At 38.3% G+C, this 288,358-nt stretch overlaps 3 protein-coding genes and 1 pseudogene across 15 annotated transcripts; 2 read left to right on the top strand and 2 right to left on the bottom strand.

Moving 5' to 3' along the window:
* The first annotated feature begins 25,975 nt into the window (after nucleotides 1-25,975).
* STEAP4 (STEAP4 metalloreductase) lies at nucleotides 25,976-47,063 on the top strand. The gene is made up of 5 exons (XM_081147687.1): nucleotides 25,976-26,110; nucleotides 38,802-39,259; nucleotides 39,912-40,439; nucleotides 41,707-41,871; nucleotides 43,235-47,063. Exons 2-5 carry the CDS (start codon nucleotides 38,804-38,806, stop codon nucleotides 43,496-43,498), a joined length of 1,413 nt encoding a protein of 470 aa, XP_081003813.1. The 5' UTR covers nucleotides 25,976-26,110; nucleotides 38,802-38,803; the 3' UTR covers nucleotides 43,499-47,063.
* A 33,072-nt stretch (nucleotides 47,064-80,135) lies between these two features.
* On the top strand, nucleotides 80,136-93,588 carry SRI (sorcin). Of its 2 annotated transcripts, XM_081146795.1 has the most exons (8): nucleotides 80,136-80,252; nucleotides 81,129-81,212; nucleotides 83,273-83,342; nucleotides 87,795-87,838; nucleotides 88,637-88,784; nucleotides 88,978-89,091; nucleotides 90,083-90,141; nucleotides 92,010-93,588. In XM_081146795.1, exons 1-8 carry the CDS (start codon nucleotides 80,184-80,186, stop codon nucleotides 92,034-92,036), a joined length of 615 nt encoding a protein of 204 aa, XP_081002921.1. In that variant the 5' UTR covers nucleotides 80,136-80,183; the 3' UTR covers nucleotides 92,037-93,588. The 2 variants fall into 2 exon arrangements, with proteins under 2 accessions (XP_081002921.1, XP_081002920.1); XM_081146794.1 differs by lacking the exon at nucleotides 92,010-93,588 and having other exon boundaries at nucleotides 90,083-90,186.
* A 6,404-nt stretch (nucleotides 93,589-99,992) lies between these two features.
* Nucleotides 99,993-286,564, bottom strand: ADAM22 (ADAM metallopeptidase domain 22; the record flags this gene model as incomplete). Of its 11 annotated transcripts, XM_081147528.1 has the most annotated exons (33): nucleotides 286,250-286,564; nucleotides 285,633-285,793; nucleotides 252,694-252,770; nucleotides 200,778-200,844; nucleotides 175,579-175,661; nucleotides 170,047-170,110; nucleotides 168,224-168,293; nucleotides 165,837-165,907; nucleotides 162,484-162,558; nucleotides 160,749-160,820; nucleotides 159,751-159,917; nucleotides 158,257-158,341; nucleotides 157,126-157,216; nucleotides 155,584-155,635; nucleotides 150,199-150,298; nucleotides 149,213-149,284; nucleotides 148,890-148,982; nucleotides 144,875-144,955; nucleotides 142,065-142,115; nucleotides 141,789-141,852; nucleotides 140,104-140,209; nucleotides 137,474-137,593; nucleotides 134,936-135,104; nucleotides 130,919-131,033; nucleotides 128,535-128,625; nucleotides 125,137-125,154; nucleotides 117,885-117,992; nucleotides 115,391-115,491; nucleotides 114,982-115,048; nucleotides 112,655-112,765; nucleotides 110,380-110,466; nucleotides 104,708-104,828; nucleotides 100,920-102,151 (listed from the first exon to the last, which is right to left on the bottom strand). In XM_081147528.1, the coding sequence occupies exons 1-33, from the start codon at nucleotides 286,332-286,334 to the stop codon at nucleotides 102,014-102,016; spliced, it is 3,033 nt and encodes a 1,010-aa protein (XP_081003654.1). In that variant the 5' UTR covers nucleotides 286,335-286,564. The 11 variants fall into 11 exon arrangements, 10 of the variants coding, with proteins under 10 accessions (XP_081003655.1, XP_081003654.1, XP_081003646.1 ...); XM_081147520.1 differs by lacking the exon at nucleotides 117,885-117,992 and having other exon boundaries at nucleotides 286,250-286,431; XM_081147523.1 differs by lacking the exons at nucleotides 110,380-110,466; nucleotides 117,885-117,992 and having other exon boundaries at nucleotides 286,250-286,431.
* LOC308562013 (BCL2/adenovirus E1B 19 kDa protein-interacting protein 3-like pseudogene) lies at nucleotides 132,547-134,266 on the bottom strand (annotated as a pseudogene). The gene is made up of 2 exons: nucleotides 134,198-134,266; nucleotides 132,547-133,306 (listed from the first exon to the last, which is right to left on the bottom strand). The product of its transcript is annotated as a BCL2/adenovirus E1B 19 kDa protein-interacting protein 3-like pseudogene (transcript).
* Nucleotides 286,565-288,358: the final 1,794 nt, after the last annotated feature.

Raw genomic sequence — 288,358 nt, 5'->3', positions numbered from 1 at the left:
TTTGAACGAAACGGCATTATTGTAGGATCGGCTGTACATGGGAAAAATATGTATTCTTCCCCTTTTTGGCCACCCTTCAGCTCATTCCTGCCCTGTAGTGTCAGTGTTAAGGTCTCCCTTAGTATAAAGGGAAACAGAGACTCTTCCATACCTTCTCAAAGATTCCCAACTAGACCAGACTACCCTGATCTCTAGTCCTGGCATCAGCTACTCATCTTTCTCAGCAATTCTCTTAACATGTAGGATGTGTGGAATGAAAACCTCTGCCTGGGAAAAGAAAGACCTCTCTATGACCTAAAATTCTTCTGCCTATAGTGGACGTGGGGACACACATGAGGTTGGAGCAAGAAGGGGTCAACAAACCTCCGGAGAGCTGTGAAGAGCCTCTTTCCAGCCCCAAAATAGAAATTATGACCCCTGCCCTTTCATCCAATTTGTAGCCAAAGCAGTGCAGAGCACAGCATCTAATTTAATCTTCGCTAATTAAACACAGAGCAAGGTTATAGGGACGGAAATTTTGTAGGGACAAGGCCAAATGGAGTATATTTTTAGATAAATGGTGATTATCTCCTACCACAAATTCATTTGAAATGCAGCCCACTTGCTTTTTTTACCTTTTTCTACCTTTAGCATGATCTAATTTTCTTATAAAGCAGATCCATTCCTTGATTTCCACACTTGCAGGTTGAATCAGAGACATGATAATTAAAACAAGTATTAAGTAAGAGTTCTGGAGATAAAGCATGGTGATTATGCAGCAATGACAGTCAACTTAATGCCACTAATTTGCATACCAGAAATAGTTAAGATGGTAAATATTTATGTTATGTGTATCTTACCGTGAATAAAAAATATTTTTAAAAATGTATTAAATAGAAGCTCTTTCAAATTCATATTACACATTTAGACCCTCCTCCCACCTTACCCCCTTAGTACCAAAAAAAGAAAAAAACACACAAGCCAATGTTACATGTTATGATTTGTTAGGTAAAATTTAGTTATTTAGTTCTTTGAATCTAAATTTATCTACCACCACTTGCTAATTTTTATGGCTGTGGGGAATAGCCAGAGGAAACAGAAATACCCCTCTTAATCTCGTATTTACTCAAAAGTTTCCACACATCCAACCACCTCCTCACTGAAAAAGTTCTCCATAATAAACATGTATCCGTAAATAGACTGATATTCCTACTCATGGCAGAATTGACATGTTAACTTAAACTTTGTGTCAGAAGTCTACTGGCACTCAAATTGAGCATTCAAAGGTAATGAAAATATATTCACAAAATCATATAAATATGCTATTCCATAAAATATGAAAATGGAAGACTTATTCAAAGTTTCTGCTTGGCTACACCTTGAAAACTAAAAGACAAAAAAACAACAACAAGGACATTTCATTTGGGCACCTCTATTAAATGAAGCCTTGAAGAAAACCAACAGAGCAGTTCATTTAACATGTATTTCTCACTGACCTTGAGAGGCATCCGAACAACATCTTTAAAATAAAAGGATGCTGTGAGTAAGTATACTCTCTTACCATTGAATTTTGATGACCTTATAAGCCACTCAAGGTCCACCTTTGTGGTTAATGTGTCATCAGAATCTGTTTCTAGTCACTTGTAAACAGCTTTGTTGTAGTTTTCCAATTACCATAGTGTACATGCTACTTTCTCACGCTCATCTTATTACCCAAACCAACATTCTACTTACTAAGACAAGGTTACTTCGTGTTAGATTCATTTTAAAAATCTTTGAACTTCAGGCTTTTTTCACAGTACTCGAATACTGCATTTAACATTTTAGTCTTAATTCTAAGCTTGAAATCTACCTCATTCAAACATAATAGCATCACACCACTCGTGCCCCACGCCATGCCTCCTGATTCCCCGTAACAATTGGTTATATAGGAAAGACAGTATAATTGAAGGGACAGGGAGACATGTTCTGGCCACCATGGCCAGAAGAATATACCTAAGGAACTAACAGTAAAGGTAGAACAAGATCCCTACTGTACAGGACAAGGCCCTCCAAGCTGGCCCAATAATTACCTCCCCCCCCCCCCCCCCCCGACTTCCCATAGAAAGAACAAACCAATCACACTCTGGCCAAGCATAACCCCATTACTCATTGTAAGACATTGTGTTTAAATCGTTCCTTTTGTGTTGCTAAAGGTCCCCCCTTGTTTCCTGTACCAAAAGCTGACAGCCTGATAAATTATTGGAAACCCCTTTACTGCAGTGCCTTAGTGGTTACTGAGCATAAAGTGAGAGAAGAACTGAGGGTCAGGGCTGCAGTTCGGCTCTTACATGGGTGAGACGCCGCAACTGTAGCCGCTGGCCAGCTAATAAAGGCTCCAAAATTCAAACACAAACTCTGGTGGTCGTCTGTCACGGGTCACACCAGAAAAAGACACACATAACATTTAAGCTGACTGTGCAAATACTTGTTTTATAATGAACAGGACTGCTTAAGCTAAAAGCATTAAGTAAAGCATATTTTGTGGCACTGTCCTAATCTAGAACTAAAAGGAAGTTTTAGAAAAAAACACTCAATCAAAGTTCCTAATCGAAAATTTTGTATTTCTGTTGTGTTCTGTAGTACACAGCCACTGTGCTATAAGGAGTTGAAAGGAGGTAGCCAAACATACCTAGAATTTCAGGACAAAGAGTGCAAACATATTTCATACAACCACCAATGACCAAATTATATCAACAGCAAGATATAAAAAAATAAAAAGAGATTCTAAAATTAACATAAGGACCAGAAGATGAAGATTTATATGTGCACACCTTGAAGTATAAACCTCTTTATAAATAGGGAAACCTCAACTTTAAATCTTAGATAAATAAGGAAGTGTAGTTCACCCAAAGAGGTAGTAGGAAAACATGTGAGGAATGAATGGGAGGAAATCACAAGTAAAATTATTACAATAAGGCAAAATACCTCATCCCATTCTTTTCCTTTTCCCTGATAGTAACCGTGAATTAAAAACGTTTCTAATCGTAATAGTTGGTATTCCTCAAGATCCTATTATGAGCCAGGCATTGCTCTAAGCTCCTTACAAATATTATCTCAGTCATAATACTAACAACACCTCCACGAGGTAGGTACTACTAACATCCCATTTTATACACAAAGAAGCTGAGGCACAGAGAATCTGAGTAACTTGACACCGGTCACACAGCTAGCAAGTGACAGATCTGGGGGCCAACCCAAGCAATCCAGCCGGGTTTACCCAGTGTGTTCCGTTGCTTTTCTGTGTGAGAGGCCCTGCTCACTGCATGCACCTTGGGTCGGTGATAGTACAGCGCACCTAGGGGGAGAGTAGGTCCTAGGAGTCGTTCCTTCAGTACTCACGTATTAGGAACATACTCTAGCTTTAGCTACTTGAAAGGGACACAGAAATGAATCAGTCATAGCTCAAGCCTTAGATAAACTCAGTCTAGCCAAGGGTACATTACAGTGGTGCCTTGGTTTTCGAAAGTCTCCGTTGATGAACATTTTGGGTTATGAACACCGTAGACCCAGAAGGAAATGCTTCGGTTTCCGAACACGCCTCGGAAGTCGAACATGCCACGCGGCTTCCGCTGAGGGCAAGATCCTGAGGTCGAGCTGTCAGCTGTGGATCCCTCGGTTTTCCAGCATTTCAGAACTCGAGCGATCTTCCGGAATGAATCACATTCGAAACCCGAGGCACCGCTGTATTACAACACAATAGAAACAGTGCTTGTAGAACTGTGTCCAAATTGCTGTCGGGGACACGAGAGCATAGTGACTAACTTCTTGGAGAATGTCAGGAAGATGTCACAGAAAAGGTAATAAAGAATCTAAGTTTTTTAAAGACAAGTAAAAGCTTCCAGAAAATAGGGAATGTGGAAGAAGCAGGTATTCATGTTTCAGATAACAACGAAGATACATTTGTTAATTTAAAAAAAAAAATTGGTGCACACACAAGGGTTTGCGCTAGGCCCGTGAAAGACACACAAATAAATATAACACAATTCCTTCTTTCAATAAATGTATAATCTAGGAGGGAAGATAACACACAAATGAATATTACAGGGCTATATGCTTTTTAACTGCTCTAAGTCTTCCAGGATATACCCTTTACATGATCTCGGTGCTTCTTAGGAAGAATCTAAAGAATTCTGGGGAACTGATAATCTGCTTTTAGAACCCTGAGTCCAGGAATGTGGCTGAATCAGCTGGACTAGCCTCCGGAGTCTGAGGGTAACGGGTAAGGAGTGAATGGGCTGCCGAGATCATACTTGCATTCTATATAATGCTGAGCTTGATAAGGTATCCTGGGACCAAGTGAGGGAGTATCAGCATGGATCCAAATTAGACAATGTGGAGGCCTTCTCTAGCCTTATGCAGAATACAAGGTATGGAAAGGGACTTGTTACACTTCTAGAAAGACTTGCAACCTGCACTACAGCCATGGAATGCCTGGTTAGACGGGAGCACTAAGAAGCTTGCATCTTTGAACTGGATGGTGATGCCGATCTTGCTTCCATTTATTCTAACTGCACTTTGTACTGTACTCTTAATGGAAGGAAAATGTGTTTGATTTACTCAAGGGTATCTATGTCTTATCTGTCAATCCAAGCCTGCTAATAAAACTTTCCAGTATGACAGTTGGGCAAGGAGTTGCACAAATGATATGGGAGTTCAGAAAAGGAGGCTACTGTTGATTAAATAATCAAAAAGTTCTTGGAGGAAGGGGCATTGCGATGATGAAAATTGAATCTATCATCAATCAAGATTTCAGTCTGACTCAGGCCCTTACTGGCTGATACATTCACTCATTAGATGAGTTAATATATTCAAAACATTAAAGTCTAGTCTTGCCGACATTAGAGACTTCTTGCCCTCTACAAGGACTCATTTTACAATTTATTTATAAAGAAAAAAGCCTTAGTTCCCCCATTCCCAGGTTTTTGTGTTTTTTTTTATAATATGTTTTTATTGATTTCAGAGAGAGGAAGGGAGAGGGAGAGAGAAAGAAACATCAATGATGAGAGAGTCATCAATTGGCTGCCTCCTGCATGGCCCCCATGGGGGATCAAGCCCACAACCCGTGCATGTGCCCTGACCTGAAATCGAACCGTGACCACCTGGTTCATAGGTTGACACTCAACCACTGAGCCAACACCGGCCAGGCTCATTCCCAGGTTCTTACAGGTATCTTGTGATACTGATCAAGAATGTCAACAGTAGCAATAAAAATATATTGCGTAGCTCTTGACAATTTATAGATTATTTTTTAAGATTATTGCTTCATTTGATTCTCCCAGTAACCCTGTACAATATTAGTCAAGTTTAATAACTTGCCTTAGGCCACAAACCAGCTTTTCTCTATTATCTCACTATTGAGTTCCAGTTCTGACTGAACCCACTTTGGGAATTCCTCTCAACCCATGAATTATAACCTCCTTTCCTTCCTGTGAAGTTGCCTCCCCCTTATCCTTGTAGGTATATCCAGCCATGGCAGCCATGCTGTACTAAAGAAATCTCCACCCAAGCCCTAGCTAATATACACCGAATCAAGCCAGAAAATCATACTTTCTAAAGAAAGTCTTTGGCATCTGACACCAAGATAGGGAGAATTTATCTCTCCATGTTCAAGGATATAAAATATGGCAATTTAAGATCTGTGAGGGGCCACATTCTACTCTGAGAACAAATGTTACAGAAGAGTCTGCAGAGAGAGGGATGGAGTCGAAGACAGAGAATCATGGAACAGACATGAAGAGAGTACCCAGTAGCTTTGCCAACCCTGTTCCTGTCCTTTGAAACCCAGCTATATTCTCAGCCCTGTATGTTTTAGGAAGTTAGACATGAGCAGAGTAATGACAATGCACCAGGTACAGAAGGTCACCAGGGTTGAAAGCCCTGGGTGCTTAGCAACCGACAATCGTAGGGTGGGACCTCACCCCCAGGGTGAACTTTCCTCCTCTTCCATATCGCTGCTCAAGCAGTTTGGACCCCCTGACCTTTCCTCCCTAGAGATAACATCCAGGCCTCAGTTGTTTTTCAGCTCCAGGCCCAGAAAAGCAGCAAAACGAGTCTCCCCCAACCCCAAGACCTCAGGACCATTGTATAATGACCCCCTGCCCTGGTGCTGACACTTGTATGCCAGAAATATTTTGAAGTCAACTTTTTTTAAAATTTTTTTATTTATTTACTTATTTTTTTAATTGTTCAAAGTATTACAGATGTCTCTTTTTCTCCCCATCTACCCATTCCACCCCGCCCCAGTCCCTCACCACACCATTGTCTGTGTTCCTTGGGCTGTGCATATATGCATATAAATTCTTTGGAAAACCTCTCCCCCTCCACCCCCCTCCTCTCTGAGATTTGTCAGTCTGAAGTCAGCTTTTGATAATGATCTGACTTCCTTCTTCCTTAGAAACCACTCACATGGTTACCACATCCACCTTTTCATCACTAACTATGGCCACACTTTCATGTCAAATATCTCATTTCAGATCATTACCTCTTGTCCATCCAACTCACTTACCTTGTTTGTCCCCCTCTTGCTAGCTTCTAACTTCATCAAGACCCCCAATCCCCTGCCCTTGTTGATCTTTTCTATTTATCACTCCCTCTTTCTCCCTCCCCACCCTTTTTCACTTCCCTTCTTACCCAGCTGAGATTTCCCATATACTGTGATCATTTTCTCGCAAATGCTTCTTAATTTGTCCAGTCATCTCTTTGTCCATTTTCCTTGCTTGGCAAACTCAACCAAGGTTTCACTCAACTAACTGCCCACTTTGCATCTCCATTCAAGCAGCTAAATGTTGCTAGAGAAAAATCAGACAATTGTTCTGGCTAGAATCACTTCAAAACCATGACCACACATGGCAAATGCATACTACGCTAAGTGCCATCCTACTGTACCTGCCAAACATATTCCATTCTAACCCTTTGAATTTGCTCCTTACATCTCCCTCTCCTTCCTTTCTACTCACTCACATGTTATGATCTCACCACTCTCATTTTCCTACCACTAGTTCTAAGAGGCCACCTTACTCATGTTCTGCCAAGTTTCTTGGCCCCTATCTAGGCCATTCCCTCCAGGTACACTCTGGATCCCACCCTCTGCTACCCTCGCAAAGACTTTGCTTCTGCAACTATCCTCTTTCTTTCCCCAGCTGCTAGTTTATCCCCTCCACCAGGTCATAGTTGACAGCATTCAAGTAATGACATAACAGGCCAACCTTGAACATTTTTTCCCATTGTGGGATGTTTGCACATGGTAGTTGCTCTGCTTCTGCTTTTGCTCAGATCTACAAGTGTCTGCTCAGTATCCTTAACTTTTCTCCCAGCTTATGAAGCCTTCTTAGATGCAAATGTGCTATATGTCATATCACACAATTTTATTTTCTTCAGGATATATATTACCTGAAAGTATCTTTTTATAAATTGGTGTGTTTATATATTCCTGTTCCCACTGGACTGCAAGCTTTGTGAGGGCAGGGACTGCCTTTTCTTCAATTCAGTCTCACTCAACTACTAGAAGACAGTTGTGGCACACAATAGGTGCTCCGTTAATACTGACTGATGGATTGAGTGACTGTTTAAAAGTAGTAACTTTGGGAGATATTATTCACTAGCAGTGCAGACTAAAAGATGTATTATTGTATTTACTCCTTCAAACAAACCTATTTCTGGAAGACCAGTGAATAATAATAATACCAACACTGCTACTAATAAAAATTCTTACGTAGAACTTTTCATGTGTCAGACACCCTTCTGAACACTTTCCAAATATTGACTCATTTCAACCTCACAATAACCCTTTGACACAGATACAATCGTAACCCCCATTTTACAAACTGCACAGAGTACAACTGGAAAGCTGCTGAATATTCTATTGAGATTTTCCCCTGGGATCTCCCTCAAAATCTCCACCCTTAAACCATAGGGTGGAGGACCCAGGGTGCTCTCCCTCTTGGGAGCACCCTGCATCTAGCCTTCCCTCCTCCTCCCCACCAGTTACCATTAGCTTCCTCACTCCCAAGCACCAAGAGCCCTTCCTTTGCCTCTATAACTTGTTTTCTAAGCCCATTTCTTCTAGGAATTACTTTTTCTACCTCTGTGATTTACCAAATAAATGTTCTCTTATAATTGGAGTCTTGGCTCTGAATTCTTTCTTAGCCAGAACTCAAGTACCGAGGTTGCTGAACTCAGGGCTGGTCTGACCCCACTAGACTAACACCCAGTGCTGTTCCTACCACCTACAACATATATCCTATTTTCTTTCTTGGTTTCCATTATTTAAAGCCAGGGTCTTAAATAGTAATATTGCAAAATCTATGTAAGACCAGTTAATATTATCTCATTCAGTAGGATATAGTGGCCAAAAGAGAAGAAAGGGAAGGGAGAGAAAGAAGGACATGGAAGGAAGGAAGGAAGGAAGGAAGGAAGGAAGGAAGGAAGGAAGGAAGGAAGGAAGGAAGGAAGGAAAGGAGGGAGGACAGGAGAGAGGGAAGGTTATTTTTTATATGTGTTATCTATAGCCACAACCTCTCAAACCTCCCACTCCATTCCATTATAAGAAAAGTGGACCCACGGCCTGGTTTTCAAAAATAATGTGCTTGGTATAGGAGCAGTGGATTTGGTGGAAAAATTTTCCCCCACACTAATCTTAACAGTGCTTTGAGAAAATGAACCAGGTGAATGAGTTTGGGGGGAGGGGAATAGATAAGAGAGGTCAGTTGGAAATTCATAATGAGTTTTAACAAAGAAAAGACTGGTACAAATAGAAAAAAAAATATTTGTATAAAAAATGTTGAGAAAGAAGACTGGATGACATTTAGCAACCAATTGGCTTTTTGGGACAATGGGGGCAAAAAGGAGTCAAAGACAACTGTCCCAAGTTTGGGGCCTGGGTGACTACAAAAGTGTTGAGACCAGTGGCTCAAATCTGAAATCGGAAGAAACACTGGTTTAAGGGGTTGGAACCCATGTGTATACGAAGTATCTGCCTGGCAAGGGTGGAAATATCTACCAGTCCAGGAGGAAAGACATGGTATTGTTCAACTGGGCTGACAGCTGACACAACTCACTTAGGCAGATCTTCAGAGACAGAGAGCCAGTACAAGAGTTTTGGGGATGGTTCACATTTAGGAATGAACAGATGGGGTGGGGTAGGGGAGTAGTATAACTGAACTACCCAAAAAGCAGGGGAAGTCAGGATAGCACAATGTCAGTGATAGAGGGAGAAGAAAGTTTAAGGAGGGCATAGTCAACAGTCTTAAGTATCTTGGTCAAAAGAATTGAGAATTTGACAATAGCCAAAAAAAGTTCACATTAATAGCCAACAAAGTTCAGTGGTCGAGCATCAACCTAGGATCCAGGAGATTGTGCTTCGATTCCCGGTCAGGGCACATGCCCTGGTTGCGGGCTTGATCCCCGGTCGGGGGCGTGTAGGAGGCAGCAAATAAATGACTCTCTCATCATTGATGTTTCTATTTCTCTCTCCCTCTCCCTTCCTTTCTCTGAAATCAATAAAGATATATGAAAGAAAGAAGAAGGAAGGAAGGAAGGAAGGAAGGAAGGAAGGAAGGAAGGAAGGAAGGAAGGAAGGAAGGAAGGGAGGAAGGAAGGAAGGGAGAAAGAGAGAAAGAGAGAAAGAGAGAGAGAGAGAGAGAGAGAGAGAGGGAGGCAGGGAGGGAGGGAGGGAGGGAGGAAGAAAGGTCACTAAGCACTGACAAGTAGCTTGATGGGAAAGAATATCAAATCACAGGGCCTTAGGCATAAACGAGAACTCTTTCCAGAGTTTTTGGAGATGAAGAGAAGCACAGAAGAAAGGCCTGATCATCACGATCATCAGTCTCTTCTCTTTCCTTTTTATTTATTTATTTTTTTGCTTTTGTTTATTTGGTTGGTTGGTTGGTTGGTTTTGGTGATTTTTTGTTCTGTTTTTTTGAATGTCAAACACTTGGTTGTAGGTAGGGGTTAAGGATAAGTGAACACAGAGAATTAAAATGCTTAAGAGTATAAAATTGGTAGAAATAAGATCCTGGAAGGCACAAAAAGCACCAGTGTTCCGAAAGAGGAAAATCTGATTTGGAGAGGAAGACAGTTAGGTGAACATGGTGACTGCTATCCTCTCTGATGCTGGTGCTAGCATATGAAATCAGTCCATAGCACAGGCTTAGCAGACAGCTAGCACTTAGGAAGTGTGTGTTGCATGAATAAACCAATCTGCTACTCAAATATACATGTGTGAATATATGCATAGATATTTTTGCTGCTGATAGTTTTTAAAAATTAGTTCAAAAAAAATAGAGTATTCTATAGCCATTAGCCCTACACAGAGCCAGAAAAAACAATAAACTCCACTTGCCTTGAACATCAGAGAAGAGGAATATAATTACACAGCCCGTCCAAGTTAATTCAGCCACACCTATACCCTCAAAAGCCACACCATAAGCTGTATAATTTGCCATAATGAAAGTCAAAGTAATATAAACAAAGAGCCTTTTCATTTCCATAAAGAGAATATCATGACACCCTTTCCACATAACCTTCCTCTAATGTCACCATTTCCCCATAAAACGACTTTGTGCCTTCCAGCACTAATGTTCTGAGAGTAGCATGCTTCCCATTTCCAGTGACAAATGAAATGCGACAGGCCAGGATAGGAGCAAGGCAGAGTCAAGACTCTCACCCATTCAGAATCAAAATCCAGAGCTGCAGAAGACTGATGATTATAACCTACTGGACCCTTAGGCAGAAACCCTAATAAAACTTGCTCAATGTAGTACCAAAAAAAGCTGTGACATAAAAGGTAAATAAATATAAAGTAATTAAAGAAAACAAGAGCTTGGATAATTTTGAAAAATTGAAAGGTTACTTATTGACATTTGTTTATGTCCTTGAAAGGAAATGTGCTGAATAACCCAGTTTTCTGCAGAAAGTAAATGATTTGAGGGTCTCAGACCTTAGCTGTCATTCTTTCTAGGAGCTAATGCAAGGGTTCTAAACATTTGCACCCTGGCCAGTGTTTGCTCAGTGGTTAGAGCATCAGCCAGAGCACTGAAGGTCTCGGGTTTGATTTCCTGCTGGTCAGGGAGTGTAAGGAAAGCAATCCTCTCTCTCTCTCTCTCTCTCTCTCTTTCCCTCTCTCTCTCCCTTCTCCTTCCCTCCCACTCTCTCTAAAAATCAATGGAAAAAATGTCCTCTAGTGAGGATTAACAAAAAGAATTAAAATTTAAAAAATAAAAATAAACATTTTCTGTGCCATAGCATAGGCCTCTTTGGTGAAACCTATGGTACTCCTCAGAAAATGTTGTGATTCAGCAATATGCAAGCTATTTAATAATATATTATAACAACATATGGAGCTAATTACTATAATTCCAACATAGTAATTAGCAAGAATATCATTTTAAAAAACTATAATGTGTAAGGAAATACCAAAAAAATTAATGATTTCTATTGTGACAGAATCACAGTTATACATTAATACAATGCAGCACTCCTTGGCTCCATGGTTTGGAGCCAACACTCATAATTTTAAAAAATTCTAAGTTTCAGTTTCAGCTTAAGAAAAATAATAGCTGTGACCTACAGTTAATAAAAATAAGAAATTTTTGCTGAGAACTTGAATTCACAGACTCCAGATTTAGAACCTCTGGTTGTCCCTTTTATAAACAGCACAAATATAATTGGTGCTTACCCACTGTGATTATAAACTAAATAAGCACAAGCTTTTACCTTTTAGCACTGTAAGACTTTTTGAGTGATCAGAGAGCACAAAATATAGCTGTGACTGCAGCTGGCAAGGGAAAGATTGAATTCCACAGATGTGGAGAATCCCTGCTACAGTTTAAAATCCACTTTACCACTAAACACTCCCAGAAGGGCCCTGTGGAAGGATGAGTGCAGTGGAGGTCCTTCAGTTACCAGGCCCAACGTGATTTGCTCTCTGTGTCCTGAAAGCCCATGATGTGCAAATGACAATCTTAAGTGTCTATATTGTGTTGGTAAGTATGTATCTCTCTGTAATACTTTGCTTAAAATTCTACCAGAAGAAAGAAAGACTTGTTTCACCAAAATTCTAAGTTGGGCATTGTTCATTAAAATCATAACAAAAATGTGATCTTTAGAATTTTATAATAATACACATGAAATACTTAAAAAGCCAAACCACAGACCTACAGATTTCTTTTTGTTTAGTTGGTTGGGTGATTGTTGTTGGTTTGGGGTTTTACTTATTGTAAAGTTTGGGAGAAATAGTCCTCAACCCAGGTAGTACAGCCAAAGTGGGTATTTGATGATATATGAGACAGGAAACAATCATAAAGAAGGCAATAATAAGTAATAGGCAAGGATCTTCATGGCATTACTCAAGACTGAATATATTATTTGCCCACCTAAAACCAAGTGTATTAGTTTCCTAGAGCTACTGTAACAAATTACCACAAAAGTGGTGACTTAAAAGAGCAGACATCTATTCTCTCACAGTTCTGGAGGCCGAAGTCCCAAATCAAGATGATGGCAGGGTTGGTTCCTTCTGCAGGCTCTCAGGCAGCATCTGTTCCACACCTCTCTCCTAGCTTCTAATGGCTGCCAGCAACCCTTGGCATTCCTTGACTTGAGGCTGCATAACTCCAATGTCTGTTTCTGTCTTCTCCTGGCCTTCTCTCTGCATCTCTGTCTCAAATCTCTTTTTCCTTTCTCTTATTAGAACATCGGTTATTGGACTTAGCACCCACCTTACATCCAGGATGATCTCATCTCAAGATTCTTAACTAACTACATCTTTCAAAGACCCTATTCCAAATAAGGTCACATTCACAGGTACTAGGGACAAAGACTGGTATATATCTTTGGGTGGAAGACACAGTTCTACCTACTACACCAAAGAATCCTAAAATTTCACACACTATAGCTATTGAAGCTTCTGGTAAAAGATGATCAGGGGCGATGCAAAGCATAAAGCATTTTTTTCTTACAGGCATTATTAGTAGACACTTCTGTGTTTTAAAAACTGCACATCATAAATTCCTAGCACTTGCAAATCTGTGCAATAAACACCTGGAACATATGTAGCTATAGAATTGAAATAAAGTTGGTACAGCCTGTGTAGTTGACACAGAAATGTAAGATATTTTAGAGGCTTAACTTTAAGGAATTATAGACACAAACCAGGAACTCCCGGCAATCATCTCTGAAATGAGATGTTCCCAGCCCAGCCCTGGAGGATGTGGGCCATTCTGGAATGTGAAAACAGAATGAAGACACATGTCCCCATAGTCACTGCTGCCTAAGGGTATGCCCAGTTCTTTAATAAAATAGGCTGAGTATCATCCAGCCCATGTTGGACCTATGATTGAATTGAGATATGTGCTCTATATTTGTTTTTAAATTACCTATTTATGAGTTTTAAATCATTTTAGTTCAACTAGTGGTATGTAGCCAACTCTTCTGAACTAATGCTTTTATGTTTACATGAAGTCCTGAAATAGTGGATTAAAAAAATCCAACAATAAGACAGGGGTGTCCACCACTCTTATTCAACATAGTACTGGCAGTCCTAGCCACAGAGATCAGATAAGAAGAAAACATAAAAGACATCCAAATTGGAAAGAAGGAAACAAAACTCATTATTTGCAGATGATATGATATTGTACATACAGAATCTTAAAGACTCCACCAAAAAAACTACTAGATTTAATAAATGAATTCTGCAAGGTAGCAGGATACAAAATTAACACCCAGAAATCAATGGCATTTTTATACACCAATAATAAACTCTCAGAAACAGAAACTAAAAAAACATTCCCATTTGCCATTGCAACTAAAAAAATAAGATACCTAGGAATAAACTTAACCAAAGATGTAAAAGACCTTTACTCAGAAAACTATAGGATACTGAAAAAATAAATAGAGGAAGATATAAACAAATGGAAAAATATACCATGTTCATGGATTGGAAGAATTAACATCATTAAAATGTTCATATTACCCAAAGCAATCTATAAATTCAATGCAATCCCTATTAACCAACAGCATATTTAACAGATCTAGAAAAAACACTTCTAAAATTTATATGGAACCAAAAAACAACCCGAATAGCCACAGCAGTCCTGAGAAAGAAGAACAAAGTTGGAGGGATCACAATACCAGATGTCAAGTAATACTACAAAGCCACTGTAATCAAAACAGCCTGGTATTGGCACAAGAACAGACATATCAATCAGTGGAACAGAACAGAGAACCCAGAAACTGACTCATGCCATTATGGTCAATTAATATTTGATAAAGGAGGCAAGAACATGGAATGGAGTAAAGACAGTATTTTCAATAAATGGTGTTAGAAAAATTGGACAGATACATGCAAAAAAATGAAACTAGATCACCAGATTACACCATACACAAAAGTAAATCCCAAATGGATAAAAGGCTTAAATGTAAGGCATGAAACCATAAAAATCCTGGAGAAAAACATAGGCAGTAAAATCTCAGACATCTCTCATAGCAATATGTTTGCTGATACATCTCCTAGGGCAAGAGAAACAAAGGAGAAAATAAACAAATGGGACTGAATCAAAATAAAAAGCTTCTGCACAGCAAAAGAAACCATCAACAAAACGAAAAGGGAACCCACTGTATGGGAGAACATATTTGCCAATGACACGTTGGATAAAGGGTTAATATCCAAAATATATAAGAAACTTATACAACTTAACAAAAGGAAGACAATCCAATTAAAAAATGGACAAAGGACCTGAATAGACACTTCTCCAAAAAGGACATACAAATGGCTAAGAGGCATATGAAAAAATGTTCAACGTCGCTAATCATCAGAGAGATGCAAATTAAAACCACAATGAGGTATCACTTCACACCTGTCAGAATGTCTACCATCAACAAGTCAAAGAACTACAAGTGCTGCTGAGGGTGTGGAGAAAAGGGTACCCTACTACACTGCTGGTGGGAATGGAGACTGGTGCAGCCACTATGGAAAGCAGTATGGAGTTTCCTCAAAAGATTAAAAATTGACCTGCCATTTGACCTAGTGATTCCACTTCTAGGAATATATACTAAGGAACTCCAAACACCAACAGCAAAGAGCTTATGCACCCCTATGTTCATAGCAGCACAATTTACAATAGCTAAGATCTGGAAACAACCCAAGTGCCCATCAGTAGATGAGTGGATTAAAAAGCTGTGGCACATTTACACCATGGAATACTATGCAGCTATAAAGAGGAAGGACCTTTTAGCCTTTGGCACAGCATGGAGGGAACTAGAAAGTATTATGCTAAGTGAAATAAGCCTGTCAGAGAAAGACAAGTACCAAATAATCTCACTTATATGTGGAATATAATAAACAAAATAAACTGATGAACAAAGTGGATACAGAGACATAGAAGCTTGGAACAAACTGAGGGATCTCAGAGGGAAGGTGGGGAGGGGTGTGTGGGTGGGGAGAAATTAATCAGGGAACTTGTATGTTTATGGGGATGGCCCATGGACTCGGACATTGGTGTGGGGAGGGCCTGGGGGTGGGATGAATGTGAGGTGGAGGGAATCAGTGGGTTGAAAGGGGGACATCTGTAATGGTCTCAACAATAAAGATAAAGAAACATTAAAAAATAAAATGAAATAATAAAATAAAATAAAATAATAAAAGAAAATTTAGCAACTGATGAGAAAAAGGAAAAAAAGCTCTTAATGTAGTACAAAGACAAGTGGTATCTGACCTGATGCTTGCGGTCATACTCTTTAGAAAGGGGAGACTTGCCCGTCTGGGTGTGACTCAGTGGTTGAGCGTCGACCTAGGATCCAGGCAATGGGGGTTCAATTCCCGGTCAGGGCACATGCCCGGGTTGCAGGCTCCATCCCCAATGACTCTCTCATCATTGATGCTTCTATCTCTCTCTCTCCCTCTCCTTTCCTTTCTCTGAAATCAATAAAGATACATTTTAAAAAAAGAAAGGGGAGACTGCTCGATGCCCCAATGTGGATATTCTTGTTTGGATCCAACACCCTCTACATATCTTAACATTTTGAAGGCTAGGTGCCAAGCCATGGTGATGTGGCTTTTATCCACCTATCTAACTTCATAAATATTTTCTATGTCTTCAAAATAGAAAGCATAATGTCTTGTAAAAATTAGAAGTATGCATGCAAGGGTGTAAATATTTTATTAACCTATTTATTCACTTTATTTAATGATATTATACAGCTCTTTGTACATGTATAGTCCTTCTTAGGGATAATCCCTTACTAAGGGATTATCCTTGTCTGTTTCACATTGCACTAGCATAGCTCCTAGTATATCATGAATCCATGATCAGTGGTAACTAAAAGATTTCCTAATGCATTGTAGTAAATGCTTTACTAAATGGTTGTCCCTTCCTGTGGAAAGTACCACCTACACATGTGATGATATGAAAGATTCATGTTGAGTAGACACTGCTCAATAATTTTCCCACTGAAGGAACAATGAAATTTGAGTTTCGGGAGCACCTAATTGCAAGTTGTAAAATGGGGGTTACGATGGTATCTGTGTCAAAGGGTTGTTGTGAGGTTGAAATGAGTCAATATTTGGAAAGTGTTCAGAACGGTGTCTGACACATGAAAAGTTCTATATAAGAATTTTTATTAGTAGCAGTGTTGGTATTATTCTTATTCACTGGTCTTCCAGAAAGAAGTTTGTTTGAAGGAGTAAATACAATAATACATCTTTTAGTCTGCACTGCTGGTGAATAATATCTCCCAAAGTATTGAAGTTACTACTTTTAAACAGTCACTCAGTCAATCCATCAGTATTAACTGAGCATCTATTGTGTGCCACAACTGTCCTCTAGTAGTTGAGTGAGACTGAATTGAAGAAAAGGCAGTCCCTGCCCTCACAAAGCTTGCAGTCCAGTGGGAACAGGAATATATAAACACATCAATTTATAAAAAGATACTTTCAGGTAATAAGTACCATGAAGAAAATAAAGTTGTGTGATAATGACATATAGCGACTGCCTGAAAGGTGGGAGAGATCATTTGAGCTAAGAAGGCATCATAGGTTGGAAGTAAAGTTAAGGATACTGAGCAGACACTTGTAGATCTGAGCAAAAGCAGAAGCAGAGCAACTACCATGTGCAAACATCCCACGATGGGAGCAAATGTTCAAGGTTGGCCTATTATGTCATTACTTGCATGCTGTCAGCTATGACCTGGTGGAGGGGATAAACTAGCAGCTGGGGAAGGAAAGAGGATAGTTGCAGAAGCAAAGCCTTTGCGAGGGTAGCAGAGGGTAGGATCCAGAGTGTACCTGGAGGGAATGGCCTAGATAGGGGCCAAGAAATTGGCAGAACATGAGTATGAGTAAGGTGGCCTCTTAGAACTAGTGGTAGGAAAATGAGAGTGGTGAGATCATAACATGTGAGTGAGTAGAAAGGAAGGAGAGGGAGGTGTAAGGAGCAATTTCAAAGGGTTAGAATGGAATATGCTTGGCAGGTACAGTAGGATGGCACTTAGCGTGGTGTGCATTTGCCATGTGTGGTCATGGTTTTGAAGTGATTCTAGCCAGAACAATTGTCTGATTTTTCTCTAGCAACATTTAGCTGCTTGAATGGAGATGCAAAGTGGGCAGTTAGTTGAGTGAAACCAGGGTTGAGTTTGCCAAGCAAGGAAAATGGACAAAGAGATGACTAGACAAATCAAGAAGCATTTTCAAGAAAATGATCACAGTATATGGGAAATCTCAGCTGGGTAAGAAGGGAAGTGAAAAACGGGGGGTGGGAGAAAGAGGGAGCGATAAATAGAAAAGATCAACAACAAGGGCAGGGGATTGGGGGTCTTGATGAAGTTAGAAGCTAGCAAGAGGGGGACAAACAAGGTAAGTGAGTTGGATGGACAAGAGGTAATGATCTGAAATGAGATATTTGACATGAAAGTGTGGCCATAGTTAGTGATGAAAAGGTGGATGTGGTAACCATGTGAGTGGTATCTAAGGAAGAAGGAAGTCAGATCATTATCAAAAGCTGACTTCAAAATTTTTCTGGTCATTATAGGGCTATCAATATAATGATAAAATATATTATGACATATATGAGAATTCCTTTAGCATTTCCTGATTATTTTACCCCTATAATAAAATATCCCAGACACTTGTATCTGGAGTTCTTGGCTCTGCCGTTTAGAGTTTTCCTGTCTCTTCCTTTGTTCCTCTTAGGTATATTAGCCTGAAAAGTGACTTCTTAGAATTAACTAAAACATTCCTGAGTGAAGGCTTTTTAAAGGTATGCCTACAATCGAAGTTCATAAACTTGACTGAACCAGTTTGGGTTTCTTAGGTGTGCTTTATTAGGCTTCCTTCCCTCTGATCAAATGAGGCTTTATTCTTTGAAGAGGGGGAGGTGGCACCAGGACTGACAGACATCAACCTAAATAAATAAATAAATAAATAAATAAATAAGCTCTTATTTCTAGTAAGTAAATTTTGGTGAGATTTGACAAAGTTCTTTATTTAAATTTCTAGTGCTCAGTTAAAATATTTCTTATTTCTGAGTTATTTTCTTGGAGAATAGCCATTAAGTTATGAGTGGCCCTGGCCCGGCCAGGCGTGGCTCAGCAGTTGAGCGTCAGCCTAGGATCCAGGCGGTCAGGGTCTGATTCCCGGTCAGGGCATGTGCCCGGGTTGTGGGCTCGATCCCCAGTCAGGGGCCTGCAGGAGGCAGCCGATCAATGACTCTCTCATCATTGATGTTTCTATGTCTCTCTCTCTGTCTCTCTCTCTCCCTCTTCTTTTCTCTCTCTGAAATCAATAAAGATATATTTAAAAAAAAAAAAAAAGTTATGAGTGGCCCTGGATTTCAGTTTAAAGTTAAAATAGTTCTGATCTTCGGTTTTTAGTAATTCATATTTGACATTAAATTATTACCTACCTCTCCACTGCCTCCAAGTATTCTTTCCCTGGTAGTGTTTCTCGGGTATAAAATCTACCATGTAATCACTGCTTTACAAAATGTAAAAAAGCACAAATTAAGACTATTCCCAAATAGCCACTAGCCCAACCAGATCAGATGTCTAAGAGGGCCCAGTAGGGTGAGCCATTTACTGTGTTTTCCTCCTCTTTCTCTTTTTAATGATAAAAATATTTTTTACTTACACCAATTGAAAGCACATGTTCACATCCCTTTTTCCTGCAATTATTACGTAAAAACTCAGATTATAGCTCTGAGTACTCAAAAGTGTTTCAGCGGTTTTCAGTGAACTGGGGCGTCTCTACTCCCTGGTGTATGATGAATGCTGACATCCTCCCACAGCCTGTTTACAGTCGCTAACTCCGGGGACTCAGCAAGCAGGATCTCACTGCAGAGACACTTCCAGAAAAAAGGCTCAGGAACTCTACTATATTTTCACAAAATGCTATCACAGACATAGGAGATATGGAGTTGAAAAAGTAATTAAATGAAAAGGTTATAGATAAAAAGGGCATCTGAAAAAAGCAGCACCCTGGGAATAGCAACAGATAAAGTAGCTCAAGGCATTTGGCCTTTTCTGAATTAATTTTATCACAAAAATGTCTGGCAATCAGTAGAGGTTGTTACTTGAGCATTCCACTTAATTGGTGAAGCACGGGTGTAATTTCATCAACATATTTTTTTACATGAATGGTTTAGAAGATCTTAAATTTCTATGACCCTTTTTTGGGGTTTCTATCAGTCCCATCATGTTCCATTCAAACCACTCACTCATTCATTCAACAAGATTGGTTAAAATATTTCAAACACTATTTAATACAAAACAAAATAATGTTTTATAACTGCATACAATAATATTTTGAAGTTTTCTTACCAGAATGAAATGTGTTTTAGGAGAGTTACTGATTTAGTTGAAGGGAGAAATAGGGAGCAACAAGCAATAGTCACAGTATTTTCAAAAAGCGTAGGCAGCATGCCCTGGCCGGTGTGCTCAGTGGTTAGAGTGTCGGCCAGAGCACCAAAAGGGTCTCTGTTTCTGTTCCCAGTCGAGGGCACATGCCTGGGTTGCAGGTTAGATCCCAGCCAGGTTGGGGCGTGTCCAGAGGCAACTAATTGATGTGTCTCTCTAACAGCAATGTTTCTCTCTTACTCCTCCCTCCCTCTATCCCTTCCACTCTTCCTTAGAAAATCAAAGGAATCCTCGTGTTTAACAACAACAACAACAAAAATTATAGGCAGCTCAGTTGGTTGAGTGTAGTCCCATAGGCCAAGAGGTCACAGGTTCGATTCCTGGTGTAGGCACATGCCTGGGGTTGTGGGCTCAATCCCCAGTAGGGGCATGCAGGAGGCAGCCAGTCGATGTTACCTTCTCACATCGAGTTTCTCTCTCCCTCTCCACCTCCCTTTCTCTCTCTAAAATCAATAATAAAAAAATAAAGAAAATATATATTTTTTAAAAGTAAAACAATTCAGTGAAGATTATACATCAGTTGATGTTGCCTTAAGTTTTGTCAGTTTTTTGTTTTTATTTACTTATTTTTGTTCAAAATATTACAGATGTCCCTTTTTCTCCCCATTGACCCATTCCCCCCCCCCGCTCCAGCCCCCCCCCCCAGTCCCTCTCCACACCATTGTCTGAGTCCTTGGGTTGTGCATATATGCATATAAATTCTTTGGTCAATCTCTCCCCCTCCACCCACCCGCCCTCCTCCATCCCTCTGACATTCGTCAGTCTGATCCATGCTTCCATGTCATTGAATCATTTCTGCTCATCAGTTTATTAAGTTCTTTAGATTCTACATATAAGTGAGGTCATGTGATGTTTGTCTTTCTCTGCCTGGCTTATTTTACTAAATTTTGTCAGTTTTAAAATAATTTTTTAATTGTAAGGAAATAGGTTTAAACACAGGAAATAAATATAGGCCAGTTAATTATGTTTTTATTGAGATGCTGTCACCATTCTAGGTGTTACATATACAATAGATCACAAGTTACACAAAAATTCTTCGTCCTCATGGCTCTTGTAATCCAGGAGGAAAGACAAGCCATAAACATAAGAAATAATTCAATTACAGTGTGTTAGAAAGTCATGAGAACTGAGGAAATAAAGCTGAGAAAGGGAGAGCAAGTGAAGGGGGCTAGGTGTGCATACCTGTAATTTTAAACAGGACTGCCTCCACTGCTCTATTCTGAATGCTCTCAAAGTTACACTCTTACATGAAAAAGAGAGATGCAGAAAAATGTGACTAGTAGGCTGCCACTTGTATTTTCAGGGGGGAGGAGACTTAAGTTCTTTCTTTACATTAAATTTATTGGAGTGACATTGGTTAATAAAATTATGTAGATTTCCAGTGTACAATTATATAATACACCATCTGTATACTGCATTGTGCTGTTCACCACCCAAAGTCAAATCTATTTCTATCATCATACATTTGACACCCTTTACCCTTTACTACCTCCCACTTGTATTTTTTTAAGAATAAGTATACATGTTTTTATATGCACAGCCTGCCTATGGAAGGAGCCCATTAATCATTAATTAACATGGTTGCTTCCTGGGAGGAGAACTCAGTGTCTGGGGGAAAATGCTTTTAAATGTATTCCCTTCATATCTTGAATTTTGTACCTGTGCATCAATTTTTCAAATATTTTACTTAATTCTTTACAATGAAGTTTTACATAACCTAAAACAATCTGTAGTTGTTAAATCAATTATTTGGCAAATAATCTGTGAATATAAAAGAAATCATCTATATTTGGTATTTCCCTACCAATATGAGAGAAAAAATTTAATAGTTATCTTTAAGGCAGAAAAATAACAAGTAATTGATCTTTACAGTCAAAAATATGCAGAAAATAATGGCCTAATACTTTCATTATTCTTATTTTTTTGTTTACTTCCTAGACCTCATTTCTAATTCTGCCGGAGGGTGAACAGGCCAATGGATAAAGCTACATTCACTCTAATTTTTTTTCGTCTCCTCCTTTGTATATGAAAATCCAACTAACCCTCTTTACTGGCAGCAGGCACAGATTGACAGGATGATGAAATTGCCTTTACCGATTATACCTCCAGTAACTATCACCCACGGCTGAATCAACTTAACTAAAATGTTTCTTCATCTCTTCAAACTATTTTGAACACCATGTTCTTTGATAACATCACAGCTAAGTGACCTCCTTTGAGGTCGCAGGTGTGTCTTGGGCCGCATCCAGGTTTCTGGTGGTGTAGTCAGCCTATCCAAAGTCCCGCCAGTGCCCCAGGAGTAGAAAAAAAAATAAAGTTTCCAAAATTAACAAAGAGAGTCAGAGATAAGATAAAGAGGAAGATAGGGATTATTTGCTCATTTCCATTTCCCAGAAGTAGCTGCCTCTCACCTCTAGTCAGTGACTTTTTAAAATTATTATTCACTCATCTCACACACACTCAACTCTTCCACTTTAACCATCTCTTGAGTTTCTAGTGACAGAGTTCGGTTCTTTAAGGCAAGTCTTATTTTTAAATTCTTTATTGTCAGTCCTGACATCACCACCTAATCCAGTTCCCAATACTGCCAGCGTCTGGCCTAATTTCCCATCAGGACTTTTTTTGGGTACAGGTGGGTGGTAAAATGTTGTTTGGTTTTGCTTCCTGTTCTGTGTTGGCAGGAATCCTAGAAATTGGGTAAAACCAGGTTAATGGCCTGGGTTTTTTTACTATACCTTTTGCAGTTCCACAGTTCTGCAGGTGCGGGGGGATTCTTTTAGCTCATTTCCCATAGAGTAGAAAAGAAGTAGATGACAAAGTTTTCTGGGACAAGAAATTAAATTTCCAAGTCTACCAGCAAGGAGTTCCAACAGTTTCAGAAAACTCTGTCTTCCCTTCTCTTTGCTCTCCTTTCTCTGAAAGTGGCTTCTTTCTCAGGTTGGTTCTCTCCTCACAGCAGGTTTACATTCTAGCAACTCAACAACCCTCCCTAAAGAGTGTGCTTCTTTCTGGGTTGTTCCAGGAAAGCTTTCTGTTGGCCCAGCTTAGGTCACATGTCATCACTGAACAATCACTGTGAGCAAGGCTGTGTGCTTTGATTGGTCAGGCCTAAGACATGGGTCTATTCCTGAAACCCTGGCAGTGCTGTCACTACCACCTGGACCACAAGGACTGAGGTTGTGCAAGGGTTTTTCTCAAAGGAAAATGATGATGTGATTAAGAGAAAGGGAAATGGATTCTGCAAGGTTAGGACAAGAGGAGGTCAGGGAAGCCCCAAGGGGGCAATATGTAAAGACACTCATTTTCTGGTCCATGTAGGGTCAATTTTGAGAGTGAGCCCCTCCTCAAATTTTGTACCCTAGGCTCCTCACTCAGTCCTAGTCCTGGCCCAGGATGTTAGGCAAGTAAAAGACAAAATATTCATTATACTCATATTCAGAAATTTCTTCTACAGTACCTGAAATCCCCACCATTACAGATACATTTCTTTGGGTTAGACAGACACATCTCCAGGAGTCCTTCAATTTTTAAATTTTTTCTCCATCAGCTAGAGGGCAAATATGTAAAGACCTTCCATATACATGTTAATTAGAGACTATTAAGCCAATCACCTCCATCCAGGCACAGCACCAGTTGAAAGCCCCACCCCAGAATAACTTGTGATGCACTGGAAGAAGAAGCCTTGGAGAAGAGGGAAGAGTAGCCAAAGCCTGAGACTGGACAGAACAGAAAAATGGCATAGAAAAGGAGATACATGATGTTAAAGGCATACTTTTATTCAATCATTTAATAACACATGATGGACACTGGCTCTAAGCCTACTTTATCAATTTTCCTAAGTTCTGCCATGTGGAGAAATTAAGGTAGCAGGCTGGCAAGCGAGGATATGGCAGGAAAGACTCAAGCACAGAAAATGTGGAAATCTCTAAACAAGAATTCTTTGCTGCTGTGCAACATCTGGGAAGGATTATCCAGAGTTCTGTCAAGGCCTTAGGGAGAAGGGTGAACCCTGCCATGGCAAGTTTTGGGTATTTGGGTTGCCGACATCTTTGAAAGCTTAATTTTCCCCTACAGCAAGAATTTAAGGAAAGACTAGGAGAGTTATGAATTGTGTGTCCTGCCTACTACCAAGGGAAAAATCAACCTTCAAGTCACAAGATAAATAAGTTCAAATACATCTTAAGTTTGGCACTAATAAAGAAAATCTTTTCTAGCCTTCATATTCCAGTAACTTAATCTTCCCTTTTGGGGACTTTAGTTGCCTTTGGCAACTACGTAACTGAAATATACCTGCCTCTCATAATAATAAGATTGTAAAATATTTTGTCCACCTAACAATGATAATGACATGTATATAAAGTAATGATTCTATTATTAGTTGGAAACTACATTTGCAAATATGATTATTCCATTAAGTCACCCTATAATAGATGCAAACACAACCCAGAAACCAGAATGATCTTAGTCCATAGACTCCAGCTGTCTACATCTGGTGGCACATATATCATCATGATGTGATGCCAGCAACCTGAGAATCTTATAACTCACTCCCTGTTTAGGGACCAGCCTTCTGCACAAAATGGCTTTCACAGGATGTGCCTACGAGGAGAGAATATGGTGACTAGAACGTCTGGTGCTGTAGTTTCACAGTAACTATTTGTTTATATTCCATTGACAACTAACAAATTGACATCCCAGTTTTAAATATCAGGTTCAATGTGCTGAGAATCTAGTTTCTGTGCCCACAAGGCTTAGAGCCAGATGCTAGACCAGGGGTAGTCACAAAGCTATGCTAACCAACCATAGGCCTCTTAGGGACATCAGAGGCCTTATTTCCTAGTTACTCACCCTTGTCTCACCTTGTCAGTCTTCAAACTAGGAAAATTGGTGCTATAAAATCATCGAATACCTTTTAAGTTCTTCCTTGCCCAACAAATACTATCAGATGACCTTTTGGTAAGCTATACCATAATAATAGGCAGTAGACTTGTCCATGAGTGTAATAAATATTGAGCATTGTGCTAGGTGTGGTGAATTCCAGCCTGAAAATAACAGGGTTTCCACCCTCAGAAATTGTAGTCCAGGAGAGGAAATACATATACAATAACTCTTTTTAGAGGCTATTTGTCCTATTGCTGTATCAGAAGCATAAACTACGTTATATGGAAAAAGGAAAGATTAATCGCAACTAGTGGCTCAGAGAATACTTCTTGCAAGACATGGGATCTGAGCTGACTTTGCAAGATACTTTGGGGAGAATTACAATCCAGGCAAAGGAAAAGTTGACTCAAAAATACTGGGAACAGGCCTCCCATGAGGCTCAACATCTGGACCTTGGCAAGTGTGCCATGGAACATGAGACCAGATGGTTGGGTGAAAGGCAGATTGGGAGGACTCTGGGCTCTAGACCATAGAGTTTGGGAGTGCAGGGTTGCTTTGCCTCCTAGGTTGTCATCACTGGTTAAATTATAAACCACCTAGCTGTGGCTTTGAGCTCCTCCAATATAGAAAGACATAGCAATCCAAGTATGCAATATTATATAGTTATAGATAATATAGCAACAATAAGGTACCATCATCCCTCTCTTTCGTTTGGCTTGTTTCTTCTGAGTAACTTAATCTACATAAATTAAAACCTCAAGGTCATCCAAGCTGAGCCCCATAAGAACCCAGAGCTTCCAGGCAGAGGGGAAAGATGTTACCTTTTACAGTGAACTGAGGCAAGGTGGCAAGAAGAGCAATACCTAGAAGCCGAGACCAGGTGGAGTTTTCTCAGCCACTCAAAGAGGCCCTTCCTACAGGGGTGCTCCTCAGCCTCTCCAAGCCTCAATCTGCCTGGGATGCACAGATCCCCAGGGCTATGGGGAAAACCCTTCGAAAGGTCACTGGCAGGAGATCAGCAGCAACATCTGCAGCAAAAGCTGCAGTGGCAGAACGGGAAGTTCTGGTCTTTCCAGCCGCCCAAGGATTCCCAACTTGACTCTTCCAGGAAGTGCTTTCTTCGCCGTTTCTCTTGCGAAATCTAGCGGGCCCTCCCTCCCCTGTCTGCCTTCTTATACCGGGGAGGGCTGAGGACCGCGAGCGGAGCCGAGCCGAGCGCACGGCGCTTCCTCCCAGCCCGGCCACTGCGCGCCCAGCCGCGGCTGCACTAGACCTTGGCCGGAGCAGCTTGGCGGCGCCCCTCCCGCAGGTGGGTCACGTTTCTGGCTCTTTGCCTCGCACCTTTCGCCACAGGGCCCGCCTCCCTTATCTGCTTCAGCCAACCTGGAGCCCCTCCTTTCAGGACCCCACTCCCCAGGCTGGTCCCCACAGGAGATGATGCTGGCAAACTTCCCAGCGCATCCCCGCACCCCTCTCCGGGAAAGGCCACCAAGAGCGTCGCACAATCTGTTAAGCAATTCAGCAGGCTTCTAGCTTCCTGGCTTTTTGTGGCTTATCTCTACGTCCGGGTGCAGAGAAGTCCGATCTGAATTCCTCTCTGTACCTGACTTCTAGAAAAGAGCAATCTTGGGCGCCCATCAGAAGGGAGCCTGGAAGACTGTGGTTTTGGCAAATCTCTGCAGACGCAGGTCTCAGGTCACTTCCCGATCAGGAGCTGAAATCTGTCCAGAGATATGCAGCCACTTCCACCCTTGATCTTGTTTTAAATTTCCTTCTATAGTTTGGAGATTGCTTTTCCCGAGAAATATTATTTGAAATGTACAAGAAAGTAGTTTTTTCTCTGGATGGTAATTCGGGAACTTTCTTTAAAAGAGGGCTGGTCTAACGGAAAGTGAATTGGATGGAAGAGGGAGAAGTGGGTTGGAGAATTCTGTTCCTAGTTCTAACTAGAAGCTCAACACCTCAGCCTCAGTTTCCACATATGTAAAATAGGAGCTTGTTGGACCAGATGATACACTAAGTCCAGCTCTAACAAGCTGAAAATGCATGACTAAAGATGCTTGCAGGCTTGAAATAATTTGACAACCTTGTTAATGCTATAGGTATGACCAAGTAATTCCTCTCTTCCTAACAATGCAGAAACTCCCCAGTTATGGAGAGGGTCTCTTCCCATACAAGTATCTTAGACTTCGATCACATTTATCATTCAGAGAATGCTCTCAGCAGCTTTCAAAACCATTCCTCAGCCTCGCAGTGTGAGAATGTCCCAGTCCCTGTAAATGGCAGTCTCGTAAATGTCACTCACACGAAAGAACATTTTTTCTGATATAGTAGGTGTAATTTTATAGAATGGCACATTTATTTGAAGTAGTAACTTCTTTGAGATATGGCCTTTTGCAAAACCCCGCATTCTTCAGAATGCCATGATTTAGCACAGTATGAATTCTACCTGCACGTATTCTACCTGCACGGCAAACACTGCCAACCCATAAAGCAGGACCAAGCACTCCCTATTTGTCAGGCTTCGAGGGTTTAAAGTAAATGGTACCTGTGTCGAGAAATTGGAGAACAGCGCTTTCTTTATTTGGAAACGTTGATGGTTCTGCTGAATGAAGTTCACACAGCAACTTGAGGTTCAGAAACTGGCATGTACAGGGCCTGACCCCTAACTTGAGAACAATTTCCAGGCTTCTGCCTCGTGTAAGCTTGCTAACTATTGTTAGAAGTAACCAAATAAATTTTTGTGAGCCTGTTTGTTAATAAGTAGGAAACCCTGGGCCTTGAGCCTTGTTTGAAGAGTTTTAAGGAAAAGAGATTCATTTGTCATAGAATTTCAAACTTGAGGAAACCCCGAGCAGTTGCTACATTTCCCTGCCTTCTGAAAAACCACCCCTGTATTGCTCTACCATGATTAATGCCATTATTAAAAGGACATAGATTCTCCTTTTAAGGTCTCCCCAGTAGCTAGTAGTGCAGTCACCTTCAGATACACAGTTCAGTATTTCATGACCCTCACCAGCTAGTTCTCTTTATGCCATTTGACTGTTTTGTCAACTGCTATTTAAAAATCATTTCCTTTTGCCTAGCCAGTTTGCTCAGTGGTTAGAGCTTCGGCCTGTGGACTGAAGGGTCCCAGGTTCGATTCCAGCCAAGGGCACTTACCTCTCCTGCAGGCTCATCTCCGGCCCTGGTCGGGGTGCATTCAGGAGGCAACCAATCGATGTGTCTCTCACACTGATGTTTCTTTTTCTCTCTCCTTTCCAATCTCTCTGAAAAGCAATGGGAAAAAAATATCAGTGGGTGAGGCTTAAAATAATAATAATAATAATAATAATTTACTTTCAAAATCTTAAAAAGATTAATAAGCTAGTGGCAACAACAAAAAAATACAATCACCCTTCAAACTTGAAGACTTGCTAGCTGGTTTCTACCTTGTAGCTGGGTTCCTCTGGGTTGCCCTCTGAAGAGGTCATTCATTAAAGGTCTGCATCCACACCTACCTTTAATTCCTACTGTAAAAATCTAGGGTAATAAGGTTTTCTGGGTTGGGTTTTTTCTTGAAGTTGTAGTTAGGCCAGAGATAGTAAAAATAAGATTTACAAAGGCAAGACCTCCAAATTCACCTGCCTGTTTTTTGTACATCCAAAGAGGATGGGTCATTAGTTAACTATGAAGACTTCCTGAGCAGTTCCATGTGATGTGTAAAACATACTCAGAATATTTTAAATGACTTTTAGGTCATTTCCAAAACGATCTGAATTAACACTTGTTACTTGTGTTTGTTTTTTGTTTTTTTTAGAAGAAATCAGTCCTGGAAGTAATAAAGCTAAGTAAATAACTAAAGGATAATTAATGTTTAAAATAATACATGATAAGAAAACATACTTAGCCTATATACATAACCAATTTATTCTTCCAAATCATTAAGGAAAAAAGAACAGGGATGTTTGCACTCTTTGAAAACTATCTTTTACAAATATATCTCTGTAGAAAGAAGAATGCAATAGTTTACTAAAAGAAGTATTTGAACTCTAACTAGGCTGGACATTGCCATCCTAATCTAAATGCTTCTCCACAATGTTCTCTGGATGAGTTTATCCCACCATGAGAGGAGCGGTCTTACTATATTGTCTTTTGACAGTCAAGTATTTCTGTAAAGTTTGAAGAGAAATATGTTTATTTTAATATAGATTACATGCTCAATCTTGATGTCAGGATGAAATGGAGTTCACAATTTTGAAAAGTGAGGAACTATCATTCTGGCTTAACAGAACTATATAGCACACCTCTTTGAGGGCCATTTGAACTCAAGCTAGATAGTCTCTTTTGCCTCAGCTCCAAATATTGAAGGGGCTCCAATCAGGTCCTCAGTGGTGATGGCGCCAACCCTGAGGAGCACGGGAATAGGAGGGGGCGACTAGCCTTTGACAATGAGTATGCATCTTTCATCTACACCTGCACTTTTTACAGGGTGTGGAAAGAGCTTTGAGCCAAGTTAAACAGTGGCTGAAGTAATTTTGCACAGATGTTGGTCAACTTTCTGTCCCTGGTAGATTAGTGCCCTGTCTCTGGCCTGGGATCTATGCTGCGCATTTGCCGGCCTTGGTCCTCACACGCTGTATTGTAGCCATTTGATCATGTCTCCACACCTTCGCCAAGGCAGGAGCCCCTTGAGGACCAGGAGGGTCTCATTTATCACTTCATCCCTGTCATAGCACAGTGCCTTGCACGGAGAGGCTGTTTAATAAATCTGTCAAAAACATAAAGTCCTACCAAAATATCATTGGTAACACTGATTTTTATTTTTGGAAGATGCTGATCATTACGGGAATGGTAGGTTATAAGAATGGGTGCCCCCTGCAGTGTACCGGTTAATATAGTCAAGTGCCCAGATTTCAACTACCTGCCTTTGGGGAGAAGCATGAGATTCCTTTGTACTGTGCAGTCCATCTAAAGTAAACAGTGGAAATTATCATGACTATTTTTAAAAAGGAGAAGGAAATTGCAGAAACCTTGGTGATTCTTCTCATTAACCTTAATTTTAGTAACCCTATTACGTTGCTATAGTCGGTAAGTTTCATAATAAATTTGTAACTATAATACTTTGGAGTGTAATTCATTTTAAAGAGTAATTCATTTGCAAGAGTGACATAATACAATTAAGGCATTTAACTGAGGTCATAAAAATTGGAACATTGAATTTCTAAAGGTTTTAATTAGCTTAACTTAAGAAAAAACATTTTAGCTCTTCTGCAATACCTCAAGGCATGTTATAAGATATAAAGCCCATTGAACACATCAAAAGAACTAAGCTATGTCAAGTCCTTCTTCTACAAAATTATCGTGCTTCTGGTTATTTCTTCTCCAGTACTAAAGTATTTTTGTACCCAAGTACTAAAATTATTTCTTCATCCTGTTCAGTTGCCCTGACCTAAGGGGTGTGGGAAATGGAAGGCGGTCAAGGAGACAGCAATTAGGAGGTTGGTAAATGGTTCATTGCAGTTAATAATGAAAGTGTGCGGCTAGTTGGTTATCCTAGACTGAGGTCCCAAATTATGAGGGATTTTTTTCCGTTTTCTTTTCCTCTTTTTTTTTTGAGGCATGTGTGGAAAATGGAAAGATATGTGCTTGGGGATGCGAGTATACACAAAAAAGTCCCTGTAAGTATCTCCCTGAGGAAACCAAGAGCCTAGCAGTGCTATCAGATTTACAACCCAAACTGTGTTAACTCCATGTGTGGGGTGGAAAGGATCTGGAACTTTTGCTGAGCCACATGGATTCTGTTTTAAGAATCTAGAAGTCTTCTGAGAAGGGAGGCCCCCAAGGAAAGAGATTTAGGCCTAATATGCAGAGTCAGGGTGGGAAAAATGAATCACCCTGTCAGTGCAATTATTTTCCCATTTCTGCGGTCACATGCCCGAGTCTTGGGGAGAAAGGGATGAGTTAGAAAAATCACTCTGTGGAATGCTGGAAAACAGCCCTCTAAGGGAAAAAATTGTCCTGATTTGTCGCATTTGGTGATTTCCATGGTGCAAAAACTCCCCTCATGGCTGATTTCAAGCTTTCAACTGGCAAGCTGGCTCCTGCCACCCCACTGAAAAAAGCTGAGGCCGAAAGCCTAGGAATTAAAAGCTGTTTTCTTAAAAACTGTTTCTTAACCAGCACTGCACTCAGGTTTGTTTATCTGAGTATAACACAGGACAGGGAAGGCGTTTCAAGAACCCCTTCTCTCCGGAGGTGAGAAATGGAGCAGCTGCGAGGCCGGCTCTTGACCTGCTGTTCAATCTGAACGTGGCAAATGTTAGAGGCACTATGGCCATTGGGAGTCCTGGCCTCTGAGAGCCAGATTAAAGTGGAAGAAAATGGTATCCAAAAGAAGATAAGGGAAACGATATTCATAAAAATGTGTGAACCACGCTCAGGAAATTTCTAAAAATGGTAAGGAGTGCTCTAGCCAGTGTGGCTCAGTTGGTTGGAGCATCGTTCCACACATCAAAGGGCCATGTGTCTGATACCTGGTCAGGGTACATGCTTGCGTTGTGGGTTCCATTCCTGGTTGGGGCCTGTAACAGGATGCAACCGATCGATGTCACTCCCTCCCTCTCTTCCTCCCTCTCTAAAAAAAAAAAAAAAAAAAAAAAAAAAAAAAAAATCAATAAAACATACCCTCTGGCGAGAATAAAAAAAATTTTTTTAATTAAAAAAAATGGTAAGGAGCCCTAGCCGGTTTGGGTCAGTGGTTAGAGTGTCAGCCTGCAGACTGAAGGGTCCTGGGTTCGATTCTGGCCAAGGGCACATACCTCGGTTGCAGGATTAATCCCTGACAGGTGGGAGGCAATCAATCAATGTGTCTCTCTCACATCGATGTTTCTCTCTCTCTCTCTCTCCCCCTCCCCCATCCCTCTCTAAAAAGCAGTGGAAAATATCCTTGGGTGAGGATTTTTTAAAAATGGTAAGGAGATCCTTTTAAGCAGAATGGAGTTCTCCCATCAACAAGGTCCAAGGGCTGGAATCAGATCCACAGCAAAACTGCTCTACCCCCAGACTGAGTTGGCAGTTACCAAATATTTAGATAATTCCTAGTGGCCTCAATGTAAAGATAAATGACTATGCATAGGAAATTAATTTAAACAAAGTTAATTCAAAATGGGGATGATTCAATCACTTCCTAAACATCTAAGTAGGCCTAGAAAAGTAAAACCTACTAATTTACACTAAATATTAAGTGGGTTGTTGTAATCACCAAATTATCCAATAAGCATTGCTCACGTGGTGTGTATAAGCCAAATGGCACTGAATCATTGAGAGTTGTTTTTATGATGGTGACAACCCAGGGCCTGATCCTGAAGCTGAATCTTTGGTGAATCGAAGATTTGTAAGAAACTGTTCAGGAATTAGAATGTAAATGGAGGTCAAGGTAAATAAACCCAGACATGACTGAATCCCTAACCTTTTTGTCATGAGCCCCTGGCTTTAATCAAATGAAATAAGCAGCCTAGACTGTGGATAATGAACTTACCTGATGAAATTCTTGGCCAGGGAATCAGAAAACCATCTTCATTTAGCCTGACAGATGCAGCTGAGATCTAAATGTGAAAACATATATTAATAAGATTTTTAATTGAACTAGTGCTCTGGTGGGAGGCAGACAATCAATGTGTCTCTCTCACAGGATATTTCTATCTCTCTCTCCTCACCCCATCACTCTCTCTGAAAAGCAATGGAAAAAAATATCCTCCTGTGAGGATTAAAAAAAAAAAAAAAAAAGATTCTAGACTCTTAGACCTGGCCAGTGATTACTTAGGGGAAAAACTGTAAAGCAGGTAAAATGTTTCTGCATCCCCCCCCCCCCAAGCTCATTAACACCGGTTCTCCCTCTGTCTTTCTCCTCCCACCATCCCTCTTCAAAAAAGTTATCTTTATCTTTTTTTCATTCACAATAGTTCTCAGCCCTGGGTGCTCCTTAGAATTGTTTATTTCATTTGTGTTTTTGTGTGTGTGTTTTTAATGTCTGGGCTCTCCCTTAAAACAGTCAATTCAAAGTCTCAGCAGGTGATGCCCTCCCATTTAATAGCCGCTCAGCTGATTTTAATATGCAACCAGGGAAGAAAACCACTGAAAGCTAAAAGGCAGTGGTTCCCAGGCTTGGCTCGACTGTAGAATCATCAGGGGAAGCTTCAAAAACAATTTTTTTCCACTTTATTTATTTATTTATATATTTTTCCATCACCATTTATGCCTGCTTCCACTTCCCCACCCACCCCTCCTTAAACCACCCCCTCACGATCAATTAAAAAAGCCAACAATGCCCTGGCTCTATCCTAGGCCAATTGATTCAGCCTCCAAGAGTCTGCTCATCAGTATTTTGCAAAAGCTCTCCCATGATTCTAATGTGCACCGGGGTTGAAAACCACTGGTTTCTCTTGTAATCTTTTGCAGGAGTATTTGCATTTTGTAAGCCTTAGTGATTCTAAAAAGTTGCTTTGATGATTGAAGGAAAGATTGGAAGGAATGCCAGAAAGACTCCTTACTGTACCACCATTTCCCTTCTCCTAACATTCCTCTCCAAACCAAACTCTGTAGGGGGCTCTTTCTTTGTTTACATATGATTACATTATGGCCCTTAGCACACTATTTTTATTACTAATAGTGTGTGTCTTGTGATGTTGGTTGTTTTGTCTTTAGAGTTGTTTTTATGATTACCTTCACACCTTTTCTATGTGAAACATTTTTTGCACTTTTAGTTTGTGCAGATATATATATATCTATATATATATGTAAAATTGGGTAAGCTTAAAAACAAATAAGACTTCTAATATTGTTTGTAACTTAAGATTGAATCTTTACATAAAAAAATTTACCTTAATTTGTATTTTCTGTGGATTTCTCAGAATAAAAGATAAAGGAGGAATTCATGAAAGCTAATTCCTCCTTTCAGGACTATTCTGCAATAGAGAGAGGAAGGTTTTCTTCCTTTTCTCTTCTAAATATGTAAATACTTAAGTAATGTTATATATTCTTTTTCATTCTATGAAAACACTAGGGGAAAAAATTGTCCATCTCCCAAGAGCAAGGCAAGAAAGTGCCTCCTTTCAGAAGGGACATGGTTGGATTGTTGAAACCCTGTTCTTTCTAAGAAGGGGGCTTAGGTTCATTCCAGGGCTGGAGGGAGGGGAGGAGGCTATTCCAGGGCTGGGGAGGGGGAAAGGCTATTCCAGAGCTGGGGGGAGGCATTTTTGTCCCTGGCTGCTGATACACAAGGTCTTTAAATTTTTATTTTGATATATCCTCCAAACGAGGTCTGTGCATATACAGAAATATACTGCCAGGATGAAAAGGAGTCCATCATACAACTTTAACTTTGTATCCATTTATCAGATATCTGTACATGGCCTTTATGCTTTAGTATGAATTAATATTTTAAAATAGCCTGGGACTATCTCCTAAACAAAACAAATAGGTTGCATTGTATTTTTGGAATATGTTAAAAAACAATGATTTGTTAACTATAAGAATTATGTGTGTGTGTGTGTGTGTACCAAATTATCCTAAAACTCATATTGAAAGGCAAAGTAACTAGAATATCTAAAACAGTTCTGAAAATAAATAAAAAATAAAGTGGGAAGAATCAGTCTACCCAATTTTAAGACTCACTATATACAGACACATAGATCAGTGGAACAGAATAGAGAACCCAGAACAGACCCACACATGTGCAGACAACTGCTTTTTACAACAGCGAAAAGGAATTCAATGAAATAAAGATGATCTTTTAACAAATGATAGAGAAGTAATTAGATATTCATATGGAAAGAAAAAATGAACCTTGGCTTAAATCTCACACTTTATACAAATATTAATTCAAAATGGATAATGGATTTAAATGTAAAATATAAAACTATAAAACCTCTAGGAGAAACTATTGAGGACCCAGGGCTTAGTGAAGAAATCTTAGACATGATATCAAAAGCACAATCCAAAAAAAAAACCACATTAAATTTCATCAAAAAACTTTCACTCTGTGAATGAGCCTGTTAAGATGATGAAAAACAAACTACAGCCTGGGAAAAAAAAAATATTTGAAGGCCCTATATCTGACAAATGAGTCATATCTAGAATACATAAAGAATTATAAACACTCAACAGTTAAAAAACAAACAATTTAATTAGAAAATGGCAGAAGACGTAAAGAGACTTTTACCAAATAGGACATGTAGGTAGCAAATGAGCAAATCAAGAGGTCCATACGGTGGATGACTATTCGACAATAAACAAGGTCAGACTATTGATACAGGCACCAAGGTGGATGAATCTCCAGGGCATTATGCTAAGAGAGAGAAAAAAAAGCCAATAAGAAAAGGTTACATTTTGTGGGGTTTTATTTATAGAATATTCTCAAAATGACAAAATTATAGAGTTAGAGAACAGATTAATGGTTTTGACGGGCTGGGGGAGGCAGGGAGGGGTAAGGATGACTATCCAGGAGAAGTGCTGGAATAGTTTGTACCGTGACTGCAGCAGTAGATACATGAACCTACATGTGGGATACAATGACATAGAACTATACACATGTCTTGTACCAAGGTCAGTTTCCCAGTTTCAATATTGTACTATAGCTATGTAAAATATAACCATTGGGAGTGTTAACTAATAAAGGTCTGAGGATGTTAAACAACTTAAAAGTTTATTTGGAGTCTTAAAAGATTTGAATCCCTGAGACACAGATTCAGGTAGCAACCCAATTTGCCCTCCAGAGAGAACAAAGGCAGGGTTTGTAAAGGCAAAAACCACCAAGTGTAATTCTTTCATGCAAATGAAGGATTACTGGTTAGGTAACAGATTGGTTAGTTTCAATATGCAAACAAGGGGATAAAAAACTACAAGGTGGAGGTCAAGTCCATGTGTGTCCACAGAGCAGTTGTTGTTCCAGGAGGTTTGTGAGTCAGCCTTGAGCTGAGTGTGGCAATGGGTTTAGCAATTTGGTAGCTCTGAGAACTGAGACACAAGATGTGCACAGCCCGCCCCCCCCTTCCTTAATAGCCTCCTGATTCTATTTTATATAAAGTGACTCTCTTGGCAATGCTTATTCCATTTTATGTTTTTCCATTATCAGAGGAAACTGTGAAGGATGTACAGGAACCTCTTGTACTATCTTTACAACTTTCTGTGAGTCTATAATTATTTCAGATGAAAAGATTTTTTTGGTTAATGTCATTGACTTGTTAACTATAAGCATCTAATATATGCAGTTTTTGTAATCCTGTTGGACATCCCCATGGTTTTAATATGTTAAAATCTTCTGAAGCTGGAAGTGGCCTGGGCCTCTCTGATGTCTGACCTCTGGGAGGTGAGAGAAGTAAACACACACACACCAGACTGGCTCTGGCATCCTCATGGCATGCCAAGTTAAGAACATCCAAGAAGAGTGCTGCCTCTGGTTTCTAAAACCTGGGGTGGGATCTGCAAACTGAGGGAGATGATCGGCGACACTACATGACCCACACCTGATCCCTCTTAGCGCACACACACACACACACACACACACACACGCATTTCAGTGGCGGCCGCTACCATGGCTTTCACAGTCCTCTTGGCCACCTTTACATCTGCGTCATTGGTTGCCAATCTCTAATCTCTATAAACATTACCTGTTGGATCACATTACCTGTCTGGCCCGCTTCTCAAGGGGCCTATCTGGGAAATGCTTCCATAGGAGGTAAAACCAACCCTGGAGATCTTCCAGACCAGGAGATATTCTTGTTGTGTTTCCTGTTATATGAGGTTTATAAAGAGCTGAAGGAAAGAGAGGAGACCACTGTTATGTTTTAACTATTTTAACCTGTCTTTCCCTTAATAACTCTGCTTCCTGTATGCCATCTTTTTTATTTTCTTTATTCCGGAATTCCATCCTCCACCTAAGAGTAAATAGGACTAGGAACCTTTTTTTAAAGTTTTTAAGCAAGAAACCTTACTACTTCCATAAATTCATGTTTACACACGGGAGCTATTTTGAGTTACAAACAGTCTGAAATGGGTGTAACTTCCTTCTTTATGTAGTGCTTACTGTAAAATGACCTCTTGTGGTTTAGAGCATGCATACATCATACATCTCATTGTTACGTACTCTAACTTCTTTTTCCATGTCATTTCATCATCCCAGTTATGGTAAGCTTAGGTCTGATCATTTTTCTTTTTTCATCATAAAATAATCAAAATACTGCATTTCCCTGGGTTGAGCAGCAAGCAGAGCTGCAACAAAGGCTTGTGTGCAGCTGGTTTATTAGGAAAGTGATGTGAGGGAGCAGGCATGAGGGGCAGGGAGCACAAACCAGGGGAGGTGGCGAAGTCAGGAGCAGATGTTATGCTGGCCACTGCTACAGACGACTAGTGCTCTGATCCACTGGGACCTTCTGAGGAGCCAGCCTTGTGGAGTTGGTCAGAACTGTGTGCCAGAGATGAAAGGGAAGCACTTATCTATGGAGTCCTGATCCCCATTGGTCTATGGGGGCCTCATGGGTTGTATATTGTGAGTGCTTCACAGGCCTAGATATCAGAGGAGCCCCAGGACAGGAATCAAGAGATATACGATGTGGGGCCCCTAAGTGAGCCTCTGTTGGGCACTGGAAGCTGAGCAGCACTTAGTTACTGCCCAAGGGCTGGGAACAGAACCCGGAGGATTTGATGCGGAGCCCAAGGTGTGGCCAACACAATTATCAACCTAAGAACTTCTGTAACTTGATGAGGAGTAACTCACTGCCCAATGGAATCACTATATTTCGTTCTATTAGTCAGCCGGTGATATTTAAATCTCCTTACTGGTTTTGTATCTTCAATTTGCCCAGTGATGTCTCTGAAGGTTGAAGAGTGAAAATAAATTTTAGTGGTTGGGGTAACAGCCCAAGTGTGTTACACTGGATCGGCAGCCTGCATTTTGAGGGAAATATTAAAATAGAATGTGAAATAATTACAAATGAGGGAAATTTACACTTGAGCTGTTTTTACATCTATGTTCTGATAAATTCATATGCTCTAAAGCCATTTCATGGAGGGTTTTATTTCTAAGAAATAAGTGAGGAAAGCAGACGCTTCTTAAGAATTGTGGAAAGCTGTGTCAGATAAATTTTAGGTACTTCCAAAAACAGTTGTAGAAGCATAATTAACCCTTAATTTACAGAATTTATATAAAGGTTATATTAATTTGATAACTGATAGATTAAGTAATCTATTAATAACCAATTTACTATGTCTCAAAAACTGTTTTAAGATAAACAAATTCATCTGATCCTTCCCATGTCTCCAAAGTAGGTACATACAATCAATTTCTCATTTTAAAGATGTTGACACTGAGCCACAAGGAGTTTGAGTAACTTACCCAAAGTCACACTGCTAGTAATAGGTGGAACAAAAACATGGTACTGTGTGGTCAATATCTTCATTTTTTTTTTAAAAGTTTATGGCGGGTTATAATAAGTGAATGTGTCCAGAATTACTCTCTCTTTGCAATGATTAAAATGATCCAAGTGAGAATATGTGGAAAAAACATCATCCATCTCATTACAGGACACTGGCAACTTGATCAAATCTGCATTTTGCTTGCAAATGTTCACCCCAATATAAGAGAGAGAAAAATAATATATTAGGACAAACAAATAGAGAAGTGAAGGGATAGCCAGGCAGACTGAGAACTTTTGGAACTGTAGGTGTTCAATAAATGTCATATCATTGCAAAGCATGTGCACAGTTTAAAACATCCACCAGTAAGTGTCTTGGTTTTTTATTGCACCTCTTTACCCAACAGAAGTTTTTCATCAATGACTTTGTTAAATAAGACACATGAGAATATGTATGACAATGTTTTTCTCTTTCCAAATTTTGTGGGAAATTCATTAGAAGCTTAAAACAACACCAGTCAACCACCCTTTCCTGGAGATAATTCTCATTAATTTTTCCATGCCCAGAGCATTCATATTTTGTTGGGTATTTGTTCTATTATCTTTCAGTCATGGAGAAAACTTCTACAGATACACTTCCTCTTACTATGATTTCTTCAGAAGAGCAAGAGACTGTATGCATTTTCGGAACTGGAGATTTTGGACGATCGCTGGGACTTAAAATGATCCAGTGTGGTTATTCGATTGTTTTTGGAAGTCGAAACCCCAGGATGTCCAGTCTGCTGCCCAGTGGTGCGGAGGTCTTGGGCTATGGGGAAGCAGCCCAGAAGTCCGACATCATAATCATGGCAATCCACAGGGAACATTATGAGCTTCTCCCAGCTCTAACTGAGGTTCTCCGGGGCAAAATATTGATCGATGTCAGCAACAACCTCAAAATGCATCAGTACCCGGAATCGAATGCAGAGTACCTTGCTCAGCTGGTGCCGGGAGCGCACGTAGTGAAAGCGTTTAACACCATCTCCGCCTGGGCTCTGCAGTCAGGAGCCCTGGACGCAAGTCGGCAGGTAAGGTTAAACGATGAATTTACTTTACATTCCATCTTTAGCAAGTGAATTTTTTTTATGTGCACTGACCTCAAAGATTCCCAAATAAAATACCCACTAAGTACTTCATTCTGCTAATATGTGCCATGAACCGTTTTCTTGGGTTGAACCAAGCAGGGTAGTCCATTGTGATTCATTTCCCACTGTCTGCAAAGCTTTTGGGTTGATGGAACCCAGTGGTGTGAGTCTCCAGAGGCCTCTTGTTAACACTAGAAAATAACACACCTAAAATCGTTGGCAGAGATCCTTTCCACTCCCATTCCCTCGTAGGAAACTAGATCCATTTATTCAGTGAGATCAGCAGCAATCTGTAAGTGATCCAGCACCCACGAACGCAGGAGAAACATCAAACGGCTCACACTGTGGAAAACAAAGTCTTGTCGCATCACCAGTGCGACGTGCCTGAAGCCACTCCCAGCTTGAAACCCTGGTGCTTACCTATCCGACCCACGTGTGCAAGTTTAAAACATCATCTTATTAAACACGTTGGTTTGACATTTTTGTTTGAAAAGCAGCTCACTGCTCCATGTCCCATTCTAAGCAGTACTTACATAGACTTTCAAAATCATTATGACGGAAAGAATAAATACAACACTAATTCTCTTTAACGCAGGTGTTCGTCTGTGGGAATGACAGCAAAGCCAAGCAGAGAGTGATGGACATCGTCCGCACCCTTGGACTGACTCCGTTGGATCAAGGCTCTCTCACGGCAGCCAGTGAAATCGAAAACTACCCCCTGCAACTGTTTCCAATGTGGAAGCTCCCCTTCTACTTGTCCGCTTTCCTGTGCGGCTTCTTCTTTGTCTACTGTGTTATCCGAGATGTCATCTACCCTTACGTCTATGAAAAGAAGGACAGCACGTTTCGCATGGCCGTCTCCATCCCCAATCGGGTCTTTCCCATAGCGGCCCTGATGCTGCTCTCCCTGGTCTACCTCCCCGGCGTCATCGCTGCTGTCCTGCAGCTCTACCGAGGCACCAAATACCGCCGCTTCCCAGGCTGGCTGGACCGCTGGATGCTCTGCAGAAAGCAGCTGGGCCTGCTGGCGCTGGGGTTTGCCTTCCTGCATGTCATCTACACGCTCCTGATTCCTATTCGTTACTATGTACGATGGAGGCTGGAAAACCGAACCATTAGCCAGGTAAGTCTCTACTCATTTGAACTCTCCTGCTCCGCAAATCCAAGAGGAATCTGCTGCATGATATTCCAGCTTACGGTTATAGAAAAGCGGTCTTCTAAGCATCTTTATTTTTCAAAGTAACTAGAATTAGACTCCTCATGTCTGTTTTTCATTTTTCTTTTTGTCTTTGAGTGAATCCAGTTGACATCTCGTACAGCCACTGAGAAGGAAAGTTAGATGCCCAGGTTCCCTTGGGTCCAGATCTGGATTCCTAGGACTGACTGGGATCCTGATACACCTACAGATTTGAGGGAGCAGGAAACCTAATGACACTTCCTTTGAAATTCCCTTGGGGCACATTCAATAACTGTAAACCAACCCATTTTCAAGTTTCTGTTTTTACACATGCTTCCTCATTCTGGAAGTCAAAACCAGCCATCCTGTTGGTAAGGGGGCCATTCCAACATGTGTCACAAGAATGTAAACAAATTTACAAGAGTGTTTATAACCCCATTAATGTTTTGACGTGTGAGATTGTCCTCAACTGTTTAGTTCTGTAAGCAAATGGCAAACACCATTTTCTGCATAGCCAACAAATTCAGAGAGGATCAACTCAGGATGTCTAAAAGCAGTCCCAGAGGAAGTGCTATACATCAACTCTAGTTAGGAAATAATTGGTTTTGACCAATCTTACATCAGTCTCAGAGTTTATTAGTCAACAACTCATTGATGTTGCTTCTGTGGGTTTCTCTACGTTATTTCCCTAACAAATAGATGGGAAGTTCTTGGGTAAGAATCACATTAAAGGGGCCTGATTTCTGTCAATCTGTGGTGTGACAGACTTAATGCTGTGTTACAACATAATAGACATGAAAGAAACTAAACTTCCTATGTATGAATAATCAGCATGTAAAATAGAAAAACAGAATCTTGACGGAATTATTTGAGAACATCAAGTTTTGTTCGGGGAACAAGAAATCATATTGTAAAGAAGGTTTAAGTAAATGTGTACTTTGTTTTAGGATTTATAGGGTCAATTAAAACTCCCTCTACCACTCCTAGAGTCAACTATTATAATGACGCCCCAGCAGAACCAATTACTCTTTCTACCAAAGAAATAATTTCTAAGTGTACTTTCCTCTACAATTATTTTCAAATGATTATTAAGAAATGACATCTAATTTGTCTTGAGCAAATAAACCATGCAGAGGTATTTTCAGTCCCCTTGGAAGTTTGGGCAGTTTATAAAATAATGTAATTTTTTAAAATTGCTTATAATTTTTCTTAGGCAATATCCAAGAAAGAAAATCCATTTAGTACCACTTCTGCCTGGCTTAGTGATTCATATCTGTCTTTGGGAATCCTTGGATTTTTCTTCTTTGTCCTCTTGGGGATCACTTCCTTGCCATCAGTTAGCAACACGGTCAACTGGAGAGAGTTCCGATTTGTCCAGGTAAGGACCTCAAGATTTAATCTACTTTAATTGCAAAATGAGCCTGGCTTTACAAATGTTCTCATTTTTCTCTCACACTATTCATACATTTTCATTTTGCTCCATCACTTCCCTAGCAATCTCATAAAAATAGCAACTGAAACAAGTTCAAATTAGAAAATGCTTAACTCTGGTACCGAAAGGCAGATTCCATAATGGTTTGATTCCTAACAGGGCATCGACTACTCGCAGAGCCACAGCTATAAGTATAGAGTGAAAAGCACCAACAGCTATTATACTTTGTGGACATGTACTCGGTGCAAGGCAAAGAGAAACCCAAAGACAACATTTTTCCTTCTGAAAATCAGCCTTAGATAAGAGATGCATTGATATATAAAGCAATATATTTTAAAATAAATTTTAAAACCTTAGAAACAAGACTTGCTAGACTATCATCATACCAGACTCAATCCTGTCCTGTAACAGGAAAAATCTGATTTTTTCCACATATCAACCACCAGACACCTCATTAAAGAGGATTTTTAACTATTTTTAGAAACCAGTGCTCCTCAAAGTGTGGTACCTGGACCAGCAACATCAGCATCACCTGGGATCTTGTTAGATACACAAATCCCCAGGCCCTCCCAGACCTAATGGATCAGAAACTCTGGGTGTGTGACCCAGCAGTTTGTTTTAACAAGCCCTCCCGATTATTCTGATGTGTGTTCATTGTAAACCAGTATAATGGAATAGACCATTAGTAACTGATACTAGGTTTGAATTTTGTAGAACTGTTCAAATTACAAAAGTCAACAGTTTTTTCCAGGGACCAAATGCAGTCAACATTTTCTCATGTTAACACCTTTATTCAAGGCATAAAAATAGAAATAAATGTTGAGCTTTAGTATTTAGGCCAAAACAGACAAAAGTCAAGTTTGCTCATTGCTCTTTATTGCAATAGAAATTAGCCAGTATCTGCTTTGAGTCAGTAACGTAGGTGGTACTTCATGAGGACACACTGTGTCTTATACATCTCTGACCTCCTGAAATGGGGGTCAGGGAAAGAGTTTTACCACAGGCTAAGAAGGCAAGGCACCTTACTTATCCCAACTCAAAAGAGTTTACTCCTGGGACACTTTCCCATCCAGCCAGGTTAGATGAAACCACCATGTCATTTGTAAGCACAATCTTTTTTTTAATTTTTAATGAAATATTTATCACCCTGAAGGAGGGTTAATGCTTTCATCAGTACTTTGCAGTGTGTTCTAAATATGATAGGTTTCAAAGGTGGCAGCTGTTGACAATATTCTTCGCTGGCTTAGAGTGTTTTACTTTAAAATGCAAATAGCATTAATGCACATGTTTTTGTTTCTTGCTTTTATAGTCCAAACTGGGTTATTTGACCCTGATCTTGTGCACGGCTCACACCCTGATATATGGTGGAAAGAGATTCTTGAATCCTTCGACTCTCCGATGGTACCTTCCTTCAGCTTACGTGCTGGCACTCATCATTCCCTGCACAGTGCTGGTGGCCAAGTTCATCCTCATCTTGCCATGTGTAGACAAGACCCTCACACGGATCCGCCAGGGCTGGGAAAGGAACTCGAAATCCTCGAAATCAGCACTGAATGGAAAGACAGATATTTAAGGCGGTGTTCAATTCACCCAGAGTTCTGAACTGCATGTTTAGAGACAAATAAGAGGCTCAGTCAAGAAAGCATTTTTCTCCCACCCTGGCCTGAGGTTTATGAACAGCGAAGGACATGTTGCCTGACTTTGAGAAACTGAGAGATTGGTAGAGAATAGCATTTTGCCTTGGGTTAGTGATGAATTAGTGTAGGTCCCGCCTCTCCTGGAGGCACAGATTAGCCTCCTGTCTTCCCGCTCAGAAACTTCTCCTGTGGGCACCACGCGTAACCTAATGTCTTGCAAATTCCAGGGAGAGTACATGCAACTTCCTTCTCTGGTTCAAAGGCTGAGTGGAGTGACAGAGAAAACAGTAAAATGATGGCCACTGATAAAGGCTTTGTAAGGTATGTCTGAAGAAGATGGCCCAATGAAGTAAAAGAAATGAGTTTTTTGGGTATTTTTGTTTTTGTTTTTTGACATGAAAGTGATTATAAATATTGCTATAGTGAATTTTGTAGTGAAATGTGCTCTTTGATTTTGCTTTTACCAATATGGATGTGTACAGTGGGGAGCTATTTCATAATACAACAAAAATACTACCATTGATTGGAAGTATGGGTCAAATATATGCAAATATATAGAGTTACCCAGAGATCCTTCCTCTACAGGAAATAGGTGTAAGAAAGGTTGAGTTAAAATTGAAGGATACACACTTGGATTTTCTCAATGTACAATGAGCGAGGAAAGGTTGATAAAAGCCCTTGCACAAAAAGTTCAAATAAACCCAAATTTTAGATAGCAAGCTAAATAAATGTAAAGTTGCTCTAGATTAGGTTTGGTTTTACTTAGGTATTGTGTGGTTTGCTTTGTAAATAATATATTCCAAATATCATTCATTGCTAATCAGCTACGAAATGAAGTTCTAGTATAAAAAAGTCGCTTCTATAATTTGTCATAGTTCATTATAATTTTAGGCAGTGGAATTAAATGAATAATGAAAGTGTAACTGTGACGAATGCACAGATGAGAGAGAATTATGGAAAGTTTTAGGGCAGAAAGGTGTGAGCATGAGACTTGGTTCTTTCTCAGATCCTCACTGGAAAGCAGGATGATTCTGTTGGGGGCAGTGAGAACGGCACCTGTTAGACAGGTGGGGTCAGACCAGACCTGGGTTCAATGACCTTAAGAATTCAGAGCCAAGACCCAAACTATAAAAGAACATTCATTTTGTTAATCACAGAGGTAGAAAAAGTAATTCCTAGAAGAAGTGGGTTTAGGAAACAAGTTATAGAGGCAAAGGAAGGGTTTTAGAGTTTAGAAGTGAGGAAGATGAAGGTGACCTGCCTGGGGGGCAGAAGAGGGGGTGAGGAAAGGCTTGGGCATGGTCTAGGGAAGGAGAGCTTCTGGGTCCTCCTTCCTAAGGGTTTTAAGGGTGGAGATTTTAGGGGAGGCCTCAGGGGAAGATATCAATAGAATATTCAGCAGCTTTCCAGGTGTGTCCTTTCAGGTTCAGGGTCTCCACTAATTGATTGGTTAGCACCAGGGCAGGGGGGTCATTATCCAATGCAGCTGGCCCTGAGGTCGGTCAGCCATGGGGTCACTTGTCTGGTTTTGCGGCTTTTCTGGGCCTGGAGCCAAAATACAACTGAGGCCTACATGTTATCTCTAGGGAGGAAAGGTCAGGGGGTCCAAACTGCATGACCAGAGATATGCTAGGGGAGGGAAGGTCCCTGGGGGTGAGGTCCCACCCTACAATTGTCCTTTGTTAGGCACCTAGGGCTTTCCACCCTTGTGACCTTCTGTACCTGGCCCATTGTTCTTGCTCTGCTCATGTCTATCTAACTGCCTACCACAATTCTCTCTGTTTTTCTGTGTTGATAGTTCCATTTCCAAGGTGGACTTCACCAGAATTAGCCTTCCTGGCTCATATATGGACCTAAAAAGAGCCTCATGCAAGATCTTCTCACATACTGAAATAACCAAAAGGCTTGGGTTTGACATTTTTTGCATGCTCTATCAAGACCATTTATTCTCTTTTTTACTTTTTTTTTTTTTTTTTTTAAGTCCTCACTCAAGGGCATGCTTCGAGAGAGGAAGGGGAGAGAGAGACAGAGAGAGAGAGCGAGAGGAACATCAATGTGAGAGAGCAACATTGATCAGTTGCCTTCCATACGTGCCCCCACCAGGGATCAAACCCGAAACGCAGGCATGTGCCCTGACTGGGAATTGAACCAGCAACTTTTAGTGCACAGGATCACGCTCGACCTACTGAGCCACTCAGCCGAGTTCTATTTGACTTTTATAATCATATATTCTACATGACAATATACAAAATAATTAAAATGTATTAAAACATCACCCATAATCCAGGATATTTTTCTATAAAACTTTTTGAAAATAGTTCAATTTATACTGTATACTCAACTTCACACCCTTTTTCACTTAATACGTTAGCTACTTTGTTCTCTTAGTTACATGGTATATGTTTTAAACTTATAGCTGCATAGTATTATATCAAATGGGCATTTGTTAACTACTGCTCTAATTAAACATGTAGGTTATATTCATTTTTACTAAAACAAATAACATTTCAGAGAATATCTTGGCACTTACAACTTTTTTCCATATTCTAAATTATTTCCTCAAAATACCTGCCAAGAATTGGGATTACAAAATTTAAGAACTTTTAATAGCATTTGATATATATTGCCGAATTATTTCTAAAGTGACATTGTCAATATCATTGGTATTGGATAAGGGTGTTGGTTTCATCAAAACCTTACAGGTTTTGTTTTGCATTAATCTTAATTTGCATTAATTGAGAAGATACACAGAGCATATAATCCATTCACTTATCCTATTCATCCCTCTATTTTATGCCAAACAGCCAAGTGTTGGAGGGTTGGAGCCTGCCCTTTGGCCAGAGAACTGGTTGAGAACTATCTAGGCTGATATTGAAAAAAAAGCCGTGTGGGTTAACCACGCTCCTTTTTAGTAGCAGAGTAATATGTTTTTACCGGGTCACAGTTCATCACTAAAAATGGAAAATCCCATACCTAGGTAACAAAGCTTTCCGGGAGTAAAGTGGATTCTAGTTTTATAACTTAGTAAAAGTGCTCTCTACCCAGGTACTTAGTAAAAGCTTTCCATGAAGCTAGAGATTAAAGAGCACCCCCTCCTGGTTTTGACATAGCACTAAATTGTCAAGCCTGACCCTCAGCCTCCACAGCAAAGGGTCCAAATCCCACCAGCTGACCAGAGAAGCCAATTTCCTTTTTCCCTTCCCAAATTCCTCCCTCCCCAAACCATCAAACCAGTTTGACCATCCTAACCCAGCCAACTCCTCTGGTTTACTTACGGTGGAAAGCGTAAGTTTGAAATAGATGGAAATAGTGAACTACATTCCTTTTAACAGATCCAAACTGGTCTACATAAAAACATCAGACTACATTTCTTCACTACTTGTGTGTTTCCTGTATTCTAGGGAAAAAATTTATGAAGCTCATAGAACTTTTATTTTTGTATATTTTCCTCATATGTAATGAGGACTGCTTTTGTAAATGTGTATTCATTAAACATTATTTAAAAAATATTTTTCAGCTTTGTTTAATTCTGGTTTTAACTCATCAGCATTCCAGAGAAAGTGATGAGAAGATTTTGAATCACAGCAGTTTCAGCATCAGGAACTAAAAATATCTCCCTGCAGAAATAAGGAAAAAGAGAGGCCGTTACATGGGTTTTAAAGCACATTAGCGGATTTGCAGCCTCATGCAATGTATGCCTGAGTTCAGTGAGGAGATGCATTCCTATATCCTGCCTGCTTCAGTTTCACCTTGAGAGAGGGGAAAGCATCAGCTGGCCGGGTTGATGGGTATGAATATACTTTCCACACTGGGCTTTCCTTCTTCCAGGTGGATGCCACCCAGAAAGGGCTAACGACCTGATGGGTGGACTGCCTTCAGATTGGATTGCAGTCTCTGGGACCAGACGTTAAACTCCCTGCACAATTGGACAGCTGCAGCCATGATGGGTGTTATCATTCTTTCAAAAGGAAAATAAAAACTGATAGAGAGAGGGCCGTCAGCCTAGAGTAGAAGCAAATAGAAAAGCCCCTACTCAAAAGCTACTTCAATTAGAAATTGCAAGTGTTTATTGTTCAGGGATCACAGAAGAGCCATGATGCTGATGAATGTATACAATAAATTTTACCTCTAGGAGCTCAAAAGATTCTGGACATCCTCCCCAAATCAAGGTGGAATGGCAGTCAAGGGGCTGCACACAGAGCTCACAATTTTCATTCTGCATCGACATAATCATCACCCATACCACCAGCTGTCTAATACACGCACACCAAAAAATCCTAATATGATCCTACTCTGATTCTGTACAATGAGTTAGGATTACAACATAGAAAAAGCCTCTGCTCCTCTAAAGATCTGTCCAGTCAAATTTAGGAAGGAGAGTAAGTTACTCTTTAATGCTTTACCTTTCCTGAGGCTCAAGGCAAAGACCTGCCTCTCAGGTAAGAGGAAGTAAGAAAAAGACCCAAATGGGGGAGGAGAAGGGTCATGGGGGGAGGAGGAAGAAATGGGGGGTCAGAGAAAAGGGAAGCTTGGCTGAGCAGGACAGTGGACCCCCCCCCCCAGCCCAACCAGGACAACAGCGTCCAGTTCTACGTGTTTCCTGCTCCAAGGGAATCCTGGGGAGTTCTCAGTGACGTCTATTGATTAATACCAGGAGCAAAGCCTGAGCTGAAAACTTGATATATATTATCTTATTTAATCATCATTAACAATTCTCTAAAGTACTGTTAAATAAAAAACTTTTAAGGCTAAAAGCTTTGCTAAAAGAAAGGATTTCTTGAGCCATACACTAGCCAGAAAAAGGACCAGACCCTGGGGCGAGTGGCCTAAACCACCAACAGCAGGGAGAGGTGGAAAAGACGAACATGTCCACAGTCCTCAGCTCATGGACCTTCTACACACCGAGTTTGGAGAAGAACAAGTGAGTTGTTTGGAAAGAAATTCCATCAGCTACAGATAAAGCTGATGGGAGCAGGTGCAGTGGGACTAGTTCTGGGTTAGGTCCATAGTCCATAAGGAAGAAGTGTTTCCCCTTAAAATTGGTTGTGCACAGCCGTCTAAAAAGCTAAGGCCTAGCCAGGCAAGGTGCAGAGGCACCTGCCGGGAGGCTACTTGCCTATTCTCTTTAGATAATCTGGGAAATAGCTTGTAAATTAATTCAAAGCTTCAACATACCTTAGGATTGTAAGCAATCTTTCATTGGCTTTGTCCTGCAGTTATTAACTGATTAACCCTCTCTTGTCCCCTCCTCCCTCCCTCCAGCCTGCTGAACTTTATTTTAGGACATCTCAGAATTTTTTCATGTCAGTATGTACTCTTATTATCCCCATTTTTCAGAAGAGACTGAACCTTGAAAATACTGAGTGCCTTTGCTTGGAAGAGGCCGAGCTGGGATTTGAATCGAGGGAGTCTGGCTCCAGGGCCATTCCCTTTCAACAGCACAATATAATGAAGGACACTCATTCTGCTCTCCAAAGTGTCCCTTCAAATCTATATATTAGGCTGGATGGATTGAACCAATGGAAACTTTTTTGGAAATTTTTTTAAAAGGAAGCACATTAGCACTTTAAATATTCCTGATTATGCTATCCTTAACACTCCACATTTGCCTGTTGTTGATTTTAATACACCCTATAATGTTGTAGTGGCATTAGATCCATGGTTTCAGCCTGGAGTTCAACTCTGTTGTAGCTGCCATTTTAATCTTCCCACTCCAGCCTGGCCACAAGCATTCCTAAGCATCAAACAGAGCTTTGTTGGTTGAGGGGGAGGTAGGCAAAACCCCCTAACCAGTGGACTCAAAGTAATAGCCAAGGAGAGTACAGATCTTTTCCAGGAGCTGAAAGGCAATGTTTTCTTTCTCTGGTTTCACCTTATATGTGTACTGAGTATACATATTGTTCTTGAGATTCAGTGACTCACCCAGGAAATATTATAACACTTTTCATTTAGTATTGTAATCTAGTTGAGAAAAATGTATTGTTAATAAATAAATAAAGCTTTAGTCCTATTACCTACAGTTGCCAGTTTCCCAGTTTTGTAACTATGAAGGGCTTTGGAGTGGAATTCACAGTACATCAAAAACCATCAGAACAGGATCAACTAGAATTAAACTTTCCCCTATGATTTTTAGAGAGTCAACTGTTATTGCTGTTGTTTAATATATTTTTTAATACATTTTTATTTATTTCAGACAGAGAAAGGGAGAGGGAGAGAGAGAGAGAGAAACATCAATGATGAGAGAGTCGTTGATTGGCTGCCTGCTGGGGATTGAACCCGCAACCCAGCATGTGCCCTGGCTGGGAATCTAACCTCGATCTCCTAGATCATAGGTCAATGCTCAACCACTGAATCACACTGGCCGGGCAAAAGTCAACTGTTTTTTAAGGAACACAACTTGTAAATTACATTTGATGCTTCAGCAACACGGGTTTGTACTGTGTGGGTCCTCTTATATGCAGATTTTCAATCAATACTGTAAATATGTTTTCTGTTTCTTATGATTTTCATAATAACATTTTCTTTTCTCTAGCTTACTTTATTGTAAGAATACAATATATGATACATGCCACATACAAAATTTGTTATTCAACTGCGACTGTTATTGGTAAGGCTTCTGGTCAATGGTATGCTATGAGTAGATAAGTTTGGGGAGGCAAAAGTTAAACACGATTTTCAAATGCATGGGGGATGGCACCCCGAACCCCCACATTGTTCAAGGGTCAACTGTAGTTTCCCTTTTACTAACCCTTTCTTTCATAGGAAGAGAAATCAAAGAAACAACTAGAGAAAGCAAATAAAATAGAACACTTGGAGAAAGAGGAAAGCCTACTTTAAAAGTTTTCTGTGTCTTTTTAAAGAAAGAGAATGACAGTCACGGTCACCACGGCTGTCAGCCCCCTGCCTGTGAAACCTCGTGTACTTATCTTTCCATTCCAGTGACGGGCAAAACTCAAAAGAAGGAAGAGGCTGGAATAAAATCCCACCAGGGCCGCCTGGCCCTCGTGATGCCCTGAGTGTAAGTTCGCGTGCTGCCTGGCACGCCCTCTGGCACGGGGACGGTCCCACTGGGGCTGTATAGGGAAGAAAAGGGGTGGGCCCCAGTTCTGGGAAGAGACCTGCCCATTCCCTGAAAACCAATACATACGCTTCCCCTCACTTTGCTTCCCCCACAATAATCTCCGGAGACGCCTCCAGGATAAGTTGACTTGTGAGTTTAACTCTCGCTTCTCCACTCTCCGGCCATCGCATCAAGCTCGTGCAGCTGACTCTCGGCCTCCTTTTCGCTTTTTGGCTTCGACAAGAAACAGAGAAACAACCCTTGGAAGGACAGAGCGTCCCTCCCGGGGACCAGGTCCCCACAGTGGGGGTCTGGATGATCGAAATTGCTAAGTCACATCAGTGTTCAAGTTTCATTAAGGCAGAGCAGGAAAATCTGTGAAAATGGAAGAGATCTGCCACCAAATGACTCTTCATAGCCTCCCAGCCAGCCAGCCAAGCAGGCTTAGTTAGTTCTTCTCATGGTCAGGTGTTGACTGGCTGCCACCAACAGGAAATCCCTTCCATGTTGAGGCAATTAGAAAACCCTCTAATATCTGACCAAAATGTTTCTAGTGTAGTTCCACCCATTGTTCCCAGTGCCATCATTTAAAGGAGTGGCCTCTGCCTCTGCAGCTGTTCAAGATAAAGGCCAGGTCTTTTGAATTTGTTTTTTCCAGTCCATCACAGACCAGTGTGTGAGTGTGTGTGTGTGTGTGTGTGTGTGTGTGTGTGTGTGTGTAAAACACAAAACCACACACTTAATATTGGGGCAACATCAAATTGCTATAAGAGTTCTAGACTCTTTTCTGAATTTATCAGACTGGTAACAAGCAGGCCACATAAGCCCCGTCTGCACACCACACTCTGATCAGCACTCAAAGGCAGGCTACCAGTCTGGCTTCGCCTGGGCTCCTCCAGAAGCCAACCCAGAGGCAAGGATTCTAATGCAAAGTTTACCATGGAAATGAAATTATTAAGTATGGGGAGTTGAGTAGGAAAGTAAACAGAGCAAGGAAGGAATAAAATGTGGATTTTTCAAGCCAGTGACCACTGTGGGCCCTCCTCCAAGGGTAACCTCTGAAAAGCAAGGTCAAATATACCTCAGAGCTATTCCCTTCAAGAGAACGGGGCGGGGGGGGGGGGGGGGAGTATGCGCCAAATCCCTGTGCTCACACAAGCAGCTCTCCACAGGTAGAGGTGAATGTCAACAGGATGAGGGTACAGCACTGAAACTGCCACATAATCCAATAGAAAGTTGTGCAGAGAGTATGAGCAGAGAGTTCACGGGGGGGGGGGGGGGGGGGGGGCAGGAAGAGTCTTCAACAAGTAAGTAATATTCTGCTTCATTCATGAAGAGGCATGCAAACTGGAACACCACTGAGATGCCAGTTCTCATCTAACAGATGGGCAAAAATCCAAGAGTCAGGACACAGTCTGGGCAAGGCCATGGAAACATGCATTCTCATACAGTGCCCCTGGATGTGCCAACTGGAACCACCCCCACGGAGAACAATTAGACGACACCTTTCAAAATGAAAAGTGAGTAGTTAAGTTTTGACCCAGGGGCCTTGCTCCTGAGAAATTATCCTATAGATGTGCCTACAGGCCTTCAAGATGAAAAATAGGCATCGCTATTCATTTTTCTTGTGTTTTGTGAGAGACATCATCAAACAAGAACATGGGCAGGAACTCAAGCATTCATCTATGGGATTGCTTAAGCAGCCTATGATGCCTTCACAGAATGGGGTTCTATGCTGTATTTAAAACAAGTGAGGTATCTTCTCTGTTCATATATGGAAAGGTCTCCAAAATGTATTATAAAGTAAAAAAAAAAAAAAAAATCAAGGTGCAAAATAACACATACAGTTTGATTTCTTTTGTATATGTGTGTTTGGTTATAATTGCCTAATGAAACTAGGCAAGTATAAGCGAGGATTCAAAAGAAACTTATAAAAAAATCAAACCTCAACAGGAGGAGACACAGGAGTGGAAGCACTGTGGGTCTTATATCATTTTAATTTTTTAAATTATATAAATACTGTACCTAATTTTTAAAATAAATTTAACTTAAAAAGTAATTGGTTGCATATCTCTGCTAAGTCTTCTCTTGTTCAGGCTAAACTTCTCCAGCTCATTCACTCCCTCTTTTATGTAATAATTTACAAATCCTTCATCACCATGTTCCCTTCTCCTTGGATCTCCTACAAGCATTTCAATGTTCCTTTTAAAACACAGCGCCTGACCTAAAAACAATTCCAGATGAGCCCTGGCGGGGTAGCTCCGCTGGTTGGAGCCTCATCCTGATGCACCAGGGTTGCGGGTTTGATCCCCGCCTGGTCAGGGCACATGCAAAAAGCAACCAGTGGGTGCACAAATGGAACAAGGGATCTCTCTCTCTCTCTCCCCCCCTTCTCCCTCCCTCCCTTCCTTCCTCTCTCTCTCAAATCAATTGGTAGAGGAAAATAATTTATAAAAAGAAATGAATAAGAGAATTCCAGATGTGGTGTAGCCAGGTTAGAGTACCTTGTGATTGTTGCTTCCCTTATTTTGTCTGGATCACGCATCTCTATTACTATAGTTAAGCTTTTATTTGTGTGTTTTTTATAGTCACATAACATCAGGATCTCATCCCGTAATATGCCTGAGCTGTTTTCACAGAAAACGTTAAGTCCAGTCTCTCCACCATCTGCCCCACGGCCCCACCCCCCCTTCCACCACCGACACCACCCATCCAACACTGATTGCCACACATATTTTTAAACTTAAGTATGAAGCAAAAACAAATAATCACTGCACTATCTTCACAGTAATTCTGTAAATCTAAAACTGTTCTAAAATAAGCGTTACTTAAAAAAAGAAAAAAGAAAAAACAACCCACCGGATCCTTTATTAACATTTTTCTTGTAGAAAGTAACCTCTCCTTCCAGCCTGGAAAATTGCATTTATTAAAATATTAATAGCATTTTCTAATAGAAGTGCTGTCCACTTATTTCCTAAATAAAGATAGCTTCCATGTCTTTATTTTAGTTCTTTATAACAAATATGGAAAAATTTTATCCATAATCTTTAACTTTGACTATAATATTTCATAAACTAGATGAAGCCTGGAGATTGTCTAATCTAATAAACTCATTTCACAGATATGGAAACTGAAGCCCAAGGGGGTAAATAAATTTCCACAAGCTCACATAGCCACATTGCAACAAAGCAGAACACAGATGACCTGATTCCCAGGCTAGGAGCTGTCCAGTCCTTTTGGAAGCAAGTGATTCAGTTGAAAACAAATTCATTGTAGATCAAAATATTTTAAAATCTGGACAAGTCATTTAATCTTTTCAGGTCTGATGACCTATAAAGTTAGAAAACTAGACCAGATGACTTTATGTCTTATCCTTACCTCCAATTCCTAGAAAGTAATATGATTGTAACTTCTCAGGTGAGCAGAGGGCACCGAATTAAGTAACAACAACAAAAAACATGAAAAAGCAGCTTAACCAGAATAACTTCCCCGAGTTCCTATATGTGAAATAATTGGGTTAGATTAGATTGTCTTTAAGATGTGTCCTTGCTCTAAAGCTCTATGAAATGTAATAGCTGTAGTCATAGTCCAGGCAAATAATGGTTTTATATCAAATTCTAGTGGCCAGCGTTAGTGCTCGGTTTCGGTGGGCTGCTGTTTCTGCACTCCAGAGAGTGGTGCACCTATTAACCAACAGGATAGAAAAACAGACAGTCCAGTTGTTTTCCAGCTTTCTTATTCCTGAATCACAGTCCATGGCCCATAGTAAAGAAAGAGCCTATTAATGATGGAGAGGGAGCAAGTTAAACGTTTTTAGTATTGTATTACAACATCTCAAGAGAAATCTTGTGACCCAGATGAATGTCCACAGGCTCGCAGAAAAAAAAAGTTCTGATTAAGACAAAAAGTTCTGATATTGAGCTGGAGAGTGTCTGCCCTCTAAAGGGAAGATCAAAATGTAAAGCAACCTTACTAAACGATAGATGTCTTAAAATATTATAGTTGATCGGTTGTCATAGTAGGTGGAAGGGGTGAGGGGAAGCTGTTGGCATAACTGGGACCAATGAGTGCAAGTTTTAGGGAGATGTTCTTCACTGAACCCTGAGAATAAGAGCTTCTGTTATGTGAAGATGGAATGAATCGTCTGGAGAGAGTGAGCTCGTTGTCACTGTAGGTGGTTTCACCAGAGGTTAGTGTGCATTTTACAAAGGGATTTCAAGCATCAGACATTGTATAATTTATAAAATTTGTAAATTGTAAAATAGTGGAGGCGGGGTTCAAAGAAGCTACCCCATCCATTTTTTTTCCTGTATGTTATGATGCTGCAGAAGGACAATGAAAGAATGAATCTGCACTACTAGTAATTACTGTTTCTTATTCAGTTAAGAAAATTCCAGCTCCTAAATAATGAATTTTGTAATTGAAAATTCAAATGTGTCTATTCCATATATGAAATAAGAAAAATGGTTATATTTGTTAAATAAATGAATACTTAAGGACTCATATGTGAACTTCATGAGGGAAGATGCAACTTACTTATTCATTCAACAGTTTTTGCAAGTCGACTATGTGCCAAAAACTGGTAAAGTCCCTGTTTTCATGGAGCTTTTATTCTAGCAGGTGGAGTTAGTTAATAAATATTTTTAAAATATGTCAGACAATCATTAGTCACACAACTGCAACTAATGTACTGTCATATGTCTATTGTACCTCAATTAAAAAAATATGTCAGGTGGTAAATTCTATGAAGAAAAGTAAACCAGATAAAGTGAAAGGGTGGGGGGCTGCTGGTTTAGATTCGGTGTCCAGGAAAGCATGTCTCTTAAGGTTACCCCTGAGCAGAGGCATAAAAGAACTGAGGGAGTGAACCCCGAGTGAGCAAGGAGACAGGCGTGGCAGGAGCAGAATGAACCTGAAGGACGGCAGAGGGAGGGATACAGGTATCAGGACCATTCCCTGAGCCTGGGGAGCCAGGGCAAGGACTTGGCTTTTCAGGCCCCCTCAGAGGGAAATCGTTGTGAGATTATAAATGGAGGAGTGACACGTTTCACTCACTCCCCCTAATGTAGAATAGACTGTGAAAGGGCAAGGGAAGAAACGAGAGGGAAATCAGAAGACAATAACCCAGGAATGAAATCACGGCGGTTTAGGCTGGGGTGGTGGCAGCGAGCACGCTGAGGCGTGGTCAGGTTTGGGAGGAACAGGTTTGGGGGAGGAAATTTCACTTTGGACATGTGAAATGCGCAATGCCTATTAGGCATGCAGGTGGAGATGTCAGCTATGCAGGTGGCCACACTGGAGATGTAAACTTAGAAGCCTTCAGCATACAAACCTGTCTTTAAAGCCATGGGATTGAATGAATCACCTGAGACAGGAGTGTAGATGGAGAAGTCAGGTGGAAGGACAGAGGAGCAAGCATCCTGACCCGAGAGGGTGGGAAGAGAAGGGAGGTCCAGCAAGGAGACTGAGGTAGGAGGAGAACCTGGGAAAACTGGAGACTGGAGGCCACGGGAAGACAGCATGTCAAGCAGGAAGGAGTGGTCGCTATGTGGAGGGCTTCTGATATGCCCAGTATGATAAAGGCTGAAAGCTGGCCATAGAATTCGGCAACATGGGAATCACTGGTGACCCTAACAACCCTAATAACTCTGAACCTCAGAAATATTTTACACATAGTGTGTGCTTAATAAATATTTGTTAAATAAATGAATAAATGTAAATATATGCCATCATTCTGAAGTTTCTGTAGAATTCAAGAGTTGAGCTACTTAAAAATACAGAAATTATTTCTCTGATTTAGCATGACAAAGGTCCAAAGGAAATAAAAACTATACCAACAGGTGGCCCAAATGCTAGAGATACATAAGTGAATTTTCTCATACATGATTTAAAACAATTTTTAACGCTAATTGTTATGTTTAGTTAGGTGGATATTTTTTTTTCATTGAAAATAAAATAAAAGCAAAATTCACTAGTCTAGATCTTTCAGAGAAATAAAATGGTTAAAAATAGCTATGGAAAGAAGTGTCCTGCCTCCAGGATGTCTAATCAACAAAGATCTCAGAGTACTTTCCAAATACCTGCTTAGAAATTGGCTTATTTTTCCAGATCTGTTCCTGTGGTTTTCATTAAGCTAAAGATCAGATCACTGTTTATACTTGATATAAGCTGCTGCATTTCCAACTGCTCCCTAGGTTTCTAAATGACATGTGCATCCAGGGTAGAAGACATTAAAATGTATGGCTGACTTTACATCACTTCATTCAGTGAAGATGTTTAACACCAATAATAAGAGGTGATGGGGAAAACGAGAGGAGTGGGAAAATTAGTACAAAATATTAGACCTGAAAACCTGTGACAGTATCTATTTCTAAAGTATCTTCACACTTGACTAAATACATATATTAGGTACTCTGAAAATAGCAATTTATATTTAGGCACTGTCAATCAATTAACACGTATTTAGTCAACATATTATAGAGAATACAAAGAAATATAAGAAATGATCAGCTTATAACCACCTAATTTACAACTAACAACTGTACAGCTCACATGAGTGTCAATAATTTGAATTTAAGTAACATTTCCTGAGCAACTAATACAGGCCAGAAATGAAAACAAATATTCGTAAGCTCTTCGTGCTCCACAAATTTTATAAAGTCGTGATTATTTCCTCTCTTTCTCCAAGGAAAGACCAGGTTGGTTGGCATTGCTGATTAAGGTGAAGGGAAATTAAGCAATTATGCAGCAAGTCAACTTTGGGGATAACAAAGGCCTTTTAGGGTATCCCTGGAGCAAGCACATGAGAGCAGCATAAGGTTTTATAACCTAAGAATTAAGAAAATGAAGGGAAATGCAATGCATAAAGGATAATTGGGTTCATTTGAATATGGGCTGGGTATTATAATTAGTCATAACTATTAGGAAATTATTAATTTTGTCAGATGTACAATAGTATAGTGTTTATGTAGGAAAATGTTCTTATTGTTTAGAGATGTATAATGACATATTAAGGGCCAGAATATCATAATGTTATTTATTTAAATCACTTCAGAAATAAATAAAAAAAGAGAAGTGAACTGAAAGGGTATCAGATCTGTCTGGCTGTTGCAAATGTTTATCTGCTGTGATCCATAAACCTGGAGGCATCTCTGTCTCTGTCTCCCCATGCAATGCATACCCACCTTCCGAAAACCACATGGCACATTAGTTATAGATCAGCTAGGAATTAGATATGTTTTCAGGCTCCTAATAACACTGCTAGAATATCATGTAATCCTATTTTTCTCTCATTTGCAATACTGCATTGATTTTCATGATAAAATAAATCACACATTTAAAAATGTATTTAACTCTTATTTACAGCTTAAAAATATGCACCTGGGATGAGATTGAACCTACATATTAATTTTTGGAAAATCTGACTTTTTAATTTTGTTGAATATTGTTGAACATAGTATGATTCTTCTTTTTATTTAGGTCTTGCTTTATTATTGTTTTATGTTTTACAATTTTCTGCAGAACGATCTCACACTTCTTTATTTCTTTATTTTTATTGTTGACACCATTACAGGTGTCCCCATTTCCCCCTTCTGCCCCCCCCACGCAGCCCCCGCCCCCCTTCCCTCTGGCCGTCACCACGCTGCTGGCTGTGTCCCTGGGTTATGCACATGTGTTCTTTGGCTAATCCCTTCACCTTCTTTCATCAAGCCCCACACCTCCTGGTCTTACACTTCTTTTGTTAAATTTAGTTCTAGACATGTCACTATGTTGTTATTGTTGCATCTATAGTACGTGGAATAATTTTTTACTTTTTACTTTTCTGATAGAAGCCAATATATAAATATCAGTCTATACATGTATGTAGATCTGTACATGCAGCCAACGTATTATGTTGATCTTATATCTGGGAACCATGCTAAGCTCTATTATTATCTTTAGATTCTCCGGAATTTCTATATAAACAATCATATAATCTGTGAATCTATCTCATTCTTATGTGTATGTTTCTCTTTCTGGTCTTACTGCACCAGCTAATGCCTTTAATGCAATGTTGAATGAAGTGGTAGCAGCAGGAATTGTTTCATGGTTCTTAGTTTAAGATAGAAACATCTCCTAAAGTATGTAAAATAAATACGTATTTTAAATACATATTTAAATACATATTTTAGTTTATTTTTTTGCATTTCACTTTTTTTAGATGCCCTATATAAGCTAAGGAAGTTACCTTCTATATGTAGTTTTAGAGCTTGTGTCATAAGTTAATTAAATTATATTGATTATATCATTTTTCTCCTTCTATCTACTACTGAGTGAATTACATTAATACTATCACATTCCTGGAACACTCCAGCTTGGTCAAATTACATTATTTCTGCTATACATTGCTGGATTTGATTTGCTAATATTTTATTTAGGATTATTGTAATGACGCCATGCATAAAATTAGTCTACTGTTCCTTTCAAGTATTACCTTTATCCAGTTCTGTTTTCAAATTATACCAGCCTCATCAAATAAGGTGGAGAATGTTTCCTTTTTATATTCTATAAGTGGTTGTAGGATTGGAATTTTGTTCCTGATATCAATCAGTCTGTACAACTTGCCAACAAAGCACAGTGGGTGTTTATTTTATGTGTGGAATAGTTTTTATTATTGATTCAATCTTTTGATGCTGTAGCTGCATCCCACAAGTTTTTCGATGTAACATTTTTATTTTTCAGAGTTAAGTATTTTCTCATTCCCCCTATAATCTCTCCTTTGACCAAAAAGTTGGTTTTAAATGCTTTTAATTTCCAAACATACATTAGCTATCTTTTTTCTTTTCTTTTCTTCTTTTTTTTTTTTTTTTACTGACTTCCAATTCAGTTACATTGGTCAGAAAATGTGGTCTCCATGATACCAGCTCTTTGAAATTTATTAAAACTTGTTTTATAGATGGACACATTTTCCGTTTTTTAGAAGTTCAATGTGTAAATAAAGATGTACATTCTCCCGTAGTTGACAGCAATGTTCCATATACATCTGATAAGCTAAGCTTGTTAATTTTATTCTTTTAAATCTCCTATTTCCTTAATCATAGTTTTATCCACTTAATCCACCAAATACTGAGAGAAGTGTGTTAAAATTTTCAACTATGATTGTGGATGCGTCTGGTTTCTTTTGTAGTTCTATTGGTTCTTATTTTGTGTGACTTGAGAGTATGCCGATGGGGCATACATACTTGCAATTATTATATATTCTTGGTAAATGAATCCCTTTAACAACACCACCGCTATCTGCAGCAATGTTTCTTGCTGGAAGCGTACTTTGTCCGATGCTAAGTAGCTCCATTGGCCTTCTTTTCTTAGTTAGTATGTGCCTTTTACTTCCTCCACAACCTCAGTTTTTAAAATTTTAACCTTTCTGGATCTCTATATTTAAGGTGTATACAAGAGCATAATATAGATACTTTAAAAATCTAATTTATTTTAACTAGAGTGTTCAGTCCATTTAAATTGGCTGCAATTACTGATATACGTGAATGTATTTCAAATGTCCTATTGTGTTCATTTTACTTACTTTTGCTTCATGATAATCTCTTTCCCCCTTTCCTGACTTTTCCTGGATTGATGGATTATTTCCCCTCCTTCCATTCTATGTCTTTTCCTGCTTTGAAAGTTATAGTGTGTCGGTGTCCTTATAGCAAGTACCCTAAGGACTGCAACATGCATATTTAATTTTTTTAAAGTTTAAAGACAAAGTCTTTACTCTCCTTCTGAATAATACAGGCCCCAAACTGTTGAAACTGCAGCCACCATCCCCTTACTTCCATGGTCCTGCTGCTTATTTATTCCTGCCCCGTATTTATCTACTGTCTCTAAGCCCACTCTGCTTTTTGCTCTGCCGAGACTCTGCAGACTGTACTGCCCAGGCTTTCTTGTCCACTGACTTCCTATTGTGTTGTTACCAGAGAAACAAAAAGGAGGCGAAGGGTAAGAGGAGGGGAGAAACATTCCTTCTAGTTTTCCAACCCTGGTCAGCAGTGCCCACAGGAATTTCGTAGGTGTAGCCCTCGGCTTTTTTCAGAACTCCCAGCACCAGCCCCAGCAATCTTCCTGGAGCAATTAGCAGCCCTCGGGGGCACTCCCTCTGAGAAGCCCAAATTGCTGCTTTACCACAAAATGTAAAAATCAGGGAGAGTGAAAATGCTAGCCAGGCTCCAAAATAAATGTAATGTTATAGTGACACCTTGTGGACTCAGTACAGCACTGACTCAAACCAGGGAACTGTGAGACACACACACCAAAGACATGATGCTAGGTACAGTGTGTATTGGCTTGTTGAACGTTTCGGTTTACCAGAGCCGCAAACTGGGAAGGAAATGCTTCGGTTTTCGAACACGCCTCGGAAGTGAAACATGCCACACGGCTTCTGCTGAGGGCAAGATCCTGAGGCCTAGCTGTGGGCTGCTGACCCCTCAGTTTTCGAACACTTCTGAACTCGAATGGCCTTCCGGAACAGATTACATTAAAAAACCGAGGTACCACTGTATTATAAAGACACTGGTAGTTGAAATAACTTGCATAGTGTTCAGTATTTTTCCAGCCACAAAATGTCTGGAAGAAATTTAAAGTAGCTCATTCCATGCACATGGCAAACAATGATCACAATTACTGAGGGTGTATTTTTTGCAAGATACTGAGAGATGTAAAGATGACTAATTCCCAGTAACAATCTTTAACATTTTATCATGTTTTTGAGAATTCATCTACACCTGATAAGCTAAGCTACAAAAAAAGCCTTAACTCATCCTTAGGTGACACTACAGGATTTAGGACAGAACACAGTTGAGGAGGAACATTTAATGGTGGAAAGAATGGTGTGAACAAAGGAATACTTTGATTTTCCCTGTCTTAGCACTGCTACAGTATTTACTGTTAATAAATATAAATACTACTATCAACTTTTGGCCCTAACTATATGTTCCTTTAATATATAGTTTGGGCTCCCAACTATAACATTTGACTCCTAATTAATTATTTAATTTCTGCATGTATGTTCAATTAAGCTTGGTCAGTGCTTTTCTTTTCTTTTCCTATTCTAGTCTTGTATTGTCACCAATGGCACATTGCCTTATTTTAAATGAATTGAATGGTGTCCCATCTTTTTCCATGTCCTGTAATAGTTTAGATAAAATGGGAATAATCTGTTACTTGAAGATGTAGTAGAAGATGCCATTGGATAGTGGAGGCACTTTGCAATATCCATTTTTCTTTTGTGATAGCTCCTCTATTCATATTTCCTACTTCTTCTTGGGCTTATTTTGTCCAAATATATTTCTAGAAAAACTGATTGTAGTATTTCGAATTTATTGGTAACATGGTATGTTAATTGGCATAGTTGCAATAATGCTGTGCAATGAACCACCCCAAACTTAACGGTGTCAAGCAACATTTAATCCAGCCCACACACCTGCAAGACAGTCAGGCACTGGCTAATCTCCGGGCTTGGCTGGGCTGGGCTCCACATCTGAGGACATGTCTCACAACTTTCTTGGACCAACTGGCTACCTAAGGCATGTTCTTCTCTTGGTGATAACAGAAGGACAAGAAGGATAAGTGGAAGTGTGTGATGACTCGTACAGCCTGGTTTCAGAACAGCCACACTGTCACTTCTGCTCACCAACCAAAGTAATTCACAGGAATGGAGATGGACGTACTAGACCACCACCCGGAGAAACAAAATTCACATGACAAAGGGTATTGATACAGGAGAGAAGAACTGAGAACAATTACGCAATCTACTAGAGATTGTAATGAGTTAAAATGTATTTTTCAGTTTCCTGTGACCTTTCTTTTTCTTCTGTTTCTCTCTTCTCCTTGATAAATCATATCAAAAAATTTTCTACATTATTAGACTTCTTAAGGAATTAGCTTTGATATGTTAATAAATTCAAATTAATTTTTGGTGTTTTACCTTTCTTCAAGATTTAGTTCTCATATTCTTTCATTCTACTTTATTTGGGTTTATTATGTTCCTTTTCCCAGTTTCTTTGCTCATTTATGTTCAGTTTTTCTTTTCTAATTGCAAACACTTAAGTGTGTAAGTTTCTCACGAAACATTACTGTGGGTGCGTAACAATGTACTGCTTTCATTATCCTAGCTCCAAATTTGTAGAGTTTCATTTTTATATGTTATGTTTAACCAAAAGTTACTTAAATTTAATGTTTTTAATTTTACAGCTAAGTATAGAACTTTAAAAAATATCTTTATATTGTTGACCCTTTTAAATTCCATCATAGTCAGTGAACAAGATACATGTGCATGTTTTGGGTTTGAGAGGCCATTAGGGGACATCTTCCTGGGTGGCCCATTGCGTGGGCAACTTTCAAAGACGTTCCGCACTGAAGAGAATGTACATTCCGCTTGGTGGGTGCGCAGTAGTACATGTGTGTTAGATTCTGCTTGTTAATTATGTCTTTCTAGTCTTCTCTCTTCCTATGTTTTGCCTAATTGGCCTTTTAGTATCTGAGAGAGATGTGTAAAGTCACCCAGTATGCTTATATTTCGGCTTGTATTTATTTCTATCAGTTTTGTTTTCTGAAGTGTGAGACTATGCTGTTCCTGCTTAAATGTTAATGACTATTATCCATTCTTGGTAATCTGTTGACTTTTTTCCATGTAAATGTCATTTCTTAGCCCCTCCCCCCACCCTTTTTTTTTTTTTTTGGAAATATGTTTTTAATTGATTTTAGAGAGAGGAACGGAGAGGGAGAGATAAAAACTCAATGAGAGTTGATCGGCACGCCCTCGACTGGGGATCCAGTGCGGTGACCTCCTGGTTCATTCGTCCTTTTAGAAGATAAGTGAATACACAAGCTGGCTTTTACTCCGAGGAGTAACCCCTGGTGCCCCTGGGCATCTTACTGAATCTCTGTAGGGTAAGGGAGACAGAGATGCCAAACAGTGGCCTGGAAAATCAAGTAGTAGAAACCTTTCAAACCACATAAAAAAAAAAAAAGAAAGAAAAACCTAAGAGATTCAATTCCTGAGAGAAAATACTAGCAAATTAGAGAATAAGTCCAAGAGATCGAATACGCAAACAGATGTTCCAGAAATAAACGAAGAAACCGAAGCAACAGGTTAAAATTAAAGAAATAGTAAAACAATTTTTCCCAGAACTGAAAAAAGACCTTAAAAAGTTTCAAGAAGGAAGCTTTTATATAGGTTGTCCCCAGAAATGGATACACATACTTTGGATAATTATAAAGGCAGCATTTATTAAAATACATTTCATTTTCAAAATTGAGCTATCGGCTGTTAAAGCGTGTATACATTTTTGGGACGTCCTATATATGTATATAAATATACACATACACACACATATAAATACATATATGTATATACAGTTGAGGTACATTCCAGAAGCTGCTAAACTTCAAGGATAGAGTGAAACCTTAAAAGCACTCAGATGGAAGCAACGAGTTGCCTGTTACTGAGACTGGCCACGAGCGTCCTACCAGCACAGCCTCACCTCCACAGGCGGAGCTGGAGAAAAGGCCTGTGTTCCAACTACCCCATGTTGGCCACCGACTTGGGCATAAGCGAGGGTTCAGAAAATCGGTCTGATTTAAGGAAAAACTCGGGGGAAGATTCCCAACAACAAGCGAATGTGGACAGGACACTGAGGACAAGGGCCTGCAAGGACTAGATGAGAAGAGCAATGGGCAGCAAACTTTGCAATGTAACCACACTTAAGTCCTAATTAATAGTGACACACCGGGGACACGGGAAATAAGTAAAAGTAGGGAACATTGAAATAGAAGATGCATAATGCCAGAGATATTCAATAAGAGTCACGAAGTAAAAGCACAAAAGGCGCTCAGGGGCTCCCCAGAGCAGGTGGATGGGAGAGGAGAGAAACAGAAGCCCTCAGAGGGGCCCGGAGGAGGCCTGGGGACGGGCCGAGGAGAAAAGTCATCCCAAAGATCTGATCTCACTGGGGAGGGGCAGCAGGACACTGGGCGTTCTGGTGGCAGAAGTATTGGCTAGAGTGTTTTCAACAAATAGAAGAGAAATAGATGCCTAATTATAAGTGCTGCAGACTGAGAAGTATGGTGAAACTCACAGCTTAATAAAGGGGGAAACAGCAAACAACCGAGTAAAAATCACTAGTGAAGCCCTACGGAAGGAATATCGAGAATGCGGGCCAGGACATAATGCTCCTGCGAACACTCTCAGGAAAATAAGCGCAGATTCAACTGAAACAAAACCTGGTTACGGAAAAAAGGGAGGAAAAGGAATACAGAAAGGCTGAAAATGAAGGAAGGAGCAAAAGATACCAGAAAAAAAGCATAAATATAAGCAAAACAGTGGCAGGAAGGGCAATATTCCTATCAGGAAAGATTAAATCCAAGATAAACATCAGAGAGGGGCAGGCACTGTGTATGTCTATAGAGATATGGCATGGATGTGGAGATCATGGTATAGATGTAGATAGAGACATAAATGAACTCTTAAAAATTGTAAGAATAAAATTTTCCATTAGGAAAAATGTCAAAGGGCAGAAGTTAAAGTTTTCACACACAAAAACAAATGTAAATAACCCACAAACATTTAACAATGTTCAAACTCTACTAGTTGGGGGAATAAAAGGTAAACTATCAATGAGACATCAGTTTACTCCCATCAGATTGGCAAAACTTAAACAGAACAGTAACACATTTTTATTGGGGACATATGGAAAGAGGTTTGTTTTCTTTTTGGGTGTGTGTTTCTAACAATATCAGCAAAAATGTAAACCATTGCAGCTGGCAAATCTATTAAAATTTGGAACACGGTCTGATCCACCAATCCCACTTCTGGGAATCTCTCCCACAGAAGGTGAGGAGATATGTATACCACGTACACAGATGTTTACTGCAACACTGCATGTTCAGGCAAAAAAAGTTAATAGTTAAAGTGGTCTATAAAATACAGTCCATCCATACTACTATGGAACTATAGACAGTTATTTAAAAATATAAATTAGAGCTGAACTCATTTTCTTGGAAATCTTTCCAGGTAGCATTGATAACTGAGAAAAGCAGAAAGGTGTACAAAGTACCATCCCATTAAAATTGCACACATTAACTCCTACAAATGTGCAAAATTGACTATGTGATGTGATTAGGTGGGCATGGAAGAATTAGAAATAACAAAGAAACAGACAAATAAAAGAACTTTAAGTCCAGAGAGTTAGTCCACAGTGGCAGTTCCCCAGAACTTACAGGAGAGAAGCACCTAAAATCTTTGCTCAGGTCATTTGCAATATTAAAAAAGTGGGAGTAGGGGAAGAATATCCAAAAACGGGAGAGTCCAGGAGCAGTTCCCAAGAGCTTTACATCCTATGTGAAAATAGCAGAATCAACTTGTTTTTGCTTTACAGCAGAAACAAAATGTAAGATCATGGGTTTCAAATTTGTGAGTTGTAAGGGCACTTATATCTAGGGCAGGGGTTCTTACCCTGGGTGACTTTTCTCCCCAGGGACATTTGGCAATGTCTGGAGACATTTTTTATTGTGAAGACTATGGTGTGGGGTTTTACTAGCTTCTAGTGGTAAGAGGCCATGGGGGCTACAAGCACCTTACAATGCCCAGGACTGTCCCCTACAACAAAGAATTATCCAGCCCAAAATCTCAATACTTCTGAGATTGAGAAACCTTGCTAGCGTGACCAACCATCCTGGTTTGGCCAGGGCTGAGGACTGTCTCAGAACTGAAGACTTTGAGCTCGAAAACCAGGAAGGTCCTGGTTTATTGCAAATTAAAATGATTGGCAAAAAGATGTGACTGTGTACAGAGCTACTTGGGCACTTAAGATACTGATCTAAATTGAACCCTTATCTCTCTCTACCTCTCCAGATTGCATCACAGCTCCTTTACCAGTTAGTCTGGACCTACAGATATAAAGAGATAAGAGTTTATTTCATTTGGAGAAAAATTTTCTTCTCAAATCAAAGCTGAAATTAGGACAATGTCCTTGCAATGTTTTTACTTGGTAAGTGGACATAAAGGCTAATCTATAAAAAAGTATTCATTTGTCAAAATCAAATATGTATATATATAGTGGAGTTTTACTGTATTTACACCTCAACAAACCTGACTTTTAAAAAAGAAAGTCTTCTCTATATTTTTAAAAAAGCAATCCTAATTGATAGGTTAATTCCTAATGTAGGTTAATTTTTTAAAGAAATAATATAATTTAGATAATTTGCCAGGATAGTTAAAGAATAAAATTATACTTTAAAAATCTCCTCTGTTTTAGGGAATATGTTTCTGTGCCACAAATAACATTAAACACCAACTTAGCTAAATTAAGTCGTAAGGAAATCTATTTCTCAAAAGCATTACAACCTCAGTACAGTTAAGTCAGTGGTCTGGTATGTGCCCTGAAAGTCTGCTGGTGCATTTATCCCAGTAATGAAACGTGCAACAATTCCAGGCAACCGTTTCTTCTTGAGTCACTTTCTCAAGAGCAAGAACACATTTCCTACATGCCCCCACCGGACTTCCCTTTCAATCGACTTCCCTTTCAGCCTTACCGTTCAGAATTAGGTCATATGCTTATTTTTTTTCTTAACTGGGGTTAAAAAATAAATTTACCCTCCTAACAATTTTAGGTTTACAGCGTTGTACATCCTATCTCTAGAACTTTTTGTCTTGCATGACTAAAACTCTATACCCACTGAACAACTCATCTCCCCCTCCCCGCAGGCCCTGGCAACTACCCCTCTACTTTGTTTCTATGAGCTTGATTCTTTGCATGTACCTCATGTAGGTGGAATCACAGAGTATATTTTTTGTGCTTGGTTTATTTCCCTGAGTATAATGTTCTCATGGTTCATCTGTGTTGTATATGCCACGTTTTTTATCCATTCATCCACAGATGGACATCTGGTTGCTTCCATGCGTTGGCTGTTGTGAATAATGCTGCAGTGAACATGGGAGTGCAAGTCTCTCTTCCAGATTCTTTTAAGGTTTTTGGATGTACTCAAAAGTAGCATCGCTGAACCATATGGTAGTCGTATTTTTAACTTTTTGAGGCATCTTCATACTGTTTTCCACAGTAGCTGCACCATTTTACAGTCCCACCAACAGTGCACGGGGTCCTGATTTCTCCACATCATGGCCAGCATTTGTTAGTTTCAGGTGTTTTTAATAATGGCCATACTAATGAGTGTGAGGTGTTATCTCATTGTGGGGTTTTTGATTTGCATTTCCCTGATAATTAATGGTGTTGAGCATCTTTTCATGTGCTTATTAGCCATTTGTACCTTATCTTTGGAGAAATATCTATTCAAGTTCTTAGCCCAATTTTTAATTAGATCATTTGGGTGTTTTGTCGTCATTAGGTTGTAGGAGTTCTTTATGGATTCTGGGCATTAAGCTTTTATACAATATAAGGTTTGCAAACATCCTCTCCTCTTCTGTGGGTTGCCTGTTCGTGCTGTTGGTTGTCATGCTCATTCCTAAACCAATCATTAGCAAGTGGGGGGGGGGGGGATTATTAGTTTTGGAAACAGGAGAGTGTCACTGAGACTCTCACCTCACCATCACCTTACCATCACCTCATTGTAATGGCTGTTGGAGAATCTACCATGGAGGGGTTAGGTAGGCCAGGTTCACAAACCCACGTACGGAAAACTTGGGTACAGAAACTCACCAGGGTGGGAAGACCCGAATGCCTAGCAAGGGGCAAAGCTGGAAAAACAAGAGCCTTGTCCTCAGAATAACCTATCCTTCCCCAGCATATCCCTGGTCATGCAGTTTAGACCCCCTGAGCTGTTTCTCCCTAAAGATAGCATCTAGGCCTCAGCTGTATTTCAGCTCCAGGCCCATATAAGCAGCAAAACCAGGCAAGTGGCGCCGCAGCTGCCTCAGGACCAGCTACACTGACTAATGCCCCCCTGCCCTGGCACCCACCAATCAGTGGAGTTCTTAGCCCAATTCAAGTTCTTAGACCCTGAAAGAGCACACCTAGAGAACACTGATGAATATTCTATTGAGACCCTCCTCTGAGACCTCCCCTAAGATTTCCATCTTGAAAAAAGATAAAAAACGCTCAGGACTGAGGACCCAGTGCACTCTCTCCACCAGGGGAGCCCGCCAGCGCCATCTCCACCCCCCTTCTTCTCTCCAAAGGGACCTCGGGAGACTTGCAGCCAGGGGAGCAATGGGCAGCGGCAGCTCATCCTGGTCTTACCCCCTGCACCTGTCTCCAGGGCCCCTTACCTCCCTGGCTTCTCAGTGACGCTCTCCTGTTGCTTCTTCTATGCTCCTCCTTGTTTCACTGCCCCAAGTATATTTTTGCTGCCATCATGGACCCAATACCCTTCGACCTAGTGCTGTGTAGACTTTCCCTTTGGATATCTCCATTCCCTACCCCCTTTCCTTAAATAAATACAATTTTTCTTCATTCACCATCTGAGAAGGCTATTTAGCTTGCGCACCACCAACCTTAACCTTTCAGGAGGCAACGACAGGACCTGCCTACTTCAATTTTGTATTTCATCTGAATTTCAAAGAGAACAGTTTATTAAAGATAATTATTGAAAATTTTACTCAAATAGATGTATGCGTACAGCCGTGGCGCAAATGAGGACACTGGACAGAGCTTCAGGTGGCCTGGGTGTTCTTTAGGACTCTTAGAAACCACTAGCAGTGTGACTTTGTCAAATTGTCACGGTGAAGGGGTTCTTGCAAACCCCCCCCCCCCAGGTAAAAATCAGGAGAGGAAGCAAAACAGATTCAAAGGGAGAGGTTCACTGAAAACAAGGCAGGCAGAGGGAAAGGTGAAAGGGGGGCTGACGCATCAGGGAGCACACCAAGGACAGCGTGGCTCCCTGAACGGCTGCAGGCCTGGCTTGTGCAGGGCTGGGCTCTTCATGCAGGCCCAGGGGAGGCTCCTGGCTTTCCAGGTTCCCGCTGTGGGCGGGTATCTTTGGAGAGCACCCAAAGAGGAACTTTAAACTTACCCAGGAGGGGCTTCAAAATGAACTGCGGAGCATCCACTTAAGAGAGGCTCAGCCTGTCTCAAAATCACTTAACCTTTTAAAACTGTATCTGTGAAACCAAAGCGCGGTTTCATGATTCCAAAGTAAGGCATTATTTTTTTAAGGTAGTTTATCAGCCTTTCAAATGTGTGGCATCAAATTACTGGGTAGGTAGGTGTGGTCAGTGAATGTGTGTGCACATAGGTTTGTGAGAGTGAGTACGTGTGGGCAAGGGTGTGTGTATGTGTGGGTGTGTGCAGAACGATAGGTGAGGGAGTGACAGAGCAAAGTGCAGAGGAGGCAAAGGACAGGATGAATCCCCAGCAAAAACACCTCTCCATTTTACAAATTATATTTTATATGTGCAGGATAGAAACCCATTATTAAAGATGTTGCAAATATTTTTTCTAGTTGCTTATTTGCCTTTTAATTTTGTTAACGGTGGGGTTTTTATTAATGTAACAAAGCTCATTTGTGTGTTTTTTTAATTAACAGGAATCTTCTTTCACTAAAAAATACTATAATTTACACATAAGGATTATTAAAGCAAAAAATGCCCAGAAACTCAGCACTCAGGGATAATTTCCTTTACAGTTGAGTCTACAATCCAGGTCTAGAAAGGGAGAGACTGGCAATGATATTGTACATCACTGCACACCTCTCTCTGGATAGCCCTAAATGTTCTCACGTCCTATTGATGACAGATACAAATTGGTTAGAAACTTCCTGTGAGGCAATTTAGAGTAATTATCAGTAATTTCAAAAAAATTCATCCCACCAAGTCTATTTAAGAATACATCTAAGAAAACAGTCCAAAATGTAACCAAAATTTTAACTATGACTTTATTATCTTAGCATTGTATGTAATAATAAAAATGTGGAAACAATACAGCAAGAGCTAACTAAAATGTAAAATGATCATAGAATTGAATACTCTGGCCATCAAAAATGCTATTGACTTAGAATAGTTAATAAAAAGATGTTCATTCTATGTATTTATTAGGTTAAAAAGCAAGTTACAAAATAGTATATATACGATGGTCCTATTTTTAGGCATAGAAAACAGCCTGGAAAGATAAACACCAAAACATTTACAATGATTTTTTTCTGAGTGGTAGGTGATTTTTCTTTCTTCTTTTCACTTGTAGTTTACAAATATTAATAAACATGTATTATTTTACTTTTTAAACCTACCATATATTCTATTACTAAAGATTAATTTCAGGTAAAAATATTCCATTGCAAAATGCTAGTATTTTGCAGTACTTATGTTTTAATCAAATTGCTTCTAGTAACTACGAGAGGTCTTCCACATCTGCTGGACAGGAGTTTAAATGGGGCATAATGGTGATTTTAAAGCCCAGAGACTGCAAAGAGGGCTGAACTGTGAAACAGGGATTTTTAACAATCACAGAAGCACAAGACGGAATCTTAAGAGTCTGTGATAGCTGCTTCCAGAATCTGGAAGAACAGGAACAGAAAGGAGCATTCAGAGGCCCTTAAGATAAACTTCTGAATTTTTATCTCGATGTGCTTTAAAATCCCATTACATGCAACCCTTGGTTTGCCAGTCAATATCAAGTACAGAGCCTGAGCTCAGGCAGAGATCTCTAAAGCCCTTGAGTTCCACTGACACCCTCCTGCCTTTTAGGCTGCAGCTAGTGGTGGGCTGGTAATTGTTTAACCACCAGCTCTCCAAGGGGTGAAAAACAAACCTTGCATGTACATATACATACACATGAGTACTATAAATTTTACTGATATAAAGAATGTGCAGCACACAATTTATAAATAATAAAAATATACAGTACTTGTTATTGTCAATTTCATACAGACAATTAACTCTCACATGATGCTTTTCTTGTTCTTCAACATACTTTTTTATCCAAAGCCAACCTATGGTTGGACTTTGACGAAGATTTTACAAAAGGAGCTGCACCCCAATCCACTAGTGCTTTCCCAATAAATCTGTTAAATCTGATTGTGGTTTACTGTTAAACTACTACTCATCCTCAATAAACTGAAACTTATTTCCACTTCAGAACTACTGACTGCAATGATGTTTTCTTTTCAGCTTTTTGCATAATTGCAGGGATTGGAACATTGTTTGATTCTATTAGCTACAAAATCCTGAAAATCATTCAAATCAACTTCATGGTTTGTTTGTTTGTTTTTAAATATATCTTTATTGATTTCAGAGAGAGGAAGGGAGAGGGAGAGAGAGAGAGAGAAACATCAATGATGAGAGTGTCATTGATTGGCTGCTTCCTGCACGCCCCCGACTGGGGATTGAGCTCGCAACCTGGGCATGTGCCCTGACCAGGAATCGAACTGCGACTTCTGGACCCTAGGCCAACGCTCATCTGCTGAGCCATGCCTGGCCAGGCAACTTCATCTTTTAAAATAAAACTTAAATGATACCATTTTTTTCATAGCTGGTTATGGTGAAATTAGTTCTTCATAAAGGCTAGTATATGGTCCTAATAAATCAAAATAATTTAGCATGCCAGAGGACTGTTTCCTTAACAGTCTGTGCAATTCATAACACACTTTTAACTTTAACCCATATTATTAGCATTTTCTCCAATATGTCAACTCCAAGGCTAGAGTAGACAAGCAACAAAACAATAAATCAATTTCTTATTTGTAAAGTACAAGTTGATTTCCTTGATATAAATACTCCCACTGTGGCCAATTTCAAGCTACAAACATGATATGGATGAGCCTGGAGTTGGGAATTAATGTCCAGCAGTAGTGCCTCACTACACAGTATAAGTATAGAAAAATAATTAAGAAGTGATGCATTTTGATATTTATTACCTTCAATTTCAAAAGTTAAAAAATTTAATTTATAATATTGACAGCATTTAACAACGGGCTGGTAAAATTCCTGAAAATTGGCTCTTGCTGGCCAGCTCCCACAGCACTGGTGTAGTGCACAGCTTTGTAAGTCCTCAGAAGCTTCTGATAGAGGCAATAATTCCAATGAATGTCAAATACTGAGCTGCATGTGTGTTTAATACTGTAGCCATTGGCTCCCGGCTTCCTTAGCTAAGGTAATTCTAACACTGAAACACACATATTTCAGAGAAGGTCTCTCTGGAGCCAATGGGAAAGCTGCTTACACTGCTGAATGTGTTTATAGTTGGTTACTGTTGCCAAGGATCAAGAGGGCAATGTGATTAATCTGCTATTACAGTTTATAAATCCAGATTCTTCTGTTTGGCCATTCTGCAAGGACACCCTCATCAGGAGCACCAGCTTCTACTTCTAAGACCTCACCTTAAGATGGAGGTAATGTAATGCTACACAGTTCCATAGCAACTCAAATGTTCTAGTTCTGCTGTTTAAAATAGTGAAGTTCTTCATTTGTGCCATTCTATTAACACTTTTTTTTTTCCAAACAGAATATCTGTCAAGTTTATTTTTATAAAATATTATCTGAATGCTAAGAATTTAAGAATGAAGTGTAGATATTAACAAATATGGTAAAGGAAATTATTTAATAATGGAAAAGTGTGTTTTTAATCTTGAGATTTTAAAGGGTATACAGAAGTGATGATCGGATTTTCCCCACTGAAACTATTATTTCACTTAGCATAATACTCTCCAGGTCCATCCATGCTGTTGCAAAAGGTAAGATTTCCTTCTTTTTTCAGCTGAATAGTATTATATTCTGTAAATGCCCCACAGCTTTTGTATCCATTCATCTACTGATGGGCACTTGGGCTGCTTCCAAATCTTGACTACTGTAAACAGTGCTGCAATGAGCATAGGGGTGCATATATTTTTTCGAATTAGTGTTTCAGGTTTCTTTGGATATGTTCTCAGAAGTGCACTTGCTGGGTCTATTTTTAATGTTTTGAGGCAACTTCATGCTGCTTTCCACAGTGGCCGCACCAGGCTGCATTCCCACCATCCTCCGCATCCTCACCAACAGCTGTTGGCTGATTTACTGATGGTGGCCATTCTGCTAGTACCATATGATTTCACTTATATGTGGAAGATAATGAACAATACAAACTAACAAACTGGAGACAGACTCATGGGTACAGAGAACAGACTGATGTCTGTGGGAGGGGAGGGGCTCGGGGGCTGGGTGAGAAGGGTAAAGGGATTAAGCAAAGAAAAAAAGACTCATGATGCAGACAACAGGCTGGTGGTCGCCAGAGGGAAAGGGGTTGGGGGAGGCAGAAGAGGGTACGGGGGGATAAATGGTGACAGGAGGAGACTTGACTCGGGTTCAAACACACAATACAATATATAGATGATGTATTGCAGAATTATATACTGAAACCTATATAATTTTATTAAGCAATGTCACCAATAAATTCAATATAAAAAAAGGAACTATTAGTATAGACTCATAGAATATTAAGTTCTCTCTATATATAGCTTCAGCTTCCTAGAGAATTGTGCCCCCAAATCTCTTTCATTTGCCAAAAGAAAAGCTTCTTCTGTTTTCCCTTTTTCTCTGAAAAAATTTGATCTAATTTAGTTATCCCTCCATTTTAATAAAATGGATACAAGTTGCTTCATAGAACAGTAATTCTAAAGCATGTTACAATAATGTAATTGAAGATAAAATATCTAAAGCTCTTCTGGTAATATATTCTAAACTGAGATAGTTAAATTGATTCTCCTATATAAAGTCTTAGATAATTGGGAAACCATTGCTCTAATATATAAACTACATATATAGTATACTCACAAGTACATACATACACACACAAATATACATATATTCTCCCAAATCTGCTTTCTGGTTAATCTTGATCACCCATCCTAGCTATAAGCTTCACTAAGGGAAGGTATGGGTGAAAAGGAACCTGTTCAGTAGCCATATGGTTACTTAAATTAAATTAAATTAAATTAAATTAATTAAATTAAAATTTTAGTTCCTCAATTCATGTGCTCTATAGCCACATGTAATTAGTGACTACCATACTGGATGGCACAGAGACAGAATATTTCCAGTATGTAGAAAGTTCTACTGGACAGCTGTGGTTCATAATTCATTATGACCTACAGGAACCCGTTAAATACTTAACACACAATTGGACTAGAGAAACATACACATTAGAGTTAAAAGAAAGTTGAGACTTTAATCTGGTAAATGTCACTGCTCATTTCTTCCAGAGATGTTAGACCGGTGATTAATTCACCTGCAGGAAGTGGTGAAACAACTGTAGTTCCTTAGCTAGATTATTTCTTCCACCACTTCTCTGAGCGAGGAAGTTCAGCCTGGATACTACACATAGTGCTTTATATCAACTTTTCTCCAGGGACAAAGAGAAAACATACAGAGGGACTGGGGAGAGTAGACCACAGAAGAATAAGAGCCGCTCTGGGAGGCATATTCAAATAATGCCACCAACTTGAATTGGAAGAGTGAAATATTTACATCAGGCTAGGTCAGCTTGGGCAATCGCTTGCCTTCTCCCAGGCTCAGGTTCCTCATCTTCTTCATAAAACCACACGAGTGGGGAAGATAATCACAAAGGTTTCTGTATCCCAATGACTTCCCAAAATGACCATGATCCCACCCTGTCTATGAAGCTCCTATAACCGTCTCCCCAGCCCATGCCGCGCCCACGGCCCTCAATCATGGTGGTATGGCTGAGTCACTCCTACAGCCTTTCACCAGGACTTAGTCAATTGTTAGGACCTATAACATAGTATTCTAGCTCCCCAGAATGTCCGTACCAGTTAGGAACCCCTATTTTAACTAGTGTGTACAGCTTGAGTGTTTTATTGCTGAGTTTCTTTAAATGGCTTGAGGACTGTAGTGTCCATATCTCAGATTCTGTGATTTGAAGGTATAAAGATAAAAATGAGTTCTTATTCCACTGGGTTTTTTATTTGGTTCAAAATTAAAATAGACATGAGGAGTGGACTCTCTTCTTCTAGGTCATATTTAGGAATGAAGGAAATAAGTACCACTCTTTGAGGATTTGTGTGGTCTTGCCCAAGGCTGATATTTATGAGCTTTGAAGAGTTTTTCTACCTCTAAAATTCTCTTTCTGCAGCCTCTCCTTTGCCCTAATTCCTCAGAAAGCAGCACAATGAAGAAGAAAAAATGAGAGCTTGGCTTAGTTTCTTTGTAGTTTGTTCGTATTTTAAGACACCCCTCCTTCAGAGTTAGGTCGATCAGGGGTCAAAGACCTGGTGTGTAACTTTCAGAAAGTTACTTAAGCCTCCATTTCCGCATCTGTAAAATGTGCGTAATTGCACCCCCTTTGGAAAGTGATGTTCTTTTAGTGCAATATCATAAGGAAGTATCTAGTACAATGCTTGGCACATGCCAAGAACTTACTAAAGTTGCTTATTTCTCTCACCCTCCCCCTTCACCCTGTCCACTGGAATGAATATCAAAACCATAAAAGTACATTCAGCTCCATCTTTGTCAAGTTCTTATGGAGTATTTTTTCCTGAAATTTTTAGGTTTGTCAATACTCAGACTATGAATAAAAATGCCCACGTCACATGGATAAACATCAAAAAGCTAGCTTTGCGTCCAGCTTTGTCACTGTACATGCCCTCTGGCTACTATTACTGCAGAGGGTGAGACGACAGGTCCAGCTTTCACAGTATTCCTTTTGCTTACCTGACTGAGCAATGGGAAGACTGAAGAAGCCATTCTAAATCCATAGGATCCTACCCCAGGGAAGTCATCATTCCTCAGGGTGACTCAGCCACTGCTACCATAAGCTTTATCTTAAAATGAGAATCCTGGAGGTTGGCTAACTATTTACTACCCAAGGACCATATCTGGCCCACCTCCTGTTTTTGTACCAGGGAGCTAGGAAAAATACTACATATTTTAATGGTAAAAAAAAAAAAAATAAAGAATAATGTTTCATGACATGTGAAAATTCTATGAAATTCAAATTTCAGTGTCCATATACAAAGTTGTTGTTGGGATATAGCCACACCCATTCATTCCTGTGTAATCTATGAATGCTTCTGTGCTACAGTGGCTGAATTCAGTAGTTGCCACAGAGGCTGTAAGGCCTACAAAGTAATATATTTACTATCTGGCCCTCTAAAAAGTTTTCTGCCCCCTGGTGCAGAGCGCAGACTCCAGTGCCCGTCAGCCTGGCAGCATAGCTCAGCTCTGTGTTGCTTCCATTGGGCAAGTTCTCTCAGCTCCTGTTTCTTCAACTGAAGATGATAATAGCATCTATCTCATGTGGCTTTATGAGAATTAAGCAAATATGTAAAGCGTTCAGAAGAGGATCTGGTACATATTAAATTTAAGTACTATCTGTTTGTCTGTTGTTGTTACTATTAGTTGCCACAATTTTTTTCATAAACTAAAGCAGCAGCAACAGCTTACCAATTTGCTAGCAATAATTGTAAAAATTTCATTTGCAGCACTCCAGTAAATAAATTCTTTAGTAGTGGGGCAGTAGAAAGAAGTCTAAAGTCAACTGAAATGACAATGTGCATAGCAGCTCATCCACAAAGCTAATTTTGTATTACTTACAGATATTTTATATGCTATATTCTTCTTTCAAGCTTGAGCCTCAAAAGAACCTACACTCCACTTTGAATTTTGCCCTCACCATCCATCTATCCCTTATAACTATTTCTAATTAGCTCTTTCTGAAGAAACAGACATCAAAACAGAGGCCAAGGAACAGAATTCAGAGCACAGAAATAAATTCGCACATATACAATCAACTTATCTTCGACAGGAGTGCCAAAAACACACAATGGGAAAAAGGATTGTCTTCAACAAATGGTGCTGGGAAAACTAGATATCCATATGCAAAAGAACGAAATTGCACCCTTATCTTACACCATACACAGAAGTCAGCTCAAAATGAATTAAAGACTTTAATGTAAGTTTTCCAGGTGAAACTTAAAACTCCTAGAAGAAAACATTGGGGGAAAGCTTTATGACATTGGCCTTGGCAGTGGTTTCATGGCTATGACACCTAAGGTACAGGCAACAAAAATAAAAATGAACAAGTGGGACTACATTAAATTAAAAAGCTTCTGCACAGCAAAGGAAATAACAGAGTGAAAAGGCAACCCATGAAATGGGAGAAAATATTTGCAAAACATATATCTGGTAAGGAGTTATAAGGAACACCTGCTACTCAATATGTATAAGGAACACCTGCTACTCAATAGAAATAAAACTAATAATCTGATTTTAAAAATGGGCTAAGGACTTAAATAGACATTTCTCCAAAGAAGACTTTCAATGGCCACCAGATAGAAGAGAAAGGGCTCAAAGCCACTAATTATCAAGGAAATGCAGATCAAAGCCACAATGAGAGATCACCTAATGCCTGTCAGAATGGTTATTATAAAAAAAAAAAAAAGACAATAAGTGTTGGCAAGTATGTGGAGAAATTGGAACTCTTGCACATTGTTGGTGGGAATGTGGAATGGTGCGGTCCACTATGGAATACAACATGAAAATAAAACTATCATATATTCCAGCAATCCCACAATGGATCCAGACTCAAAGAAAGAAAATCCTAGAGGGAAGTTGGGGGGTGGGGGTGGGGGGGTAGGAAGAGATTATCCAAAGAATTTACATACATATATGCATAACCCATGGACACAGGCAATAGTGTGGTAAAGGCCGGGGGTGGGGCGGGGGTGGGTACGGCATAGAAGGGGTCAATGGCGGGGGGGAGGAAGAGGGCATCTGTAAAACTTTCAACAATAAAAATACATTTTTAAAAAATCCTGCCATATGCTACAATATGGATAAACTCCCAGGACCTTATGCTAAGTGAAATAAGTCAATAATAAAAAGACAAATACTGCATGATTCCAATTATATGAGGTATCTAAAGTAGTCAGACTTAAAGAAACGGAAAGTAGAAAGGGGCCGGAGTTAGAAGGAAATCGTTCAATGGCTATGGAACAATGAGGAGTTGTTCGGTGGGTATAGAGTTTCAGTCATGCAAGATAAAAAGGCTCTAGCTTTGGCAGTGGCAGTTATCATAGCCAATGGGGTTTATCCGAGGTGCGATTATTACTAATTGAAAACTTTTCCCAATACGCCACAGTGACGACTTGAAATGCTGTCACCATTGGCAATTTTTGACACTTTATGGAGAATGAACTAAAAAATAAATAAATGAAAAGGTTCTAAAGATCTGGTACAACACTGTGCATATAGTTAACAATACTGTACAGTTCACTTTTTGTTAAGAGGGTGGATGTCATGTTACGTGTTCTTACCACCAAAAAGGTAGAAAAACCCCCACAGAGGCCAAAGGACTCAAAAATGCCCAATCTATCTCAATCATTGCTATGATATTTGAAAACAGTAATTTACTTTCTGAATCAAACACAAAACAGATAATATATCGTTTACTCGATATGAGACAACAGGGACTATTAGAACTTTTTACTCATAACGCAGGACTTTCATCTTTGGAGTTCGGGTATCCAAAAAAGAAGACTGGAGGGAAGTTATGCATAAGGGGAAACAATGACCCGAGGGAAACCACCGCCCAGGATCCGTGGACAAGCCCAGAACCACGCTCAGCAGATGCTCCCATTTGTTCAATGTTGGTGGCTCCTTCAATTTTCCTGTGCAACCTCCACTGCAAATAATGTGATGAATGTTGCTGATTAATGCATTTTAAAAACGTTAAAATTCAGAAAAACATTCCGCATGACTGAAACGACAGGAACCAACCAAACAGAATCTCACGTCGGTAGAGCTTCAGACTGTTCAACCGGGTGAAAAAGAAAAACGTGTGGAGTAGAGAAAACCATTTTCTCTCACCCTCCTGAATATTCTCACCAGCACACCCTTCGCTTGCTCTAAACCCCTCTTGTATAAAAAGTGGCTGAGTCATCTGGGAGGGAAGGTTTATTTCGCCTGATTCATCCCGATACTATTCCAAACTCCTTTTCGGTGCACGGTCTGCGCCTGGCCGCGCCGCCCGGCACCCGCCCGGGTGCTCCGGGGCCGTACCCCGCGACCCCACCTGAACCCTGAGACGACAGCGGCCCCTAGCGAGGAGCAGCCGCTGTGGTGGAGCGGACCGCGCAGCGCTGCCTCGCACACCGTTCCTGAAGTTTCTGTTTCTGCAAAGGCGCTTTCACATTTTGATCTTTCCACGCCGCCTCCTTCCCCGCCGGCATCTAAGCGCTGCCCTAATACACTCAGCCCCTTCCAGGGAGGCTGCACTCTGCTCGGAGCCCGTCCAATAAAGTTGTTTAAAATTTAAAAAAACAAGACAGAAAATAGCCAAAGAGGAAGGAAAAAAAAAAAAATTCCCGGGGCCCTGCCTTGATGTTGGAATGTACCATTCGTCCCGAAGGGAGGAAAGGGCCTGGTGTGGATGACTTCGCGGGTCCGAAGTCGCTTACGGGGCCGTCGAGGACGCACGGCCTGGGCGCGTGGGATATAAAGGCGGGTGGGGCGCAGGCAGGGGGCCGAGGCCGCAGCCGAGCCGGGGCGGGCGGCGGCGGCTCCGGGGCGCGTCCCCCGCCGGGTGGTGCGACCCGGGGCGGCCCGGGCGGGGACGGGCGGTGCGCGGGGCTGCGGCGGCGCAGTCTGCACCATGGCTTACCCCGGGCACCCCGGCCATCCCGGGCACCCCGGCGCCGGCGGCGGGTACTACCCAGGCGGGGTAAGTGCAGCCCGCGCGACCCTTGGACACGCGGGACGCCGAGAGGCCACGTTGGCGACCTTGCTGGGGCGGCTCCCCGAGAGCCTTCCGCCCCGGCTTCTCCCTGCCCCCCGCCTCGCCCCACACCTTTCGGCTTCTTTCTCTGGCTCCCTCCTCCTCTGGGTCTCCTCCGTCTCCCCACGGGGGGCTGCGCGGGGCCGAGGCGCGGGTGGATTGCGACCCCAGAAGCCCACCTTGGGACCCTCGGATACGCGGCGTGAAATTGTGCCAACTGGGTGTTGGCTTCCTCCCCCTCCCTCTGTGTTTTCCCCAAGAGCCACAGCCATTTTCACCTAGAACGGCCCGGACATCTACTTGTCCCTTTAAAAGTGAGAAAAAGAGGTCAGGGCAGGACCGCCGGAGTGCAGTCCTCGGAAGGACGCCCCCCGCCCCGCGCCCGGGATGCGCGTCGTCGTGGGAACTGTTTCCAGGACACAATGTGCCCTCGCGGCGCAATCGCCCGGCCCGGACACTCCCTGCCCCTCCCCGGCTGCACCTGCGCCAGACGCTTTGAAAATACCATAAAACGCTGTAAAAATAAGTGTAAGCCGGCTCTTAAATTGCTTGCCTGGGTTGCAATTACTCACCCGGAAGGTTAACGGGGATTTCAAGTCGCCTCGCTTACGCAGATGTCGCCGCCAGGACCATTCATTTTGGTCCAAGCCTCCAGTTTTTAAATGACCCTGGAGTGAGAATGGAGGAAGGGGGCAGAGTGATTGCAGTCAGTGCGGGCGGTGGGGAGGTAACTGAAGTGAAGGGCTTTGCACGAAGGCTCGGTGCTGAAAGAAGGAAACTCGATTCAGCTGCGCGATACTGAACTTGTTCTCTGTTTTACAGTACGGAGGGGCCCCGGGAGGGCCTGCGTTTCCCGGACAGACGCAGGATCCGCTGTATGGTTACTTTGCTTCAGTAGCTGGACAGGTTAGCTTTTTCCGTTCATATGAAAGACTCATCAGATTCTACATTTGTATTCGTTTTTATTATAGTGGCCAGAAAAACGACCTTTCCTCCGGATAAGAATCCCTTTGCTTCTGCAAATAAAAGGGGGGGCGGGGGGTTCATAGTCAGTTACTTATTTCTGAATACTCAGAACAAATTAGGATAAAGTGTTAGTGTTGTTGACGGTAGTTCAATTCAAAACTAAACTTGTGATTGAATTAGGGTCATTATTGAACAGAAGAGGGGGGGTTGTGAATTCCTTCTGAAGATCCCTGAGGTAGAAAGTTGTCTTTAGAACTGAATTGTGAGGGTCCAGGGTGGTATCCAAAGAAGAAATCGCTGATCTGGTGAACATAAATCCCTGGTTTGTACAACTTAAATGTACTGGTAATTCTGCAGCCAGATTCTAATGGATGCCTTCTTTGGGTTGACTTTAACTGTTAGTCCATTACCCCCTTAGGAAATAGGTATTTATGGGAAAAACCCACCAGCTTCAAAATAAGAAAGTCACTACTCTTTTTTTTTTTTACTATCAGAAGTTAATCTTGTGAACAGTTTAGTTTCACTTTGATGGAGATGCTGTTACTAGGTTAGCTCTTCTGTGTCCTTATTAGGTGTTGTGGCCTGTAGACCCAAAGAGGGGATGAAGGTCTGCTCTCCAAGACCTTGCACTTCTTTACATTCTGAGTTGTATGACAAGTGGTGGTGTACACTGAGGGAGGACACTTGGCTAGTTCAGGAGGTCACCGTATATGGTAAATGCTCTGTTGGTGTAACCCAGGTGTGGTCCAGACGATGTTTGCTCATATAAATTCAGCTTAGCTTTGTTTTGATCAAAAGCTAGAAATAACACAATCTTAATGTGGAAGTGCTGTAGAATATATGGGATAAAAGCCTAAGGCCACCTTTTAGACTAGCACTCTAAGAAATACAGTTTGAGAAACTGAGTGGAAAATTGAGTCTAAACCTGAAAGAGCTTCCCTTTAAGTATCTGCTTAATCTGTTAATGATCTGTATCTTTGAAACCACAAGACACAGCAAAGCTCAAGACTCACATTCTTAGATTGCCTGTGCCTCCAGCCGTGTAAGTGACCCCACCTGCTTAGCTTTCAGCAGCCTGGCCTGTATCAGCATATCCATCATCTTTCAAATTGTTGACTCTCCTCCTCATTTAGAACTTATAAAACCTATGGACTTGAGGAATTAGGTATTTTATTTTTAAATCCCTAAAAATAACATATATCTAGTTCTGACCTAGGCCAGCCAATGAATAGGCACTGGGAACCTGTATCTTCCAGATATATGTAGTTATGGTCTGAAAAAACCATTCACCACATCACAAGCAAAGGTGATCACGAAGGTCTCTCTCTGAACCAAGCTTTTCATTTACTGATGCCAGCTGTGTGCCCTGCTCTCCCCTCCCAAAAAGCTAGAAAGAGAAGTAAGATTTTAAGTAACTACATAAATTACTTTATTTTAAAATGCTTAACTTTGGCACTCTCCTAGCTCAGAGTCAGAAGAGTAGTTCAAGACAGAAACTAGTTTTATTCATTCATTTAAAAATATCAAGTATCAATGGAAGAAACCAAATTCAACTGTGTTTTATTAGGAGAGGAACCTTATACTTGAGAATGTTTATGCCAAATCTAATTCAGGAATTTAGAGGAAATGATGAAAAGATACTGGTAATACTAAAGTATAAGTGTCAGCAGCTTTCTGACTTCGTCAGTTCTTGTGTAATAATGATTTAAAATAGAGCCTGAAATTGATATTAAGAAATGCATTTTTTGTTTATGGCCCTAATTATCCTTTTGCAGAAGAGAATGGAACAATTTGCCTTTCTTTCATCATGAAATTATTTTTGGAAGCAGGTTGAAGAAAAGAATGCCTATGTTTGAAATGTGTCCCCTTAAAAAAAAAGTCTCATGCATGATAATATTCATTTTTTTGGTTATTTTCACTACATTGAATACTGAAAGTAAACAGAGCCACATGGTACAATTTACTGTTGTGATTTCTCATCCTAATTTTGTTTTCCAAAGGATGGACAGATAGATGCTGATGAACTGCAGAGATGCCTGACAGAGTCTGGCATTGCTGGAGGCTACAAACGTAAGTTGACAATCCCAAAGTTTCTCCAGAAGTACTCTTGCGTTTCCTATTTTAGCTGTTGCTTATGATTGCAGCCTTCAAGGAAACTGAGCTTTTCCGACCCAGCAACATTTAGAATTTCAAAAGCTAAATTTGGTTTGTTATTTCAAAATGTGAATTTGAGAATAGTTCTTAATAAATCATTCCACGCTACCTGCTAACTTAGTGGGTTGCTTAGATTTGGGTTCCATGTATCTGGAGTCATTCAAAGCAGAAACAGTTTACAGGGCTAGTTAAGGTGCTGAAATGAAATCTGCCAGGTCAGGGGTCTCTAATGATGAGAGAATGTCCAGCCTATAGAAAAGTTTCATAAGAATTTATTTAAGCCAAAATTTTGAGTACATGCCGGAAGCAAAATCTCAATGAACTGAGAAAATGCCCTGGAGAATGGCAGCTTTGCAGTTCATCTTATGTATTTTGAATCGAGGGAGAAAACATAAGAAAGGTACATGAAACCCATTGGTGGTAGATTAAGGAGGCGGGAGAAAGCAAAGTGGGGAAATCTCTAGGGTTGGTTAAAAGGCAAAATGGAGAAGCACATAGTTTTACATCAGTGGGTACAGGATAGTTAATAATTAACATTTATAGCACATAGAGCTGGTATGTGGGGAAATAAGGTGACAGCAACAAGGTAACTCTGGTCTCCTGCTCTGGTGCTTGAGGTTGTGCCTTCAAGGGGTAGGGAAAGAAAATTACTCTGACATTTCAAAGGTATGTTATCCTAGATGCCTAACAGGGCTCACTTAGGGTAAAGATTGACCTTTGCTAGAGAAGATACAGTCCTGGGACGTGATTACCCCCATGGCCTACTCAGTTAGGAATTTATGATCAGACCGTCCTGTGTGGTTACTTTCAGTCACTGAGTGTGCTGGGCCTGCCATGTGGCCCCCCAGTGACTTGCGAGATTTATTACATAGTCCCTTTTTCATTCACAGTGTTCGGGCTAAGTAGGACATTCCTGATTTCTAAACTCTATACACTAGTCCTTTTTTGCCCCTTCCTCCTCAGTTCCTCACAGACTGGAGCTGCTGCCTTGTAATTGAGCACTTACACCACTTTCCTGCCCTTTAAGCTCTGCCATGAGCCACACACAGGGAACCATTGCAAAGATGCTGCCTCCTGACCAGGGACTTCTCACTCCCCACACACATACCACATGCCTCTTTTCAGATCAGATCTTGACCCTGACAGGGATCCACGGTAGACAACAGTGTCTTGACTGAGGTGCTTTAGCTGCCAGCTTCTTGGCCAGTTGTTAATTGAGGCAGAGCATCAAATCGAAGCCCCAACTTCCTGGGAAACTGTGAATTAAAATGCTCAAACTAAAATGCACACCTGAGGATTTATAGTGGCATTTTTTGACTGACATCGCATATTTACTAGCTGGCTCTTTTTTTAAACTACTTGCATTTCTGTTTTTATCCTTTGTTTTATGTGATTTCAGTATCCTATTAATATTTCCTAGTTGGGGGAATTAATACAAAAGAAGAAGCTTTTGCACTTCTGTCATTTAATGTGGTCTTAAACGAAAGAAGCAGTTTCTAGATTAGGGGATGTTTTGTTTTAGGCAGTATATTTACATTGTTAACTATTAACCTCAAGCAGCTGGGGCTAGTGAACAGAAGGTCTAATAACAGGGTCTACCAACAGCTGTGTCACAATGTACACTGTTCTCCACTCTCTCAGGAGAAGAGGTGTGGTAGGTTTTAAAATCTGACTAACAGAGTGGCTTATGTAGCCTTGGGAAGCAGTCCTTTTAAAAATTTCATTTGAGAAAGCCGTACTTCATGATGGCCTTAAGTCATTGTGCTACAGAGGAGACATTTCCTGGGTCATCAGGCGGGCCATGGCATTGAATTCATTTGCCTGCTTCATCTGGTGGTGGAGGCTGTACTGAACCGTGGAATCCTGGTGCTTCAGAGATGTCAGACCGAGTTTTGTAATACAGAAATGATACATTCACGGGTCTTACAAGTCCAGCTTCCAAACCAGAACAGCACAGATAGGGGGCGAGAGGATATACTCCAGCCCAGTGCCTACAGGCACCTTTTTATCCTGTTTAATAAGCAGCCATACCTAGAGGTGGAGTTGATGAGGGTGGGCAGTTGCTCTGGTCCAGGGGTAGGGAATGTCCAGCCCTCCAGCTGTATAAGGCCCATGAAATTATTTGGTCTAGCCCTGCCAAGGCACCCACAGGCGGGATTCGAAATTCAGTAAATCTGGGAGCTTTTTTTATAGCTAATTTTTAAGTTGATAATTTTGTGTAGCCCGAGAATGATGTTATAAAATATCCAAATGGCCCTTGGCAGAAAAAAGGTTCCCCACCCCTGCTCTGTAAGGCAGTCATTCAGCTTCTCTTTTTGCTTTGAGTGTAGATCCTCTGTGGTGCAGCTGAGAGAACAGCTGGAGATGGGGCTTTCCTGCTGGGTCTGTTCCATTGTGGATTTCTTTCTTTTAATCATCACCTGAGGATATTTTTCCCACTGCTTTTTCAGAGTAGAAGGGGGAAAGAGAATCATCCATGTGAGAGACACATCAATTGGTTGCCTCCCACACGAGCCCCTACTGGGGCCAGGGAGTGAGCCTGCCGTCGAGGTACGTGAGCTTGGCCGGACTAGAACCTGGGACCCTTCAGTGCGAGGGCCGACGCTCTAACCACTGAGCCAAACCGGCCATGGCACATTGTGGATTTCTACTAGAAGAAAAGCTATTTGAAGCATTCTGGTAAAATGAGCTAGAGAAGAAGAGTAAAGGTAAAATTATAGTGAAGATTATTTTGAAATTATTTAAAATAGAATTAGTATTACTAAAAGCTTTTTCTGGGGGTAAAATACGAGTAATACTGAGCAGAAGTTTCCTCACCCAAACTTATTAGACCTCAGCATTCCAGTCCTTAGCACTGCCTGGAATGGTGACTTTTCTGTTTATTCACTTTTGTTCCCTTCCCATTGCATTCGTCTTTCAAACCCTCACAGAAAATGACCAGATTTCTGTTCTTTCTGAAACACAGCTCTAACTTGTCACACTCCTCTAAAAATCTAGAGTAGCTCCATGATGCCTATAAAATAAAAGCTAAACAGTTTATTAAGAATTCAAGATCCTTTGTAATGTAGCCTTATTGAAAGGTACTTAGATCCTCCCACTTCTTTGCCTGCCCTGGACTTTCCTGCTTCTTTGCTTATGCTGGCCCCTAGCTCTACTTGGCTGTCACCACATGCCCCCCATCTTTATGTCATTCGAGGTTTGGCCTAAATGCTGCTGCTTCTATGAAGTCTTTCTTCCTAGGAAGGAGCCTCTAAGTCCTCATTGTGTCTAACTCCAGAGCACTCTTATTCAAAACGCAGTTCTAGAAAGTGTGGTCATCTGGATTCATATATAAGCTTACTGTGTATGAAAAGAGGTCAGGCTATTTGAGGTAGGAGGTTACTGTTCAGTGCCTGACATTAAAGGGAAAAGAAAGAAAAGTATGATTAGACAAAGAACTAGCAGACCAGCTATTTATAGTCAATTATGAGTAGCAACAAAGCACCCCTACCTTCCTACTCATGGTGGATATAATAGAGTGTGGTTCATTACCATAAATTAAACTCACTCTATTACAGTTTCAAAGGTAAGAAATATATTTTTAAAAGAATATGTTATAGAAAATGTTAAGCCTATCCAAGAATAGAGATAATTATACAGTGAACTTCTGTGCACCCATCACTCAGCTTCAGCAGGGATCACTGTGTTACCATTCTTGCTTCATCTATAACACTGCCCCTTTTCTTCTGAAGCACATTCCAGATTTCTTAGTAATTTCACCTACAAATAACTTTAGTGTTTCCTTTCATAAAAGATAAGGACACCTTCCCTCCCCCCCACCCCCCAACTTCAAAACCATATTCACACCTAAAAGTATTAACAGTACTAGACAATACTTTTATAAAAGATTCCTATAAAGTTGTTAAAATCAAATTTGGGTTTTAGAAGGAATCCTGTCTGGACTGAATCTACTTCAAAGCTCCAAATAATTTAGTTCCACATAAACTGAGTAGCATATAAAAATAAAAGTGTATATGCCCTGGCTGGTGTTGCTCAGTGGTTGGAGCATCTGCCTTTGCATCGAAGGGTCGAGGGTTTGATTCTTAGTCAAGGGCATAAACCTGGGTTGCAGGATCGATCCCTGGCCCTGGTTGGGGCACATGCAGGAGGCAACCAATCAATGTCTCTCTCACACTGATGTTTTCTTCTCTCCCCCCACCCCAACCTCACCTCCCTTCCACTCTCTGTAAAAAATCAATGGAAAAAATATCTTCAGGTAAAGATTAACAAAATAAAAAAAAGTGTATTAAGTCATATTCCTAATTAATGTATGTCTAATATAATGTGAATTTTTGAGATTATATTCATGTACTTTTCTTGATTTAACAGCTTTTAACCTGGAGACTTGTCGGCTTATGGTTTCAATGCTGGATGTATCCTTTACCTGGATTGCTGCCTAGAGTATTTTTTCTTGTCAAAAAATTCCTCCCTAAAGGAATTCATCTAAGAATTAATACCTGGTAAAAACACAGTGACAAATGACCAAAAAATGTTTCTAAAATCATTAGCTTTTAAGCTAGAATTTGGAAAAAGGAAGGAAGCTTAGTAAATAGAATGTAGGTTCAAGAGTTTAAGGAAGCATCGCGGGAGAGCAGTGTAGAACTCGGAGTGGTCAGGGAAACTTTGCTTTAACAGTGATTGCTCTGTGTCACAGACTCTCACCTGACCTTCAGTCAGTGGAATTTTCACAGCACAGTTGTTGGAATCAGTTTAGCAAGTGCTGACCCTATAGTGCCTTCCATTCCACCTCGTTTTCAAAAGTGAAACCTCTCTGGGAGGGCTGGCTTTCGTAGGGAGTGTTTGGGCCAACAAGGACCACAGGACAGAAGGAATTCAGCAGAGCCTAGGGCACCCAGAAAGCACAGCCAGTTCCAGTAACAAGAGTGGTTTTTACATGTGGCTCACAATGACCATGTCATTTCCTTGTAATCACATCACATAGATTATCTTTGTCCCCTCAATGAAAAGATGGACTCAGGGCTTTTTCTCCTTAGGCCCTGTTTATTATACTATTAGAGTATCTTTCTGTTAGAGCACACCAAGGAGAACGTGGAACATGTTTAACCCTTGTAGCAGAAAGAACATCATATTTCCTTATCCTTGATCTTTGATTTAATCGTTAGAAAACGTTGCCCTAAAAAACGATGTTTTAATCCTTAATTGCAGTTCAGAGAGATCTGTCAGGCACGATGGGTTTCAGTGAATTTAAAGAACTCTGGTCTGTACTGAATGGCTGGAGACAACATTTCATCAGTTTTGACAGCGATAGGAGTGGAACAGTGGAACCTCAAGAATTGCAGAAGGCCCTTACAACAATGGGTAGGTATGGGGAGGAGGAATTTTCTTTTTTTTAATTTCTAAAACTAAGTGCTCCATGAAGGCACTTTCTTTATTCTCAAAGTATTGTGTATTCGTAGTGCTCTCAGTCTTACAAAAATGTGCTTGATTAGTTTAATGATCTTTCTGTAATCCTTTTAACTTTTTTTGGCTGAATGAATTTTCTTCCTTTTAGGATTTCGGTTGAGTCCCCAGGCTGTGAATTCAATTGCAAAACGATACAGCACCAATGGAAAGATCGCCTTCGATGACTACATCGCCTGCTGCGTCAAGCTGCGTGCTCTGACAGGTGTGTTCTTTAGAGGGTGTCGTCACCATAGGCCAAGACGACACAAGCTGTTATGACATTTCGTTTCCCGGTGCTTCTGAACTTTTATTGTCCCAATCTTTTTTCTTCTTCTAACTTACGTGGCTTTTTAACATTGCTGTTAAACTTATCTAGCAGAATACTTTTTTCAGATATTTTTTCAGATTTGTACATGATCTGCCATTTAAAACACCCTGACTGAATTTTACTGAAATGTTCCAAAACATAACAAATTTTTTGATCAGAGTATGAGCAGTATTCTGTGACTTCTCCCTAGTATGTGAAATATTTGAAGAGAGTGAAATTACTCATTTGTAGCTCTCTTTCCTGGTTCCTCCTGATGGAGAGTAATTTAAAATAGTGATCATCTATTTCAGGTGTATTTCTTAAATGATGAGATATCAATAATCTCTGTACTTTTTATTCCTTTTATTCTTTTTCTTTCTTTTGTATATCTTTTCTTGTTCCATTTCTTTTTAGTCTTTAATTTGCGTTTTATAATTTTTATTCATCCTAACAAAAATTTGAGGGCAGATTTTTAATTAAATTCTTTTCAATAGGGCAGAGCTCAAATGGGTGGAATACTTTATCACAGCCCATTTGTCATAGTAGGGACTCAGTCCATTTTGTAATTAAACAATATCATGATATTAAGGAGGTTGAAATTCTGTGTTTTCATCAAAATTAAGTAATGGCCTCAGAAGTCACATGGCTTTTACTGACTTTGGAATGTTTTCTTCCAACTGCACATTGAAAACGACAGTAGGCCAACTTCTGGACATTGTATTACTTCGTTGTATGTTATTTCTATTCATATTCATACAGTTGACTGCTTTGGTGTTTTGGTTATGTCGGCTAGCTGTACAATTTAAATGTTACTGCAGTGTGAACCCAAAGCCAAAATAATTAACTCTTGTGCGTTCATATAAGATGTTTAAAAAAAACCCACAAATTTTACTGTCGTGTTTTACAGACAGCTTTCGAAGACGGGATACTGCTCAGCAAGGTGTCGTGAATTTCCCATATGATGATGTAAGTCTCATTGAATTCAGAACTGAGTAGATGGATACGACATACACCAAATGGGCATCCCTTTTCAAGTTACCTGTTAGGAGCATCTTAAGGATGCCCGAGGAATCCAGGCTTAAATGGTTAGGAGTTACCATTCAAAATTTATGAATTTCATTTATTATTTGAATATCTTATCCCTAGGCCACTGTTTGCTTTGCATTAGAAGGCTTAGGTCAAAGCCCGGCTTGTCCCACTCACGAGCTGGGCCACTTAGGCAGGTTTCTTCATTGCTCCAGGGCTGTTTGAGGGAAGAAGTAGTCATAAGGCCTTCTTCACTGGGCTGTTGTGACATTTCAATCAGAAATGTCCTTCAAAAACATCATGCAGATGTTGTATCTGCCTTTGCCTTCATCTCAGTCACTGAGAAGTAACTAACAATTCAAAACTGTATTTGACACACCCGTGTCCTTCATGGAGGACGTCAGGCACAAACTTACATCACCATTTAAAACAACGTGTTTACTAAACAGCCACTCTAAATGAGGCAGGATAAGGCCAGTCACCAGTGTGAATGTAACCAAGGGCCATATTTGCTTGTATTAGTTTGCTATATTTAACACAGCTAGGGAGATGTTTAGTTGTTCCTTCATGTTTTGCTTTAAAGCCATTGATTTCTTAAAAAATTACTTGTAGAATAAAATCATTGTGGTAACCGAGTAAACCAAGTGTTTCTCCATTACAGAATACAAAGATGCAGCTGCTGCACTTACTTATACTTTAAAAAGGCTTGTGTGTAAATATGTTTATTTTTTCTGCTTCAAGATGTGTTCTCTTTAGCGTGCAACTTCTCAGGTGACAGTCCTGTCACTGTTTCCAAAGGAGAGGCAGCCTGTGGAGTGGAAGGTGCACAGCCTTTGGCCTCAGATGGGGCCACTTAAGAGATACCTAAACATCTTGACCCTTAGTTTCCTTTTCCCTGAAATGGGACCAGTCAGCTTGGCCTTGCAGGAATGCTGCGAGGATTAGCAGTGCACAGTCCTCCCTGGTGTTAGAAGAGTGAAAAAGAAAATTGATAAGAGAAAACAGGGTCTGTTGGTGTGTGTTTAGTGGTGGAGCCAGCAGACATTTCACAGCACATGCCGATGCTTCTAAACTAGGTTTCTGAATTGCAGAAGGGTCAGAGAATCTGTTTATGTGCACACATATACTTGCATGCTACCACTTAATTAATTCAGCAGGTTTTGAGGGAAGAAACTATTTAAAGGAGCTCCGTTAGAATAATGGAGTAATCCTCTGCAGTTTGGAAGTCCCCACATGATATAAACGTATAAACTCAACTATTACTTCTTTTGGGGAGTAGGTACCTTTGACCATGACCATTTTAGAGTCTTAGATGATATTTATAGTATTTGGAATTTAAATAATTCTTTATTCATTGGAGTAAAATCTACTTCTGGTAAGCTTTGATATGAGAAGCCCATTGTTTTTTGTTTGTTTTTTTTTTAACCTTCACCCAAGGGTATGCTTGTTGATTTTAGAGAGAGAGGAATGGGGAGAGAGAAAGAGAGAAACATCGAGGTAAGAGAGAAACATTGATCGGTTGCCTCCTATTCATGCCCAGACCAGGAATTGAACCCACAACCTTTTTGGTGTATGGGACAACGTTCCAGTCAACTGAGCCACCTGCCGGGCCACCCACTGGGTTTTATATTAGACTGCTTCCCTCAAAAAAATGAGCCTTTCCATACGTTATTTACTTTTATTTTATAAAGGGTTTTTTTGAAATCCATAATTCAGATTAGAATACGAAAAAGTAAGCTGCCTAAAAATAAGTTAGGGTGTATTAAGCTTAAGAGATCTGCAGTGTAATGCTGACTTTTCTCTTTCAGTTCATTCAGTGTGTCATGAGTATTTAAACCAAGAGGACGCTGTGTGAACATCACCGACATTCCAGCTGGAGCTCTCTTGCTCTTCGCTTGCCTTCAGTAACGCATGTAAACTTGCTTCGCCACTTTTCCTTAACAGCTGTTGTAAAGGTTTATTACTTTATGTACATCTGAGGTTTTTGTTTTCAGTTTAGATAATAAATTCTTTGGAATTTTATTAATATAAGATCAGTTCCATTACACTGTTTAGAAGTTCCTTGAGCCATTTGTCATACGCCTTTTCTTCTTGCTAAACCTGTTTTTATGTGAACTTTTAAGTGTGCAAAAATGTCTAAGGCACATTATATACTTTTCACTGTAGGATACTAAGACCATGATGCAGTCGTTGCCATTCATCTCCTAGAAGGGCTTTTGCATGGTCTTGAGAGCTTTATGTGTGCAGTATCTTATCGTGTAAAATGTTTTATACCTACTTGGATGCAAAAAAACCGTGGTAATCCATGTCAGGGTTCACCTTAGTGGAAACTTAGTGCAGCTTTAAGGCTTACAGATGTTTTGATGGCCATATGAATGGACGGGAACAGGAGTGATTATTCTCTGTCTCTCGAAAACCTATTAAATAATTTGAGTGGCAAATACTGTCTGTCACCGAGATCTTCATCATCATCCACGTAGACCTTTGTTAACCAGACTTAAAAACCTTGTACTTTATGAGCTTAACTATGTATAAAAGAAAAATAACAGAAAAAGACTAAGGGAATATACGAAAATTTTAACTATAATTATTTTGGCTAATAGAGTTCTAGGTGATTTAACTTACTTTATGTGTTTCAGTATTTTCCAAGTTTTCTATAATGTGTGTGCTTTCCTTTTAAAATCTGGTGTTAATTTTTTAAATATTGATACTTTCATTTTGATATGCCATGTGTTCACACTTACATTAAAAAATATACGCAGCAAAAAGATCTGGAAATTGTGTACCAGAATGTTGATGTGACTGCCACTGGGAGTCAGGATCATGAGTTCATTTTCTTCCTTCCTACTACTTTTCCAAATGTTCTTTGATAAGCAAGTATTACATTTATAGTGGAGGGCTTTTTAGAAAAATTTTGAACCGTGTGCTTTTTTAAGTAAGATTTGGATTCTAATGCTGGCTGTGCCTCTTACTATATAGGGTGCCCCCCCCAAATGTATACACATACTGTGTATAATTATAAAGGCAGTGTTTATTAGAATACATTTCATTTTCAAAATTGAGCCTATCAACTGTTAAAGTGTGCATACATTTTGGGGGGACACCTGTTCATGTGGTTTGATCATTTTATATAATCTCAGAGCCTCAATTTCCCCATCTATTACCTCTGGGGTAAATCTAACTATGAAAATGTGTGTTGGTATCATAAATACCAAATTGTTTCTGTTAACATTTAAAGCTGGCCTGGTTTGCTCTTTTATGCAAGATTGCTTAACAGATAAAATAATGAAATCAGTCTGTTTTCTCCCTGCCAGTAAAATACCTGTATAATTTTAGAGCATAATGTGATGTTAACCGATGAAAATAAAGCATTTCTAAGCATCGTTAGCCACATTTCACCGGTTATTTTTTCAAATATTGCTAAAAAAAGTATATTCATTTTATACGCATTTATTCAACCCTAACTTACATATTTATGTCAAGTAGTCACACCTGGGCTACGTAGTAGACTGTGAAGCAAGCCTGCTTTATACAGGGTGGGGCAGAAGTAGGTTTACAGTTGTTCGTGTGAAAAATACAATAAACAGTAATACAAGAACAAACTTTTGCGTACTCACAATTGTAAACCTACTTTTGCCCCACCCTCTATTATGTGGTGAGTGTAGGCTTCATTCCAGATGTATTGTCTGAGGCACAAAGCTTGGCTTGGTCCTGAGCTGTCCAGAAAAGGGCCAAAGGGAGCTCAGAGGACCAGGAAGGAACACCCTCCGAGTCCCAGCCCCTGCTGTTGGCTTCGGACTCACCAGGATCCTCTGAAGAAGTCAGTTTAAGGAAAGGGCCGTTTTCTGGATGACGCATATGACAAGAAGGCCCTTGCTGACTCAAGGTTATGGGCCCTATTTGAACCATCCGACTGCCTTGATAAGTCCCGAGGTGAGCTGCATCTACCATCATTCTGAATTTGTTTTCGGGTAAGTGCTAAAGTATTACAAAACCATGTCTCTGAAATACCCAATTCAGTTTTAATTATTGATACCTTGTGGCAAGTCTCCTTATCTCCTCCCCTTCTACTTTCGCTGTTTCTTTCCGAAAGCATGGAGCCTGGTCTTCAGCGTGCCTCTGCAGTTAGAAAGTTTCCTTCCCCTTGACAAATTTGACCTATACATCTCCTTTAATTACAGCCGAAGTCTTCATTACAAGTGAATCTCGTGTTGCCTTATTTCTATTTTATGCTGGGTGGTGTGTTTCATTCACTATATACCTCCGGTGCACCCTCTCCCACTTTACAGCCGTTTCTTGGTCTGTTTTTCTGGCAAAGCTGTGAAGTGAAACCTGAAGACTTCACTTATTTGGAGAATTAAGTTCCTCCAATTACCCTGACTCATGATTTAATTTTGCACATGTGTGCTTTAGTCATGTGTTTCAAGAGATGCATGAGTTGTGAGGTACTTACACCCTTTTCAAGGACGTCCATAGGGTGTGGCTCCAGGAGGCCTGGTGCTTCCCTGGGGACCCCTGGCGTGCAACTTATCTAACTGGTCACAGCTCTCGCTCCTGTGGAGCCAAAGTGGAATTTAGGCTCCACTGACACATGATATTCCGGGGGGTACCGCTGGTCCACGAGATGGCATGTGAGCTGAAACTTCTCTTTCTGCACTAGCCTTTGCTGTCACTCGGCTGAGTGTGTCACTGTCTCAGTACTCATCTTCATGAACTATTACATATGCCTAAAACAAATACAAGAAATGGAGCTCTATGTAATCACAAGTTTTTTTACTCATCATAAATGTACAAGCCCTTAACCAGTGTCTTCTGTTTTTCTCACACACTACTTTTTCCCTCAGCAGTCTGAGCTAAAGGCCAGGGGAATGCAAGTACCGGGGTAAAGACTGGCAGGTGGAACGGCTGCTTGGGAGACGACAAAGCGGCCAGTGGAACAGGTTTTCGGTCTATGATCAGGAACCTACATGGCCTGCCAAGGCCCATGGCGTGAGTCTAACACAGATGAGCCTATTAAATAAGCACCACTGCCTGGGCCCCAGGTCAGGAAACAGGAAACTGGTCCTTATTGGGGTCAAGGGGACCATCCATGAAGGTGAGGCAAAGCAGGTGGGTAAATGGGGGAGGCTCTGCCTGCCACCCAGCTGAAGAAACTGTCCAACACCGAGCATTCGAGTTTTACTGAAGGACCACTGTATTTCTCATCATGCTGATGGTCCCTTTTAGGACAGCGTGGAACAGAAAAGAAATCCCCCTATCATGACCCCCACAAAGCTTCTGAAAGACAACCTGGCTGGGAGAAAAACAGGATTAAAGGGAGTCATGCATCAAAATAACATTGATCTTTTATTGAAAGTCACTTTATTGATGTTACAATGAGAGTAACATAGAAAACCATGGTATCTTATTAGCTTCAGAAGTGAACGCTAATAAAATTGTGCCAGAAATCTGACCCTCGAGTTACAGTGAGCTTTACAGTGAGCAAGATTGTGTTAACCTACAATATAAGAACTTTATAACTGGAACAGCCATAAAACAAATCACACTTGCTCAGGAAAGCAACTGCCATACACATTTCAGTTGGTGTTTGCCAAAACCCAGTAATTTTTAAAACAGCTTAAGATCCTGAAGTGCAGAGAGGCAGAGACAATACAAGGTTAAAACGAAGCCAATCTATGTATCTACACATGATTGCCTGGTTACTGAAAGTGAAACTGTGCTGTTACCACTTCCCCACAAAGTGGCATCTACTGTCTAGATGGGACATCACCCCTCGAAGATGACAGATGTGGAAAACACTAGCACAGACCTACCCTGGCTAACAATCTCTATGGTTAGGTAGAATGCCCAGTTCCTAAAAGAAGTCTTTTTGGGATGCTAGGTGGGAGGAGCAAGTCTCTCCCAGCAAGTTAAAAAAGGAGAGCATGCTTGCTTATCCTGAATAAACCTATCGTTAAGCACTTTTGAAGTTAGTGTAAAAAAAAACTTTTCCATATAAAACAAAGGTCTTGGGTCATTTTTGCCCACTAAAAAGACTGTTGAATCACAGTTTGACTTTTGTGCTGGATTAGAAAAGAAAACGGGTTTCTGATCAGGCAGTGATACACACGTATAATTTAGCAAGAACTTTTGGATTGTTACTGAATAAATGTATTCATATCGGCACATTCTGTATTGTGTATACCAGCATCTGGTATAACTTAGCACCGCTGAGTTTAAAGATTTGGGGCTATTTTCATTATTTTAGAGCTTGACCATCAAAACACAAATCTGCATCTGAAACTATAAATAGGCTAAGTCCTAAAGTCAATGTAGATTAGTATTATGTTTGTATGTTTTTTTAACTTGAGAGGAAATTGTCCTTTTCTTGATAAACTCTGAAAACTTGATGATTTTTAAGTACATTATATTACTTAACAAGATTGCTAGTCTCATTGTATGCCTTTTTCTAAAAAACAAAACAAAACACATTTTCTCTGGTTTTGAGTTCAAGAAAACCTAAAAACATGACATGATGATGCCCTTGAGCAAAATCCGGCCAGCCTCACAGGACCTCCAGGTACAAAACAGGTTCTATGAACAATGTGACAGGAAGCAGTGACTGGCCCATTGGGGGCTGGACTGTGGACTATTATAAAGCCGACACTCAGGAAAACTGCAAAGCACACAGGTCTGTTGTAGGCACTCAGCACCTCTCTCCCCATCTCACCCCAAGTGACCATCCTGTGCTCGGCTGCAGGGCCAGCTTCTGAGCTCTGCATGTGCCGCTCCATGACCCCAGGCTGGCTGCTGCTGATCTCCCCTCCATCCTGTAACACTGCAGTCCATGCCCAGGTGCTGGTGGGAGAAGATGAAAGTACCTCTGCCCCCTATTCTGCATCCCTATGGTTCTCCCAAGTGCCAATTTAGGCCAAAAGAAGGGACTTACCTCCATGACATGAAAGTTCCTAGTCAGGAGAAATGGGCTGACAGCTACTAGACGGGGAGCAACTTTGGAAGAAGGAGGGTCTGGAAGCATCTCAAACCCCACAGCAAGGCAGCTTACTGTCTGTCAGGCTCTGGATGTAAAGGACAAACACACTAGGCAGGTTTTTGTTTTGTTTTAATGGTGTGATAGCTAAGGTCCTACATCTTTGTTCACTCTGCATCAGGTGCTAGCAGAGCTTCTCTTGCATTAAAAGCACCTGCCCACAGAGCATACGCTAGGAGCATGCGCCCAGGGTTCCCAGCAGCTGTGGCTGCTCCCCCGACACAGGCCCATTTTCACAAGAGCGAGCCGGCCACCCCGCAATCCCATAAACAGGGAAGCTATTTATCAAAGTCCTTAGCTCTCCCCATGCCGGAGGAAAGCTGCATCCAAAATCAGAGTAGTCTTACAGAGTCAGAAAATATCTCAGAGGGGGAAACATCTAAAAAGCTGAGCTCCAAATTAAGCCAGAGTCCATAGACATGCTTGCTGCTTATATATTTTAAGCTAGTAGAATAAGAAGAAAATTCACCTGGGCTCCATTTAAGATAAAAACAAAAACAAAAAAAAACATTTGGGTGACAGATTTAGAAGAAAACAGAAGTGAAAGGAGAAAGGTCATTAGGCTGAAAGTAGACATTGGGCTGCAAATGGGAGTCAAAGCGTTTCATGGAAAATTCATGTGAGCTCACCCACTGGCAGGATGGCACTGCAATGTGCTGCCCGCGGGGCTCCGGGCAGCAGCCAGCAGCAAGTCCTACTAGCCCGGCTGTGGCAGCAGCTGCCGTCCCTCCCTTCACTCCTGCACCCCCTTCACTCACTGCCACTCTGTTCCCCACATGCTCTGCAGGCTACTCTCTATCCTTCCCAAAACTTCCCTTTCCTTCAAGCAAAATGAAGCGAAATAAAATAGTCTTCCCTTTAGGTGAGGATTTATTATTATGGTGAGTAACACAAGAAAATACTTAAAGGGCTAAACATGTAAGTTAAAATAGAGCTACATGACAGCAGAAAATGAAGACTGGATGAAATAAATGAACAGACTTGATTTTGAAACAGTGAACAAAGTAAATAGAAATACCGTTATTTCCTCTGGCCCACAGGTAACAAACTAAAGAATACAATCTAAAAAGAGTAGAAGTAATGTAGCCCCAAGAGATCTGGGACCATGGGCAGAGCTAAATTATACCAATGTGCAAGGGAATCAACCAAAAAAAAAAAAAAAAAAAAAGACTTCCTTCTCTAGAAGCATGCAAAATATCTAATTCTATCTTTTCAGCAACTTCTTTTAGAAACCTTACCAATCTTATGTTCAGAAATCTATGCTGGACCGACCTTATGTATAAATACAATTTTAAAAGCCTTTTTAAAGCAAGGGGGAAGTGAAAAAGAAACCGTATTATCACCTAATAAGCACTTCTATCAAAATACTTTTGGCATTTTAACCTTACATTTACTTTATTAGTCACCTTTGTTTGTTTTTAAGGAGTAGCACTAGGGTTTCTGTAAATATATATATATATATAGCAACTGCAGCGGGTTGAAAGCCCTCATTGTGCAGCAGTTTGAGTTTATTCCCTTCAGCAGACTGCAGAATGTGAGCCTGGGGATCACATTCTAGCTGGAAGAGGCCAGAGGATGCCGCCACTTCCTATCTAAAGGAAGAGTGGCTGGACACAAGAGGCCAGTCAGTCTGTCCCATCAGTTCCTATGACCCCACACCTCCCTTGCTGACACTTAGTGGAGAGATTTAATGTTTCTTTAAATCAAAGTTTACTACACTGGAATGACTATGGATTAAATGGAACATCCCAGGCAACAGGGCTGTCAATGTGAAGTCTTACCTATGCACAAAACTTTGGAAAAGAAAAAGGCATACAATGGAACATACAGGCCAAATAACTGCTCTTCTCTGCTTAGCGTAATAGTCCTACATATGGTTGACTGGGGGTATAAATATTAGTTACATGACACAAACTGCTACACAGCCTCAAAGTTCTCCAAAATAGACATACAAAAAAATAGTAATAATGCTGTGCTTGTGTTCAGTGTCTTGGGCCCATTCTCCCTGCCTCCGTGGATAAAAATTCATAGATATTTAATATATCTAGAACACCAACCATGAGTACACATATATGTATTTCTCGAAATTATCCACTAAAATGATAATTGCCAAAGGATCTTGCAAGTGGCTGTAAAAATGTTTAAACATTCTTATAGTAGATACTGAGATACTGAGAGTACACTGTTAAAGCTACTATAAAATCATAATCTCTCTGCAAACAAAACACTTTCATTCAGTTCCATATGAAGGTTATTACCAAAGATGATGATAAACTATGTATTTACCTCTAAAGCAACCATGTTGCCCAAAAGGCACATAATAATGATTTTCAATTGAAATAATAATTTTCATGTAAAAATAACTGAGGAAAGAGAGAAAGGGGTGAGATCTGTTGATTACATAGCTATCCATTTGTGGATTCTTTCAAGTTAGGGCTTGTGTAATGGTAACTAGGGAGCATATATACACAAGGTACCTTACATTCAAATCTATAAGCTCTTTTATAGTCAAAATAAACCTTATACATTAGCATTTTTTACACTCAATACCAGAAAACATTCAGTGCACATTAGCATGATCTTGGTCAAAAGTCACTTTACTTGCTATATCTATAAATCTATCTGCCCTCCTGCCCTTGGCTTGTGCTAGGTGGCAAAGTCACCCAACACACCCAAACCTTAGACTGATGGATCATTTTTGTAGTCTTGACAGTTACATCCCTTCCTGTCAGTAAAAATGCTGTTTATATTTTATCATTTTGGTTAGTTAAATTGATTTTCAAACGTTTTCAAAGACTTTCAGAAGAGAGGTTCATTAGGAGACATAAACACACACAGTAAAAAACATTGCCTTTTAACTCAGCCAGTCCGTTTGGGCATCCCAGATGATCACACATGGAAAGGAAATGGATTTTGTCCATGACACTAATGGGAGAGATCCAATTTAGAAGATATTTCTGCAATCTTGTCTGCAGATTTCATTCCTCTCAAGAAAAAGGAGAGAAAATGAAGAAACTCAGAAGTAGTGTTCACATCAGAGTATTTGGTTGATCCCATCAATTTCTGAGCTCGACAGGGAAGTTTCCTTGGGGAAGTTTTCTTTTAGAATTACAGAGCTGCATGTGACAGCTATCAACTCTGGTTTTAAAGAAGATTTAACATAGATTTCTCACGGTTCATGGATTTAAAAAATAGAGAGGTCACAACATCAGATTCTTTCCCCTGCCAGCTGTTTGGGTAACTTCACAGGGCAGCACACTTGCGGCTGTAGGTTTCTTTTAACCCTTTGCGGCCTATTGAGGCTTCCCAGCCCAGCTAGTAGAACCTTCCATCATCTCACTTCCAAGTCAGTGCAGAATGGCCTGTGGGGACTCAAGCATCCCACTAATGATAAATGTCCTTAGTAAACAGTGTAAAAGTTGTTTTTATCAAAACAAGTCATTCGTTTCACAGATAAGGACTGCTGCAAAGTTTTATTAAAGAACAAAACTTGAGGCCTCAAAGGATCAGAGCAGTGATTTTCAACAGGTGTGCCGCAAGAATTTGTAAAACATGCAATGCCTGACTATTTAATCAGGGGCACTGACCTCTTTTCCCTTAGACCGTCAAATAAAAAAATGGCAATGGTCAATACAACAATAACCATTTGGTGTGAATGAATCAAAATTGTATCTATTTTTTTGGTCAGATTGGCAAAAAATATATTTTGGTATGTGGCAGAATTTTAGTCATTAGGGTACGTGTGCCATGAGATGAAAAGGGTTGAAAATCGCGGCGTTAGAGTATTGGCAAGTTGGGAGCCACCAATGCATCAGCAGCCTGTGGGCTCATGTATCTTCGATGCACTTGCTTAATCTTCGCAGGATGTGCTGCTACAGGGCTCACAGGCCTCCAGAGTGAGACGAGCAGATGTGCTGTTGTGCTGAAAAATACCAGCTGCTGGGGCAGCCACTGTAGCTCCCAGGAGGGCAGTGGACAGGCTGGAGGACTCCCAGGGGGCAGCGACGGCAGCAGAGGGCCTGCAGGCCGGACAGCAGGGCTAACTCCTGGACTCCTGCCCCTGCGAGCTGCGGAGGCCACGAGTTTTGCTGGGCATATGTTCTCTTGGTCAATTAACGACTCAACAAAACTGCCTCCAGACTATACACAGTTTAAAGGGATGTCACGTGTTTTGGACAAATACCAATGATGGAGACACACGTATAGCACTGACTAGTATATTTACAACATCACCTGCTTATGCTCTTCAAAGACCATCTGATGGATGACGATGTGACTGTGACTGATTGTTTTGAGGCATTTGGCAAAATACACTGTGTGTAACAGCTGCTTTTTTTTATTTTAAAAATGTTTACATATATGTACAATTGTCCTTGTATGCTGCTATAAATATGAAAAGTAAAAAAACAAAACAAAATACATGTTTAAAGTTAGCATATGGGATATTGGCCTCTCAAAGCTTTAATGTCCTGCGGAAAAATCCTATATGCCTTAGCCCTGCATGCTAGTGTCTATTATGGGATGTTGTTTCCTTAGATGTGGAAAACAATAAACAGAAGCGCCATGCACACAGCATCACTGCCTACAATGAGGATGGGCTTCAGAACGCCAAGTTCTGAATCCACTGTTGTCCCTTAGAAAACTTGCTACATTTGGGTCATGTGAGTTCATTTTGGTGATATTTCTACATATATCTGTCATGCGGATTATCCATTAACATACCAGTTCCTTTACTGTGCCATGTTATAGTGTAAGGTCTCAGGAGTTCTGTTCAAGGTTCAGTTAAATCCTAAGCCAATGACAAAAAGAAAATAGTATCCAGATGTGAGACTCGGCTTCTTCCCCTTTGTGGCATCTCAGAGGGTGTTCGTATCGTCTGAAGAGCAGATAGATTTGCAGTGATTCCGTGAGGTTGGGTTTCTATAAAAGTTGAAGTAAACAGTTTTGATGTATCACATGTAAACAGTTGATCTTAAATGGATGTCTCCCATAGCTGCACAACAGAGAAAAGCAAATTGTACATTGTGAAGGCAGGAAATAGACATATTCTGAGCTATGAAGATGAAAAAGATTTGGTGATTACATACTTATGTGATTGTGGACACACACTCCAAATGTTTAATTTAAGAAGTCTCATAAATGAATAAAATAAACTCTAATTTTAGTTCTCTCTTACCTCTAAATCTGTTTCAACCTTTTAAACAACTGTCATCTTTTAATACAAAAAACCTCACATCTTCATTTAATGTAACTCAAAATTTTGAATAAATTTAATATTGTGTCTCAAATGAAAAAATTTAAAATATTGTTCTTTTAAACAATACCCTTCTTTCCCCAGGATTCTGATATAGGCAGCTAGAGCAGCGGTTCTCAACCCACCTGCCCATTTCAGTGATCTGGGGACATTTTTACAATCCCACTGCCTGGACAATGCACCAAATCAAAGTCTCTCTGAGTGGGATGCAGGCATCTCTGTATTTTAAAAGCCCTCAGACAATCCCATGTACAGCCAACACTGAGCACTGACCTCAGGGAAGTATGATTCCATCAGTGCCACCACCACCCACGTAAAAATCACTGCCTGGGCCCATGACCAGGTTATACACCCTCCAATTCCATCTCTACCTCCTAGAAAATTGTCCTCTCTTGGGAGCTGACATATCAGAGTACAATGATGCATCCAGGGAAGGATGCCAATTCCTTAATTCCCTCACCTCTTCCCTCTCCCTGCCTCTGCCACCAGTTCTTTATATTGGTCCTGTTCATATCTAATTTCTGTGATGTTCAGTAACCTGCCTTAATGGACTAGAAACAACTTCGGCATGATTAAATATGAATGCAACTCAGTTCACCAGAGAAGGAAGGCCAATTTTAAAAAATCTACCTGGTGAATTATGTTTCATAAAATACAATTTGGGTATAATTATAAACACGAACAAAGAAAGCCTATATGTGACTTAGGTTGCATCCAATTTCCACTTTTACTGGAAATCTGAGGCATGTCATTGTATAACTAATGAGTTTCTGGGAATGAGAAAGAAGAAACAGCTAAAGGACTAAGTGGATATTTGTCTCAGATTCCCTTAATATGTTCTCTTGAAGCTTCATGGACATCTTACTCTGATGCCCAGGTCGGCCACCCCACAGGACTGTGGCACAGCCTCAGGTTATCTACCTGAGAGACTATCCCCATCTGGAAAGAGCAAAAGCAAGCAATGAAGCAATTTATCTGGGGAAAGAAGGGGGCAATTCCCTAGGGAGGAAAGGAGTGAGATCACCTTAGGTTTTATTACCAACACACATATCATGAAAACCTGGACGCTTGTTCACAAGTTTTTTCTTTTTAAGGCCTGAAAGGTGAATGCTGGGGATCTGAGTCATCTTCTTCTTCATCATCTTTAACCATTTCCCGTATTAACATAGGAAGATAATTTCTGTACAATTAACAAAGCACCGATTGTTTTTACAGTCTTTTCTATTACAGTCATCTAATCAGCTTTTAATGTGTTTTCTTACTGATTCTGAGGTGAGGGAGTTAAAATCTGAATGACCCATGGTTACCCTGAGCCCCATAATTTAGGTTCAGGATGAAAGAGGCTCCAAAATAGTTTTTAAAACCAAAAAGCCTCGGAACCCAGGACCCACTAGCAGATAAATCTGCCCAGGCTTCTAAAGATTTGTTTTATTTTACTTTTTTTGAAAAATTATTTCTGAGAAGATCAACATTACAATGTAACTGACCACAACAGAGCCTGGACATCAACTGAGGTAATTCTTCTTTAATTATATTTTTCACTTAAGCCTCCGAGGGCTGTTCTGCCTCTAAACTCCACTGTATCTCAAAGTTCACATAATGGATCTGTCTGTAAGAGTGATTAAGATGTAAAAGAGGACTTGGTATTTAAGTCGTGAACCATATTTTTATAAATCTGGTTTTTTAAAATTTCACCATACCCTCTGTCTACTCTAAATATTACAAATTTTAAAGTCCCCTTTCCTTGTTGCCGAATTCCACCTCCATCTCTAAGACACTGATCTGATTTTCTGTCTCGGATTCCTACTTCTACTGGGTGTTATTAGCCAGTGAAAGGCCTGAGTATGCAAACTGGGCATGGAAATGAGGCTAGTTTAATCTCTGGCATTTCCAGGTATATCAAAAAACTGATAAAGCAAAATACATTCTCTGTTTATTTCAGGTTGTAATATATCAGCAACACTGAATAATAAAAGATATAAATATATAGCAATGAATCATTAATATAGACCAAATATTTCTAGAATTTATTAATCCAGTGATTAATTTGCAAATATAAATCTGAGCCCGGAAGCCCCAAGAATCCTCTATTTTTCAAATTTAAATCTTTTCCTTCTGCTTATGAACGAAGAGGAAAAAAGAGCTCTCTCTTTTAAAATAAGAACTCACAGATAACCGATAGTGACCAAGGACATCGGCACATGGAAGCAGCTTTCACATACCCTGGCACTTTGCCGGTTCCCTTTCTTCTCGTCAGGAAGTGGAGGCATTGGGTAGGGGTATTTTCTGCTGGAGGCAATAGACCCAGTTGATGAAGAAGGAGACTTGGCAGGAGATAAAGTCCTGAGGCGTTGAGAACACATGAAATAAATATTACGTGATGGCCTAATATCTTTTTCAAATATCTGAAAAGTGGGTTCAGAACAAACCCTCTGATTTCTACTTTCATAGGCCACTACTGCAGAGGGTCAGCTACTGGGAGATAATCTGTCATTCACAACACTGGAATGCTGGAATTTTATTTTCCTAATTTCATAACTGCAATGGATTATTTAAATGTTAGTACACAGACTCATACTTTCAACTAGAAAGCCAAGAATGAAATTTCCTATAGAATAAAAAGCTAAAATGGAGAAGGGATAAAATTATTCTAGGAGCTCATAATGGTAAATTAAGTATACAAAGTCTCAATATTCTGCCTTATTTTTTTACCACTTAACGTAAAAAAAATATTTTTAGCACAGTTATTCCAATTCTATTTTTTAGGTCCAAAAATACAATACTATTGCTACATTAGTTGATAAGTCACACACCAGTTTACACAAAACTCATGCATTCAGAGGCCAGTGTGTTAGTTGTGAAAGAACAAAGGCAAATACAGAGATTTTAATAAGAAATTAGTAAACATGCAAGCAGTAAGGAGTGCAGAGTTCCAGCCAAACAAAGAGTCTGATGAGAACATACAAAAATGGTCTGATTAGTCTCTCTAATCAGCATGTCTGTACAGGGGAGGGTTCTAGGCCATAGAGGTGGATTTTGATGACTCATGTAGGGAGCACTTGGTATGTCAATAAGGTGGCTATACTTTGACAAGAATTTTACTAAAACTAAAACAAACACAATGGCAAGATCCCTTCCTCCTTGGATAACGTGTTCTCTTCATCATGGAGGTATTCCATATGACAGATATGGCATGTATGCTGTTCTTGTTTGATTCTGCATGTGCAGTGGTAATATTTGCGACTAAACTGAGCACACTGGAAGAGCCCGTATTTGCCATCTTAACTTAAAAAACAAAACAAAACAAAAAAACAAACAAAAACAGCTCAGACTGAAAAGTGTCAACTTACAACCACATCAGTGGAAAACGGATGTGAGGGTTTGGCAGTAGCCATCCATTCACAAATGTCACCACTGCACATCCATGACTCCTCAATTCCCGGGTGTTAGTGGCCCATGTCACTGAACTGCTAGCACCGCCACGTCCGAGCTCAAGTATGGATTTCAGTAGGATGCATCTTATCTGCGTCCTGTGACTGCCTCTGCCAGGGGCTGGCTCGGGGAAGATTGGCTGCCTACGCTGCATGCCACGGCATCAAGATGTCTTTTTTCCTCCCTTAGTTTAAATTTTATTTCCCATCCATATATTATCCTTTGCTCTGGTTCTGCCACAGTTTTCAAATCAGTTTCTATTTTATGGACACTGAATGAAGCTAATGGTTTAAAATAATTTTTTCCTACAAACCCTAAGATAGAACGAAGTGAACATTCTCACTCAATTTTAAGAATCAAGAGTGATTCAGGTCACTTTTAATCTGTAATGCCTAATGTTCTATTTTTGGAAAATGTCCAGGACCACTCCTTAGTGTGAACGTTAGAATAATTCAGCTGTTCGACTTCTCTTGTGTCGATGCTCTCCACTGTGGAGCACATGGGTAGAACAAGAATATTAGTACTTCAATCCTCTCAAGTACTATTAAAGCAATGTACTACAGCATATTCTTCTAATTCAGGAATTACTGACTTTTAAAACAGGACTATGATCTTTAGTAAACAAATTCAGTTCATGTAGAATGAAGATAAACTTTTGTATTTAGATAAATACATCTTTCTAAAACAAGAAATACTAACCTCGGTTTCAATTTTTAGCCTAATCACTACTGATAAGATATTCAAGTTCAAGATACAAGTAAGGTACACAAACATATACCTAAATCTTGGTTTAATTTGCTATAGTGTGTGTGTCCACAGCAGGAGCCATTTGCTTATAGCTTCAAAGTCATGCCAGCCATTCACTTGGCCATGGGTCAAAATGACCAGCTTTGTATACATACATGGCCATCCCAGTGGGAAGTGCTTGAAGTCCAGTTCCCCTCAAATACCTCTCCATGACCAAAGCCAATAATGACTTAAAACAAAAGAGGAGGTATTCTCCAGAACCCCAAAGAAATTGCACTTATACTACTTCTCACATAAACCCGCTGGTTAACTAACACTTGGACCCTGAGGGAGAGAAGCCAAGCAGGACAGTTTCAGTTGGGGGGGGGGGGCATGGGGTGGAGGTTGGGTGGAGTGTGAGCTCCTGGGGGGGATGGAGGGGTCAGAGTAGGAGGAGAGAACAAGGCAGGGTAAATCAGTTCAGGGAAAACAAAAACAAACTCGACATTTCTTCAAACCACTTTTAGGCTCTTTTTTGACCCTGGCTACTTGCCTGGTGGTTCCAATTGCTTTCACTGAAAATCAGGCACCGGCCCAGCTCATTCACTTACAAAGTAATCTTGGAACAAATGCTAAGCATTATCATCACTGCATTTTTAAAAACCATAATAACCATAGTGGGTGCCATTCAGAAGCACACAATGAAAGTGTGTCTGTGTGCCAATGGACTGTGATGTATCTTGGGGCTACATCAGCCTTTCTGGGCTTGCCTTTAGTAGATATGCCTGTCTGGCCAGTCTCAGTTCAGTTCTGCCCCCCAGCACAGGCTAATACAGACCAGCTACACACAAGGGACACAGGTCCACCTCTTGGCTGTGCTCACAGGCAAGCTTTATAGTAGCCTAATCCTGAAGGATTTGTAAAGTGTCCTGGGACAGGATGTAAGTAGTCAATATCCACCTCACTACTTTTAAGTAATTACAGGGAAATAGAAAGGGAAGATTTTGGAGTCGGGGCCAAGCTCGTAATTCTGGCTCTGACACTTACTAGCTGTGCTACTTTGAGTGACTCTTTGTACCTGTTTCCTCCACCCATAAAAAGGGAATAAGAATACTTACGTCTCATGGTGTTGTGAGAAATAAAGGCACTTGATACATGACAGTTATTAAGCTTCTTTTCAGAGTTATAGCATTTTCCACAAGGTCATGGGAGTGGACTCAAAATCCATTGATGAAGTGAGGAATCAACTGGCTAATACCCAAGAGTAAGGATACTTTCTAGAGGCTGGCAAAGCACTGCTGCCAAAGGAACTACTTCCAGGATCCAGATGTGGGGAGATAATTCTCTTGCCCTGACCTTATCAGCTCCTTCCTAATGTCCTGGATATAAGCTCAAAACAATCTGGGCAACCACTGTCACATGAGAACGGGGGGAGGGAGGACAACTGAGGCACTCTGATCACTCACAATCTTTTGGCATTTGTTTTGCTCTTTGTAGTGATGTGGATACTATATTTTAAAGTGCTGAGCTGTATTTTGGACATTTTGCTACATTCACAAAGTCCTCACTGCATTTTGATAACGGTGCCACAAACCTCACACTGCATGGGTGATTAATACAGTGACCTTTGCCCTTATTGGTGGTTTTGGCAGGAGACATAATTCTGAATGGCTTGGGAGCAGATGAAGCAGATCTCAGCTTAAGCATCGGGTTGGCAAAGAGGGTAAGCCAAGGTGTAGATGCACTTGGGACCTGAGATGTGAGGCGTGGCTTGGATGGAGAGTGAATGAAATTCTGTTGTGTTAGAATCATTGTATTAAAAGTCCCGGGGTGTCTCAATTGTTCACCACTTCCACAGAAATTCTGTGTTGATTTTCAAGTCTGACCAGCATTACCCTTAATCCCAACAAATGACAGATAACTGATAACACTCCATTGAGTTTTAACTAACCTTTAAATACAAATATGGATCTCTAATAATTAATTCTTAAAGGGACCATCCCTGTAGAAACCCACATCTCATATTAACAAAGGAGATAAAGGAGCCCTCTAAAATTGCCCTTGCAGCTTTGCACGTGCAACCGGGGGTACTAAAGCATTTCCCCATCCAAACTGCGTTTAGTCATGCAGCTTCTGGGCAGACCTGGGCGCTGAATGGAAGAAATGGGAACTCTTCTCTGGGAGTCAAACTACTCAGCTCACCCAGGGGAGGTGAATCAACTCTTCCGGGGTACCATTTCACAAATTGCTGCCGCAAAAATGCTAAGTCCATTTAGGCATAAAAGCCCTAGCCCATACAGGACCAAAGTCATTCTGTTTTGGTCTCATGACTGATATAAATTACAATCTGCCCACAAGCCTGAGGAAGACAGAAGGGAGGAATGGGACTGCAGGTGAGCCAAGATTCCAAATAACATTCAAAACCATCTTACCTGTCTTCCTGACGCTGGCCATCTTGGGAGCTACAGGTGAGGGTGGGATGTTTGAATGTGAGTGTATGTGTAGGAGGTTCAGTGGGAAAGTGGTATAAGCAGAGGGACAGGGCGGGAGGGAAAGGTGGGGTATAAAAGCAGGATATATTTTTGTGAGCAGGCAGGGGTTATGCTTTCCTTGGGGCATATGCGAATGTATGGATCAAATTAAAATGCAGGTAGGTCTAATCATTTTCTCAAACTCTACATGTCTAAACTAAATGGTACACAGGAAGAGAAAGTCCACCTTACATGGGTGCTGAGAGTTAAATACACATATATAGTTGATATCTGTTAAATGCTGACCCAAGTCACAGCAATAAATAATCGAAAGCTTATTGTTATGTTCAGACGAGGTAGCAATTCAGCCTATATTTCTTCTTTACATTAACTGTCACAGTAGTCAGATATAAAGTGAACATTTGTCTCTAGGAAATCACTCTGATATTATAAAGAGTGGAAAAATGCTATTAAGAGCTCTTGGAAATTCTCTTTGAGCTGCACTGAACTGAGTAAATATGCTGGTTTCTAAAATGTACAGACTCTACCTGCTTGTTTGTGAATCAAGAACATGTTTCAGATCTGCTTCCTGTTCTATTTCACGTGTTAGACACGGCATTTTTATTGGAATAAAAAATTCCTTAGCTTTGTTGAGAATCTGTGAAACACTTCTCAGCACAGCCCATGGTTGTACCGAACAAATACAACCTAAACTCAATGCCTACTCTCTCATGCGGCCAATGTTTTCTCAATAATTTTCAAGTTACAGCAAATCATTGTTTTTACTCAAAGTAAAATTCCACTAATTGCTTTTTGTTTTTTTTCCATGTTTTTCCTTGAGTTTTCATATGCACTATGCACTCTTAAGGCAGTAAGTAGAAAAAATGCACTACGGAAAAACTAAATTCTAGAAATGAAATTGCTCAGGTTAATAGTGCTGCTTTATTAGTGGAAAGGATGTTTCATGCCCATAGAACACTACACAGCATAAAATGAAGAGAAAGCTACTAAAAAGCTTGAGATGGTAATAGGGACATGCACTAAATGGCAACCCTTTCAAACAGCTTCATTTGAAACTTTCAGAGAAGAGCCACAGACTTGCTCATGAAGCCCAAAACAGAGATCAAAAGGCAGCAAGGAGACAAGGACCCTCTCCACCTCTGGGAACTTGTATTGGGCAATACAAGATAGAGAGCCAGTCACACTGCAGTGTTTATATGTGCTGGGAGAGTTTGTAAAGGATATAAAATTAATTTATAAAATACCTAAAGTATGGTCCTTCAGTGTTTTTATTCACATCTTCTACCCACTTAGCTACATTATAGTCTCTTTTGAACCATGGGTTTAAATACCTGCGGAAAGCAATGGAAGGAACAAAGAAAGCAGAACAAGATAGAAAATCTGAAAATACACAGCACAAGCTTAGCAAGGATGTTCCTCACCCTCCAAATGCAAGTGACCATGGCAAATAAACCAGGGTGGGTGTGGGGTGATTATGAGGCAGTCTGTACAATCACATGACAGTAAACTCAGCTACAACAAGGCTCAAGGCATTCTAGAATGGATTCCCCATTTCAAGAAAGCCTTCCCAGTGGTTTCCCAAAGTGACTCCGAAGGTCTTTCAATCACAGTGCTATCAGCAATCCCATTCACCCACCTCCAAAGTGGCATTTTCTAGGCCACCTCTCATTTGGCATTTTGGTTTTCAAATGGTAATGGTGCTTTCTGAGAACACTGAGAGGGCTGCACTTCCAACCTGGTGTTTGGGCACATAACGCCAAGGACAATGAAAAGGACCTAAGTTCTCTTTCCAATATGAAAGGAAAGACTTTACATGGCCTCTGTCTTTCTCCTGATAGCAGGTCCCAAGCTGGAATTAACAAAAAGGTGCTCCAATTGGCTCCATAAGGAGCAGAAAAGATCCCACTCTTCTGATCCTGGAGCCCAATGCACATTCAGTGTGGTCCCGACAGGCCTCCAGGACCCTGAAGTTGGGTTTAGTAATTTAGGTGCAGCTGCAAGGTTCCTTCCTCACCTTTGTGCACTCAGACTAACGGATTCCGTTTCCATCATGAAATGGTCCTCAGAGGTTACCTCTGACTGAGCGCCAGGTGAGTCATTGCCAGCAGATAATGACCTCAGTTAGCATCTCCCTGGTGGATCTGGCAAAGTCTCCATCAGAATTCATCACAAAGGAAAATCTTAAAGGGATTAAAATTGCGAGTGCACATTTTGTTTTCTTTTCAGAGTTTCCTTTAATATACCCTGGGCAGGGGGGAGTGGCAAGCAACGGTATATCCCCTAAGAATTTGCCCTCATAAAATAAATACAGATTCAACAAATGCAGCCTTGGAAGAATTTGGAGGTTTTACTTTTTACTGAATTTTCTCACTTAAAAAGTAACTTCTGGAAACACTATAGGCAATGAAGATCCAAGCTCTATAAAACTTTTCAAGTTATTTGGAAACAAACCAGGGGAAATTATAAAATATACTATTTGTGGTTAAAGTTTGCTTCTTTCCTCCATGTTTAGTTTTAGTTTGTAAATACATTTCAGTAAGTATATAAACAAGTTATATAAACAAGTTAGATTTTTTTCCATAATCCTTTCCCTCATTTTTAGCTATAACCGATGTATGCTACAAAATAAGGTCATGAAGTTCCCTCCCGAGAGAAGGGTTGGGGTACTTTATATGCTTATAAGACCATTTTTGCTAAGACAATGTCCCCTGACTCAGGAACAAATCACACTAGTTTTGCCTTTAGCCACAATCATTGCCAACTTGCGTTTTTCACAGAGAGAGCCAATTAAAACTTGCATAAAGGTTTCCACTGAGACTCTGAACAAAACAAAAAAAAAAGAGTCAAAAAGCATGTGCAGCCACAGATGGAGACCAGTGAATGCTCTAGCCTGGGGAAAACCATGGGAAAAGCCCATGCAGCTGTTGTTATCAGGTGAAACACAGCCACACAGCAAAAGGGATCACCCACAGGCAGGTGGCCACATCCAAGAGACACGTGTTCCTTTCACTGACAATCTCACAAGCTCAAAGGACTGGTACCATGGCTGTTCCATGAAACCTACAGCCACATGGTGTGACTTGCCCGTGATGGACCTTTTCCTCCGTCTCAGGGAGCATCTCAGAAGGCTGTGATCACTTCACTAGAGGTCACTGAAGAGAGCTCTCAACTGTTGCTCCTTCTGGGGATCTGCCATGAAAGTGTCTTCAGTGGGCTTCCTAATATCTCTAGGTGATGGGATTTTATCAAACTGCTATAAACCTACCTATGTGCTTGACTCGGCTTAGAGCGCAACATGCAAAAAAATAAATAAAAAATGCATTAGACAGGCTAGGAGAGCTCTGTATGTCCTCCAGGATGGAAAGGAAGGAAAACTAGCTGGTGCTGGCTGGACCAGGACCACCTCCAAGCAGACGCTGGGCATCAGTCAGAGATCAAATGACCCTGTTCTCAGCCAAGGAAGGGACTTGGAGGGAGATTAAGTGGCAGCCCAGAATGAAGGGGCAGGTGGAGACTGACCTGTGATCCAGACTCCCTGTCTGGGGGCTGTCAGAACCCCCTGGGCTTATGCCTTGGGATGGGACTGTCTGGGCGAGGGAGTGCCCAGGCTCAGGTGCTTGGGGCTCCCTCCTGTAAAAACACAATATATAATACAAAGTCTAAGCCAAAACCTTTTTTTACATCATGTACAACAGTGAGGAAGATGCAAAAGCTTTCAGGGGGAAAACAATACATTAAACAAGGATATTTGGTGTTGTAAATTAGCAGAGTATGCATTTGTGGTGCATGTTTTAATTCACGTCCCAAGGTTTCTTCATCCTTTGGGATGATGGGATGCTAAAAGGAACGTTGAAATAATAGACCTGATAATACCTCTTAGTCTAAAAAAATTAAAAAGATGCGTCTGTCCATAATCATTCTGTTCCTCATGCAGTCACACAAATGATGTTGTATCAGAAGCAAATGGGATTATTTAACAAATATGGAAAGTATAAAAAAAACCCTGTCAACATAATTCTTGATATGCTATGCATTAATATTCCTTTTCAGAAAAAAAAATATATATATACAGTATAATGCCTGTACAGTAGGATATGGTCAGCTTCCCAGACTTGCTCCATTTAGGTAACATGAGACATGTAACCCAAATCTGGAAAGTCTGAAAAATCTGAGGGAGTCCTTAATATTTCTTTTTCATAAACATAATTCCATTATGATATCTTATTAAATATTATAACTGAATTATCTCACAGGCAAGATTTCTCAAGAGCTAGCTAGTAGCACAGTATTTATCATATGATATGAGTGGAAATTTTAAGAAAACATTTTAAAAATAAGTGATTACTCTAAAAAATACTGTTATGAATCTTGCTAAACACCAAGTATTCTTTGGGTCCTAAACTCATAGCTTGAATATGCTGGATCTTTTTTTTTTCTTTGCTTAGGAGTTTCCAAAGCTTCGTTATAGGACATACTGTTAGAATACTAAACAGTACCCAAAGGAAGTTCTGAAGAACTTTCCTCAGCTTCCTCTGGACTTCTGTGAGCAACTGAGAAAAAGCTAAGGAGCTCTTACCAGGTGACCTCAAGTAAAACAAATCAAACAACATTCCAAGAAGAGTTTATCCTCAATGAGTCCTAAAGCATCCAAGCACTTTGGGAATGTATAAGATAAACTCAAACGGATTATTGAGGATGGAGTTCTATGATGCCATTCTGGACCATGCAATGGTATCACCTGAACCTATCTATTGCTTCTATGGTAAAATATCCTCTAGTTGACTTTGACAAGACACTTAGAAGACAATACCATCAGCAGGAAGGTCCAAATTTTAGGGCGATGTTATTGTCCTGGACTGAAAAAGGCAGGGTAAATGATGGAAAAGCTAACATAAGTTTCTGACAAGTAGTTAACCGCTACCTGCTATTTAGATTTTTTATGTATTAAGGCATAAAGAAGCAACGGAGATCCTGGGAATAAAAGCTAGCACTGCCATGATATCAGTAAAAAAATTTTAGATGGGTCCAAAAAGTATGGTTAATGAAAACCAGGCGGCAAGATCCAGAAGGAGAGTAAGGATGTGTTTTGTTCCATGGGATTTGGGGAAGCTTGGATTTACTTGTACTTTATTCAATGGAGAAGCAAACGAACAAAAGTACATGGTGTTGACTTCACTATAAATGGCTTAAATGTAACTTAGGACCCCATCCCCAGTTTTTAAAAAAATACGTGGCTATCATTCAAAATGGATAGTGTTGCATTTAGTGACAATGATTCCGTTAAAGAGCAAGTTTAGGTAAATGCCCTTTTAAATGTCCTCAGAAGGAAAATTTAAAAGGGAAACGAATTCTATCAGTCTGAGAGAATGCTTAGATGGCAGCCAGGAAGCTCGGGAGCGGTGGTTTCGCACTGTGAGCAAGTACCATGCTCCAGGCCAGTGGGAGCTTCCCCGATGCTTCCAGGCTGTGTGAATACGGGGGAGAGGAAGGGTGACCCCTCGGAAATGGCCGGACCCCGGGTGATGAAGAGAAAGGAATGTTATCAAAATTCCCTTCAAACGGAACCAAGACACCACAATGGCAGAGTACTGGAGGGAAAAGCCTGCAGCGAGGGCCAGGCCCCCCCTGTCAGTGAATATTGGGTGGGGCACAGTTGCGGAGATGCCTATGTAAAAGAGAAAAGCCAGGTTAATTTTAAAACGGCAAAAGAAGAGAAAAATATTTGAAAAGACAAAACCATGACCAGAGGCATGGTTTACAGTTCTCAGGAGATCTGGTTGATTAACTTTTCACACTAACTGCACAGGACCTTGGACAGCCTTTTTCCATTAGAAGTGCAGACTTACTCAGTTGAATTAGACCGAGGTCTAAATCTTTTGCCTCTGATTTTCTTTTTGTTGCCTCCCACGTTACCTGAAAAAGATGGTTTACAGCTAGATTTGAATGTAAATAAAAGTCGCCTTATGTTTAAGGACATGGTGTTTCAAGTGGGTGTAATTCACAACCAGCATCGCCCAGAGCACAGGCCTTTAGAGCTCTGTCCAACCCTCCCAAAGTGCCTGGTGCACTGGTGCTATCGAACCCCATCATTTCCCATCCAAGAAAAAAGAAATGAACTCATAATAAATGCCCTCTTCTCTACTGGGAGAAGAGCTAAAGAGCTCACAGAGAAGATCAAGTCTTTACAACCAGCGACCACAGAATATGGAATTTGGGTTATGTGGACAGTTGGATTCAGAATGCCACCCTACATACCTTGCCAAGAGTTACTTCGAGGTCGCCCATTTTCACAGATGTCTGAAATATGTTTTGTGTCTGGAATCCTTTCACTCCAAGAATGAGAGAGTCCATTTGACCTGAAATTGAAAATGTGTATATATATTGTTCAAAAATATAATCAAATGAATGTTTAGAAATCAGTAAACAAAATTTCTAAGCATTGCTGTGCACTAAATAAAATAAATCAAGAAAGAAAAATATCTAAAATGAAAGAATGAACAGAACATGAAAGTCTTCATGAAGAAGGCAGAATTACACAACATTCAATTTAAGAAAAGTCAAATACAATGGAACCCCATTACAATAGTTTATGATTGAAAAGTATCAGGATACAATGCAAGCCAATTATACTCCCCAGAGCACAACAACTACATATAGCAAATTCACTACGTATTTCGGTTATATAACCCAAGCAGCAGTTATAATGGGGTCCCACCATAGATGTTTCTTAATTGTAAAGCAATGGTTTCCATTCAAATATTATGAGAACATGGACTTCCAAGAGATTTCATTAAGATTTGCTCTCTTTAACCTGGCTAACCTTTATCAGAGTAATATTTAGGTTTTCTTAAACAATAAAATTATTTTCTGAGAATTGACATTTTCTCCACATATATGGCCCCCCAAAATGTAGTAATGTGTAGTATTAGCTGTCCAATAAGAGAACTGAATCAGAGGTTTGTCATGGAAGTATCTCTCACAAAGCCCATGTACCATGAAGCCCTTCTGCTACTTGTGTCCTGCCATCTTTAAAAGAATTATCTACAAGAAGCAAAATTTCCACACCTACCTTGTAGCATATAAGAAAAGTATTTTAACAAACTGCATATACTTAGGCGAAGTCACAGAATTTGATATAATTTTTAACTGCTTAAAAGTCATAACCCATTGAGATTTTGCTAAAATCTGGGAATTCTTTAAATCAGTATTTTAAACTCTTCTTGAGCTACTTTAGAAAATAGCACCATACTTAAAATCTTTGCCACATATCACTCCAGTTAATGCTAATGTCTATTTTATAAGGAACCTTCTACTAATGAATGAAAATAAATGGACAAAATTATATATTAATTCCCTAGATTAGAACTTTTTCAACAGCATTTGCTAATTAAGAGTGATGCCCATTTTGTACAGAAGGAGAACAGAAATTCTGCTGGAATCCATTTACTTCTCACTTTTTTACCATATTACTTACTTTAAAATTAAATATTTGACCAAGAAAAAATTTATACGCTGAGAGAATTTAAGTAAATCTTATTCTCTTACCCAAAAAGTCCCCCAATAAAAGAATAACATTTTTGAACATCCTTCCATAGAATTGTAATCCTTGTGCAAAAGGTTGTATTTTTACTTTTGCTTTAAGCTGTGTTATCTGAGTAAAAACATCTCTTCATGTTTAAGGCAGTTCCACGTAGAGTTCCTAGATCTCACTAATTTCTTCTATTGTCCTTTCCAACTGTTTATAAAGAGTGAAATCCACTGCAGGATTTTTACAGATGATTCACTCTATTTAGAACTCCAGACTAGATCATGTTTCTTTTCAGTAAACTAACAATTTCCCTTTCAATCAAACAACTAAGCCCAAAGTAATACATGGGGCTATCAATCTTTTTTCCCCCTGTATGTTACACTCCTACCAACAATTTTAAAGAAACTCTCCACAGGAATATTTTAGTGTCTTTCAATGATTGTCTCATTTCCTAAAACATCCAACTACTTATTTCTTCTATCAGTTTATTTTATTAAGCAATTATAAAGCATGCAGCATTTTAAATGGTGTTATACACCTTAAGATCCTGGAGCAAGAACACAGCATCAAAGTTTAAGGCATATAAATAATATCTTAACCCACCCACAATATTATAAGACACGCAAACATTAAATATACTTAAATTAATTTTGCAACCAAAGTCATAAAGTCTAGAAATAATCATTCCAGGCATAAAAGGCAAAATCATAATATTCAAATACATGATTCACAGAGAAGCGATCTTTTTTTCCACAGCAAGCTTAGCTTTGATATATTTAAAATTAAAAAATATTCAACGCTGCATTCATATTACCAACGTATTTTAACAGCTGCTTTTACCGAAGCATGACAGTAACCTTTTTCTTTGACTACCAAACATGACATAAAGCTCACCATTTAAAATATGGTAAAATATTATGCTTAGTCTCTTAAGCCATAAAACAGCAAGACTGAAAAACCCTAGGTTTTCAATATAGATTTAACATTATTGATTTAGTTTTGTTTTGTTTGGCTTTCTGGCCTGATTTGTTAAAACAAGTGGTTCTGAGCATATGGCATTTTCAATCAGAGTAATCAAAGAACAAAGGATACTATTTTTTTAACATTCAAGAAAGAAGGAAGAAGTAATCAAACCTGCTGCAAAATAATGAAATGTTCTGACTAATGGAATAATGTGTGATGGAACAGGTAGAAATCTGAAAATGCGACAGAAAAGCAGACCTCTTCTTAGAACTAGATGCTGAGTTTGTGCTGACTCCAGGAGGAATGTCGCTATAAAAAGAGTCGCCATCTCCAGGCTTTTTTACATAATCTCCCTGGGGTAACTGTCTAAGGCATAATAAACATTTCAGAGTCAGAAAACAAGACACACACATGAACACAGACATATACAAATATTATTTTAGGAAAAAAGAGGTAGGAATAATGATCTACATGAATCAAATCTATAACAACACGTACGATTATTAATAAATGTGACAAGTTAAAGTCATTCTAGAGATCAGAATGCAATCGCTGAAGCCTTTACAGTCTGAATGAGTAAAGCTTTGCTTCAGGGGGAAAACAAAGAGAGATGAAGTTTTTCACTGTCACTTCATTATCCTTAGAGATGTTAACTGCAGCTCTGTCTTAAAAAAAAACACAAAAAACAATGGTGCCGAAGGAGCCCTGTTGGGACAGACAGTCCTTGCCTGGATAGTTTTTTTCTACGGTGAATAAACTACTCATGATTTCTAAATATAATGTAACCTTGATTGGTCTCTAAAAAACTGATGCATTTCTAAGTTATGTCCTATAATTAATCCAAATAAGTTCTTATTAGAGTTCTCTGTTCCATTTGGAACTTCATTGTTCATTTAACCAAAATATGAAGAAATAGAAAAAGACTCAAAGATGAGTGAAAAATATAATTCTGTAACTGCACAGGAGAACATGTAAAGGAAGATAATTTAGCCAGAGGAGGAAAGGGTTACAAAATAACGGAATCCTGATGAGGCCATGGAAGGATATTTATGCAGTTGGCCCATGACCCGGGTTCTCTGTCTCCACTGCAGGAGAGCAACGGGAAAATCCACACAGTTACCGGCTACACTCGCCCTGGTATTGAATTAACTGAGCCTGGAACAGATTCTTGTTACTTCCTCGAAAGGAAGAGGGCAGAAAACTTGAGATGGGACCACCTCATCAGTCCCCCTTCCTCGGCGGCTAATCTGATCATTTGCCAGTGCCCGGCCCCCAAGCTGCCAACTGAATCAAAAACTTGACCCGGTGCCATTCGGTACTATTGTTGGACGGAGCACGAACCAGGGTGGATGGAGAATTTCAAACAGAACTGTAGGAAATAGGCTTCCCACAAAAGTACACATTTGCTAACTCCTTTCCCATTTGGGTTTCCCTTAGTTACCATGCTAGTCATGATTACTTGCTGATGCTAAATTCTCTCCAAAATATGCCGCTTTCAGATGTTTGCTTCCTTATACCCATTACCACATTGTTTTCAATGTTTAAAATACTTGGTCATTCACTATTCTGAAGTGCCGGAATATCCTCGCTCATATTATTTCAATTCTATGCAGGTACTTCACACATCTTTACAAATCTAAAGATTTTTCCAACTGACAGAAAGCACATATATTGTGTAATTAAACCTATTCCTCCCCTTTAAAGAAAAAAATTCGTAAGACTAATTTTACCTATAATTCTTTGATACATAACCCTTCAAAATATTTTTAATCCTTTAAGTTTTAACCCTTTAAGTGACTTCAGCTCCTAATTGTAATCTTTCTTTTTCCTGGTACATTATGAAACAATTTTATTAATAAAATAATGCAATTCCCCCACATTTATAGTGTTAATAATATAGGACAAATAATATATCTTCTTATGCAACATATCTTTAATCTCTGCAATTATATTTTCTTTCTTGCCTTTTATCAGTAAAATAGTCTATCAATGCTTGAAAAAATCCTCTCAATAAAATCAAAATTGTCATCCTAGCCAGTGTGGCTCAGAAGTTAGAGTGTCATCCCATGTACCTAAGGGTTGTGGGTTTGATTCCCGGTCAGGTCACATACCCAGGTTGCGAGTTCAATCCCTGGTCCCATTGGGCATGTAAGGGGGGCAACCCATCAATGTTTCTCTCTCTCTCTCTCTCTCTCTCTCTCTTTCTCTCTCAAGTCAATAAAAACATATGTGTGGGCCTGGTTGGCTTGGCTCAGGGATTGAGCATTGACCTAGGATCTAGGAGATCTCAGTTCGATTCCCTGTCGGGGCACATGCCCGGGTTGCAGGCTCGATCCCCAGTGGGGGGCGTGCAGGAGGCAGCCGTTCAATGATTCTCTCATCATTGATGCTTCTATCTCTCTCACTCCCTCTCCTTTCCTCTCTCTGAAATCAATAAAGATATATTAAAAACAAACAAACAAACATATCCTTGGGTGAGGATTACAAAAAAATCAAAGCTGTCTATGTTGCCTCAGGAAGGAAACTTCCCTTTTGTATCATATTAATATTTATAAAAGAATGCCAGAAAACATCCCGTCAACATCACATTGCCAATAATAATCTTCATGGTTAACAACTCATTTTAGTCCCTATTACCTTTAATGATAATCTTTCTAAGCTGATGAGATGTACCTCACTAACTTCAAATTAAATAAAAACAAGTTCCAACTATACTTGACTTTTCTCATTAATTAATTCCCTCGAATTATCTCCTCTTCACCTGTTTCTGGCCTTTTAGGCATTTGCCAAGGCCTCGGTTAGCTGATAGCATAGGATTAAATAGGCCGCCTCTCACAGTGGATGGTACAGTTTTTTTATTTTTTTAACTGAGCACGTTTATCACTCCTTCAGTAATTTCTCTGCAGTACATCATCTTTTGTTGTTGTTATTGTCAATCCTCACCAGAGGACATTTTTTTCCATTGCTTTTCAGAGAGAGAGGGAGGGAGGGAGGAGAGGGAGAGAGAGAGTGAGATACATCTATGTGAGAGGCACACTGACTGGTTGCCTCCCCGTGGGGACAGAGAGCGAACCTGCAACCGAGATATATGCTCATGTCCAGGAATCGAACCCAAGACCCTTAGGTCTACTGGTCAATGTTCTAACCACTGAGCCAGGGCCGTAATCATCTTTTACACAGTGTACAAACATCTTAAATGCTAAACACATCATAAACTGTGGTTTTCAGTCAGAGGGTTGGAAGGGAGTTTAAGTTCAATGAATTTCTGGGGCACCTTGTTTTTATCACACAAGGCAGATTAGATTCTTAGCTATCTCTATTGTAAAGTCTCCAAAATAGAGAAGCTACTTTTTGTTTTGCCTTTAGTGAAGAAAGAGAATATCAGGTCCCCATGATCAAGAAAATAACATCTCATCATTTGTTATAAAAGATCATAAATGACCATCTAAATGATCTCATTAAATTTTTTTAAACACTGAATTTATTTTCCTAGTCTTTGTGGCTTTCCTCCTAAATTTTGACGGTTTTATAGAATTTTAGAATCTGGCAGTGACTATCACATTAGGTGGCCTGACCATTTTTATAATGAGAAAAATCACATATTTCCCATATTACATGTAAATATCTTAGACATGTGCATGAATTTTTAAAATAAATAATGACTAAAAGAAAATAAAAGCTTATTTAACTAAATTCTTTTTACTCAAAAAGGATCCCTGTTATGAGGGAAATCTGATCTTTCCTAAAAGGATCCATTGAACTATCATATTTAATTTAATAATTCTTGCATACATTCAAAATGATAATACAATGAAAAAGTTTTTTAATTTTCAACCTTAATCCTGAAGGAGGCATTTCTCCAGTGCTTTGTCAGTGTCTGAGCTGTCCGTCATTGAAATTATTACTTCACTGTTTTAAGAAATATTTTGTAATGTGTACTAAGTCACATTGACAGATGCATGACTACCACTGAAATAATAATAATATAAAAGCAAACTAAGAAAAGTTTGAAAGAAAAGAGGGCGGTTCACAAGCAGAAAATAAAGTGGCTAAAACAGGTGAGAGAGAAAAGAAACGGGGACAGGGATTTCTGCTGAAGTATAGCTCAGTAAAACATGATCTAATTGTTTATTCTATTTCACCTTAGTTATAATGATGTGTGTTCATTTCAGGCAAAGAAAGAGAATATTTAAGCTGAATATAGGTATCCTATAAATCCAAGTTCAACTGATGTTTTCTTATTCTATTGCTATTTGCAAATCTGCTTGAAAACTGCATCTCAAACTTAAAATTCTTGTTATAAAGTGTACAGCTGCTAAGTCCTAAAGCAATTATGCTAAAATATAAACAACAGTACCAACTGGAAAAATCTTCCCTGAAGATTTTAAAGAAAAGGAACAATCAACAGCCATCCTTCTAACTACATGATGCTTAAGAATTCTCCGTGGCTCCTGGGTTCCACGGCTCTACCCTTCACAATACGACACTAGCAAGTTTAAAGCGATATTATTCATGTATGGGCTTCTACCTCCACTCCGCCCCAGAATGGAGTTTCTATTTTCCATTAAGCAGTTTTTAAAGGAAAAGAGGAAAAAAAATGGGTTTGCTTCTTATCTTATTGTCAGACCTACAATTAAAACAATCACACATTCTCTGGAGGGGAAATTTACCAGGTTATCAGGTATCTTTACAGAATTACTTGCCCTCCAATAATTTGAAAATCATGCCCAATTTGGCATTCCTGAGACTTTATATTATTAATATAAATCTGATAACTGGCTACCCATTTAATATGGTCTTACATTTTGTGTCAAAGCAAACCTTTACGCTCATCAATTCTGTCACCAGTATGTGCAGGCCTTGCTTACGCCGGTGGATGCTGCCTCCCTCTCTGAGAACCACCTCCATCTCTTTCATTGGAAGATCGGAGAAACACAGTCTTCAGACACCACATACTAATAACTTCCCTTCCTATAATGCTTTACAGATTACAAAGAACTTTATCTGATTTTAGAACTGAGGAAAGTTTAAGTGATTTCCCAAGACCACATAATAGCAAGTAGATGTCTGATTCCTTGTCAGACAACTACCAAGGTCCTTCTACCATGGAACCTCCAAGAAAAACCTAATTTAAAGGCAAGACCAACTCAAAATTCTTATTTCTACTTCCTGGTATCCTTTGAAACTGGGCACATCTTTATTTGAATATCTGCAGGTATTTTACAAGGTTGTAAATTTCTTAATGCATGCTTTGGTCCTCTGGTCTTTCCATCTTCTCTATAACCACTTAACATACAGGGTGTCCCCCCCAAAATGTATACATACTTTGAATAATTATTAATTCCAATAGGTTAAATCAAAGAGAAAGAAAAATCAATTGAGCTATCAGCTCTTAAAGTGTGTATACATTTTGGGGCAGATACCATATATATTCTCAAAAAGAAAAATCCTTCAGAAGATATTTATACATTCACGACTTCCTGATCTAAAGTCCACTCTGCTACTCCTCCACTGTGAGAATTACTGTACAAACCCAAGAGTCATTAGCTATGGACAAGAGCAAAAAATAATAATAATAATAAAGGTTGTGTTAAAACAAATCAAAATATATAAAATAAATATCTGCTTAAGATGTGACAATTCTCAAAATATAAACTAGATTCCAAAAGAGTAGCCAGGTGATGAAATGATGAATACCAGTAATACCAGGAGACATGAAATTATATCAGGTACATAAAGGACAGTCTAAATGTAAAAATTTCCTTAACTACAGCTATGCATATATTGAGTTAGAATAAGATTGGTGCACAGCTTTATACAGTAACCTTTTTTTTTTTTTTGTACTGTGGACAATTCCTTTATTCTGGGTAGTATCTGTGGTAAGGACACATCTTTAGAGCACTGTTTGCTTATGTTACATATTTGTGATCCTTTACTTTCCCTTTTATACAGTCAGCAATATTAAATTACATTATAGCCTTAGCTCCTATGGAAATGGATCTGAATCATCAATTTTTTTATCTTATTAGCCCAATTCTATTTTTCCCTGAAGAAAGTCACCAAACTTAAATTTCTGATATGACTGATCAACTTCTACCCAACAGAAAGCTTAAATGGCACCAGCTCTTTTCCAATGTTTCAAGACATGAAAATTTAAAACATGGCACAAAGAAATCTAGTTGTTTTAAAATTTTAACTTAATTTATTAAATTAATAAAATTTAATTTAACTTTGACTCAGTTTTACTTTTCCCATTAATAATGAGTTTGTTACTCCAGGGCAAGGTGAATATTTTCTAATACCTGGGCTAACTGACCAGGATCTCAGTTGGTACCCTGTGGGCACCACTTATTCACAGAGACTCTATAGATATTTATGACTAAAACTTATAGGAATTTTAAATTACACATGGAAAGAAAGAGAAGGTAAAGTTATAATTTTAATTTGTGAAAAACTGAAAGCTGTGGTTGGGGCCTGCAAAAACCTCACCAAGTTTATTATATCTTATTCCTAATCTGCCACAGTCATTTAAAAAAACAGTAGGAAAAGCTAAGTAAGTACTAATCTGCAATGATATCTTGAGTACAAAATTAGCACTCTATGATGTACAAGACCTAGTCAGGGCTATCGATTTCCAGGATACTTTAGATTATTTTGTATCAATAGCTAATAGCATTAGTAATTTTTTAAACGAAAGTTAAAGGGTGTACCCAAATATGAGCTAATTCAGATTTATTTTAAAAAAACAGTCAATTCTTACGGAAGTGCAGAAATGCTTTGTATTCCTTTTTATGCTGTAGATTAAACATAGATTTTTAAGGTTATGATGAATGGGGTGCCTGACCTTATGGGCTTTTTTTTATTTAAAAAAAAGTACACTAAACAACCAGGTTCCAACTATGCAAAGTATTTCTTTAACTATTTGTGCAATTACCTAACTAGTACAAAAATATTTTCTTATGCAGAGATTAAACAAGCTCATCAAGTGCCAGGACATTCTTCCAACCACAACACTGTGCCCATAGAAATTTTATCACTATGAATGAAGTTACTGAATATAACAACAGTAACAAATAAACATTAAATCCCTTCTGAAAGTACTAGGAAATAAGAGTGTTATAAACATGAAGGAAAGCTAATTAACTCATGTAACAAAGGTGACACCTTAACATAGAGGAAGTTTTGTTTTAGAAGGAAAAAAATCAATTTCCCTATATATTACTATAAAAGTAACACAAATTAGGACTCTTATTAATTGTAGTATTGTTGGATTAAAAACAATAATAATTAAAATTAAATAATGATAGATATTTTTAAATTAATACATTCCACAGCACCATTATTAAAATTATCATTTTAAGGTCACGAAAAATCAAGATTAGTTTATGACCACTAGAGCATAAAAAAAGTAAACCTGATTTATAAATGCATGTGTGAATTCCAATGATGCTAGTAGGATTTAAAACTTTCAGTTGTATGTTCAGATTAGTCTCATCACATCATCACATACCTCTGTTCTCGATAGTTTCTTTTCATGGACAAGTAGAGAAGGGGGGAAAAAAAAGAATTAGTTACCTACAAAAGAGTATTAAGAGAGAGCACTAAACATAAAAGCTCTAGCATTCACTGAAAGGTCTCCACTATAGGATTCTGAACAGCAGAATTAAAATGCGGAGTACAAAGTCATACAAACACATAGTTCACTTATCTTTACGAGAAGTGACACCAAATGGTTAATAACAATATTTTCAAATGATTATTTCTTAAAGAATAAAAACTTCAGCTATTAAAAAGAGTAACTTTTCTCAATACTGACTGCATCATATTAAATATTTAGTCATGTTCTAAAGTCAATCCTATTTCAAATACAGGTATTCAGATGTGTGTATTGCTTTAAATAATAAACTTAAGTAATCAAGTTACTTATATAAATTAACTGTATTTTCAAAAATACAAATCATAATTCATTCCTTTTTAGATTCAATATATACCCACACTAAAGCTATTCCTAAGGATTTAAAATAGGGGAACATAAATGAACACGAGGACATTTGGTTTCATCATTTGTGATAAATCAGCTGAGTTCATTCACAGAGGTTATGATCTCCTAAGTGATTACTACTTTCTTACAAGCTTCGCAACAGAAATACTTCGCTCAAAGTTTAGTTTTCTGTTTTTTCATTTGGCCATATACTAAAATAAAATTACATGAGTTTTTAAATAAATCAATCTTAAAACTGTGTTCTAGGGGGTGTGGTCGCTCTGAGGCACCAGTGACTTTTAACTTTTGACTCAAAAGAGTTAATTTTTAACTTTCTATCGTGACCTAATTGTTACTATTTTGAAGACAAGTTAGAAAGGTTAAGCAACTGAATAGTGGGCTTCCTTCAAGATCAAGATAATGTTTCCATATGGATTTTGTTTGGAGCACATTTACCTGCAGATATAGTCCGTGTACCCAATAAGTATCTTGCTTAATGATAGATAACGAAGTTAAAAGTGCCAATTAGTTACTTATTATTTTTCATTCCTGAAACCATCAGATGGGAGGAAATATAAGCCCTAAATCTTTCTATTCAACATATTTTACTTTCTATTCTCTCAATTTGATTACCTAAGTCCCCCAGTTCCCAATGAGCATTCCTTATTTCCTAATCTGCCATTCCCTGACTCACTCCAAGGCTTGGAGAAAGGGTAGACAGTTTAATTGGAAGGATTAATGAGAAAATGAGTTCTGAGATCCTAAATCCATTTTTTAATTTGGAATAGAATATGTGAAATATATTAATGAAATTAATTTCTGTATTAACATTTTCTACATTCTCATTCTATTTTTAAACATATTCTGAGTAAGTTTAGTAACATTAAAACTTTCATCATTTACGTTCCAATTACTTATGAAGACAAAACTGCAGTACAGACAAGATTTGTCTTTTTCCTTAATTAATCTGCAAAGTTCATATATTTAGAATTGAAAATAAAAACAATGACACTTCAAAAAAATTCATAAAAATAAGAATGATATACAGAAAGAAGTACTTTTCATTCTAATCATTAAAACAAACGAGCAGAGGTTATTAGTAATAGGAGAAGAGGTTTAGGTTTCATATTTTCTGAAAGGTAACTTTTTCCAAGATTATAAAAATAAAATATCAACTTGCATCCGTAGGTGGCAGAAAATCACACAATATAGAACTAACCATTTTTCTTTCCCCTCTCACACAACAATGAAACCACTGAGCTACTTCAAAACAACAATGCTTGTGATGGCAGTTACTAATAGAAGTCTTGCATCAGGCAAGTCAAGATGGGGTTATTTCAACTGAGGTGTGAGGGGAGATCCAACAATAAATATACAGGAAGGCTTTCCTTTCAGACTGTAATTTTATAACTCCAAATGTTATGCTTAAATCAGCACATGCAAATATAAGTATACAATATACCTAATGACCTGCACATCAAAGAGGCCCAGAGGTATTGAGCATCTATGAGCTGGTAGAGAGCTAGATACTCATTTAATCAGGCCAAACCATTACTATTATGCTGTGCTCTCCTCGCTATGCTATGCTAAACTCTACTGTGCTGTCTGTGCTACTGTTAATAATGCCTTCCTCAAATGTCTCTCAGTATTTTAATGCTTTCGGCATACAAACTACTCTCTTTTCAGTCAAAGAAACTCAGGGTTCTGGACTCACCACAAGCAACAGCCATATACACTTTTAAAGATATTCCCTTTGATTCAGTTGGTTTAAGATCATGTCAGGTGAAAATAATAATAGCAAACAATTACATAGTGATTAGTCTATTGAAAGCTTTGGAGCAATTTTAAAGTATGACATAGTCTAATTCTCAAGTCTTTTAGCAACTAAGTTTGGTCTAGGAGGAGAAAGAAATGCTATAAAACAAGTCAATGCCTAGAATATCTAGCAAAAGTTGCAGGACTCCCAAATGCACAAACACCTAGGGCTGGGAGCTGAAATACCATCAGAATCAGCAGAACTACAGTTTTTAATTTGAAATATTAAAGGGAACTTAAGGTTCACCTTGTTTAAGTTTTAATTTATTAAAATTAAATAAGTTATATGAATACTAAGGACATTTTTCACATCCTAAGACTGAAGTACTTAAGTAAATTGAACATATAAAATATATAAATAAGCTTGGAATACTTGAAGCCACTTACTTAGCTAAATGCTTAAGGGGGTCTGATTTTCAAATTTTATATAGCATAGCTTTAAAAAATTTATAAATAGAACCAAAAAATTATAAGGTGAACTTTGAAGCTTAAGAAAGAATTTGGCTTTTTAAAGTTGTGACAAAGTTGAATTTTAGTTTTAACAAACATCTCTGAACAGTCTTTTCTTCACACAAAAATGCCTACATATTTAACAAATAGTGCCTCCTTCACACTGGTTGTGAAGATAGAGGTTTTGCCCTCAGCCCAATGCAGAGCCATCGTGAACACTCAGTAACAGATCTGCGGCTGCTCCTGTTGCTATCACTGTTATTTTTAAAGCACTAAGCTATCTAACTGACGATCTTGCCTAGATTTCTGGGCATGAGGTTAAGTCAAGAGAGAACCTGTGTCACCAAAGAGTAAGCCACATAACCTCTGTATAAGACATGATTTAGACTGATTTTAGTTCAAATAATGGTTTTAAGAAAATATTCAGTACTTTTAGAACAGATGAAAGTTATCTCAAAATCTAAAAAAAAAAAAAAAAAAAGATAAATTATCTTTATCTCTAATCATGCCAAGAACAATCATTGACTGACTGTTGAGCCAGACTGAGCTTCACTGTGGATATATTTATCCAATGACATAAAACTTTCTAGGTGTTCAATTCACTTGAACAAAATGTTTTAAAGTATATTTTGATAGTAAAAATACTGAGATATTTCACTTACTTATAACCCCATGCAGTTATTCCTAATATGAGGGCCAGCACTAAAATGGTGCCAGCAATTATGCCTATTATGATATTGGTACCAGCAACACCTGGAGGGAAAAAAGAAACAATGAAGATCAGTGTATGTGATTGAAATTTTGATATAAAATTCTTCCAGGAACTTTATTCTCCAGATTTGTAATCCTCACAACAACAGGATTATTTTAAAGTATTTTTTTAAGTAGGTATTTTTTAAAGGGAAGAAAAATCAACCATAACTTAGCAATGTGCAGCAATTGTTTTTATTTCAATAATTCTTTGTGTATGCTCCAATTCTTGCCCAAGTACATTTTGTGCAACTGTATTTTCCATGATTTTTCTGGAAAATATGATGAGCTCATTGAACTAAAGAAAGAATAAAGATAAGGGCAGGGAGAAGGGGCAATCCTACCATATTGGCCGAGGGCCCACTGGGGAAGAATTTGTAGAAATCTATGCTCCTCTTGACCCTGACCTCTTCCCCAGAAGTTCTAGGAATGTTACTGCTCATATCACTTCATTCTGACACCTAATCAAGGTCATTATTGCTCTCAGTTATGCATATGATATTTTGTCTCTCAAAGTAAACATAAGCTTCTTAAGGAAGAAAACATGTCTACAGATTTATATAATCAGTGCCCAGGTGGTGTAGATGATAAACGCCCTGGGCTTACAGTTCTCAGTCTTGGCAGTGATGGCCATGGCATCCTAAAGAAACACTAAAGGAAAAGAGAATCTGGTGAGCTGGAGACGGTGCTATTGAGACATGAGAGCAGGAGGCATCCGATTGGCAGAGGGTGAGGGCCAGGGCCAGGGCAGGCTGAAGCTTAGGACCCAGTAATGACTTCGTGTGTCAGCATCCATTGTCAGGCAGACTGAGATGTAATTCTTAAGGGGATCATGGCAGAGAGAGTGGCCCAGTGAGTCAAAGACTTGGTCAACAAGCCCAAGTAACAGCCCAAGAGCAGAAAAGGCAGGTCAGAGGGCTGGCTTTGATACCAGGAGACCTGTTTTGCTGATAATTATTTGTATCATATGTTTTAGTCACATGTTTCACCCAGAGCAGCTCAGATCTCTCCTTGTCTGCTGCACTCCTGAGGCATTCTTCTAAACATCAAAGATCAGTAATCATAGGCAACTGGAGCAGATTCCAGTTCCCCAAAACCGAAGAGGCAGCCTCTCTATCTGCAGGCCCTCTGTAGTCAGGCCAGACAGCAGGACTAGGGCATCTGAGGAGACTGGCAGACTCTACCCTGCCCAGGTCCTCTGTGGGATGGGTAGATGCTGATGCCAGAGGACCCCTGGGTCACTGGGATTTTCCCACTCTAAGACCTAGCATGCCTGTCTTCCCTTCCTTTTCTTCTAGGAATTTAAGAGGGGACAATAAATCTGGATGCTAACCCTGATTATTTCTAAGGAACGGTATGACTTTTGACAAGTAACTTAAATCAATGGACCTGAATAGCCTCAATAGCCTCATCTCTGCTGGAATAAACTCCAGACTACCCATGCTAAGACTAAGAATACCAAACTCTTAATCATTCTGTGGCTTTATTTGTTAAAGCTGCATTGGCTAAGATTTTTAACCTGTCTGGATGATCAGAATGAACATACTCCTTTATTCTCTCCTTTGGAAGTGAACGGGTTTTAGGACTTGAGCATTACTTAATGCAAAAGAATACTCAATAATGAAATGATAAAATAGTTTAAAAGGGGACACTTAACTCCAAGGTCTGTGTTCTTTCAGCTATCTCCATTTAATTTCTACTTGTCTATTTGGGTCAATCTAGCTTTTAGAACTGCACCTGTTATTTCTGACACATGTCCATAAACCCCTTCCAGGCACCCTGGCCAAGGTTACTAGTTCTAGGATTATATACAGTTCAGGCTATAGAACTGAGGTTGAATACAAATGAAATTCTAGGATAAACAATATTAAAGTCAACTAAAAATTTAAAAATCAATTCTTCTATTTCTTATTTATTCCATCCCAAAATATAAAATTCTTCCTTCAAATTCAGACAGTTAAGAAGTATGACTACTTTCCTAATTTAAAAAAAAATGCTAGGGTTCATTGTCAGCTCCAAACAAGTACTGTATAATACTTGAAAAAAACCTCAGACTGATGAGGACAAGAAAATGTTAAATCAATAGATTAAGTTATATTCAATATTACATATCATTACAATTTAATGGAAATGATCCGTTTCATAATGTGGAACCAGATGTATATTATAATTCATCACTCTGTGGATTTAACTAATACTTGAGTTATAAAAATAATTCAAATGAAACTATCTGAAGGGCAGTTTTCTCCTTCCTTGTGTATAAAGGCTACCTAATGGTACCAAATGAAGGACCTACCGTTGCCGGACAGAGTTATACCAGCCTTTTCATCGTCGTTGTGAGGGAAGTAAGTGCTGCAGTCTGCCCCGGTCCAGTGTCTGTTACACACACACTTCAGCTCATTACTGCAAACCTGAAATCCAAAATCAATCTAGAGTAAATGTCAACTCTCCTGTGCAAAGGCATGAAAAATAAGCATCCACTTCCAATTATTATATGCCTAGAATTGGATGGTACTGAAAAATTATTGGTACTTTCTTCCTAATGCTAATTACTTATTTGTTACTCAAGTGCCTAAAAAATATTTTCAAGAGATCAACAGTTGACCCAAAGGGAATAATAAATTTTAACAGAAGGATAAATTTATGTCTAAAAATCAATAAAGTTATTATTTTGAATTTCATTAAATTTTATAAAAGGGAGATTTAAAAAACTAAGCAGAAATAAAATCATTTGCTAATTATCCAATACAAAGGTTTCTTTCTTCCAAAAGAGTCTTTATACTAAAACTTTATTCCTCTTTTAGGAAGCAGATGAGATAAAGAGAACTCTGACAAAGAGGAGGGGAAGGCTGATGCTTTGCAGTGGTCTGAGAAGAAAGCTTCACAAAGCCATAACCCTGGCACCTCAACACAAGCTACACAGATGAGCTGCCTCGCTGTCATGGGAAATAAGAGCTACCTCAAACAAAGCGCAGGAAAAATTTCACATAAAAATGGCACCAAGTTTTTAAAAATTATCAGACAATAATCTGTTTTCATTTATATATCCAGGAAACAGAATCTATACCTAGCTCTTATAATTCAAAACCACTTTAAATGGAGTGGGATGCAGGGGAGAATTCAGCTGGGTTTGAGATCAGAGTTCTTCGGGAGACAGGGTTTCACTGGGTGGGTTGTCTTTTGTCTGGTCTAATTTGCAAGAGGAAAACCTCCGTCCACATCTAAATGTAACTGTTATATATGATTAACAAATTGCAGATCTCAAATTAATTCAGATTAATAAATTTCTGCAGATTAACAAATATGCAGGAAGAAAAAGGTTTAGGCTTAGAGTCAGAAGGCCTGAGTTTGATTCCCCATTTCACCACTGTCTTTTTTGGGGGGGTCTTTTTTCTGGTTTAAAATAAATTTTTATTACCCAGATTATTTTTTTTCTTGTGTCTCATTTTTTTCTTGTTCTTTTTAAATAACAATAAATTCAAGCTCTGGAAAGCTTGCCTTTGTCTTGTAAAACAAAACAAAGCAAAGCTTTTATATCATTTGCTAACCTGACCTCATTTTGAGAGAGAGATGGTAGTAATTTTGCAAGATTAAAATTTATATCATGAACGATGCAGGCTTAAGTGTGGTGCTACTAAAAGGACACAATAGCATGTTGACAAAATTATTATCTGCTTGGTGACATTTATGGAAAAGAAGCCGCTGCAAATTTCTAAAACAACAGTTAACTCTGTTAAGAAATTCTCAAGTGTCTGACAGGCCAAAAAGAGAATGAGGTTGGTAAAATGCTGTGACAGTTTGAATAAAATACTGGATCTGAGAGTTCCTGGAGCTGGGATATGCAAAATAGGGTTGTAGGTTGGGCCATGCTTACAATGGTGTCAAGTTCAAATAAACCACTGTGACAACAGACCGCTTCTAGGGTCACATGCTTTTCCAGGGCTTTCTGTCCTGGATGCTGGCAGGCAGTGTGCTCAGTCGTATTCCTATATAGATGCTGTATTTCCAATAGAGCCCTGAAGCCCAAACGTGAGAAAGGAAGAGATGGAATGAACACCTTAAGCAAGTCTGCAGAGAAAATATCCCCTTTCTTCATGGCTCCTCTTCTCCTCAGGCTTCGAGAAACAACATTTAGGGTGCCTGAAGTAGAATTCCTTAGGTGGAATGTTGTCAGGCCTACTGGACCTGTCGGACACCCAGGCTACACTTTCTTCGAAGCACCGATTTCTTTCTCCCCTACAACTTCTTATGACTGAGAGCTGTGGTCCCTGCTGGTGTGATTTCCACACCAAACAGAGCCTGCCCATCCTCTCGTGGGGAAAGGCCATCACAGTGAAAATGGCCTGTGAACTACTCTGTCCTGATTCATGCTGTGCATCCAAAAGAATCTCCTCTGTATCTCCACTGTAGATAGAGGACAAGGAAAGGACGTATTCTAGCCCCATTTTCCCCACTGCTATTGTCACGGCCAGTGCTGCCGTTCGTGGGGAGCTCCACCCGGAAACTGGTGAGGCTGCTCCCCTTCCTCACAGTCATTATTGTGAAGGGGCGGTGGCTGCTCTACTAAATGAGACGACACTGCAGGGCAGCTGGAAGAACCGTGGCAGCAGCTGGACTGGCTCCGGTTCTTGGCAGCAACACAGCCACCACCAGTCTTATCAACAGAGCTCACCAGGTCGATTGGCTTTTCCACATATCAGTTTCCATATCACACAACAGCACCAGTGACATAGTGACAAGTGCACAGTAAGTGAACAGAGTCATAGCTAACATTTATTGAACGCTATGTCACAGGCATTGTGATAAGTATCGTAAGTTACAAATACTAACTCATTGATTTGTCACAGTCCTGTAAAACAGGCAGTATTATTTTTTCTACTTCACAGAGGAAGAAAGGCTAAATAATCTGCTAAGTAATTAGAGTCAGAGAGGCTAAGTAACTTGCCCAATCTCACCCAGTTAGTAAGAATAGAGCTGGGAGTCAAACTCAGACTGTCTGAGTCGGAGTCTACATTCTTAACTGCACAATGTACAGCCCGTAAATCTATCTACTCTATTTCTCATTTCAACTTTCGCCACATATTCAGAGTTGAGTTACTTTAAGTCAAAAATACATAGGATTTAACATCTCTGTATATGAATAATTATTATAAATGATCTGAATGCTACCTGCTACCTGAATTACTTGTGTCTGTCACTCTTTTAACAAATGGCTATTTAACACAATTTTTTTGGTCTCTGTGTTATATACTCAGGATTTCTAGATGAACAAGGCATGGTAACTCATTAGCATGGATGACCAAGAAAAGTTTCCACTGTCCTTTCCCCTCTCCGCCCAAAATGTATTTCCCCCTAACATCCTCTTATTAATGAAAGAAGGCTTAGCAGACCCCTTTCTAGGAGCGGAGCTACTTAAGACAAGCCTTCTCCATTCTCAGGGGCCATAAGAATTCCTACCCACTGGAAGTGTAACAAGTAGGAAGGCCTCCCTAAGGAAATTCCTGGCATATCCCTGGGGAGACGCATGGAATTACCAGGACTGCAGGCTCACAATCCCAGAACAGAGATCCTTTACCTCAACTGGATAATAAACCAGTTCAAGCACAGAATCTGGAATAAGGGTAAGAAGAAAATCACAGCACATGCCAAAAGAAAAGGAACCAAAAAAGGTTCTGTTGGTATAGGAATTCCTTACTGACAGTGACAAAACTGTAATCACTAATAGAGCATGTTTATTTAACTTATAAATTAGATGAAGAGATATATGCCTGAAAGCATGGAATTTCGTCTTTTAAACACTGTCACTCTTTCTATTTGTCTGTGAGAAACGTTTCCCTAAATTATTCTGTTTTTATGTCTAGGTGTTCTCCTCAGCTCATTCACACTGGTGTGGCTATAGTTACTTACGGTCTGTCCGAATCAGCCAGTGCCTGGGCCACACCAGTTATTAAATATTGTGGCCACTTCCCTGTCTTTTACTCCCTTTTTGTCCCACTATAGTTTGTTAAAATGTGTCTCTTAGATCACTTGTAGAAAACTGGCATTACAGTATTTGAGATCACACTAATATAATAAGAAGGGAAGATAAAAAAATTTGGTTAGGAAGATTACATGTTCCTTATTCCCAGGCTTTTGCAGATTACACAACAGACATATTCAAATGACTATGACAAGATAACTGTCTGCACGCTAGCTTAGAAACAGGGATGAGCATGTTTTGCATTATTACAGAAATAAGTAGTTTAGGGTCATATCTATTTCTGTGATATAAAAGAAATGAGTAATTTCCCATGGCAAGGTACTGAATACTTACTCCATTTCCTGAACAAACAAGGCCTTCTTTATTGCTTAAGCAAGTACTAAAGTTGAAGGAGGCCACAGGAAGACACCTGTGTTCTAAGCACATCATTTGGGGACCACAAGGTGTCCCATCTTCTACGTAGCCAAGATCTACATCTTCTTCAAGCTTAACATGCCCACCACTGACAATAGAGAGGGAAACAATGGGATTCCATTAATTCACATTCATTTTGAGAATATGTGTAAACACTGAAAAGTAGGCAGTATCACTTTCTATATTTTCTATATATTATCTAATAAAAAATGAGAGTATAAGCATTTTCCTCTAAATGGAGAAAGCAATTTCATCTTTTGATCTAATTCTGAGATATTAATATAGCTTTGGATTTAAACATAATTATTATAACAAGTGCATGAATTAGATAGTTTTATCATTTTGCCTTGGATATTAAGTCAAGTAAGTCATTATTACTAGTATTTGATTCGATAAGTAAACAGGTTTCAAGATTTCAAACATGTTTTAAACAAAATGAGAACTGATTTTGGTTTACATTTCTCAAAACGATTGCTACATTTACAAATGACATTTGAGAATGGCTTAACTATTGTAACGCCACTATTCAATATAGCAATCCTACATATTATGTAGGAATTAAAAAAATAAACGATATTGAAAATGTATATTCATAATCAATTTATCCATATGGTACCATTTCAATAACTCCATTCTTTTTATTTTTATTAACTTTTATGAAAATTTTACATGCATAGAGTTTAAAGAGTCAAATAGATAAATTAATTCTTTATATGTCAAAATCTCCGTGCGAGATGTGTCTGCACACCAGTTCATCTTCCTGTGGAAATCTCTCCTAGAGTTCCCATCTGGACTGTCCCCTGCACCACCTGATCTTGTTCCTGTACCTGGTGCACAGCTGCATATCTTGGACTTCCCCTCACCATTCACTGGAGGATAGCTGTCATGGTGGGGATCCTGATTCCCAAATTCCCTGCCTTTCTCTTTCTTAGTTTACTCTTCCATTTTGGTGGAGCACAGTAGCTTCCTGAGAAAGGATTTAAGGGAGAAAATATGGGGGAAACTTGCATATATAAAAGTGTCATTACTTTCTACCCTCACCCTTGACTGATATCTTGCCTGGGCACAGAATTCTAGTTTGGAAGTTCATTTTCTCCATTGTCTTCTGGCTCCCAGGGCTCCTGTTGATAGATCCTAAGCCATTCCAATGTCTGACTTTTTTTTTCTCCCGCCTCTCTGGAAACATTTGAAATTCTTATTTTTTATTTTAAGGTTCTGAAATTTCAAGATGATATGTTTAATGTACCTCTAATTTCACTCATTGTACCTGGTACTTGGTGAACCTGTCAATAAAGAAATTCAAGTCCATCAGCTCCAGACAATACTCTTGAGTGACTCATTGACAATTTTCTCCCTGCTGTTTTCTCTGTTCTTTATTATTTCTACTCTAATTTGATGAGCTCTTCTATATGTTCATTTATTTCCCTCTTTTGCCCTATTTTCTGGAAGAACATTTCAACTATTGAGTTTAATTTCAGCCATCATATTTTTAATTTCCAACAGCATGTTTTCCTTCTCTGAATGTTCATTTGCTAGAATAGCACTCTATACTTGTTTCATGATAGAAGTACCTTATCTCTCATAAAAATTGATAGGTGGTTGTTTTTCTAGTTAGTTGTTTTTATCCCTTTCTTTTTTCATGTTAGGGACTTTCTTCACATGTCTGATAATCTGCTCATATTTGAGGTGCGGGAATAGAGAGATGTTTGGGAGTTCCAGGGCTTTCTGACTGAACGCCTGTGAGGCTGGATCCCTTCCAGACAACCTTGATGTCAGTACTGCCTGCTGTCCTTCAGTCTGGACACCTTCAATTTTACTATCTCAGAATATCAAGCTGAAATCCTCCAGGGGGGGGAAGGGGGGGGATGAACAATACCCACTTCAGCAGAGTCAGGAAGCAGTCTGTTAGTGCTTCAGTGGTCTGTATTTTAGCCCCTGCCCTAGCCCTTAATCCTTTACTACCTCTTCCATAAGTAAATGACGCTTTTTTGAGCTTTTTGAGAACTGACAGTATATACTGGCTTAGTTCTCTGTTTAGCTTTCTTAGTTTTGATAGTCATTTGTCACATATCCACTTGCTCTCCACATTCCAAAATCTTGTTGCTGTTGTTTCCTCTCCCTTTCTCTGCCTCCCTGTGAATATCTGAATTTAAAAAAAAAAAAAAAAAATCATTTAGTGTCATTTTGGTGGAATCTCAGAAGGGAGCAAAAGAAGATGCATATATTTAATCCACTGATTTTACCCCGAAATTCACATTTTTTTCCTTCATAAGAATAAAATGCAAATTAAACCTTAATTCTTCCCTTCTTTTTGTCTCTCTTCTGTCCTGATTTACTCAATCATCTCTATGGGCAAAATTTTTTTTTCCAGCTAATATGCATGTGAACTGAGAAGAGTTCCTAAACTGCATTCCTCAGAAGATGACTAATGTTCTCAGAATGGTCAGAGAGAATTACCTGCAGTTTAATGTTCTTCCCTGCTGCACAACTAAAGTAGATGTGATTTCACCATCAAGTTCTCCAAGCCGTGGGATATTACCAACATTGGTACACAAAAGGTAGCCACAAAGCACATCCCTGTGTTAAAACAGTACCAATTATTTACTTTACAACCATGTGCAGCTAGAACAATAATCTTACCTCATTTTAGCATTTGTTTTTCATCAACTATATTATTTGTTCAAGTTACAAGAAAAATAAAATACACCTAAGTTAGTTTATTCCAGCTTTAAAACATGTCCTCTCTGAAACTCATTGGTGCACCAAAATCCCAACTATTTTCTAGCTATTTCTTTATTGTCCATTAGTTCAAATATTTATCGAAAGGAAATTACCAATCAATTAGACTTCTTTTATATCAGATTCTCTCTCCCTATAACATGTCACTGGATATGCTAAAACATTGTTTTAAATTTAATAAATGAATGAATGACCTTTGGATGAGGATTCTTTTGGAATATAGGTCTTTCTTCAACTTGTTGCCCCAGAATTAAAAAAGAGATTAATATGTGCATGCACATGCACACACACAGACACACATACATGCACATGCACATGCACATGCACCTGCACACACCCCCCCTTATAAATTCTGGACATATAGGCTCATGATCTCTTCTTCAGTGTATTTCACCACTCCCCCAATATCACATACAATTCTAATTTAACTTATAAAATATTTCCACTGGTGTTAAATACTATCTTACATATTCTCTATATCTAACACATTTTAATTACTAATGTAGATATGATAAATCTATATTCTAATAAATATCTTGTGAAGACTGATTAGTAGGCCATTAGGATTACATATGAAAATATTAGGCTTCATCAGGTAGAGAAAATGGGAAAATTAAGACTTGTATCTATCACCAACACAGGAAAAATATATTAACTCATTCTTAAAAAAGAATTTTTAAAAATTACATCACCATTTTATTAAGTGTCTGTCATAAACAAAAATGCTTAACACAGAAAAACATATTCAAAAATTTTTCTATGTTTTTATTTATTTTAGAGAGAGAGAGGAAGGTAGAAGGAGAGAAACATCGATCAGCTGCCTTCTGCACAATCGAGCCTGCAACCTGGGCATGTGGCCTCACTGGCAATCAACCCCATGACCTCTGGGTGCATGTGACAACACAACCAACTGAGCCACATGGCCAGGGCTCAACATTTGTTGAGTGTCATTTATGTGCATGGAGTTTACTAAGTACTTTAGTATATGTAAAGAAAATTAGACATGATTTTTATCCTCAAGGAAATTACACTCTGAATGAGAAAAGAAATCACGTGCATGAACAACTATAGAACATAGAGTTGGGGACAAGGGTCATAAGAATAGTACAAAGGGCTGTGAGAGTTCTGAGGAGAAGAAGGAGATGATTTATTTCTAGATTTAATCCAGAAATAATTTATAGAGAAAGTATTGTCCAAGCAGATCTTTGAAGAATGGATACATTTTTGACTGGTAATAAAGTGGGTATAAAGAGTGCTTCCAGAGGAATGAATAGCACAAGCAGAGGCACAGAGGCAGGACAATATAATGCACATATTAGGAGTGCAAGGTTTGCTAGACTTCGCAAGAGTAGAGAAAAACACACAAAGAAATGGATATTTGGGGGCAAATTGTGGAGGAGGTACAGTGCCAAGCTAAGGTTCCATTGTGTTTGTTAAACAAGATAGTATGACATTCTACAAAGCAGTTAAAGTAGAGTTCTGAAATCAGATTGCCTGAATTCCAATTCTGCTTCTATTACATCTTAATTATATGACCTTGGTCAAATTAGCAACTGTGCCTCAGTTTCCTCTTCCATAAAATGGGGAGAACTGACATAAAGACTAAATGACATAACTCATGTAAAGCATAATACAACGCTTAGCACACCGTGTGCACTCAATCCATGTTGGGCATTATTCTTACTGTTAATTAGCTATGTGAAAACAGTGAAATTTGAACAAAGAACTGACATAGTCAAAGAGTCAGTAATTATTCTAGTGTCAGACTCTTAGAGACTGCTGCCATAAAAAAACTGTTAAGAGGCCTTTGTACTAGCTGAAGAGTTAATGTAGGTCTTAGTTTGCTCATTAACGCAAAAGGAATGGAAATGAAGGGATGGATTCAAGACAAATGGTAGGGAGTAAAAGGGAAGAAAGGACATGATTTGCATTTGGACAATTTGCCAGAGAGAAGGTGGAGTCCAGCATCATCTTCTGGGGCTTCTAATCAGAGGGACAGTGAGATATTAAGACCTTTGGGAAAAACAGTAGTTTAGAAAAGTCAGAGCCAGTTCATTGAGTATATATTCTGGTGGCTTTAATTTTTTTGCTTCTGAGATGCTCGCAGATGTCTTCTAGGTAAGAAAGTCCTGAGGCAGCTATAAGCATGACCTGGGCCTTAGAAGAGAGGTGAGTGTACATGTTAAGATTTGGGAGCCTTCCGTAAAGATGATGCTGGAACAGTGGGAAGAGATGAAAGGCAGCACAGTGCTTCATGGGATGCAGAAAACAGGTATGTCCTGGTGGCTTAAAAAGTAGTGTTTGTAATTAACTAAGGGATCAACTCGGGGCTGACTTATCCATCTCACCGTTTGTTGCACTGTATCCACGTGTCTTTATTTTTCCCACAGTTGCCCTTCTCGGTCCCTTCGATATTCAGTTTCTCATAGCAGTATCTGTCGGATGCCATCACCTCTGCAGCAGAATAGAGATTTCTATCAGATATAACATGTGAGCTGCTCAAAATGTTTGCAGCCAGGGAAATAGCCAGTTAAGGACTCCTTCACTACAATGCTGTCAATTCCAAAATTGTGCCCCTGGTTCACAAGTTTTCCTATACTCTAGACGCCTATGACTTATATAAATTTTTCATGACTGCTCATTTGAAATTTGGAAAACAAATCTATTAGATCTTTGATAGGATTCAGGCTCTAGATTCCAAAAACCACACTCCTTAGAATTTGGCCAGTAATTAGGCGAAGACGCTACCAAATGCTTCCTTGGATAAATACTCCACACTTTAATCTCAGTACAGAATATAAAGCACAAATTGCTCACTCAGCAACTTTCATTAATCATAAAGACAACTTTATTAAAATAGTCAGGCCCAGAATAAATGATTCAAGAAACACTGGTATAATTTTACTTTGTTTACCAATTATTAACAGCTATCAAAAAGACAACTACACACATTTTCATTCTGCTTTTAGAAATACTTGAATTCATGCCAAATCTCTGACAGTCAAGTAACATTTGAAGTCGTGTCAGCATCTTTGTCATCTTACGTTTGCTAAAGCCAGGATTGGTTGATGAAGTTATCCAAGAATTAGATCAGGATGATTCTTGAAAACTAATCAAAAGATGACTGTTGGCTTATATCTTTAAAAGTAATAATAATTATGTTGATATTTTCTTTTTTTGTTATTCTCAAGTAGGAAAACAAAACTCTCTTTGTTCAGAGTACCAACTATAGGACTAAATTTCCCCCCATTCCAATGTTTCTCTAATTGCTCAAAAGAGGGAACACACTTCCTCTCCCGAAAGGATTGTAGCCAGTTTGTGATAATTCAGGATTCTCATTATCTTTAGTGATAATTGTCTTCTGAAAGAGTTTAAAACAAAAAACTACTTTCAGAAAAGAGTACTTCTAATACTTCTGGAGAAACACAACATTTAAATCTATTTTAAAATATAAACATATAACTTCAATAATATGTTTTAGATATACTTGTTATATAATTCCCTGTGAAAACGTGACAAACTTTGAAGGAAATAACATTAAAATTTCTCTCTGATATGGCAGAGCAACCTCAGCAGAAGGTAGAAATAAGTAGAAAGCCAGCTGGAGTTTAAGAAAAAACAACTCCAGCGAAAATGCTACAGTTCCAATGCTCCAGTGCCCTACCAGGGTCCACGTCCAGCCCATATGGTTGTACAGGTTTTGCTTCAGGACACTCAGCTGTGGAGAGTGTAAGTGGAGCTGAAATCCAGGTTTGTTCCGTTCTCCAAGCTGCACACCTGGCACGGACTTCACCTGCCTGGCAGTGAAGGCACCTTCTGTCTCATCCAAAGGCACTGCCAACTACCCAAGATGTGTCGGGCTGTGTCTTCTCAGAGGTGCCCTTCTCTAATTTCTACAAAAGTGCCCTTGCTAAGACGTGTGGTGGTTTTAAGAATCCCTCTCTCTTAAAGAGACTGAAAATGTATTTCCCACTCACATGTCCCTTGGGCTGATATCACACCTTGAAATGATCAAGCCACACTATTTACTTACTTTGCCCCCAGACGTATTTGCATTGTCTATCCCTGGTTTTGCATCTTCCTCCAAAGCAAATCCCCTAAAATAGAAAAGCACATCTATGAGCAACACAATGTCTGCTGACGGCAGATAACTGCAAAGTAAATGTAACCAGGAGAACTAGCAGATGAGTATTATAAAGGACTTTTTATCTTCAGAATTGATTACAAAACATTTAACTTGATATCCCTACTCTGACAAGATTTCAGTATTTCTTTCATGAAAAATTTAGGTAAAGATGAACTAACCTACCTGAACACCATCACATGAATATCCATCCATTTTATGAATATTTGGGGCACACTAGGAAAAGAAGAGAGAACTCTGAACCAAATGCACAGCGAACTATCAGGATGAGCTAACCCCTTTCATGTTTTCATTTTCAAAATAGAGTCTGAGAATATGTTTAGTGTCTTAAAATATCTGAAAATAAAAACAAAGAAGAGGGAGCAAAAGAAAATACAATAATTGATGCCCTTTCCCCTAAAAACATTGATTTATCAGAAGCAAAAACAGTTGATCACACAGCAGCAAAGAGAAAGAACTGACAGCAAGGACTCAGCTAATGGTAAAATTTAAGAGCATCTTGCTTTATACAGATTCACTATTCCTCAGGGCAAGAAAAACAAGAGCACAATACAAAAGCACGGGGGATACCAGCATAGACGGAGCAGAAACTATATTTCTTCTTTTTTACCATGAGAAGCAACACATTTCTTCTTTTTTACCATGAGAAGCAACACAGCCCTTACACTCAAAATGACTCCCAGGCAGAAGTGTACTTTGCGCATGTTAGAAAAAGAGATGCTTTAGAGCATGTCCCCATTTTTACCTTGTAGCAAGTGCAGAAAATTCCAAAGCATTCCTATGTAATTTTTAAATTTATTATACATTTTTCTAACATTATAGTAATTATATACTCATTTGAGAAAAGTTACATATATGTGAAACAGCAAAATTAAAACGAAGGACAAAAGTTTCTCATATGCCCACCACTCAAAGACAACTATTTTTTACATTTTGGTACATTTTTTTCTCTACCTTTTTCTACAAGTTTTGATATTTTTAAACATAGGTATAATCAAAGTATAGATACTATTTTATATTCTGCTTCTTTCCTTTACTTATAAATTTCCTCATCATAATAAACTTTTCTGTAGGTATCATTTTTAATGGCTATAATAAATTGCATTGAGCTAACATCATATAACCAATGTACTAAAATATTCACTTATAAATGCAGTAAGTCCTTACTTAATGTCCTTGATAGTATATGTAACTTGAAGTGAAACAATGTATAATGAAACCAATTTTACCATAGACTAATTGAAATAATCTCATCAATGTTATATAAAAAAAATGATGTTGAACAAAACACCATTATTCAAGGATGTGCTTTATCTCCAATTTGTGCTCTTACAACTAATGCAACAAGAATATCTTTGCACATCCATCATTTCACTGTATCACCATCAACACTAAGTATTAGCTTGGAAATGCAATGCTAATTAGATAATAAGAAAGGAAAAAATACTTTCACATGAAAAATATTTAGTCTCTTAGGATGACTATCTTTAAAATAAAGCATTTTTAATGGTTAACATAGATATACCACTCCTGAATCCCTCTTCCCCACAGGAAAAAAATACGCAGGCAGACCTAGCTTCACACGGCCTCAATATGCATGAACTTCAGTTATTACGGTTTTTGTTAAATACCAGTAATCCAAAAAACAGTTCCAATTTCAGTTACCATAATATATTAACTGAGGAATTGCATAAAGCACAAACTTTGCTGCTAGCTCCTCAGCTGACTGATCACTAGGTAAGTAACAGCTGAACGGCCTAACTTGTCACGCTATCAAAGCCTCTGAGTGCTGGTCACTCACCATCAGTTTATTCAGTTCACACACGGACAACAAGGTGTGTAGTTGTGTTGCCTCTCTGTCTTTAGGTGACAGCATTTTACAAAACTGGATAATCAAAAGAGGGAACTGGCCAATAAAGATGAAAATGCAGCAATAAAACAAAAAGTGATGACACGAAGTGAAATTCTAATTGAATGTAAACGGAGTTATAGGAAAAAATTGCTGACTATGGGAATGTTGATCGTGCTGTTCAGCAAAAAACTTCACATCCACATCTTCGCATCTCTTGGAGACAGTTCATGACATTGAAAGCACAAAGGACACAATGCTGAAAGCTGATCCAAACTTAGAATGGAGTATGAAAATTCAACAATGCAAGGAAAAGATGTTCACTGTGCATCCTAAGGTTTACAAGAAGGTGGCACTACTCCTGGTAAGTTTTTTACAAAGAAATAAAACACTTTAATTCTTAATGTTTCTGTTTTAAGTTAGTGTGCTAAATATTAGTTACTTTTCATTTCCATATTTATTTAAAACAAATAGTAAGGGAGTTTTTAAGAGCCTGACAACCTTTTTAAAAGATCACAAAACAACTGCAGTTTCTCCCGTTGACTCCTGTGACTGTATTTGTAGCTTGCGTGGTCATTTTCCTGGTCCTGCATTACCTGTACATACACCGACCCTGTGAAACCTGGGAACCCTCGTCAAAGTTGATCAATGTCCCTATCTTCTCTATTTACAACTAAAGAATGTTAAATTCCAGCTATTAATGACTGTGGCGATGCAAGCTATCTCAGATAAATGAGTCAAGACAGAGAAACAAGCTGCTTCTCAGAACCCAGTGCTCTGTGGGTCTCTCTGTTTCACAAAGCTGACTCCTGTTTCACAAAGCTGAAGAGAGTCGTTTCCTCCTTCACTAAATAGACAAAAAGCTAATGAACTTTATTCTACTTAAAACAAAAAAGGCACGCCTGCAGTCTTGGCTTCGTTCAATGTGAAGACAAAATTATGCTGGACATCTGCTCAAGTTTTGCTGAAACTTAAATTCCTGAAAAGTAAATAAAAAGAGACCTGAGAATTTGGATGAAAGAGAGACATGAGCATCTTGTCCATTTCCCTATCATCTGGGGGGGTCAGTGCACTGAAGATATGCCTGCTTTCCCAACCTGTGTAGAGTAATTATTCTATAAATTACCTGGCTTGAATTTCCTGAGCATATTTCACGAATATCACAATCATTTACTGCTTCTCGGCACACAGTCCCCATAGGCTGAAACTGGAATGAACAAAAATCAATGTGTAAAACTGCTGAAGAAAAATGTCTCACATTATCATCTTTAAAAAAGCAAAATGAATATTTTGGGGATAGGAATATCTTGAACTATTTAAGATGGTAGTCTGTGAAAACCAGTTGTTGAATGAAATGTTAATTTAATACTTTTCAGAGAGAGTTTCTTGTGTATGGAGTAATTTGCACAGTCATCACCCATAATCCCTAAGGTACTGTGGCAAATAGGACAGTGCTTGATGATGCATCTTATCAGAAGGATGAGTCAGTCCAAGTTCTAGGAATTCTTCCTTCCAAATGGCTCTTGGATTTACTCTTCGCCCTTCCTTCTCACTGGCACTTTTATCATATTACTCTTTTTTGCCTTTTCTGCCAAGAATTTAAAGTTACATTTTGGGCTAAATTGCAAAAGTTAGATTTTCTGGCAAAACTATTTCCTCTCATGCTTCCCTTCTTTCCTGCCTCATTTTTACAAAGATTTATAGCTTGGTCTTTAATCTTTCCTAATTTTCTATAATTTGTACCCACATATGAAAGGGTTTTTTTTTTATTTTTTCTGTTTTCAACCACTTCAAATATTTCTTGTAAGTATGAGAGTAGTATAAATATTTTTTTAAGCTCACTGGATTTATCAATTGCAAGAGTATTCATTATAACAAAGGAGACACAAAAAGTTTTCATCTTTCTCCTTTCCTCTTCAATCCCATTTACTTTCCTTCTCCAAAATGTTAATATTTAGGGGTGGACCCTTCTATGCTTTGATCTCTGCTCACAGAAACACACACAGTATTTGGTATGCACACACACACACACACACACACACAAACTTTCCTCTCTTGCCTATAACCCTCCAGACAATTGAGTTTCCTGTTGTTCATGGAACATGAACAGTATACTGCCAACTCCAATCAGCATTTCAACATACTTTTTAGAGAATCCAAACAAAAACTATGTTCATTCATTCATTCATTCGTCAAGTATTTACTAGCCACTTAAAATGTGCCAGGCACTTTCTAGCCACTGGAGGACTCAACTGAGAACAAAACACAAGATTCCTGCTTCAATGAAACCATTTTAATGGGGCTAAATAGGCCATAAAAATAAGGAAATAAGCCGAATCATTTAATTTCATATACTCTGGCTCTCTTCCTCCTAGGAACTGGGGCAAACCACACTTTTAGAACATCTGAGGTAGAAATATGAGCAGATTTAAGGTAGAGTTTATATGAGAGTATAAATGTTCAAAAACTTCCAGAGATTCCTGAGAGAAAGCACAGCGAAGGAAGACTTGCTTTAAGTGCTGGGATATAGCAATAAATAAATCAACCCAAGTCCCTGCCCTCCTGGAACACATACACTAATGAAAGAAGAAAAATAATAAATAAGTATATGAGCAATATTTTACAGCAGAGGTCTACAAATGATGGCTTGAGGGAAAATCTGTTTGGACACTAGTTTTTTTGTTGTTGACAGTATTACAGATATCCCCCTTTCTCCCAGCATTTGCCCCCTCCACCCCACCCCGCCCCACCCCAGGCCTTCACCACACTATTGTCTGTGTCCATGGGTTATGCATATATGCATATAAGTTCTTTGGTTAATCTCTTTCCGTCCCCCCACGCTACTCCCCTCTGAGATATGTCAGTCTGTTCCATGCATCCATGTCTCTGGATCTATTTTGTTGGTCAGTTTATTTTGTTCATTAGATTCCGCATATAAGTAAGATCATGTGATGTTTGTCTTTCTCTGACTGGCTTATTTCACTTAGCATAATCATCTCCAGGTCCATTCATGCTGTTGCAAAGGGGAAAAGATCCTTCTTTTTTATGGCTGCATAGTATTCCATTGTGTATATGTACCACAGTTTTTTTATCCACTCACCTACTGATGGGCAGATCACCACTTGTTTTTATAAATAAAGTTTTATTGGAACATAGCCATGCCCATTGGCTTCTGTATTTTTGATGGCTGCTTTCAAAGGCAGAGTTAAGTAACTGAGGCAGAAACCTATGACCCACAAAGCCTACACTATTTACTCTCTGGCCCTTTACAGAAAATGTTTGCCAACTCTAACTTATGGATACATTATTATAAACATATGTAGAAAAAGTAGAGATACACACAACTTCTCTTCTTGTTCTTCTATTTCCCCCCTCCATTCACTATCTTGCCTCTGGCTCCTCCAGGAGCCCAGGGTGGGGGTATGGGGTAGAGAAAGACCGTTACTTGGCTGGTACAGCTGGAACTTATCTGTGGGATGGTTAATATGCGACTATATTGTATGTGTTTTCATTTTATTATTTTTAGCTTGTACCTTGAAAGGATTATATCACAAAGATCCAAAATCTATAAATCAAAGAAAAATGGCCTAACTAAATGCATCTTATCTATGGGCAGACTTAAAACACTGAGAATTAAAATAAGAGATTGGGGATCCCCTGTTATGGCAGTTAGAAAAGCTGACAGAATAAACAGCTGAGGAAGCCAAAACGAAAGAATGTCTGTTTCACATTTGGTTTCATCTTCCTTTTTAAAGAGTGCTTTCAGAGATCTCTGCCAATGCCTTGCTTGTCTTAAAAAGCTGCCAGAGACGTAGTGGTAACGGGGAAACAACAAAATCACTGCCAGCAGATCTGGGATGTGACTGCACATTTATTCCTTACTGGCTGAATGAGCTACGCCGGTTATTTCACTTCCTTGAGGCTGGGATGGCTCAAGTGAAAAAATATGGATAATAACACCAGAAAAGTGTGATTGCGAGCATTATGTAGCATAGCAGCATCAACCAGGAGTGAATTTGCCCCCAAGGGGACATCTGGCAATGTCTGGAGACATTTTTGGTTGTCACAACTGGGAGAGATTGTATATGCATCTGGTAAGCAGAAATCAGGGATGCTGCTAAATATTCTACAATAAATAAGACACAGCCTCACAACAAAGAATTATCTAGCCAAAAATGTCAATAGTGCCAGCACTGAGAAATCCAGATATAAGACAATATACATTAAAAGTCCTTAGCACTATCTTTGGCACTTAGTAGATACTTGGTTCACATTCCACCCTCTCTTAACTGTAATGAGTAATCAGCAAATAATCAGTGAGAGACTGCTGAGCATATTTATTCATTCATTCAACAAATGTTTACTAAGAACCCGCACCAATTATTGTGTAAGTCCCTGGCTCTGCCTCCATAAAATGTACAGAATGCAAGACATAGTCAGCCTCAAAAATAATGTAGACTATTGTACGAGACTTTATATGAGAACAGAAAAAAGCAATAGATTTCTTTGGAAAAGATAAGCCTCAACCAACTGTTAGTCTCGATGGAAAGGTTTAAATATTGGGAGACAGGTATGAGGACGCTATTGGCGGGATGAAAATAGGTAATGTGTTTAAAGATGCGTATTAAACTCTCTTGCACATTACATATAAGGTGCTATCATGTCTAGAAGTATTCCCTTTGCCCCCTCAACAGCTGGTGCAAGAGATAAACCAAGCTGAGCAGCAAGAAAAGAAAGGTCTACTGAATATCCACTTAGCTTTACAAGAAAGGGAAAACATCATTCAAAGATTCAACACCTGTTTTCATTTAATGTGCACACTCCTCAGGGAGGCCGCAGTAGTAAGAGGACAAACTCTGGGAATTATAAAGGTTTTAGGCCCTAGCTCCCTGCCTTACTTGGTGTAAGGCCCTGGGCAAACTATTTAACCATTACAAGCCTCAGTGTTCTCATCTGTTAAGTGGGAATAAAAATAGTTACCACACCTCACAAGATTTTGTGAGGATCCTGTAAAGCACTGGGCATTTAGTCACTAGTATATGTTAGATACTACTCTTATTAGATTATATTTACTGGCCTTAACAACGTAATCAAATATGTCCTCTTTTCTGTCCGTTGGTTATGAATCAGCATTTACTTACCTTGCACTTTTTACAACAAAGACCATCACTGCACTGAGAGTCTTGAGTCAAGGTGCACTTCTTACAACACTCTGCTCCTTCAAGGACACATTCCTAAGGAATATAAACATTTTCATAACATCAGAAGAGGGTGTGATTTTCCTGAACGTAACAGGCTATTTTCTAAAATAAATGTACAACCTCTCAATGATAATCTTTCTTCCACAAATCTTATAAAATTTCCAGGCATAACCCCTGCTCTGTATGTCCATTTTAGTGTGTGGACCTGGAATGACCCTGAAGAACCTAAAAAAAAAAAAATCATCAAACACCCAGAGACTTACTGCCGGGGTCCCACAGTCACACTCCTCTCCGGTTTCAATGAAGCCATTACCACACTCAGGAGGATCGAGGAGCTGAGATGGAAACCAAAAAGGGAATTAAAATATAGACAAATCAATATCGAAGACCTCAAAGAGACCTATTGCCACACCTATGCTTCTGGTATATCTGTCAGTTATTCCAAAATATACTTTTTGTTTTCCTAAACAGAAAGCATGACTTTCTATAACTTTAGAACTGGGAACTTTTAGAACAGGAGCGTCTAATATTGTTTCCACGTCAAATTTAATCATATTTACCTATATAACATACATACTAAGTAGAGTCTGATAAATGCCATCAAAATAAAAGATGTGGCTAGCCAATGTGGCTCAGTGGTTACAGTGGTTAGAGAATCAACCTGCGAATTCAAGAGTCTTGGGTTCGATTTCTGGTCAAGGTCATGTACCTGGGTTGCAGGTCCAATCCCTGGTCCCAGTAGCAGGGCCTGTGGGATGCAACCAATCAATGTGTCTCTCTCACATCAATCTCTCTCTCTCTCCCTCTATCTCGCTCTCCCCTCCCCTTCCCTTTCTCCCTCCCTTCCACACTCTCTCTTAAAAAAAAAAAAATGGAAAAAATATCCTCCTGTGAGGATTAACAAACAATGGGGTGGGGGTGGGGACTCATCAAGACAATGAAAAAGAAAGACAAAATGAAAACATTTTTGTAAGCTGTCCCTGAATCATCATTTGGCCATATAAAAATAAAATGAAAATTTTTCAGAAAGCAAAAACTCTTACTTCTACCTGCTTTCTATTCCCATCAGAAAAGCCCCAAAAGCTCAAGATTAAAGCTGACTTGGAAATGCAAATACTTGGCAAATCTAGAATATGTACATATAAGGTAAGTTGAAAAGCTCTCTCTTATGAGATCCAACAGCTGAAAAATTTGTGTTTATTATACTTTAGAAAGATTAATAACTAATAACTCTGATCACACTTATTACCTTAGAAGGTTTGTTGAAAAGGCAGGCACCACCTCCACTATTCAGGAAGTCATGGTACTCTTCGATATTACACTGGGTGAACTTCTTAGGGAGATAATAGCTGTAAGACAGAAGAAAATAATAGCTGGGTACAATTTTTTTCTCCCTTGTTTGTATATTACTCTTAAAATTGTTAATATTATACATTTGCCCCAAAATGAAATATAAATTCCACTTATGTACAATATTTGCATTCAATCCCTAAAGGTTTTATTCAACCAGTATATTTCTAAATTCTTCATTTGGTGACCAATGGTGATGATGGATGGGTTATTCATTGTTTGCATACGTATTCAAAGGAAACACACACACCTGTAATTTCAATCAAAGAGAGGAATAATTTATTTCAGAATAAGTATTTCCTAAATATTACAATTGGGCTGGAACCCAAGCTGCAAAGCATTGATGTACAAATGAGTCAAGGTCACGAAAGTCAAAGACAGGTAGGAACTGTTCTAGACTGATGGAGGCTAAAGAGACATAAAAACGTGATGCCTGATTCTGAACCTTTTCTGAAATGATATTCTGAAACACAGCCAGTGTTAAATGAGGACTAAGAATTGTATGATTTTATTGGTTGTACTGTGTTTCTGTAGGAGGATGTCCTTGTTTGTAGAAATGCACACTCAGGTGTTTGCAGTGATGAGGCACCAAGTTAGCAACTTACGATTCAAAGACAAAAGGTTCTTTGTTACTCTTCTTGCAAATTTTCAAGTTCCAGATTGTTTCAAATAACAAAAAATATATATATATGTCAAATAAATAATAAAGGGTCAACAGAAAAAGAAACTTGACTACAGAGCAATTTGGCAATATATGTTAAGAATCTTTAAAATGAGAAACATCTTCAATCTAGTAACTCTTTTAGAAATTTTTCTTGAGGAAATAATTAGCTTTGTGTACAATAATAGCAAATAACATGAAAATAACCTATATGCTCAATATTAAGAAAACTAAACTGTGACATATTAATAAAATAGATTACCATGTACTGATTAATAATCATGGTGTTCAAGAATAAAGACTCAGAAAAATGCTGACTATATAATGTTAAGTAAAAAGTGAATAAACACTTATATATACAACAAGATCCAAAGTTTATTAAAAAAACAATAAAAATGGGCCCTGACCAGTGTGGCTCAGTTGGCTGGGTGCTGTCCCGTGTACCAAGGGGTTGCCAGTTCAATTCCCTGTCAGGGCACATGTCTGGGTTGTGGGCTCGATCCCTAGTAGGAGTAGTGCAGGAGAGAGCCAACTGATGTCTCACTCTCACATGGACGTTTTTCTTTCTCTCCCCCTCTCCCTTCTTCTCTCCAAAAATAAATTTAAAAAAAAAAAAAAATGGAGAGAGAAAAAATACTGACTTTAAACATTATTTTAATATTGTTTATTGTCACATCAGCCATGGTTATCACTGGATAGCGAGAAAAAAAGTGATAAAAAATTTTACTTTCTCTGTTTTTCAAAAACTGTTTCACACTGAGCTTTTATGGTAGTGAAAATACAATTAAGATAATAATAGTTTTATAAAGTCTCCCACTACTCTGCAAGGACTATGTTTGTTCATATCCCGACTTCCAGCTAGCATAGTGGCTAATGCTTTGTGAATCAATTAATGAAATCTGCAATGATTATTTACCCTAAACTTATTTTTCAAGTGTTTCACATCAAACTCTCCAAATAAAACTTGTGTGGCTTTAAGCTGACTGAACTACATTAATTCACTTCACTTTCCTAACAAGTCATATAATTTATTCTTCATTTAAAATTTTTCATACATATATCACTTCCTTTTTCTTTTATTAAATTGTATTTAATTTATTGGGGTGACACTGGTTAATAAAATTATACAGGTTTCAGGTGTACAATTCTGTAATCCATCACCTGTATATTGCATTGTGTGTTCACCACCCAAAGTCAAGTCTCCCTCCATCACCATATATTTGACCCCCTTTACCCTCTTCTACCTCCACACCCCCCCTTTCCCTCTGGTAACCACCACACAGTTGTCTGTGTCTATGAGTTTTTGTCTGTTTGTCTTGTTTGTTCAGAGTATGTCAGGATGGCTGAGGGGCCTAAGGCAACAGACTCAAGCTCTGCTTACCTTTTTCCAATGCCTACATCTCAGCCAATATTTTTATCACTACACCCACTAATCCACCCTACATATCTCTGCCAGAGTTATAAAATTTACATAGGGCTTTCTTTAAGTTTCCTCTTTATTCTAGTGGTCAAAACCTGAGATGGCTCCTACTGTCAAAGAACAAAGTTGCTAATTTTTAGTGTTGGACCCTTAGAAGTCAAAGCCTAGTTCAGCCCCCGTCCTGCAAAGGGCCCTCATGGGTCTCAGCCTGGCCCAGCTTCCTGTCCGTTGCACAGATGAGAGCTCAGTCTGCTCTCTAACAGTGACAGGAAACTTCCCTCTCAGAGAAGCTCTTTTTATATATGAACAGCTGAAATGTATAGCTTGCTCTTACCTTCACTGTGCCAGATCTGATTTCCTATAGTCACAGCCTGTTGTTAACGGTATCAAATAAGACTAACTCCTCTAGCACATCAAGGTCCTTCAAATACCTGAAAGCAGATATCATGTCTCTCCCCAGGCTCTGCCCCAAACCTACTTTTCTGTAGGGTAACATATTCAAAGCATCCTTAAATTTTTAATTTTTATACCTTTAAACAGGAAAGTATTCAATTAAAAACTGCTTTCCAACATTTAGCATTACAGAGGATCTTCAAAAAGTAGAAATAGGAGAGAATATACCCTTCGGAAATACATATCCCTAATTAATGCTGTTAGGTGATGTTTGGCACAGATCAAATTATATATAGCATCACACCAGACAGCATTTTATGCAATGAGCTTTTCTCTTACATTCATCTATTTGATGTAAAAAGAGTACAAAGCAAAGAACTATATATATATATATATATATATATGTATGTATGTGTGTGTATATATATATATATGTATGTGTATATATATGTATGCATACACATATATATATATTTGAGTGTTGCCATTTGATTTTGCTACACATTATGCTTAATGCTAGGCAGATTGTCTATAAAATTTTGTGTTTAATAGTTAATCAGAATACTCAGGTATAATATACTAAATAGCTTTTAAAAGACAAGAACCTCTAGCATGGAACTTAATTGTTGAAAATTATAACTATAGGAAAGAATCTTTATAATTTCCTTTTATTACTAAACAACAAAGCCAAAAATTTTACTTATTTTTCAAGTACAGTTTACATTCAATATTATTTTGTATTGATTTCAGATGTACAGCATAGTGGTTAGACAATCATTTACTTTCCAAAGTGGTCCCCCGATATTTCAAGTACACACCTGGCACCATACATAGTTATTACAATGTTATTGACTATATTCCCTGTGCTATAATTTATATCCCTGTGACTATTCTGTAACTCCTCATTTGTACTTCTTAATCCCTTTACCATTTTCACCCACCCTCCTAACGCCCCTCCCTCTGGCAACCATCATTTTGTTCTCTGTATCTATGAGTCTGTTTTTGTTTTGTTTGTTCATTTACTTTGCTCTTTAGATTCCATATATATGTGAAATCATAGGGTGTTTTGTCTTTATCTGTCTGATCCAAAGATATTTTAAAATAATATTTTAAATATATGTTTGCATGTACATTCCCTCCATCATTTATTTTCCTTGCAGTACATATCTTGGGAGTTCAAAATTCAAAGGTAATCAAATAAATATTTATTGAAAATCAAGTCTATACAAGATATTATGGTGTGAGATATAACAAAAATATAAATTATTGTAAGATGTAATCCTCAAAAATTAACAACTAATTGGTGAATGGAAGCAGAGCACATACAGAATTAAATTATAATACAGGAGTTAAAAATTATAATAAATTTCAAATGTCTAGAAATGTGGTTAGATAAAGAAAAATGAGAATTCTAGATGAAGAGAATATATTAAATCAAAAGAGGCTGAAAATTCATGTACAATTATAGTGAGCAAATTTTTAAGAAGCTGGATAGCCATGTATAATTATGGTTATCAAACTGATCATGAATAGTAGTGGAAAATGAGACTGCAAGTGAGGATGAATAAAGATTACGGACATCTAAATATTGGAGGAAGAAATTGGAGCCTTATCTTTTAGACACTGGAGACTAAACAAAAGTCCTGAGCAGAAAATGATAGGAGTTCATGTGTTGGACACATGAATCTAGGTGCATTAAGAAGATAATGGAGAAACTATGCTGTATACAGTCGTGAACCAAAGCCACATATTATCAACAGGGATGAATCTCACAAACATACTGTTGATCAAAAAAAGCAAGTCACAGAAGAATACATATAGTATGATGCCTTTCCTATAAACTGAAATGCAAAGCAATGTAGTGTATTACTTCAACAAAAACACATATATATAGTAAAAGTATAAAAAAGAATCTGTGAATGATGTGAACCAGAATCTGTACATGATGTGAACCAAATTCGAGGATGTGGTTACTTGAGCTGGGGCTGAGGACAATAAGAGAGAATACATAAGGGATATTTAACTATGTAGGCAGTGCTTAATTTTTTAAATCTGGGTAATAGTTTACAAGTGTGCACTCTTTCACTCTTTATGCCTTTTCAATTATGATGGAAGTGGAGTTCAGGAAGGGAGAGAGGGGGCCTAGAAGCTGGATGAGTATCTGGGATGTTATTGAAATAAGAGCACAAGATGATAAAAGTTTGAAGTAAGGTAGCAGTGATAAGTTTGGCATGAAAGGAATGGTTGTAGAATTTAGAAAAAATAAAAGATTAGTGCCTGATAGTGTGGAAGGGTGGGAAAGTATAAAAACAACTCTCCCACTCCTTCCTTGTTCAGTGACCCACCACTGGCAGCTTGAAACCAGCTACTGTACCACAGGCTTCTACATATGGTGGAAGGTGCTGAAAATCTGAGAAACTACAGATCTGGGCTCTTGCTTTTGTTTTTGGGTGTCAGTTTACTAGCAGAGTACTGTTTATAACCCACTTAATTAGAACTGAAGAAGATAAAAGGAATGGGAATTAGTATGTAAGCCATCAAGAACAAAGTTGTTCCTCTTTTCCAGCCTAGATTCAAGGCTAAAAATGTCTCCGAGCTTCTAGCTTAATTGATATCAATTGTTTTCATAAATAAGAGACTATTTTGTAAAAATATTTTATAAACAAAGCCACTGAGAAAATCTACTTCTGATTTTCTCCTAAATGCCTGTGATGAGGTTCCATGCACTAAGTTATCGAGTGTCATATTCCTAAGACAGCTGCACATCAGGGAAAGGGTAAGGGAGTTATTTTCAAGTAGAAGTGGCTCACCCGGTGTCTCCCATTATGCATCCAGACCACGTGTCCTCACATTTACACTCGCCTAAGAGAAAATGAATACACACGCCTTATTACAAAGTAAAAACAGGTCCATTAGAGTAGTTCCAACTTTAAAAAGTATATCTTAGCTCTATTCCTTACATAATTTTTAAAAAGTAATACCTGCTTTCTAATTTCCATTATATTTGAAGTTTCTATGCAAATGCATAACAACAAAAATCTACTCTGACCCTGTCAGGATTACATAATTTTTACAAAAATTAAATCTTTTGATATTTGAACAAGTGGCCATATTTTTAAAGAATTCATTTAAAATGAAATACCAATTAAATAGTGACACACCACTACAGGATCCTGGTTTCAAGGCCCTTTACAGGGATTCTTACAATTTCCTGTTCACTGTTCAAAGCCTCTGCACCAAGGCAGTGTGGTAGAAGGCAGTATGTATACTGGTTAAGCAGAAGGGGATTCAGAATCAGAAACACCCAGGTTTAAAACCTCAGCTTGCCATTTAACATAATCTGTGTAATCTTGAGACGTTAACCTTTTATGATCCAGTCTCATCTGTAAAATGGGGTTAATATTCATATCTTTCAGGTATATCTAAAGGATTAAATGAGTATTTACATATAAATAATAATGGCATTCCATTATTTGTCATATAATAGATATCCCATAAACGGTAATGGTTATTGTTAATATAAACAATCATATTTATAATGTCTGTTTTTAAAAATAATTAAGTAAATATGGTCAACTTACTCGTAATACATAGTGTTTGACCACTGCTGGTGAAGTAACTTGGGAAAATATATTCTTCATAGATGCTAAACCTAGCATATTTTACTAGGTCGATATCTACTAAGCCCTTTATCAGGTCTGATCCCACCTGGCAGACAAATTCTCTGTGGCCATACTAAGAGATATTTTAAATAAACCGTAATAAAACAGCATGCCTTAACGTATATGCCCAGGATTCTTTATTATTTATTTTTTAAACTTTTTCTTTATATATATATCTTTATTGATTTCAGAGAAAGGAAGGGAGAGGGAGAGGGAGAGAGAGAGAGAAACATCAATGATGAGAGAGTCACTGATCGGCTGCCTCCTGCACGCCCCCGACTGGGGATCGAGCCTGCAACTGGGGCATGTGCCCTGACCGGGAATCGAACCTCGATCTCCTGGATCCTAGGCTGATGCTCAACCACTGAGCCATGACTGGCAGGCCTAGGATTCTTTATTAAACCATTTAAAATTACCTAACTGAGCTTATTTTGTCCTTTTTTATGTTAGATTCAAACATTTATCATCACATAGCTTTAAGTGTTTATAACACATGGAGAAATTTTCATCTGTAATATAAATATAACCTTGTAGTACTTTTGAAAAGAATGTTTTGTGCCCTGGTTGTTTATCTTATATTATCATCCAAACTCTTTTGATCAAGCAACTGAATTAAAGAATGTCACTCTCCAAAATATTTTACAGAGTCTACTTTAAATACAACTGAACCATACATGTACTTTAACTTACCACTTGCTAACTTTCTTTTGTCTGAGATAATACCAATATTATGGGCTAATGACTGGGCAAGTGTAACTGCCATTAAGTCAGTTTTCCCAAACTGAAAAACAAAAACAAAAGAAAAATACATGTAAATGCAAATTATTTTTTATTTAAGATGGGTCAGAGAAAAAGTCACAATATAATTGAAAAAAAGTAATCTCTAAGCATTTTATTTAGCAGAGGCTAAACACATAATGGCTAGTACTGACTATTGAGCATTTGGGAAGAAGCAGTAAGAAATAAATCCATGTTTGATTAAGCCTCATATAGAAGCTGAGAAGCCAGGACATCACCAACTTTTTGTTTTGGAAACTTAAATCTAATTCTGAGTCCAAATTTCACTAGTGACATTTCTGAAAAATGTAATACATAAAATTAAACCAGTCTTTTGGATAATCAGAAAATAATAACAAATGTGTAAATTATTTGAAACTAATTCACCTTTGTGCGTCCACTTGTAACCTGAAATTTCCCCAAACTAAAAAGAATGTGGATTCAGAAAACAAATGCTGAGTAACAGGATGTGGTGATGATCTTTAGCCAAAAGAAACTTGAGAAGACCTAGGGATATTTTTTTCTAGGGAAATTTTTTTCAATATACAGTGTCCCAATGATTCAAGTATTTTTCTTTTAGATCACTTCCATTAGGCTTAGTGCCTTAGGCGTAGAAGGAACCCTTTGAAAGCCTGGTTTATTTTTCTCTTCAAAAATCTGCCAAGTATCAAAGAAGGAAGAAAATTTCCAGTTGGGTTTTTGGTGGTAAGCCGAGCAATTCAGGGAATTTCTCAATTCTCCGGAAAATCAAAGTAATGAACAAGACCTTATTGTCCATGAAGGTAAAAGTAAATATTTTCTCTATATAATCTGTAAATAGCTAAATCTGGAAATTATTCTAAGTAGACTATGAACAGAATTATTAAATAATATCTTCTATTATTTCCCTATTCTGTCTTTTGATCATTTACAGTAACCATAACGGTATTAATAAAACAACCCAACATGTGGAGAATGTGGGATACTAAGAAATTATCTCTTAAATATTAGGAGAACATTTTCAGCCATCACACCACTTTGTACAGTACAGATGTTCACACCTACTTCATTCACGCCTCCTCCTTTCAGCAACGAGCAAATCCCACCAATATAAGCTGCCCCGCTCCGGCTACTCTCAAATTGACTTCCCCTTTCAGAAAAGGAAATGAAAAATACTTACTGTTCACAGTTCAAATATCATAACACCTCTCATTATTAATTTATTACATTATTTTCCCCATGCACATAACATTTGTGTACTATATATTCCTGAAGTAAGGAAGAAATGTGAAAATTGCTCACACACATAACCAAAGAAAAAAGTTCTGGGGGATGTCTCCCCACATCATCACTAAGTACCTTCAAGAGAGCTACACCTATTAGAAAAGAATTACTAATATGATGTACTCTGAGAGGGATACAAAATCACTACTGTGGTATTTCTGCCAAAAATGCATAACTTGAATCTCATAACGAGAAAATAGTCCCACACTGAGAGATGTTCTATAAAATAACTGGCCTATACTCTTCAAAAATGTTAAGTTCAAAATAAACAAAGAAAGCCGAAGAAAATCTCTCAAATTAAAGACTAAAGAGACATGACAGTTAATGCAATGTGTGGTCCTGCACTGGATCCTCGATTTGAGGTGGGGAGAGAATTGGCTCTAAAAGACATTATTGAGACAACTGGTAAAATGTGAATATAGACTAGAGATAACATATTATATCAATGTTAAATTATCTAGTTTTAATAATTTAGTACAGTTTATATAAGAAAATATCTAAAGTATTTACCAGTAAATGTCTCCAAGTTACTCTCAAATGGTTCAGGAAAAAGAAATTGATAGATGGATGAAAGGAAGAAAAGGGGATAGGAAGGGTGAAGGGAAAGAAATCATAAAACAAATGGGGCAAAGTGTAAACGACTGATGAATCTGGGTGAAAGCATAGGGGTTTCTCTGTAGTATTCTTGCAACTTTTCCATAAGTTTGAAATTATGTAAGAATAAAAAGTTACCCCAAATATACTTTTACTTCTATTTATAACTTCCTTCAACAAAAGCTCTAACTTCAGGTGATAGGTTTTTTAAATGCTATTATATATAACTTGCTATTACATCAAGTATGCATGTTACTTTAAAAAACCCTGTAAGAATGAGAAAAATAAAAGATAAAACTCTGGAAATACTAAGCTCTCACCTCAAATCAGAAACAAAGATAACATTAACATTTAAAAGACAGCAACTTTAAAGAGTATGATTAATCAGTTACAAATTCTCTTTATGAGCATTAACAGTACTTCTACTCAGTAAATTCTTTGATTAAATCTCTTGAAAATTTAAATGAAATATGCATGCAATAATAAAATAACTCAAAATTAAACATCTTAAATTTTCATGCCAATTTCAAACAATTTATACTTTAAAACTTCTTCCAAGTGTATCTTCCCTGTCGAATCCTAATTGCATTATGCAGTAGAAAGGATACATCTCAGTCACGAGTCATAGAGCATTCAACACGGAACCAAAAATAGTAATAAATCATTTCAAAAGTTACGTACGAAAAAAGGTGAACTGCATCACTTTTCTCTTTGATGAAATCCCTCCTGTATTTCATAAATTCACGTAGGGTGATCAGTGGATTTTCAGATATGGCAAACTTGTTGTCAGCTGCCCAGGTTTCCATGGCAACCAATACTATCCTTGTCTTAAGTTGGTCTTTATATATCTAGTATATAACAAAATGAACACACCAGCTGTCCATGTGGTAAAATCAAATGTGTTATGAATAGGATTACAAATTTCCACTTACGGAAACAAGGACCTTGAGTTTTAGTTAATGTAAGAAATTTCACTGTTTCCAAGGATGATGATTATTTTCTAATTTACATGCATTTCCCTTGAGTAACACAGAATCAACTGTTTACCAAGTAATACCCAAAGACTGCACTAGTCAGAAACAGAAGATCACGTTCTAACAAATGTTTGCAACCTATTCAAGGCTCTCCCTGAGGCCGTCCTCTGGCACCTAGACAGAGTTCACCCATCCTTGAGTCCCCCTAGCAAAACTGGAACAATGAAGACTCCCCAAGGAAGTGATTTCTATACAACCTGCCTGTCCCTGATCCAACTCGCGGAGAGGGTGCTGGCACTGTCTTGTCAGGGGAAGATCTGTAGAGTAGGTACAGTAGGATCATTTAGTTACAGAATTCCCACAGCACCAGGCACTCTTTTGAAAAAGGCAACTCTTGCACTGCTTTTCCACTGGTGAGTATCTTTGTTAGGGCCTAGGACCCAACCTTTTCTTTTCCAATGTGAAAAATACAGGAAGAAATGTCAGGCATCAATCCGTGGGTAACTCTGGCCACTTCATTTTATCACCTTCCCAGCCAGATATCAAAGTCAATAGAGTCAACTGCTAGGTCACCAGGGATGCGTGGGACACCTCGGCTGGAGTGTAACTCAGACTAGTGAAAAATGTAAGAACCATATTATCTTTCTACCAGCGATCAAGAGATACAGCTCCTCTCTGGCAACACTGAATCGGGGTGATACTTACTAAGTCGGCCATGTTCACCACAGACTTCGCATACGTATTGGTATGTACAACTGAAAGCCGGTGTTTTTTAAACTGAAAGCAAAAGACAACAAGTGAAGGGCTTTCAAAGTCATTAGCAAATAATCACTTCAGCAGAGAAAATATGGTGTAATGGAAAGGTCTCTACGGTTTTTTGTAAAAAAAAATGTAAGAATTAAGACCTAGTCCTTCATATGCTGTGTAGTCTAAAAAAAGGCTCTTAAAAGTTGGAGGCCTCAGTTTACTCATCTGTGAGATGGGGGGAAAAAACCCTCATTCCATTCATTTCACAAGCTTATTTCTATCGCTAGATTGTTATTCAAAATGAATAAAATATATGAAAGTTATCTATGAATTGCTAGGCATACAAATATAAGTAGCATCAGTCAGAAAAAGTGAGTGTGAATATTGCTGTAAGTGTAAAAATGTGTAAGTTCTATAAGTCTTATCCAGTAAGGAGAAGAAATCCCCAAGGGTCACAAAGAGGTAGCCTGCATAGGCTAGATGTGAACCACATATCTTTTGTTTGACCTCAGTGCTGTTTTAAAAATCAGGAAATACAATGTAAAACCTGATTTCCGGCTTCACTTGAAATTAGCATTCCCACATGGTAATAACTGGTAACTGCTGAGAAGCAGTTGCTCCCATTAAATAGGCCATGTGACTTCCCTTTCACCACAGGCCTCACCCTTCCCTATCGTTTAATACCTGACTCACTTTCTGTTTTCTGCATAAAGATGTCTACAGACATCTGAATTTGTGATATACCAAAATATCCAAAATTATGTTTTTGCAACTTATTCTTGTTTTGTAAAAGTCTCAGAATAGTAACATTCACTGAATTTGAAAAGGTAGAAAGATAAAACTTAGTTTTAGCCTGAGTAAGAAAAAAGCACTCAATCTTGATTGTATTATTAAAAATAATTAAAATTGTTATTATTTATTGAATCAAATGTAGATAAATGACATTTTCCCTCAAATCACTCAAAGTAAATCCAAATATACTTTCACTTGAAATGAAGTAAAACTGAGCAATGTGCATCACTGAGCACTTTTAGTTGAATACCCTGGTTACACAGAACAGTCAGCATTATAACTCACTGTTGGGCTGTGACTATAACCATATGACTGCAACGTGTCCATGAATTGAATGTATATGGGAATTGAATATAAAAAAATAACTGACTCAACAAAAATGGAAGTTCCACTATCCTAAAAATCTTTACTACTTGGCTATATAAGCTTTTCCATATGGTTTATTGCATAGCAAGACAGAAATAGAAAAGTTGCTTTTATTTCATTAGGATAAAGTTGAACATTGCAAACTACAGTGTCACATTATTAGTGTCTCACTTTTTCAATGTAAAGTGGGAGTTTCATTTTTTTTTAAAACTGCCATTTTAGTAAGAGGAAATATTAGCTCCTATATTAGTCAAGTAAGAACTGACATTAATCAAGTAAAAGTTGACATTACCAGTTTCAGAAATAGTTTTTGAACTTCACAAAATACTGTTAGTCACTTTCACCTAAAGGTGTTTTACCTAAGGGTGTTTCCTACTTCTAAGTTGTTGCTGGTGAAAAAACATATTTGGTTACACAAATACCTTCTTCCTGTTAAAGCTTTATGGGGCTCTTTCTTCTGAACATATTCCTGCACTGACCAGTTTTATCCAAGGCATGAACAAGTTCAAACAACAAAAAATTCAGTAAATCCTACCATGAGATGATCGTTCACAATCATCAGTTCAATATATTTGGTTTCCTCCTCTACATTTCGAGGATGTCGACGGAGCTGCAACATAGTAAAGGAAACGGCACCTAAATAGGCCCTCTGCACTTGGCTGTGAAAAACTAAAAATTATGTTCTACATTAGCTTCTCAGGCCTTATTCATCTATAGCTCAAAGTTTGTACCCATTCACCAACCTCTTCCTATCTTCCCCACCTCCTAGACCCTGGCAACAACTTTTCTACTCTCTGTTTCTATGAGTTTGACTTTGCTGTTTGTGTTTTAGATTCCATTTCTAAGTGATACCATGCATTTCTGTATTTTGGATTTAAGGCTGAATAATGTTCTATTGTATATATACCACATTTTCTTAATCCATTTATGCACTGATGTACACTCACATTAATAATACCATAGTTTATAAATAAAATGTGCTAAGAAAGTAGAACTTTAATGTTCTCACCCCCTCCCAACAAAGGTAAATATGTGAGGTGACAGATATGTTAATTAACTCCACGGGGGAAATGCTTTCACAATGTACACTTAAATATCTTATGATTTTATTTGTTGATTATATCTTGACAAAGATGAAAAAATTTAAATGAGAAAAAGTATGGGAGAAATAAACAAAATAATAGTTTCCTCTTTTATTCATTTAGTATTTATTTTTCCATTTTCATCAATTTACTTAGTTTTTGACTAAGTAATAAATTTACATGGTTCAAAAATTAAAGAATTATAAAAATGTAGAGAATGAAAGTTTTCCTCTCACCTCTGTCCCCCATCTACCTAGTCTTTATCCTACCTACTGAACAGCACAGTTACTGGTTTCTTCCAAAAATGTCTCTGCATATAAAATCAAAAGATATATGTTTCATTTTATACTTCCATTTATTTCACTCTCAGGCTATTTTCATTTAACAGTATATCTCAGAGATTGTAATAAAATGGTTTAATGCAAGCTCCTGAGAACCTCTGAGAGGTCTACAGGGAGTGAGATGATTGGCACTTTCTTTTTTTTAAATATATCGATAAGATTTCAGAGAGAGGAAGGGAGAGGGGGAGAGAGAGAGAGAGAAACATCAATGATGAGAGAGTCATCGATCGGCTGCCTCCTGCACGCCCCCGACCGGGGATCAAGCCCGCAACCCGGGCATGTGCCCTGACGGGGAATCAAACCTCGATCTCCTGGATCCCAGGTAGATGCTCAACCTCTAAGCCGCGCCCGGCCGGGCAGGCACTTCTATTCTTTACTCTCCAAATCTGGGACATGCCCCTTCCTCTCGTGGGCATCAAGGGACCCCCCAAATGACGCAGGAGCTTTGTCAGGATAGTTCTGAGAGTTCCCAGGCAGTCTTGGGTTATCTAAGACTGCAGCTATATCTGTCTATTCAACAACAAATTTTCTCCACCTTCAAAATCATGACCAGTGAATGCTACTGGCAAGAGCCACTAAGACAGCTATTTCCTTTTATTCTCTGCAGTTGGTCTAGAACATGATCTTCAACAAGATCTGCAAAATTAACTTTTCCCTTTATGCCATGCTTCGATAAACAGTTCTTCCAATAAATGTTTTTGCTCACGTGCCCATGGCCATTTTTGTGATGAGGGTATACAATCAGTGCGTTTTGAGGACTGCATCTAAAGCAAACTAAAAAATATCTGTCGTGGATTTTGTTTCATTGCTAACACATTCTCAAACTTAAAAAAAACTTTTTTTTCAAAATCCCTTAAGACAATTTAATAGGGAATAAAAGACTATAATTTGGGGTTTGGAAACCAAAAAGTAACAAACTGCATCCAATGACAAGAGTCTCTTTAAAAAATGGATGTTTTTAGGATGTTAGTCTCTGCTTTTTTTATTATGGAAGAGACCTGAGCCTTATCAGTGAATACAGTAGCCTCTTTCCCAAGTTCCAACACTTTCTAAAGGTCAGAGAGATGCCAATATTGGCCACACAGTTTTGTAACACTTCATCTCCCTGGTCCACTGTTTTCTCAGAAATAGAAATCAAGAGTTTGTCTGCTTAGCATATGACTGGATATTGCAAATGCTTATAAAAAAAAATCAGGGATTATGTCAACAAAAAATTATCCTATTCTCTCAGTTATTAACTCATGAAAACAATTCCTGTTTCAAATTAAATCCTGACGGCAATTATTTGTATCTGTTTAACTGGGCCTCAATATATATGTATATTCACAAAATATATAAAGCTCATAGTAGTAATTCATAGAACACAAGACTCCTGAGAGACAGTATATTAAGAACATGTGGTTACAGGAACTTCTCTGAGATCAGACTTCCTAGGTCAGAATCCCAGATCCACCACTGGGGAAGCCAATGTATCTGTGGGCAAGTTACTTAAGCCTCTTATACTCAATGTCCTTACCAGTAAAATAGGGATAGTAACACCTTCCTCATAAGAATGTTATGATTAAATGTGTGAATACAATTAAAATTCTTAGGACAGGGCCAGGCACACAAAAGTACTCAATAAAATTTAGCAGTTATTATTCACATTAGAAATCTGTCTGTAAACATGTTTCATTTCATACTTATTAAACATATTTTAAAGAGAAAATACTTGTTTCCTTCAACTGCTTGATCTTACTAGAGATTCATTTCTCTCATCCCGTGTTTTTTAGGCTGCATACATACACTCACACCAACCACCAACGCAACAGTAATGACAGCTGAATTCTCATGGCCCGAGTTCTTATTCTGTCTGAACCATTTACCAGCTCCATAATTTTTCATAAGTCATTTTCACATTGCAGAGCCATCATTTTTCCTTGGTACAGTGCTTCAACCATATGAAGTAGGTACTAACAGTTGTTATTATTATTATTACTAAGTCCAAGATATACTAAACATTCATAAAGTAGGCATCCTAATTTTATATTCCAGACTCCAAAGCAGCTCCCATGTGACAATAGCATTTGTGGCTTCAAAACCTGATGGATTCACTCTTAAGGGCGTATCTTTAAAAGGATAAACACAAGGATATGCACCATACAAGTAGATCCCATGATGTGGTGCATACCAGGCAAGGAAAGAGGCATGTGCTAGAAAGAATCTGAGATGCCACAGCAGAGGCCCATAATCCATCTACATGATGAATAACCGTATTATCATCGCTATCTTGAGTCCTTTTTGAGTCTATGAAATAACATACCCTCATCTCCACTGCTCGTGACAGATCCATCACGCTCACTGCTTACCACACCCTGACAAATGTCTTAACTAATACCCTCTCGCAGAGACTTAATGTAGACTCAATTGACTGGCAGTTGCCAAGTGTTTTTAAAGCATCATGATATATACCTGTGAATACATACCTGCCGTTTAGTCCTTTTTGGTCTTGGCTTCAAAATAAATTTGGGTGGAGTGATGTTTACTTGTTGGAACTCTAAAAGGAAATAAAAATAAATTACATTTAACTTTGAAATTTCTAGCTTTCTTTCATACAAGGCAATCAAAGTTTTACTAGCCCTTCCTAGTATAAATTATATAATTATACTTTAATTATTCATCATTGCAATTATTAATAAGAATTTATAAATTATAATCATATAACTATATGGTCATTATGAATTTTATAATATATAATGTTGCACTTAATGATAATATAGAATATTAATCGAAGCAATTGTGCTCATATTAATACTAAATAAATATATCAAGAATGAATACAATTCAAAAAAATCTCAAACATTATTCCTGTTCTAATTTATCTCAAAGTTTTTCTCATATTTCTCCTATAAAACCATTACATTATTTATTGGGAATCTTCTAAATAGCCAACTTGACCTTCACATTCACCACTGACTTCCATTAAAGAATGGCACACCAAATGCTGGTGAAGATGAGGAGCAATTAGGACTCTCATACGAGAGTGTGAAATTGACCAAAGAAAAAAAGAGACACTAGTCCTAAGAAATGTGTCATGTAAAACAAAAGGTTCTACCATCAAACAAGTGTGAGAACACCTGATCATATCCTGTCTCTGGGAAATACATAATGCATAGAAAGACAAAGGTGCTGATAATCCGTAACCCAGTGAAACTGTATTTAATTAAAAATTAATCAGCTTACTTTTGAGTTAATTTCACAAAAATTGCAGTTTTGACATTTATTTCTAATTATCTTCTAAGTTCTCAGAGTAAATCTAAGCATCCTGAAAGACAAATAACACTCTTAAAATTGACAGTGTCAGCTTCTGATAAGAAAAGAAAACCAGAAACTAATTGAGATAGACCCGAGTTTTCAAAGAATATATTCAAAATTCATTTTTAATAACAGCAAAACTGCCAAGTCACTTCCAAAATTTCTGATGAAAAGAAGCCCTAAACAAAGTTTTTTTTCAAATTGTAAGATTGTATCATGGCAATAAAGTCCTGAGGGCGGATTTTATTTGTTACTTTAAATGTTAATTAATATTGATTACTTCCAGTAATGTCTATTAGATTGTGACTTTATTCTCAGGCAGCTAGTCATGAATTATTTTCTTTCCATAAGAGAAATTATAAAAGTTACATAAGGTAAATGAAGGAACAGTCTAAAGTGTTTATGTGAAATAAGAGCATTATATGCTCATTTGCAGATATTTCAAAATAATGAATTTTATAAAATAGGACCTTCTATCCCCTTGGCAACAGGAAGAAGGGGAGGGTTCTATTTCTCATTAGGGGAACTACATGAGTTCAAGAAGTCACAAATTTATTTCAGAGAGGAAAGGGCATTAGAGGACACTTCTTTCATTTTCTGATGAGAAGGCAATGCACACTTTTAAGGCATTTTCCTAAGCAGTTTGGGATTTGCTTTCAGTCTAGTAATTTTTCCATTTCCCCTTGTGCCTCTCCCAGAGAACATTCCCATTGTGCCATAATCCAAACCTCCAGTCAATCTCTTCCTAGCTGTGAGACCATAGCAAGACAAACCAGCTGAGCTTCATCTATAAAATGGAAATATTAACATTTATCTCACAGAGCTGTTACAAAAATTAAAGTGAGATTAAAATTTAGAATGTGCTATGGCCATGATCAAGGCTCACTATATAGCACGAAGCATCCGCACACCAGATACCGGGAGTGTGCCCTGCCTTCGGAGAACACCAAGTCCAGCGCAGCGAGGACTCCGCATAATCACTGCTCCACTAACTGAGACCAAAATATAAGGATTCTGTCCTACTGTCATGTGAAGACTTGTGTGGAACTCTCAATCAACATCTATAAATAAATGGCCCTGTAAACACACATGAAAAGGAAAGACTAATTTCACAAATAGCACATAAAACAAAAATGTTCATCTAAAATAGCTCCTCCTTAAAATGCTGGGGCATAAAGAGATGAAGATAACAACAAATGGGAAAACGATTTAAAGTTCATCTCTATGTTTACAACTCAGTATTTCACCAGGAGTGAATTTTTGTATATGTTATCTATGCAGACCAATTTTTGCTCTAATGTTATTTCTCCTATAGAACCTTACTTGGAATCTTAGGATTTTAAAAAGTTTTCCTCCAGTGTGTTGGCATTTTATCTTTCCAAACTCAGCATGAGGTCACCTGCATTTTATTCTCCCTCTTGATGGCACTTGACTTTCTCTCTAAAATTGTTATGAGCAGTTGTGTGCTAATGATATTCCAGCTATAGATCAGCTCTAAAGCATTAAAATAAGTCATTAAAGTTGCCTTTTCTTATAAGTCATTATAAGAATATCGTACCAGAGGGAAGATCATCCAAAGGAAATTCAAAGAGTCTGGATTTGTAAACCGAGTGAAAATGAAAATTCTCCTGAAATAACAAACAACAGAGAGTAAGCAAGTGCTTCCAGATATCTCCAGCCTCAGGCAGTCACAGCTGGAGAAGCTGGAACCCTTACAAGAACCGTAGCTTGTACACATTCTCCTGGGTTTACAGAGGCGATGAGCCATTGCCCAGCAGCTCCCACTCGCTCCGTATTCTCCCAGCACGAGAACGATTTCCTATGAGAAGCAAAATGCTTTCACGAACAGAGAAGCCATTTGGAAAATAAATGAATGGGTATATTCCCCCAAGGAGAAGTAAGACATCTGGGAAAATGGGTTAATGTTTTTTATGACTGGTTCCTTTCCACGGATTCCCTGCCTCCCTTTTAGAGTCAGAGAGCTCTGCTAGGCAAAGACTGCTGAGCCAACACGCTCGCTCATACTGGGGAGCATGCTGACTGGTATGGCAGATGCCCAAATGGACCTTGCTCCAAAGTTCAAGGGTCATACAAAGTTCTGTGACAAGCCAACAGATAAAATGCCATGCTTTGTCTAAGAAAAATTAATGAACATTCAAATAACTTCATCTGGCTTCATTCAATTACTAAAGTTATAAGAAATATCATAAATAGTCAAGTTTAATGATATTAAAAGGAGAATGTCACAGTCAAGTTTCATATCACCTTTAAAAAATATCATGCAGTCAAGCAAAGTGACAAGAGAACAGGCAATGAGGACCCAGAAAATAACACGCAATACAGACAGTTTCCCAATCAAGATTATGGGTGGCAAAACACTGTGTATATCTTGAAATTATTTGCCTCTCTAAGTGTTTGGCCAATGTTTCATGATGCAAGGAAGAATATTTGTGTGTACAGGACTAGAACGGAAGTGGACTGTGTTTCTCTCTGGTCTATAATATTAACTCAATCATTTCCTAATTTGTGGGAAATGAATATTTCAACTAAAGTAAGAGAATAATTGAGAAAAACCTACATTTCTCTAAACTTCATCAGCACAGGGCTTTAAAGACAATGGAAAATAAGAGAAAAATCTCGAATCTAAAAAAAAAAAAGGGAGGGTGGAAAATCCTGTATCTGTGGTTTTGACCTGTTATAGAATAAACGTTTGTGTCCCTCTCCCCAAATCTGTACGTTGAAGCCCTAACTCCCAATGTGATTACATTTGGAGATAGGGCTGTGAGGAAATGATAAAGCTTAAATGAGATTGTAAGGGTGGGAACCTCATCTAACAGGGTTGTGCCCCTATAAGAAGAGGAAGAAACACCAGAGCTCTCTCTTTCCCTCTGCCTTATGAGGCATAGCAAGAAGGCAGCTGTCTGCAAACCAAAGAGAGAGCCTTCAACCAAGACACTGACCCTGCTGGCACCTTGATCTTGGACTTCCAGTCATCAGAACTGTGAGAAAATAAATTTCTGTTGTTTTAGCCACCCAGTATTTTGTAATGACATCCTGAGCAGACTAAGACAGATCATAGCACATTTTGGTGGAGACAGAAATGGAAGCTTCAGAACACCTCTGAAGGAAAGGAGGAGTAGGAGACAGATTTAAAAAAAGAAAAAAGAAAAAAGACATTTGTGGTTCTTACTTATTCAATATTATTTTAGATATATACATTTAAATAAAATAAAGTATAAAATTAAAATAAAATATAAAATTTATACACACACACATATGTATCAATATTTAAATAAAGTAAAGCAGAGAGAAAAAAGAGGAGGGAAAAAGCTCCCAGCATCAACTTTCACATTTGCCACAGCCAACAGAAGGAGCACTTACTTGGGAGGTGTCATTTTCTTCTGGCTCAATGAGATAGGTGTGATTCCCATCATAGAACATCCCACTGCCAAGAACAAGAAAATATTTAGGCATGGCTATCAACTCCTGCCTCAGAACAAAGTTATTTTAAAATCAGCAGCAGCCAGAGAGTCAGTTTACTTCTCAACCCCACTTCTCAGTCCCACCCATCACCACCATCACACCACATACCACACTTGCACACCACACACACACACACACACACACACACACACACTGCCGAAGAGGGGAAGGCCCCTCTCTCTGATTCCCCACAAGGAGCAGGGTTTCCTCATCAATACTATTCCCCAGGCTCAGAATTACCATTCTCTGACTGTGGTCCATTATTCCTCTCTCCAACATATAATTCTAAAACTTTAATGTGCAAATAGTCAACTGGAGAGCTAGTAAAAATGCAAAACTTTCAGGGCCTTCCTCGGATTTCTGGGCTGGGGCCCAGGAAGCAGCATTTTAAACAGCTCCCAGGTGATTCTGATGCAGGCTGTCAGGGACTCTACTCAGAACTACCTACCTACAGCACACATGGAAGATGCTATAGTAACAAGAGCTGACATATTTCAACAACTTAACCATGAACTAAATACACTCATTTACTCTTTCTAACAAATATATGAGGGAGATGCAAAGACTATCCTCATTTTGCAAGTAAGGAAACCAAAGCCCAAAGAGATGAAGTAACTTGCCCAAATTACATAATCAGTGAGAGCAGAGGCAGGAATAGAGCCCAGGCAGACTGGTTCCTGAACTGCTCACCTACAATCGGCTCCCCGCCTTCGTTATCAGTCACTCATTGAACAGACATTCAGAAAGCACCTACAATGCACTGCGCTAGGTGCTGGGGATACAGTACTGAACAACAGACCCCTTCTCTGCCCTCATGCTGATGTGCATTCTAGGGGGACAGAAAATACATACAATCAACAACTGAATGTATATGACATGGTGATAAATTCTAGGGAGGAAAATAAAGCGGGTGAAGGGCAATAACTGGCGCCAGAGGACTGGCCGTAGAAACCAGAGATAGAAGGTGGCTAATTTATACAGAGGGTCAGAGCAAGGCTTCACAAAGCAGAAGCACTTAAGTAAAGACCTGAATGAAGTGAGGGGGTAAGCAAAGGATATCTGTGCAGACAATATTTCAGAACTGAGCCCTAAGGTAAGAGAATCTTGGCTCGTTCCAGGAACATTAATGGTGTGGAGGGGCTGGAACAGAGTGGGTGAGGGAGGAGTCCAGTAAAACGAGGTCAGGAACAGGTAAGCCCTTAGGGCTGTGGCTTTTACTCTGAGAGATGAGGAGCCACTGCAGGGTTCTAAGCAGAGGGGAAACACAATCTCCCTTAAATCTCAAAATAATTGGCCCAATGGCTGTGTTACAATAATTTTCAGGAAGGCAAGGATAGAAATGGGAAAAGTATTGCACTAATCCAGGTGAAAGAAGTTGGTAGCTTAGAACACGGTGGTTATAATGGAAAAGGTAAGAATTGGTCAAATTCTGGCTATTTTTCAAAAGTAGAGTCAACGGGATTTGTTAATGATTTGAAATGAAATATGGAGGAAAGAGGCATGTCAGTGAGGACTCCAAGGTTTTGACCTGAGCAACTGGGAAAATGGAGTTGCCATTTAATAATATGAAAAAAGCTGCAGGAAGAACAGAATGGGGTTGGCACGAGGAAGCAGGATGCAGGGAACAGGGCGTAAACCTGGAGTTCAGTTTTGGACTTAGAACAGAGATGACTACTGGCCAATTGTGAAATCCTCTAGAGGGCATTTTAAGCTACAGATGGCCTCACCTCCCACTCAGAGAGATCCTGACAGTTGCTCTTTTTAGTAAGACATGGCCTTCTACTGAGATCAGGCCCCTTATGACGCCGAAGAAATGTGTCATCTAAGAAGGGTGAAGCTGTAATCTTCTGCAGTCATTTTTTAGTGTTAGGTGGAAATGACCGCAAGACATCCAAGCTGTTAAACAGGGAACAGTATTTGTCTCTCATTGATGGCCTAGTGAAATCGGCTGGTTTCCCTGAGCTATAATCACAATGGCCTCCAGTTCTGCCTCTATCCAAATTCTTTCATTCCTGCTTTAACATCTTCCACATGTCCTCAACTTTCATATATCCTTAGAGCTGCTCTTCTCACATCTGTAAGGTTTTCAAACAAGAGTGCACTTTATGAACTTGGATGATGTATTCAGAATTTAAAGCTAAACAGATGTAGTTTGTAATATATTACTGGCAATACAGGCCTAAGGAATCAGTGGGACGAGTCTTTTCAAAACAGTAGGACAAATAATGGCAGTAAACATTCTTTTTTCCCCCAATGAGACTTGGCCAGACCCATCAGGAAAGTTGTATCAAACCATTCCCTTTTACCAAAGTTCACATGGTAATGCTGATTAAGCTGCAAGCAGATAGTTTTGTTTAGTCCTGGGTGTTGTTTCCTCTTGCATTAGGTTAATGTCTAGTGTGAAACCAATTATTTTTACTGGGTTTAACATCATGATATACAATATAAAGAAAGCAGATTCTGACACCATCTGTATCTACAAGATTCTAGTTCCCTATATTACAAAATGCCATTATTAAAAGTTCTTTAACAATTAAAAGGCATATGTGTTTTATTTGTTTTGTTTAAGGGTTGATACCTTTCTGTTATATTTATATAAATTCCAATAAGTATAGTGAGTCCAAAACACAGAACATGCTTGATAAAAATCTGCAGGTAGGACCAGCCGAGTGAACTAAAAATTTGAAACGCTGCATCACAGTATTTTTAAAGAAAACCAGCCATTCTTACAAATTGCCACAAGAGGGCAATAAACTTACATTTGATTCCATCCTTTTAGGATTTTTGTCTTAACATCAGGACCAAAATATTATCCATTAGTCCTTCTGAATTGGGGGGGGGGGGGGAGTGCTCTTGCAGGTTATTTATGTAAAAGACATGAATCTGATTATTTTCCCCTTTCTTCAACTGAATTAAATAAACCAAGGAAAATGAAAAATCTCAATATGAACTTGGTATTTTATGAAAGATGAATCATGGATGAAATAATACATCTCATATCTAATCACTGCAATTGAGACAACATAAATTAATATTTAGTAATACCCACTCAAAATATTTGTCAGAAATTTCTGTACAGAAAGTGGGATCAAGACTAGAAGTAAAAATAAGTAACAAAAAGGAACGAGAGTAAATTTTTCCAACATGCTCATAAAAGTCTAAGAACATCCAAGCATGCTTATACGCAATCCCGACCGTGTTCCTAGACACACAGTGGGTTTTCTGTTTGTCTTTGTTTAGTTTTAAATGAAACAGTTTCTAATGGTAAAAGTAAATTTTACTTAGTCAATACAACTGAAGTAGACTGAGTCCTACTCCTGGATCTAGTCACAAAAATTTTCTTAAAGTTACTTTTCCAACTTCCTTCAAATGACTCTGTGGGCTTAGTAGCAAGCTATTGGTCTTACGTTCTTAGCTCTGTTAGAGCCCTTAGAAAGCAGCAATACCTGCTCTCCATTTCTCACAATATTGTGTCCATTTGGAAAACTGGAAGGCAAACTGGAATAAGTACTAAGCAAGACTCTTACAAAGTGACTTTGGGTTGAGGTTTTAAGAGGAAGGGAAAGAAAAAAAAGCCTCTTATTTTTTACATCACTCTGCTACAACATACATTTGCTGCCACAAATGTAGGATAAGCCCAGTCCTCGCTCACAGCTGTACTCATCTTGAGATCAGAACAATTTCACTGCTGAAGGCAACTTCAACATTTCTTTTTCCAGATAAGAAAACTCAGGCTGTCAGATATTAAGCATGGATTCCTGTTTGTAAAACTGTCTCTCTATTCAAAGAATTTATTTAAAATAAGGAAAATCGTCTTTTAGAACAAGTAATAAGCAATGTCAGGCATGTGGCCTCCTTACTCTGCTATGTGACTGATCCTCACTCTCTTTCCTTTCTGCCTCTCACATACCTACTGCCAGAGCCTGACCACAGGTTCCATTCAGGCAGACTGGCTACAGTTTCTGGGCTTTCCCATTAGATCTCTTTCCTTGCTTTCTTTTTTCCTTTTTCTTTTTCTTTTAATGTTTTTATTGATTTCAGAGAGAGGAAGGGAAGGGGAGAGAGAGAGAGAAACATCAATGATGAGAGTCATTGATCAGCTGCCTCCTACATGCCCCCTACTGGGGATCGAGCCCGAAACCCTGGCATGTGCCCTGACTGGCAATCAAACCGTCACCACCTCCTGGTTCTTTGGTTGATGCTCAACCACTGAGCCATGCTGGCCGGGGTCCATGCTTTCTTTTAAGATTTGTCAATCAAACCCCTCTGTTGGTAGATTCTATCAAACCCTGTTCTGGGGCCCATTCCATCTTCCTCAGGGACATTCCTCTGGAGCTCTCAAGCACCACCTCAGCTTACATTTTATTTTTCTGTTTGCTTTTTCTCTCTCATAGAAAATAAACATACCTATCATATTCCATAGTAGGAAGCTGAGCTAGATTTAGCTCCCCCTCTAGACTGAGCTCGCGGGGGCCGGGTTCATGGCCTAATTGCCTTAATATCCCTAGTGGCTGATGCACAAGAGACACTCAGTAACTGCTAGGTAGATGAAAAAGCCACAGCTCAAACTTGGTAACAGACAAGAAGTACTTTAAAGTTGCCAAACAAAAATTTAACAAAACTGAATTAAAGTGCTGGCTTGTTCTATGCTAAAAAAAAAAAAAAAAAAAGTAAACAAGTCAGAAGGAACTGAGATGATCTGGCTTAAGTAGAATGCTGAGGAATGACATGGTGGCTTCGTAAGGGGTTACAAAACAAACGAGAGAGGCCACCTGTGCATCACCATTACTGACAGGACAGAGGAAATAGATGTATTCCCATGTTAAGCATCATCAAACATTCTTTGATAATGAAGTTTCTGAGAAAGGAAGCAAGGCCCCAAGGAAGGATGAACTCTGATCCTTGGAGATTTCTGAGAACAGGAGACGGACCCTCCTACAGTTTACAGTAGGTTAGGTGCAATTTTCAATTGAAAAAAGAGTTGAAACACATGAGCTCTCAAGGTCACTTGCAGTCTTTTCTCTTTGCCTGAGGAGTCAAGAGTTTCCACCTACTGAAATTTCTATTATTCTATATAAATATAAAAACTAACATCAAGGAGTGAAAGTAGAACTGGTATCCAGAGGCTATACCTCCACAGAAACAGAGACCAAAATTACTCAAACCACTCCTGTCGCAACTTGGACGAAACTAGAAAAAAGCTTTAAACATCACTACAAGGGATCATATAATTCCAAAGCCCCAGGTTTCTGCAATTCTAATTTTAAAATGTTTGGTTTATAAAGCACAGAAGAGAAAAGATCAGATCCATCACTGATTTCCAATTATTTCCCGACACAAAATAGGGATTTTGATTACAGTGCATTAAAAAATAAAGAAAATAAGTGACCAAAAGCATGGACAGTACAAAAAAAATATCTGGACACTTACTGAAGTCCATGGCATGTTGACAATGCAACAAATGAGGCAGAGTTTCCTCGGATGTGGCCCTGGTAGTAACAGTGCTCTCCTCCCTGAAAATAGAAATAGAGAACGTCAGCCTTTGCCGTCACAAGGAGAATCCACTGCATCACTGCACAGGCTTATGCCACACTGCGCTTCCATATGTCAAGCTCTGCACATTTTATTATTCAGATCAGTATTATCAAGCCATTTCTAACAGAATTATTCATAAGCACTCCCAGTGAGCTGACTCCAAATCAAAAGACAGGGAATTAAAGGTTGACTTAACTCTCCCTTTACACAGGTGATGACAGAAGGAACAAGAAACAGATACTAAAGTACCCATGTGGCTCTTGCACCAGAATAAGTTCAATTATCGATTTCCCCGGTCACAAGACACTCAACCTGGAGCAGCAGCAAGATGATGCTTTCACACAAAGCTCAGCAAAAATGCATATAAATCATTTGAGAGTCATTAAACTAAACTAATGGAAGAGAATGCCTATTTTTAGTGTTTCTATAAAAACTTGACAAGTTTATACTATTCTTTTCTCCAACAGGAATAGCTTTTTACTGGTAAGCAGTCTACAGTAGGGTTTGAAATTGAGAAGTTTCTTCTAGCAGCATTACTACATTCCACTGAGAAACTCATTTCCTCGAATTAAATGTTCCTGGAAAACGTAACAGGGTAAATCCTCTGCCATCTTAGGGTGGTACCTCAGTTTTTAAATACTTGCTACTCATTGCATGGTCTAGAACCCAACAGCACTGACATCACTGGGAGCTTGTCAGAAATGCAGGAACTCAGGCCCTTCTCCTGATCTTCTGCATCAGAATGGGCATCTTAACAAGGTCCCTAGATGACTGATGCATATGCACATTAAAGCCTGAGAAGCATTGCTCTAGATGACCTTTCCCATGCCCCCCCCCCCAATCTCCTATTTCTTCAGAAGCTGAAAACTTTTTTTTTTTTTTTAATATACCTTTATTGATTTCAGAGAGAGGGGGAGAGTGTTGAAACATCAATGATGAGAGAGTCGTCATTGATCAGCCACCTCCTGCACGCCCCCAACGGGGGATCAAGCCCGCAACCCAGGCATGTGCCCTGACTGGGAACCGAACCACCATCTCCTGGATCCTAGGTCGATGCTCAACCAGTGAGCCACGCCCAGCCAGGCAAAGCTGAAAACTTTTAATTAAACTGATCCACTAAAATATGAAAGAGTGAAATAGGACAGATTAATAGAATGGGTGGCTTCAAGGAGCAAATGTTATCTACTTCACAATTTGGCATAAGGACTAACCCCACTTAAAATGTTCAGTGCTTGACAAGCGGAGGGAAGAGAACTTGGGAAGATATGATGATATCACAAGGCTGAAGACATTTTCTTCCCTAAAATTCCAAGGAAGGCAGCCTGGCCTGAGACTGCTGCTCCTAGTGATACAATCCCCCAGGATGGAGTGAATCTGTTTTGATGAGAGGATAGAGAGCAGGTAAAATGGTACACAGTGCAATCCCTGACCCTGACAATTCCAATTCCCAAGGCATGATTGAGCATATGGATGGAGGATTATGGCTGGATTTGATGGAAGATAAAATAGGACAGTACTTCACCCCTGGGTCCCACAGGGGTAGGACTCAGAAGGCCACAGACTTAAGGATAGAAACAAAGGTGGGCACTGGCTTCTTGGGTAGGGTTGGTTTGTTGTAGCTGTTAACAGTATAAGCTATCAGCTCCTTCACCTATTAGCTGTGCAATCTCAGGCACCATCTGTCAAATGGTGGTAACACGCTCATAGGGTTGTTCAGAGGATTAAAGAGCTAATATGCATAAAGGGCTTAAAATAATGGCTTGGTACTTGGTACAGACTCAATTAATGTTTGCTGCTATTATAATTACTTTGTGTCCATGGCTGTCCTACTCAATTTACACACACAGTCACTTTAAATCCTCTCATTAATCCTACAATATTATCTCTATCCTACATAAGAAGTCACAATCTCTGTGAGCCAAGGTTGGCCACATGGTAAGTTGCCAAGTAAGGGTGCAAACTTCCTGTAAACATGTGAATGCAAGGCCAGTGTCATTGTCCCTAAATACTACTTATGAGTTGGACATAAAGCCTGTGGGTAATATAGTGCAAATCTAAGCTTTCCCTTAGGCTGATTTTTTAAAATTTGTTTTTTGAGTGGGGCTGGAGGTAAATTTAACAGAATTTAAAATATCTTCTATTGGGGCTGTTAGACTGATGAATTATCCATACGATTAGATTCTAACTGAACGAGAGATGTTTATGTTTAAAAAACCTTCACTTCCTGGACACATCTGATTGGATCAGAAATTAACACTCTAGCTTTCTATTGGCCAACACAAAAGACCAACAGTCAATGAGGTGACCTGAACAGAGAGAGACTTATCTAAAAGTGTAGGTCTAAGACACACAGTAAATAAAAAGACAGTAGAAACACAGAAGATAATCACAATAATTATGGTATCAGACTAGGGAACAAGGTAGTTTATAAGTCACTGTATGTGGGGAAAATATGTCAGAGGCAAAGGCATATAAAAATGTTTTATAAATTACAGAAGTTTTCTTTAAAATACCACCTCTGGAAACATGTTATATTAAATCATAAAAAGGAAAAAAATTCATGTTTTAAAACAGTGTTCCATTATCTTAGGGCAAATAGATGATTAGATCATGGAAAACCATCTTTCACTAATTTCTGATTATGAAAAACAGGAGTCAATCCAAAAACAGCATATGATCAGGACCCATCTGCACAAAAGCCTAACACTTCAAATGAAGTGAAGAGCCCAATATGGTTGATTCATTATTGAATGTTTCCATGACACTTCAAGAAGAGAACCATAAACATGTGTGTCGGGGGGACCTCCTTAATTTGGACTATTATAACACAGATTTTGAGGCTCTCATATACAGCGTCATATGTAATTTTTCTAAATAATGGTGGAAATTAATTTTGTATTTTGATTTTTTTCAGGGATTATTCATCATAAATCAATAATTACTTAAACTAAGAACTAAAGTAATGGAGCTTTTTTCCCCCTTTAACATGCCTGAAGTTTTCTTAGTGCAGGATAAAGGCCTTAATGTCAAAAGGCTTCTTTAATTATATAAATATATTTTAAAATTATTAAAATAAATTAAAGAAATTTAATATTTTTAATAATTATTTTAATCTATTATTTAAAAAGATAATAAATACATATGGAAAAAATTATAAGAATTCCAGAGGTACATGGTACAGAAGAATAAAAAATATCCCCTTCATACACATTCCCCCAGCTGCAGGTGCCTCCTTAAAGGTAAGCTTTTTGACAGATTTTGTGCACCATCAGGAATAGTCTATGCACATTTAAGTAAATATGTATATACATAAACACAAAGATATCCTTTTCAAAGCACAAATGGATTTACACTATGCACAGTGTTCTGCCACTTGATTTTTTTTCCTTAAGGTAATCTTGACATCTTTCTATATCAATACCTCATTTTTTGATGATGGCATAATATTTCATTACAGAAGTGAATGATAATTCATTTAAACGGTCCTGTACTAATGGAAATTTAGATTATCTCTATTTTTCTGCTGTCATAAATGACACTGCAACAAACATCCTTTCATATATTTTTGTGCACTTCTATCAGCATATATGTCAGTTAGATTTCTAGATCTGGTAGGTCAAAGAATATGTGCACTGAAAATTTTAATAGGTATTTTAAGGGACAAATATAATTATATTTCTTTGCACTTACATCTGTTTTACAAAATGTACATTTGAAAATAATAAACTGCATTTTATTTAAAATTGTATATTTCTATAGACCACTACTTAAGCCAACTTTCCCAAGTATTATCAATTATAAAGGTTCTCCATATCTTCATATGACTTTCTTGATGAACTAATGCTTTATGCTAGCAGGTTATTATATATAATAATCTAAGACAGATGTTGTAGGAAAAGAGAAAAGCCAGCAGCACATCCTAATAGTTTAGCTCTTTATCTGAATGTCCCTGAAACTTTCTTCATACTCCTTGATTTAATAACATAGTTATAACAGTACAGATGTTTACTTTTAGCTAATTAGATAGTTATAGCTAAAAAAAATTACCCTCCTCTATAAAAATAACCATATGATAATGATAGTTCATATGTGTATTGGTTTCTCTTCCCAGTGGACAAAAAGTTTATTGCAATTTTTATTCTGGGAAATCAAAATAATCACTTACTTGCAAAAGTCAAAGACACACCCTACTTTTATTAAACAGTCAGAAAGATCTCAAAAGGAAAACACAGTTTATTATAAGTATGATAAAATGATAGCACAAAGGAAGTACCAGACTGAGTTATAAAACTATGAAAATCCAATAAAGAGAACCAATGGGAGCGCAGCAGCAAGGCCATAGTCATTTGAGCTCCATCCAGACCTTCAAAGGAAACTACAACTTTATCAGCTCCAACATGTGCCAAGGCCACCTCCTCAAAAGAGCCTTCTCAGATTCCTTCCTCCAGACAAATTACTTCTCACTAGTCCCTCCTTCTCTGAATTTGCATATATATATTTTTAAATCTGTGTTACCTCTTTTCACACATACATTCCTGTTTCTCTTCTGTGCTCCTCAATAGACTGCGGTTTCCTTCAGGGAAGCATATGTGCCTTATCTATGTCTGTATTCCCCAGGGTGCTGTTAGAGAGAACCTCCCTAAATCTCAGTTTCCTCACCAATAAAGTGGGGATAATATCTACCCATGCTGCTTCACAAAAGTATGCAAGGTATTCCATGAGATAATAAAAGTCCTGTAAACTGCTATAAAAATAGGTCAGAGGTGCAGTCATGGAATATTTACTCAATGAGGGATTGATTCTATCTTGTCCCTTGAGCAAAGATTCTCATCATTTATTCGTTAAGACTAACATTTCAGGCCACTGACTAATAATAAAGATGACTGTGTCTCTTGCCCAAAGAGTTTGGTTAGGCATCTCTGAGGTGAGACCAAGAATCTGCATTTTAACAAAAGCTTTGTTTTTCTTACTCCAGGAATATACTAGAGCAGTGGATGACTGCATATCAGAATCACCTGGGGAGCTTTTAAAATCCCAATGCCTAGGCCACACTCCAAACTAGTGAAATCATAATCTCTGGAGGTGGGACACAGATGATTTTAAGTGCTCCAGATGATTCTACGAAGTTGCAGGAGTTGAGAACCTCTGCACTGGAGCAATGATGCTCAACAGCAGTGGTCCCCAAAACCAACAAGACCATCATGGTGAGCTTCGTAAATCAACTGATTCCCAGGCCTTCCCTCAGACCTCTGCAAGCAGAATCCCCAAAGAGGTAGGGCCCTAGGTTTTTAGAGTTGCCAAAAGTTCCTCAGGTGATTCTGGTTATTATATTTGGAATTACTAACCTAAAAATAGTCAACCCAATACCAAACCATCCCCATGTAGAGGATACCAGAAAGACACCGGGACCTTTCAGGGCATGAAATTGTCTACCATATCTTGGGCATTCGGCTTGGTGACCTTGGTGAATTATGTGATATTTCATGATGACTGAATAGGTGAATATAAATTTCCCCATTTTACTTGAGAGAAAACATAGACTGAGAGAGAGCCTCCACACCCCTTCACACCTGGGTATGCCTGAAGTCAAGTCTCTTTACTGGTGATTCTCAAAAGAGAGGTTTCCAGCCCAATAGCATCTTCTTGTTAGAAATTTACATTCTCAAGCCTCCCCCAGACTTACTCAATCTGGGTCTGGTGATGTGGCCCAGCCACCAGTGTCTTAGCCAACCCTCCAGGTGACTGATATTCCCTATAAAGTTTGAGAACAAGTACTTTACACTACACCTGCCTCTGCATTCTAAACTCCCCACTGCTGGCCTCACTGAAATGCTATACTGGTTCCTGAGCAGTTCTTACTAAAGCAGAAAGGATGTCAACAGCCATAGCTCTACTCCACTTCTTTCCTTGTTCCTCTCAAACCAACCGGCTCCATCAGAAACAAAATCAAACACCAAGCCTCACTCCATGCCAATTATATCACAACCTCAGGGGGTGGGACCTGGGTAGGTTTTAATCTGCCCAGATGATTCCAACATGCTGCCATGATTGAGAAGCTATAAGCCTTGCAGGAACTTAAGCCTGACCCTGAATCCTACTGTACACTAGATTCCTCCCGAGCCTGTGCACTGCTCAGTCTGTTATGGCTGCTTGGCTGGAGTCTGTTCTACCAGTTGCTTGCTTACAATAACCTCTTCCCAATTTCCTCTTAATCTGCACTGACATGAAAAAAACTACCCTTTCCCTACCCTTTCCCTTCCCTCCCAATAGTGAGAAATGGCTTTTTCAGGCGTTACTGAGTCAGGAAATTCTGAGTCTCTGAAGGGCCAGTTGCATCAAGGAAATTCCTGGGAAAGCTAAATCTTATGTTGGAGAGGATCCACAAGCCCACCCTGGTTAAAATTCATAACCTGGGATTATACAGAATCAGACTGGATTCATAAAAGGGACATAGGCCCAATGTCTGTTCAGGTATGAAGTGTAAGGGTAGCTGACTCTAAGAAAAGTAGGGGGGAAAAATTTCACCTAATTTCACAGTAAATTAAAATTAAATCGAGCTATCCCACAGTGATTCCTAAATGCCACTAATCCATGTACTATACTAATGCATGCCAAATTCTGCACCAGTTCATGCCAAAATGAGAAAAATAAGCATAACATTAGTAAATTTTTTGTAAAGCTAAAGGTATTTAATTTTATATAACTGTCCTTTGTTTTGAGATTAGTTCCTTCCTCCTCTTTGATATTTATTATCTGTGTCTTTTTAAAAATTTTTAATAACTTTATTTTGGAATAATTTTAGATACACAGGAAAGTTGTAAAGATATTACCCAGTTTCTCCCATTGCTAACTTTTAACATCTTATATCACCTGAGTATGTTCATGAAAACTAAGAAATTGACATCGGAATATTACTGTTTACCAGGCTCTGACCATTCAGATTTCACCAGTGTTTCCATTAATTTCCTCTTCTTATTCTAGGACATTTGTATGCTGCACAGTGTTAGAAGAGAGAGATTTCCCTCCAGAGCAAAGCAAGCGTGTTTACTTCTATTATAAAGATTCAGGTTTCCTACATTTAGAATGTCTCTCTAGTAACACAACGCACTGTGCGTACAGGTGTCACCTGGCCCTTTCCTCTGTCACCCTCTGGGAATAAAGGCTCATGACACAAGTATAAGAAAATGTTGATATTCTGGCTACTGCTAAGGTCATCAATAACAAAGACCCCTGACATTTCAGCAGGCTAACTTTTAATTTGCAAGTAGGATGAAATCTCACACCCTCACAGTTCTTGGAACTTAGATTTTTCATCTTCCCCTAAAAATTAGGAGATTTGTTAACAGTGAGCCTCCATTCCTGCATTTCCATTTTCCTGTAGGACAAAAATCAGCTGGAGATGAAAAAGGCACACACTGCCAACTTTATCACAGCTAACCTGTCTCTCATTTATACTACTGGTTGACGCCTTTGGACATTTTCGTTTGCCACCACATTTCAGGGTACAAGTATTCAAACAGCATCCAAATTAGCAGCTCATTCCAACATCTAAAGCTAAGTGGTCAAAATCTCTGCACTACTTTAATATTCATTGATAAACATTAGGATCTCATGCCGCAGTTACCAATCAAAAACATTTTAAAAATTAAAAGGAAACAGTCTAGCTGACAAAAAGAATACTTTCATTTAAGAGATAGTTCCTGCTGAAGAGAAAAAGATAAATAATATTATTGTAGCAAAAGTTTCCAAAGAAAGGAAAAAAGGAAACGGAACTAGAAAGGCACTGGATATAAATAAAAGTGACTAGGAAAGAGCTGGTCTTATTAGGAGATGGGGAACTCCACAGAAAATAGGGGCCATAATTTTCTTATGAGCTCTGAATTTTTTTTAAAAAGCCCACCAGGGACCCAATGAGCCTAAAATCTATTTTGTTGTGCAGGAGTTTCTTTTTATACTGATTTCCCCGGGATAATGTCAGCCATGGAAAACAAAGTATAAAAACTAGGAGTTAAGCTCACAAGTACCCTCAGTGAACAACTGTTAATGTCTTATAAGATGCAATGTATTTCCAGAAGGTTCAGTCTTACTCCCTCTCCTCTTATATGCAGGCTCAGTCACCTCCAACACACACTCATTGTTTTTACTTCAGTTATATAATCAAAATGTGTTGTGTATTAGTTTTCTAGGACTGCTGTAACAAATTACCAAAAACTGGGTGGCTTAAAACAACAGAAATTTATTCTCACAGTTTTAGAAGCTGGAAATGTGAAATCAAGGTGTTGGCAGAGCCATGCTCCCTCTGAAAGCCCCAGGGAAGAATGCTGCCTTGCTTCCTCCTAACTTCCAGCGGCTGCCAACAATCCTGGGTGTTCCTCCAATCTCCACTTGTCTTCTCATGGTGTTCACCATGTGTGCCTGTCTCTGTCTTACTTTCCCTCCGATAAGGACATCAGTCATTGGGTTAGGGCCTACCCTAATCCACTATAATCTCTCTTAACTTGAAAGACCATATTTGTAAAAAAAGGTCCCATTCACAGGTACCAGGGGACATGACTTTTGAGGGACACTCTTCAACACAGTACAACTTCTCATGTCTTTGAACGTAACCAAGTGAATTTTTATATTCATAATCCAAGGATTTTGCTTCTAAGAAACTTAGCTCAGTAGAATAAACTGGAGGTATCTACCACAGCATTATACATCTAATAAGATTAACCTATATTTTAATTACCTCTAGCCAGCCATTCTAGTCTCCCACAGCTTTAAGGCCTGGGGGGGGGGGTGCGAGTGGAGGGTGGTGTGGATGCAGGGGGTGGGGGGATGTCAATGGGAGGGGAAAAAAGGGAACATCTGTAATACTTTCAACAATAAAGGGAAATTTAAAATAATAATAATAATGCACAGATATTTCTTTATTAATTGTGACAAATGTACCCTACTAACATAAGTTAATAATGGGGAAACTGGGTGTGGGTACGTGGAAACTCTCTGTACTATCTTTACAAATTTTCTGCAGATTTTAAACTATTGTAAAATAAAAATTTTACTTAGAAAAAAAAATACAAATCATTATTTTTTCACAAATAACATGGCAAATCTGATCTTCAATTCTATTAGTAAGTCAAACAGATCTTCCTAATTGCTTATTTTTAACCAGAGAATAGGCAAGAGAAATTATTTTCCAGCTGTCAGTTAATCATTACAGACCCATTAATATAACTATCTCTTATCAGACTACAAAAAAATTTTAGGTTCCCACAAAATGCTCCTCAGCAACAAATTACTGTAATGCAGAGAGGGTTCTTATCGGGTTCTCTGAAACGCAGCTCTAAATTGGGAGAATGGAAAATCAATGTGGACCACATAGAGAGACTAGGTAATTACAAACTCATGAAAGTATAACTCTTTCCAGGAAACCACTAGATAACTGCTTCTTTTGCAAGTAATAGAAGTTTAAATGTATTGCCCTGCATGAATTTTTTAGCATAAGTGATGCCTTTACCTAAAACCTTACTCTGACTATAACAGGAAGAAATATAATTGAATAGAAGGCAGTTACACAAAAAGAAAGCATATTTAGATCCCTAAAATTTAAAAGGAAGAAAAAGGGTTTTGTTCCATCTGAAAAGAAAAATTTTGTTGTTTTCCTTTTTTTTTTTTTTTAAAGAAAATGTAAACTATATGAGGATGTGAGGTAAGGAAAAAGAACATGTTTTTGTTTCCACTTCCACCGTGAACTTATGCTCCTTTTTTTCATGGCCCCATCCACTCCTTTTAGAAGAAGAGGGGCAGGGGCAGGAGGAGAAGGGGGAGGGGCTGAGGTAGGAGGGGCAGGGGCAGAAGGGGGAGGGGAGCAGGGGGAGGGGAGGAGGGAGGGGGAGGGGGAGGGGAAGGGGAGGGGAGGAGGGAGGGGGAGGGGGAGGGGAAAGGACAAACAGGGAAAACTTCTCGCTACCAAAAAGGTTTCATTGCAGCCTCTTTTTTCCCTCTTGCACCTTGAGCCTTAAACACTGTGCTCAAGAACTCCTCACTGGCACTCTGGTCATTTCCAGCCCTCTGTGGGTAGTTTTGACTTGGTCCAGGATTTATTTGAAGGTGCAAACAAAGGTTGGCTTCCTTAAGAGGAACTTCTCACTGTCCTTCAGGGAGGCAAACTAGGATTGAAGGTTGTACCTGATAAAAAATGCTGAGCCCTGAAAACAATGAAGTGTTTTTTTCAGCAACTGTTTCTATGGGCCCAGGTTGGTCTTTTTTTGTTCTTGTTACTTATTTTCCTGTAAAACAGGGGAGGGAGTTGAATTATGTGGTCTATAAAGTCCTTTCTGATTCTGTGACTCGCAATCTATTTTAAAAAAATCAAAGGTTACCAACTTTTTATGCCTTTTAAATGCTAGGCCAACTTCCAAAGAATCAGTATTTTGTACACTGTACTTAACGATGAAGGAAGAAAAGTAAAAATCAACAACAAAAGATGCTCATATGTCTGGAAAGTTTTTAAACATTAAATACAAAAACTTTCAACAATTTAAAAATTAGTTCTAAAAGCTGAAATAATTTGAGTCGTGTAAAAGTCATGGTATAAATTACAAAATATATATATGAAAAATGTCTATCAGAATGTCCAGGATGGTGCTAAAATGGCACTTTAAACTTTACATTCTTAGATGCTTAGGGAAATGAAGAAATAGTGATATGTTAAACATTTAACTTAATGAGTTATGAAAAGAAAATAGAATTTTTTAAGTAGAAAAATTAAACATTAGAAACAAAAGAAAAGTTGGTTGTTTAAAATATATATATATTTAAAAACCCTAATATTGATCAAGTAAAAGTAAAGACATGAATAAAGTATAAGAGAAATGAAATAGGAGATAGACTGACACAGAATTAGTACACTTTAAAACCATAAAAAGATGTAAAGAAAATATAGCAGAATATTAACCTGTTAAATCTACATGTGGATATTTGTTATATTTTTATACATTTTTTAATGTTTGAAATATTTCAAAATTACAGAAATTTGTATCACAGGTCAAATGCTGGTATTTCATGACTTCAAACTTCAAGTTCAGTAAAAAGTGGCTCTACCATACCTTAGGAAGGAAACACATGTGACTATGAACACACCGGCTAAACTCAGTATCGGGTGAAGAGATGTAAGTCTCACTATCTGGGTTTTACTTTTCCTGTTTATATTTGTTGCATCTTTTTATAGTAGGAGGAATAATATGCTCTCCCAGACCTGTCCAAACTGGACATAGTGTTGGGTGCAACAGGAGAAACTACCCAATTTCCTAACAGCTGGCTTAATTCATTCACAACAGATATTTATTGTTTTCTAGGTACACACATTATGCTAAGTGCTAGGTATACAGTGCAAGTTCCTACGGGAGTTCACTTCTGGAGTAATTTCTCATAGCACTGACAGCCTAGGAGATTATCTTACTATGAAGCAGAGACTGAAGGACTGCTGTTGGTCATCCTGAAGTGCTTTCTGTGTCCTGAGTAGAATCAGAAATTAGCAGTAGGAATACATGGAAACAGAAATTGTTTACAAATTGCCACTTTACCTCAATATGGATACCAACACTGAAATTTATGGAGCAGTTCCCATACCCAAAGCTCTGGGCTATGTGTCTGTCTCCTCATTTAACAGATGAGAAAAACGAACCAGGGAAGAGATAAGTAAACTGCCCAAGGCTACATGAATATTAATTGGGAGAGTTGGGATTTGAATTTAGGTCTGTCTAGCCCCAACAATATTCTCAGTCTCTAAGTTTTACTACCTTCAAACTACAGATCTCTCCTGGACTTCGAAACAAAAGAAGTGACTAGTTCCAACTGTTAATACTAGTCAAGAAATTTAAAAAAAAAAATTTTTTTTAATCATAAAAGTATCATGATCTCAAGAAGATAGTATTTACTCTGTCCAAAATGGAACTGCTATGTGGAATACCTATTGGCCCCAGTCAGAATTACCAAAGCAACCACTCTGCCTTCCAGAGAGAGTTAGAGGTACTTCCAGATTTTCAAGAACATCGAGAGAAAACAAAGGCAGAGAGTAATCAATGTATGAAATCCAAAGGCACGATTAGTCTTGTTTCCTTTAGGATGTACCTGATTTATTTGAGTTGAGACTCTGATCAAAGATTATATATCCTCCTGCTTCCTCTCCCTCCTGTAGCACTGTCTCCACCTCTTGGTTTGTCCACCCTCCTCTGTTTTCTTTCTATTTCTCTCATGCGCTGAGATCCTACGTCAAGGCCTCTGGGATTTTGCACATGCTAATGTCACCACCTGAAGAGCTGTTCCCCTCACATTTCACCTGCCTGTTCCTCATCTTTCAAACTTCAGAATTCAAATCATTTCCTCAAGGAGGTCTTCCCTAACCGACCAGACTAGGTCAGGTCTCCCATCAAATGCCTTCAGGACAACATGGACTTCTCTTTACGGCACTCTCATAACTGTCTTTTAAAAGACCTCTTGGTGGTTATTTTTATTATGCCCATCACCTACTAAACTACTTGCTTTGAGGGTGAGAATTGCATCATATACTGTCATAGTTATATCCCTGAACTGATGGCAAGCACTTGACACATATCTATTAAATGAAAAAGGGTTGAGAACACAAATAGGGTATCTGACAGTTTGGGCTTTTTCTCTATTCTGTTGCAAATCTCTACTGTCAGCTTTCCCATCTAAGTATCTAATGTAACTTAACCTCCATGTGCTTTAGGTTTCAGAAGTTTCCTATGGGGATACTCGAATCCACCTGCATCTACCTCCTTTTCTGCCTCATAGATGCAACTAAAAGGCTATGATAAAATTATGTTTGATAACTGATACTGGAGCCCTGATCAATTACTGCCCCAAAGTGGCTGTAAACACTCAAACCACTCAATACCAGGCACTTACTCTCTGGTTTTTATTACCTTTACCTGTTCTTATTTTTATAGTGGCCACCTATTTACCAGAAAAATTAAAACTTTTTTTAAATGAATAAGAAAATAATATTACTTTGGGACACCACCAAAGGAATAATTCGGGAGGTTGTGTTTGTGTGTGTGTGTGTGTGTGTGTGTGTGTGTGTTTTGCTTCAAACCAGTTTCACACTTGTCAAAAACAACACTTTCACAACTTTCTGTTCAGTCATAATTACTCTAATAATTCATTCTGAATTTCAAAAAAATAACTGCAACAGTAGATTTGTATAAGACATTATATAATGAAAACATTCATTCTATCATTAGAAATAAAATAGGAACAATAGTCTATTATAAAAATAGTTAATTGGTTCTACACAGAGAAATACCATTAGTGCTCCTTTGCATTTTTTTAAAAAAATTATAGCTGAACATGTCTTTTTAAGTTTATAGATAACATCATGAATATTGACAGGTGAAATACTTTAGATATTGAATTTGAAACAAAAATCTTACATTAGAAAGAAAATAAAGAGGACTTTCTATTCAAATAGGTTACAAACAGAGCTTAGAAACAGAACTCATGCTGATACCAGCTGTCACTTTTCATTTCTCCTTACTCCCAGCACTAAGATACCTGACCTGTGTAAACCAGTAATGGGCCAATATATTTCCCTCAGGCTGCAGAGGTAGGACTGCAGAGGTAATCAACAATGCCATTAAGGCAGCTGATGCATTTTACATGAGGATGGACCTACAGCAACCTTGCTTCACTCCCAAGGGAAAGCAAAATTTACTTAATCCCCAAAGAATTTTTTCCTATAATGCAAAGAGAATTAAATCATGAAATCTGAGACCTTCCTGAAACCACACTGACTGTGAAATGGAAGAAGAGCATATGTCTGCACAAGCCTGCCAGGGGGAAATGCACACACTGTCCAGCTCATCAAGAAGATAAATGGATGACTAGCGGTGGATAATAAGTAAAGAAGTTATGAGACATACCTGGAATAACTGTAAATGAGAGGGAAAAACCAAGTATCTTATCAGTTTGTTTATTAGATTTGTGTAGCTCTTTTATGCCTGGTGTGTGTGTGTGTGTGTGTGTGTGTGTGTGTGTGTGTAAAGGGAGGGGGATGGGTAAGCCTTGGCAGGGATACAACCAAATATCTTCTAGTCCTTTGGCAGGATGATGATAAATTTCAGCTGAGTTACTCTTGCCCATAAAACTTCACATTTCCTCCAGATGCAGATAAATTGACACATAGGCATAAGATGGGCACAAGAACTGAGCCATGTGTTTGCCATGTGCAAGACAGCGACACATTTCAAATGGATACAGCTTAGAAGCCATGGCAACCCCCTGTACTGAACAATACTCAGTCTAACTTCTGTGGAGAACAAAGGACTAAAAATAACCCCCAAGAAGAAAACAGGGTTAAAAAAAACAGGGCTTCCTTAGAAAGCATTTTGTTTTCTTTAGGATAATGGAAATTTTATATTTAGAATAATCGAAACTCACCTGAACCAAACCATTATATCTTCAATTCATGGCTTAGTAAAACAACTGCTAACAAAGATGTAATTGCAAATGGTAAACTGAAGTGCTGTAACTTAAATATTTGCATCCCAATTCTTTTGCTATTATGATTATTTGTTTCCGAAAAGAGGACAGACTATAATGGATGATAGGATGAATTCTGGCACCAGAATCCTGGCTTCAAATTCTTGGGAAAGTTAGTTAAACTTCCTGTGCTCAGTTTGCTCATCTGCAAAATGAGAATAACAATGGTACTGCTGAAGAACTAAGACTTAGCCGGCTGGCGTGGCTCAGCCGTTGAACATTGACCTAGGATCCAGGAGATCTCGGTTTGACTCCCCGTCAGGGCACATGTCCCGATTGCAGGCCCCATCCCCAGTCAAGAGGGTGCAGGAGGCAGCCGATCAATAACTCTCTCATCATTGATGTTTCTATCTCTTTCTCTCTCCCTTCATCTCTCTGAAATCAATAAAGATGCTTTTTTTTTTTTTTTTTTTTTTAAAGAACTAAGACTTAACATATGTGAACCACTAGACTGGTGCCAGGCACACAGTAAGTACCATACAAGTGTTTGCTATTTCTCCAACTGCTACTAGTACTTCTGTTCTTAACCCCCGTAGTTACCAGTACTGATCCCATCAAGATATCAGTGTGAGTCAAAAGAGGTAGACTGTATAAAACAGGAAACCCAAAATGGCAAAATGAGCTCCTTTTGGGGTATAATAATTAAGATTTGCAAAAATACAAAATTTAGGGAATGATATAAAACAGAAGCACAGCAAGTCATTACAGTTTTTAATTCCGTTAAGATGAAAGTTTCACTAGCTGGAGAAAACGTGTCACTAACAGCTTTAAGGAAGGAACATGAGTAAGGAAAAGTTAAATCTTCCAAGTGACTGGCATTGAGCCCCTGGCAGCAGTTATCTGCCCCTAAGATAAGATTTAGTCCCGGAGCCCGAGTTGATAGATAGCAAGTGAAAGTGCAGTCTTTCTACAACACAGCAACATACGGTAATTAATTCTGACTCTCATACACCAACCATCAAATATATGGTGTTTCCAGCTATGCTTTTTTTTAAAAATCCTCACCAGAGGATATGTTTATTGATTTCAGAGAGAGGGAGAGGGAGGGAGGGAGAGGGAGATAGAGAAACATCGATCAGTTGCCTCCTATATGTGCACCTATCAGAGATCGAACCCGCAACCTAGATATGTGCCCTGAGCCAGAATCAAACCTGCAACCTTTTTGGTGTACAAACAACGCTCCAATCAACTGAGCCACCCGGCTGGGGCTTTCCAGCTATGCTTTTGTTCAGGATTTAAAATACTTTAAAATATGTCTGTGAGGGTATCATGGCTCTTGCACTAATAACAGAGAAAATTAATGAGCCCTCCTTCTGATATAATACAGTATTTAAAAATAAAAGGATTTAAAAATGGGCAGCAGCTCAAAGCCACAGGACCCAGAGGACAAGGTTTCCCGTGCTGGCTCTATCTGCACTTACAGAATCATCTCTAGCTCAGAAGATCCTGGAATTGAATTCCACCAGCATCCCTGAAATTCAATTCAATAATTTCTTATTAAATTACTGAAAGTAACCCTACTTGTATATATTTTTTAGAAAGTTTAGATATCTTTCTTATAGAATCCTGAGATTTAAAAAAAAAACATTTATGTCAGCAGTTAGGGACTAATGAAGTAATTTAAATATAATAAGTTTTAAAACTAGTTTAGCTATACCTAATAACTAAATATTCACATAGGAGGAAAATTTATTAATCAATAGTTTTTAAAATTATTCTAGTTTATTACTAGTCAGATTGATGTTAAGTCATGGCTAAACTGTTTTCAGAGAAAGAACTTGAAAAGAACTTTTTCCAACTCACCTAATTTTAATGATTTTTATTAGTGTAAAAAGGTGTCATATCCATAGCTATGACATCTGAAATATTCCCCTCTGGCAAAGGAAACCTGGTGAGGCACCTGCACACCCACACCACAACCTATGATCCCCGTGCCAGGAGATTTCCTCCATCCTGCCCCAGAGGTTCTGCTCTCAGAGTTTAGGTTCAGTGCTGAATCCTTAACCGACCCTGGTCTGTGTTGCTCAGTGGTTAGAGCATCGGTCCCTGCACCAAGGAGTCTCAGGTTCAACTCCCAGTCAAGGGCCCATACCTGGGTTGCATGCAGTTCAATCCCTGGCCCCAGACCCCACTCGAGGCAGTTCGGGAAGCAACCAATCAGATGTCTGGCTCACATCAATGTTTTTCTCTTTCTCCCCCCCTTTCTCCCCCTTCCACTCTTTCTAAAAATCAATGGAAAAAATATCCTTGTGAGGATTAACAACAACAAAAAAAGAGTCCTTAACCTAAATCTCCCAGATAGTGCAGTGAAAAGTATAAATACAGATCTAAAATATGGGAAAGTTGCATCTGCCAAACATTCCTAGCATCGCCTCATGAACTGTTTGTGATAATTTTAATCAACTCTATTTACACATACTCAGTTAAAGAATCTGTGCTCCCTAAAGGACAAAATAGAGAACTGAAATCCACTGCAGTTTACAGTAAATGAAGCGTACTTTAATAAAGCTCTTTAAAAAAATCCCAGTTACCATGGCAGCAGGAGCCCCTCAAAGGACCAACTAAGGGTCTTTAATTGGTGATCTGCCCCTCAGCAGGCAAGATGCATTTCACTGAGTTTCTTTACTGGATGGAGGCCTCCCCACCTCCACAGATCCAGAGAAAATGCCTGAAACTTCAATTTGAAATTAAGAGTGATAAAAGAAAGAGCTTAGGTAACAATTTCTATAAATAGATCCATTAAAAAAAAAAGGTTTCTAAAAGCATCTTTCCAGGCCATGTGACTTAATTACTGTCTAGGTGACAAAGCATTATTCCCTTATCCAAGAACCTCTGGAAGAGCTACTGCAGTGAGAATTCAAGATAGAAAGCATATTTCTCAAATGTGAGGGAAAGTTGTAAATAAAAAAGGCATTTTGGAAGAGAAATGCTGTTGCTGAGTTGTTCTCCTAAAAAAGAAAATGAGATTTTTTTAAAAGCCTTTGGATAGATTATTTGACTACAGTTTCTGTTGCTTGCATTTCATCTCAAACACAGCCTCAAAAACAAACTATAACCTAAAAGCTATTTGAAAAACACACACAAGTCTCCACTTTAGAAGATCCATCATTGATGCAATGGTATGGATGGTTCTGGACTAATTCATGCAGCAAAATTTAATGCACACTAAGGCCTGGTTTTTCTTTTCTTCTTAATCGCTTACCCTTCTTGCTTCTATAGAAAGTACCAAGATTCTGGATGGTAATGCAGTTTTGAGAATCAATAAGGAAACTTGATATCCAGGATAAGCAGAAGCAGATTAACCCCTTTGTTCATCTTTTCTGCAGCAATAAATACGTAAAATGACACTTTGGCAGTTTAATAACTATTTTTGCGTTCCCTGTGGCCAAAAAGGAAACAGTTCAAGCATTTATGTACTATGCAGTCATATGCAATGAACTCAAGAAAAATCTATGTCTCATAAAAGGAAATGTAAGTGAAGATATTTTCACTAACCAAAAAAGAACAAGAGGTAGAAAAAAGAGAATGAAGTCACTAAACTGCGTATAACCTACATTTTAAATAAACTGAATTCTGTGACTAATGACAAACTGAGGACATTTTTTACTTAAGAAAGAAATTCACGATATCTTATAATACCATACAATTATTTGTGGGGTTTTTCCCAAACAAAACATCTTAAAAGATACCTTAAGAAACATTATTTCTTTAGCGCACTGTGCACCTTTTAAAGTATTCAACTGTTGAGAATTATGTTCCTCCTGCAGAATTCTAGAAAAGTAGACATGAGAAAGTTTGAATACAACTCAAGATTACAAGCAGTTTTCTATGGGTGCTGTTCAGGCTTAAAGGAGCTACAAAGTTAGCATGAGGCAGGGAGGTAGCTATATGCTGTCCTAAAAGTCCACATATTCAAAATTTTCTAAGTGATTTCTTACAGCTGTCTTCCGCTAGTATTTTTTTCCTGTCATTTACACATTCACTGAACAAAACAAAAAAGACTGAAGCAGGATAAAGAAGGAACCTTTTTTTTAAGAGAGAAGAAATGAGTTGAAAATCTGACTTACAAAAATGAGTACAAAAGGAACCCAGAGACTGCCTGTAGCACAGGCGCCTCCTGGGAGATAGTCCCATGCATGCTAAGCTAGAAATCGTGCTTGGAGCGCCAACCCCAGGGAAGGAAGATGGATGTGAACTGAACAGCAGAAGAAAAACTATTTTGCAGAAAAACTCCAGTTTTTTCTTTGCTTCTATATATCAACTTCCTGATATGCTATTTCTAGAATGACAGTGGCCATTCAATTTGCCTATGAAATATTTTAATGAAAATGACACCACCATTCCATCAGAGTAAAAAGCTCCCTAGAGTCACAATAACCTCTTCTACCCTTAAGCAGACACTTTTTCCTCTGACACCTGCTCTCCAACACACGGCCTCTCTGCAATTCCTTTATCCAATTCCAGGCTTCAGCCTTGACCCACAGCCCTTTGCTTTTTTATCCATCTTCTTAATGCCACTATGCACATAAGACTTTGAGACAATGATACTTGAGTGCACTCAATTCAATTATGTGCTAGGTAGTAACCAGTTAATTGCCAGTAAAAAGTCAATAATGTGTAATGGGTGTCTCTGTACACCCATCCTTACAATTAGGATCCTGATCCAAGGATGAGTTGGGAGTGCTCGCATGCAGTAGTTTAGAAATCATTTGAGCTAATAAAAAAGACACTCAGCAACTATTACTTTTGATTATTATAATAAGACATCATATAATTTAACCAAAAGAAATGGTTAATGATATAGATGACCAGACATAATCTTTCATTGGTAATATAATAAGTCATATCTCTACCAAGATATCTACTTTTAATTTTTGACCCTAAAGAAATATGTCCCCTCCACCATCTATTCATATTCCTGCTCCATACAAAGGATTTTAAATTCCTCTCCTAGTGTTCAAAACTCCTACTATGGCTATTTTCCTGAGATGTGAAAAATAAAACAGGCTTTTTACTAAAGCATGTCTTCACCATTTATGCCCAAGGTAACTGATATTACAGAAAATTATCCAAATGCATAACCAAATTTGTGAGAAATAGTTAAAGGGTCTTTAAGTAGACCATGATTTTACTTTAAGGATGAGACCACAAAGCAGTAATTGTTAGATACCTCCAGAATGAATATGTATGTAATAAATCTAAATAAAATACATTTCAACTTTTATGGCCATCCTATTTTGTGTAATATAAAATATATGGTAGTCAATATGGCATAAGAGTCAGCGCTGGAGTTACATACCCTAGATTCAAATTGCAGCTTGACCACTAATTATAGTTACATTCAAAAAGTAACCTTTCTGTGCTTCAGTTTCCTGTAAAGTGGGATAAAACATAGTTATACTTATAATCACAGATTGTTTTCAGGATTGAATATATATAAGTGTGTATGCCTGTCACATCATGAGTAATAAATGTTAGCAACTACTATTAGTATTACAATACTAATTAACTAGAGCTGGATAACTAGAAACTCAAATTAACCAGAATGCTGGCAGTTTTCAGCTTCAACACAAAAAAGCTAGCTAACAAACATCAAACAACATGGTTTAGACTAGTCTGTTGCTACTTATCAATTCAAGTTTCCTTTATCTTAAGAATCCAGAGCCGTAGCTTTCCACAATCAAAATAAAAAGATTTTGTTCCCAAGCTATTCTGACTAGCTGAGGCTTTATTTCAAATTCTTTTAAAGTTCATGTCAAACACAAAATTTCTCCCTAAAAGGGCAAATTTAGAACTTAATTTTTAAATGAATTGGAAATAAATATAAGTGGGAGATTAGTATTTCACTTATATGTAGAATCTAATGAACAAAATAAACAAAATAGAAACAGAGTCATAGATACAAAGAAGAGACAGACTGACAGCTGTCAGAAGGGAGGGAACTGGGGGGCTAGGTGAAAAAGGTGAAAGAATTAAGAAAAAAATCACACAAAAACCTCATAGACACAGACCACAGTATGGTGATTACCAGAGGGAAGGGAGGTGGGGAGGGGAGGCAGAAGAGAATACAGGGGGGATATATGGTGAGGGAAGGGGTCTTGACTTTGGGTGGTGAACACACAATACAACACACAGATGATGGATTATAGAATTGTACACCTGAAACCTACATAATTTTATTAACCAGTTTCACCCCAATAAATTCAATAAAAATTTTAAAAAATGTCTCATTAAAGAACAAATTTTTTTTTTCTGCTTAAAGCCTTTATCTTTGTAAACTTTGAAAAAAAGATTTTAATAGAACTTTAAAATCAGCATTACGCACCTATCTGTCGGGAATAAAACTGCTTCAGGATATATAGAATGTCTTGCATAATACAAGTCATTATCTTAAGGAATAACACTAAACTGTATTTCATTTTACTGTAAATATAAAAGAGAAATCAACAGCAAAATCCAGATTGTGAGAAACTGCATAGGATAAACAATCTGTTTTCTTCTTCAAAGAAATTGTGAGGGAGAATTTAAAAATAAAGATCGGGGGAAACCAAAGGATTCAAAGAGACTTTTTAAAACCTATTTTAAAAAACACCTAAACAAAGAACACTAAACTACAGGGATACATGCTTGGGTGATAAAACTATGACAAAAATAAAGAAATGATAACCCTAAAAGTCGAGGCAGTGTTTACAGTCTTACAAGAAGAGGAGGGAGGGACTTGGGTTTGGGAAGCAGCCCCTGGAATTACTGACTAAACTCTAATTCTTGAACTGGATAGAGTAGTTATAGGGTGTTTACCTTGAGTAATTTCCGTGTCAGTGTTGTATTTCACAATTAAAAAAAAGATTTCAAAAATAAAACTGCAATCTAGAAGAGTCACCAATGCAGCCAGTATGTATTTTTATGCAAATATATTCCTTTTCTCACATTCACACTCACACCCTTAAATCAAACACATTGCACCTGAATTTTCACAAATAAAGATCCCATGACACCTGAGCAGAGACATTTACTCTGCTGGTTTCTAGCCATTGTTTAAATCTGATTTTATAAGGATGCTGATTTTAATTCTGCATCCTCAAGATAAATATGACCTTTGTCTGTGCCCACTGACAAAAAAAAGTTCTTTCATACAGGGTTTTGCTTTGATCTCTTAGGCCCTTTCATTTACTTCAGTCCCAGGAGAAAAGCCAATTAAAAAATTCATACAGCTCTTAGGGAAGGTGTTATGGGCTGAATCATATTCCCCTAAAATGCATATGTTGACATCCTAACCTCCAGTACATCAGATTGTAACCATATTTGGAGACAGTCTTTAAATTAATTAAATTAAAATGAGGTCCTTTGGCCCGGCCAGTGTGGCTCAGCAGTTGAGCATCGACCTATGATCCAGGAGATCAATGACTCTCTCTCATCATTGATGTTTCTATCTCCCTCTCCCTCTCCCTCCTCTCTCTGAAATCAATAAAAATATATTAACAAATAAAAAGAAAGATAAATAAAATAAAATGAGGTCATTTGGGTGTGCCCTAGTCCAATATGACTGGTATCCTTCTAGGAAGAAGAAATTAGGGCACATATGCACACCAAGGGAAGACCATCTGAAGACACAGGGAGAGAAGACAGCCAAGGAGAGAGGCCTCAGAAAAAACCAACCCTGCTGACACCTTGAGCTTGGACTTCTAGCCTCCAGAACTGTGAGAAAATAAATGTCTGTTGTTTAAGCCACCCTGTCTGTGGTACCTTGTTATGGCAGCCCTACCAAACTAATTAGTACAAAACATAAGAGAGAGGTTAAAAACAAAACAAAACAAAAAATCCTACAATTTTACAATTTTTTTGACTCATAATATGTAGTAAAAAGAAAAGCTTAAGAAAATTATGAGTCATAAGTAAAGAAAGGAGAAATAACAGATTACATGTAAGAAGAAACACCCCTAACAGCTAAGCACAGAGGGCAAGACACAAGGGAACCAGCAGGAAAGAAACTGGCTGCTGACTGAATTGACGGGCAGGATTCAGCACTTTCAATGTGGTTCCTGGAAAAAAACCCAGAGGAGAATTCTGAGCTAGATTCTCTCGTTCATTTTCTAAATGAACTGAAAACAAATGGAGGTGATGGGTGAGATCAAAGTGGCTTTCTTAAAGGGAGTAATGTCCTCTGGCCCAAGGACTTAAATGAACTTTGGGTTTATCATTTCCCTGGTTTGATACGGTTGGGGGTTAGGCAAACCATCAACTAAGGAAATGCAATTCTCAGGCTGGGACATCGACAAAGATTGTGCAGTGAAAAGTCAATGCTCTGGGTGTTACATACACCCATGGAGCCTAATAATCTCAGAGTGGAGCATGCTTTGTTGATTAAGTACAAGTTTCCTGAAAAGGGATATCACTGCAGAGACTGCAGAGAGCTGTTTGCTGGATCTGCCCTCCATGCTCCTATTCGCATTTCATCATTCCACGAACAGACACAAATGGAAATAAGATAGTGACCTGCCTGTTTCCTTTCGTCTTTAACAAAAAAAATAAGCTATACTCTGCATTCAGAAAAACATCATACAAAATTGAGAAGCAAAGCTAACTAAACAGAGATGAGAATCAAAGGAGCCCAGAGATTTTAAATCTAGGTAATTATTTTTCCAACAATAAGCAAAATGGCTCCATTCTCTTGTGTCCTAACTAGAAGAATCCCAACATCCTCTCAGGCAGTGATATAAACCAATCGACCATCCAATTAGTTCACCTTAAATTTAGAATAATTTCTGGAGGGACTGGCGTAATTATTATATCTAGGTAACTTGTCAAAATTAATAGATTTTGTTTTAAGTCTTTATTAGTTAGAGATATACAGATATATAAAAATGCATTTACTGGAAAAATGTCCCAATGCCTGGGATTTGCTTTAAAATACTACACACACACACACACACACACACACACACACACACACACACAAAAGTAAAGAGAGAAAAGATGGTCAAAATGTTCATAACTATTGATGGTGGATAATGGGTATGTGAGATTCATTATAGTATTCCTTTCGCTTCTGTATATGTTTGAAGTTTTCCACAATAAAAAGTTTTCCTTTATTTAGTTAACCTGTAATTGAAAAACCCAGTTTGTTTCATGTTGTCACTTGAATAGGACAATGTAATTTAATTATTTACTTATATAGAGTTTAATTTGAATAAAAAAGCTTTGTGACAATAACATGTTTAAATTGAAAAGCAGTGAACATAGGCTTTGAAAGTAACTTGGGAAAATGTTTACAAAATGACACAATGTTTACTTTTTAACAGTAAGGTACAATGTTGTATATATGTGATACCAGCTACGGACATCTGTAATACTTTCAGCAATAATGATAAATTAAGAAATCAAAAATAATTAAAAATTGAAAAATAAATAAATAAAAATATGTTATATGCATAGGACAAAACAACACTGAAAGGAAATACACCAAAATGAAAACAAAATTTACCTGAGTGGAGTTTAAGGGTGATTTTTTTCTTTTTTGATATATTTATCTACTTACAAGTTTTCTAAAATGAGTATGTATCAAATTTATAATCAGAAAAAGAAAGCAAATATATAGAAATGGCAATATAATTATGGCAAGGCAGAATACATGGTCTGAACACTATTCAGAAGAACATAAACAATTAGTTAAAACTCACTACACTAAACATTGGGTCTAAAGTAACCCTTTGGTGGAGTTCGGTCTTATGTGCTCTAAGATTACATCATCAGCAGACTGGGGGAAAAAACATACCCCATACATTCGTATGCCTATAATTGAAGAAGGCTTTTATTTGTGTGTCATCTTTTCAGAACTTACCTGACAAGAACCAGGATCTTGAGATTTCTGCCTCCAGGAATATAACTTCCCTGGACTTCCCCAGTAGACCTAATAAGTTTATAATTTTACCAGGGGAACACATTCCCAACTAAATAAAAAAACTATGTATCTACCCTGGACCCAAGATTTTACCTCTGGATTCTCAGTGCTAACCTTAAAGGCAAATTTCAGAAATTATTTTCTGTGATATAATCAAAATAAGAACCACTTGCACAATAATCCTACAAAACACATCTCCATCAACTCCTATAGTGCACTTACAATTGTTTTTCAGATAACTCAAGGTTTTATTTTTTTTCACAAGTAGTAATATACTTTTTTTTAAAAAAAAAAAAGATTTTTTATTGATTTTTAGAGAGAGAGGAAGGGAAAGGGGGAGAGAGAGAGAAAACAAACCATTGATGTGAGAGCAAATCATCATTGGCTGCCTCCTGCACGCCCCCTTACTGGGGATCAAGCCTACAACCCGGCACGTTCCCTGACAAGGAATCGAACCAGTGATCTTTCGGTGCACAGAATGCACTGACTGAGCCACACCAGCCAGTGCGTAATATACTTGCTTAATAAATTGTTTATTAAAAAAACTCCCAAAACTGTACATTAGAAGAATCACTGAAAGTTAAAATCATAATAAGTATTTAAAAGATTCTGAAAAAATTTCCCCCAGGGGGAGGAAAATTTTACTTACTTTAATTTCCACAACCTTTCCTCCATGTTCGATGTATCTCTCTATGTATTCAGAGGACAGCAAATCACTGCAACAACAAAAGGAAGGATGATTAAAGAGGACTTGAAAATGTAAAGCATACGAAAATCAAGTTTACACATATAATCTTTAATGACTCTTAAACTCAGATTTTAAAACAAAAATAAAACTTTATAGGTCTCTCACACACACACACGTACACACACACACACATACACACACAGCCTAGTACGTGGAAAGGTTATGAGGTGGAACTGACTAAACCACCTGTCACCCCATTGCTTAGCGGAGCTGATTCCATTAATCTTGTTCAGGAGTTCTACGAAACTACCATAGGCACATCATTATTATAAAGGCATTTTACTCCTCCCTTTTAACTTTAGCTGAGGCAATCTGAGGTGTTTTTATGGCTTCATATAAATTTTTAGAGTATTTGTTCTAGATCTGTGAAATATGCCATTTGGTGTTTTAATAGCAATTGCGTTGAATCTATAGATTGCTTTGGGTAGTATGGACATTTTAATGATGTTAATTCTTCCAATCCAAGAACATGGTATATGTTTCCACTTATTTGCATCTTCCTCAATGTCTTTCTTCAATGTCCTATAGTTTTCTGAGATCAGGTCTTTTACCTCCTTGGTTAAATTTATTCCTAAGTACCTTATTTTTTTGTCATTGCAATAGTAAATGGGTTTGTTTTCATAGTTTCTCTTTCTCGTAGTTCATTATTGGTGGATAAAAATACCACCAATTTCTGAATATTAGTTTTATATCCTACTACTTTGCTGAATTCATTTATTAGATCTGATAGTTTTTTGGTGGAGTCTTTAGGGTTTTCTATGTATCACCTGCAATTAATGACCATTTTACTTCTTCATTTCCAATTTGGATGCCTTTTTGTTTCTTCTTCCTGTCTGATGGCTGTGGCTAGGACTTCCAGTAGTATGTTGGAGAAGAGTGGTGAAGGCGGACATTCCTCCTTGTGCCTGATCTTAAGGGAAACGCTTTTAGTTTTTGTCCACTGAGTATGATGTTGGCTGTGGATTTGTCATACATGGCCTTTATTATATTGAAGTATGATCCTCTATTCCTACTTTATTTATCACAAATGGGTGCTGGATTTTATCAAATAATCTTTATGCATCTGTTGATACGATCATGTGATTTTTGCTTTTCAATTTGTTTATGTGATGTATCATATTTATTGATTTGTGAATATTGTACCAGCCTTGCATCCCCAGAATAAATTTCATTTGATCATGGTGTATGATCTTTTTAATGTATTGTTGGATTTGGTTTGCTAATATTTTGTTAAGGATTTTAGCATCTATGTTCATCAGGGATATTGGCCTATAATTTTCTTTCTTTGTTGTGTCTTTGTCTGGTTTTGGAATTAGGATAATGCTAGCCTTGTAAAAAGAGCTTGGAAGTCTTCCCTCCTCTTGGGTTTTTTGGAATAGTTTGAGAAGGATAGGTGTTAGTTCTCTGACTGATAAAATTCACCTGTGAAGCCACGCAGTCCAGTTTTGTTTGCTGGGAAGTTTTTTTTTGTTTTTTTTTTATTACTGCTTCAATTTCATTCATTATTATCAATCTATTCAGGTTTTCTGATTCTTCCTGATTCAGTTTTAGAAGATTATATATTTCTGGGAATTTGTCCATCTCGCCCAGGTTGTCCAATCTTTTGGCATATAGTTGTTCATAATATTGTCTTACAATCCTTTGTATCTCTGTGATGTCAGCCGTTACTTCTCCTCTTTCATTTCTGATTTTATTTGTGTGGGTCTTCTCTCTTTTTTTCTTGATGAGTCTGATTAGAGGTTCATCAATCTTGTTTTTCTTTTCAAAGAACCAGCTCTTGATTTCATTGGTCTTTTGTGTTGTTGTTTTTTTTTTAGTCTCTATGTCATTTATTTCCAGAAACAAAATCATTTTTTAAAAAGACAAAATACCATTAAACAACATGCCCACACATTCAGTCCACTGGAATATGTGAGAATTTAAAGGGTACTTGATCCCATGGAACTTCAAGTCTTATTATGGAAACAAGAAAATACAAAGAACAGATCTCAAGGCAATGTATTATTGAGAGCCTCAATAAATGGAACTGACAATAAATAGAATGCACAAAAAGGAAAGATCTCTGTGAATTAGAACAGTCAAGTCAGGGTTCATGCAGGTTATAAAATTCTATTCTTAGAAGGCGTATAGAATGTCAGGAGGTTGGAGAGAGGCAGAGAAGGACATTTCAAATGAGAAGAACATTTTCCTTTGTAGCAAAGGAAAATCCACAAGTGACTTCAGAGGTACTGAGAAGATAAGCCTGTTTATAGCTGTGGGTTCAAATTGAGGAATCAATATGAACAGTTAGAGACCATGGAGGGCTGTGTGCCAGGCACTGTACTAGGTACTTCAAATGCATTAGTAGCTTACTGAAGTACACAGCCAACTGACAGGTAGGTATAAATATGATCCCATTTGGTAGGCAAGGAAACAGAAGCCTGGAAAGGTTAAGTGGGAAGCCCAAAGTTCCCTGGCTGGTCAATAATAGCACCAGATTGATTTCCTGGTAGGTCTGATTCCTGAGTCCATGCTTTGAACAACCACATCCTCTATTAATAGAAAAGGGTAAAAACAGACTGCTGAGAATTTTTATCATGGCCAATGAACATGAAAGGACTATTCAATGAAAGTCCTATTAAAAATACCTAACTGCAGTAGGTAGAGATGATTAGCAAAGCAGATTCATGATAAAAATGTCTCCATTACATGAGTTAGAATGAATTTCTCCAACTCAGGGTAGATTAATGCAAAATTTTACATTTTCATCTATCTGTGTGTTATCATTATGAGAACATCTAATAGAGTAGATTACATGGAAATTCATGAACATTCTGAAAAAGCCATCATCATCATAACCACAGATGATATGTAAATGCAATATACCTAATCCAAAAAAGAACAGCTTGTATGTTTATTTTAAATCACTTTCTTCAAATAGTGGAATTACCAATAGCTTAGCTAAGAATGAAACTGCAGTTTAATATCTGAGAGTTGTAAAGGGTAATGATATGACTATAATTTTGAAAAGCATTTAAAATATTTACTTCTTAATAGGTTGCATATTGTTTAGCTTCCCCATTTTAATTTCAAAAAGAAGTACTTCTCTTTGGATTTAATGTAAGCCATATTGTAGCAATGAGAATAGTATATTTGATTTCTATAATGCACATGCATAAAAATAGATGAAAAGAAGTATCTCTGATGCTAAAGATGGAAATTATTTTCCCTGGGATCTCTTATACTTCTAAATGGTATGCATACAGATGAAAAACTTTCCACAATTTCTGCCACATATGGACATGTGTGGATATGCATGGACGGATCCTAAATAACATAAATGTTCCTTTAAAGTATTTTGCCTATACCTTTATTCAACTTTTTCATTCATTCAAATAGGAAACAAATGTATATTTCTAAGTGTGCTTTTTTAATAATATGGAATGCTATAAATTCTATCATGAAAGTAGCTAATATCCATGTTTCATAAGAAATGGCACTATTGTTTGAAACTGAAGATTTGAAATACAGTGTATGCAGCTACTATCAAGCATTCAGAAGAGAAAAAACAGGTAAGCTAATAGAAAAGTGACCACTGTGCAGAGAAGTGAATTTCATCCACCTTCTTGCTACTAGTAGCAATAAATTTTTCGTTCCATGGCTGTGCTATATTCCTTTCCTTAGAAGGCTATTAATATCTTCAAACTAGATCTGGTACACCCAGGAAATAGGAAAAAACATTGATGAATGAATATGATAATCAGGGCCTAAAACACATCAGACACTTTGAGATTGGGTTAGAAACACATTTTAACAAAGCTCAAGAATAAGACATTATCTTGTGAATTTATATCTATCACCAAGGCTCCCTTAATGGATGTAAAATGTCAGCCTGACCAGAACAAGCTCAAGAAAGACTTAAACTGGAAGATGAATACAATTACTGACTGAGCCATGAATCTTATTTTTTTTCTAGGAGAAATGCTAAGCCAATCAAGAGAAATGAAGACTGAGTATGTATGTAGGTAGAGATAAGCGCATTAATTTCCAATTCCATTTAAACTCCCTCAGATCAAGTACAAAGCCAGAGGGTCTAAAGCATAGTAATCTACAAATAGATGCATAAAAGATTTTTCCACATAATGGTCTTGATTGCTATAAGCAGTTCCAAATTAAACAAACAAAACAGTTGTCTTCAAGTGCCAGTATTTAATTTCAAATCAGCTAAATATCATATCAGCATAACCCACTGATTTGAAAATAAAACCAAAGTTTTCTTCCTTCTTTTTCCTATAAAATATTCTAGCTAATATAACATATTTGTAAAAATCATGTAAATTTTTTAATCCCAGCCGCTGTAAAATTGAAATAAGATTGAATATCTCTCTCTCTTACATCTTATGGAACAAATAGTCTAAAATGGGTAATAGGTTCTGATTTATGCAAAATCTATGAAAAACAGTGACTTCCTAAAGAGGTACTTTTTCTTAAGAGATACTTTCTTATGAGCTTGAGGAAATGGTTTAGATAGTAGAGCAAAGAATACAAAATAGATATGACTCAAAGAAAAGCTTTATCATCAAAGGCACAGCAGAAGGTAATTAACAAACCTCTATATTTATATAGAAACAGATGCTATTTTTAAATACATTATAGGAAACCAGAGCAGAGACACTATTTTCTTTATTCAAACAAGAAATCAACATTTTTATTTCTTTTCTTAACAGATTTCTTCCTAAGAAAAATAACATTTCAACCGTGGTTTGGCTCACACACATACACACAAAAGCAACTTAAAAGGAATGCTGTTCTTCTGAAAGTCAGGGGGTGAAACAGGATGAAAGACATAATTTATTTACCAGAAGCAATTATCCTTATCTGGGAGGACAGCTGAAGGAAGTCACCTCATACTGCACCTTACCTGGACTAGCTTAGGGAAAAGCACACATGTATAACTGTACAGAATTTTATAACAAAGAACAAGGGCAAAGAGCACGCGAATGTATCTCTCAATAAAAACATAACAGTTCCCAAAATAATCTTAAATTTCACATTCAAATATGGTTGCATTGTGGGAAATGTTTACCAAAAAGCATCAAAAGCAGCTGTAATATACAATTAGTGTAGTGGAATGTAGATGCGTGTAGTAGAACATTTTCTAAGCATGTTTTTTTAAATATATACTGATAGATATAATTAGTAAACTTTCATAAACACTAATGACATCTTAAACTTGTACTCTATTGGTACTACCTATGTTAGCAGAACCATCTCAATGTCATCACTTGAAAAATTAATGCTGGCACCCATTTCCATACTTGCTCCCACCTACACCCCTTGATTCCCACTGCATGGTATGTACATCCTGCATCAGTGCTTCCCCAAGTGTGGGCTGTACTGTGAATATGCTGAGATATCATTCCTATGATTTTGTTAAAGTATATGGAAAAAGGGACTTTGCAGATATAATTAAGGTCCCTTATCAGTTGACTGAGTTAATGAGAAGGGAGAAAATATGGAACGGGCCTGACTTAAACAGGTGAGGCCACAAGCAGGTCAGGAAGCAGCAGCAGCAGCTCTTCTGCAGGCCTGGAAAAGCAACAGCCATGCAATGCCCAGCAAAGGACTATGTGGCAATGACCTGAAGACGACCTCTAGTTGCTGAGAGAGGTCTACAGACAACAGCTAGCAAGGACACAGGCACCTCAGTCATGCAACCAGTTCTGCATTCTGCCACCGACCTGAATGAGCTTGAAAGACAACCTGAGCCTCAGATACAGTCGCCTCCCCAGCCAGGACCTTTATTCCACCCTGAGCAGAGGACCCAGCTAATCTGAAAATGGTCTCCTGATCTACAATGAGATAATAAATCTGTGTTGTTTTATGCCACTAAGTCTGTGGCAATTCATTACACAACAGTAGAAAATGAACCCTAACCAAAAAATTCTAATTTTCTCTTTACCTCATCATCAGCACCAGATTATTTAATAAGCCTGGATGTCTGAGGAAGTGGATATGTGAAAATCCAGAAAAACACCTATACAGGGGAAAGGATGACAAGTTTAGCAATGGACATATTGATCTTGAAGTGATTACAGAAAGCCTGGCCCATTGAGAGGTAGGCAGTAGTAACTGGAGGTGTGGGGAGAAAACTCATGAAAGAGGGCAGGTTTAGGAAATACCTACAGAACTAGAGTTGAGCTATGATGGTAACTGGGAGAATAAAAAGACATTGCCTCAGGCTTGGATGTGCCCACATTTAGAGAAAGAAGTGATATTAAAGAAGTATGAGAAAAGGAAGGATGAACTGGTATTTTTAAAAAGAGTTTTAATGATGGGAGAATCAACCTTTTCAACCTTTCCGGACAAAAAACGGTTATTAAATTTGAAGACAAGTGTGTTGCTGGTAATGTGGGTGAGAGCTGAGTCAGTAGAATAACACTGGCAAAAACCAGAGAGTGAGAAAATGAAAAAGTGGTTCATTATTTTTCCTTTTTTTTAGATAGGTAATAAAATCCAAATAATCATCACCACTGCCCATTCTAAAAATGAAAATACACATACCCATAAAGAAGGAAAAACCTTCTATGTACAATCCTGTTATATATTCTAATCCTAAATTCATCAATATTTGGAAAGATGTGGGAACAAAATCAGATTGATTATAGCTACCCTATGGGAATTACTTGTTTTCTAATTTAGAATTTCTTCTCATAAACTTGATGATGGCTACCATCCTTTGCAGATCCATAGTTTGAGGGGAAAATTTGAACCTGTCCAGTTGGATTAAAAAATGAATGTATGCAATTACTGTGTAGAATAACAAAGGTGTATTTTTCTGTTTATGTGACCTTTTTGGAGCTTGCTTATAAATGAAAGCTCTAGCGTAAGTTTTCATCCAGGGATTTTATAGTTTACAAGGTAATGAATATGTCTGACAACCATAAGCCAGCATGTTCTGAAATTAATACTATATGTTAAATTTTTTGACAGAAGGAACCAATTTTTTATATTTTTTATCCTAAGTCAAAATAACCTAATTGATCATAGAATTTGTCCCTTCATAGTCTGTATTCTCTCCCACAGAATAAGATGAAAAATACTCTCCATGGGACATGGAGAATACTAAAAGTCATACTTGCCAGAGACTGAGCTAGGTCTCTTGGGTACAAAAAAGATGTTGTCTGATTTCCCAAGACTTACAATCAAGAGGCTCACAACTCCTGAACATTTTCATGTGAGCTGAGATATATCACAATGTCCAGTGTTCATGGGATGTTAAAAACTGCTATCAAGGTAAAATGTGCAGAATTAACTCACTGTCTTTTGTTTTCTGAGCTGCCCAATGGGCACTTATGACTACTGTAAATATTGGCACAGCATTTCCCACTGAAAGTCTTAAGGAAATGATTATACCAGTCAAAGAAAATTGAAGAGATCTAGTTTTATGAAAAATCCCTGGGGGTGGGGTAAGGGAGGGGGAAATGGGGGGGTTGGAGGGGGGGGGGAGAGGTGTGTGGAAGGGCAGGGAAATCATCCAAAACTTCTTGCAAAGGGAAAGATGGTGGGGAAATATTAAATCATGAATCTTCACTGATCAGGGCTGGATTCAAAGGTTATCTCACAGATACAGTTATAAAATAATAAGCTCTTATAAACAGGCCAAAAAAGGGTAAAGGAAATCAAGGCAGACCTAATGAAATTACAGCAGGCAGAATTCATGTAAATTAGATAGCAGAGTGAAAAGAAAATTAATACATGTCCCCTAACCTTTCTCTCTTTTTTTCTTTCATATGCCGATCTATGCTTTTAGGTTTTCATTTTTACCCCACATAAACAGAGTAAAAGGAGGTAATTTGGTACAATACATAGGATAGAGCCAGTAACTAATAAAAACTACATTCCTATGAGGAATTTTTAAAAACCTACTAAAAACATTGCAGTTACAGCCCACCCGACGTTGCTCAGCAGTTGAGCATCAACCCAGGATCCAGGAGATCGAGGTTCGATTCCAGGTCTGGGCACATGCTCGGGGCTCGATCCCCAGCAGGCGTCGTGCAGGAGGCAGCCGATCAATGATCCTCTCTCATCACTGATGTTTCTCTCTCTCTCTCCCTCTACCTTCTTCTCTCTGAAATCAATAAAAACATATTTTAAAAAATGTAGCTACATATTTCTGAAACTAAAAACTATCTCAAATGCACTGTAAAACTCAACTATAAAAATGCTTCTACTCTTTGATCCACCTCGTTTAGAATTTTTCTTGAAGCAATAATCCCCCCCCCAAAAAAAGGTTCTACTACACAAATATGTTTATAATAGCATCACTTATAAAGTTCAAGGCTGGGAATAACATAAGTATCCAATAAATTGTTAATTCCTTTGCAAGTTATGGAACATTGGCAAATTAGATCTCATGTAACAAAACTGGATGTGCAATATATGGAAGTGTTTGTGACAAATGTTAAATGCAATGGGCAGAATATGAATTCTAACTAAGTATGATGACAATGACATAAAATATGAGCATTCTCCAACTGGAAAGGGCAAGAAAGAAATAAAAAGGGAAAAGCCAGTTGTTTTCTTTGGATGATAAGATTTTATAGGAACATTTTTTTCTTTTTATTTGTTATTGTTGCCATAAATTCTGGAAATCTTTTACAAAATAATTCTTTAAAACTGATGACTAAATCAGAAAAAAGTTTTCATTTTATTCTAATTTGCTTCTCATTGCTTAGGTGGGAAGGAGGGACAAAGGAGAGTAGTTATTAAAATCAAAAGAAACTAAGGACGGGCTCGATTTATCCAGAGATTTTTACATCAAAGAGGAAACAGATATGGTATCGTCTATTCTAATGAGCTGCTAAAGTCATAGTAAGTATCCTTTCTCACAGCTTTAGTCTGTGGCTGGCTGACTGTACTGTTAATATACTGTTAATGTATTGCAAGTATAATAAATTATAATAAATACGGTGATAACATGAACTGCTTATGTTGAAACTGGGATTGTGAAAAATATTTTGTATCTGAATTCCTTTCAGTGTCTGTACCCAGCCCTAATTAGAATGCTGCACAGAAAAAAGAATTAAGAAAATGAAGACATTCACCCTAGAGGATTTCTGAACACTGGGAGGGCAAAAACCCTTGTATGAATTTTAACACTTGATTCTGTTCATTCTTTATCAATTTCCAAAAGAAAAAAGGGTAACTATGTGAAAAAACGAGCAATGAAGACCTACTGTATTCAAAATACACATGCAGGTAATTATTTCCAAACCTATCAGGAGCATAAAACAGACTGTGCTGCTTGTTTTTCATCTGCTTCCATATTTCAATTTTACCAGCTAGTAGGCAACTTAAACACCTTCTGCAACAATAAAGATTATGTGGTGATTATATTTAAGTATTATCTACCTGACAATCTTCTATAGAAAGACCTAGAATATGTGGAGAGCAAAGAGACCCATATTTTTCTAGCCAATTTGCCTGTGCATTTATAGTTAAAATAGAACAAGCAGTTTAATTATTGGCATATAAAGCCCAGAGGATGGCATGCTAGTTACTAATTTGGCAGCAGGATTTTCTGACACAAGTATATACTAACTCAGTGTGCTGGTTATACCAGCCCAGCAAACTTATCCCCTTCCTTTGCGAAATGGCTCCACCATTCAATGAATGGACTGCTAAACATGGCAAAAGCTGCCAGTATTATCATTTGATCCAGCGATTGAACATGTGACCAAGCAGCGCCAATCAAGTTCTTTCCCTTGGGTTTTTATATATTCTTTAATGGAGAAATAGAAGGCTTCTTCCCACATAGTTTGCTGGCTGAAATGTTATAAGTCTGGATCTTTCTATAACCATAGTGTTTTTCTCAGCATGAAGTAAAAGTGTACTAAGGGAGAATGAAGCTGACACAGATAGAAGAACAAAGAAATAAAAGGAATAGACCTGATATGACTGAGACCAGGGATGTAGCCATGCCTAAAGCCAGTTTCTCCCCACAAATATAATCCCTGTAAATTGAAATAAATAAATTCCCTGTTTTGTTTAAATTATTTGGTTACACCTATAAGTAGAGTCTTAAGCAAAAGTAAGTAAAATGAGGTGGAAATAAAGAGTTGACTCATCTACTCTAGCCTAACAATGCTTTACACAGAGCAACTGGTGGTATATTGCTCCACTCACAGATTGAGTAGCTCATATGTGCCTTATGAGAGAGAAAAATTACTTTAAATGCTGCTAGGAAATCATAACTTGAACTCACTCAGTGACTTTTAATATTAAATTAGAATTTTTTTCTCAGAAGAATATTTGGGCAGAGGACAGAGTACATAAAGTTGGAATCCAAAATATTGCAAACATTTAAAATCATTCATATAAAAAAACCCAATGATTTTATGATAAAAAACTTAAACATGAATGTACTTAGTTTAATTTATCAAGTCTTCCAACAGGTATACAGAAAGTCAATGACAATTTTCACACAACAGAACATACTACAAAATTTTTGAACAACTTTGTGTAGAAAAAAATGCTATGCAACTTTTTCATTGATCCAAATCCTCTATATCACTTAAGCAGAACATTTTTCTCTTGGTTACATCCAAATGAAATACTCTCATTGAACATAAACCATCTTACTAGCTGCCCATCGTGGGATTTCTTGACCAACACTGCACTGTTTTATGGATCATTTAGCACATATTAATCTATAACACTAGAAAATTTTAGTTTGCAAGTTACTAAGGGCATTTGAATTTCACTTTGTCCAGGCTGATGAATCCTAAGAATGCAGAGGTCACATTAAAAATATGTAAAGAGCCCGGCGAGATGTGGCTCAGCGGTAGAGCATTCAAACTAGGATCCACGAGATCACGGTTCGATTCCCAGTCAGGGCAAATGCCCAGGTTACAGGCTCGATCCCCAGTTGGGGGTGTGTAGGAGGCAGCCGGTCAATGACTCTCTTATCACTGATGTTTCTCTCTCTCTCTCCCTCACCCTTCCTCTCTCTAAAATCAATAAAGACATATTTTTAAAATATATATATATGTAATGAGAAGAAATTCCAAATGAATCAAACTTCCTTCAGACAAATGTGTTTAGTCTTTTATGACACAAAGACTTCTATGAGGATTTGATAAAAGCCATGGCCCTCCTCTCCTAAAAATTTCATATGTCAAATGCAATTTTAGGGGTTGCTGAAATTCAGTGTCCATCCATAAAGAGCAAGTTAGGAAAATGTGTTTTAGATCCATTGAAAAGTCCATTTAAGAAAAAAATGCTATAATCACTTGTCTGAAAAGAGGCAATATATTTTTACATATTTTATTTCTGAGCCAGATCACTAACAGGAAACATAAGGCAACAATGACAAAAACCTAATCCATTTAGGTTTTTAAGGCCAAATGGACCATATAAAACACCCAGAATACAGCAACAGGATATGTGTCATATTATAAGTGATCCTCAGCAAACCTTTGGCACATATTGGTGGGTCCTTCCCAGCACCAAGGTTTGCTTTAGACAAATTTTGAAATCTGTAAAAATAATTCCCACCCCTCAGTTTACTTTAACAAGATTTAAGATGTCTGGAAGGTCCAGGCAAATGGTTGCTTTCACACTGGGGAACTGGGTGCCAGGGCAGGAAGAAACGTTTCCCGTATGTCTCCTTTTTAAAAAAAAAAAATTATCTTTATTCTTGAAAGTATTACAAATATCCACTTTTTTCCCCCACTGACCCCCTCAACACCCCCGCAAGGCCTTCACCACACTATTGTCTGTGTCCATGGGTTATGCATATATGTATATAAATTCTTTGGTTCATCTCTTTCCACCCCCAACATCCCCCCTTCCCTCTGAGATTCATCAGTCTGTTCCATGCTTCTATGTCTCTGGATCTATTTTGTTCATCAGTTTATTGTGTTCATTAGCTTCCACATATGAGTGAGATCATGTGATACTTGCCTTTCTCTGACTGGCTTATTTCACTTAGCATAATACTCTCCAGGTCCCTCCATGCTGCCTCAAAAGGTAAGAAGAGATCTTTCTTTTTTACAGCTGCATAGTATTCCATGCGTAAAGATGCCACATCTTTTTTATCCACTCATTTACTGATGGGCACTTGGGCTGTTTTCAGATCTTAGCTATGGTAAACAGCACTGCTATGGACATAGGAATGCATATGTTCTTTCTGATTGGTGTTTCAGGATTCTTAAGATATATTCTTAGAAGTGGAATCACCAGGTCAAATCGCAGTTCCATTTTTAATTTTTTGAGGAAACTCCGTACTGTTTTCCACAGTGGATGCACCAGCCTGCACTCCCATCAGCAGTGTACAATATGTCTTTTTGTGCTAGGTATCTTCCATTTGCTTCTTGAGATCCACTTGCCATCCTGCTATGTCCCAGGAGGCTCACCTGCCAGGTTAGCATCAGGGTTTCCTGCCCTCTGGCTTCTGGCTGGGTTGGACAGTGGAAAGCAGGAAATGGAAAGAATGAGGATAGAGGGTTTATTCCTGGCTCTCTCACTCAAGGCCTGACACCTGTACAGTAGGACTGGCTCCATGGTTCTAGTACCCACTCCCTCCCCTTGATTCCAGCTGGGCTGACACTACCAGCCAGGTTACTGCATTATAGCTTCCTTACCCCCATGCTTTAGTAATGGTTTCACTGTAAATAAACCCTCTTGAAATAATCCTATTCGGAATGCCATCTGTTCCCTACTGGGCCCCTGACTAATTCACTCTTCTTCACATTTTAAATTATATACTATGTGAATATAAAAGATATAAATTTAAATTTTTTTAAATATATGTCCTCTTGAGTAAATACATCTGCAGGACCTGGTGACTACCTGGGCCTATTGCACTGGGGAGCAGTGGAAAGAGTCAGACTTAATGTAACTCACCTGGTAAAATTTCAACAGTACCGCCAAGGTAGACTGGGATAGGGAAGGAGGAAACGAAACCACGATCAATACAACTTAGAGGAAACAAACGAGGAAAACGGTTTGTCTCTACTCTTCCAGTGACAGCCTGAAAGTACAAATCACAAACCCATGCACGTGGCAGCCATGAGCCTTCCTTTAAGAGCGGAGATGCACTGTGGCGGAGAGCAGCCTCCTGTGGAATGTTGTTGCATGTGGTTGTGGCACCAGCCCCTCCCTTTCTTGACAAACCATGAGCAGAGCCATTAAAAATCCTACTGTGTTAGGATTTAGCCAGCTAGTCCCAACTTTCAACTGAAGGGAGACTCCAGTTCTGGCCTGAGTGAAACCCCAGGAGAAAAGATGGAGCACCTTGTCAGTCTCATCAACTTCTTTCACATTGGCAATTAGAGAGCACACCATGGGTAATACTCAACGCCTGCTTACTAACACCACACCAGTGCTCGTGAGAATGCAGTAGGTCACAGTCACAGGTGTAAGAGAAAAACCCGTTCTGATTAATCATTAGTATTCCCCAGAAAAAATTTACTTACCACATAAGAGATGCCTTTCACTTTCCTTAGTAAATTCTTATAAATGTTCAGGAACTTAACACTTAGTCCCATTTTCATCAGTATTATGGATGATGATACAATACTAAAGTAGTTTTTATGGCTTAAGGCTTAATCTTTTTAAGAACAAAATATATGTAAGAGTAAATGCATTCCCTTAAGAATTTCAAAACCAGTATGCTAAAATTTAAAAAGGGCTAATGTATCTTGTCCCTAGTTCAATGATAAATTACCTGAATTTTTTTATCATACCAATATGGAATGTTAATGAAGTTAATTATTTTTTCTAGTTTAGTAGTGTACGCGTTTTTTAATAAATTTCAGAAAAGAAAATCATCAGGCACAATATATTGTAACAGTATATCATATGTATTTTGATATTATAAGCACAATCTTTTTAATATTACAAAGGTATAGTACTCATAAGCTATCTATCAAAAGGAATGTGCACTGATACTAGTTTTATCCAAAGCTTTATGTAACCATTACTATAGCCAATCATTTCTTATAAGTAACTATGCAATTCACTTTCTAAGATTACTATGTAAAAAACAGATTTGTTGCTAAGAAGCCATTATGCACTACTAAGAGACCACATAAAAAGTATTTGACCTCCAGGGACTTTCATGTTCCAAGTTTGTGTGCCTGAAACAGGAAAACAGGAAGTGAACATGCCACTGGGAGTCTGAAAGAGTAAGTTCAATTGGAAAATCTCTCTTTGGAAAGAGTAGTTCTTCCTTTACAATGTGCTTCATTGTCAATGCATGTTGCAAATAAGGAAAAAAGCAATGCTTTGTATTTCTACCCAATCATATCATTTATTCTATTAGATTTAAATTCTCTATTTTTTTATACAGTACTGGTGTTTTTCTGCTCTAGTTAGCTCTAATATGCTAATTGGGTAAAAGAGTCTAGTGTTGGGGGGGAAAAATCTAGATTACTTAATATAATGTATTTACAAAATAAAAGGTCCCTCACAATACTGCCCTGCTGGCGTGGCTCAGCAGTTGAGCATCGACCTATGATCCAGGAGATTGCAGTTCGATTCCCCGTCAGGTCACATGCCTGGGTTGGGGGTTCAATCCCCAGTCAGGGGGGTGTAGGAGGCAGCCGATCAATCACTCTCTCTTCACTGATGTTTCTATCTCTCTCTCTCTCCCTTCCTCTCTCTGAAATAAAGATGTATTTTAAATAATAATAAAAAAAAGGTCCCTCACAGAGGAGTTCTAACAGTGGCACTGCCCTGTAATGGTTCTAAACAATGTTTTAAGGAAGAAAAACTATAGAAAAAGACACTGCGGCACCCAGGACAAACTGAAACAACAGGTAAAATGGTGGTTTCCAGGTGCTACAGTCTGCATCTATTTTCAGAGGATGAATGCTTTCATGGCCACCTGACATGGGTAATCTACATATGAGTTAGCACACAAACAAACATGGCACACTGTTATTTCTCATGTCATTTTCATTAATGTGGGATAGCAAATGCCAACCCTGGAAAACAGGTCTTTATTAAATAAAGGGTCCAGTTTGGAGACCTTGAATCAAGAGAGGGCCTAAGAACAAAATGAACCACTAACTCACTGGGACGATCTCAGAGTGTTTGTGGAAGTGGCAGAAAGTGGCAGTTGACAAAGTTTCTCCTTGATCTCTGGATATATATACATAGAAGGAAAAGATGGGGGGGAAATGCAAAGCTAATATATTTTGTATTTTTTATGAAAAAAAATTAGGAGAAACAAGAATATATATATATAGCCACCAGCATGCTTACATTTGTAAAAAGAAACAATGAAAGGAAAATTCATAAAAATGATTACTTATAATGAGGGAGGTGGAAATTGGGTGGAGGAAACAGATGGAAGCGAAACTTCTCTGAGTAGACACTTTATATATCTTATATAGTTTTTAACATGATATGCCTTACCTATTTCAAAAATTAAATTAAATTTTTTTAAATGCCAGCTGTTGGAAAACAAATAACCAAACTGGTAGTATAACTAAACAGAGAAAATATTTAAAGTGAATTTAGAGTATAGCACTTCCTTAGTGGGAAATATTCTAAGACCCAATGAAGACACTAACTAGTCTTAAAATATCACTCAGCATTTTTATGATTAGCAGGAAGTAATTATGTTATTGTCAAGAACTATGAATTTTATTTTAAGAAAAATACATACTGAAATATAATTTAATACACTGTAATGTACCTACTGATAATTCTAATTTTAAAATAACTCACAATTTTTAAATCTGTCCCCTAAAAGGGCCTAGAAACAATACCCCAATAGCAATAAATACATCTTGGACCCAGGTTTCAGTCTCTAGAGCCATTTCCCATTTCTCAGGAAGGGGTGGACTTACTATTTTATCTGTATTAATATCATCAATGAAATGTGTAATTTTTGTTAGGTAGAACCCTAACCACATGACAATGGATAGAAAGAGAAATACAACTAGAAAACATTACATTCCCTGGCAAAGATCTAGAAGCTTTAGGAAAGTGACTTTCACACTATAATTTGCATAAGGATCACTTAGAGGCTGTTTAAAATACAGGGGTCAAAGTCCCACCCTCCACCCCCAGCATGTCTATTATGTCTGTAATGGGGCTCAAGATTCCTCTTTTTTTTTTTTAATCCTCTAAAAAAAGATTCTAAAAAAAAGATTCCTTTTTTTTCCCAACTGCTTTTCAGAGACAGTGGAAGGGAGAGAGAGAGAAAGAAACAGCAATCTGAGAGAGACACATTGATTGGTTGCCTCCCACAGGCCCCAACTAGGGCCAGGGATCAAGCCTGCAACCGAGGCACATGCCCTTGGTCACAATCGAACTCAGGACCCTTCAGTCCACAGGCCAACACTCTAACCACTAAGTCAAACCAGCTAGGGCAGGACTCCCCATTTTAAACAATCATTCCAGCTACCTCTGACAAGAGTAATCAGAGAACATACTTGAAAAAGAAACAGCGTTAGAAAAAGTATAATAGGTATTTTCCAGTTCTGTCATTCCTTCTACATCTGTTACATATGAGAAAAAAGTAAGAAAGAGCCAAAAATGGCTGCCTCATGAGAAAGAAAACTATTAAATTTATTTCAAAATGTACATATATAACCTTGATCCAAAATAAAAACTCAAGGGGGAAACCCAATAAATAACTCTGCTCCACCTCACAAATTTCACTAGTACAAAATGAAGCATAGATTTTTAGATTACTAATAAAAGAAAAATACATGAAAATATTAAGCTTCATCACTTGTTGGGACATGGTGCTTGAAGACAAATCCAAGCTGCGTGGCTCCAGAAGTCAAGCTTTCAGTATTTCCTGGCTTTGCTTAGCTTTGGTAAGAAGACATGTAACACACTAAGATGAAAGGTGATGGTTGGAGGTCTGGTTCCCTTTCCTCCTCCAGTTTCATCAATGCAGCTTTTTTATTCGGTCCAGCATATTCCTTTTACCACTTAGCTTCTCTTAGCCTCTTTTCTGAAACCAAATGCTTGCAGCTATGCCTATGATGATTGATTCCAAATGTAGAAGGGACAGTGTCGGCAATGGTGGAGACAGCCAAGTCCTATGGACGGAGCCAGAACCCACAGCTCCTTTACTTTGCTATGATATCACATGATATAAGGAAATTATTTAGGCATTTTACTATTCTCTTTCTACCTCTTTAACAGCACAACAAGATTTATCTACTTCACAGTGAATGAATATTTATTAAGTGCTTCCCAATGTATTTGTCTGCTCAGGCTGTTATAACAAAATGGACTGTAGTGGCTTAAAAAAAAAACATTTATTTCTCACAGTTTTGGAGGCTGGCAATTCCAAGATCAAGGTGCCTGCAGATTCAGTGTCTGGTGAGCATAACTCCTCCTGGCTTGCAGATGGTGGCTTTCTTGATGTATCCTTACATAGCAGAGAAAGAGCTCTGGTCTTGTCCTCTTTTTATGAGGGCACTAATCCCTTCATGAGAGCTCCACCCTAATTACTTCATTTAAACCTAATTACCTCCCAAATGCCCCACCTCCTAATAACATCACACTCCAGGTTAAGGTTTCAACATATGAACTATGTGAACTCATTCAATCCGTAACATCAGTCCACGAATAACATTTATTAGGGTTCATACAAACTCAACCAACATTAACCCATAACTCTTTCTGAGATGGTTTTTAAAGTTCTTTTGATCTCCAGAAGAATGGTACATTCAGTATCCGTAATCTTTTTCTTTTTAATTAAATCTTTGGTACTCTATTTAGAATGAGAAGGAAAAGTGTCATTGTATATGCTAAACTATTTGGTAAGGTTTCTACCCCATACGAATGATCACTACATAGACAAGAGCATATTTAGTCACAGCTCCATATGGAAATCATCTGGGGAGCTCTACAAACCGTAAGATTCCCAGGTCCTCCCACCAGGTCTAGTGAATCGAATCTCTGAGGGTGGAACTTAGTTTGGAAAACATTTATCCACAAGTTCCCCAAGGGATTCTGCTGCAGATGCTTTGAGAATTGGCATTTGGAGATCTTACTAGAATGATGACTTGGGAAATGGTGCCTCTTCAAACTTCCTGCTGCTGGAAGACTCTTGAGAAACTTCTAGGTTTAAGGTGGCATATTATTCGAGAGCCCAGTGTTCCCAGAAATTGTTTAATTTCTTGATAATGCTCCTGCCAGGAAAACTTCCTCAGCTCACTCTCAGATTTAAGGAGTAATACAATGGAATATTCCTGTGACAACGTGTGTGATGAGGAGTTGGAGGAAAGGTGTGCCTTCCCAGAACAGACATAGCACCAGTGTCTATTTCATTCTCACTCCTGTGCTATCTAGAGAGAGTCCAAGTTTACTGATGTCCTAGTTGGGGTAATGGGTTTCTGCTTCACCAACAGGTTTTTGAGAGAGCTCATAAAAATCAGTATTATACGTACATGTTACTCATTAGATTAGAGCAATGTTTCCCAACATGAGTACACTTGCCACTAATCAGACACAGGATTTTAGGCACTTTTTACTCTACTATTCAGAAAGTTATTTCAACTAATATCATAAAAATATACAAGTAGCATATCAAAACCTATGGTTTCAGATATAACTCCTTAAAAGGAGAGTGCAGTAGGTATTTAATATTTTTTAAGTGAATCGATTTCAATAAAAATAAGATACAAATAATAAAATAAGTGGTGCTTGAATAGGGCTAAAATTTACTCTTTCCGTGAATATATACTGAGTACCTATAACCCATGTGATTTTGGTAAAGAGTATAGATAAATCTCTGTCCCCATCCAACTTATATTCTAGTAAAGTCTAAACATGAATATGGGAAACAGTGTATACTACTTTTGTATGAATATGAATATATAAAGTCACATTAATGAAAATCACTCATCTCAACATGGCATTCAGGAGGTTCGGGAAAAATATAAGCTATTAAAAATATAGAATTCTGGTTTACAGCACCAATGTAAAGAGCTTGGGAGTCATCATTCTCATCCTTAAAATAAGAAAAAGCTGAACAAATTGAAAATCAATGACTTCTCTTGGACCAATCAGAGGGTGGGTAATCACAAGGCAAATTACTACCCCAAATCTGGAGAGAGAGAAGAGTATAGAGAATAACAGCTGAGATCTGCTTACCTGGAACAGAAGCCACTGGAGTAGGAATAATTCCATAGTAACTCTGATCAACTGCCGGGGGCTGAGTGTGGACTAGCATGAGAGTGAGAGATACCTGGGGGTCACACTCTTAGGGGGGTTCCCATACTTTCCAGAGTTTTATCTGTAGACACCCCATTGGGTTCCCCTGGTGAAGAGACAAGAAAGATCCCTCCCTGTTTCTTCCCCAACCCCACCCCATACCAGGAGAGGGGGAAAAGCAACCAATGTGAAATATGCTCAAAGCATTCACCACTTAAGGGAAGTAAAATGCTAAGAAACCCTTGTAAAGGTCACACCAGAGGAATCCAGGTCTACCTACTAAAAAACTAAGCTCTAATCATAAGATTATAGACCATTTCTCCCCTTTGCACATTACCACCATAAGAAGAAGGTTCCAGTCTAATAACAGTGATTAGAGCTGAAAGAGCTGTGAGGCACAGACTCTATTTAAGAAGGAATTCTTAAGAAAACACAAGAACAGGCGAAACCAAAACAAGAATATTAGAGTAATACATAAAACCAAATATTTAAGGCCTATTTATCTTAGTTCCTATTGTCTTATACATCATGTCCATCTTTCAACAAAAAATTACAAGGCATGCATGCTAAAAGAAAAAAATACAATCTGAAGAGAAAAAGCAAACATCAGAACCAGACTAAAGTATGACAAAGATTTTGGGATTATCAGACAAGAAATTGTAAATAACTATGATTAAAAGGTTAAAGGTTCTCATAGAAGAGTAGACAACATGCAAGAATGAATAAGTAATATAAGAAGAGAGACAGAAACTGAGAAAGAATAAAAAAATGCTAGAAATAAACACTGCTAACAGAAATTAAGAATGCCTTTGATATGTCTGAACAAAAGTGAGGAAAGAATCAGCGAGCTTGAAGGAACGTCAACAGAAATTTCTCAAATTAAAATGGAAAAAAAGAAAGAAAAGGAAAAAAAAACACAAAACAGAACAGAACATCCAAGAATTCTGGGAAAAATTCCAAAGAAATAACATGTAACTAGAACACCAGAAAAGCAAGAAAGAGAGAAGAGAGGAGAAATAGTTGAAAGAATAAGGGCTGAGAATTTTCTAAAATTAAAATTACAGACATCAAATCATAGCTTTAGGAAGATCAGAGAATACCAAGCAGGATAAATACCAAAATATCTATACCTAGGTATATCATTCAAACGGCAGGAAACCAAAAACAAAGAAAAAAGTTTTGAAAGAAGCTAGAAGAAAATCCACCTTTCTGATGAGCAAGGATAATAATTATGGTAAAATTTTTGTCAGAAACCATACAAGCAAATGAAATGTTAAAGTTAAAGAAAAAATTCACCAACATAGAATTCTGTATCTAGCTAAATTATTCTTCAAAAATAAAGAAGAAATATAAAGAGTCTCAAAAAAACAAAAATTGAAGGAATTCATCACCAACAGGTAATGTTAAAGAGATTCTTTGGGGAGAAGGAAAATTATATAGGTGAGAAACTCAACTCTACATAAGAGAGTGTAATAAAAAGAATAAATGTGGGTAAAACAAAATCTACAGATAATTGTTTATTCAAAGTAATAATGATAACAATGTATACATATAGATACATGAAATGAATGACAGCAATGCTATAAGGGATGGGAACAAGGAAGTAGGAATATGCTGTTATAAGATACCTGCACTACTTGTGAAGTGGTATAGTGTTATTTAAAAGTGGACTTAGATTGGTTGCAAATGTATACTGCAAAATCTAGGAAAATACCACTGATACTCTAAAGAGGAGAGAAAATGGAATCATAAAAAATACTTAATTAAAACCAAAGAAGACAAAAAAAACGAAAAACAAACAAGTAAAAAAATACAAAGCTCCAAATATGATAATGTTAATCCAATTATATTGAAATCATTTTTAATGTCAAATTGTCTAACTAGACCAATTAAAAGACAGAAATTACCCAAGTGAATAAAAATGTTGTTATAAACAATGCTGTTTCTAAAAGGTTCAGAGAACTTCAACAAAGAAACAATAAGCATAAAGAAGGATATGGTAACCATAAAAAGAACCAGTCAGGAATGAAGAATACAACAACTGCAATGAAGAATACATTAGAAGAAATCAACAGCAGATTAGATGAAGCAGAGAACTGAATCTGTGATTTGGAATACAGGGAGCAGAAAACACCCAATCAAAACAGCAAAAAAATTTAATTTTTAATTTTTAATGAAGATAGCTTAAGGGACCTCTGAGACAATACCAAGCATAACATTCTCATCATAGGTGTACCAGAAAGAGAAGAAAGAGAGCAAAGGATAGAAAACCTATTTTAAAAAATAATGACTGGAAACTTCCCTAACCTGGTGAAGGAAATAGACATATAAGTCCAGGAAGTACACAGTCCCAAACAAGATAAACCAAAAGAGGCCCACACAAAGAAACATCATAATTAAAATGGCAAAGTTGTCCTGGCCAGTGTGGCTCAGTGCACCGAAAGGTTGCTGGTTCGATTTCCAGTCAGGGCATATATCCGGGTTGCAGGCTCGATCCCTGGTAGGAGGCATGCAGAAGGGAGCCAATGAATGTTCCACTCTTACATCTCCCACTCTCCCCCTCTAAAAAAAAATTAAAATTAAAAAAATTAAAATATTTTAAAATAATAATAATAATAATAAACACAATAAAATGGCAAAGGTTAAAGACAAAGAGAGATACTTAAAAGCAGCAGGAGAAATGCTGTTAGTTACCTACCAGGGGCCTCCCATAAGACTATCAGATGATTTATCAACAAAAACTTTTCAGGTCAGAAGGGATTGGCAAGAAATATTCAAAGTGATGAAAAGTTACAACCTAGAACACCAAGACTATGCTACCCAGCAAGGCTATTATTTAAAATCGAAGGAGCGATAAAGAACCTCAAGCTAAGAGTTCATCACCACCAAACCAGCATTTCAGCAAATGTCAAAGGGACTTCTTTAAGGGAAAAAAAAAGGGCGGGGGGGGGAGTCCACAAATATGAATAATAAAATGGAAATAACTACATACCTATGAATAATCACTTTTAAATGTAAATAGATTAAATGTTCCAATCAAAAGACATAGGGTAGCTGAATGGATTAGCAAACAAATGGCCTACAAATGATGTACTTCAGATGGAAAGACACAGACTTGGAGTAAGGAGATAGAAAAAGATATTTCAGGAAAAAGAAAACAAAGCTGGGGTAGCAATAATTATATCAGACAAAATAGACTTTAAAACACAGGCTATGAAAGACAAAGAAGGACATTTCATGATGATAAAGAGATCAATCTAGCAAGAGTATATAACACTTACAAACATTTATGCACCCAACATAGGAGCACCTAAATACATAAAGCAAATATTGATGGACATAAAGGAAAAGATCAACACTAATATAGTCATCGTTAAAGACTTTAACACACCACTGACATCAATGAATAGATATGCCAGACAGAAAATAACAAAGAAACGAGAGCCTTAAATGACACTAGACCAGATGGATTTAATAGATATTTTTAGGGCATTTCACCCATTCTTTCCAAGTGCACACGAAACATTTTCCAGGATAGAACACATGCTAGGACACAAAACAAGTCTCAATAAATTTAAGAAGACTGAAATCATATCAAGCATCTTGTCCAAGTACAATAGTATAAAACCAGAAATCAATTTTAAAGAACTGAAAAACATACAAGCACATGGAGAGTGGGTTAACGAGATGAAGGAAGAAATCAAAGGATTTGAGACAAATGAAAATGAAAACACAACCACCAAAAATCTATGAACACAGAGAAGCATTAAGCATGAAATTCATAGCAATTAAGGCCAATCTCAAGAAACAAGAAAAATCTTAAATACACAATCTAACTTTACACCTAAACGCACTGGAAAAGGAACAACAAAGCCCAAAGTGAATAGAAGGAAGAAAATAATAAAGATCAGAGCAGAAATAAACAAAATAAAGTCTAAAAGAACAATACAAAAGATCAATGAAACCAATAGCTGGCTCTTTGAAAAGATAAACAAGATTGACAAACCTTTAACCAGACTCATTAAGAAAAAGAGAGGACCCAAATAAACTCAGAAATGAAAGAGAAGTAACAACTGACACTACAGAGATACAAAGGATTGTAAAAAAATATTATGAACAGCTACATGCCAACAAATTGGACAATCTGGATGAAATGGATTAATTCCTAGAACCATACAATATTCTAAAACTGAATTAGGAAGAATCAGAAAATCCAAATAGACAGATTACAACTAATGAAATTGAAGCAGTGCCCTGACTGGGTAGCTCCATTGGTTAGACCATTGTCTCTGTAGGCCAAGGTTATGGGTTCGAACCCTGGTCAGGGCACATACAAGAATCAACCAATGAATGCATGAATGAGTGAAACAACAAATCAGTCATCCCCCCTTCCCCTCTTCTCCTCTCTCTAAAATCATTAAATAAAAAATAAATAAATAAAACTCCCAGCAAACAGAAGTCCTGGACCACAGGGCTTCACAGGTGAATTTTACCAAACAGTCAAAGAACTAACACCTATCCTTCCTCAAACTATTTCAAAAAATTCAAGACAAGCGAAGACCCTCAAGCTCATTATACGAGGCCGGCACTATCCTAATTCAAAAACCAGATAAAGACACAACAAAGAAAGAGAATTACAGGCCAATATCCCTGATGAACATAGATGCTAAAATCCTCAACAAAATATTAGCAAACCAGATCCAGCAATACAGTAAAAAGATCACACACTATGATCAAGTGGGGTTTATTCTGGGGATGCAAGGTTGGTACAATATTCACAAATCAATATGATACATCACATAAACAAATGAAGGCTAAAAATCACATGACATATCAATAGATCCAGAAAGAGCATTTGATAAAATCCAGCGCCCATTTATGATAAAAACTCTCACAAAGTGGGAAAATAGGGAACATACCTCAACACAATAAAGGCCATATATGACAAACCCACAGCCAACATCATACTCAATAGGCAAAAACTACAAGTGCTTCCCTGAAAATCCAGAACAAGGCAGGGATGTCCACTTTCACCACTCGTATTCAGCATAGTGCTGGAAGTCCTCGCCAGAGCAATCAGACAAGGAGAAAAAATAAAAGGCATTCAAATTGGAAAGGAAGAAGTAAAACTGTCATTATCTGCAGATGACATGTTACTATATACAAAGAACCCTAAAGATTCCACCAAAAAAACTCCTAGAACTGATAAATGAGTTAAATGAAGTAGTAGGATACAAAATTAATAGCCAGAAATCAGTTGCATTTTTATATACCAATAATGAACTATCAGAAATCAAAACTAAGAAAACAATTTTATTTACAATTATACCAAAATAATAAAATATCTAGAAATTATTTTAACCAAAAATGTAAAAGACCTCTACTGCAAAATTATAAGACATTGAAAAAAGAAATTGAAAAAGGATACAATTAAGTGGAAACATACACTGTGCTCATTGATAGGAAGAATTACATCATTAAAATGCCCACACTACAAAGCACTCTATAGCAATTCCTATCAAGATACCACAGAACTAGAACAAATATTCAAAAAACTTATACAGAACCACACAAAAAAACAAATATCCACAGCAATTTTGAGAAAGAAGAACAAAGCTGGAGGAATCTTGCTACCTGATATCAAACTATACTGCAAGGCCATAGTAATCAAAACAGCATGGTACTGGACATAAAAACAGACATATAGATCAACAGAACAGAACAGAGAGCCCAGAAATAAACCCATGCCTTTATGGTGAATTAATATTTGACAAAGGAGGCAAGAACATACAATAGGGTAAACACAATCTATTCAATAAATGGTATTGAAAAAATTGGACAGATGTGTGTAAAATAAATGAAACTAGACCACCTTCTTATACCATACACAAGAATAAACTCAAAATGGATTGAAGATTTAAATGTAAGACCCAAATCATAAAAATCCTGAAAGAAAACATAGGCAGTAAAATCTCACACATTTCTCTTAGCAATATTTTTTTCTGCTATATCTCCTCAGGCAAGGGAAACAAAAGAAAAAATAAACAAATGGTACTATACTACATCAAATTAAAAAATCTTTCCACAGCAAAGGAAACTATCAAAAAAACAAAAAGACAACCCACTGAATGGGAGAACATATTTGCCAATGATATATATATGATAAGGGGATAATATCTAAAATTTATAAATAAATTATATAACTCAACACCAGAAATACAAGTGGACATACAAATGGCTAAGAGACACATGAAAAAATTCTCAACGTCTAATCATCAGAGAGACGCAAATTAAAACAACAATGAGGTATCACTTCACACCTGTCAGAATGGCTCCATCAACAAGTCAATGAACTACAAGTGCTGGCAAGGGTGTGGAGAAAAGGGCACCCCAGTACGCTGCTGGTGGGAATGTAGGCTGGTGCAGCCACTATGGAAAACAGTATAGAGCTTCCTCAAAAAATAAAAAATAGGAAAGTCTTATGACTCAGTGATTCCACTTCTGGAAATACATATTAAAAAAACACAGAAACACTGATCTGAAAATATATATGCACCCCTATGTTCATTGTAGCATTATTTACAATAGCCAAGATTTGGAAGCATCCATCAGTAGATGAGTGGATTAAAAAGCTGTGGTGGTATATTTATGCAATGGAATACTACTCTGCCATAAAAAGGAAGGAAGTCTTACCTTTTGCAACAGCAGGGACAGACCTGGAGAGTATTATGCTAAGAAAATAAGCCAGTCAGAGAAAGACAAATACCGTATGATTTCACTTATATGTGGAATCTAATGAACAAAATAAACTAACAAACAAAATAGAGACAGACTCATAGATACAGAGAACTGACTGACAGCTGTTAGAGGGGAGGTGGGCTGGGGAGCTGGGTGAAGGGATTAAGGAAAAAAACAAAAAACTCATGGACACAGACAACAGTGACTACCAGAGGGAAAAGGGGGTGGGGGAAGGTAGAAGAGAGTAAAGGGGAGATATATAGCAATGGAAGGAGACTTGACTTTGAGTAGTGAACACACAATATAATATACAGATGACATACTATAGAACTGTACAACTGAAACCTATACAATTTTATTAACCAATGTCACCCCAATCAATTCAATAAAAATTTTTTAAAAATACAATGAGATATGAGATATCACCTCACACCTGTCAGGATGGCCATCATCAATAAATCAACAAACAAGTGTTGAGGATGTGAAGAAAAGGGAACCCTCGTGCAGTATGGAGGTTGCTTAAAAAATTAAAAATGGAACTGCCTTATGACCCAGCAATTCCACATCTGGGTATTTCCTAAGAAATCCAAAACACTAATTTGAAAAGATATGTGCATCCCTATGTTCATTTTAGCATTATTTACGATAGCCAAGATATGAAAGCAACCTAAGTGCCCATCAATAGATGACTGATAAATAAGATGTGGTATATATATACATAATGGAATATTACTCAACCATAAAGAAGAATGAAATTTTACCATTTGCAACAATATGAATGGACGTAGAGGGTATCACATTAAGTGAAATAAGGTAGACAGAGGAGGACTAGTACCATATGATTTCACTTATATGTGGAATCTAAAGAACAAAATAAATGAACAAACCAAACAGAAATAGATTCATAAATACAGAGAACAAACTGATGGTTGACAGATGGGAGGGGGTTGGGGCCCTGGTTGAAAAAAGTGAAGAAATTAAGAAGTACAAATTGGTAGTTACAGAACAGTCACGGGGATATAAAATACAGCTTAGGGAATATAGTCACTAATATTGTAAAAACTATGTATGGTGGCAGGTGGGTACTTATTTGGGGGATCACTTTGTAAATTATATAAATGTCTAACCACTATGCTGTACACCTGAAACTAATATAATATTGAATGTCAATTGTAATTGGTAAATAAAATTTAAAAAAAAAACAAAAAAAACAAGTAGGCAGATCACCCAAGATTGACCAGAGTCATTCCCAGGGATGTTTCTAGGTAGAAGCTGCAAAAGAAGTTCTTTTGCCTCTTGGACCATAGAATCCCACACTTCCTACAATTGATTTTTTTTGGGGGGGGGGGGGTTGGGGGAGAAGCAATTTTCAGGGGTAGAGAATAAAATTAACATACAGAAACAAAAATGGAAAAATAAGAAAATAGATTAATAGATATGAAACTATTCAAATCCCTAGACCTGGCGACTCCAACCTGCTTACCTTTTAATGGTTTCATACCTGAGCCAATATATAGAGTGTCCCAAAAAAATGTATACTCACACTTTGAATACTTATAAAGGCAGTGTTTATTAAAATACATTTCATTTTTAAAATTGAGCTATCAGCTGTTAAAGGTATATACATTTGGGGGGAACACTGTATTCTTTCTACATAACTAAGTAAAATTGGGCGTCTGTCCTCTGCAACAAAAAGAATCTTAAGCCTAATTCATAAACATACATTTCAGACTGGAGATCTCTGATAATTTCACATAATTCACATTTGAAATTAGCTCATTTTCTGGAACTCTCTAGCCAGCGTGTCCCAAGGCCTGTCCTTTCACAGCTCCTTCTAAGTGATCTGTTCCCAGTGAAGTATGGCCAGAGAGAGGTCTACCCTGACCCTAAGCACCTAAGCACAGTTCCCTTCCAAGTCCTACGACCGATATTAACAGTATGTTCACAAAGTCATATGTTTTTTATATTTCCAAAAGAAATTTAACCAGAACGGTCTGGAATAACTGTGGGCATCCTTGGCATACAGACAAAGGGAAAGTAAAGTTGGGAAATACTTGTGTGGTTAACATCATTTTTCTGTACATAGTCGTAGTCGTGCAGGAATGGTGTCCAGGTACAGTCCTGCAGCCTACTGGAACTCATCAATATGATGAGAGATTGTAGGGACAAAGTATCACCACAGGGATGTGCCCTATGATGCCTGACACTGAAGGATATGGGAGTAAAGGTGATTGTTTTGAAATAAAAGCTAGGCTGTGGGGAAATTTTTCCAGTCACCAATTAAAATTGTAAGCAGAGGGTTCCATTGTCACTGACACCTAGTCAAAATGCAAAGTACTCTCCTGTCAGAAATGTATTAAATATAAATGCACTATTTTTTTCTTTTATGAAGTTTGAATACAACATTTTAAGTGAAATTTGAAGACAATTCAATAAAACTAGTGAAAATTATGATGCCTGATTTAAATATATACAAAGAGCACATTCTGTTGTCATTTTTATATTTATTAAACAGCTAAAAGAAAATTCAGATAAAAAAATTAATGGAATCTGAAACAAAAGTGACAAAGAACAGTCATATAACCAACTGAAAGTATTTTGACATTGAGAAGCAAATGTTAAAAATTTTTCAGATTGTACCAAAAGCAGCAATCCATCAAAAAGAAATAAAAATAATGAACAGGCTCTTGAGCTGTTTTAAAAAATCTGATTATGAAGAGGAGTTAATCAAATAATCATACTAAAAAAAGATTTAAATTTCTTACTGATTTGACATGAAATACTGACATCAGTGGAGATAATGAAAAACTCATAGTATGTTGCTAAATGAGGACACTGACGACAAGCCATTTAGTGAGGCTCATTAATTTAGAGTATTTAAGATTAGTCACTGTTCCCCCAAAACTTGAAATGCCATAAAATCTTACAGCTTATTACGATAGGTTGTCCCAAATTTGACCAAAAATCCCCCAAATTTAACAGACATTATTAATAACAAGATAAAAAACTGAAAACCATTTTTCTATCAGTAACTGAAAATAAATTTCAATCACCCATACTACTGGTAAGACTGGGTTATCTCCATATTCTCTCCATAGAAAATATTTCAAAATGATTATCATATTAAGATAAGTAATTAAAAAGTATGCAACCACAACATGTAAATTAAAGTATTAAAGTGATGTGTCCGGCAATTAATTAATTTTGTAATATTATTTTTCTGGATTTTGTAATGTTTCTTATACTTGTTAGCTTCTTTAAATGTGTAATTTCTTTTCTCATTCTATATAAATATTCATATCAAACTCTATTTGTAATTTTGTATTTTATTCTTCTAAAGGGCTTTCAAAATTATATAACTTTCTGATTTTAGAGAACCTGGATCCAAGCATGGACTCTATTATATTAATAAAATCCAAGTGAAGCCCACATTACTAAAATATGGTTAATGTGGCAGATTTAGCAACCCTCTCTGCTTGATCCCTTTACCCACCCGCCTCAGCACCTGTGTATAATAGGTGTTCACTGGTTCCTAGGCTCACATCCATCTAATCCTAAACCAAGATCTGAGCCTATTAATCAATATACTGATACAAAGCTCTCCAAGAATAAGCTGAGTCTGGAAATAGTAATTATCTAGTGCGGGGAAGCTGGAATTGTTTGAAGGCAGTAGGGCCTGCAGCCTCCAAAATCTACCTCAATAGGAAACTTCTGCTTATCTAGAAAGCTTCTACCACCCCCTGCATGCCCAGAAAGCTCCCTGCCTTCCAAGGCCCTGATATCCAGAAGATGGCAACCTTGTATCCAGTAAGTGAAGGAGCTGCTCCCTACAGTAAATCTTTCCTACAGGTCCTGTTTCCTTGTCATTACTGTCATCAGCAACTTCCTGGCTAACACCAAATTATCATTCAATCTGAGTCCACCCTCCACGATCCCCAAAGCCTTGAATTGTACACTCCTGAAGAATGGTTTTTAATTGAAGATGCGAATGACCCACCCAAATGTAGATTTGGACTTCCCACCAGAATGGTCTTCTCTTCTGCTCTGACATTTCCCCCAGAAGATGCTGATGCCTGTCGCTCAGATCAGAACAAGTTGCAACAGCAACCTGGCAACCAACTCATGCAATTTTTTATCCTCTTAGCATACAAATTTAATGGGAAGTGAGTGGGTACAATTATCGTTTTATAGTAATACAGCATTAAATACCCACATTCAGTGTTGGATTATCCAAAAGTCAAATTACTCTGATGCTTAGGGCTCCAGAAAAACAAGATCACCCTCCCAAAAGAAACTATTTTTGACTAAAGATTCAACGTATTTTTCAAAAGCATCAAACTTATTCATCTGAGAGGCAGATATTCATCACTTATGAGCATAAACTCTGGCATCAAACAAACTGTCTCATTTTGAAACTCAGCTCTACCACAAACTCCATGTGTGGTCTTACTCAATTCACTTAATCTCAGTTTACCGTTGGGAGTTTTGAGCACATTTATATATATGAAGCGCTTAGAACAGTACCTGGTACATAGTAAGCTTTCATTACTAAGAAAATGAAGAACTTTTGGGGACTTCTTTATCTTATATTATAATTTAGTGTTCTTTGTGTGTGTTTTATTGAATTTATTGGAGTGACATTGGTGAATAAAATTATATAGGTATCAGGTATACAATTCTATAATACATCATTAATATATCATTAATTTTTTGAGGTAACCCCATACTCCTTTCCACAGGGGCTGCACCAATCTGCATTCCCACCAACAGTGAAAGAGGGTTCGCTTTTCTCACATCCTGGCCAGCACTTGTTGTTTGTTGATTTATTAGTGATAACCATTCTGACAGGTGTGAGGTGATACCTCACTGTACTTTTAATTTGCATCTGATGACTAGTGATGATGAGCGTCCTTTCATATGTCTATTGGCCATCTGTATGTCCTCTTTGGAGATTTGTCTTTTATTTTGAATTACATTTGACAAGGCCACCATCCTCTCCTTCAGTGCCTCATGAGGGCCTCAAAATTCATAATTTGACTCTGGTCTTATCTAGTGCCTTTATTTCCCTAACTGTGGTCGAGAAGATGTTAATAGGTGATTCAGCACACACACACAAATTAAAACATGAGAAATGCTGTTAATGTTTCTTTACCTCAGGGCTTCTCAGAGCCTTTAACATGTGTGTATTTGTCACCAAGCTGACAGACTAACAGATACCAAGGTAAAGAAAGAGGAATCCAGGTCTCCGGTGCATGAAAAGGCCTCTCAGTGCAGATGATACAGCAGCTTCCCAGGAAGAGAAGTCTGCTTCTCAGGCCTTCAAATCCCCAAGACATTCCCAGCTGCTGAAGTTTCTTCTCAAATGGTCTATCTCAGGCCTTGTGTCAGCCTGTCCACCAGGTGCAAGCAACCAATAAAGCCCTACGCCTTCCTGAGTGCTCACTGGAGACAGGAACAAGGGCAATTTCTCAGGTGCCACACACTCACCCACACAGGACTCCCAGAGGTGCACATAATGCAGAGCATTGTCTAAATTTCTCTAACCACAGAAACTTTTCTTTGAGAACACTGAAAATCATCTCCAGAAACACCAGTTGCTCTTAAACAGTGACCGATTCTTTTCAAAGTTTCTGAAAATATTTGTCTATTGACTCAGTTTCCTTTTCTTAAAGATCAAGATTTCTCTACTTTTGAAGGCTATAATCTGTCTTCTATTCACTTCCCAAATTTGAAATAGCCAAATATTTTACAGTATCTTATTTATTTCTGGTATACAACTATTTTAGAAACATTCAGGATATACCTAATCTGAGGGAACAACACAAATGAAGAAAGTTCCTTCTAATTCCCAGGAAGTCACACAAAATATGAGTTACGGCGGGACCACCACCAACTCACCTGATTCTCAGGTAAAGCCCCAACTCTAATACTGAGCAGTTATTAATTAACTGTAATAACTTGCGATTGTGGTAACTGAGCAAGTTATTTAACTTCTCTAAGTCTGAGTTTTCCCACCTGTAAAACAGAATTATCATGAGGTGTAAATGAAATGATGATTATAAAGTTTCTGGAACAAAGACCATTTTAAATTCTCAATTTCTTTTCTGAGATAGCTGTTTAACTTTCTGCCTTTCTAAGTCTCTTTTAAGTTTATTTATTCCAAATCTCCTAAGACTCCATTCTCCACAAGGGGCAGCCTCTTGCAGCTGTCTGCCTTCCCCAAATAATATTTTATTAGTTTCATAATTTTCCCTACTTCAATTCTTTTCATTCTGACCCCACTTAGTCACTGAAAACTAGCATCAGTTTCACAATTTGCGTAGCTACTTTTTTGGCAATAACATGTACATTTCTAACTAAAGATTCCAATGCTTCACAAATTACATCTTTTTCTTATTTCAGCCAGGGACGAAGTTTTCCTAATCCTATTATCCCTTTGGACTGAGCTCAGCTTTCTAAAATATGAATTGTTTCTTGGGTTAGGATCAAGAAGGAAGTAAAAACAGTCTCATAAAATAGTCATCTAGTACAGCGGAGGTCAGCATCACTAGGTATGATTCTCTTCCAAGCTGCATAAAAGAGAGAATTCTGCCTCACCCAGATCACTGTATGTATCTGTCTTCAATTCATTTCTGGTCTTTTTCCTGTTCAGTTTATTAAATAAAATTTCCATTTAAAATTTGGCTTTCTTGGTTTTTATGAATGCCCATTTAACTACTTTTTAACTTTTAAGCCATTAAACAGCCTCTTCACAGAGAAGAAAGTAACAAGTATCTTGTTCAGTGGGCAGTTGTTTTTGTGGCACAGAATTCCAGCTTTGGTAAAAGTATGGCCTAAAAGTCCTCTGGGGAGTCACCCCTCCCCACATTCAGCTCACGTGGTTTAGGAGGGATCAGTTCCACACCCAGCAACAGGGGTAGGTCCAGATCAGCCTCAGCCAATGGCCAAGTCACATTTCCTGGTCATGGTACCTGGTGCAAGGATGGACATGTGACCCAACCAAAACTGGTGGGAGACGATGAGACTTACTGAGACAGAGGGTGGCCATTCTCCCCACTGGAATGAACTTGAGGCACACCGCGTATCGTGGCCAGAGGCATACAGTGAGTTAGAAAACAGAGATGGCGAGGAGCAGAGCTAAGACTGAAAGAGCAACAACAGAGTCCTGAGATTGAAAACTGGGCCTGCCCCTGGATTCAGCCACAAATCAATACATCCCTTTTTCCTTTGCAGATTCAGTTAAATTTTTGTCATTTGCAAATGAAAGATTGCTAACTAATACACATCATAGTTGACCATACTGCAAAGTTTATAACATTAGCTTTTCACAACAACTCTACAGGTCAAGCAGAGCAAGAACATTTGCCATTTTAAAGTCAAAGAAACTAACCTCCAAAGAGATTATACAGCATGGCCAGGGTTACATAAATAAGTTACAGAGCTACAGCTCAAACCTGCGTCTCCTGAGTCCCTGTGCTGTCATAATTTTTACTTTTCTACAAACATTATAGAAACTTCCAACGTGCTTGTCCCTACTCCTCTCACCCTGTTAGTTCTTCACCCAAGTTAGATACTATAAGATTCACCGGTTGGTAATTAAGAGAATTACAGACACTGTTAGGCACCCTGGGGAGTAATAGTGAAATGATCACTGTCTTCAGTACCTTAAGCTTGGCCTTGAAAATACAAAGTTATTAAGTGGCAGCACATATTGTGCCACGCACCAGTTCTAGCAATACCGATCAAAATGTTGTCTCCTTCTACCCCCTTCCCCCTGGCTTTGGAATGAGCAGCTGACTCCAGGTATAAACACAAGCAAATAAAGCCAGGAAATCAGAGAGCCTCCGCAGTCCCCTCTCTAAAGAGCCAGTGAAATACTAGATCTCTAAAAATGAGGGAATTATTTACTCCTAAATATCTTAGCCTTTGAATTTCCAGTGTCTTTCATGTTGTCTTGGACAAAAGCTTAGATATATTATCTTTCTGCACATGTTTCTATACCTTCTGGCTGAAAGATAAGCAGACACCCAGAGCATAAAGTGCCTTCTTTGAATGATATCACATACATTCTAACCAATCTCAATTCTTCCGAGCCAAAATTTTAGAAGCAGTTCTAAGATTATATAATCTTAGTGCCTGACTTGGAATTTTGTCTATAAAACAAAACCAAATAATAAACAACAAACAAAATGGAGAGCAACCTTCCTTGAAACCAGGGTAAAAACAAAACCTAGTTCTCTTTTCTCAGTCATTCTACTTCTTAACGTCCCAACATATCACTGTTAATTAAACTGTATTTATTCCTACTGACAGAAATATGAATGTTCCTAGCCTTTAGTATAAATGAACAAATTTCAAATAATCATATCCACTACAGTCATCTCTCTCAAAGCTTCATTTGCCAAGTTATTTTTGTGAAGGAATCCATGTTATGTAAGATGAAAGTTACTTTGTTGAATCATAAAGTTCTCTCAAAGCCAAGATTTTAAAAATTTTATCATAATAAATCATAAATAACTAGAATATTTTCTTTGTGAATATAAAAACAAAAACAAGAACACAATAAAAACATCAGAAAAATCTTTAGTCTTCACTTAACATTTACTTTTCAACGCTAAGCACTGTCCTGAATATGCATGCCTATTCCAGCTTTTTTATCCCCCGTGACAATCATAAAATGAAAAACAATAAGTAACAATTTGGAAGCAATTCCTATTCAGACACTTATTACAGCTGTGTTTTTCAAGTCTTAGTTAAAATACTTCTCTGAAAACTACACTGTGATTTTCTGTTCTAATTGATGCATATTTTTATCTCACTGTACAGTTGCTTTCTGTCAACACTTTACTACATAGAGAAAATAGAGACCAAAACAGCAAGGAGGAACTTAAACAGAAATCAGCAGGGGAGCTCTTTAATGAAATATTCCATACCTGAAAAATGCATTATTATTTCCAGGACTTAAGAATGACTGCTAAGTTGGTAAACTGTATTATTTTGAGAGATGGTAATTTAAGGAAATAATTTTTGATAACTCATACAAGAATGAAATATTCAATTGAGACTCTGTTCTTATGGTTTAACTGATAAAAAAGTTCCTAAAATAATGGATATTTTTAATACCATATAACTGATAAAAAATATAAATTAATTCTGGTAACAAGTCAAGCATCATAAATTGCCTCTGTAAGAAGTTTTAAAATGACTTAATTATTTCCAAAAGCACTTGTAAATCTATAATTATGTATTAAAAAGTTATCTTAACAGAGTGGGACAGGATACTAGAGTTTAAATCCCAGATCCACTTCCAAATAGATGCTTCTTTGATGAGTGGAGAAAGCAGGCTTTGAAGTCAGAACCAAGTTCAAATTCCAGTTCCACAATGACTAGTCATGTCACCCTGAGCAAGTTACTCCGTGTCTCCCTGATCCTTGATTCCAGCAACTATAATATGGAAAAACAATCTACACAGGCTCTAAGGATTAATTTACACACACACACACACACACATACACACACACGTGTGTGCTGTGTGACTGTGTATAAAGTGAATAATATAGTGTTTGATGTTATCTTTCATCCTTTCCCTTATCTGTAATATTGGTGCCTCCTTCTGAATCTCTGACATAATGAATCTATCTTGAAAGTCCCTTTTAGTTCTCTAAGTATGAATCTAGAGAACACATTAATAGTCTTACTCTCAAGTAGTGAGTGTTACACATGCACCATTTCACAGTTATTTATAAATATAAGTACATATAAATATAAATGCTTTTAAAAATATCTTTCACCAGTAACATTTCATGACACATCCAAAATCCCTTTAACAGCCCTTGAGGCCAGATGCGTTTTGGAGTTGAGAAATCTTTTTTAATTTTAGGAAGGTAACAATATGCACATATCATTGTACATAACACTGTACATAGTACATAACGCTCCCAGCAGGATCAAGATGAACAACCTATAAGTGAACTTACTGATATCTATATACCAAAGGACAGTCACACCAACTGGGATAAACACTATTAAACAGTTTAATGCAGTGTGATAGGCACAACTCTCAAGATATCCCCATGATTCCCATTCTCTAGTTAGTCCACCAAATACTAATCTAGGTACTGCATGAAGAGATTTTGCAGATGAAATTAAGGTTACTTGTCAGCTGACTTTAAAATAGGGAGATTATCCTAGATTATCTGAGTAGACCCAATGTAATCACAGGAACCCTTAAAAGCAGAAGAGAAAGGCAGAGAGAAAAGATGAGGCAGAAAGGGGAGATCGGAGAGATTCAAAGCCTGAGAGGGATGTAACTGGCCATTGCTGCTACTAAGGAAGGAGAAATGTGGGTGGCCTCTAGAAGAACAACCCATGGCCAACAGCCAGCAGGAAGTGAGGAACTCAGTCCTATAACCTCAAGGAACTGAATTTTGCCAACAATCCAGAAGTACTTGGAAGTAGATTCTTCCCCAAAAGAGCCTGCAGGAAGCTCAGCCTTGATGACACCTTGACTGAGGCCTGTGAAACTCTGAGCAGGGGATCCAGCTGAGCTGGACTTCTGACTCATGGAAGCTTGAGAACAATTATTTTGTTTTGTTTTAAGCCATGAAATTTAGGGTAATTTGTTATGGCACAAATACAAAATGAATATGTATATGTTCAAATGAGGTTTTTAATGCCAAATGAGTTGCTGCAAATTTATAAAACCTGTGTTTTCAGAGCTTTGGGGGTTTCAGAATTTCCCAGAAGGAATTCAGAACTGTTTATTTCTGTTATTTAAATTTATTTAGTGAGTTTACCAAGTTAATAAATACTAGTAAGGCTCTGAAACTTTCACTAAACACCTTGTTACATGTGCTTTTAAAAAACTCCAATAGTAATCTCAGTGTCTAACTCCCTTTTAGTCCTATAGGGTTGGGGTCCTGACTACATCAAGATCATGAGAAGACACTGGCAGGAGGTGAATGTCCCTTTAAGACAGCTGACCTCATAGCAACTCTTTAAAGAAAAGTGCCTGTTAGCTAATAATAGCTAAACACTTACTGAGCACCTCTATATGCCAGGCACTGTTCTGGGTGCTTCATATACATTAACCCATTTAATCTGCCAACCACCCTCTGAGTAAAGTACTGTTACCATCCCTATTTTCCAGGTGGTGAAATCTAGTCACTGAGCAGTTAACTGACCTGCCCAAGGTCACACAGCTAATAACTGGCAAAGTTTCTAAACCCAGGCAGTCTAGCTACAAAGTCTATGTTGCTAACCACTTCAGTTGGTGCCTCTGTGTTGGTACAGGTACCATTTAATCAAACACCTCCAACTGGCCAAACAAATACAAAGTACCAGAAATGTATAGGCTACATTTTTTTTTCCCTACAAACTTCTGCATTGATCCCCTCAAGTGCCCATAATATTTCCTCTGGGAAGCACAGTACATAAGCCAGCTAATCAGCAAAATCTGCTATCTTTGGTTTCCTGTTGTATGGCCTTTTCTCATCTCCTATATGGTGAATTTCTAGAAAGTAAAGACAATTATTGGGTCTAAAATCCCAAATAACCTGGTTTCATAGACATGCCCCTATTATTGCAAAATAAACTCACGGTGACTGACTGAGAGGCTCATTCAGAATTTTCTAGCTCAAGAATGTAATACCTCAGGTCAGAGCATGCCACGTAGGGTCCAATAGGAAGGCTTCTTCAACCTAATGGGTAATATAGCCAACCATGTTTAGAAAAAATAACAAAACCAGTTATATTGGTAACGTTACCTTCTGGATAACGTTATCTAAAAGACATTATTATGAGTGAGAACAGTTATTAATTACTGAACCTTAAACAAAAAATGTTCCATTGTAAGAGGATGGGTGGCATATAGGTACAGGGTTGGGGTCCCGACTATATCAAGATTAAGACATTGTCAGAAGGTGAATGTCAGAGGGAAAAAGCACTAGATGAGTGTTCTCAAACTTGAACATAGATCAGAATCACCCAGAGGGCTTGTTAAAACACATTTTCCTGGGTCCCACCCCATCAGGAGTTCTGATTCTGTAGTTCTAGGTGGGGATCTTGAATGTTCATTTCTAAGTTCCAAGATGAGGTGAAGGCTACTGGTCCAGGAACCACTCTGGGAAACTACTGCACTAACTTAGCTATTGGTAGTTTTTAAAACTCCCTAGTTAATTGTAATACGCAGTCAGAGTTGAGATCACTGGGTTAGGAAAACTGTTAATGAGGAAGACATTAATGTAGAAACTGACTTTGCATGATGGGGATAACCTACCACAAAAGGTAAGATGCCCTTGGGAGGGTGGGTTTGCAGGCTAGTTTACAGATATCAAAAGGAGAGCCCTTCCGGACATTACCCAGTAGCAACGGATGGTGTACATGAGGGAAAACCCTAAGCCTCTCCATCCAGGCACTGTGATTCCCACGATCATTTTTGCAGAGGGAGGAATAAGTCCACATCTGTTTCTCTAAAATCCTCTGGAATTCATATCCATAGCCATGTGTTACTAGTTAACTAAATGGCCTTTTAAAAACCACTGCCAGAGGGCTGTTTCAAAGCCATTTCACCACTTCAGCTTTGAAGAATATCTATTCACATGATAAATTTTAATTAGGGAGTTTGTGTTATTGTGCACTTTAAATGCAAGGTGCAGAGCAAAGTGAGAAATGGAATTTTCTGTGACCTCTATTAAGCTTTGTTGTTGGTTCCAATCTGAGCCACAAGCTTCAGAGGAGGAATCAGATTGAGATCAGAGTGAAAAAATTTTTTTAAAGAGATATGAATTAGATCCATATCAAAATCAAATCGAGAGAGACAGAGAGTAATGGGGGAAGGGGATTACTCAAGTGACAACAGGATGCCTGATCTACACAGCGAAAGTCTGGCTGAAGAATGACAACAAACCACTTTCACTATGAAACTGACTTCAATGAATACAAAACTACTCAAATAACTTTTCATTGTCGCTTGAGTGTTCCAAACTTCTCAGTGAAGTGTGGTGTAAATCTGGTTTCCCAGGCTCCAGTTATCCTTTCAGTAGAGCTAGTTAGTTCTGTGCATATCATGCATTTGATGCAGTGAAATGTAAGAGACATCACAGTACTCAAAAGCCTTCCCTGTCTTCCTAGCTGGCCTGAAAAACTACCTTTTAGAGTCAGTCTATTGTGTTACCCCAAAGAGGCAGGAATACCTTTAAAAAGTCACATACATGAACTAAGAAGGAGACTAGCCCATCATGGAATAATTTTATTCCCCTTGCTGGGTGGTCACCCAGATCCCTTGGTCCTGTTAATCAGAGGGTCCTCGTTTCAGCAAGTCTGTGGAATGAGCTCAGCAGTAGTATTACAACAGCACTTCAATCTATTCTTCGAAAGTTACCTTTATCCAAAGTTGTCTTTTGCAGGCCCTCCTGGCTATCTCTCCAATACCCACCCCACATCCCACTGGCTACCAGAACCCTGAATGGGTCAGAAATCCTCCCTTCTCCCATGTGACAGGGAGTGGGTGGGGGTAAACTCATCCCAGCTCTAGGATGATCCTGCTTAGTATCAACTAATCACAGAGACCTTGCCATTTGCCAAGGATTGGCTCAGCAGGGAGCTGGAACCAAATCTAGCTGACAAGATTTTGGAAGTTTCAGTAATAAGTTTCCTGGTTCCCTACAGTGAGACAAGGGAAGATAGTCTTTTTGTCTCTTCTGGACACAAGAATGGCAAAGCAGCAGAGCAGGAGTCACACCTGGGCCTGCCCAACCTCTGAGTTTACTGTTACAAAAAAGAAGAATCTCCTAGTAGGTGAGACTTCTATCGTCTCTAACCCAAAGCATCCTAAACTAATTCATAAAATGTGCTATAGTAAAACAATTTTGTTATACCAATAAGTAAAATCACCACCTACGACAGACATAGAAAGTAATACTACCTATGGGATTCAGGAATTATTTTGAGAATCAAAACCACTAATAAAAGAAAGCATCTTACTAATAAGTAGCTCAAAACATACCAGGTTTTTGTTTTCATGATTAATCAAATTTCCATACTACTATCAAAGTTATCTTTCTGAAAACAGACTGAGTTTTCGGACTCAATCACTTAAAAACTTTGACAGTCCTGCATGACCAGTCAGATAAAGGCCATATTTGCTAGTGTGACAATCAAGACCTCACTTGGGCCCCACTCTCACAAAGAAGCTTGGTTTCCCAGCCCTCCCCAGCTCCCTGAACTTCATACAACTCAGCCCGGAGGCACTTCCACATCACCCTATCACTCTTCTGTCTCCTCTCTGTTTCATAACCCTTATCCCAGCAATATCTTAGACAGCTTAAAACTGAGAAAAGATATCAAATTTTCTGTGAAATTTTATCAGAAGCCCTGTTCTGGACAAGATTGCTCACTCTCTCCCTGGGTTGATACCACTAGAACTGACTTTGATCACCCTGCACTGTAGATGGCTGGACAGGTATCTGTTTCCTCCACATGGTCAAGAAGACCTGAACACCAAGATCACTTCTCGGATTTTGAGTTGAATCTGATTAAGGTTTACAGATATCTAATCAAATCTCTTTGGGTTAGAAGAGAAAAAGACATTTAAGAATTTCACTAGTGGCAAGAAAAACAAATGTTGTTTCTTTTGAATTGACTGCTTCAACTCTGGGCATAATAAGAGCATATTCCCTTGGAACTGTAATGTTTCTTTAAAGTCCTGATTATCACTTCAACCCCAACTTGTGGTTACAACTACCATGACATTCTGAAAGAAGCTATAAGTGAGATCCTCTATTTCACTTCAGTTAATTACTATGTGTAAGGCAATCCTCCCAAAAGGTTTTATTCATACAATATTTTAACAGCCATATCATAAACTTAAATTATATTGAATATGTCTAGAGAACCCAACTCAGTATACCTGGCAAGTTTCCTTGGTTTGGGCGATTCTGCTATCACTGCTAGATAATTTAACTGAGTTCAATAATTTGGCACCTGGAAAAAACTAGCAGTATGTTTCCTAATCACTGTAAAAATTCAAAAGTATCTATACAGTTATGTAAAAACATTGATCACAAGTTTCATTGTTGCACATTAAAGTATTTACTGCATCTAAAAAATTACATTTTCAATTCATCTAGTAAATCTGTAATATAAAAATATACAATAATCATTTTAACTATGTAAATAATATTTATATGGTATTTTCCTTGAAAAACTAAGGACCATAATAAATAGTCTGGGTTATACTGAATAATTCTGTTGTTATTTTATTTACAACTTAAATAATATGCTCATAAGTATGCTGAAATCTCCAGGTTCCCCTATAAAAAGAGCAGGTAATACTAAAAATATCTCAAGGTCATATTAAGCATTCAATTGAAAGACAATCTGTCTGCACTAAGGCTGTACTTTTAAAAACAAACCAGAAAGTGGAAAGCTTAAATAGAGCAGTAATATGAAGGTGTGTAGGGACCTGACTCCACTCCGCTCAGGTCTGATCTAACCTTATAAAAGGGCTGACTTGAGCCTTACACAGCTTCCTCCCCACCCATGAGTTTGGCCTTGTGAACCCTATAAAAGGCTCTAGCCCCTTGGGTCCTGTTGCCTCTAGGATTCCTTCCAGGTGCCCCTTCTAAAAAATTTTGTTTTAGCTTTAAAATTGGTCTCTGCCTTGGATCACTTTCTGGCTCTTTCCCAGACACATCCAATTCCCACCCACCCTCTACCGCTCGTTATCTTCCAGCCCAGTTTCCCTTTGCTGTGGGCTTTGCAGCCACGGTGAACAATTAAGGCCATCCTGGGCTAAGCCCAGGAGACTTGTGCCTGTGGGAGGAAGTTACAAAATCTAGTTTTAGGATTCCCAGTTTAAAACTACCACTTTTCAACTTAGAACAAATAAGAGAAAATGAAATATGCTTCAGCTAGTAAAGGAAATATGAGGTCTATATAAAGTTCCTTAGGGTATTCTACCAGTGGTAGAATCTTACCCCTTAAAAAGTATCAAAGTTCAATATATATTTCAATTTATTATGAATCAAAGAGCATGGATCACAATAACCATGAGAAGTATGGAACTCCTTCCAGACTTGCAATGAACAGGGAACCAAAAGCCTGAAAGCTTAGCAACTGTTTATACTTGACACCATGCCTCCTATGAAATAGAACTTACAGAAAAACAGCTGTTATTGCACCATATTTTTAAAAGTTCACTTTGAAAAACAGTTTAGCATTTCTCAAAACAATTAAGCATAAAACTACCAATGTTTCTACTTCTGCCTATCAACATAAGAGAAATGAAAATATATCCACACAAAGACTTGTATGTGAATGGTCACAGTAGCATTATTTATAATTGCCCAAAACTGAAACAACCTAAATGCCCATCATCAGGTGAATCAATAGACACAATGTAGTATATCCATACCATAAAATAACAGCAATAAAGAGGAATGAACTAGTGAAACATGCTATATCATAGGTGAACTTCAAAAACACACCAAATGAAAACAGTCAGACACAAGAATACATACTGTATGATTCCCTTTATATGAAGCGTCCAGAAGAGCCAAATTTATAAACACAAGAAGTAAATTAATGATGGCGAGGGGCTGGAGGTAAGAATGAGAATTAAGGTTAAATGGGAATGAGGGATCTTAAGGGAGAAATAAAAAAATGTTTTCAAACTGATTTACGGTGATGGTTGTACCACTCAGTAAAGTCACCAAGAAAAGTCACTGAATTATACATTTGAAATGGGTGAATTTTAAATTGTTTTTAAAAATCATAAGTGTTTAATTATATGCAATAAATAGGTTCCTAAACATCTTTATATCATATTTGAAATTACATTTGATAAGCACAAATAAAAGTAGCACTGAGAAGGAGGATATAGCAATAGGCACTGGAGAAATTTTAAAAATTATTTTCTAAAAAGCACAGAAATATATACTGATAAAGCTTAAACGCACATGATGTGGTCAATTCTTTGGAAAAACACAATTCCCCAAAGTAGGCTCAAAAAACAAGAAGGTGAATACTTCAATATCCATCAAAAAATTTTATTTATCAAAGACTTATCTCTTAAAAGGGTTGCAGGATTAGACAGGATAAAGATAAGGGCTTTTAAACATTATATATATATGACTCCATACTGCATAAGAGAATATTTCAGGGAATTTATATTAAGTAAAAAAAAAAATCCATTTAATACAGCTTTTTAACTCTGACACCAATCCCATTTATGATTGCTGATGCAAAAATGCTAATAACATAACAGCATTTCTATTTCAGTAGTTAGTAACACGGTACATAAAGAGACTGAGTTTTAAAATTTTAAGCTGGAAACTGTCTTAAAATAGTTGCAGTATTCTAAAATGCAAACTAGAATTTGCAACTGGGCAACCCTGCCTTTGTGGTACAGATCCCCACAGTAAACCCTTGGAATTCTCTGAACTCTTGGGAAAACCTGAACTGGCAGAGAAAATCAATTGTACTCGAGGTGGTAACTGCAGAGCTGTGCCACTATGCGTCTGTTGTCGTCAGCCAGGCCCATTCCTGAAAACGACTGCCTGTCATTCCCAAGCACTGAGTCAGAGCAAATTAGGAGCCAGAGCTAAAGCAGAAAGGCTATGCAATCCTAATCTAGTCCTCATCTCATGCAGGAATACATGAAAGAATATATGACAAGAAAATATATTTGGTGTTCTGGGCTATAGCATTTCACATGGGATACTGTTTAAAGTTGAATAAGCCATACTTTGGGAAAGGTACTGTTAAGCCATGTGAATCAGGTCAGATCATAACTCTAAGGGTAGGGGTCCAATTTCACTTTCTGAAAGTAGATGTCCCCACTGTTTTTCACCTTAGATCAGAAAAAGAAAGGACTTGTCCTTTTCTCTGCCTGGCTCTGAGAAGATATGTGTGCATTCTCTCAATGGTGGCCCAACCCTCCACAAGAAGGCCTGTCGTTTGTGCTTGTGGGTTCCTGCAGTGACCACTCCTGGCAGATCAGCAGCCATCACTGGAGGAGGGCAGCCATGCCCAGCAAAGCAGCTGTCAGGAGGAATAGAGTAGCAAGTTAAAAGACTAGAGAACAAATCTCAGAAATAGTAGAGGGAAATACTTGGAGATGGAAGAAATTCACAACAGAAAGGCCAGCAGGGGCTTTGCCATAATAATTCAGATAGAAAGAGGAAGTGCATTTCCATTCGAAAGTCACCACGAGAGAGGCCAGCAACGTATGGCTATAACAATGAATTGTACAAGACAAAGTAGAGTTTATCTCTGCAGTCAAGAATAGTTTTTAATAACAGAAAATATTAATATCATAAGTCATAATAGGTCAAATAAGAAAAGCCATATGGTGACTAGAAAAGCATTCAATAAAATCTAATATTATTCCTTTAAAAAAATTTAATAAACAAGATATGGGACACTGCTTTAACATAATAAAAACTAGCTCTCAAAAATCAATAAAGTATGCCCTGGCTGGTGTTGCTCAGTGCTTAGAGAGCTGGCCTGCCAACCAAAGGGTCTCAGGTTCGATTCCCGGTCAAAGGCACATACCTGTATTGTGTGTTCGATCCTTGGTCAGGGTTCATGCAGGAGGCAGCCAGTGGATGTGTCTCTTTCATATTGATGTTTCTCTCTCTCTCTCCCCGCCCTTCATTCCTTCCCTTTCACTCTCTCTAAAAATCAATGGAAAAAATATCCTAGGATGACTATTAACAACAACAAAATCAATAGATCAACATTCTACTTAACAGTAAATACAAAGATAATCCTATTACTGGGGGGGAAAAAAGTCAGAAATGCTACTATCTCCAAATAATAGAGTTCAGGAACTTCTAGAAAAAGTATTAAGGTGGGCAATAGTAATAAGAAGAATCACTGTGAAAACAAAGAAAAAAGCTCTCATGACTTTCCAGTCATGTTACTACATAACTAGAAAACCCAGGAGAAACAATAAAAGATCATTAGCAATATTAAGAAAATTAATAAGGTACAACACAAATCAATTACTTTCTTACAGAACGCCAATAACTAAATTATAAAATATGAAAAAAATGTCCACAGTAGCAACAAAAAATACAATTCTCACCAAAATGGTCTACACAAAATCTTCGGGACCTATAAAACCAAAGTACTAAATTTTACTGAGACATTAAAAGATACTTAAATTTTTAAAAAATACACAATGATATTAGATGGAAAAACTCAATTCCGTGAAAATGTATACTTTTCCCAAATTAAAGTATAAGTTTTGTGACAGTAAAACTGACTGACAAAATTATCCTAAATTTCCATATTTGAAAAGGCAAAAATATCTAAGAAATTTTGCAGAAGGAAACGAATAGTTTTCCACACTATATATTAAAACGCTTATAAAGCTATAATAAATACTGCAGTGGTACTACAATAATTAATGAATAGATCTTCAAAAAAGATTGCTTTGAGAAGACATTAAAATATATAATAACTAAAAATGATGAATAAAGGATCATAAGCTGGTTGGGGAAGGGGTGAATAATGTAACATATGATATGGGAAAAATCAGTAACCTCTGCTAGACTATCATCCAGTCTTTCCTGTGGCCTCTGAAACCTTCCATGACTTGGATCTTTCCAATTTCATTTAATATCTGTTGTCTCTTAAACATGCTAAACTTGTTCCTGCCTTAGGGCCTTGACACTTGCTGTTCTCTCTGACTAGGGGCCCCTTCAGTTCAAATGTCATCTCCTCAGAGATGCCCTGTCCCTGACAACCACTGCCCAAATAGCACCCTCGCCTTCACACCAGGCACTTGCTATTAACAGAACTGTCAGTCTCTGAAATTACTTTATTTGTTAACATGTTCACTGTCTTTCTGACTAAAATACAAGCTTCCTAACGGGATGATGCTTATTTTCTTGTTTCTACTGAGACCTCATGGTCTAGAAGAACTCTTAGCACTTACTAGAGGCTTAAGAAGCATATGTATGTGTGTACATATGTGTGTATATATACAAATGTGTGTGCATTCATATATATTGTGCACATATACACATGTGTGTATGAGTATGTGTTTATATACATATGTCTAAAATGAAGATAAAGACTGTCATTGATAAGAACTATTTAATACAGGTTTCTCTCCTACAAATAATTTTGTATTAAATGTACAACTAAACAAATATTTACCATAATTTAGTTGAACAGCAAGATACTGTTACAGATTTATTAGTAACAGAGAAGATCTATTGTTATCCATTAATCATCACATAACATCATTTATTTTTATCTTATCTTCATCACTTATTTTTATCCACACTGTAAACGTTCTATTTACAACACTGTAAACAGAGCATTAAGTTAAGTAAATGAGTCTCTTTCAGATCTAACTTCCAATTCCAGCTGAATTCACACCCCCACTGTGATTCCTACTTTCCTTGCAAATTCAAGAGTCCCAGTGCAAAGTAAGCAAGAGGTGACTAATAGGCAAATGGTTCTCCTAAATGAGAGAAGACTGGACTTGCCCATTTGAACTGACTTGGAGTTTTCCTTGTCTGACGTTGCTCCTGCCCCCCCGTGTCCAGCAGCCCCCCCATCACTACACCACCTCTCACTTTGCATGGGCAACCCCATCTACTGACAGCTTCACGTTTGAGTCCCTAGCTGTCCTCCCCCCGCAACCAATGTGAAATAGGGAAAAAGCATCATAACTGAAATAAACTATTTTGTTGTTACTGAAGTAAGAAGAGGGAGAGAATCTGTAAAATACAGTCAAAATTTAGGAGTAGGATCATCCAAGATCTGTAAACTATACCACAGAATCCCTTTCAAAAAACAGGTTATAAAAGATGGGTTCTTTCTTCCTAATTATATGTTTCACATCCTAAAACAACCAACCACAGTCCATGTGGAGTATTTGCTTCTTTGTGGAGTGTGTGTGTGTGTATCCACATATGTGGTTTGTTTTTCTCAAGAACCTGTTATAAAAAGATCAAGAAGTGAATGAAAATGTTTTCAATATTTTTGAACCATTTTGCGCCATTTAATTACCCGCTTCCTGAAGAACAGGAGAGATGTTTATAGGAAAAGACTTGACTAAAATTATTCAAATAGCATAATTAAATGTCTTTATTGAGCCTTTTCATTCTGAGAAATGCTTCACAATAAAATATAATACCAGTCGCTGACCTCTGGAAAAGTCCAATGTGGCCTTAGGATTAGTGTGACCAGACCACACCATATGTTTGGTTTTATTAATATATCTGTCCTAAAGAGTAAAATTTTACAACTGTATGACCCCATGAAGGAACTGAAAATTGTTTTCTACCCTTCATGATCTTGACAAAATAGGAACTGGCTGTGCTTTTCATTTTTAACCATTCCATATTCTTTATTTGCCTCCTGTAGGAGTTACAACCCTAAGGCTCAACTCTTGTGTAATTTGGTTATAGATAATCTTGTTTACTGAACATTCAGAAGGAATATTATGTAATGACACTTTTCTCCCCATTCTAATCTAAAAATATGTATTATTGGATCCATTCTGCAACTGGACTTCAGCTACAGATAGACTTATTTAATTTGTGTCCAGGTTAAAACATAACAAACAAAAAACTATAGCTGTTCCACAGCCCTAAAATTGCTTCATAAGAAAAATAGCTGTAAAGAGCATATTCAATTTTTCATCTTCCTGTTCCATAACCAACACAACCACAAGAAAATATATAAACTGAAATCATGAAATAAAAACATTCTCAAAAAAATAAGAAGCCCAGCTGAATGGCTCAATGGTTGAGCGTCAACCTATGAACCAGAAGGTCATGGTTCGATTCTCGGTCAGGGCACGTGCCCAGGTTTCAGGCTGGATCCCCAGTGGGGGGCATGCAGAAGGCAGCCAGTCAATGACTCTCTCTCATCATTGATGTTTTTATCACTCTCACCCTCTCCCTTCCTCTCTCTGAAATCAATAAAAAAACTATTTAAAAAAAGAAAAAAGAAAAAAGAAACTTTGTATTAAATCATCCTGGCCCTCACATCATAAAGAAACTAGCTACCTGCCACCTATGTTTAATATATATGCCCCAAAAGACCACTTTGCATTTTTCTCAGTCTAGGAGTCTCCATTTATGCTATTATTTTTATCCTTTGTGCTCCTTCTAATTTTAAATTTCCATTGCAGTTAAGAGAAATGCCCAATGGAGGTTTGGCCAGTATCGCAAAAGAAATTCTGCTTCAGCCCTAGAATTCTGATTCATACTCTGATACATACAGCCATATGTATTTCTCCTACAGGAACAGAACAGAATGTCCTGGGGCTTAGACTTCTCCAAGGAAGTAAGGCGGTTTGGGCAGAATGGACATGAATAAATATCCCTTCTGTGTCTGAATACTGAAAGTCAAGGTGTTACAAATGTCAGGAACCAGAAACCAAGGTGGGAGCTAGCCACAGATCAATGATTTTAAGGAGAGATGGGAAAGAGTCACTGAAATAGGAACCTAGGAACCTGACTTTTCAAGTCACACCCGAAGGTATATGCACAGCTTTTAGTAGCTAGTCCCAAACATTTACCATCTTTTCTTTTTTGTTGCTTCGCTCTTCTTTGACTGACAGCCTCCGCCCTCAAACAGTCATCTCCTCTGACTCCTGGCTAATTCCAGCCTCTGGTTTCCAATTCAATATGACTTCCTAGCAATTTTGCACCTATTCTTTGTTAAGGATACAGCAGTGAAGGAAAGAAAATCTCTGCCCTCAAGGAGCTGACATTCTAGTGGGAGGAAAAAGGCAATAAATAAAGTCAATAATTAAAATACAGGATATTACTTGATCATATGAAAATGACAGTAGTCAAATTTTTGCCCTGCAGAAGTAGCAACTTCGTATTATTGCCAGAAAGGGGGACCTGGCCCTGAGAGGGTTTGTCTAGGATGGGCTGGTAGTATGTGGGTTCTTGACTTTGTGCAGGAAAGATTTCACAACACAAGCCCAGGTGATTTTGAGAGTACATTTATTAAAGCTAGAGAAAGTGAAACAAGGGCCTAGGATAGAAGAAGCTACAGGAGAGAACCTAGGCAGGGTTGCTTTGGCTCACTGAGAAGTCAGAGAAAAGGGGCCTTGGAGGCAGGTTCAGGGGGTTAGCGAGGGACAAGCTGCCACTACCCACTGCTCCCTAGGTTGCACATCTTCTGAAACTCCTTAGAGTTTAGGAGATATGTGCCTGTGGGAGAAGAAGAGAGGGGCAGGAAAGGCACGTGCATGCTCACTCCCTGGAGGTACAGTGCATGCACAGTCCTTTGTTTTGAGGGTTTTTATCCTCTCTCTCCCTCTCTCTCTCTCTCTCTCTCTCTCTCTCTCTCTCTGGCTGGAATCTTAGGGAAGGTCTCAGGGGAGGATTTCAGCAGAATATTCATTAGTTTTCCAGGTGTGTCCTTTTAGGGTCTTGGTAGCATTGATTGGTCAGTGCCAGGGTAGGGGGTCATTAGTCATTGCAGCTGGTCCTGGTGTTGCTCACCTAGTTTTCCTGCTTCTCTGGGCCTGGAGCTGAAATACAACTGAGACCTAGATGTTATCTCTAGGGAGGTGACCTTCTGTATCGGGCTGTAAATTGCTCAGCCAGTTTGTTCAGCTATCTGTCTCAGTTCCCTCATTCTACTTGCCAAGAAATTTTCCTAGCTTCTTACTATCCTGTCACAATATGAGTCAACCTATCTATTAAATGGCGATGAGTAATATTTTTCAAATGAAGCAGAGCAGCAGAACAGGTAGTCGGGTGGATGGGGGAGCAAAGAGTGTTACCACTTAAAACAGGACAACCAGTCTCCAAGTGGTGGAATTATGTCAGGTATTTACATCAAGCAGGAATATAAGATACAGGTCATATTAATACAATCTTACTCACACCCTATGAAATTAAGTTTAAAAATATAGTGTGGTGTAAAACATTTAATTATATATGTTCTAGGCCATTAATTTTTTTAAAAAAACCCTCTATTTTAATGAGCATAGTAGAAATACAATTTATGTTACACTTTAAATATATACATTATCAAAGAAAAAACAACTCCCATTATTGGATCATCCAAATAGTCAATTTCCATCTGTAGGGTCACACGAGGATACAGCCCAATTCCCCCTCCCAGTCAGTGGAAAGGTATCTGCCTGGCCAGCGGCCACAAGGAGCAGAGCAGCTCAGACAGAGGTGTTTCCCACGTCCTTGAGGGCTAACAAGCCTCACCACACTCTCTGTTTGGCCTTGGTCTGCATGCAGGCCTTTCCCAGCAAGACTCCCTCCCTCTCCCTCTCCCCTCTTCTAGGTAAGCCCCTAGCCTACCTGGCCAAGTGTGGAAACTCCCCAACCAGCAGCTATTGGGTCTTCCCCAGATGTTAAGTAATAAAGGCTATGACTTTTCCCTCTGATCCCCCATGTGTGTTTTTTTTCCGACTAGCAAAGAACAGCACGGTGCTCCCAGGATTGGAGCTCCTACAGTACACCATCTAACACAATGTTTTTTTAGTATTTAAAATGTTTGTGAACTAACAAAAATGTGGGGAGAAAGGAGAATTACTTACAAAATGCACCTTATGAGACAACTTAATTAAAAAGTAAACTAATGCATGGCTTAAACATTAACACAACAAAAATGGTATTACCACAAATTTGTACATAAATTCCATAGGGTACTAGTAAAATTAATTATTAAATTAATCCATTAACCATGGACTGAAACGACTGACTTAGCTCAGTAACCTAACAGTTCATATGTGTCCGCTCCCCAAAAGAAATCTGTGAGCCAGTACTATCCTACAGAACTTTCTGCAATGATGGAATTGTTCTGCCTTGTCCAATAAGATAACCATTAGCCACACGTGGCTATTGAGCATTGGAAATGTGACAAATGCAACTGAAAAACAGAATCTCAAATTTTATTTAAATGAATTAATTTATACTTAACAGCCACAAGAGGCTAGTGGCTACTTATCCAGATATCACAGCTCTAAGTCCTGCCTCTTATATCCATTTTTTAATCTTCCATGTACCTGGTCCCCCTGTGTAGACAACTTAGGCTTTAGTTTTTACTCTAGGTCTACTTTTCTATCCTTCTATCCTCAAATTTTCTTCCTGAGCTGTTGCATAGCTGATTTCAGGAAAGTTCCTGGCCACTGCTGCTCAGCTCAGAAACACTGGCTGGCAGAGCACTGGTCTCTTTCCACTTGTCCATGATGAGAAGTGCGATACAAATGCTTTTGAAAAAAAGGGAACAGACAACTAAAAATCTTGTAAAACTTATTAGACACTAGACTTACCCAAAGCAAAGAGATTAAATCCAGTGATTTATCAAAAGCCACTTCCAAACCTAAAATTCTGTTATTCCAAACCCAAAATTCTAGGTAGACAAATGACAATTTCCAAAATTATATGGTACTTACAGAATAATCCCAGTACCCTAAACCTCACAGAAATCAACTCCCAAATCAAAGCATCCAAAGGGACTATTAAGAATAACACATGCAGCCAGTCCTTTGAATCATTGAGCAAAAGGGTGACTTTCTCTTTTCTGCTGTTCTTAAGGAAGACGCTTTAATACCAAAAGTATTATTTTCACAATTTGTTGTCATTCATAGAAACTTAGGTCACATATATTCTTATGCAAAATACTAGAGTAAGTCTTGCCCTCCATATTACATTGTTAAATCAGCTATGGCTTTTCAATGCCAAATGGATATTCATTTCCTGTCATTTGCCAGACTTTATACTTAACAATAGATATAATAAATATTATATTAATAGATATAATAATTTTAAATGTAGTATTTAACTGATACAGGAAGATGAAGTAAATATAGTAAGAAAACAAAATTTTACAGAAAGGTAAAAAGGTGGGTTGAACGTGTGTCAGACAAAAGTGAGTGCAGCTCACAAAGACTTACTGGTTTAGCAGGACATCAAAAATAAAGGATGTTCCAAAGGCATCAACTTGGAAGCTTGCCTGGTCAACATGAGTCAACTGCAATATTAAAAAGATAAAAGGTATTTATTATTCAGCATAGCGATCAGACGATAAGCATTTCTTATGATCACTTAAAAAAGGTTTACAATATCATAACTTAGAAAACCAATTAGACATGGAGCAAAATTTGCACCTTCTTAGAAGCCAAGCACTCACCAATCTGAAGTAAAGCACCACCTGACTATGGAGGGCAAGTGCCCCACCTTTCTGGTTTATCTCAAGTAGATAGACATTTCATTTCCAAGAAGATCAAACTTCATTTTATTCTATATTAAATGACTGCTTTCTTTAAAATAAAAGCTTTGTACATTAAAAAAGAAATAGAGCAAAATATGTTCAATTCAAGAGTAAAATAATACTCTCCAGGTCCTCTGGACAGTATTATGCTAAGTGAAATAAGCCAGGAAGAGAAAGACAAATATCACATGATCTCACTTTTATGTGGAATCTAATGAACAAACTAAACTGACTAACAAAATAGACCCAGAGACATTGAAGCACAGAACAGACACGTTTATCAGAGGGAAGGGGTGGGGGTGGGGAGAGATTAACCAAAGAACTTATATGCATAACCCATGGACACAGACAATAGTGTGGTGAAAGCCTGGGGAGGGGGGGTGGGAGGAGGGTGTAGGGGATCAATGGGGGGGGGGGGGACGGGACATCTGTAAAACTTTCAACAATAAAGATAAATTTTAAAAAATTAAATAAACTTTATGGCTTATAAGAGCAAAACGAAAGTAAAATAATATGGTGAATATGATCTAAAAAACCTCTTCATCCTGTCACACATAGTTTAAAAATATTTCAGTTCTAATTTACCAAACATAATTTCATAGAGGTTTCCATATCTTCCTAAGAGTGAAATTGAACCTCTGCACGTCTACTGCAAATATCGCCTACCAAAATTTTCTTGGGAATACAAAATCACTATTTCCCATGCCATTCTTGGAACTCCCAGAGCAAATCACAATGGACTCTAAACTAAAAAATATAGTGTTACCAATAACATAATATTAACATGTAGAACAATCATGTGCATTAACTGAAAAAAAGGAGGGAGCAAAACTGTTCATTCTGTTTGACTCCCCAAATACTAAGAATACCTATATCTAAGTAGTAGGACTAAGAATTTTTGAATTTTTTATTTATGTTTCTATAGTATCCAAAGTTTCTAAAATAAACATGTATAATTCCTACAGCGAGAAAAACACTATTTTAGAGAGAAAAAACATCTGAGCAACTGAATTTATGTAGCATATGAAGCAGATGGTAAACCAGTGCATCTTAGGAAGGAACATCTTAGGATTCTGTGGGGCATGAAGGGCACCTGAACCATCCCTGGGATTTTCACACACAGTAAACTACGGAATTAGGTGAAAGGAGAGCACTTAGCTAATAATTAAGCTTTCTGGAAAAAAATGATAATTCTTCTGTTTTAAAATATTTAAAAGCAGTGGGGGTGGGGCTGGGCAGGTATGACTGTTGGTTGAGCGTCTTCCCATGTACTAAAAGGTCGCTGGTCCAATTCAGTCAGGGCACATGCGCAGGTTGCAGGTTCAGTCACCAGGATCAATGTTTCTCTCCCTCTCTTTCTCTCCTTTTCCCTTCCTCTCTAAAATCAATACAAACATTAAGGGAAAAAAAAGCAGTGGGGGTGGAACGATGCAATAGCTCAACTGCAAACGTATTCCAATCCTCATGAAACCCCAAGGATAAAGAAATATCTGAATACCTCTCAGCCTCATTAACTAACTCTTCCTTCCTCCCAATAACACCCAGCTATCACCAAACTCTCACTTTTTTATTTTTATGATCATTAAAAATTACTTTCTTACTTCTGCTGTGAGCTTTTCTGAACCAGGCCCTGAGGTAGTGATCTTCACCAATGTCATTTCCCAGAAATAGCCCTATCCATCCTTCAAGACTTAGATCAAGCTCCTCCTTGTATTGGTCTGCCCAGGCTGCCGTAACAAAGAACCACAGACGAGGTGGCTTACACAACAGAAATTTACTTTCTCAGAGTTCTGGAGGCTGGAATTCCAAGACCAAAGTGTTGGCAGATCTGGTTTGTCCTGAGGCCTCTCTTCCTGGCTTGCAGATGGCCACCTGCCCACTGTGTCCCCACATGACCTTTTCTCTGTGCATGTGCACCCTGGCATCTCTTTCTCTCCTTCCCCCCCCTTCATCTTTCCTATAAGGGCACCAGTCATATTGGATTAGGGCCCACATTTATGACCTCATTTACCCTAATTACCTCTTTAAAAGCCATATCTCCAAATATAGTCATTACAGGGGTTAGGACTTCAACATATAAATTTTGGAGGGGACACAGTTCAGCTCAAACACTCCTCTTCTACAAAGTTAGCCCGAAGTCTAACAGCTTCCTTCCCCCCTCCTTCTCAGTACCGTTCAATTTGATATCAGGGCCTCAGTACTGACCAGCATTAGGTACTCGATAAGTATTTCCCGACTCACTAATTCATTTGAGTGTTTGTTTTATCAATCACCTGGATGAAGAACAAATGAACAGCTATAAATTAACTGCTTATAAAATGCAGTCCTTCCATCAGGGTTGTTCTTAATGCTATGTCAATGGATAATGTCTTTCCTCTTGTCTGAAAGCTCTTTGAGTTTCCAGAAGTGCTAGCTACCATGTTTTGGGAATGACAGAGGAAAGCTCCGCTTATCAGAATTGATGTCTCAATTAAAATAAACCTCTCTCTCCTCCATTTTCTCTCTGCATTTATTGCGATGAACAGGGCAGAGGCCACACCTTATTCATCATGGTATCATGATTACAGCTTGGATCAAGATAACATTACCATTTTTTTTCAGCAAGATATTTACTGTTTGCATTAATTCTGTCTAATTCTTATATTTTCTTTTTCCTGTAGCTTCACATTACATTTGGTATTTTATTTATTGATCTCACCCATGCATGTCCCAAGGAGAAATCCATTACTAAAACTCAAAAGAAAATCTATTGACAGCATGTTTAACTGCTGTTTATTTAAAAATGTTTGCATTATTGATAGGAATAGGAATAGGAATATATTAATATAGTTTTAATATACGGAAGGGTTCCTTAGACTGTATACAGATTGATTCAGTCAACAAACACCTACCAAGTGCTGGGGACTATTTGGACTTGGCAGACAAGATGATGAAGAAGGCTGACCATGTTTCTGCTCTAGTGAGGTTTATCACCCAGTGGGTGGAAAAAAAGTGACAATAAAATGACAGAAAAACAATTAAATTAAAAATAAACATACTATTCTCAGATTTAATAAGAGGGTAAACAGGTGACCAGGGTAGAAGGGATTCCAGGTGGTCCTGGAAGCTTCTCTAAGGAGGTAACAACCTGAATGACTAGAAGAGATCTTTGGCAGACAGAATAATGGTCCCCAAAGATGCCCACACTCTGATCCCCAGAACCTATGAACCACCTGCCTTACGTGGGAAAAGGAACGTTGCAGATGTGATTAAATCAAGGACACTGAGATGAGGACATTTTACTGGAATAACCAGGTGGGCCTAATCTCCCCGCAAGGGTCCTCATTACACCAGTCTTATAAGGGTCGGAATGGGAGAAGGAGATGTGACGATGGAAACAGAGATTAGAATGAGGTGAAGAGAAGGCTGTGTGCCAAGGAATGCTGTAAGCCTCCAGAAACTGGAAAAAGCAAGGAAAAATTCTCCCCTAGAGCCTCCAGCAGGAGAATAGCCCTGCCAAGACCCATTTTGGGCCTTTGATCTCCAGAACTGTAAGACAATTGTTTTTTGTTGTTTTATGACATGAAGTTTACGGTAATGTATTACAGCAGCAATGGGAAACTAATATAGCATCTCTGGCAATGTTCTGGACATTTAAAAAAGCAGCTCCAATAAAGACTTGATTTCACCAGTGTGCAATGTCACTTTCCTCCACAGCTTCATTATACTCCAGAGACTCGCAGACACCCATGAAGGCACAAGGATCAAACACAGGACTTGTGGTGACCACTAAAATGAATATTGACATGGTTTCCTCCCATTCCACGTGGTTGTCTACCATTCAGGAACCTACCCTCCCCATATGCCTGATTTAACAAGTATGCCAAAGAAAAGAAACATGTCTACTACTTGAGGTTATCTGGCAGAAATAATAAATGAAGTAGAATTACCCTGAATTCATGTGCTGCTAATAATCCAGTTTATTATTCAACACCACTGAAGTGAGGCAGGATGGCTCTGAGAAAATTCATTTTAGACCTTGCCTTTTTAGTTTAAAGGAAAAGAAAATGAATTTTTGAGAAGACAGAACTAGTATAATATCAGGATTTTCCTTTGGGGGTGGCAGCATGCCTAACATATATTGCCAAAGAAAAATTCTACCATTTATTAACTTTAACTTGAAGATTAAAAGCTAAATGGCTCTCAGAGATATTTGAAAAATATAATTTTGCGGAAATGCATTCTTTCAAATTACTACATAGGCAAGATTTGTGATTTGGAAAACTATTAATCAAACACTTAAATATCATATAATAATACTGAGAGAACTCCTAGAGCTCAGAGAATACAACATCCTTATTTTACAAATAAGGAAACTGAGCCAGTGTGGGCAAATGTCCTTCCAAGGTCACACTGCTTGGAAGCAGAGCAGGCATTTAGCCTCCTGGCAGCCTTTTCCATCACGTTTCATCCTCGTTTCCATTCTGCAGCTCAGAGGTGCTTGTAGGCTTTACTGCATTCTGTTTTAGAGTTATGAAAATGTATTTTTAGAGCGTATAAAAAGAAAATTAAACAACGAAAAACAATCTTTAGAACTCTTGTTTTCATCCCAAAAAACTTTACCCCATCTGACACATGTTCTAAGGCCAATTTGATTACCACCTTAGAAATGAAGGATTATGGTTTAAAATATATGTGGAAATCCATCTTTAAAGGAAAAAAATTGCATAAGTATAGTAAAGTGTGTGTGTATTTTTGTGTTTCAAGGACTGAGACAAGTAGTGAGGTTGACATTTATAAAAGCCATGAAACAAAAGATTGAGGGGAAAATGCAAAAATATAAAATAAGCAGATGGCAAGCAAACCTAATAAATCAATATAATTACATAAGGATCATTTTAATTTCAAATTTCAAAAATGAATCATAGAATTTTAGGACCAGAAGAACCTGATACAATCTCCAGATTGAGGCTTGTTTATTATTCATGGGCAATAGCTGAAATTTAACTGTGAAGTTAATATAACCCCCCTGATCCTTTCATATTTTGCTTCTTGGCAGCCTGTCTTTTTCTCCTCATATCTCCTAGAGCCAATGAGCTGGGGACAACCTACATATCCCAAAGAGCAAATACAAATGAACTTTTCAAGACTGCCTTATTCATAACCAGTTTTTAAAGCAAAGTTGACACTAAAACTTTCATGGTAGAATCAGAACTTTCAAAGAGAAAGACAAGGTAATTTGGGTTATAATTAAGCTCAACTTGAATAATGAATCGATGAATTCCAGTGGATGGGAGTAGTGCCAGTCAAATGGTATTGTACAACATGGTAACTGTGAAAGTAATGAACATGATTAAAAAGAAGTCTTACTGAAATTAACAGAATCTTTAACTATTCTGCATCCTAAATACTTCTTTGCCTTGTGAACTTAGTTTTTTAATAAATACAATGGTAATTCCTGATGTCAAATAGACTTGAGTTCAATAAAAAAAAAATACAGCAATAATCACTCACATATATTAACCCTCTTTTTCTACATCAGAAAAGGCCAACTGAAACATCACCTTAACCTCACTATAATTACTTCACTGCCTATGTGAACTTCTGACAAAAGAGCACACGGAGACTAATACCACACACCTATTAACATTAAGGTTTCTCATTCTAGAATTTGTGTGGCCACATCAGCAAGATAGTTTTCCCCTGGTTAGTTAGTTAAGATATAGAACTAATTTTATGAAGCAGAACTGTATTACAAAGGCATTTGTTAACAAAGGATTCTATCTAATAGTTCTACCTAATATATAAATTAGCATGATACATGTAAGAAAATTAGTGTTTTCTATTCATATATCTATTTCTATGACTTTATGTTAAATACCTCTCCCCTTTCCATCTAGTCAAGTCAATCATGGCTATAGTTTTCATTTAACCAAACTATTCATAAAATCCAACCTTCTGCATTTAGTATCATAAGAAAGAAACTGTCTGGCAGCAGGACATTTTCAAACAAAATGAAATAAAACAAAAAAGCACAGTCTTTAAAGTCATGCAGAGCTGGGTTTGAATTCTGGGTCTTTCATTTGTTAATGGAAAAAATTAGGGCAAATTGCTTAATGTCTATACACTGAAAGTCCTCATCTCTAAAAGAGCAAAAATAATAATACACAGTTTGTAGATTTATTGAGATAACTAAAGTGTAAGTCACAGTCCATTCAACCTTTATGGAGTACAAATCATACCTCAAAGGAAATATACAAGGCCCTGGGGATGTAAAAAAGAGTTAAACATGGTCCCTGCATCCAGGAAACCCACAATCAAAAAGGGAAGCTGCTAAACAAATCAGAGAATATTGCCTGGCCAGCATGGCTAAGTGGTTGAGCACTGACCTATGAACCAGGTGTTGATGGTTTGATTCCTGGTCAGGACACATGCCTAGGTTGTGGGCTCAATCCCGGGTGGGGAGCTTTCAGGAGGCAGCCAATCAATGACTCTCTCTCATCATTGATGTTTCTATCTCCCTCTCCCTCACACTTCCTCTCTCTGAAATGAATAAAAACATTTTTTTTTAAAAAGTTACTCTTTAAAAAAAAAAATCACAAAATATTTAATAGTCCAATGACAGATATACAAGACACAACAGCAGTCCTCTGACTCTAGGGCGACAGTGTTGAGGAGGTGCTGCTCAGGAGACAATGAAGAAAAAGCTCTCCAGGCAAAAGGACAAACAAAGGCACAAGAATGGGAACTGTTCAGCACATTCAGGGAACTGTAAGAAATGCTGTATTCCTGAGGCATAAAATATGAGGCATCTGCTGTTGGAAAACAGGCTAGAACTACAGATGCCAAAGAACTTCTAAACCAGTGGCTCTCAATCCTGGCTGCACATTAGACTTGCTCAGGAAGCTTGTTAAAAAATACCAGTGCTTGGGCCCCAAGCTCAAAGATTCTGATTCTTTTAGTCTGGGGTGAATCCTGGGCACCAATATTTTTTAAAGAGCTACCCATGTGATTCGGAGGGTGGCCAAGGGTTAAGAACCACTATTATAAACCAATTTAAGAAATGTACTCTTCATCCTGAAAATAACAAGAAATGGATGTAAAGGCCTTTGAGATAATAGTGTCCAATAACCAACAGCTCCCTTCCCTTCCCTTCCCTTCATAATTTATGACCAAACATGTTTAACTCTCAAAACTGTTATCTACTTGCTGAATTCCCACATATTTCTTGCAAGTAAAGTCTATGTTCTTTTGACAATTTTATTGCCTGACTTTTGTTCTTGAGTTCAATCAAATGAATAAACATTTGATTAAACATTTAAAACATTAAAAAAAGTTTTAAACATAAAAAATAAATAAATAAATAAAGGAGGGGAACAGTAGGAGAAAGCCAAAAAAGAGGAAGAAAGAATTCCATCTGGTGGCCTCCCCAGTTAAATTAAATGAGGGCCTAGAGGTTTCCAGAAACATCTCTATAAGCACCTTACCATACTGCCTCACACACAGTAGGCTCTCAACACACTTTTTTTCTAAATAAGAAAAGGAGCAATAGATTGAAATTCCCATGATATATATACATATTTTTTAAAGAATATATTTTCCATTGCTTTTCAGAGAGAGTGGAAGAGAGAGAGAAAGAGATAGAGAAAAAAATAACATAGATGTGAGAGAGACACAGTGACTGGTTGCTCTCCACACACACCTGGACAGGGGCAGGGATCAAGCCTGCAACCAAGGTATGTGCCCTTGGCCAGAATCAAACCTGGGACCCCTCAGTCCAGGGGCAGATACTCCAACCACTGAGCCAAACTGGCCAGGGCTCCCATGGTATATTTTAAAGAGCTACCCACGTGAGTCTACCATGTAACCAATTCCCATGGAGTTCTCCTCTTATTGAACTTGCTCTCTAATTCAAATTCCAGTTCTTGATGTTGACTTTACTTGATGTAAAAAATTTTTACAACTGATGTAAATATAATGTAAACATGTTCAATTGATGTGAACACACCCTTGTTTTAGGATGTATTATTATCCCAGTACAGAGATTATGTCATGTAGCTCTCAGTACCCAGGAACCCCTGGGTTAAGCCACATGTACGACAAAAAAATGGCTTTCCTTAGATAAGATGAGCTCTTGAGAGGCATTCCCTGAATTTGCCTTGCTGAGTTTCCAATTCTGAGGGCACTGAAAGCCCTTGATTCTATGAATCCCTGCAGCCCAAGGGCCCTTCTTTCCCATGGCCCCTGCTCCAAAAGCTGGAGCAGAAAGACTGTGCAGATATGGCACCGTCTTCAATTTTCTCATCTCCATTCAGGAAGTCAGGCAGCCTCATTACCTATTTATGCTCCAGCTGTCTTCTGATAAATCAGTCTCTCCATCATCTTGGCCATTAACCTTCCATTACTAGGCCTTCAATTTAAGGCCTGACCAAGAAAATGCTTACTCACCTAATCCTGAAAGTCAAAGCCTTTAAGATCTTCAGTAGCCTGAGAACAATACAATATGCAGTCATATTGAGCTGTAATTAAATCTGAATGCAAGGAATCCCAATATTTGGATGCAACGAAGTCAGGAGCCACAATCCCTCAGATGAATCAGCTCTGGGAAACTGATACTAGTCCTTAATGCAAGAAAGGCTTAGGAGAAAGATGAGACCTTTTCCTGGCCCCGCTATTGACTTGATAGCTGATTTAGAGTAAAGTTACTAAAACTTACTATGGGCTTCATCTTGTTATTCCCCGTATGTAAACTGAAAATAGTATTAATTATAGGATGCTATGAGAAAAACTCTTTAAAATTGTTTATAGTCAAAAGAATATATGAAATCCTGTTGCAAAGAATAATGTTACCGAAAGCTAAGTATAAGACAGGCAGAAAGAGCAGAGGAGGGAAAGGAATAAGCAGTTTCACCATTACATTCTCAAATGAATAACTAGTCATTTCAGCTCTAAATCAGACAATTTTAAAAGCAGGCCTGGAAATAAGGGCTGTATCTGCCAGCTGGGTCACAGTCTCTCCTGGAGGCAACATAAAAAATAGGCCAAGTCCAGAGAATTAAAAAAAAGAATCTTCACATCAAGATTCTCTTCACCCAGTTCTGTTATGTCAAAGGGTTTTTGTTTGATTGCTTAATTTCATCTTCCTTATGTAGACATTAGAGGCATCTGACAATTAAGGCTCACTGCCACAAAAAGGCCAGCTCCAAGTGTTTGAGGAAAAAAATCAGAAATATCACTGAGTAAAATCCCATCATGAAAGTTGGTGCATAAGCATTCCATAGAATTTTCATTGGGAAAAAAATTTGCATAGGTAAAAAGCCTTTTTCTCTCCTAGAACAAAGACTAAAACTACATAATTCTAGAAGGCTTTCTACTCACACATATACAATACATATACATACACACATACATATATACATATATGTATACATATACATACTAAACTTTAAAAAAGAACCAGATTCATTCTTTACTATCTCAACTGTCCAAAACTTTTCCAAGAACACAGTCAAGGAAAAATCTAAGTAAAATGTTGCAAAAGCAAAGCTCCTGCTTAAAAGAAGGGGAGGAAAGGCAGTCAGTCTCTAACGTCAAGGATATTCAAAAAATGTTTTTTCACCTCTAACTTGACAGTCACCTACCAAAAGCATTCTTTATCAGGAACACAATGAGAGAATTCCAGACACATGAACCCCTGCAAAAATATTTCTTTTGTTGTTGTTTTATTTCCCAAGTAGCTAAAAGAAAAATTGGTATGAAGAACAAACTAGTTATTCCACAATGATGCGGGGAAGAAAAGAATAGAATGTGTGTGTGTCAGAGAGAGAGAGAGAACAGATTACCAGCCATCTCTGAGGAAACAAAATGCAAATGATGTATTGTAGAATTATATACCTGAAACCTACATAATTTTATTAACCAATGTCCCCCCAATAAATTCAATAAAAATAACTTTTTAAAAAAACCATGGCATCTTTCAATACATGTATAGATTAGAACATAGCAAGAAACTGCTACCAAGATTCAAAATGACATGAATCTGCCCACAAAACTCTTAAACTGATGGGCTCCCACATACTACCAGCTGGTGTCTCCAGGCTGCTTTGAAGGGTAACTCCTTACCCTTAAATTACAGGAAAATTGAAAGAATCCATTTGTGATGCATGTTTGCGAGAAAACACAAATACCCTATAAGAAAATTGTGTTACATGTGCTGCATTACATGTATCTGGTCTATAGTCTTTCTGGGACACTGACTTCAAAAACATCTGAATCTAAGGAAATTAAATGAGTAAAATTTTTCAAACAGTTTACTAAGAAAAATCTAAGAGGTGGCAAAATAATGAAATTATTCTGTTGGATAACAGTATAAGCACAGAACCAGCTCAAACCGGTCTTATCCTGCTTATAACCAGATACTGAGTTGTTTTTCAAAAACAACAGAACAAAACCACAAGTCAGGCAGCAGAAACATGTGCAGAGGGGGAATTTTTTACCCCAAATAGCAGCCAGATCCAAAGTATTACCCCCTATCCCTTATGAAATCAAAGAGCTAAGACTTGACCAGGCTCAGTCATCACCATGTCCCTTTCAGAAATGAAAGGTCCATAGTCCAGGGAGATCTGCTGCTGAAGTCCCATACCATATCTCACCATAAATGGTCCAATTCCAAAGCCCTCCAATTGAAACCTGCCCGCCAGCACTTCCACTACCATCCCATCCTTCCCTAACCCCTTAAATGCCATTCCCAATCCTCAACTGGGGAGACAGATCTGAGCCTTGCCTCCTCCCTACTTGCTGGTCGGTCGTCCTCACAATAAAGCTTTTTCTTTTCTCAAAAGCCGATGTACTAGTATTGGCTTCTATATGCATCGGGCAGTGAGCCCTTGATTGGTAATAAGAGTAATGAACAAAATGCTAAAAATTACTTTTACTTACACCTCTATTATTTATTGGCATTAGTCACTATTTAGCTCCTGCAATAAATAAACCAATCTTGTCACCTAATCCTTACCACTAAACACTTTCCCTATTAAAGGGAAATGCCTTTTAAAAATACATTGACTGTAAATAATCCCTGAAAGCAGGAACTTCTAAGAGGTACTATTATTAGGAGAGACAGAAAAAATCAACAAATCAAGTCACATTATCTATTGTACGTCCAGTAGTGCTTGCGCATAAATGTGTGTGCGCACAAGTGTGTATACATTATAGCCAAGAAAGCTTGCAGCTGACTGTAACTTGAAAAGTAATTGCTCCTTTAAACAAGCTAACTGTGTAATGCTGGTGATTCCAACTCCAAAAAGCCTAAACAGAAGGAATGACTGCAGCCCTAGGAGAGGGAGATACGACACAGGTCATCACTAAATTGTTTTATAGACCTGGGACAAGCTAACAGGGTCTAGTGACGCAAAGTCAGAATCAAATGTAGACTGTCCCTTAGCCCTGAAATATAGCTCCACCCAAGAAAAAAACATAACTTTGGAGATTTCTAATTATTTTTATGACTTTGTGTCTGAACATAAAAAGAAAAGAAAATCCTCAATCTCGCCACTCTTTTCTCCACTGACATGAACTCAGTTCTTGAGAGGAATAATTTCATGTAAAAGGCTGTGGAAAGGATAAGCTAATGGAATCACAAGGAGCTGTGGCCTCCTTAGGGCAGGGTGGTGGAGCTTGGGAACCACTAGCTAAATTAGAGACATTCATTTCTCCCTCTGCTTAAATTCTCGGTCTTAACAACGGAGGGCACAAGCTGGGGCACTAAACTGTTTTCAATGTTCCATACACGGTGTGGAACACCCAGGGGCCTATGCTGTTGATGCGTTTTGAAATAAAGCTGAATAAACCAAACTCTCTAGGTGTTGCCTCTACGGGGGGAAAATTAGAGCAATTTTAATGAGGCCTCCATGCATCTTACATGCTGAGTTAAAGAAGGGATTCCTACAAGACATCCTGCTTCTCTTTTATAAAGGAAAGAGGCTGGGCACAGTCATTCTTTCTGTCCGTTTTATGATCGTTCTGTACCCCTTGTTGCTCTGAAGAATGTAGACTTTGAAGTAACACAGAGTTCATTTTTCAATTATTTTTATTAAATGATACACTGGGAGAATGTATTCTCTTCTGAGGAGTGTGGAGATAGTTGCCCTAAACTACCCCCACTGAGTTTCTGGGAAGCTGTCTCCTGGCAAGGACTCCTGGCTAAAACATTCCCGTGATAAGCATCCTCAGCAACCTGCCACCAAGCCATCCTCTTTGTCCTTCTGTGGCCTCCTCTGCATACTCTACCATCTCCACTACACCACATCCTGAACCCCCACCATGTGCACAGGACTCCATGGGAACCATACACAGTACTGCCCACACATATTTATCATCTGGAAAGAAATGTTACCACTATGCAAGGCAGTAATCGAATCCGTGCTAAACTCTCTTGTACTAAAGAGTTTTCCCTCTGTTTTAAAACTGTGAGCAGTTACTTACTAAAAGCTGCAGAGGGCAGTGGGTAAGACTCCAGATTCTAGAGCCAAATTGCCTGTTTCAAATTCTGCCTCCATCCCTTCTCAAACTGAATGACCTTGGGCAAGTGATTCACCTCTCTGTGCCTCAGTTTCCCCATTTAGTAAATGGACAATAGCACCAACCTCTGAGGATTGCTGGGAAGACTGAATACATGTAAAGTGTGCTATTTATTATTGTACCACATGAGCAGCAAAAGTCTGAGCATGTGTGAACAGGATTTTGTGTTACATCCAGGAGTCAGAATTATTCTTGCTTCTCCCTTGTCACTTCCAGATGACAACTCCTCTTTCGCTCTCTCTTTGAGGTCCATGCCTTACAGTTACAGCACCCTCCAGTCTCAATTCTGCACCAAGCGCCTCCGTATTCCCAACACTTAGCGCCTTGCTTGGCACAAAGTATGTGCTCACTTACAAATGTGATACGAATCTGACAACTGCTATCTCACCATAATATGAACAAAAGTTATTTTGCAAATTGTAATTATGCAAAAACTGGAAATAGCTCTCAGAAATATCACCATAATAAAGGTTGCTTTCTTTGCTAGCTCTCTAGTAGTTATAAGCACTATATCTGTTATATACAGAGTATAACCATTATCAGCATATGCATTTCACTGACTTTCCTTGAAAACGTCCAACCTGTATTCCTGTGCACTGTATTCAACCAACATTTGTTAGTGACTGACTACATGACTTGAAATATGCAGTATCTATAGTTCAGAGGGAGAAGGCTGGAACTTTGAGCTGTATGGAACCTCAATAAGTTACGTGATTCATTTCCCACCTGTGAGGAAACAAACATCTACTCAAAACCATTTTGAAAAAATGATTGCTGAGCCTATTTTATAAGCTCTTGAGACAGTTCTTCAACCCCTATTTGAAGTCTGTCAGTCCTAATGCTGAATCATCTTATTTTCCTTCTTAAATAGCTAACAAAACTTTCTTAATGCAATTTAGGCCTATTTCCTCCATTTGTGAAACAGGATGTATTCAAAGATGACTTGGAAATATGCCTCTCATCAGTAGGCACAGTAGAAACAATTTGCTTCTTTGTAAGCTTTATGGCAGGCTAGCACTAAGATTATCTACTAACCACACAGGATAAAACATCCTGCAAACAGAGTGATCCACAGCCATGTATGTACTAAACATAAAGGGAAATACATTCAAGTGCATAGAAGTAATTCTGTCTTGCAAAGAAGAATCCAAATGCATTGTACTGTGGGGAGTTGGTGGGGATGGATTACATTCAGCCACCACAGTGAAAATTTGTACAGTCTTCTTTAACGAGATAATATAATCCTTTGAGAACACAGAATGAAACTGAAAATACTGCCAGAGGTCTGGATAATTCCAAATATTTCCCCCAGTACAGTTTTCAATGAGACCTCTGTCACCCATTTTCATTGGATTAGTAGCCTTGTTATTCATATTGAAAAAACAAATTCTAGCCTTGAGGTCATTGTACTGGCTGTCCTCTCATCCTGCAGTGCTCTTCCTCAGATATCTGCCTGGTTCACTCCCCTACTTTCAAGGTTTTTCCCAATGTCACCTTCTCTATGAGGCCTAATGAACCACCCTATTAAATACAACCTATCTCTCCACATTCCTCTTGTACTCCCAATAACCATTACCATTTATATATTTTTTCTTTCCATAGTACTTACCACCCTCCAATAGGCTATATAAGTTATCATGTATTATGTTTTTGTCCACCTACTATAACATAAGGCCCATAAAGAAAGAAATTTGGGGATTTTTTATTCACTCATATATCTCAAGGGCCTACGACAGTGCCTGACACATAGTAGTAGGCCCTCAATAAATATTTTTGGAATGAATTTTTTAAATGTCAGTTCACAAATCAAATCACAGAAAATAATTCCAACACACACACAACAGACACAATATTAGTGTCACCCAAACAATTATGGAGCCTTCATCTGAAAAATAAAAGAACCAAAGGAGAAATTTTAATTGCAAAACTGGCAAGTTTAAACGTCTTAAGAAAAGGTACAAGAATCAAAGTCTATTAAATATTTGCAATCTTCTCGGTTCCCTCATTACTCAAAGATAGGATGACAAAAAGAGAAATCAAGAACCTCTAGTTCTAGTGAAAACACGCTGCAGAGTACAGGAGCTATAAAAAGGCATGATTAATAGCTCAAGCATAACTAAAATACCCAACTGTACAAGGGCCAGAAGGTACAGAGACAAGTACAGCTGTTTTTCTCAAGTGAAATGGGGCGACTACACTGACCCAATGGCATATGGAGATGGGATGTTCTGCAAAGACTCTCCACACAGACACTCCACTATCAACCCCAGAAACAATAATATCCGCACTCAGAGCTCCTCTTTTCTTCAACACTTTCTGCAGTGAGCATATGATACTAAAATAAAAGCAGACGGACATCTTCTAACCTAATTATTTCTTAAGAGAAATAACACAAACAACTAACTTTGGAATAACAGATTTTAGAAAGACTGTTTGTTGAAAACTGTTGGAGGTGCAGGAACACATGGTTGATTGATTAAGTGCTGAAATATTTATTAAATATGGGAATCCACTGCAAGAAAATGGAAGTTCTTTCATTGAGCTGAAGGCTACATCTGAATGCTGGGCCCAGAGTCGTCTCGGGAAGAGGCTGAGCAAAGCAACTTATGATCACAACTAGTTCACAATGGGACCAGAAAAACAAATGAATGATAAAAAGTGAAGAGCAAAACAGAAAGGGAAAACAGAGAATTAAAATGACTAAAACTGCCTGGCCAGGCATGGCTCAGCGGTTGAGCATCGACCTAGGATCCAGGAGATCGCGGCTCGATTCCCGGTCACAGCACATGCCCGGGTTGCAGGCTCAATCCCCAGTTGGGGGCGTGCAGGAGGCAGCCGATCAATGACTCTCTCATCGTTGATGTTTCTTTCTCTCTCTCTCCTTCTCCCTTCCTCTCTCTGAAATCAATAAAGACATGTTTAAAAAAAATTAAATGACGAAAACTTTTATTAAAAGCTATGTTAAAAACCACTGAATTGTACACTTCAAAAGCATTAATTTTGTGGTACATAAATCATGTCTCAATAAAGCTGTAATAAAAACTGCACTGAAAATGAAAACTGTTGTAACAAATACATTTCAGATGCAAGGTGATCTTAGTTTTCACAGAAGAGGAATGGACTTAGGTTATAATAACTGCTACCCTCTATAAAATTTGGGGAGCCCTTTCTTCCTCAAATGTCTGTTCCTTTAGAGTTTTACATTTTGAAGTTCTTCAGACAAAACAGGTTTTTTAAAAAGAAACTAAAACAAGATATTAAAATAGAGCATTTCATTCTCTAATTCAGTTAAAAATATAGATTCTAAACTCAGCCTAGCTTGGGAACTAGGAGTCCAACCTTTTACCTAGCTGCCTCTTCACCTCTTGGTGGCCTGCTCTCCTTTCCCTTCCTTACTTCCCTGCAGGGAAGAGCCCTATTCAGAATACAGACGACTGAGGCTTTAGCTTATGCAGAGATGTCTCCCATCCCAAAGTAAAGGAGCTGCGTGGTTACTCATCCATTTAAAAAAAATAAATCCCACGTGATACCTGAGCTAGTATTATGGGGGGAAACAAGACTAACTTTTGGTTTGCTAAATTCCTGGAAATAATACAGTGAGAACAAAGATGGAACTCAAAATTAGCACCAGGGTCCAAATCATTCTACTTTCCAGAACATTCGACATAAATCAGCTCTTTAAAATCAGAGAAATCCAGTGATTTGTGTACAGAAAACATTATATACTGGTTTTATATCAAGAAATGATAATTACGAGAGCTAAAAAAAAAAAAAAAAAGAACATTTATTGAGCTCTTACTATATGCCAAATGTTCAGCTATAAGCTTTGTGTGTATTATTTCCTTCAGTATCACAATAACGTCTGAACTTGGTACTATTCTTTTTTTTTTTTCTTTTTTGTTGTTGTTGACACTCTTACAGATATCCCCATTTTCTCCCTGGATACTATTCTTATTGCTATTTTATTGGTGTAAAAACACGGTTAGAGAAGTTAAGTGTGTGCCAAGTTCATGCAGTTAGCTAGGGGCATGGTGGGTTTGAATCTATGAAGTCTCATTCCAGGTCTTCTCTTAATCACTATCTTTTAATACTTTTTAAAGAACAATACTGCATCAGGGATTTGTTTTACTAAAGTTTAAGACTTATTATAAAACTGTAGCAGGTTCTACAGTAGTTATGTAATACACAAACACAAAGAATCATGAAGGAAAGGGTCAATATGGATAACATCAAAAACATTTTTCTTAATCTGTTACAACAAATGATACCAGGAGAATGAATAGATAAGCCACAAAATTTTTAAAAAGTATTTGTAACAGAGATAACTAATAATAGAAGAGAATCCATAACATATTTAAAACACCTGTAAGTCAATACAAATATCCCACTAGAAAAATGGGGAAAGTATGTGATTAGGTCATTCAGACAAGAAATATAGTCCCCAAAGGTGTTCTAGCTCATTAGTCATCAGAGAAATGCAAAGTAAAATAATTAAACACCATTTCACACCCACAATATAGTTAGACATTTAATAGGCTTATGATCCTAAATAATGATGAAGGTGGGGATGCACAGAAATTCTCATGCACTGCTGGTAGAATGTAAATTATTATTTCACTGTGTGATGAGGCAATATGTAGAGAAGTTGAAAAGGTACAAACCCTAGGAACCAGCAATTTCACTTCCAAATATATGCCCCACAGAAACACATGCACATGTATATATCATCGGCATACGCTGCTTATCAGAGCAAAAAACTGGAAACACTCTATAAATGTCACTGAAGGGAAAACACATAAATGGTAGGTTTATAAAATGGAAAGCCAGATAGCAATAAAAAAGGATGGGTTCAATTATTTTATCTGTATCAACATAAGAGATTGAAAATCAAAGTTGAGAGGTGGCAAAAGGATCTGTATGACACCAAATATGTACATTTAAAAAACACACAGTTACATTTTTTATGTAAATATTTATGTAGTAGCAGTATGAAAACAAAGCCAGGCAAGATGACACCAACTGCGAGGTAATTTCCTCTGGGAAGGGAGGGAAATGAAAGGAAGGAGAGCATCACCTAAATCTATAATGTTATGTCCTTAAAAAAAAAGAGCTACTAAATTTTGTTGACTCTGGATGATGAGTACAAGAATGTCTGTCACCTTATTCTCTCTACTCTTTTGTATGTTTAAACTATTTCAAAACATAAACTTTTTATAATTATAAAAATAAGAAATTTTCACAAGCACCTTCACATGGTTGCTTTCACTGATGCCACATAACAGCTAAGGGGTGAGTAGCACTGCCCTGGCCTGGTGGCTCAGGGAGTCAGAGCACTGTCCTGTACACCGAAAGGTTGCAGGTTCAATTCTGGGGAGAACACATACCTAGGTTGTGGGTTCAATCTCAGGTCTAAAACAACCATAGAGAGATGTCTCTAACACTATTGTCAGTAAAAGCACAAGAAACAAAAATTAATGGCTGGCCCGGCCAGGACTGGCTTAGTGGTAGAGCATCCACCTAGGATCCACGTGATCGGAGTTCGATTCCTGGTCAGGGCACATGCCCGGGTTGTGGGCTCAATCAATGACTCTCTCGTCATTGATGTTTCTATCTCTCTCTCTCCCTCTCCTTTCCTCTCTCTGAAATCAATAAAGATATATTTAAAAAAAAAAAAATTAATGGCTGGAAGCTTCCAGCAGGCACACGTTGACTTAACCTTCTAAAACCTGTTCCCAGAGCTGCCTCATAGGTATTAGGCTCATCTGTCAGGAATCCTATAGGACAGTTTTTAAATCCATAGGTCAGATCATGACCCATTACAGGGCTCTGAAATCACTTTAGTGCAGGCCAGGATAAAAATCCATGGCCCGGATTTTTTAGAACATGACAAAAAAAAACAGAGTGAAAAGTACACTGCTACATGTATTAAGGAAAAAAGTATTGTTTCAAGACGACTTGCTTTGATTTTTGGTGTATGTTTTTATATGTTTGCACAAAAACTTCTACACAAATGTTCAGAGAGCATTATGTATAATTCCCCAAAAGTGAAAAAACACACACAAGTATCCATCAAAATGAATGGATTCAACAATAAAAAGGAATGAAGTAATAACACATGCTACAATATGAATGAACCATGAAAACATCACACTAAATTTAAAAAGCCAGTCACAAAAGAGCACATAGTGTAGGATTCCATGCATATGAATTGTCTAGAATAGGTAACTCTATGGAGACAGAAAGTAGATTAGTGGTTGCCTAGGGCTGGGTTCGGGGGCAGCAGTACTGGAGAGAGTATGGGGAATGTATATGAGGCTTCTTTCTGAGGTGATGGAAATTTTTTTTTTTTAATCTTCACCTGAGGATATTTTTTCCATTGCTTTTCAGAGAGAGTAGAAGCGTGGGGGGGAGGCATCAATGTGAGGGAGACACCTTGATTGGTTGCCTCACACACACACCCTGCCTGGGGCAGGGATCAAGCCTGCAACCAAGGTACAAGGTATGTTCCCTTGGCCAGAATCGAACCCAGAACCCTTCAGTCCGCTGGCCAACGTGCTAACCACTGAGCAAAACTGACTAGGACAATGGAAACATTTTAAAATTGACTGTGGTGATGACTGCTCAACTGTTTGATTATACTAGTAAACTTCAAGTTGAATATTCTTGTTAAATAGGTAGATTCTATGATATGCAAATACCATTTCAATAAATCTCTTATAAAAACTGTATTTATAATTAAAATATGAATTACTTTGCTCCTGAGATTATACTAGGTCAACAGGAGTTATGAAAACTGTTTAAGAGTTCATTTCTGTTGGTCAGCTACCTGATCTTACCATTTTGATGGAACCTCCTCCCCATCATGAGCCCTTATTTTCTCTTCTGATCTTAAACCTACTTTCAGATCCTTCACTTACACTAAGATATAGATATGCTTAAAAACAACACAGAGTGCCATCCTTGCCGGTGGTCTCTACTTATTCTAAAGTGACTGTTCTCTAACGTGTTCTTTCTGCTTTCAATCAGATGTGCACACCTCTTAGAGGCATGGAGGTTTCATGGAGTAACAGTACTCTATGCACAATATGTACCATCTGTGAAACAAAGACATAAAATATTTTATATTAACATGTTAGTCTCTAAAAGAGAGGTAAAAATTGGGGGGGAAATTAAAATAAAACAATATTAGACAAGAATGTATCTGGAACTTATCTACCAAAGAGAGAGAGAGAGAGGATGTTGTCCTCAGTTCAAAACTACAGTTAAAGAAAAAAAATCAAAACTCTGAAAACAAATATCAGGGGAGTCCTTGGCTGAATATGTCGTATGAGTCCAGATCCATGAAAAATACCGTATGTCACTCTCCCATCACTGTGTCAAAAAAAAATACAGCTCCAGGGAGTAAATGGCAAAATCTGGTGAATAAAGTCACACGCACAAAGGTCAAATAGCTTGGATTTCTTTTTGAGAGAGACTGACATGAATGATTTTGTCACAGTGACAAGGCAGCCGAGACAGCAAGGCGGCTTTATGTGGTAGAATGACAACACGCCTGTCATCGTCTGAGTTCCCACCACTTTCTCCAGTGTCCCCTCTCCTTGGTATGCTTCAGCCTCTCCTAATAAGCCGCACCTCACCCCGATGCCATTCAGGCGCTAGCAGGGATGGAATTGGCACAGACCCTCGCATGCCGTAGCCAGGGTGGCCCTGCTGGGCTGGCAAGAACACAAGCAGGGGGAAGAGGGAGGAAGGGGCCAGAGATCAGGCACAGATGTGGAAGGAGGCCCATCCTCCTCTCAAACCCATCCCAACAAAAGACATTCAGAAAGAGATGCCCTAACTGTTGAAAATACATCAAAAGTATATAAAATCAGGAACATAAATGGCCACTGAACTTTTTTTCTGCATCTTTGAGACAGAAAATTCAAACAGAGGTAGACCAGAAATATTTGCTGAGCATCAGGCACAGAGCCAAGCAGTAAAGAAACAATGCTGAATACGAATGACAGTTCCAGCCTGAGATTACAGGCTATCTCACGGGGACACCTTCCATTAACACACCCAAGTTATCAGCGCTTTGATCTCCACCTCCCAAACCACACTCACACACACATAAGCAGGGACGATTTTATGACAAGCCTATGCGGCACGTTTTACTTTCAGCATACCTATAAAAGCGCCTCATCATTCCTTAATACTGAGTGTGAATCCTGTAGCAATGTGGCAATGGATCATTCTGGAAGACTCTGAGAAGTGACGTGCTCAGCAAGTGTGGAGAATGAACTGAGACGTAACTTAAATCTAGGGGGTTATGAGCTACGAGAACAGGAGAATGATTTTAGAAAGGCAATTATTCCAGCAGTGAAGAGCAGAAGGGACACTTGAATCCACACCCAAAGAAAAGAATGGAGAGAGACAATTTAAGGGGAACAAAAGAAACAAACAGGAAAAAGAAGAAACACACATCAAAAAAAGACAGAAACAAAACCCCAACCAACCAACCAAACAAAAAAACAGGCTTAAAGGTAAGTAGTTAAGTGCAAAGCTTGTTGAACTATAACACATTTTCTAAATCCCAAAATAAGTCAAGTCCAGCAACGTGCAGCAGGAATGGTTCCCAACCCAACACTGAATGTAAATAGCCTTTCAGAGACTTGTTTTTTACTGTAGCTGCTAAGAGAAAAAGAGGCACTTGACAGAAATAGAGTGGTCATAAGGAAAAGAGCAAGGCTAAGTTCACAAGAAAATGACAAATGGAAAGGAGCAACAGGAAAGTGACAGAACCTGTACTGAGAGAGGAGAAAAGAAAGAGATGAACAGAAAAGAAAAGAGATAACTGACCAGAGAAAACCTCATATGACAAGAGAGATCTGGGGGCCTAAGAATGCAACAGAGCTCTATAAGTCATGGCATCAGTGATTTCATTGTCAACATTTATTTGTTGAGCCCTTGGTACGTACAAGGCTCTGTGCTCAATGAGGATGCATGCCTTCACTCTATGTTTTTCTGTACAATTAAATAAACATAAAATAATGTTTACCCTAACACCCTAAGACAACTGAAAAGTTTATGATTTCATAATCAGAACATTTAAGAAATGTTTTAACCAGACAAAACAGACTTCAAAACAAAGGCTATAACAAGAGACAACTAAGGACCCAGCAATTCCGCTTCTGGGTATTTATCCAAAGAAACCTAAAACACTAAATTTGAAAAGACATATACAACCATGTGTCCATTGCAGCGTTATTTACAGTAACTAACGTAGAGAAGCAACCTAAGTGTCCATCAACAGATGACGGATAAAGAAGTGGTGCCTAGGCACAATGGAATATGACTCAGCCATAAAAAGGAATGAAATCTTGCCATCTGCAACAACATGGATGGACCTAGAGGATACTGTGCTGAGTGAAATAAGTCAGACAGAGAAAGACAAATGCCATATAATTTCACTTATATGTGGAATCTAAAAAATAAAATGAACAAGCAGAACAGAAAAAAACCCCATAGATACAGAGAACATTTTGACTGTTGCCAGATAGGAGAAGGGTTGGAGGGATGGGTGAAAAAGGTGAAGGGATTAAGTACAAATTGGTAGTTTTAGTTTTTGGGTTTTTTTAGAATAGCCATGGGTATATAAAGTACAGCACAGGGAGTACAGTCAATGACATTGTAATAACTACGTATGGTGTCAGACATAGGTTGGATTTACCAGGGTGATCACTTCGTAAGTAATATAAATGCCTAATCACTGGGTTGTATACTCAAAGTAATATAATATTATACGTCAGCTGTAACTGAAAGATAAAAAAATTACTAAAAAAAAAAAGAAATGTCCTAAACAACTCATTAATCAATGACCTCAAGTAGATTTCATATTAAATTGGTTAAGTTATGAATTAATAGTACTTTTCCTTCATTAAATATGAGAGAACATTGTCTATGCAAGATCATTAAGAACTCTAAGAACATCATGCTAAACTTACCTCAGAAACTAAATGAGAATTCTCAGTATCTCAGCACCAATATTCTTCCCCCATTTTTATCCTCGAGTGTCCTGAGAAGCAATGAAAATTGCTATACACCATGGTTTGAAATGGCCTTATCTCTAGTCACTTACCCAATCAGAAATAGCTTCACCTTTGGTGATAGCAATGAATACTTCTTGAATTTCTCCACTGTCTTATCAATCAGTATCCGTCCAAATTTAAAGGTACTTTCATGAGGAAATAAATTTGAAAAACAGCAATGTAGGGTGAAAGTTTTGACTCAGGGCTGCAAAATTGTTCTCACATTTTATGATTTTGTACAGCTCATTTAGCTTTAATAAACAGTACATGTATAATCTTGACTGCTGCTACCTATTACTGCTGAGGACTACTGCTGGGTTCCTGGCCAGACCCATGACAGGATACTCCAAAGACATTCAAAATCCACTAGGGAATTTGTGGAAATCTGTAGAATCAGGTTCTGTGTGTGAAGTGACAGCTCCTTCTGCCACATCTTGCTATCTACACCAAAGAAAGAAATCCCACTTAGAGAAAAGCTTGAGCTATAACCAGTACATGCAAATTGTATGTACTAGTCTGACCCCAACATCCTGCGTAGGAAATGAAAACAATTTCTCCCAAACAAGCCTACTTAAAAGACAAACTAAATAAATAACTAAATAAATAACTAAAATAAATAAATAAGAACAGAAAGTGATGCAGGCTAGAGACATGAGGCAGTGCCAAGGAGAATAAGTGGTCTAAGAAAACTGTCAACCAACCGACAACAATATGATGATTATAAGAGGGAAAGGGGGTGGGGGGAGGTAGAAGAGGGTATTGAGGGGATAAATGATGACGGAAAGAGACTTGACTTTGGATGGTGATCACACAATACAACGTACAGAAGATGTATTATAGAATTGTACACTTGAAACCTATATAATTTTATTAACCAATGTTCCCCTAATAAATTCAATAAATTTTCTTTTGAAAGACACTGTCGATCAGTTCTGCCTTGTGTAGAAAAATTTAAAACCACTTGCAAAATATGAGCTCTCGATGCTTGTCTGGGAAAGCATCATTGATTTCTCATTATCAAAGAGTTATCTAATGTTCTTTACTTGGGACAAAAAACGCAACAAAAGGACAACCAATGCTAAGTGCTAAATATCCCCTGGTACAAAATTAATTTTTAAAAAGGAGAAGAAAAATGTTGATTTCCCCCTGCTGATAAATACGATTCTGAAACTTTTCTTCAATACAAACAACAAATAGATTGTAAGGCAGGGGTGGGGAGTGTAGCAGGTAAGGGATTAAATTCTTTATTCTTTCTCTTTCCAGTAAAAATTGCTGACATTTCTGGATTGTGATACAGCATTTTCAAAATTTCATTTTCAAAATGAAATTACATATAATAGTCTGTGCTGAGGAAAACAGACTTATATCTTAAAAACAACTCAAATGATGAAATCAGAAGTAAAGAACAACTAGAAGTCTAAAATCAGTTTTTATATATTAAGTATTCATATTTTTATTTTTTGTTTTTAATTTTATTTTTCACTTACGATCTACATTCAATATTATTTTCTATTAGTTTCAGGTATGCAACATAGTGGTTATACAATTATATACTTTACAGTGTTTCCCCTGATAACTCAAGTACCCCCCTGGCACCATACATAGTTATTACAATATTATTGACTATATTCACTATGCTGTAATTTATATCCCTGCGACTATTCTGTAACTACTAATTTACACTTTTTAATCCCTTCACCTTTTTCACCTGGTCCCCAACCTCTGTCCCCTCTGGCAACCAGAAGTATGTATATTTTTTAAAATACAGTACACTGAACTCTATTTAATTATGTGTAAAATTGTAATTATCAAAAAGGTCTATAAATTCAATATTTTAAAAGACTAAAATTATTCATGCATTTATGCATTTGGAACCTTACCTTGTTCCAAAAAGGATTTCAGGTTGTTTATATGGACAATTACAAAATAAAATTAAAATTTTAAGTATATGAGGAAACTGGAGGAGAGGGAAAATTCACTACTTCAATAAATATTTACTGAACACCAACTCAGTGTTCTAGGCAATGGAGATGTGTTGTGAATAAAGAGACAAGATGATTTCTCATGGTTTACATTCTAGTGATGGCATACTGGAAGAAAGACAATAGACAAATCAATCGCTAAAAAGAATGTCAAACGCTAACAACTGTTAGAAGACAATAGAGTAAAAGTGATGTAATAAGGAGGGGGTGAGGTGGGACTACTTTAGAAAAATGGACAGAGGTGACTTTCCTTTCATCCTGAAAATTTATTTTAATCAAAGTATAACATGCATATGAAAACGTGCATAGATCTGACTTCCAAGCCTGATAAACCTCATGAACCAAGAAATACTGCAGATGACTTCTGAGAGGAGCACACTGATGAGCGAGTTATGAAACTGCTATGAAAACTCAAGCTGTGACTTTCACTCTGCAGGAGGGCACAACTGACCTCTAAACTTTTGGCATCCAACTCGGAAAAGGAAACAGTTACAGGACAAATCTCTCCTCTCGGTCCTGATGATACATCATGTGTGATGTTCACCAAGACTTTGATTGATACTGTACTTGGTTTCTCAGGAATCTCTTACAATGTCCTTCAAGATGTCCTTTAGAAAAAGCCTGGTAGATGATTGAAGAGGTCAAGGAAGTGACTGAGAAGACTGATACAAATTCAGATACCAAACTCTCTTGTGACTAACTTAAATCTAAAGAGAGTTAGGGGAAAAATCTCTTAAATTTTAAGAATACACAGAGCTCCTCAACCCTGGATATAAATTGGAATCTACTGGGGAAACTTTTTAAAATACCCCCACCCAGGATCTCTGGAGGTGAGGTCAGGACACTATGAAGGAATGGAAGATAATTCTCCATAATCAGTTTCTTTTAAGTGAATTTATGGCAGATTAAACTCCAACAAATATTCAGAGAGCAGATATTCTCTGCTGTCATTTAGATATGGACTCAGATATTTCTATGTGCTTAAAAGAATATCTGAGATAGAAGTATAAAGTAAACCCATTTCTAGACATGAACATAACAATGCTAAACATGACATCATCAGTCCACCCCTAGAAGAAGTTAGCCAGGAAAGAGACCTGGCAGGGCCAAGAGTTTCTTAAAGAAATAACGCTAGGTATGTTCTAACACAGAGGTAAACAGGTAACCACACATTAAATAAATAGCAAAGATTAAAAAGGATTATTTTATGTGATTTCTAACATTTTCTTTGAGAATCCTTTCCCCAATACTATTTATTAGTTGCATGACCCTGGGCAGGTTAATTAACTTCCTTTAAGTCTCAGTTTTCTCATTGACAAAATGGGTTAATAATTGTATCTACCTCATAATGAGAGATGATGCATGGAAAGCACTTGGCACATGATAAATGTTCAATAAATATTATTATTTTTTAACTTTCACTAAATATTTGCTTTCCAGTGCTTTTATTACCAAAGTAAACACATCCAACTAGATGTTCTCAGAAGCTACTGTTTTTTATTATTATTGATTGGTTACATATCTCTTTTACCTGAATGTTCTGACATTTGGAACTCTGGAGCTACTTGTTCTATGAAGACAAAAAAGATATTTCATACCTTTTCTTTTGAAAAAGGTCATATGATATGAATCCTTGTTTAGCATTTGATATTTCTGTTTTATAAAATTTTTGACCACAAAAGAGCACATTAATTATGGTGTTGACTGCTAAATACTAAAATCTTTTATTTACAAAGTTTCTAATAGTCAGTCTACACATCCAGTTCCAAAACAAACAAAGCACACATCCTCCAAGAGGTGTTTTTCACCTTTTAAATGTTAAGTATCTTTCCATATTCCACTCTCATTCTCAAGGTAGCAGACATGAAGCATCCCTGCTGTGTTCTGCAAGCTTCTTCGCTACTTACTACATAACATTAAAAGATTTTTTCAAGTGCTGAAAGAAATAAATAGTTCCAATGGGGCATGTGTAAGAAATCTCTGACCCCAGTGTTATTGAATGACATCTAAGAAAATGTTGGTGGTCCCCTAGCACATGGCCAGTTTAGCACTGTGGTTAAGCACACAGGCAGCACAGGGCAGCTGAAGTGCCTGGGTTCAAGCGGCCTCTCGGCTACCTATCAGCTTTGTGATTTTGCATCTAACAAGTATTACCTGTCACATGATTCTTGTGAAGATGCAATGCGTTTATGTACATCAAGTACTCAGAAGATCATTTGGCACTATAAAAAGTAAGCACATAAATTACGGCAGATTAAGTATTTTAGTATATACTGGAACATGTATCATGACACTATTGTGTTTCTTTCTTTTCCTGATTTCTCCTTCCTTCCTCCTTCTCACTGTTCTCAAGGGTTCTTCCTCTTCTTCAGCTCTCCCTCCTCCTTGTATTAACATCGTTTTCCCTCTGGGGCTTCTCCATGAGACTTAATGACAAATGTGGCCCTACCTGAGCCCCATGGGAGTTACTGAGTACCTTACAGGTTCGCTCTCAGTGTGTTATGACAAGAAAGCAGGCCCCCGCCAGGGACTTTTAGGAGGGAATCTGATCATTAAAAATGATGGAACACTCAGCATTCTCTGAAATATAAGAAAACAAATAAAACTAAAAAAAAAATTTATCAACCCATAAGCCCTTTGAGTAATTCATAATTTTCCATGTATAGCTATATAGAACCTATGAAAGACAGGTTCTTCTTTGTGCACAGTAAAATCATTACGCAGAATTTCAAAGATGCCCAAAAGAAACATACACAAATTGGGAATCTCAGAGAGTAAAAAAAAAAAAGACTTAAGGGAAACTTGTACAATTCTGAATTTCATTTTCTTTTAATTATTTAATTGGTAAGAGAAGGTTGGTATGGGAATAAGAATGCACTAAGAAATGTCTCCTTCCTATTTATAGCAGCAGAGCAGAACAAAGTTTTGATTGGTGAAAAAAACTTTATCAATATTGAGCTACTTAGGTTTAACAAATGCACATTAAGAGAAAACAAGATTTGTGCTCTCCTTGCAAAATACTTCTAAGGCTGTAATTCCTAGGAGCCCTTTTCTGCCAGGGAAGCAGTACTGCAGACAATTTACCATCAAGCTGACTCAGAGCTCCCAAGTGAAACAGCACAATTTTTAAGTACAGCTCATCCATGCTCAGGCATATGTATAAATATAATTGTGAAAAGGGAGCACTCCTAGAGCCTGCCTCTTGCTGCTATCTTGCACTTTCCCCGTTCATTACTGATTATCAAAACTATGACAAATTGTAGGTCTATGTTCTTGGCACCTGACCGACTATTTGAAAAGCTACAACACTTTCCAGGGAAAGAGACAGAGGAATAAGCAGCCCATCTATTCGCTGACAACAAAGACTTCTAACAAAAAGAAATTCTGTTATTTGTAGAGACATGTGATCACTGGGTGAAAAACAAATTATTGGAAATTGATGGGGTACCGCACAACGAAATAAATCACCAAATTATCTATCTTTGATGCTACAGAAATCTGTCATGGGTGGCTAGCAAAAAAGGAGTAACCATTAAGGTGCTTAATCTTAAAAATAGCAATTTTGTGATTATGAGTATCAAATCATCAATAAGACTCAGTAGGTGTTACCCTGCCCATATGGGTGTCCAGTTAAAAAATAGTTTTGTCCTTTTATCTGCAAACATACAATTCCTTCAACACAAATAATTTTAAGTCAGAAGAAAGACACTGAGTATTTTGGATATTATAGTTCTGAGTGCTATTTTACAGGACTGACATTACTTCAGACTAGGCAGACAACCTGGAGGATAGCAAGGTTATCTACAATCAAATATGATGTCTCTGACTATCAGTTCTAGGACTTTATGGCATAATAAGCTTTCAGTATGAGCTGATCATCCCACCTAGAATAAAAATAAAGTATTTTTTAAAATAAAAAAATAATAAAGTATGCATTCACATAACTGCCCATGTAGTAATAGACTCCTATCAACAGAATTATTATTTTACACCAAATTGCCAGTATTTCCACAGAACTAAAATGTAAATTTCTCCCCAAAAATATGTGTTGTGTTCCATTTAGTGATAAAAACTGAAACATGGACACATTATGAGTACAAGTGAGGTATGTTATACCATCACAGTTCTTGCGAGCTCTCTAAAACACAAGTAATACGTGGCTGGCTCCCTTACTCTGGGCCAATGGCTTGTTCTCACCAGGTGAGGAGTAGTTCCTGAATTAGTGTAGATGACCTCTGAGGTCTCTTCCATCTCTAGCACTGTTAGATTCCACTTATTTATGTAAATTTGAGTAATCTGTAACTTACTCGTGGGAATGTGTTAAAATCAGGTAATTAGGGCACCATTTTTGCATTAAAGTGATGTCACAAAACTTCTAAATAGTACTCAAGAAGCCTGAAGGAGTTTGTTATTTAACAAAAACTCATACAGTATTTGCAATATGCCCAGCATTGTTCTAAGTGCTTTATAAATATTAATTCATTTATACAGTATTTTCAATCTACTTATAAATTAAGTTCTTATGAAGCTTAATGAGTACGTGAATTGATATTTACCTATGAATTAAACAACCCCAACTCTATTCATTTCTAACTATTAAGATTATCCCACGGTAACACAAATCTGGTCAATTAACTCTCCTTCTGAAAGCCTTCAACTGCCTTTAGGACAAAGTCCAAATTCCTCAGCAAATCATAAAGGTGCTGCAGCATCTCTCTGCTTTCCTGTTTTGTCTCATCTGTCCTTTAAATCCTAACTATTTGCGGTTAACAAAAATGTGTCCCACATGCCTATGTACTTGCTGCCCCTTGGGTTTCATATTCCAGTCCCTTCCCTTTAATCTGGCCAATTCCTACTCACTCTCAAAACAGAGCTCACACAGCACCTCCCCCCGAAAGTCCATCCTGACTGCCCACCTGGGTTAAATAATAGGTCTTCTCTGCTTCCACAGCTTTCTGGGGTCACCTCCAGAAAATCCCACAGATTGGGCAGAATGTAACTGCTTATTCACTCATCCATCTTCCCACCTGTCTGTAAATCCCTTAAAGGCTAAAACTGTGTCTTTTCTCTTTAAATCCCCAGGGCCTTGCACAAAAGTTGGTACACAGAAGAGGCTCAAATAAATAAATGCCTTTAAATAAATCAACAAATGATATATGTTTTGTGAGTTGACACAAAATCATCCCAATTTTATTTCTGAAGTAGAAAGGAAGTTGCTAAAAATATCTACGGGTAGCTAAGATGCCATAAATTATATCTATTTAATTACCAAAGAAATAACAAGGACCATATACAATCAACTCATGTTTTCAGGTCAAATTACATCTCTTGAGAAAACTAGAAATGCCACAATGCAGGAAAACTCCTTCGTTTCCTAACTGCAGGAAAAGTTGGCATATGGCAAGTAGGTCTTTACAGCTCTGCCAGATTCAGTCCTTGTAACAACCAACTATCATTTAAGGAGTACGGAAAACTGCAAAAGCTCCCCAGGTGATCCAGATATCCAACCAGATGGATTGTGTGTACTTTACTACGTGCCAGGCACTGAGATGATTTCCTGAAATAATCACTTCGATGACAAGACAGTATCTTCATTTTCATTTCTGACTTGAATTAATAATCTATTCATGCTATTTAACCTATATCCTACCAATTCATTCACACCTCACCAAAGGGCAGAGCCATTCTTCTCAATTGTGATGTTTATTGCTGTAGAAAGCAGAAACTGCAGGGGCCCAAGGTATCTTCTGCCCCAAGTGGAGAGACTCAGGAATCAAAAAACTGCAGAAGTAGAGCTCCATAAATGGGCAGAAAAGGAGTATACTGGCTTGTTTTCCAAAGTGGTGGTCTTTCCCCAACGCAGAGAAGGGCACGGGAACCTGAAGACAGTACTAGCATGAGGCACAGACTCAGCACTTTCAGGTTCAATCCTGCAGTTTTCTTTTTCTGCATCAACTTCCTTCTGTCTCCCTTCCTCTCTGAGAAAGTCTTTGTGATTTGTTTTAAAGTACTGGTTATAATCAGCAAAAATTCACACTGTAGGAAACTCTATAGGATGAAAGACTCCCTGTTGTCAGTGAATAAATTGCAAGGAAAAAAAACACACAAAGAAATAGAGGGGAAAATATACATTAAGGACACTTAAAACAAAACACACTGCCTCCTGACTGCTTTTGTTCAGTGGTTACAGCATCGGCTGCAGACCTAAGGGTCACTCGTTCGATTACCAGTCAAGGGCACATACCTCGGTTGTAGGTTCCATCCCTGAACCCAGTCAGGCTCATGAGGGAGGCAACCAATTGATGTCTCTGTCTCTCTGTCTCTGTCTCTCTCCCTCCCTCCCATTCTCTAAAAATCAGTGGAAAAAAATATCCTCAGGTGAGGATAAAACACATGCACACACTAATTGTAGTCAAAAGACATTATTTGGGGGAAAAAAAAAGACATTATTTGGGTCCTGGCTCAAACAAACAAACTTAAATATGTATGTATAATATTTACATACGTTTTTATATATTTTAACATGTTTACATATTTAATATATAATATTTCTATATTAGATATAATATGGTTACATTTTTAAAAGAATCCTTATCTTTTAGAAATGCATAGTAAAACTTTTTATAAATGAAATTATATGATCTGCTTCAAAATAATACAGGAAGGGGAAGAAAATAGGTAGGATATAGGTAAAACAAGATTAGTAATTGAGTTGACTAATTGGTAATTAATATGAGTTGCTAATTGGGAAGCTGGGGGTTCATTACAATATTCTGCTTTTCTGTGTGTTTAAAACTTATTCCTCTACAGAAATAATTCTAACGTATTGAAAAATAAGACGGTGCCCCCCTGCTTCTTCAGTTTTACTACAGAAACAAATTAAAATGAAAAAAACAACAACAGGATTTACCAAACACTAATTCAAATAATGGAATATTTCATTAAAAGCTTGACATATTAGATTTTTTTACTACAATAATCTAACTTTGATGAGTATTGTTGTAGCCCTTTAAATTACCTCCTCACTTATATTAAAATGTTAAGATTTGGCTACAAATACAAATTTAAATAGTATTTTTCTTTTATTACATAGATAAATTGTAAATTTGCTTCAGTTAAGTTTACAAATTTTCAACTACTTAAGTTCTATTTTCATAAGCACTGATGGTAGGTGAGTGAACTGGTTGCCAGACTCGTGTATATAAATTCAAAAAATGTTTACAGAGCCCCAAGTAGTTACTGAACTTAACCAGTAAATTCAAAATAATTTTCAGCATACCTGTGGATGTGTGATATTAATCTAAACATAGGTAACTGGTAAACTTAGATCTTTTTTAAAAACATAATTAACAAATGCCCAATAAATAGTATGGTCCTAATTACACCAAGAAGGCTGCTACCAAGAAGAAAGCAGGGAGGGGACTGCCCTTCCTGGAAAGTGGAGGTGAATGAGTACATCTCTGGTGTCCACATGCTGAGTGAGCTGAGAACCTTGCAGTTTAGCTTATTTTTATGGTTTGAGTTTAGTTAGGGATCTCCAGGTTTGCTTTTACAATTTTCTACAGTACCAATGGTGGTTTAATCGCTTATAAAGTCCTCTCTTTGAGCATTAAAACCACCACAACAATAATAATGATGCAAATAATGCCCAAATGTTCTATCCCTTCTTGCTTTTTATTTGGAAGGGAGCGCGTATGCATTAGATACGAGTAAAAGGGTTCCCGCTTTGCTTGAGACAAGAGAGAGGGTCTCCTCCCTTTCGCTCAGTTCCCGCACTGCTGGAGGGATCCCGCACGAACTCCTCTCCAGCCAAGTCCCTGGCCTGCGGCCGTCTGGGGTTTTTGTCCCCGCTTTCCGTTCTTTTCTTGCACAGGGAGCGCCCTGCTGGACTAGCAATAGGATTGCGCTCATTTCACCTAAAACACAGCATCTCCAGGGCAACCGAGAGCAAACGCGGAGTCGCGGGTGGGCAGAGCCGCGCGAGGGCCACCCTCCCGGACCGCGCCTCTCACCTGAGCGCCTCTGGGGTCGCCCCGCACCCGCGTGTTGAGCGCGTCGTGCCCGGTTTCGTCTCCGCCGCCGGAGCGGTAGAGGAGCCGGAGCGGCACGATGCTCTGGCGCTCCAGGAAGCCGTTCTCGTTCCTCCTCTCCAGCTCGGTCAGCGAGGCGTCTCCTCCAGGCAGAAAGGGGACACGGAGGGAATGGGGAGAAAACGCGAAAATAATAACCCCCATTCACAATCGTCCGTCGAGCGGCCCGACCCCTCCCCTCTGAAAATTCCACCGCCCCCTCCCTCTCGGACCCCAGCTGGGAAGGACGCAGACACCAGCGGAGAGCCTCGGACCGGCTCCTCTAAGCGCACCCAGGATAGGGGCCCAGAAGCAGAGCACCCCTTTCCCATGCTCCCCATGCCTCTTCTTCAAAAGAAGGTCATCCGACCGAAGGCTTCTAATGCATCCGCGCGCCCCCACACGTATTTTTTCTCCACTTCTCACCACCCTTCCAAATAAAAAAAAAAAATCTCCCCGCGCGCTCGGGAAATGGGGATGCCCCTTTGCAATGTGTCTGCGGGCTGCAGAGATTCCCGGCAAATGGTACGTCCCTAAACCACAGAGGGTGGCGAACTTACCTGCGCGGCCGCAGCGCGCCTGGGGGCAGGTCCCCAGGGCGCAGAGCAGCAAGAAGGGCACGGACGCAGCCGCCGCCGCCTGCATGGTGCCGCCGTCAGCAGCCTCGCTGGAGACGCTCAGCTCCTCATGCCCGGGCAGCCGGTCCGAGTCCCCGGCCCAGCGCCCCCCGGCTCGCCGGGGCCGCCCCCTCCCAGCCCCGGCCGGTGCTGCGGCGGCCGTAGCGCTGCAGCCTCCGCCGCGCCGCTGCCTCAGTGCTGCATTGTGCTCGGCGGGCGCTTCCGCTGGCGTGGGGAGCGAGCGAGTGCTGCATTGGGCGGTAGGCTGTAGCTAAGTGGTTTCTAGCGCCTCCCACCTCCTCCCCGGGCACGGACTCGGGCGGGCGACACGCACTCCGCAGGGAGCGAGCGGCCGCCGCGCCCGCCGCCCCCCGCGCGGGCAGGGGCGCGCGCACGGGCGTCGCTGGGAAATGTAGTTCTCGCGCGCGTCCCGCTCGTCTCCACCGCCGAGCGAATCGTCGCGACTTCGTGACCGCGAGGCCTCCGCAGCCTGAAGACGCGAGGGAGGAAAAGGCGACAGAAAACAAGACTCTTGGAACCCAGGCTCTCCAACCGCGCCGCTGCGACAGCCGGTATTCATCCGCTTCGTCCGCAAAGAACTGTATTAAGGTTTCTTACAAATTTAATAGTTAATTATTATCAGGGAACTATATCCTCAAGAGTACATGGTAGGTTAATCACTCAGCAAGTATTGAGGGCCTACTATGTGCCTGGCGGCTGACTAAGCGCAGGGGACACAACGGGGAAGGACACAGGTTTAAGGGGCACCTGCCCTTGGACACAGTGGAGTAAACACCGTTTTACACAGTACAGGTGGAAAGTGCCCTGGCGATGCTAGAGGAGGGTCACTAACAGCCAGGGGGACGCAGCGGATCCTGCTGAAGAAGGTCTACGCAGGCACTGGAAGGAGGTGTTGGATTTAGCCCAACTCTTCATGGCGTCTTTGCCCTTTCTCTGATATCTGTCTGCCTCGAACCTATATGAAAACCCAACTTGGGGAACTCCACTTTTTCGTCTGCCTATTCCATTTTTCTTTAATTTCAAATATTAGAAACTCTTGAGGATAAGACAATAATAAAAAAATTGCCCACACAATTAACACTTGTGTAGTTACCACGGTACAGTTTTTCAGAGGTCACATATAAAGTCGTGTTAACCTTAGGTCAACAATTCGATAACTATTATTTCTCCCATTTCAGGGAAGAGGAAATTAAGGTTTGGAGCTGCACCTTTTGAATACTGTAGCCACTAGCAACATGTTGCTATTTAAATTAATTAAAATTTAAAATTCGGTTCCTAAGTCATACTAGCCACATTACAAGTGCTGAAGAAGATACCTGTGGTGAGTGGCTACTGTTCTGTACAGCAAAAACATGGAAAGTTTCCATTGTTGGAAAAAGTTCTGTTGGACAGCACTGGATTTTAGAATGTAAATGACTTTTCGCAAGGTCACATGGCTAATCATAAAGTAATCTGGATCTCCTGCTTTCAGAGCTGAGTCTAGTCATAAAGTAATCTGGATCTCCTGCTTTCAGAGCTGAGTCTTTTCCCACATTTTCCTGGTTGAACCTGTGCTTGTGTAACCTCGGTCCTGATTCTAGTCCTGTAAAACATACAGAAGAATCTTCCACATGATGTTCTTTGGAAAAAAATTTTTTTAATCCTCACCAGAAGATATTTTCAGGTCTTATGTTCAAGTTTTGAGTTTCCAGTTTCAGTTTTATGGCTTTAGGCCTTACATTCAAGCCTTTAATCCATTTTGAGTTTACTTTTGTGTATGTTACAAGATAAGGGTCCAGGTTTGTTCTTTTGAATGTGGTTTTCCAATGCTGTTTATTGTATATTCTTGGCTGCTTTGTCATAAATTAATTGATCATATATGCATGAGTTTATTTCTGGGTTTTCTATTCTTTCCCATTAATCTATGTGTCTGTTTTTATGTCAATACCATACTGTTTTGATTGCTATTGCTTTGTAATCTAGTTTTGTAATATAGTTTGAAATCAGGGTGTTTGATATCTCCAGCTTTGTTCTTTCTCAAAATTACTTTGG

This window comes from Miniopterus schreibersii (assembly GCF_964146895.1).
Source record: "Miniopterus schreibersii genome assembly, chromosome: 9".
In the NCBI taxonomy this organism is placed as follows: domain Eukaryota; kingdom Metazoa; phylum Chordata; class Mammalia; order Chiroptera; family Miniopteridae; genus Miniopterus; species Miniopterus schreibersii.
This window is presented reverse-complemented; position numbering and strand designations above follow the sequence as displayed.

Coding starts and splice junctions, on each gene's coding strand:
- STEAP4 (XM_081147687.1), top strand. CDS start 38,804: ATGGAGAAAACTTCTACAGATACACTTCCTCTTACTATGATTTCTTCA. Junction 39,260..39,911: donor CCCTGGACGCAAGTCGGCAG/GTAAGGTTAAAC, acceptor TCTTTAACGCAG/GTGTTCGTCTGTGGGAATGA. Junction 40,440..41,706: donor AAAACCGAACCATTAGCCAG/GTAAGTCTCTAC, acceptor AATTTTTCTTAG/GCAATATCCAAGAAAGAAAA.
- SRI (XM_081146794.1), top strand. CDS start 80,184: ATGGCTTACCCCGGGCACCCCGGCCATCCCGGGCACCCCGGCGCCGGC. Junction 80,253..81,128: donor GCGGGTACTACCCAGGCGGG/GTAAGTGCAGCC, acceptor TCTGTTTTACAG/TACGGAGGGGCCCCGGGAGG. Junction 81,213..83,272: donor TTGCTTCAGTAGCTGGACAG/GTTAGCTTTTTC, acceptor TGTTTTCCAAAG/GATGGACAGATAGATGCTGA.